At 42.5% G+C, this 260,628-nt stretch overlaps 3 protein-coding genes and 1 pseudogene across 3 annotated transcripts; 1 reads left to right on the top strand and 3 right to left on the bottom strand.

The window, feature by feature from the left end:
• Positions 1-35,595: 35,595 nt before the first annotated feature.
• LOC149447632 (U2 spliceosomal RNA) lies at positions 35,596-35,710 on the bottom strand (annotated as a pseudogene).
• A 95,284-nt stretch (positions 35,711-130,994) lies between these two features.
• Positions 130,995-243,568, top strand: LOC149447631 (putative E3 ISG15--protein ligase HERC6). Its single transcript, XM_089652321.1, has 23 exons — positions 130,995-131,286; positions 172,004-172,163; positions 172,805-172,881; positions 174,151-174,378; positions 174,458-174,552; positions 176,447-176,574; positions 178,588-178,739; positions 182,133-182,209; positions 191,182-191,300; positions 192,327-192,386; positions 192,680-192,773; positions 194,947-195,136; positions 199,154-199,290; positions 204,619-204,735; positions 209,374-209,481; positions 210,510-210,680; positions 210,816-210,959; positions 216,410-216,576; positions 223,828-223,891; positions 230,768-230,838; positions 235,113-235,296; positions 237,561-237,663; positions 242,075-243,568. The coding sequence occupies exons 1-23, from the start codon at positions 131,061-131,063 to the stop codon at positions 242,284-242,286; spliced, it is 3,084 nt and encodes a 1,027-aa protein (XP_089508447.1). The 5' UTR covers positions 130,995-131,060; the 3' UTR covers positions 242,287-243,568.
• Positions 243,569-251,194: 7,626 nt separating this feature from the next.
• On the bottom strand, positions 251,195-251,521 carry PIGY (phosphatidylinositol glycan anchor biosynthesis class Y). The gene has a single exon (XM_089652320.1). The coding sequence runs from the start codon at positions 251,519-251,521 to the stop codon at positions 251,306-251,308; it is 216 nt and encodes a 71-aa protein (XP_089508446.1). The 3' UTR covers positions 251,195-251,305.
• Positions 251,522-251,552: 31 nt separating this feature from the next.
• Positions 251,553-259,888, bottom strand: PYURF (PIGY upstream open reading frame). Its single transcript, XM_089652319.1, has 2 exons — positions 259,699-259,888; positions 251,553-251,700 (listed from the first exon to the last, which is right to left on the bottom strand). Exons 1-2 carry the CDS (start codon positions 259,884-259,886, stop codon positions 251,553-251,555), a joined length of 336 nt encoding a protein of 111 aa, XP_089508445.1. The 5' UTR covers positions 259,887-259,888.
• Between the last annotated feature and the right edge of the window lie 740 nt (positions 259,889-260,628).

Raw genomic sequence — 260,628 nt, 5'->3', positions numbered from 1 at the left:
GTTGTGGGAGAGAACATGCGACTGTGTCTGGTGCTGGCAGAGAACATGCGACTGTGTCTGGTGCTGGCAGAGAACATGCGACTGTGTCTGGTGCTGGCAGAGAACATGCGACTGTGTCTGGTGCTGGCAGAGAACATGCGACTGTGCCTGGTGCTGGCAGAGAACATGCGACTGTGTCTGGTGCTGGCAGAGAACATGCGACTGTGCCTGGTGCTGGCAGAGAACATGCGACTGTGTCTGGTGCTGGCAGAGAACATGGGACTGTGTCTGGTGCTGGCAGTGAACATGCGACTGTGCCTAGTGCTGGCAGTGAACATGTGCCTAGTGCTGGCAGTGAACATGCGACTGTGCCTAGTGCTGGCAGAGAACATGTGCCTAGTGCTGGCAGAGAACATGTGCCTAGTGCTGGCAGAGAACATGTGACTGTGCCTAGTGCTGGGAGTGGAGGTAGAGATATGAGAGCTCTATCATATGATTGCAGAGGGCTATGTTCTCAGGTCATGACAGCAAAATGGGTTAGTGTCAGAATTGTCCACACATTATTATTTATTATTATACAGGATTTATATAGCACCAACAGTTTGTGCAGCACTTTACAAAATGAAGGTAGACATTACAGTTACAATACAATTTGGTACAAGAGGAAACAGAGGGCCCGGCTCGTTAGAGCTTACAATCTAGGAGGGAGGGTTGAGTGATACAAAAGGTAATAGCTGTAGGGGGATGAGCTGATGGAGGAAATAAATTGCAGTTTACTAGGTAGAAGCAGGATAGGCTTCTTTGAAGAGAACAGTTTTCAGGGATTGTCTAAAGGTGGATAGATTAGGAGACAGCCGGAGCGGTTGGGGTAGAGAGAAGCTTGGGAGAAATCCTGGAGGCGAGCATGGGAGGAGGTGACACGGGAACTGGAGAGCAGAAGGCCTTGGGAGGATCGGAGAAAGCGGTTTGATTGATATTTTGAGACCAGGTGGTGATGTAGCTGGGGGCAGAGTTGTGGATGGCTTTGTAAATTGTTAGTATTTTGAATTTAATTCATTGGGCCAGTGGAGGGATTGGCAGAGAGGGGTAGCAGACACTGAACGGTTGGTAAGATGGATGAGCTTGGCAGCAGTATTCATGATGGATTGGAGGGGAGGTTGCCTATGTAAAGGTAAGCCAATGAGGAGGGAGTTGCAGTAGTCGAGAGGTTACCAGGGAGTGAATTAGGAGCTTTGTGCTATCATTGGTTAAGAAGGGGCGTATTCTGGAGATGCTTTAGACGTTGAGGCAGCATGATTTGGACAGGGATTGGATGTTGGCCTGAAAGGATAGTTCAGAATCCAGGATTACCCCTAGCACTTTGGCATGCAGGGCTGGGTTAATAGTGGTGCTACTGATCCTGACCCCTGACCGAGAAATCAGGGGAAGAGGCGCGTGGGGGAGGAAATATTATGAGCTCAGTTTTGGATAGATTGAGTTTTAGGAAGTGGAGTGACATTGTATGTTATATTGTAAAGCGCTGAGCAAACTGTTGGTGCTATATAAATCCTGGATAATATCAATAATAATATGTGTGCGTGTATAAACACACACCACCACCCCCCCAGAATGCCCACTCTGCAACAAACACCTTTATTCCTGACCTCTTTGTCACTCTTTTAATCTGCTTTCTGTCACCAAGACCTGGCTTCATAAATCTGACACTGCTTCTTTTGTTTCCCAGTGGATGCAAGGTGGTGGATTGGGAATCCTTCCCCACAGAGCACCTTTCATTTTCTTCACTCTCCTTCCTCTCTGTCCCTCTTATCTTTTGAAGCTCACTGTATACCATCTATTTATTCCAATTTCTTTAAGAACTGCGATCTACCTGCCCCAGGACCAGTATCAACTTTCCTTGATGACTTTTCTGCTTGGCTACCCTATTTTCTCTCTTCTTTTCTGTCCTGCCCAAATCTCACCCCTGACAAAATATCACCCCCGTCCTGCCCCAATCTGTTGTCTGCAATAGATCCCTGTCTTCTGCCCTTCCCAAACTCACCCCTTTCACTACACACAGAATCAGGCCTTGACCCCTACAACCCTGGCAAACAGGTGACACCAGAAGTCTCAAAAAATGCAGAAGTCTCTTGAGCGTCTGTGGTGTAAGACTCGCAGAGACAACAACTGTCAGGAATGGACTCGCCAATGGTGGTGGGACTCACCTGCCTTGTAGGCTGCAGTACCAGGGTTGGCCAGCGGGTGCTCTCAGCAACCAGAAGCTCACTCCTGCAATCAGCCATCACCTGAGGCTGATTGCAGGAGGTGTATTTAAGGAATGGCCAGACCTGCAGTCAGTGCCTTGGTGTTTGTTTCCCATGTGCCCTGTTTCCTGTCTCCTGCCTGCTCGACTCTCCTGCTTGACTCTGACAGAACTCCGCCTGCACTGACCCCGGCTATTCCTGACCATTCTTCTGCCTGCTCCCGTTGTACCTTTCTGCCTGATTGTTCCTGACCCGGCCTGCCTGACCACTCCACCTCTCCAGCCCTGACTACACCTGTACCTATTAGTTTAAGGTTTGTTTTATTTTCCACTGTGTTTGTTTAATTTGTGCAGCTCATAATAAATATTATTATTATTTAATAATTTCTGAAGCCTGCTGTTTCCCTGTGTCAGTCCACACATCTCTGGTCATACCCGGATCCCTGACATTACACTAAGGCCATTCCTGACCAGAAGTGGCTGCACAGGGAAGCCATCTTGGCTTATTGTTGTGAAGGATGGATCCGGAGGAGGTTATATACTTGTGTCTGCTAGTCTTTGATGACAAAGAATATGCCTATGAGACTCTGCAGAAGTATACCAGGGATCAGCTACTAGAATGCATAGGGGTCGCGCATTCCCTGGTAGATCAGGGCACAGAGTTCTCTGAGGTGAAACCATTAACTCAGGCTTGTGTGGAGTTGGCTTCAGCTAGTACCCCTGAAAGCAGGGATGACTTTTTTCCCCCATTCAGTGCAGATCAAGTGGAATCGCTGGTATGGTTGTTGGAGGAGGATCCAGATTACTTCCATGAGCATTATGCAGCTTGTCCATCACATGTGCTAGTGGAGTGTATAGACGCAGTGCAGTCTTTGGACAGACAGGCTATGTGTAAGCGGAGTTGTGTTCAACCCATACTACAGTCCTGGGCAGACTTGTTACACCCAGCCTCAGTCAGCTTGCAACAAACCAGTCCTGCTTCACATCATTCCTCTGCTCAAAGCTCTCTTCCTGCATTCCCGACAATGACAGCCCCAATGACAGCCCAGTATACCCTGCTAGCTACCACATGTCAGTACCCTGCTCCCACTCGCTGCACCTATCCTGCCTTTAACCCTGTAAAGAAGTCCTCTGTAGCAACTGCTCCTTCCTCTGTTCCATCCTCCAGCTCTTCTCTGCCTACAGCTGCTCTATCCATTTACAAACCTGCGCTTACTTACAGTGCTCCAGTAACTAAAACCAGGAAAAGGCGAAAATTCTTTCCAACCAGTACCATCCTACCAGTATCCAAACCGGTCAGCCTGCCGTCTGTGAACCCGCCTTCCGTTGTTCAGCCTGATGCCCTGATGCCTGATGACCCAGTATACGCTACCCAGCCTGATGACCCGGTCCGGCCTGATGACCCGGTCCGGCCTGATGATCCTACCCAGCCTGATGATCCTATCCAGCTTGATGATCTGGTGCCCGCTACCCAGCCTGATGACCCGATCCAGCCTGATGGCCTGATGACCCGATCCAGCCTGATGACCCGGTGTTCGTGATCCAGCCTGATGACCCGATCCAGCCTGATGACCCGATCCAGCCTGATGACCCGATCCAGCTTGATGACCTGGTGCCCGCTACCCAGCCTGATGGCCCGATCCAGCCTGATGACCCGATCCAGCCTGATGACCCAATCCAGCTTGATGATCCTATCCAGCTTGATGACCTGGTGCCTGATACCCAGCCTGATGGCCCGATCCAGCCTGATGATCCGGTCCAGCCTGATGACCCGGTGTTCGTGATCCAGCCTGATGACCCGATCCAGCCTGGTGCCTCGGTGCCCGTGGTCCGGCCTGGTGCCTCGGTGCCCGTGGTCCGGCCTGGTGCCTCGGTGCCCGTGGTCCGGCCTGGTGCCTGCTGTTCTGCCAGATAACTCGGTGCCCGCTGTCGTGCCAGATGACTCGGTGCCTGCTGTCGTGCCAGATGACTCGGTGCCCGTTTTCGTGCCAGATGACTCGGTGCCCGCTGTCGCGCCAAATGAATCGGAGGCGCTGTTCTGCCAGATTACTTGGTGCCCGCTGTCGTGCCAGTTGACCCGGTGCCCGCTGTCGTGCCATTTGACCCGGTGCCCGCTGTCGTGCCAGTTGACCCGGTGCCCGCTGTCGTGCCAGTTGACTCGGTGCCTGCTGTCAAGCTTGGTGACTCGGTGCCCGCTGTTCTGCCAGATGACTCGGTGCTCGCTGTTCTGCCAGATGACTCGGTGCCCGCTGTCGAGCTTGGTGACTCGGTGCCCGCTGTCGAGCTTGGTGACTCGGTGCCCGCTGTCGAGCTTGGTGACTCGGTGCCCGCTGTCGTGCCAGATGACTCGGTGCCCGCTGTCCTGCCAGATGACTCGGTGCCTGCTGCCTCGCCTGATGGCCCGGTGCCTGCTGCTCCACCTGATGGCCCGGTGCCTGCTGCTCCGCCTGATGGCCGGTGCCTACTGCTCCTCCTGATGGCCTGGTGCCTGCTTCTCCTCCTGATGGCCCGGTGCCTGCTGCTCCGCCTGCTGGCCTGGTGCCTGCTGCTCCGCGTGATGGCCCGGTGCCTGCTGCTCCGCCTGACGTGCCTCTGTCTGCTGCCCAGCCTGACGTGCCTCCGTCCGCTGCCCAGCCTGATGTGCCTTCATCCGCTGCCCAGCCTGATGTGCCTCCGTCCGCTGCCCAGCCTGATGTGCCTTCGTCCGCTGCCCAGCCTGACGTGCAAGCCCCTGATATTCAGCCAGTTACCTGACCTGGGCGGTGGAACATTTTGCCCACTAAGGACTGTTTGGAGCATCCTGAGGCTGCTCCTTGGGGGGGGGGGGGGGGTACTGTCAGGAATGGACTCGCCAATAGTGGTGGGACTCACCTGCCTTGTGGGCTGCAGTACCAGGGCTGGCCAGCGGGTGATCTCAGCAACCAGAAGCTCACTTCTGCAATCAGCCATCACCTGAGGCTGATTGCAGGAGGTGTATTTAAGGAATGGCCAGACCTGCAGTCAGTGCCTTGGTGTTTGTTTCCCATGTGCCCTGTTTCCTGTATCCTGTCTCCTGCCTGCTCGACTCTCCTGCTTGACTCTGACAGAACTCCGCCTGCACTGACCCCGGCTATTCCTGACCATTCTTCTGCCTGCTCCCGTTGTACCTTTCTGCCTGATTGTTCCTGACCCGGCCTGCCTGACCACTCCACCTCTCCAGCCCTGACTGCACCTGTACCTATTGTTTAAGGTTTGTTTTGTTTTGCACTGTGTTTGTTTATTTTGTGCAGCTCATAATAAATATTATTATTATTTAATAGTTTCTGAAGCCTGCTGTTTCCCTGTGTCAGTTCACACATCTCTGGTCATACCCGAATCCCTGACAACAACCAACATAAAACTGCCCTCCAAAAATACAATTCTTACCTTCACACTGCCAAGCAGACCTATTTTATCATTCTCATTAACACCTTCTCATCCAATCCCTGTCAACTCTTCTCCACCTTTAACTCTCTACTTTGTCCTCCACCACCTCCACCCACTAATTCACTCATTGCCCAGGAGATCGGCAATCAATTAAAAAATAAGATTGATGCAATTTTTGAGGAAATCTCCACTCAACAGCTATTTCCCCCACTTAACACCCCCTGCCCACAGGTACACTCAACACTTCTCTTATTCAACCTTTCTGCTAGAGACGAGGTTGCTAAACTTTTTTCTAATGCCCATCTAACCACCTGTCCCCTGGACCCTGTTCCCTTTCAAATACTGCGGTCAACCTCTGGCTCTATCCTACACTCTCTAACTCACATCTTCAATCTATCCCTCTCTTCTGGCATCTTCCCCAACTCTCTAAAACATGCAATAGTCACCCCCATACTTAAAAATCCTTCCTTGGACCCCACCAATGTTAACAACCTACGCCCCATCTCCTTGCTCCCCTTTTCCTCCCAACTCCTTGAACGACTGGTCTACAATCCACTGAGAGACCACCTCATTAGGATTTCACCCTCAACACAACACAGAAACTTCTCTCCGAAAACTCAGAAGTGATTTACTAATAGCTAAAACCAATGGACACTATTCTGTACTCCTACTTCTGGACCTTTCAGCTGCCTTTGATAAAGTTGACCACCCCCTCCTCTTCAAAATACTTTACTCCTTTGGTCTCTGTGACTGGTCTCTTCATTGGTTCTCATCCTACCTATCTCACCGCATCTTCATTGTCACTTACAATTCTACTTCCTCCTCTCATCTTCCTTTCTCTGACTCCCAAGTCTCCTAAGGTTCTGTTCTTGGACCTCTCTAATTCTCAATCTACACCTCCTCCCTGGGTTAGCTGATAGCCTCCCCTGACTTTCGATATAATTTCTACACTGACGACACCCAAAGCTATCTCTACCCCTCAGTTCACAACATCAGTCTCCTCAAGCAATCACTAACTAACTGATCAACACATCAGTATGGATGTCACACCATTTCCTCAAACTTAATCTATCCAAAACTGAGCTCTTAATATATCCTCCCCTACAAGATCCTTGCCCTGACTTCTCTGTCAAGATCTACTCTGTCCACTTTTAGGCGATCTCTGAAAATTTTTCTCTTCAGAGAAGCCTGTCCTGCCTCCACATAACAACTGTATTTTTATTTTCTTCATCAGCTCACCCTCCTACCTTTTGTATTACTTGACCCTCCCCTTTTAGATTGTAAGCTCTAACGAGCATGGCCCTCTGATTCCTCCTGTATTGAATTGAATTGTATTGTAACTGTACTGTTTGCCCTCATGTTGTAAAGCGCTGCACAAACTGTTAACACTATAAATATCCTGTATAATAATAATTCACAGGCAAGCTGCAATTGTCAAGCCACCAGTGACCGACATTAATGCTCAGAAGAGGAGAGAGTGGTGCAACACCCATAAATAATGCACTATCGATCAATAGAAAACTGTAATATGGTCTGATGAATCGAGCTTCACACTGTTCCCAACCACCAGACATGTTTATGTGTGGCAAACACCATCCCAAGCTTATGACCAGGACTGTCTTGTGCCTACAGTAAAGCATGGTGGCAGAATAATCATGGTTTGAGCAGCCATATCTTGGTATTCTGCAGGTCCCACCATCACCTTGAAAGGTAGAGTCACTGCCAGCAACAATGTACAAATTTTAGCCGAATGTGTGCACCCCATGGTGCAGACATTATTTCCTGCAGATGATACTGTTCTAATTCACTCAGCTGGTGTTGTCTGATCGTGGTTTGATGAGCATGCAGCCAAAGTCTCGCACCTTCCCTGGGTGCTGCGGTTGCTGGACCTCAATATCATACAGCCACTATGGTCAATTATGGAGAAGAAGGTCCAGGCTCATTTTCTGCCTCCATTAATTCTGTGAGAACGATTTTTGCATGAAGAGTGGTGTCAGATTCCATTAACCACCATCCAAGAGTTAGTAAATGTGTCAATTCCAATGAAAATTCAGGTCATCTTGGATGCCAAAGGAGGTCCAACACCATATTAGGTAACAATGTCATTCTTTCACCTGGTGTTTCCATAACATTGTCCAACCCCTGAATATACACAGGGTTTGGACCACTGACAAGTAAAACAAATAATATAGATTATCTCATTACACATGGCATCTGAAATCCAGCGGGATACAGTATATAGGCAGAAAGTAAATATGTTGTCCCTGAAACTGATGTGTTGAAAGCAGAACAAATGGGCATCACAGCACGTAGTGCATAGGGTTTCATAGTCACAAACCAATCAGGGTGCTCATGCTGACCCATGTCCATAGCCAAAAATGCCTATAATGGGCATGCGAGCATCAGAACTGGACCTGGAACTGGAAGAAGGTGCCCTGGTATGATGAATTATGTGGATGGCTGAGTGTGTGTGTCACTTACAAGGGAAGAGATGGCACCTGGATACAGTATAGGAAGAAGGCAAGCCAGCTGAGGCAGTGTGATGCTTTAGAATATGTTCTTCTGGGAAAAATGGTTTGAGTTACACAACAAAGAGTTTGAAGTGTTTATTTGGCCTCCAAATTCACCAAATCTAATCAAGCATCTGTACGATGTGCTGTACAAATAAATCCAATCCATGGAGGCCCCACCTCACAATTTACAGAACCTAAAGGATCTGCTACTGACAGTTTGGTGTAGACATGTGCATTTCGTTTTGTTACAAATTGTTTTTCGGATGCAAATTTCATTTTTGGAGATTCAGATGTATACGAATTTCTAAATGGATGTAGTAATGAATGTCAACGAATCCAAAAAAAAGTTAAGAAATTACTATTAATTTCATTTGTTTCATTCAGATGATGTCACATGATGCAATAGTAAATTGGGTCCATGGGGAAATGAATGAAATTTTCAAATTTGTTTGATAATTCGAATTTAGATGAGGAATGGATTTGAATTTCGTTCCATTCATTAATTCGGATACACATGACACCAGTCGATATTGTCAAACCAGCTCATGCCATTTCTCTTGGTGGGTTGGGCTAGCGTCTGAAAAGATCAAATCCTTCTGATATTGAATATATAGCAATCTTCCAGAGAAAACTGCAACATTTTTCAAGTCCATCCGGACCAACAAATAAACGAAACAAATGCCGAAGATACAAAACGAATTCTGAAAATAAATTGGTTTAACATAGCGAATATGACTAAATGACATTCTTCAAAAAGCGAGTGCATCCAAAACTAAAAGGCAAATTCTGGCATGCACATGCCTAGTTTGATGCCAGATATCACAACATACCTTCAGGGGTCTAGTGGCAGGGCTGTTTTGGTGGCAAAAGGGGGACCTACTCAATATTAGGTGGGTGATCATAAAGTTATGGATGCTCTATATGTTTGTGGTCAGTAGGAAGAATACCCCTCCTTACATTGGTGGCCAGTGGGAGTAATGTCCCTTTACATTGGTGGTCAGTGGGAAGAATGGCCCCTTGCATTGATATTCAATAGGAAAAATGCACCCCTTGCATTGGTATTCAGTAGGAAACATTCCCCCCTTACATTGATTGTCAGAAGGAAGAATGCCCCCCAACCTTTCACCTTTTACATTGGTGGTTAGTAGGAAGCATGGCCCCTTTACATTGGGATTCAGCAAGAAGAAGACCCCCCTCCCTTTCATTGGTAGTCAGAGGGAAAATGTCCCCTTTACAATAGTGGTAAGTAGAAAACATGCCTCCCTTACATTGGTGTTCAGAAGGAAGAATGTCCCCCCCCCTTACAATGGGGGTCAGTAGGAATAATGCCCCAATTACATTAATGGTTGGTAGATAGCATGTCCCCCTTACATTGGTGGGCAGTAAATTAGGTGGCCACTTTATTAGGTACAGCTTGCTACCCAGTGTGGTCTTCTGCTGTTGTAGGCCATCTGCATCAAGGTTCGATGTTTTGTGCGTTCAGAGATGGTATTTTGCATACCTTGGTTGCAACGAGTGGTTATTTGAGTTACTGTTGTCTTTCTATCATCTCAAATCAGTCTGCCCATTCTCCTCTGACCTTTGACATCAACAAGGCATTTTCATCCACACAACTGCCTCTGTAAGCCCTAGAGATGGTCGTGCGTGAAAATCCCAGTAGATCAGCAGTTTTTGAAATACTCAGACCAGCTCATCTGGCACCAACAACCATGCCATGTTCAAAGGCACCTAAATTCCCTTTCTTCCCTATTCGAATGCTCGGTTAGTCATCTTACCATGTCTACATGCCTGAATGCATTGAGTTGCTGGCATGTGATTGGCTGATTAGCAATTTGTGTTACCAATAAATTGAACAGGTGTACCTAATAAAGTGGCCTAGCCAGTAATGTCAACATTGTAACTAGTTCCAGGAAGAAGGCTGACAAGCCCACCCAATCCACCGCAGTATCCAGAGGAGGGGAGTCCCTGTCTCACAGGCTTCTACACCCACCCATCCCTTAAAGGGGACCTCTGGCTGACTGGATCCTTTACCACCCGGGCGTTTCTGAGGCACCACCATTATCCAGAGGGAGGATCATCCTTGGCCTGGCTTATATCCGATTCCTAAAGGGGACCTCCACTGATTGATTTAATGCGTATTAACATTACGAATCTGGTGAGTGCATATTCTGATCCCACTATTCTGGAACACCAGCACTGAAGCATTGCTGCTATTTCACTTATACCTGCACAGATTGTCACTTATGGACTAATACCGTTTAGTTGGCATTTAATATGTTTATTCTATGTGGACTATTTCATAAATTATTTTAAGCGCTGCACTTTGTTATTTGATTACTATTGAGGTTTTATTATTGGTTACCTTTAGTGTTACAGCTGCAACCTAGAGAGCGCTCACTTTCCCTTTTCTTTATTACTGTTTCCTGTAGTTGGCCACCAGGTTTGCACACATCTCAGGAGGTATTTTGTCCCACTCCTCTTGGCAGATCCTCTCCAAGTCATTAAGGTTTGGTGGCTGACATTCGGCAACTCGAAATTTCAGCTCCCTCCACAGATTTTCAGTCGGATTAAGGTCTGGAGACTGGCTAGGCCACTCCATGACCTTAATGTGCTTCTTCTTGAGCCACTCTTTTGTTCCTTGGCCATGTGTTTTGGGTCATTGTCATGCTAGAACACCCATCCACGACCCATTTTCAATGCCCTGGCCGAGGGAAGAAGGTTCTCACCCAAGATTTGACTGTACATTGCCCTGTCCATCGTCCCTTTGATGTGGTGCAGTTGTCCTGTCCCCTTAGCAAAAAACACCCCCAAAGCAGAATGTTTCCACCACCATGTTTGACAGTTGGGATGGTGTTCTTGGGGTCATAGGCAGCATTCCTCCTCCTCCAAACACAGCGAATTGAGTTGATGCCAAAGAGCTCGATTTTGGTCTCATCTGATCACAACACTTTCAACCAGTCTTCCTCTGCATCAGTCAGATGTTTAGTGGTAAACTTCAGATGGGCCTGGACATGTGCTTTCTTGAGCAGAGGGACCTTGCTGTCACTGCAGGATTTCAATCCTTGTTGGCGTAGTGTGTTACCAATTGTTTTCTTGGTGACTGTGGTCCCAGCTGCCTGGAGATCATTGACAAGATCCTCGTGTAGTTCTGGAATGATTCCTCACTGTTGTCATGATCATTGACACTCCACGAGGTGAGATCTTGCATGGTGCACCAGACCTAGGGAGACTGACAGTTTTGTGTTTCTTCTATTTGTGAATGATTGCAGCAACTGTTGTCACCTTCTCACCAAGCTGCTTGGCGATAGGTTGGTAGCCCAGTCCAGCCTTGTGTAGATCTACAATCTTGTCCCTGACATCCTTGGACGGACAGCTCTTTGGTCTTTGCCATGGTGGAGAGTTTGGAATCTGATTGTTTGATTGCTCCTGTGGACAGGTGTCTTTTATACAGGTAACAAAATGAGATTATCCGCACTCCCTTTAAGAGACTGCTTCTAATCTCAGCTTGTTACCTGTACGAAAGACACCTGGTAGCCAGAAATCCTGCTGAATGATAGGGGATCAAATACTTATTTCCCTCATGAACATGCAAATCAGTGCATAATTCGTTAGACATGTATTTCTTTTGACTTCTGTGTTGCTATTCTGTCTCTCAGTGTTACAATACACCTACCATTCGATTTTTAGACTGATCATTTCTTTGTGAGTGGGCAAACATTCAAAATCAGCAGGGGATCAAATATTTATTTTCTTCACTGTATATATAGTCTGGCACAGTGGTGATGAAGAGATTGGAAGAAATGTATGGAAGTCACTATCAATAGAAATGCATGGTTGATAATGGGACTGTAACACATATTATTGGGATTGGACTATTGGATGCCAATTGAACTATGAGAGTTTATATGTTTATTGTATGTGACATTGGACTTATATGGAAAGTATCTTTTTGCTATTTTATTGTTTGTTGTGAAGTGCGGCACTAATTTAGGCACAAAACATGTCTCTTCTGCATTAAAAATACTGCCTGTTCACTGATTTTCATAATTTACATAAAGTTCCACTTTCACCTAAGTGAGTTTCATGTTCATTAGTAGTATACAAATATACTATAAAAGTGAATAGTGACTGTAATCAGTTTGACCCACATATATATTTTTAGAGACAGCATTGATCTACTCACTGCTTCCGAATGATCACATGAGCTAGCTTCATGCATCGTGTTAGTAACCTTATAACACCAGCCATAGATGGACCAATTTTTAGTATCTCTATAATCACTCCCCAATCTGGTTAGCATGCCAAGGAGGGGAAGATTTTTTTCTGGTTTCCCTGTCTATAGCCAGCTTTTGGGAGCAAGGTCACTCATTTAGAACAATGGGTGATATGCCCTTTATTCTGACTATGGCATCTCCATGCCCTTCATAGCTTATCATCCAATTCAGTTTGTTTACTATCACAGTACAAAAACAAATAAAAGATGCAGTTTTGGTTTACATTTCTGCTTTTTTTGTACTTTGACAACTGTAATCTGCCCACATACTAATAGAAATGCCTGAATTGGTTGCATCATTTGTAAAAACTAGTCTGTGAAGTTACCCTTTTAATAAATCCAATTATAGCTTTACAAAATAGGCACATAATTTTAAATGCATGTGTGTCACTGCATCTTATTTAATAGTTAATGTAGTTATTTTACATAAATATTCGATTTCTCTTTACCATTGTCCTTTCTGTATTCAGTGTGCATGCTCTGTGCTGAATGTTCCGAGAGGACCCAATAAGGTTGGTAATGTGATAGCAGTTTCAGGTTGTGCTCATGTGTTTGGAAGCAGGGTTTATGACACATGAAAAACCAACACATGACAAGCACACATCCACCTTCCCTGTATATAGAGGGAACTAATAACATAGGCGTTGTACAAGCACCACTGTGTTACTGGCTAGTCTTTACCCAACAGGAGCCAAGTTATTCAAGACTCTCAAACTATGAAGTCTTTGCGTTCATACAGTGCCAAATCTCAATAAGTAGTCTGTGCACACAGTGAAGTGCCAATTCAACTGCTTCATACTGTGAAATAAATGGGTTGTTTATGATATAAACATGGATAAGTGACCTTTTAAAACATTTCAATTCTGTAACTTTAATTTATATCTTGAAATCCATGCTACCACATTAAAATATATACAGATGAGTACTTGTAATGCATATTCAAGGTCAACAGTTTGAATGTTTAATATAAGCACAGGCTAAGTCCAACTCCATGTTGAATAAAGCTGACTATATACATGGGCTGAACAAAAGAAATCTAATAGTTCTCTTCATCCAACTAACTGTGCAGATTGGCAAATCACCCTTGCTGCCTATTGTATTCTGACAAAAAAACCTGCAGCTGTCAGAATACCTGAACAGTTACTGCAGCTGATGGCTTTAGTCACTGTACCTCCTGACAGTCCCGGATTGTGCAGGACAGTTCCGCATTTTTACCTTACACCCGCTGTCCCATACACAGGGGCTGTGTCCCGCAAAGCCTCTGCCCCTGTACACTGTTTCATTGCATACTTCTGCAGGATTTTCATATGAATCACCTGGCATATGCTATACATATAAATAAGCTGCGGCACGATTTCCGTATGAATGACCTTCACTGGCTCATCCATATACAAAGCGGAGGGAAGCTCCTCCTCAGTTTCTGTAACATTGCACAGCCTGGATGAGGACATCCTATTGTCATTGCATACAAGCATCGCATCTGGTTAGTTTACTTAAGGGGAAGGAGTTTGTACTTGTGGGGAGGGAGGGGGTCTGTACAGGTGGAGAGGGGGTCTATAATGAAGGTTTGTACTGGAGGGGGGATCTCTGTACTGAAGGAGGATCTGTACTGTTGGGGAAGGTGGAGTTTGTAATGGAGCGGGGCAGTGTACTGAATGGGGGCTGGGAAGGGGGGTCTGTGCTGTGGGGGTGGACTGTACGGAGAAAGGGCTGGGGTCTGTTCTGAGGGGGTTTAGGCTGGGGTGGATTTCTTAGGCTGTGGAGGAGGTATGTATTGGAGGGATATGGGCTTGGGGGTAAAAGGGAGTGTACTGGGAGAGGTAGGTCACTTTTGATTGTACATTGGCCTGTACATTATGTATTTGTTACCCCTGTACTTTGTATTGCATACTCCTGACCCCTGCACTGTGTGCGCAAACTGCTCCTGATCCCAGTACTCTTCATCCCTGCACCATGTGTTAATTTAATCTGAGTCCTGTAAAATGGACACTATGTTGCACATTTCTGAGTCCTGACTTATGAACCTCATGTCATCACACACTCCTGTCCCCTATATTCTGTGCTTTACACAATTCTGACTCCTGCACTCTATGCAATACGCACTCCCCGGCCCTTCATTCTGCAATATAATAATATTAATATAATATTTTAAACTTACGTTATCACCAGGTGTGTCAGAAGGGACAGAGCAGTTTACAGAGTCATGGCAGAGCAGAGAACCCATCATACCAAGTGGCTCCTGTGGGGGTAAGCACTACATAAGGGAATCCTTTGTGGCCTCCAGGTCACCAGAACTAGCTTTCCCCTCCTTTACTTTTCTGGGGACAACCAATTGAGTACTGTCCTTGATACTTTTTTTATTTGCACTAACATACAATTTTGAGGACAAGCTTTCGGGGTATCTCCCCTTCTTCAAAGTCCAAACAGTACTATTACAAATTACAAAGTTTAAGCAGAATGTTAGAAGGGATTGAAAAAAAAAAAAGGCTACAGATAAGATACATCAAAAGTGAGGGGGGGATACTACACTCACACAGAGGGGGTCAAGCTTCAGCTAATAGTCATAAAACTGTCGGATAATGGTTGAGGAATCCCATGTCCAAGTTAAGGCTGTTATCTTTTGTGTCAAATAGAATTGTCATTCTTAGTTCAAATGTTTTTCTTTCTTGGATGGATTTGAATTTTCCTTTCAGAACTAAAACATTGAGGTCTTCCATTGTGTGGCCTGCCAGAAATTTGGGATATTCTTTTACTTTCACCCTGAATGATCATGGTATATAGGACAAATAGGGGGAGTGACTCTTCCTAATGGGGGACACAGACAGCAGTAAACCTAATAGGTTTTATAGTTCATCTCCACTCTGTCCAAAGCTACAAAAGCTTTCCTTTAGTAATACTTTCACCTGAAAAGGGAAGTTTCGTTTTTTCTAACTCCCCCCCCCCCCCCCCTATTCTAACATTTCTGGAAGTTTTTTTTTTAGGGAGTGTGTACCTATTTCTGGCAGATACCCATTCCTACTTTCGCACATATAGCCTAGGCGAAGTTCTGCACCCCCCTCCCTGCCCTGGGGCATTTCACATGCAGCTGTGTGTGGCTTGCCTGCACAGCCACATTATCTATCCACATAGATCTGTGAATGGAGTGTAGCGCTACCCCTGCAGGTATTACTAGTTCTTTCCAAACAGCATAGAGGCAAGCAACATTCTATTTACTTCGGCTCCAATGAACAGTCAAGGGGTTGTCTTTTTGTGATTTATTGCTGGTAAAACTCAAGGCATGGGATATGCCAAAACGGTAGTACTTAGCAATTAGGGAACAGTCTTCTCCTTAAGCAACTGTGAATATTGGACAGTCTAGGGCAGGGGTAGGCAACCTTAAAGAGGTGGAGATTTACCTGAACAACATGAGAGAAGTCATAGATCACCGGGCACAGTGTTGCCTCCTCACACCTAATTTAAACCTCTAATTGCTGTACTACCGTGTTACAATCGCGTGCATTGCATGGCAATCATAAGTTTAAATCGGGTGATGAGGAGGCAATATATCGCTTCCTCACCACCTGTCAAACGCACTGGGATCGCTTTGCAGAGGAGCAGCAGTGCCTACTGCACCTGTGAATGAGCCCTTAGTTGTAACTGGCAGCAGCATCCTAAGGGCTTGCTTACATGTAAAGTTGGAAGGTGGTAAAACCCTGCAGTTGAATCACAGTTTTACTGCCCCCCAATCCCTACTCTCTTTAGATGCTGAGGCAGCGGCCAAAGGAGTACACATGCCGCAGCAGGAATTACACCCCTTGTTGCTTTTGGTGAGTGCTACCGCCTGTCAACCAAGACCCATTCAAGTAAATGGGCCGCTCTGCAAGTGCCCTGCAACTGCATGTGTCCAAGGGCTTAAAACAGGTGGTGAGAAAGCAACACACCACTGCCTGTTTAACCCCTTGTTTGCTGTACTGCACAACGTTGCAGGGGAATTCCAGAGTGGCCTCATTCACTTGAATGGGTCATGCTTGGCTGATGCTACACCCACCAACCTTGACAGGGCGTAGGAGCAGATCTACAGAGGAGACATCAACTTATGCGGCTCTTGCTCCCTACTACAGGTCCAACTTTACAAGTAGTTCCTCTGTATTGCACTGTTTGATGTTCTGGGATGGCTTGTAAGTAAGCCCAGACTGAGATTTACCAGTCACCTTGCCAAGATCTACTGGTAGATCATGATCTACTGTTTGCTGACCCCTGGTCTAGGGCCTTATGGCATGAGGCAAGTCTCATTGACATCTGGTTACCCTGCAACACTGCACAGCTATTGGTACCCAGTGCATTCTCAGGAACACTGCACAGTCCAGGACACTGCTGAGGACAGGGAATAGCCAATATGTGAGACCCTATGAGAGCTGTCTCAGTTTAAGATACTTATTTTTATTTATTACAGGTACTTATATAGCGATGTCAGTTTACGCTGCGCTTTACATATATTATACGCTCAAATCAGTCCTTACCCCTCAAGGAACTTAAATTTATATCCCAAAAGCACACAGTCACCAGGAATCAATTCAGGGTCATTACTCATACGTCCCTGGGGAAGCTGTCACCGTCTAGCTTCCTCTGGACACAGTCCAGTGAGTGAGACAGTTCTTATCTAGACCAGATCTCTGGTGAAATCCTGCAGTCAATTCCAAATCACACCAGGTTCTAGCTCTGCCACCACTGAGACCTCAACAGCAACGATAGCCTCCTGGGGCTTTAAACTCTCCTTTCTGGGGAAAGACCATCTCTCCAGGCCTCCAGATTATTTATCAGTTTCTCAGTCACCATCTGGGCACACCTCTCCAGGGTATGGCTAGGCCCTGATCAATATTCAAGCAGGTTATTTGAATTTTCCCTCCCTAAGCTTTAGAAACTTCTTCTAAACTCAAGGGGAAGTAACCAGGTTTCCAGCCTGTGAAACCCTGCACTGACCAGACCAAACAACTACTGCTCCCGGGATCACAGAAGGAGCCAAAAACTGAATTTACCTAGCATCCTAAGATAGGAGGTGCTACAGGAGAAAATATGAGTCCCATTTTCCACCACTAATGGCATTTGCGATGCTTTGCAGGCTCCAATGCTAAAAGAAATTGCACATTTATCAGTGTGGGTGCATTTATATTTTTTTTTCATAAGGCAGAACTTGCCTTAAAGAACTCATTAACAAAACAAAAGCAATGACTTGTGTGCTAGACCAGCCTTTTTCAACCAGGGTGTCGAGGCTTCTTCAGGGGTACCTTGGCAAAATGCCTAAAAATTGGCCAAAAATTGTATATAAGCCAGCAGGTGGATCAATCCTTCCTTTTAGTACACAAAGCCACAGGTTTTCATTGTGCAATTTTATGACCTTCAAGCTGCCAGCATCCTAACAACCAATGACATCACCCGTTGATAAGGATGATGTGGGGTGCATGCACATCATCCTTGTTTTTCCCTCCCCTGCCCCTCTCCATCAGCACTGGGGTCACATTACTGAGTGAGAGAAACTGAGAGAGACACATTGGAATACTAATCAGTACCGGTATGCAAAGGTGTATTTGCTTTGGAAGAAAAAGATCATCTCTAATGTTGGGTGTACCATGTGTGTGGATGTGTGTAGAATAGTTTTTTACATTTTAGAATGGGGTGCCTTAAGATTGTGCAGAATTTTAAAGGGTGCCTTGAGATTATCTATAATTTTAAACGGTGCCTTGACTGAAAAAAAATTGAGAAACACCGTGCTAGACACTGTATTTATTTACAGTAAATAAATACAGTCTTATGATTACGGATTCTGTTTGCCCACAACTCTATTTGAATAATTGATAATGCTGTAAACCAGGGGTCCTCAAACTTTTTAAACAGGGGGCCAGTTCACGAACCTTCACACTGTTGGAGGGCTGGACTGTAGTTTGAAAAAAATATGAACAAATTCCTATTTACACCACACATATCTTATTTGTAGTGCAAAAAACAAGATAAAATCAATACAATATTTAAAATGCACTGTAATGCTCTGGACACCACAATGCACTGTACTCTGATACACTGGACATCGCAATGCACTGTGCTCTGTAATGCACTGGACAACAAAATGCACTGTACTCTGTAATGCACTGGACACCACAATGCACTGTACTCTGTAATGCACTGGACACCACAATGCACTGTACTCTGTAATGCACTGGACACCACAATGCACTGTACTCTGTAATGCGCTGGACACCACAATGCACTGTACTCTGTAATGCACTGGACACCAAAATGCTCTGTACTCTGTAATGCGCTGGACACCACAATGCACTGTACTCTGCAATGCACTGGACACTGCAATGCATTGTACACTGTAACGCACTGGACACCGCAATGCACTGCAACGCACTGTACACTGCAATGCACTGTACACTGTAATGCACTTGGCACCGCAATGCACTGTACACTGTAACGCACTGGATACCGCAATGCACTGTACACTGTAACGCACTTGGCACCGCAATGCACTGTACACTGTAACGCACTGGACACCGCAATGCACTGCAATGCACTGTACACTGCAATGCACTGTACACTGTAACGCACTTGGCACCGCAATGCACTGTACACTGTAACGCACTGGACACCGCAATGCACTGCAATGCACTGTACACTGCAATGCACTGTACACTGTAATGCACTTGGCACCGCAATGCACTGTACACTCTAATGCAATTGGTACCGCAATGCACTGTACACTGTAACGCACTGGACACCGCAATGCACTGCAACGCACTGGACACTGCAATGCACTATACACTGTAACGCACTTGGCACCGCAATGCACTGTACACTGTAACACACTGGACACCGCAATGCACTGCAACGCACTGGACACCGCAATGCACTGTACTCTGTAACGCACTGGACACCACAATGCACTGTACTCTATACCACACTTAGCATCGCAATGCACTGTACTCTGTAATGCATTGGACACCGCAATGCACTGTACACTGTAATGCACTGGACACTGCAATGCACTGTACACTGTAACACACTTGGCACCACAGTGCATTGTACACTGTCACGTACTGGACACCGCAATGCACTGTACACTGTAATGCACTTGGCACCGCAATGCACTGTACACTGTAACGCACTTGGCACCGCAATGCACTGTACACTGTAATGCACCTGGCACCGCAATGCACTGTACACTGTAACGCACTTGGCACCGCAATGCACTGTACACTGTAACGCACTTGGCACCGCAATGCACTGTACACTGTAATGCACTTGGCACCGCAGTGCACTGTACACTGTAACGCACTTGGCACCGCAATGCAATGTACACTGTAACGCACTTGGCACCGCAATGCACTGTACACTGTAATGCACTTGGCACTGCAGTGCACTGTACACTGTAACGCACTGGACACCACAATGCACTGTAACACACTGGACACCGCAATGCACTGTACTCTGTATCGCACTGGACAACAATATGCACTGGACCGAACTGGACACCGCAATGCACTGTACTCAGTAACGCACTGTACCCTGATACACTGGAAGCTGCAATGCACTGTACTCTGACACACTGGACACTGCAATGCACTGTACACAGATACACTGGACACCGCAATGCACTGTACATTGATACAATGGACACCGCAATGCACTGTACACTGATTCACTGGACATCGCAATGCACTGTACACTGATACACTGGACACCACAATGCACTGTACTCTGATACACTGGACACTGCAATGCACTGTACCTGGTGCGCTCTCCTCCTTTCCTGTCGCTCCTCTGACTGCAGTAAGTGAAATCCAGGGCTTGCAGGCTGCCGCTCTCTGGGTCCTCGTGGCCTAGGACCGAGCAAGCAACCTAGGTATCTGCTGGCCGGTGCCAGGCTTTTTTTTCCTGATTTTTTTTGTTTTCCAGATAAATGTCTTCGGTGAGCCATATCCGGCCCACAGGCCGTAGTTTGAGGACCCCTGATGTAAACAATACATGTTTAATATCTGTTTAAATTTATTTATTTCAGCTACTTATATAGCACTGTCAATTTACTCAGCACTTTACATATATATATATGTATATATATATATATATATATATATATATATATATATATATATACAGTATATAGTACATTCACATCAGTCCCTGACCCTCAAGAGGTGTATAAACTAAGGTCCCTAACCTAGCATGATTTATATCACCCCAGTCTAACAATATAGGACGTCTATTTTTATACATTTATGTCGCTAGCGCATGCCAAAGAATAATCCAGGATTTATGACATCACTGTAACCATGGGGAATGGATTATAATGTGATCTGTTATCACATTTCAATAAGATTAATTTAATTTAAAATCCAATTAAGCAAATATGTGAAATGACAAGTTTGATGTCTTTGTAATATTACATTAAAAAAACAATATGAAGGAAACAAGGGAACTTATTTGCTTGCAGACTGTAGATTTCATTAGTAAAATCTACTACTGCCAATATATAGTTTTGTTTGCTGAAACTGCACATGATAATGCCAAAATGATACAATAAAACTGAATTTAAAGCCAAACTCATTCCTACCACCCTCTCACCCCAGTGCTACCCCTCCCTCCTGGAGACCTCACAGTGTGTATTTTTATTACACCTACTTTTTTTCAAATACCTTTAGTCCAATTACAGGCAGGGTCACCTTCACTTCTCCCCAGCGCTGGGCGATCTTCAGTAATAAAGAAAGTGAAATTGACATGATGATGTCACTGCATCTCTGCATCATTACGCAGTGAGTGCAGGCTTCCATGAAGATGCCCCCTAAGGAGGCAAGGTCATGAAGCCACTCTTCCCCCTTTAAGCAGTATCTTCTGTAATCCACCCACAAATTTAGTTCTTTTATATTTAAACTCTCTATGCCAGTCCTATTCCAAATTGAACTACCCAAACTGAGTCCTAATATTATATCAGTACCCAGATCCCTCTTTGAAATTTTGTTAAAATTGAACCCTTGTGTAGCATCCCCAACTAAGTTTAGCTATGTTTGAAAGACAGTTTTAAACCATGTTGTCATTGATTCTGGGCAACTCTCTGGAATGTTATATAATGTAAAATTCAACAGCAATGGTAATGACACATATGAAACATCGCTATATACAAAAGAATGAGTCCGCTCAAAAAAAGGTCCATGTTCTGGCCACTGTAAAATTGTAGGACAGTTTTTAGAGTTGGTGACCGTTATATGTAGGATTTTTGTATAGACTCCATCTCTCATATCATGAGGGCTACAGGATATAATACCTTCTTTAAATATAGTGAAATGTCTTTCAAAGTAATATTTACTAACTAACAACAGCCCTCAAAGTCCCCTTTGAAGTTAAGATATTTAATATCAAACATGGAGATACTACACCGTCTAGCATATGTCCAGTCCAGGGGCGGACTGACCATTCGGAAACTCGGGCACTGCCCGAGGGCCTGGGGTCAGTAGGGGGCCCCATGAGATGCCCCTGGTACATTTTTCATGGGCGTTTTTGAGTTTGGGCAAGGACATAGGGGCCCCATGATCCCCTATTGCCCGGGGGCTCCATGAGTTGTCAGTCCGCCCCTGGTCCAGTCTATAATATGTGCCTAGGTAGCTTCCATGTATGCAGTAATGCGAGTTATGATCTATACCTGTGCTTCCATATTAATGAAAGGAAGACGCTTTACTACCAGATAAAAAACTTCCCTTCATATACAGTTTACTATCAGTAAGCAAAGCTGGAGGGTTTCTGACAAAACACTTTTGATCTTCACTTGCCATTACTGTAAATAACAATTAAGGTCACTATAGTGTTTACCAGGTAATCAGGTCACCCTTTCCCCATTTCCCATGAACACCTCCTCAAGTGTAATCAATATTAATAGATACTTTTTGTATGGTCAAATCGCATTCTTTATCATCCTTAAACATGTAAACATTGCACCCTTTGAAGATTGCTATTTACCATACTTAATACTCCTTTTCATGTTATTAGATAATTAGATGCTGGCCAAGTCCCTTCAAGTCTGACTAAACATTATGCATTTTATCACCTTTGCAATATTGCAAATTACCTGTAACAAGTTGGCCCCTAAGTACCAATGTGATCTTGCATAAAATTAACATAGCAAACAGTCCTTGGCTATCCTTTTGGTCAATAACATGAATATCCACCATATATGTATTAAACATGTCCAATAAGAAAATTTTCAAAAACAAATTTTGTCATAAATTTAGGCCAAAATGTATTCTGCTACATGTCTGCTACAAAAAAATCCCAATACATGTAAATTAATTGGTTTACGTGAAAGTTATAGCATTTACAAATTGCAGTATAGATACTGGGATTTTTTTTTCTACTAGTAATGGCGGCGATCAGCGACTTTTAGCGGGACTGTGGGACTGCGGTGGACATTCTGACACTGGCGGGGGGGAACTAACTTGGTGTCACTGACACCCCCAGTGACACCAATACAGTGATCAGTACTATAAAAAAAAAAAGCACTGACACTACTAATGGTACTGGACAGGAAGGAGTTAATGTGAGGGGAGATCAAAGGGTTAACTATGTGCTGGGAGTGGTTTACTAGGGGTGGGGGGGGGTTGCTTTACTGTAAGCACATTGATCCGGATGGCTGTGCTGGGCACAGCCATCCCGAGCAGTGTGCTCAAGCTGACAGGGAGGAAGACAGTGATTTTTGGTAATCACCGCCGCCGGCGGGACCCGGTGATTGACATCCGCGGCCACGAACGGGTAGGGCGCGCTCTCCCTCTAACCAGAAATGCAACATCACGTGCAGTTGTGTTCGAAATAATAGCAGTCAGACATCACTAACCTGATCAATCACTGTTTTTGGTAGAAATGATATTTCTACATGGCAAATAATTTACTAGCAGGTGTAGTAGAGTAATAGAAATCCAACAGACCCAACAGTCATGACATGCATGCTGCTGATTCTGTGTAATTGAATCACTAATTGAAAGGGGCATGTTCAAAATAATAGCAGTGTGGCGTTCTATTAGTGAGGTCATTCATTCTTTGAAAAACAGGTGGCAATTATTGCCCTTATTTAAGGAAGGTGGCAGCAAATGTTGCACATGCTGGTTACAGTGCATTTCTCTCTGAAATTCTGAGGAAAATGGGTCGTTCCAGACATGGTTTTAGAAGAACAGCGTACCCTGATTAAAAAGTTGATTGGAGAGGGGAAAACATATAAAGAAGTGCAGAAAATGATAGGCTGCTCAGCTAAAATGATCGCAAATGCTTTAAAATGGCAACCAAAACCTGAAAGACGTGGAAGAAAGCGAAAAACTACCATTCGAATGGATAGAAGAATAGCCAAAATGGCAAAGACTCAGCCAACAATCAGCTCCAGGAAGATCAAAGAAGGTCTAAAGTTACCTGTGAGTACCTGTGTTACAATTAGAAGACGCCTATGTGAAGCCAAGCTATCTGCAAGAAGCCCCCGCAAAGTCCCACTGTTGAAAAAAAGACGTGCTGAAGAGGTTACAATTTGCCAAAGAGCACATTGACTGGCCTAAAGAGAAATGGTACAACATTTTGTGGACTGATGAAAGTAAGATTGTTCTTTTTGGGTCTAGTGGCCCGGAGACAGTTTGTCAGACGACCCTCAAACACTGAATTCAAGCCACAGTACACTGAAGACAGTGAAGCATGGTTGCACAAGCATCATGATATGGGGATGTTTCCCATACTACGGTGTTGGGCCTATTTATCGCATACCAGGGATCATGGATCAGTTTGAATACATCAGAATACTTGAAGAGGTCATGCTGCCTTATGCTGAAGAGGAAATGCCCTTGAAATGGGTGTTCCAACAAGACAACGACCTCAAACACACCAGTAAACGTGCAACATCTTGGTTCCAGACCAACAAGATTGACATTATGGAGTGGCCAGCCCAATCCCCGGATCTTAATCCAATAGAAAACTTGTGGGGTGACATCAAAAATGCAGTTTCTGAGGCAAAACCAAGAAATAGAGAAGAACTGTGGAATGTAGTCCAATCATCCTGGGCTGGAATACCTGTTCACAGGTGCCAGAAGTTGGTTGACTCCATGCAACACAGATGTACAGCAGTTCTCAGAAACAGTGCTTATACTACTAAATATTAATTAAGTGATTCAAAGGAAAGCAAAATCTTCAAACATTTTTCAGTTTATATAGTGAATGTTTGAGTTTGTAAAGAAGAATACAAACACTGCTATTTTTTTGAACAGTCTAATATTCACTTTTCTTCAATTTTTTTAGAGAAACAACACAAATGTGATATAATTTTCTTCATGTTTTGATTTGGAATAGAATGTGTAGTGTTCCCAATGCATTTGTGTGTATGAAAATAAAAGCTATTAGAAGGATTTTGAGCTTTATTCACTTTTTTCAACACACTGCTAATATTTTGAACACAACTGTATATATATGTGATTTTGCGCACAGATGCCACCGTGTAGCAGTTTATCTGCTATACAGTGACGTAGAAGCGGTTAAGAACCAGGAAGGTGTGAGCAGTTTGATTGGCCGTGAATCAATTCTGAATAGAACCGATTCAAGTGGGGGCATGTAGGATATTGTAAATATATATATATATATATGTATGTATGTGGTGTATTCTCACGTTATTGACCAGGAGTTAATATCAAAGGGGCTACTAAAAGTGGCCAATCAGAGTGCTTGTTTTTTTATTGAATTGGGAGAATGTGTAGGTGTGGAGTAATGTAATTGGGGAGCATGAATATTTAGTATACAGTCCCAGCTAATCCTTGTGGACACTGCACAAGTACCTACTGGGAAATGGATATAGATAGTTTGAGCTCCAGAGTCTACTTGTCTTGTCCTGGAGAGGAGGAGTTCAGCCTAGAGGGCCTGCTAGTCTCTGGGCAGTCTTGTCCAGGTGCCTGGTGTTTGTGAGGCCTCAGCTGGGCTAGATGAGAGGCCTGGAAGCTAACTGAGGGACTGTCTCATGTTGGATCTGGTCTGGGATCACTGGATTATGCTTAAAGTGCTGCAGAAGAAAGTTCTGAAAGTCCTCATCTTGTACATAGTTCTTTTCAGAGCATCCCATTCATGCCCAATTCCTATACAAGTTATTCCTAAAGTAAAAACACCAAAAAGAACACCCCTGGACTGTTTACTGAGCCAAAGAGTGATGTGTTCATGTGCCTGGCTTTGGGGCAAACTATGGGAAAATACCTCAGGGATCTATCTAATTGCTGGCACCTATGGGGGTAACACTACATTAATTAAAAACTAAAGTGACACTAAACTCTGGTTTCCAAAAAAATATATATATGCAAGTTTTTTTTCTGCTGCTGTGATCTGACTTCCTGTTGGAGGATGGCTATGTTCCTTCTCCATGATTTCACTGTATGAAGGAGTGTAGCCACTCTCTCTTGCTTGTTCCTGAGATGGACTATGTACTATGACATAGTGCACATGATATGAGGGGGAAATGAAGAGGTTTGGCACTCATGGAGGATGTTTCAAGGAGCCAGAACAATTCAGTAAGAAAATCAGCTGGTTTACCATGAACGGGCCAATTTTTAATCCTCGTGTTCAGCCGTCTGCTCAACAAAAGCTGATCCAACGACTGTCTTTCATCGAATGGTCTTGCTGGAAAACTAACATTCAATCCTGTGAGCACTGATTCGTGTACTCTGGCAGGGGGAAAAAAAACCCGTCAGAATACAATGTCCCAGCTGAAAAGATCCCTGCATTAACATCGCTTGTGTTGATGTGGGATCTGTCAGGTTTCTTTACTGACTGTTTTAAAAAGCCCATTGTTTACAGATATCAGATCAAGTTGAAATGTAAGCTGGCCATAGATGTGTAGGCAGGTGCAGTCTGTCAGCATCCTTGGGTCTTCGTGCTACTTTCTCACCATAAGCCATTGTAAGTGCCATCTGACGGTGATACTCCCCTCCAAGTCTGTTTGTTGAACTCTATTTTTCTAATCCATCATTTCTGGCAAACAGAACTCTGTGTGTTCACTGCCTGCCACACCATGCTGCACCTACACAACACGGTGGCAGTCAGCAGGATATGCACCTTTCTGCAACTGGTGCAGAAGGAGTAGTGAGGATCATTATGGCACTTTGGGAGTGAACTTGTCCTTGGTGCCTAAGTTCAATGGGTCCAACATCTTTCTGTCCGAGTGGGAGGAGAGACTGTAAGCAATGCTGCTACTTGTACCAGGTTCCCGCCCGAGTGTTTGTGGAGCTGGCTATTAACTCCTTGGAGGATGACGCCTGGGGAGTGGTGATGGTGCTACTAGAGGATACGCGTGCAAGCCTAGAACAAATTGTTTGGGGAGAACATAAGGGTCTCAGAGCTAAGGCAGAGATTCTTCATTTGCAGACAATAAGAGGACAAAAGCTTCATCCAACCTGTGGAAACGTTTAGAGACAAAGAATGTGCATGGTTGTGCCAACATAAGCGCCTTAGATAAGTTGTTGAGGCATCAATTTGTGGTGGGGATGAAGGCCAGGCCCTTCTGGAGAGCAATACAGCAGTGGATGCAGTGGAATGGGAACAGGAAGATGCAGAATCAACTGTAGGGATGGCTAAGAGACAGGAACTGCTACATATGAGAGAAGAGGCCTTGGCCCAATCTCCACTGTCAGCCATGCAGACAGCCATAAGGGAGCTGACCCAGGACATGGCTTCCATGAGGCAAGAAATGTCCAGATTCAAGCAGGAGCTGGCCCATCTCTCCATGGGCGAGAATCCACTACAGAGGGACTCAGATGGTAACCAGGAGTGCTGGTGGTGTGGACACTTTGGCCATGTAGTCAGGAATGGTGGGGGGGGGTGAAATACATCAGGCTGTGTGGCTTGTGGGGGATATGTAGGCTGAGGCCACTCTTCACCTGGGCTAGTCATAAATAGAGGCAATCCTTTCTTTTTTACATTGTTAGTCTACTTTGATGACATCATAATCCAACACTTTTACAGGGTGTTTACCCGTCTGACACAATATGGGTTGAAGCTAAAGGCAAACAAGCGCTGCCTGATTAGTCAGAAAATCCAATACCTAGGGCACGTGGTGGAGGCAGGGGTCCAGGCAGTACAAGAGTGTCACTCTCCAAAGACTTAGTAGAATAATAGAGACTTTCAAAATGCCACATCTAAAATTGTCAAAGAAGGGGAAAACTCTGGAGGAGGAGACTACTCTCTGCTACTAATTTATATGGACTTTATTGGCACACCACGGGACACTGTTATATAAAATCAAAGTAAGTTTATTACAATATTAATAAGGTACAACAACACATATTAAAAATGAGAATATCACATATCCATATATTATATACTTTTCCATCATATCCTGGAAAAGTAAAAACATACATATACCCTCTACTGGATTGGTACATTAGCGAATGTATGATTAATCTAATATTGTGGTTCACTTTAGAAGGTGACTGCACATATTGCACGGGTGATTAGAAGAATAAGAAGATGTTTGTTTTTAAGATTGAAGACATGATACACTATTGTGCTTGGTGATGGACTAGTGACACTGTATCAGAAGGACTTTTATTTTATTCTATTTATTTTTTCATTTATTTGGATTAAGATTTTGCACCACATCCTTTGTATGATTACTGTTCTATGGTGTGGTGAGAAGCACTTTTGATGTTTAGCAGCAATTACGCTGCATAGACTAAGGGGTTACACTGCGCTGATTGTTTTTTTGTATATTTACATTATGTGTAAATAATCTTTATTTGGCAGAAGCATTTGGTGATATAGTGCATTTATATTTTAGAATACCGCTCTTTGGGTCCATCTTCTATGACCTTATAAGGTCTTACTTTTGGATTTTACCATCATATGGTTCCAAGGGTTTCTTTGGGAATTTCGGGGTTGTGGTCTTGGAAGGCCCTATTGTTTGACATCGTTATTTGAAATTTGGTCAGTCTATATGGAACTCGCTCAACCCTTCACAATGGTGACCCCATGGTTGGGGTGAGTATGTTGCTAGTTTTAGCTTATGAAGGGGTAATTAATATCTGTCGACTTGATGTAGATATTCTAAGGTGATATAACTGTAGTCAGTCCTGTGTTATCTATGTTAAAGGCACTAACATCTATCTCCACCTAATATAATACATTAATGGAGAAGGGTTATCTTCCCCCCTTTTTTTCTGCCTCTATGTCCACCTGCCAGACCATCCAGTGCTATACCCTTTTAACTGGTCAGTATTATATGGGAGCATACTCTTTTACTGTTGATCTATTACTATATGTACCTCATATGCAATGATTTTTTTTGTTTATATTTAGCTTGTATCTAAAACCCTCCTTGTCCTGATAAAGCTATCTTTATTGCTAAACGCGTTGACGGATCTGGATTTGGTGACGCCTACTTGTTCAAAAATATACTAGATACTATCTATAGGTGTGCATGGGAATTCAGGCTAGCTAATGTATCAATCCAGTAGAGGGTATATGTATGTTTTTACTTTTCCATGATATAATGTTCTGGATATGTGTTATTCTCCTTTTAAATATGTGTTGTAGTTTATTAATATTCTAAAAAACTTACTTTGATTTTATATTATAAAGTCTGTACATAATGGAAGCTGATGGAGAGTAGTCTCCTCCTTCAGAGTTTTCCCCTTCTTACTCTCTAGACTATCACTGAGCTGCGCTCCTTTCTGAGATTAGTAGGATATTACTAGCGGGTCATTCCTAAGTTTGCACAGATCTCCACACCTCTTACGCAGCTGATAGGTGGCCACACAGAAAAAAGGGGGACCTTCACCCTCAATCCAGTCCCAAATGGTGGGAGCCATAACAGCAAGCCTTTGAAGCTCTGAAACAAAGCCTGATGTCCTAATTCCTGTTGGCCTATGTCGACTACGCAATACCCACCCACGTATATATGTTTTCTATTTTTTTTTTTTTTTTTTAACCAACTTTTCCCCTTATAGTTAAAAGTCCAATCATAAATTCTTGCTAAAATTACAGCTTTGTAATATCTCTTAACATCAGGTAGTCCCATCCCCCCTTTCTCTTTAGTCCTACTTAGTGTTTCATATGATATTCTTGGTTTTTTATTCCTCCATATATATCTTGTTAGCATTCTTCTCATTATCTTAAAAAACGCCTCTGGGAGTTTGATTGGGATCATTTGAAATCTATAGAGTATTTTAGGTATAATTACCATTTTAATTAGGTTTATACGTCCTAACCATGATGGGTTTCCTCCTTCTAATCTTTTTAGTTCGTCCTTAGTCTCATTTATCAGAGAAATATAGTTTAATCTATACAGTTGTTTATGTGAGGTAGCAAGTTTTATTCCTAGGTATTTTATATCTTTTTCTCTCCAAATAAAGGGGAATTCTTTTTGTAGTTTTTCTTTTTCGCTCTTTGGTATATTAATGTTCAGAATCTCTGTTTTTGTTGGGTTAATTTTTAGATTTGATAGTTCACCATATTCCTTCAAGATCTTCATTATACTTGGTAGTGTTATTCGGGGGTTGCCTACATAAAACAGAAGGTCGTCCGCAAAGGCCGCTACTTTATGTTCTATGTTTTCTATCTGTATTCCCTTTATCGCTCCATTATTCCTTATTATTGATAGCAGGGGTTCCAATGTCAAAACATACAGCAAGGGGGACAATGGACATCCTTGTCTTGTTCCATTGGACATCCCGATGGATTCCGACCTCTCTCCATTTACCGTGATGATTGCGGTGGGCTCCCTATATAATTTACCTATCCACTCACGCATTCTCTCTCCAATCCCCAACACTTCCAAGTTGTCCATCATAAAGCCCCAGTCCACTCTATCAAACGCCTTTTCGGCATCAATTGACAAGAGCACCACCGGGGCTTTCCCTTTTCTACTTTTCTGAATAAGCATCAAAGTTCTCAACCCATTGTCTCTACCCTCTCTTCCCCGGACAAATCCCACCTGGTCTCCATGGATCCATTCGGGCATTAGATCTTTCAGCCTGTTTGCTAGGACCTTTGCGTACAACTTGGTATCAGTGTTCAATAATGAAATTGGTCTGTAGCTAGAGCACTGAGAAGGATCTTTTCCCTCCTTGTGAATGAGAACAACATGGGCCTGAAGGGATTCCCTCCTCCCCTCCATCCCACCTCCCAAGTCATTCATATATTTCTTTAAGTTTGGTAACAGTACTTCACAAAATTTTTTATAGTACTTAATTGTATAACCATCCGGGCCTGGGCTTTTCCCTCCCCCTGTATTTCTTAATGCTACTTCTATTTCTTCCTGAGAAATTTCTGATTCCAAGGAGTTCAATAGTGTTTCACTGAGCTTTGGCAATCCCGCATTTTTTAAATATATCATCCTTTTTTCATTAATACCTTCTCTATTTTCTTTTGGTGAACCTTGGTGGCTGATGTTGTACAACTTTCTATAGTACTCCGTGAATACTTTAATGATTTCTTTAGTTGAGTGGACCAACTCCCCCTTAGGGCTTTTTATCTTTTCTATATAATTCCTGTTTTTCTTTTTATTCAGGGCTCTCATTAAGTATTTTCCTGGTCGATCACCCCATCTATATCTTTCACCCAATACCTTGTTATATACTCTTCTCCTCTCCTCTTCCATCAATCTCTCTAATTCATCTCTTTTATCCATTAGCTTCTGTCTTGTTTCTATTGTTATTTTCTTCTTATGTATCTGCTCCAACTCCAGGATTTCCTTTAAAAGTCCACTAACCCTCTCTCTTCTTTCTTTTTTTTTCCTTGCTCCCATCGCAATCAAGATTCCTCTTATATATACCTTATGACTTTCCCATACTGTAGCTGTCGATACTTCCTCTGTCTCATTCTCTTTGAAATATACCTTAATCTCTTCCTTGATCTTCTGCACAATATCCTCATCAAAGAGAAGAGCCTCATTTAACCTCCATCCTAGACCTCCCGTCCACCTTTTCCCCCATCCTATTTTCATTATGACTGGGGCATGGTCCGAAAAAGTTCTTGTCTCTATTTCTATTTTAACCAGCATTTCAGTGAGTTGATGATCTATTAGAATATAATCCAGTCTCGAGTATATCTCATGTGCATTAGAGAAGAAGGTATAGTCTCTGTCTTTCATATGCATCATTCTCCAGGTGTCCACCAGTTGGTACTCGTGGATCGCCTTCTTCAAGGCTCTCAGAGACCTACCCCCCTCTCTCTGCACAAGGGAGGTTGCATCCTTTTGTGGGTCCATACAAAGATTTAAATCTCCTGCTATTATCAAATGCCCTTTTTTAAAGTCTATTAATTTTTTCAACAAACCCTTCAAAAAGATCTCAGGTTTCTTGTTGGGGCAGTATATATTGGCTAGTGTACATTCAATTCCCTGAAGTTTACCCTTCAAAAACAGGAATCTCCCTTCCGGGTCAGTCTTTCTATCTTCCAACTCAAATCTCATATTCTTTGCCAATCCTATTGCCACCCCCTTTGCTCTTTTGATTGGAGAGTCAGCATAATACCATGTAGGATAATATTTGGATTTTAATTTCACATTTGATTCTATCTCAAAATGTGTCTCCTGTAGAAATACCACTGATGTTGCCCTGTGATGTAACTCTTTAAACATTTTAAATCTTTTCCCAGGACAATTCAACCCATTCACATTATATGTTATAAACTGTATTTCTTCCATCCTTCTTAATTCTGTCTCTCTCTCTTCTAATTCGTCTCTTCCTATTAGGCCCGAATATCTTGCAGAATATTAGCCCCACGGCCCCTCCCCCCCCTTCTCCCCACCCAATCCCTGTCTCACCCCCCCTCTCTTGTTTTTCCCCTACCCATTTTTAGGCTTATAAACTGCCTATAAATCATTTGTGGAACTATTTCCACGGTTGATTTAAAATACTGGGATTAAGCTCTGCCCATGGACGGCTCACCTCTCCTCCGAACTCCCTAGCTCCCCTTTCTCTATCAACAATACCCTTTACTTCCCTCCCTTAACCGGAGCTTCCAGATGGACTTCCACTTCAACAAGGGGGCTACAAAAGGGGCTAGGGAAAAAGATAGAGAAAAGAAAAAGCATATATTTTACTTAATTCTCCCTCCCCTTTCTCCCCACCGCCAGAACCTCCCTCCCCCTCCCCCCGACCCGCTGCCAGTCCTCCTGTCTTGTATCATCCGTATCTTCTTTTTCTTCTTCCCACCCAATTATCTCCATTCTTTGCAAATCCAGTCTATCACAAAAATCTCTCAGTTCCTCCGGGAATCTCAGGTATGCTGTGACCCCATTTTTCCAGCCAATTAGAGATGCCGAAGTACCCCATCTATATTGCACATTCTTTTTTCTCATTTGCTCTAATAGGGGTCTCAGGGATCTCCTTCTCCATAGAGTCTCTGATGTTAAATCCGCAAAAATTTGAATAGTCAAGTCTCCATACTTAATTAACGATCTTCCCTTGATCTTTTCCCAAATCTCATTTTTGACCCCAAACTTCTGGAACTGGACAACTATATCTCTCGATCTTTCCCTCTCAGTATCTTGTTTAAATTTTCCTATTCTGAACACTCTATCCAGTTCAATCACTTCTGTTTCAGGTCTGTCTCTTATGGAGTTTAAGATTTTATTAACTAGTTCATATAATATTTCCCCTTTTGCAGACTCTGGAATTCCTCGCACCCTAAGGTTACACCTTCTTTCTTTATTTTCTTGAATTTCCATCCTATAAAACAATTTTTTCTGGGTTTTCTCCAAATGGGTTATTTTTTTCCTTAGATTATCTATGGTTTGGGCCTGGGTTTTGACTTTCTCCTCTGTTTCTTCCATTCTCGATAGCAGATGGCCTAAGTCGTTTCGAATAGCTGTCATTTCATGTTTTATCGTTTTCTCCAAACTTTGAAACATTTCTATCATCTCCTTCTTATTCGGTACTTGTAGTTCACCATCAAGTTCTTCTTTTCCCAAGCCTTCCGCTATTTGTTGGCTACAACTGCTGTTCATACCCAGTGATAGTCTCGGACTGTTTCCTGAGCTAGTGTCAATTTCCCATTTAGCGCTTGTACCTTGGGCCCTTTCTGGCGTAATGTTTCCATATGATGTAAATTTCTTTATCGTGCCTGATTGGGACCCTTTGAGCCCTGCTCCCTTAGGACCTTTATTCTTCATATCCTCTTTAAGTCTTTTGCCTTCTATATTCTCTAGATGGAAATTGTACCTCTCCCTTATGATTTATGATCCAGACGGGTTTACTGCTTTTGCTTATGCTCTCCTAGGGGTGTGTGGGACTCTTCTCTTCTGAACCCAGGGAAACCTCCCCTCTCCTCCTTAACCCCTTGGACCCCAATGTCACTCAGGAGTCAACTAGACAATAGACCCCCAGCAGCTCTCACTCACCCTTCTCTTCCCAGGACGGTAGCTCCAAGTTTAGGTGGAGGGCCTTCACAACATCTCTGTCCTGGGGGGGGTTCCTCTGGGCTTCCAATGCTGTAGCTCTTTTTCTCTGTCAGGATTTCGTCCAAGGGATGCAGGGTGGGTCTCCTGGCACTCCCGGGTCTCCCTGGCCCAGGATCGAGCAGTCAGCTGGCCGGGGGCTTCAGGCAGCAGTGAACCGGGTGGCTACAGACAGTAGGTAGCTGGGGTTTATGGGCAGCAGTTGGCCGGCGGGTTGTGGGCGACAGAGAGCCGGTAACCCAAGCCGGCGTCTCCCTGTCAGTCAGGCGGCCAGCTGGCTTCCTCTTCTCCCAGAGGTCCTCCGCGGCTACCACACGCCCCCGCCACGTCACCTCGTCCTCCAGCGGTCCGGGCCTCTCTCTCGTGAAGCACCGGAGGGGCCGGTGCTTCACTGCAACCTTCGTCCGGCTTCCATCACCGGCTCTCCGGGCTCTATTCAGCGTCCCTCCAGACTCCGATGAGTCAGGTCCTGAGGGTCACTAGGGAGGTCGGGGAGCGGAACCTATCATCTACGCAAGCTGCAACCTGCGGCCCACCAAGCGAGACCCCCACAATTACAGTTCCTGTAAACTATAATTGCTGGGCCTGGTGTGGGCCATCACGGAAATGTTTGCGGAGTAACCCCTTTGCCTACCCAGAGACAGCCAATTTGGGGGAACAGAGATGAGTCACCCAGCTGGCCTGCTTCAACTGCAAGATACATCACCAGCCGGGGAAGTTTACTGGGCATGCGGATGCGCTGTCTGGTGGAGCGCCCAGGGGAGGAAGTGGACACAAGCTGGGAGGACTTGGAGGTATTCTACCCAAAGCCACCTCCTTCTGTTTCCTCAAGGGTCAACAGAAAACACCCCAGGTGGAACCTGCTGAAATTCAACTCATTGAGGAATGGGCACTTTTTTTTTTTTTTTTTTTTTAAGTCCGCAAACGTGCAACTATATCGAAAAAACCCGTAAGTGTCCGCAAAAAAGTGCAAGTGCAAAACACCACACGAAAAACGTGCACTTAGGGGTGTGCTGTGTCCTACCCCGAAAGGGGCTTGGACCGCTGTCCCTGATCCCCCGGGGCACGAAGCTCCTGACGGGGACTAGGTTCCCACTTGGTCCTCCTGACCAAAAGGCCGGGTGGACCACCGTTCCCTATGCCAAGCCGAAGCCGGACATTCAGTACTAGGCAAGGGGGCTCTCCCGAAGAAGAGCCCTCTAGGGATCAGGGGAGGAAGGAACCGTATGGCCACACATCCTCCCCCTAGACTTCAGGGTAGGCCCGAGGACCCACACCCTCCATCCGTGAAACACACACATAAGGCAAAGAAAAAGTGACAAACGTGGGAGTGCATAATAAATAAAGTAAAAGATAAAGTAAAAAAATAATAAAAATGGTACCGTGCCGAAATGTGCACAGACCAGGCCCTGAGGCCTGTAGCAAAAATTGCCCTGAACTTAGCCAAAAGGCCTGGTCCTTAGGGCGCTGTGCAAAAAAGAGTGTAAAAACAGTGACCATGTGTCATTTTCACACCGTGGGGTCCCACACCCAAGTGTTACTAGTGACACCCCTGAGCGCGTCTCCTCAGGGGGCACTGAGTTTGCGGACTTTTTGCCTCCTCAGCCCCAGGCCAGACCAAGGTAGCATGTTCAGATCAGGAGGTACTGGGTCTTTCCGGTCTCCCCAGAGGAATTACTCCCAAGGCCCCAGAACGAATCATGGCGCTCCCTGGTTTCTGTCCCTCCGGTACTAGCCTTCCGGACCCCCATCATACCAGTGAGGGTACTATACAACAACCATCCCCGTAAACTAGAATGGTCGGGAGCACCCCCACTGGACACTGATAAGAACAGATACTACACTTGATCTTAGCCAAAAGGCCGAGAAGCGATAATACTGGTGCTTGCAATACAGATTCTAGTAATAAATACACATACACTATTTTTTTTATATAACAGCATAATGTAGAGGGATTTATGATATGCTTTTTAGCTTGCTGCATGTGCATTTCATACCCAAGAAGGTCACATATTCTTTTTATTTTAGGCTATTTTTTAAGAGAATGTTTGATGTATGCCTTTTAGGGAGAGGAGATATAAAAGCAACATCATCTGGATGTTCCACGCATATGTCAAACACTGCACGGTATGCATGGAATATCTGCGTACAATCGGCTAACTAGGTTTATGAGTTATGATCATGCAAATGTTCACTTACGTATGCAGATCCACAATTCTATTGACCGCTTTATGGTTTAGGCCTTTCATGTTGTTCTTTGCATTAACACACCTGTGTTAAAGCAACATATTACTGCGTGCAAAGCACGCTACTTTGGCAGCCCATTCATTTTGAATGAACAAGCAGTGCATCTGAAAAATAGACTTAACCCTTTTTTTTTCAACACACCGCACCATAATGCACAGCATGAGCATTGTGGTACGGTATGATGCATTGCATGCTACTGTGAGTGCATTTCAGCTCCATTCAAAATTAGTCACATCGCAATCCCTGTGCTTTACACATTACCATGCACTGTGATAATGTGCAGCACTTTTTGTGTTTTCCCACACATTACCTCAATGCATAAATGTGAATAGGCTCTTATTCATGTTCCTGTTTATTTTTTTAAGTGAATAAATTCTGTTTTGGTCTTTCTTAAAATTCTATGTCTGTTTTAATGCGAGACAGCGTTTTGCTTGCTCTAGTTGCTACAGATTGGCATTGCATGCTGCTATTAAGTCTATGATCTACCAGAACACCCAGACCATTCTCCGTCATTGATTTGCCCAATTTAACTTCCTCTGGACTGTAGGAATTGAAAATAAATTACAATAGTTTTAGTGAATACATACAGTAAGTAGACTGAAGGGCTGTTTTTTTTTTACACTTGTATGGAGTTCTGCCTTATGCTACTAAGGGTGTTTCCTACTTTCTCTCAGAGAATGGAAAACCACCTAAATTAGCATGGCTATTTTTATATCAACAAGATTAAAAACAGATGGAGTGGACCCTGACCTAAAGAAAAAATTCTTTTAGATAGTTCACTACTGTAGTTCACTTTTATGTAGTTCCTTCTATCTACACCTATAATTAATTTTGTTAAATGACACACTTAATGCAGTGCTAGTTGTCCAGCTAAAATGTTGTCTGATATAGAAGTAATTCATACCACTGTGCTGAATTACAAGAGGTCAAAACCATTCAGCCTAAAGTAACCTGTTAATAAGCGGGCACACATTTGCTAGAATGAATACAATTCAAGAAATGAAGGCTGCTACAGCTAAATCGTGTTCTTTGTGTTTGTTTGCAGAATACGTGAAAGTGCAAAATGTTAACAGGCCCTTGTTTGTGTAGAGAACGGAACCACTTAACTTGTCAGGCATGTACTGTGAAATGTCCAAACAGATGCAAGTTGGAGCATTTTATTGGAAGGGGTTACAGTTGCTAGGCACAGGGAAGAGTTCTGATTGTTACCGATGATGTTTACAGACTGGAAAAGAGCAAGCAACCTAGGTTTCATTTCCGTGAAGCACATCTCAATTAGTGGCCTACTAATCTAGAAAGATTGCTTGATATGAAAACATATGTTATAAAACACCTAGATCTTGATAGGGATATTATGACTGACACGTAGAGCTTTTTTAAAATTAGGATTATTAGGATTTCCAAATACCAAACACAATTATTTTGGGTTTTTTTCAGACTACTGCTACTCCTTCTAATCTACCAGTTACTCTTAGTTTTTAAATCATATCCAGGTGTTACTTTTTATGCATAAAACAATTTTTAGGTTGTCATGTTTTATTCTGTAAGTGTTCTATTTTATAGTATTTTTTTCTTATGTTTCTTTCATTATGTAAACTATTATATATTCACTATATATTTTAGAGTGGTTGCAAACCTTCACATATACTGTATCTAGTGAAGTGACTAGCCTCAGGTTGTACCTGTTTATCTGTTGCCCTTTTTCCTCTACATCTGTTCAAAGTCCAGAAAATATACGACTTGTCTGAGCTTCAAGAAATCAGAGGGTGGGGAAGTGACGATACACTCTGCAGAACTCAATGAGATATGATTGGAATGAACATCCTCTTCACACAGCATACAGGAACAAAGCTGAGGCTGTCAATTACAAACTGTGTGCTGAAACTCCCTCCCCTGTTACATTTTTTCGCTTAGTGTCAGAAACCCTTGCAGATATCAGAGGAATGATAAGACAGCTTTTGTGTTGTAGCTGCATTGGGCAACACAGCCCAACTCTGCTGGATTAAAGAAATTTACAAAGGATAAAAAATCAGCCACACAATAAACAGTTAAAAACGTCAGGTTGTATTGCTATTGGTTTCCCTGTTGGGAAGATTTGGCTCCACAGAGAATTTCCAGTGCCTCAAGATGGTGATCTTAGAGTTGTTCAGCAAGAACAGAAAAACATTTCCTATGTTTGGTATTCAGTGTATGGGTCAGAGCCATTGGTCCCTGAAAAGTGGTTTAGAGGGTATTTTGGAGGAGGAATGAAAGACTTTCTTCCCTATGGCTTTATTAACTGCTTCCTGTCAGCCCTATAGTAGTAATACTGCTACAGGGTGGCACGGGTGCGCAAAATCACGTATATACGTGCATTTCCAGGTTGGGGGCACACCGCTATACATGGCCTCGGCTTTCAATCACCAGGTCCCGGCCAGTGATTACTCGCCGGCACCCGGTGATCGAGGAGCATTATTGACGGAGGGAAAGAACTGTAAGTAAACAATACTGTTCTCTCCCGTCAGCTCCTGCACACTGCTATGCATGGCTCTATAGCAGAGCCATGCAAAACAGTTTGCTTACAGTGGAGAGCCCCCAGTAAAACAGCACACAGTTAAACCTTTGATCGACCAACATGCTAACCCCTTCCTGCCCAGTGACATTAGTACACTGTCAGTTTAGCACTGATCACTGTATTGCTGTCACTGGGGATGTCAGTGACACCAAGTCAGTTCCCCCCAGTGTCAGAATGCACGCTGCAGTCCCACAGTCCCGCTATAAGTCGCTGATCGCCGCCATTACTAGTAAAAATTAAAAAAAAAAATCCCAGTATATATACCAACATTTGTAAACGCTATAATTTTTACGTAAACTAATTAATTTACACATATTGGGATTTTATTCATTAGCAAAGACATGTAGCAGAATACATTTTGGCCTAAATATATGACGAAGTTTGATTTTTTAAAATTTTTTACTGGACATATTTAATAGCAGGTCAAAAATATTGATTTTTTTCTCAAAATTGTTGGACTTTTTTTATAGTGCAAAAATAAAAACCGCACAGGCGATCAAATACCACCGAAAGAAAGCACTATTCGTGTGGAAAAAAAGGACGTAAATTTAATTTGGGTACAGCATTGCATGACCGCGCAATTGTCAGTTAAATTAACACAGCGCCGTAACACAAAAAATGGCCTGGTCAGGAAGGGGCTTAAATGGACATGCCAACCGTATATGGAGACATGAAATCATATTGCAACTGTGCCAACATAATGGACAGATATGGGTAAATATTTAATTTGAACTTACAGAGTGCAATACCACCTAAAATGAGCTTGTAAATAATTGAAGATACATATCTGAAAGATGGGCCATTGTTTGGTATGCACCTTAGGGATGCACCGATACCGTTTTTTTATCGGCGAGTACAATTGCCAATACTTTCGGTCAAGTACTCACCGATATTGAATATCGATACTTTGCGGTGCGATTTGCCTTAATGGACACAAACCGCACCACAAAGAATAGCATGCGATTTGAACAGGGATTCCAGCCCAAATTGCATGCGGTTTCCCCACTGCTACTGTGTGAGCTCAGGCTTGTCATAGCCCGAGTTCACACAGGAGTGGTGAGGTAAACCTCACCCACCGCTTTCTTCCCTCTACTTGCAATGATGACAATTCGGGCTAGATGGTATCTGATTGGCCAGTCCATTAACGCACATTACACCTCAAATTATCGGTTAAGGTATCAATAGTATTTTCATGAGTGCTCATGAAAATACTCCATATCGGCACCGAGACAGGTATCAGTGCATCCCTAGTTTCCCTAATGTCCTCTAATTTTTTATCAATTTGGTTAACCCTTGGTATGTGTTTGCAGCAATATTTCATAAAGGGGAGAAATCCAATGTTGCATTCTTCAGTGAATATAGAATCTTAATGCAATCTGCAGAGAATTCCAGTGGAGAAGGCAGAGAGATGATAAACTATATTAGCTGCCAACAGTTTCAGATATTAATTGAAAATTCTCCTAGCTTTTCTAGGAGCATAAAAGAGAGTTCCTTGTTTAAGAGAACCAGAACATGACCAGCAAAAAAGGGGAGCCTGCCATAACACATGAGAGATGGACGTATCCATGATTTGAGTTATTTCTGGATCAACCATGTGTTCGATACAGATGTCTTACAATACCAGCCAAGAAGGTCACCAGTAGTTTAGGACCTACTTCCAAAGATCTATGTTGGTGTTGAAGGCAAATAAGTTCTCACTGTTGCTCCACTAAACTGAGACCCCAGCAAGACTCAGTGGGGGAGATTTACTAAACCTGGTGCATTCAGAATCTGATACAGCTGTGCATGGTAGCCAATCAGCTTCTAACTTCAGCTTTTTCACTTAAGCTTTGGCAATAATACCTGGAAGCAGATTGGTTACCATGCAGACCCGCACCAGATTTTGCACTCTGCAGTTTGAGTAAATTCCCCCCTAGCTTTCAATCCATGTTGAAGAACCAATATCATGTGATAGGATGAAAAAGTCTAAGTCACAATTATTTTTCTTTATACATAGAATATCAGCTTTAGCTAACTAGTTATTCCAGATGTAAGAATGCACAGCTGATATGGCATGCACCAAAACATTAGATACGTTTCATACTTGTGAATTCTCTAAATATTTGTTAAACATAGTTTTATTTGTTTTTTCATGCTTCAGTCATGCATTGCTATGATAATATGATCTGAAATCCCATGTCTTGTGGAAGTTCAGCAGGGGTGGCTCCACATAATGTCCTCAATGTAAGAGCCATCAAAGAAAACTACAGTTCTTATAAACATCTGCTGTGTTTACATAGCAGCTGCAAAGATTGTTACCAGCGTTCTATGCTCCAAGGAGCCACTACATGGCTGGGCAAATAATAATTAAGAGGATGCTGAAGTGCAATGTCACATCCCAGTGAGAATACTTCGGGCATAAATCTGTAATTCTTGAGAGCTTGTAAGCTAGATTGGTGGTACGAACAGTGAGAATTCAGTGGCCGATTATGTCCATTGTCTGGTGTCCAATAGTGGATGTTGTACTATATGTATTCAGTGGGTGTATTGTTGGTATGCAGTAGGAAACATTTGCTTGTGAGGTATGTGGGTTTGTGTCACATTAACGAATAACATATTTACAAGCTGGGTTCTAGAGCTATTTTCATACTCTAGATCAGGTATATTGAATTAAAATTAAAGGAGGTCCGGTCACTAAAATTTTCTTCTGGCTGAGGTCTGAATAAGGTGTGCCCATCAGCGTGCCCCTTACTTTACATGTCGCCATCACAATGCAACTTTACATCAGGTAACCCCATCACATTGCCACCTTACATCAGGTATTCCTGCAGAGTGCCCCCTTGCACTCAAAGTACCCCTTTCTATCATATTTCCCCATCAGAGTGCCCCTTTCCATCACATGTTCCCATTAGAGTGCCCCTTTCCACAGTATATGCCCATTCTTTCCCCCCCGTCAGAGTGGCCCTTAACATAAAATGTGCCCATCAGAGTATCCCTTAGCATAAAATAAGGGGCATGGTGATGGGCACATTTTATGTTAAGGGGCACTCTGATGGGCACATTTATATTAAGGGGCACTCTGATGGATACATTTTATGTTAAGGGGCACTCTGATGGGCACATTCTATGTTGTGCCCATCAGAGTGCCCCTTAACATAAAATGTGCCCATCAGAGTATCCCTTAACATAAAATAAGGGGCATGCTGTTGGGCACATTTTATGTTAAGGGGCATTCTGATGGGCACATTTTATGTTAAGGGGCACTCTGATGGGCACATTTATATTAAGGGGCACTCTGATGGATACATTTTATGTTAAGGGGCATTCTGATGGGCACATTCTATGTTGTGCCCATCAGAGTGCCCCTTAACATAAAATGTGCCCATCAGAGTATCCCTTAACATAAAATAAGGGGCATGCTGATGGGCACATTTTATGTTAAGGGGCATTCTGATGCGCACATTTTATGTTAAGGGGCACTCTGATGGGCACAATTATATTAAGGGGCACTCTGATGGATACATTTTATGTTAAGGGGCACTCTGATGGGCGCATTCTATGTTGTGCCCATCAGAGTGCACCTTAACATAAAATGGGCCTGTCAGAGTACCTCTTAACATAAAATGGGCCCATCAGAGTGCCCCTTAGCATAAAATGTGTCCATCAGAGTGCCCCTTAGCATAAAATGTGTCCATCAGAGTGCCCCTTAACATAAAATAAGAGGAATGCTGATGGGTACATTTTATGTTAAGGGGCACTCTGATGGACACATGTTATGTTAAGAGGCAGTCTGGTGGGCACATTCTATGTTGTGCCCATCAGAGTGCCCCTTAACATAACATGTGCCCATCAGAGTGCCCCTGTAAGACTACACCCTACCTTGAGGGCAGACAGGAGCTTGCTGGGATGCTTGTGTTCAGGCAGGGAGCGGGAGCCGAAGAGATAGTGAGCTGAAAGGGGCGGGGCGCACATGTGATGTCATGTTGACAACCGTCCTAGCAAACGTGGCCATTGGCAATTTGATGCAGGGGTTCCCTGTGATTAGCTCTTGACAGAAGCCCCCATTGAAAACAATGGGAGGCAGCTGTCTCTACAGCTATTCGTGACCACTCACACCTGCAGACAGTTTTCAATGGGGCTTCTGCTAGCAGCTAATAGCAGGGAACCCCCGCTGGAACTGATCACAAACTGCCACCGCAAGAGTGCAAGGGGCCTTGAGGTAAAAAATGTTTCGACTTTAATACTACTTTAAAGTTCTTCAGTCCCAACCCCAGTTCCAGTTACATAGTATTCTTTGGTGTAAACAGAAGTATGGGTCCAAAATATTCACTGCGTTAATATTGTTTGTTCTTTCTATTTCAGATCATTTTTGTTTACTTGTAAACCTCAAGGAATCTGTAGAGCTGTATTAGATTTCTAAAATAAGGAATTTACCACATTACTTGAGACTTCTATCATGTGATCTCTTTTGTCCTTGTAATACTTGTTTACTAACAACAGACTATATTGAGTTGCATCTCTAAGGGCTGACTTAGCCTAGGCACTGTAGCGGGGCTGAGAATGGATGTAAATCGCATGTGTTCCCTGACCAGCAGGAAAAATGTGCTGCTCTTTAGCAGAAATGTAGGTACAGCAGCCTATTCAAATGAATGGGCTGCTGTACCCATGCAAATGTGCCAACTACAGGGGGAACCTAAATCTTAGATTTGCAGTCAGAAGGTATTAAAAACATGCCATTGAAAACGTGGATTGCTATTCAGAGGAGCGGCAATTTAGCCACTTGTTTGAACCTAGCCTAAAGCATGGGCATATACTTAATAGGATAGCCTAAAGCTGTTGCTGAATAGTTGTCTTAAGGTGCTAAGATCACAGATCTACTGTGTGTGAACTAATTATCACACTTAGGAACTGAGTACCTGCTACCTAAGAAAGTATGGGACTTTGGACTGCCTTTCTTAAAGTGACAATAAAGGATATACTTGTTCTCCAAATAAATCCATACACATCCAGTACATAGTTGTCCTTCAACTTGTTGTTTATTAAACTGATTCTTACTGTGTTTTCTAGCCTCCTTGTAACATCCTTCATGAGCTCCGGAACCCCCCCCCCCCTCACTTCCATTTGTTGGAACAAGCAGGGTGCGTTGGTTGCACACTGCAAATCCCATAGCCCATAGTCCCTAGTCCATCTTAGGAGCGAGCAAGAGAGGGTGGCCGAACATAGATGACTCTTTTTGTTTTGTTCAGCTGATTGAAAAAAATGAACAGTTTCTTCAATCCACATGAGTGAGGTGAATGGAGGAAATCCCCCCTCCCTTCCCGCCATCGGGACATTGTATTCTGACAGAGACAAAAGTTTTTCAACATTGCCATTCATCAGAAGTAGATCTAATGATTGATTTCTGACTAACAGGAAGGGCTACACATGGATCAAAATTCAAAATTTGGATCCATCTATGGCTTAACTCATCTCTCTATCAGCTACATTCACTTTCTGCCTCTTTCCATTCACCCTCTCCATTTTCAGAACTTTTTGATTAAGGCTTGGTTCACACTATTGCGGGCTGTGCAGCCCGCGTTTGCTTAAGCATGGCAGCCAATTCATTTGAATGGGCTGTTGTGCCCACGTTTCCGCACAAAAAAGGTACATGATATTTTTGAACGTGCTGTGGGCTGCAATGTGTGGGGTGCCGTTCAGAATGAATGGCAGCCTTGCGCATTTTGTAAGAGCAGCACAATTCAACTGTGGGTGGTTGCGGGTGCAGGAACAGATATGATTCCCGCAACCCGGACTAAACCAAGCCTAAAAGGAATAAGTCATTTTTTTCGCAACCTGCACTTTGATGCGTTGAAACAAAAACTGACATGCAAGAGGAGAGGAACCCATATAATTCTGTGGCTGAAGAGAGCAGGGCTGCATCAGCTGTGGCTCTCAGAAGAATGACTTAGACTCATATATAAGTATACCTCTTTAATAACGTTGAATGATTAAAAAAAAAACAAAAAAGAAATATCTCGTCACGATTAGGGATCTGCAAATCTGAGTTCAATTCGCAAGGGGTTTGTTGAATTATGCTTGAAGTCTCCGAAATCCAAACTTAGCAATATACTCCATTGAATTCTACTCGAGGCTAATCTTGATACTAAATTCTGCCAATTTTCAGAACTAATAGGCAAGCTATTGCAACTGTAAGGTAACATGGGAAGCCCACCAATCCTTTCAATGACATGCTTAAAAGACATATTTGTATATAGCTGTATGTAGTGTTACTGAACAGTATAATTGTCAGAGACAGCCGCAGTGACACGGTATTCATGCATTACATTCAGCTTGACCTACATACAGCAGGAGCACTCCAATCTATTTCATTTCAATGTGGAAAAAAAGGCTTTTTTAGGTAGTTTGCCTGGGATACTCTATTTTTTATTGATTGGTAATATGCCTGATATGAACAATGAAAGTAGCAGTCACAACAGATCTAAAAGCTATTTGAAAAAAAAAAAACTAAAGCTAAAGCCCTCCACTTTATAGAAATTGTCCTGTGTTATAACAGTATACTAGTATAGTTAGCATCTTTTTTTCACATACAAATTTGATTGCCCTAAACGTTTTTTTTAAATTTCAAAACAAGTTGCACAAAAACAGGTCAAAATCACAACCCCACATTCCCCAAACACCTGCCAACCTCTGTATCCCTAAATATTCCCAAAAAATACAAAATATAGACTTTTGGTATGTGTTTGGTAGACACTGGTTAATGTCAAGACAGTAGATGAGCACATAGATGGAATAGACAGCAAATACAACTCCAATTCCAGAAAAAATGGGACGCTGTGTAAAATCTATAAAAAAAACAGAATGCAATGATCTGCAAATTCCATCAACCCATATTTTATTCACAATAGAAAATATATCAAATGTTCAATAAAAAATTGGGTGCAGCACTGCAAATATATTACACACAATGAAAAAAGTAATAATCACATAAAATCATAAATAAATCACAGTATCCGGTTAAATAAAGTGACTGGTGATGTGCAACAAGGTGATATTGTATATGATAAAACCATAAAGTGATTATGTGATAACATAAATCTTAGTCACTGTAAGGTGACTATTAGTGCAAAAATTGCCAATATAATTGGTTAAATGTCCATAAAGGTGATGTATGGAAGATCTAGTGATGATCTTCAGTTGCTGGTGAACGATAACATCTATCCAATGGTATGGTGATGTGCCTGGTAATATATGAATTGCGTACTCACCAGATGCGCAATCAAATCACGCATTTAGAGATATACACTCTCAATAGGTGAGCTGGAGGTCCCCTTAAGGACAAGTATGGTCTGGTCTGGAGTTTCCTCACTGCTTCCTCATCTGTCAGCAATACCTCTGCGGTCCTTCTTATGTAGCTCTGTGGGTTGTTAAAGCTCACAAAGAGCCTAAGTACCGAGGTGAGCAGCAAAGTGGAAGGGTATCCTGACCCATAGACCTGGTTAGTGGAGCTAATATCTCTGCTGACAGTATTCGCACATCACCAGTCACTTTATTTAACTGGATACTGTGATTTATTTATGATTTTATGTGATTATTACTTTTTTCATTGTGTGTAATATATTTGTAGCGCTGCACCCAATTTTTTATTGATTTCTTGGAAGGTTTTTTTGGTACCTTTTGGTGTTTCAGCAGCTAAGTCATTTAGCGCTCACTTACCTCCTCGTGCTTTCCATATTAAATGTTCAAACTGAGAAAATGTACCATTAAAAAAATAATAATAAATTGATGACAGCAACACGTCACAAAGAAGTTGGGATAGAACAACAAAAAGCTAACAAAGTAAGTGGTACTAACAAGGTAGAGCTGAAAGAACATTTTGTAAATAATTAGGTTAATTGGCAACAGGTCAGTAATATCGGTTGAGAAAAGAGCATCTTAGACAGTCAGAGTGTCTCAGAAGTAAATGGGCAGAGGTTCACCAATCTGTGAAAAGCTGTATCTAAAAATTGTTGAACAGTTTCAGAATCATTTTCCTCAATGTAAAATTGCAAAGACTTTAAATTAATCATCATCTACAGTACATAATATCATCAAAAGATTCTGGGACTCTGGAGAAATCTCTATGTGCAAGGGACAAGGCTGAAACACAATACTCGTTGCATGTGGCATCATAGCATGGGCTCAGGAATACTTCCAATAATCACTGTCTGTGATCACAGTTGACTGTGCCATCCACAAACAAAAGGTAGAGCTCTATCATGCAAAGAAGAAGCCATATCTGAAAATGATCCAGAAATGTTGCCATCTTCTCTGGGCCAAATCTAATTTAAAATGGTCTGTTGCAAAGTGGGAAACTGTCAGATGAATTGAAAGTTGACATTCTTTTTGGCAGCAATGGATGCCACATTCTCCAGACTTAACAGGAGAGTGACCTTCTGTCAGGGATCCAGGTATGACCAGAGATGTGTGGACTGACACAGGGAAACAGCAGGCTTCAGAAATGATTAAATAATAATAATGTTTATTAGGAGCTGCACAAAATAAACAAACACAGTGCAAAACAAAACAAACCTTAAACTAATAGGTACAGGTGCAGTCAGGGCTGGAGAGGTGGAGTGGTCAGGCAGGCCCGGTCAGGAACAATCAGGCAGAAAGGTACAACGGGAGCAGGCAGAAGAATGGTCAGGAATAGCCGGGGTCAGTGCAGGCGGAGTTCTATCAGAGTCAGAGTCAAGCAGGAGAGTCGAGCAGGCAGGAGACAGGATACAGGAAACAGGGCACATGGGAAACAAACACCAAGGCACTGACTGCAGGTCTGGCCATTCCTTAAATACACCTCCTGCAATCAGCCTCAGGTGATGGCTGATTGCAGGAGTGAGCTTCTGGTTGCTGAGAGCACCCGCTGGCCAGCCCTGGTACTGCAGCCCACAAGGCAGGTGAGTCCCACCACCATTTTCGAGTTCATTCCTGACACCTTCTGGCTGGTTGTTAGTGCACAATTCAAAAGCCTTCATCTCTGATGGTGTGGGGTGTGCATTAGTGTGTATGGAATAAACATTAGAGTTAATTATTTTACAGACAACACCTACAAATATTGGTCAGTACCCGAACAGTATGTGAGGAACTTGATTAGTTTGTAATATAAGAGGGAGAGACAATGCAGGTTTTATCTTGAAATAGAAACTAGAGTGCATTATTTGAGAGACAATAGCCAAAATATTGTTCAGTAGCTGGACAGTATGCAGCTTGGTATGGCTGCACTGTTTTAGGGAAAAACAAGGGGATTTTTTTCTTGAAATAGAAATTTTGAGTGTATTATTTAAAAGACAGTAACCACAAATATTGTTCAGTTTTTGGAAGTATATAAGATGGAAGTAGGCAAGACGAAATGCGTCAGCGTGGTTACACGCCCCCTTCCTTCCTCCTCTGCACGCCATCCCCACACCGCATGGCGGTTCAGCCGAATCTACAGCACTGTACTGTAATGGTCATGGCACTTGGTACATCATACATTGCTGGCAACTGATTTTGGAATTACAGCAAGAGTCTCCACAGGATTAGTACCATATATCGGGACTATCGGCTACCTTGGTGGTCCCACCGCACTGTGAGTACTGGCGACCTTGTGTTGTCACCCAGGTCACATCAGCTGCGCAGGCTTGCACAGGCTGGAGTAGTCACACTTCTTGAGGTGGCTGTGGCAGTTACTCACGTTTGTTGCTGTATACCCGCTGGCTGGGTTGAACTACATTACCTGCACGCTGTTTGGATTTAATCTGGAGGCTCAGCCCCATCATTCAGTCATTATCCTGCCAGGCCATTAGCCAGTTCATCTGCAGGATACCTACATCACCCCTGACTTTGTGCATGTCTATGGCCATAGTGGACTCTCACTGGATTACATCCTAGACACAGCTGCCCTTTCATCTAGACTAGACACACCAGATCATATATTCCCTCGCATTCATTTGCAGGGTTGAACTATGAGACTACCACCCTATACACTATACGAGATATTTTATTATATAGTCTGGTTTTGTCATGCCTTCATGTGTTTAGATTGCGTTCTATCTGCAGCAGGTATATGGTCTCAGGGGCATTTCTGGCTCTTTTCTGGTGTGTAGGTGGGTGGGATATATCATCTAGAAGGGTTTGAGGGGTAGGGGGGCATCAGTGGGTTGGTGGCACACCTCAGCTCTCTTCTCTCCCACAAGGGGGGGAGCGACTGGGCAGGTGTTCTTCTTGGGGGGGGGTCATTGTGGGAGGAGCATTGGGGTACCCCGAGAGTCTTCTTGGGGCTTTTGCTTCGGGTTCCTTGGGGAGTTGTAGGTGATGGGGAGTTCAGGTGGGTTGGGGTCTGGGAAGGTTGGGGGTGGATGGGGATGGTTCTGTAGAGGGGGATTGAGTTCCATCTGGGAGGTATTTCTGTGGTATGTACCCAGGGGACACCTGTACCATCTAATAGTGTCTGGCACGGGAGGTCCTTTCATACAGGGGGTGGAGGGTCCTTGCGATTGGATATGTACACTGGGTCTCTGATGCAATATTTTTCTCTATGTATGGCTTATGAATAAAAGCTTTGAGGTTAGCCTTTTGGGTATGCAGCCTTTTTTCTTTTCTCTTGGCTTTTGCAGTATGTAAGCAGCCTAGTAAAGCTGCAATGTAAGAGGTAGAGATAAGGTAGGTTTATCTTAATATAAACATTAGCATGTTTTATTTGAGAGGCAGAGAGGCAAGAGTCTTGTAGAGAGTAGATATGAAAAGTGGGAACCAGTAGAAGGAGGAGTCCGGGCCTTTTGCTGCCAACTTCTCACATCGAAGTACTGCTCAAACCAAGCACTCTTCAGAGGCTGAAAACTACAACATTTTTTTTGGGGCAGCAAGTTAAAAACCCCACACTGCATAGCTCTGTGGACCACCCCTGGGAATAGCAGTGACTTGTATCTGTGATACAGTGCCAGTAAATGGATTAGGATGGCTATTGTCTTTCATTCTCTGCAAGCTGCCCCTGCCACTGGACAAAAGTATCCCTGATGTTCCTACTCTCCAATTGGTGGTACCCACATACAATCTTCCACCTCATTATCCCCCCTTCCTGATCACTGGAGCCCACTTGGCAGTAAGATCCAGCTGCTGAAACATCACTGCCCCTGGCTGCTCCCTACCTGATGTCCCCTCCCTCTGTGGTCCTGGTGATATCTTCCTCATTCTTAATATTGTAAACAAGAAATACTTGCACTTGGTGCAGCAAGTTCTGTAGCAGGTCACGATCATGTGATCAAATAATTCCAATCTTAATTGCAAATTTGCAAATTTGCTTGGCAATGGTGAGATCAGCAGGAGAGGAGGCGGGGAAAGAAATAGGTGCATTAGCAGAAGTTGCAGACAACTGGATGCTGTTTAAGTTGGAGGATAAAAAAAAAGACATTCAACTATTTCTTCAGCGTGGTGTGGCTGTATACTGCAGCCACTATATGATAGAAAAGGCAGATGTGCCCTGCTGCTAGATGGTGTGGCCTGACCATTGCTTTGTTCTTTGGAACTTGCTCACAACTTATACATTGCTGCCTCTCCATTTAGGCCTGCTTGGCATATTTAAGAGGATTGCCTAAAGTTGATGGATCGAATACTATAGCCGACAACACTGATCATTGTATTCTGACAGCAGGGAACTCTCCCCACTGTCAGAATACAATAGCTTCACTGGAGGGATTCCATTAACATGAGTGTCTTTATGGGGAATCAAACCTGCTGATTAAACGAAAAAAAATTGCATCATCTATGTCCTGCCTAAGCCAGCTGGCCTAAATGTAAAAACCATGCAGTATATTATGATTACAAAGAATTTGGCAAAATTCTTGCATTAGACAGTGAACTGTGAACCCATGGTGCAGCCAAACCCATACCTTATCCTTAGTCACAATTGATCAGTTCTTTTCAGTCATACATAAAGGTAGCTCAATAATAGTATGGCTTCAGCTCTCTTAGAAGGCTTTAGTCCTGGTTCACACCGCTGAAACTTCAGGTGCAACATGTGATTTACAAATTGCACCTGAAGTCACATCTAATGTACTTCTATGGCACAGTCTGAAAAGCTGCTATTTCAAGTAGTGTGATTTGAAAAATAGTTCCTGCATTACTTTTTCACCACTTCAGTGTGATTTAACTCTCATAGATTATAGGGTAAATGGTACTGAAATCGCACCTGTGTCTATATCAGCGCTACTTTGAAGTCATGCTTTAAATTTGACCAAATCACAACACTTTGAAATCTCAGTCGGTGCGAACCAGGGCTCAGAGTAGATCTCTCTTTCTGTGCTTCAGTTCTACCTAAGAAACAGCTTAAGGCATACCATTCTGCTTGTCAGAACAACTCTAAGGAGATCCGATGATAACCAGGTGTCGTGCTAAAACTTCCCCTGGCATGCACTTAAAGGATAAGTGCACCTTCACACAAATCACATTTATCCTTTCTGCCCCCTTAACCCCACCTGATCTACAGTAACTTTCCACCTTCTTGACTCCCCAGCCCCAGCCCAAAATATACTTACCTATCTCCCACAACTCAGGAGGCAGCCACTAAGTAGTCTATAAAGAGTGTGGAGGGAAGATTTCTGCCACAGGCTGACAATATTGCAGCACCACAGATGTAAGTAAAAATATAACTAGGGCAAGGAAGTGTGGCATATGACTAGTAGCAAGTAACAATGACAATAATTCAAGACTAGTTTTAGCAATTCTGGTGCTGGTAAAGTAAACCAGCAAAAGAACATCCATTTTTATTTATGGCAAACAAAAGGTACTTTTATAATAAAAATAACAATGTGATGTTTGTAATGCTGACATATGCCAAACTGATTAATATGAAGTAATTTAATAATTATAATAGGTTCCCTGATCTGTTTTTGCAACCAAGTATGGCCAAATTTAATGTACTCTATTTATTGTATGTTCCCTGTGATGTATGGTATAAATTAATGTATTGTTCTAATCTTAGAAAGCATGGTCTGTACATTACGAGAAAAGGATACAAGATAGGTTCTGGATTATGTCAAAGCCATGAAAACACTTTTTGTCAGTGAGCATGTGTTATATTTCTTCTAGTGTGTAACAATAAAATGTTAGCATCACAAAGAGAGCTTTGTTCTAAGCAGAAAGATATCAACATTACTGCATCACTGTTAAGCAGCAGGGCTTTATAACTTTAGTTCATAAAGTTAGAGACTGAAAAAGATTCATGTCAAATCTCATGAAAATTTTAATTGTCATTCATATAGAAATTTTAAATAGCCAATATATCAAAAACTACAACTGGTGTAGAATTACAGCTTTGCAAGCTCTAGAAGGTACGGTGCACCTGCTTCACACCCATGTGTTGTAGTAATGTGCAGTGAGAATAGCACACCAACGCACAGTACAGTAGGCGCCAACAGACTCACAATACATTGTGGTGTGTTGTGCAGTTCTTTTTTTCCTTCTGTTGTTGTGCATTGGCAACTTATATTAAAGGAGTTGTATAGTCACACGTTTAAGATAAGCATTGTATTAGTGTATTGCTACTCCCCCCGAGGGAGCCGCTTGGTCATTTGAGTTCTCTGTTCTGCGCCTCAACTCCAAAAACACCCTCAGCCCCTCTGACACACCTGGTTGAATGAAAGTTACTGGAAGCACTTATAACAACACGAGTATAGATACCTTTAACAACTGCAAATTAGCATCAAGAAATAGACACAAGACTGTTTAGTGGCAAATGAGCTTAATCTATTGGTGTAGGTTAGAATAAATGGTGCTTTGAGCCTAAATGAACACACAGAAGGTAGGGTTAGACACAGTTCACTAGACAATATAATCACTATGCCAAGGTAACTTAGAATATGGTTCTCTACCACTAGACTGGAATCAGCACATCAACCAGCAAAGTCAGCAATTACAATGCATATAAGCATTAACTGCAATGTGAATAACAATACTATAATTAGAGTGCACTCTAGGAGAATGGCTGAGAGGTACCTCTTAGCATAAGCAATAGGTAAAGGTCTCTGTGTAGCAGCTGTAAAGGGACTATGTTTAGTTCTAACTCTTCAGCCAGCTAGCGTTGAGAGTGGGACCCAGCTGTACCGTTGGTGCACATTAGAATAGTCTCAGTCAAGTCTGGGGGCAGCAATAAGGCTACTAGTTGGTTGTATGGTCAGTTCCTAAAGTGCTCACTCTCTCTCTCTAGCAGCAGGTAGTAAATTCCTACAGCATCAGCCCAGCAGTATCAGATGTTTTGCATCTCAGCCCCCGTTCACACACAAAGATTAGCCCATTCTCTGCCCTGCACCTAGGTGACTCTGGCTGTTGGCATACCTGGACTCAGCACTCCAGATTCTATTCAGGCTGCTGACATGCAGCAGTGATAGTGTACACTGGACAGCGAAGTGCATGCTGGAGGCTCCCTCGTGGCAACAGGAAGCTGTGTCCTGTACAGCCTGAGAAAATGTAGCTCTTTCCCTTTCTGCTTGCAATCCCTCTGGGAAATTCAGTTCAAAAGCTCTTGATTATAGTAGAGTCATGCTCCTCTGGACTACAGTTCCCACAGTGCTGCCTGACTCAGTCTATTGAACTCTTCCTCCTCAGCAGCTCCCTCCTGTTGCTGATATACAGTAGCTGTTAACCAGTTCAGTACTGTAGGGCAACAGCTACATACAGAGCTGCTGGAGCCAGTGTTTCTCTCACTCTCCATTGTTAACCAAGCACCTGGCTATACAAATAATACAAAAATAGATATATTTGACAATCCAATATAAGATTACCTGAAAAGTCACATTAATTTAAATTTCTAAGGACTACATATCCCATGGTACCTTGATGCCTGCAAACAGTGATTCCTGCACTAACTCCGTTCCTTAAACATTTCCTCAGCGACTCTGTAGTTCAGAAGGCAGGCTCTATGAATTCTGTGACACAGCAGTACCCACATGGCATAGTTAATACGTGTCACAGAATTTAAGGAAGTAAATGTGTGGGGAACAGGGGCGGACTGACAACTCATGGGGCCCCTGGGCAATAGGGGATCATGGGGCCTGTGTCCTTGCCTAAACTCAAAAAAGCCTATGAAAAAGGTACCAGGGACATCTCATGGGGCCCCCTACTGACTCCGGGCCCTTGGGCAGTCCCCGAGTTTCCAAATGATCAGTCCACCCCTGGTGGGGAACTTCACAAAAACAGCTGAAAAACTGCAAGATCATTCAGATTAATAGGTGTAGATAGGGGTAGGCTACAAATATTTGAAATTTGATGTGGAAATGAATATATGTATATTTTTACATTTTGACAATAAATGTGCTTTAATTGAATAGGCCGTTCTAATGCAAGACTTGAAACCAATGTATGCAAGGAAGATACTGTTTTACAGCTGTATCTAGGGCGGAAAGCTGCAGAAAAGTGCTTAGCCTGAGCAAAGAGGGGCAGCAGTGTCAGCCAATCTGGGCTACATTTCGTGCTTTAGTGCTGTCAGGCGGCGGCGCTCTGGCTCTTTTCTGGCGGTATCGGCGCGACAGGCAGAGTCGCGTTAGTGTGGAGACCAGGAGGAGGCGGAGACCCGACCAAGAGGGTGGGAGACATCTCAGGCCTCGCGGTGCCGCACGGTGGATAGATAATCTCCAGCGCTGGTGGTTGCAGCAAACTCTTGCAGCTTTTTAGTCAGCCTTCATTACCACCCACAGAGCCCATTGTGATAGGAAGCAAGAGGTGCTGCATCCCATTGATGACCCAGAGGGGAGTCCATACCAGAATAGAGGTGTCCATAAGAGGATCCAGCTGGCCCACTGAGATACAATTATTCTCAACTGCATGATGGAATTATGCATCTGGTGAGTGCGTAATTCTATTATTTCATCACCAGAAGACAAACAGAAGATCACTCTTTTTGAAATTTCACGTTTATTTATTTATACAACGATATACAGACTTTGTCACTTTTAAGCACCATTATCACTTTTTTGGATGTGCATTTGCACTGTTGTCACTTCATTTATTTACCTGGTTTAGCAATGTGCATTTGCAATGTTGTCACTTTATTGATTACCTGTGCTGATTGATTCATCACTTACATTGGCACTATCTGCACTTTATATATCATCAAAGATTATTTTGGGTAGTTTCATTATTGATTGCATTATTGATTATTTTAGCGCTGCACCTTATTAAATTAATGGAAAATGCTTACATGAGAAGAGAGCACAGATTACCAACAGTGCTTGTCATTCCCTGTCAGAGAGGTGACACCACTGTTTTCTTTATCTGTAACAGAGAAAGACTTTGAACCGCTTCAGCTGTTTGCCTGAACAAACCTTTAAGGGGTCAAAGTTGGAGAGGTGTTAAAAACATGAGGTTGAGCTGCATTTATAGTGTCCCCCCCCCCCCTTAGACTGCAAAACCTTTGCTTTATGCTTATGACAACATGTATCTCCCTGACACGTTTGGTGGGCAGTACCCGTGCCAAAGTGACCCTTTATAAGCAAATAGACTCTCTGACAAAGTACTTCAAGGGTGGTGATGTCCTGAGTATGGTACTCAGGTCTAATAAGGCTCACTACCAAAGCTGAACAAGATTTCTCCTAGAAGAGCTGAAAACATCAGAGCAGTAGGTTATACATTGAGATAAGTAAGAAGCTGTTCATGGGGAATTATTTTTTTTTGTTTTTTATTTGTGTCCCATTGGGGAGATTTCGCTTCCTGTACCATAGCCAAAATAGAAAATGAGAGGAAATCCCTGCAAAGTGAGGGAATAGTCTAGTGTCCGATAGAAAATGTTGATTCTGAAAGGAAAGCAAAGGTTTTCTGACAAATCTGTTTGGGGTGTACTTATTTATGCTGAGCACTGTAGTTGGTGCATGGGCTGAATAGAGAAGGGCGCCCATTAGGCAGAACATGAGTTCACATCTGCTGGTGTGTGAGCCCCACCTAAGCACCTATGACCCAACGTAAATCTAAACGTTGTGCATAAGGAGCGTTATAGTGTCCTTTAATCTGCTTACACACCTTGTGCACCCTGAGAATCTCTCCCTAGCAAGAGGAATATTTGGGCATTAGGGTCAATTGCAGGAATCCTATCTGTTAAGTATTTAAAATTAATGAAATACTGTGTAATCTCAGGGGTTGATATTTCTGACTTGTCATCAAGCATCATGTCACAATCAATGAGAGTGGGAAGTTTTATGTGTGTTTTCCCATCATTAGACTGAACAGTGAAGTTAGATGCCTTATGCCCTGTTTTTACCATAGTACCTGAGCATGTTTTTAGTGTGTAACAACCACTAATGTTAAACACATTAAAGAACTCTGACTTGGGTAATTAACAATTACTTTAATCATCTCACAATGCATACATTTTCACAGAACAGTCAGGTTTGTTAAAAGGGTATACAGTCACTAAACAAATCTTGAAACATGATCTGGGCCTCGTCCCTTCTGCACATACCTCCGTCAACTTGGATACAACAGTTGATAGGATAGGTTCACCTTCCTCCCCACCTTGCTCTTTGTTAGTTACTGTTGCCCAAGGGGCTGGACCTGGATGCAGTGCCATGGTATGTTGGTCACTACTGCACGCTCTGCATTTTTTATTGACCTTGCAGTCTTTAGCGATGTGTTTGGTGGATGCACAACATCTAAAGCAGATAGCATTTTCCTTCAGGTAAGCTTTACATTAATCAATGTACTTGCTTCTGAATCCACAATACTTTGACATTGGGTGAGTTTTCTTATGCATTGGGCATGAACTGTCTGGGCCCATGGACTTTTTTTCAGAGTTGTTAAGATGTAAAGCTGCATCTGTGGCTCACACCACTGTCTCTCTGACTGACACCGATGGTCTGTTTGCTGACATCTGTTTACTGCACATCGAGAATATGAAACTTGGGTTATTTATAGTCTTTGCTTGGTTGATGATAAACTTGGTGTAGAAACTGAATGGTGGGAAGGAGATGTGGTGATCTTTCTTGTACTCTCCTTGAGAAATCCACTTATCTTGCAGGCTGTATTGGAGCTTTTCAGTTATTGGTTTAATCCCATGTGCTGTGTCCAGGTATCCCAGTCCTTGTAAGCGGCCTTCAGTCTTGACTGCATTGACCTCCAACATGTCACCAAGTTCTCTTAACTATAGATTAGACGTATTTATAATGCCGCCTTCTAGGACTACAAGTCTATTTGCCTAAATTTATTTGGGCAAATATTAAGGTGAGCGCATATTGAGACTACACGGCACCTGGAAAGAGGGATTAAGGAGTTCACCTGCATATTGCACATTTTTGCACAAAGATATATAAGACTGTTCATTTTTGTATGCACCTTTGCACAAAGATATAAAAGACTCTTTATTTAATCATGAAATTGGAATATGGCATTGATAATATTGTTTGAGCACTAATGGCACAATTTAGCATATTCATGATTTGATTTTCCATTCACTATATCACATTAATTAATTTATTGATTTTTAGTATATTTATTATTAATTTATTTAGTTTATTGATGTTTATGAGTGATATACAATACAGTATTAAGTATTTATAGTAGGAGCGCGGCATTATAAATACGTCTAATCAATTTACATATACACAATTAAGTGAGTTTGTGAAAGTGCCAGCGCACCTAACACAACAGGTAGTTCATTACCACCTATTGCACATATTATACTGAACATCTGAGACATAGTGGCTCACAAGTATTCACTTTTTAATTGTATCTCTTAACTATAGGTTGTCTTTGTTAGAGTTTTTAGGGAAGTCTTCCAGTTTCTTCAACAAAGCATTCTCAATAGCCTCAGGGCTCCCATTACAGTCCTCTAATCTCTGCTATACCATTTTACCCCAGCAGCTGGATCATGAATGTGTACAGACCTGATTTTCTTGATCTGTCGAGATGAGTCTGGTCCGAGCCACTTTGATAGCAGATCTAGCGCCTTTCTAGCCATAAGATTGAGATTTTTGATGATGCCTTGGAAAGATGTCTTCCATGCCCAATAGTTTTTAGGGCGATCATCAAATGTTAATGACCCCGTGCTCACTAATTCTCACCGAATTAGGTGCTTTGGTAGGTCAGTTGTCCCTGAGGATCCTAATAGGCCATTTCTGAAGGAGGATACATGATAACCCATGTCCCTGGATGGATGCTGAGGGTTAACATCATCTTTGCTTTCTTTAACTTGTACCTTTGGTGCTGGATTAGTTTCAGAGTTAGGCTCCATGCACACTGGGAGTTTTAATAACGCTGGTAATGTTAGCTGTGTAAAGTCACGTTAAACACATGGGTTTTTTAGCGTTTTGCATTAGTGTTTAGTGGCATTTTGCCACGTTTTTTCATGTTTGCATTTTAAAGCAATTTTTAGCTTTTTTTTTTACAAAAAAAAGTATTTATTTTTGCTCACAAAAAGTCCCAAAAGGCCAGTTTACTGCATTTTGTCATGTCTTTCAGTGTTAGAGTATTTTTACAGCTAAAAAACTCCTCTAGAAACCCACTAGTTCTGGGGCTTTTTTCTAGCCAAAAAACGCCCCTGCCAAAAAATGCTGATTACAGTCTATGTGTGCATGGATACATAGAATAACATGCTGGGGAGTTTACTGGCTGTAGAAAAAAGCAGCTGTAAAAATGTCCAGTGTGCATGAGGACTTAATGTGAAAAGTGGGAGACAGTACAGGCATATCTGGAGAGGGCTGTCAGTATGTCAAGTCAGGAAAACTGTGGGAATGTGTTGGAAATAGGCTTGATGGAAGCATACTCTGTCATAACTTGGTCTGGAGCAGGGGCAGGCTGACAACTCATGGGGCCCCCGAACAATAGGGGATCATGGGGCCCCTGTGTCCTTGGCCAAACTCAAAAAAGCCTATGAAAAAGGTACCAGGGGCATCTCATGGGGCCTCCTACTGGCCCTGGGCCCTCGGGCAATGCTCGAGTTTCCAAATGGTCAGTCCACCCCTGGTCTGGAGTATGTTTCTGTACATATTCCCTAGTCCTTTGCACTGAATCTTTGCTGCTGCTGCTGCCCTTTGGGTCTGCAGCACACACATACTAGCTTCTAGCTCTGCTTTCTGCCTCAAGGTGTTGGCTTCTAACTTGGTTTTCTGCCTCAAGGAGGTGGCTGATAAATCTGCTTTCTGTCTCATCAAGTCAGATTCTTTTTGAGTGGATAAGGTCTCTGCTTACACTGTTTCTGCCTTTGCTCTCACTCTGAGGCCTGCAGAACTGGCTGATGATCTGCTGGAACGCACTGGAGCTAGACATATGAGACCTGGTGTCTGAGGGTTGATGCAGAATGTCCATATCCTATCTGCATCCATGATGTATGAATTAAAGTACAGCTTTCGTGTGGATTCTTTCACTTTCAAATTAAGCTCCTTATCTTTGCCTGTATACGTATGCTTTATTACTGTGAAGCTTCTCTATCTTTGTCTGTTTGTTCAGGCCTTATTCAGAGTCGACATCCACTTCCCATATTGAGATGCTGCCTCAGAAATGACAGTCATGTAAATCTTGGTGCCTGTGCAGTTATTGGCTGTGTTCAAAATGAACTGACAGAGATCAGTCCCATTTAGTTACAATGCTACCACCTGATCACTGGCGAAATGGAGTCTAAGGACTAGTATACCATACGAGCACAAAATGAGGTTGTTGGCAACAGACGCCAATAAATATTCTGCAGATAACTTCTGTTCTAGGGTTTCTAGGAGATATAAATGTGTCGATAACAGATGGATAGGTTTTCAGCATGCATGCTTTCTTATTAGTCACTGTTCAAAAATAGCCAAAGCTGTTATAAAATATTGCTAAGAAATTGTTTGAAACAAATCGTTGCTATAACAGTTGCTTGTATTAAGATTACCTTTGTTTTTCTTTATGACAAAGTAAATCTAGCAAGGTCACTTACATGATCATGTGTGTCACAGCATAAAGCTTTGATATTTTCTTCCTCTTTTTACCAGTTTAGATCTGGTGTCTACTGGACTTAGCAGATCATTATCATTAAACTGATGTATTTCACTGTGTATGTTATTTGTTACAAGAAATCTGTGCGCAGGTTCTATTCATTTGTAATTGGTCGCTGATAAATTTCAGTGTCGTGTCAAAGAGCAGTTCACTCATCTTCAATCATTTCTTGTGTGCAAGGTGTGCACCACATTAAATTGATATATCCAAAAACGGTGAAAGACAACAGGAAGAATGTAGTTATAATATACTGTATATACAGTCATGGCCAAAAATATTGGCACCCCTGCATTCCTGTCAGATATTGTTGCAATTACAAATGTTTAGGCATTTATATGTTTATGTTCTTGTGTTTATTTCTTTTGTTTGTATTGGTATGACACAAAAAATTGAAGAAAAAAAATAGCCAAATCTGACACATTCCACGCAAAACTCAAAACATTGACTGGACAAACTTATTGGCACTCTCCATTTAATATTTGGTAGCACACCCCTTGTAGAAAATAACTGAAATCAATTGCTTCATGTAACCATTAATGAGTTTCTTATACCTCTCCATTGGAATTTTGGACCACTCTTCTTTCACCAACTGCTCCAGGTCTCTCAGATCGGCGCCATTATTAGTATAAATAAAAATTAAAAATTCCAGTATCTTTCCCGCCAATTGTAAACGCTATAACTTTCACGTAAACCAATTAATTTACACGTATTGGGATTTTTTTTTAGCAAAGACATGTCGCAGAACGCATTTTGGCAGAAATTTATGACTAAATTTGATTTTTGCATTTTTTTTTACTGGACATGTTTTATAGCAAAAAGTCCAAAATATTGTTTTTTTTCCCCTCAAAATTGTCAGCCTTTTTTTTATAGCACAAAAAAAAAACCGCACAGGTGATCAAATACCACCGAAAGAAAGCTCAATTTGTGGGAAAAAAAAGGATGTAAATTTCATTTATGTACCATATTGCATGACCGCACAATTGTCCGTTAAACTAGCGCAGCGCTGTATAGCAGAAAAATGGCGTAAATTGCAGTATTTATACCATAGTTTGTAAACGCTGTAACTTCCACACAAAGCAATCAATATACACTTATTGGGATTTTTTTTTACCAAAAACATGTAGCAGAATACATTTTGGCCTAAATTTATAACCAACTTTGAGTTTACTATATATTTTTTATAGCTGAAAGTAAAAAATATGGTTTTTCTTCAAAATTTTTGGCCTTTTTTTGTTTATAGCATGAAAAATAAAAAGCGCACAGGTGATCAAATTACACCAAAAGAAAGCTCTATTTGTGTGAAAAAAAGGACGTAAATTTCGTTTGGGTGCAGCATTGCATGACCGCGCAATTATCAGTTAAGAATTAGTGCAGCGCCGAGTAGCAAAAAGAGGCCTGGTCATTAAGGGGGGGGGGGGGGTAAATCCTCAGGAGCTCAAGTGGTTAAAAGATAAATTGGAAGATGCTGAGAATAGAGCCCGCAGAGATAATCTCCGCATCCGCGGGATCCCTGAGGTAATCACCAATCTACAGGGTACTGCTACCGCTCTATTCCAGGAACTGGCTCCTGAGATCCCTTTGGAACGACTGGAGTTTGATCGTATCCATAGAGCTTTAGCTCCTAAGCCCACGGAGGGCCCTCCCAGGGACATTATCATTAAATTCCACTTTTACCATACTAAAGAGTGTCTATTACAGACGGCTCGGAATCGTCCGGCTTTGGAATTCCAGGGTCACTCTGTTCAGCTGTTTGCGGATTTGTCCCCATCACGATTGCCAAACGTTGTACCCTGAGACCCTACCTCCAGATTTTACAATCAGCTGATATTAAGTACAGATGGGGCTTTCCTTTCAAGCTCTCTTTCTCCTTCCAAGGTCGTCAGTTCCAAGCTTCTTCACCAGCAGATCTTCGCCGCCACTTTCAGGAACTGAAATTGGAGTTACCACACCCCCAGAACGAGGAGGCTACAGTTTATACACGCCCTCGGAGTTTCCAGTCTTCCCCTAAATCTTCTCCTCCAAGTCAGAGTAGCTCTCAGGCTCTCCGATCTCTACAGGCCCAGCGTTTCCAGGAGGTTTCTGCGACTTGGCATTCTGGGCCTGGTTGGGTTTTTCACATGTTTTTTTTCTTACTCTTTGAGATATGGGCAACATCGCCCATATGTGTTCCTATGTAGTTATGCCTTGTAGCACATTCTCCACAGCGGCTAGTGCCTAAATAATCATGTTAGTTCTGTGTAGACGCTTCTACTTATGTCATAGTTGATGGGCGGATCTGGCGGCGGATCTCAGGCCGCAGGTGTGACTCAGCTCACTGGGCGGTCCCGTGGGCAGTTTCACCCCTCTGGCTATTTTGGAGCTTCTTCATTTTTGAAGTTCTAGCCTACTGAGTTTCCTATTACCTTACTAGCCATCTATAGGTCAATTGTTCCTGGGTTTATCAGCCTAAATTGTTTGTTTGGTATTTTCTTGCCTTAATTGAGTCGAGTAGTTCCCGGTGGACTATGGTGTCCCCCTTCAAGCTGGTTAGTGGACTGGATTGGTGTCCTGTCCGTTATCCAGCCTTTTTGTGGTTATTTCACCCACAGTGGATTATTAAGATGTTTGTGCTAACCTTACTGTTTCATATGAATATTGCTCGTATACCAGATGGTTTCTTGTTTTCTTCCTTTTTTCCTGTCTTTTTTTCTCTGCTTTTTGTCATGTGTGTTTTGTGTTTTTATAAAAAAATTTTCAGGGCTCTCGGGGATCGTGGTGATCTCGAGATGATTTTGTTCCCTTTCGATTGTCATGTTGCTAAACTGGTTATGCTTGAATGTTCAGGGCATGAACTCTCCGCAAAAACGGGTAAAGATATTTAAGTTTCTCCGGGCTCGCCATGTCGACATTGCTTGTCTGCAGGAAACTCATTTTTCAAATACCTCTGCCCCTAAATATTTCGATGCACGCTACCCTCAGGTTTTTCAGGCTACTGGCCCTACTAAAGAAAGGGGAGTCCTTGTTGCTTTTCACGGCAAAACCCCATTTGTTTGTGAAAAGCGTATTGCTGATCCAAGCGGCAGGTATCTTTTATTACAGGGCACGATTCAGGGTATCGATGTTACAATACTGACCTATTATGCTCCCAATATTAACCCTGCACCCTTTCTATCACATATCTGCTCCCTCCTGGCTGTCCATCAATGGGGTACTCTTCTGCTGGTAGGAGATTCCAATTTAGTATTAAACCCATCCCTAGATAAATACCCTGCAGAAAACTCTAATTATTCTACGTCGGCCAAATCCTTCACCCGTACGTTAAGTAACCATGACCTGGTAGATCTATGGCGTGAATTCCACCCCCAGGGAAAAGATTATACTTACTATTCTCACCCTCATCATTCTCATTCAAGAATTGACCATGCTTTTGTGTTGCATAAACATCTTCCCTTAGTACGCTCCGTCTCTATCCTCACGGTTCCATGGTCCGATCATGACCCCATTTTGGTGGTTTGTCGATCTCTCCTCTGTAAGCCATCCTACTCCTCTTGGATTATGAATGACTTATCTACTTTCACTGAAGGAGATTCAGGCGGAACTAGTGCGTAAATCCCAAGAATATTTTCAGCTAAACTCGGGTTCTGTCTCTTCTTCGGTGACGTTGTGGGAAGCTTACAAGGCTGTTCAACGGGGTCATATTATTCAGATAGCTTCGAGGCGGAAGAGGGATAGACAACATAAACAGAGTCAGCTGGAATCAAAGTTAGCTTCTGTGTCGGCTCAATTTAAGCAGGTACCAACCCTATCGAACCGTAGGTTGTTAGATCAGGCTCGCCTAAAACTAGATCTCTGTTTGACTGATGAGGTTGAGCGCTCTTTGCGATGGACATGCCAGAAATGGTATAGTAAAGCAAATAAACCAGATTCCATGTTAGCACGTAGATTGCGCTCTTTCGCGCACCATCCTAAACCGATTTCTCTGCGCACTCGTCAGAATGTTCTCACCAGTAATGCTGTAGCGGTATTGGAGGAAGTTCCGGCATCGATCAGCCAGACTCTATGCGGATCCTACACGGGCTGATCCCCAATCTATCTCTGACTTTCTATCTCGTTTGTCTTTACCTACTTTGACCCAGGCCCATAAGGACCTGATATTCAAGTACCAGAAGTTCTGCAATGCATTGCAGACCTGAAGATGGGCAAACGCCCAGGTCCAGATGGATACACGGCTTCATATTACAAAAAATTGGCTGATGTGCTTGCCCCTCACCTTGCCACTATGTTCAATGAGGTAAAGGGAAGTGCAAACTTTTCCCCTGACTCTTTGACTGCTAACATGATTACGATCCCCAAACTGGATCGGGATCATTCCTCCTGGGCAAATTACAGACCAATTTCTCTTATTAACATTGACATGAAAATCCTCACTAAGATCTTAGCCACTCGTTTGAATTCTTTCCTTTCTCGCTTGATTAAGAAGGACCAGGCGGGTTTTGTCCCCCACAGACAAGCCGGAGATGCCGTCAGACATATTATACAGTTACAACATTTGGCCCATACTCGCAAAATTGAAATGATGCTCCTATCTCTAGATATCAATAAGGCCTTTGACACCTTGTCCTGGCCTTATCTCATGTCGGTCCTCCATCATTTTGGCTTTGATCCCTCGTTCTTGCATTGGATTTCCTCGCTATATACATCCCCTCAAGCAAAACTCAAATATTATGGTTTTGAATCTTCAACGTTTTCAATTGGCAGGGGAACTAGACAAGGTTGCCCACTCTCTCCCATACTATTTATCTTGACTTTGGAACCGTTGGCGGAAGCCATTCATATACATCCTGATGTTAAGGGAATAGATGTAGCTGGTTCCCAACACAAGTTACCTATGTTCGCAGACGATATAGTGTTATCGGTTGCGAACACGGGGGTTACTTTGCCAAACTTACTTGCGGTTTTGGATTCCTTTACAGTTCTCTCAGGCCTCCATGTTAACCCTGCCAAGTCCAAAGCTATGTCGATTACCCTCTCACCATCACTTTTGGAGACTCTGAAACATTTGTTCCCTTTTCAATGGCTTTCTGCCTTGCCGTATTTAGGAATCAAGCTTACTCCGACTTATGAAGGACTTTACCGGGCTAATTTCCCCACTGTTTTTAATGACTTGACGGAGTTGTTGTCCTCCTGGTCTCATTATTCGCTTTCGTGGTTCAGTAGAATCAATGCGGTCCGCATGTCTTACCTTCCCAAATTATTGTACGTGTTTCGAGTTTTACCAGTCCCTGTTCCTTCACATATATTGCGTATTCACCAGCGAAAACTCCTGTCTTTCATCTGGAGCTCCTCTCGACCCAGAATCAGTAAACAAATCTTATTTGCTTGTAAGACCGAGGGTGGGTTATCTGTCCCGAACCTTCAGTCTTACTATCTGGCGGCCAGTATTGCCCCCTTAGCCCACCTCCATGCATCTCACCATTTTCCCTTGTGGGCTACTGTAGATTTGATGGACTCCCACCCGATTCTACTCTCTTCTTTACCATGGCTTCCTTCTACTCATCGACTCTCATCCCTTAGTCCGACGTTGACGCTAACGCTCCGTCTTTGGGACTCCATTAAATATTCTGCTGGCCTCATTTCTGCTCATCTACCGTTACTACGGTTGCTACACAATCGATTATTTCCCCCAGGTTGTGACAATCCTGGACAGTTTGCTTGGTGGCAAGCAAATGGCTTCCATGATATTCATTCCATGCTCTCTCCCACTCGGATACTCACCTTTGAAACTCTGCGCTCTTCTTACAATATCCCATTGTGGGAACATTTTAGATACCTTCAACTCCACCACTTTATCAGTACTTTATTACAGACACGTTCGGGACCCTACAGGCTGACCCCCTTTGAAAGTCAATGTAGACATAGACCCCATGCTCTGGGCTTAATTTCCCTGGTCTACTCTTCCATTATTTCTCATAGAACTCCTCCAGTCCATTGTTATCATCAGCGTTGGCAGTCGGAACTTGGGGGCACTCTAGATCAGCAGGATTGGCGGATCATGACCCAACAATTATCCAAATGTTCTAGGAATGTTATCATTCTAGAAAACGCATACAAGGTTCTTTATAGATGGTATTACACGCCTGCTCATCTGGCTCGTTTTATTCCCACATATTCCCCTACTTGCTTTCGAGGTTGTCAGCAGACGGGTACCATGATCCATATTTGGTGGACTTGTCCCAAGGTGTGCAGATTATGGATCAGAATTTATGCCCTTCTCCGCACTATGCTCCACACAGACATTAAAAGCAACCCGTACAAAGCGCTGTTATTTAAACCATTAGTGGGCCTACTTCATCCTGAACAGCAGCTGGCATCGCACTTGTTCATGGCCACCAAGCTGACGATTGCGAGAGCTTGGAAGACTCCCCTCCTCAGCTTCGAGGCTGTCAAAAACCGGATGAACTTTATAATGGTCAATGAAAAGTTGACAGCTATACTGTTAGACACGCATACAAAACTTTTACAGACATGGCGTCCTTGGCTTGATATAGCTCAACCGTCAAGATTCGACCAGTCCCTCTTGTCGATATAAAACTTATATACCAGCTTATTTTTATTTATTTTTTTCTTTTCTCTGCCGCGGTCCCCCTGGAGCCCCCCACTTTTTTTTTTTGTTGGCGTCTGTTTGTTTATCTCCTTTTTCTTCACTCCTTTCTTTCCTCTTGTCTAGTCTGTCTTCTTCAGGTTATTTGAGCTGATTGTGATTCCTGTTTTGAGTCCTGTACCAGCAATACTGCACCCATGTGCTGGACTCCTTTGAGAGCCCTGCGTGTTAAGTACCTCTCTGTACTCAGAGAGGCTCTTTCTCCTATTCATCTCGCATTCTGTATGTTGATTCTGCAACAATTTTTCCTGAGAGTTTATTATGTTATTAGTCTCTAAATGTCTATCATTTTTGCAATTTATTGTCTTTTCTTTCTGTACGGCACTTATGTACGCAGTTTATTTTCATGTTTTCTCATCAGTACATATTCTGTATTATTCATCAAATCTTTTGTATGTTATATTCTTGCTGGTCATTGCATATGTTCTTGACTGATTCTCTGCTGTTTCCTATTCTAAAATTAAATTCTTGTAAATTAAAAAAATGCAGTGCCTGAAGCAGCAAAGCAACCCAAAAACATCAGTGAACCTCCATTATGTTTGACTGAAAACAGTAAAATGATGGGCTTTACCAAAAAGCTGTAATTTTGTTTCATCTGTCCACAGCACATTCTCCCAAATAGATTTTGGCTTCCTCAGATAAGTTTTGATAAACTCTAATCTGGCTTTTTATGTTTCTGTGTCAGCAGTGGGGTCCTCCTGGGTCTCCTACTATAGTGTCCCTTTTCATTCAGATGGCAATGTATAGTGCAAGCTGACAAAGTTGTACCCTGTGCCTGAAGGTCAGCTGTAATTTGTCTGGAAGTTTATCCAGGTTCTATATCCAGCATTCAAACAATCCTTCGTTGCAGTTTTTGATCGTTTTTGTTTTTCGTCCACATCCAGGGAGATTAGCTTCAGTGCCATGGACTGTAAACTTCTTGACAATGTTGCCTAAAGTGGACACAGGAACATTAAGTTCTGGTAATTGATACAGGTGAGTTTAATTACAAATTACAGGAGCATTACAAACTTGGAATGCAATTATTTCTTACCATTTTGAGAAGATGCCAATAATGTTGTCCTGTCCTTTTTTTAAGTTTTGCGTGGAATGTGTCAGATGTGGCCTTTTGTTTTTACACTTTGTGTCATACCAACGCAAACAAAAGAAACAAACATGACTGTAACAAGCATATACCCAGAGACTGACGCAACCTCCATTTTAAGAATCTTCATATTTCTCCCTTATTCTTCCCCCCTCCCTATCGGAGATGCCCAGCGACATTTGGCCAGATGTGTGCGAGTTAGGAATGTCACAGGAGGGTCATAGGAGCTATAAAGCCCTCCAAGGGAGCTGGGGCCTCCCTGTCCAAAGAACCTGCAAATTGTAACACCTCGGAAGAGATAAGGCAAGCTTTCCCAGGAGTTGAAAGATATTCCAACCTAATAAACCTAACTCAGCGTAGGTGACAGAATCAGATAACCTTTGTTAAAATCCATCTTTCCCTTATGTCTCATATCTTAGAATATGAGAGACTTACATAAAAACCGGACCTATGGTCAGATTGGCAACAAGAAGGCGAACAGTTTGATAGGTCACTCGCATGTCTTGGATACATAGGAAAACAGAAAAGTAGATCTATTGAACCGAACAGTGTATAATTTCATAACTCATATGAATGTCACTTGTGCAGCTGGAAAGTTATGGGCCAAAATATGAGGTATCCACCCATACCTACACGCCCTAAACAGGGTATTGGTCCTTGACTTCAGAGACACCCCCTGCTGGGGACTACATAATAGTCTGTCAGGCCTAAGAGTGGGAGTTGAAGACATCTCCCATTTTAACATCAATACCACCTGGGGAGACCCGTGCCCTTTTGCTCTGAAACTTGGATCTGCTAACCCAGGACTTTGGCAAGTACCTTAACCCTTTCACCTCTCTCTGATATCTCTTTGCTGTGCTGTTGGTCTCTGTATGTTTATATATATATCTTAGTTACCTCTTTTCTGTAAATATTTTTATTACACCCATTTGACCTTTTAGTAATAAATCTTTTCTTCTGAAAGTGTTGAACTGTTTCTATAGCGCTTCATTGCAATTTACGAATTCCTGCCTCTAAAGAGAACGCTACTGTGTTTTTTTAATCCTCTGTATAACCGTGTTATGCAGACGATTACCTCAACCATTATAGTGTTATTGCTGAGATTGCCGAGTTTCCTCTTTCTCTGTACAAAAAGGAGGTGGTGGCAGTGTGAAGGGTTAATTGCGTAACTAAAGATAGTTAATTTAGAGGTTGCAAAATAAATAACTGTATCACCCAAAATATGGCTTCCATTCAGTAGCCCAAAGAGGCATACAAAAAAGAAGGGTTTGTGAAAAGAAATTCACAGGAAAGCGGCTACACTATGAACAGAATGTGATACTCAGAAAAAATTCCAAAAATAATGCTTTATTACATATAAATATTTGACATATGGGCAGTCGCCCTGGTTACCATCACCTCAGTATGAGACAATATACACACAGACCTAAAACCATATAAAATCACCAAGACCGGTCTGAATAAATGTGCTGCCAAGACAATGACAAAAATGTCTAAAGTCTTTGCCGCACTGGCACATAGGTTAACACTTCCCAAAGGAGGTGTGCACAAAAATTATACCATGGGTATACAGTGTCACATATAATAAATGTAAAGACATATGTCATAACCATGTAGGTTCTATCCCATAGAGGGGATTTCCCAAAAATTATACCAAAGGTATAAAATATCACATGTATGCATTGCGGCGAGCACAGTGTGCGTCAGAAGAGAGGCATAACCATAAGCCTATGTAAGGCAGCAAAAGGATATCATGTATAAAATGCAGTACAGTCCCATGCCGGTACACGTGGTTGGGGCCCATTCATCTGTAATAGAAGTGACTGATATTTAGGATTCTTTAGATGTAAATAACGCCCCGATTGTTGCCTGGATGGAGGAACAGATGCAGATAGCAGAACACTGCTTTAAGTGATGACTTCACCACAGTATGTGGACTACACATCACTTGTTGTTGAAAACAAGATAAAGCCCAGCGGCTCCTCCGCCCGTTGAAATATATATGGCATGCCTTGTATCCTATGTAAAGCACCATAATGTCCCCATCCACCTGTGCAATGGGTAGTAAGAAAGAAGAAGATATCCTTCATGAGTACTGCCCTTCAAAAAAGTACTGCTGTATGGAACCAGGGAACCACCGCTTACATCAGCCGACATACCGCGGGTTCCGACCTCTCCATGGCGCCTGTGCCGCCTAAGCCTGCCTCATGGCATGTGAAGATGGCTACCTCCTTGTGGGTCAGCGTGCGTTCCACCTAGTGCGCATGACCGGAAGTGACGTATCTGACGTATGCTGCCTTACATAGGCTTATGGTTATGCCTCTCTTCTGACGCACACTGTGCTCGCCGCAATGCATACATGTGATATTTTATACCTTTGGTATAATTTTTGGGAAATCCCCTCTATGGGATAGAACCTACATGGTTATGACATATGTCTTTACATTTATTATATGTGACACTGTATACCCATGGTATAATTTTTGTGCACACCTCCTTTGGGAAGTGTTAACCTATGTGCCAGTGCGGCAAAGACTTTAGACATTTTTGTCATTGTCTTGGCAGCACATTTATTCAGACCGGTCTTGGTGATTTTATATGGTTTTAGGTCTGTGTGTATATTGTCTCATACTGAGGTGATGGTAACCAGGGCGACTGCCCATATGTCAATTATTTATATGTAATAAAGCATTATTTTTGGAATTTTTTCTGAGTATCACATTCTGTTCATAGTGTAGCCACTTTCCTGTGAATTTCTTTTCACAAACCCTTCTTTTTTAATTGCGTAACTAACCTGACCCAGTGACAATCGCTTAGGCTGCCGGTACATCGATTGTGGTCCAATTAGCTGGAAAATCGTTGTGCAGGGTGCAGCTGGGTGTGGCATTGTTACGCACGTGACATCACGTTTTTAGATCGGCTAGTCCTTCAGTCACGAGTTTGGTGAGAAGGGCTGGGGTCTGACGCCACGATCGTGACAATGAGAATGCCTAATCATTCATAAGTGCAATAATATTCCAAGCGAAGTGGTGCACTATCCGACAGAAATACAGGGGTGCCAATATTTTTGGCCATGATAGTATATATATATATATATGTGTGTGTGTGTGTGTATATGTATGTGTGTGTATATATATATATATACACATACACCAAACATTATAAACACATTATATAGTATGCAGTACATACACTACTGTGTAAAAGTTTTAGGCAGGTGTGAAAAAAAATGCTGTAAATTAACAACACTGATGCAAAAGTGTTAATAGTGTATTTGTATCAATTAACAAAAAGTAAATGATCAGAAGAGAAATCCAAATCAAATCAATATTTGGTGTGACCACCCTTTGCCTTCAAAACAGCATTAATTCTTCTACGTCAGTGTTTCTCAACCTTTTTTTGGTCAAGGCACCCTTTACAATTATGGACAGTCCTAAGGCAAGCTTAAAAATGATGGACAGTCTCAAGGCACTCCATTGAGTTTTATGTAACGCAGCAACACCCACACACATAGGACACCAAATGTTAGAGGTGATTTATTCTTACAAAGCAAATACACTTTTGCACATTGGTACTGGCTAATATTCCATTGTTTCTCTTGTTCCTCAGTTTTTCTCCATCACTCAACTAATGTGACCCCAGCACTGACAGAGAGGGGCATGGGAGGATCAAGCAGGATGCTGTGCAGGCAACCAATGTTCTCCTTTGAACTGATTATGTCACTGGTTGTTAGGGCACCAGTGGCTAGCAGGTTGGAATGGTGTGCAATGAAAACCTGTGGCTTTGGGTAACTAAAAGGCAGACTTGATCCATCCACTTGCTTGTATACAGATTTTGGGCAATTTTTAGACATTTTATCAAGGCACCCTGGTTGAAAAAGGCTGTTCTAGGTACACTTGCATACAGGTTATTTCAAACATCTTAGAGAACTAAGCACAGATCTTCTGTGGATGTAGGCTGCCTGAAATCCTTCTGTCTCTTCATGTAATCCTAGACAGATTCGATGATGTTGAGATCAGGGCTCTGTGGGGCAAAACCTTCACTTCCAGGACTCCTTGTTCTTCTTTACACTGAAGATAGTTCTTAATTACATTGGCTATATGTTTGGTATTGTTGACTTGCTGAAAAATACATTTGGGGCCTATTACACACCTCCCTGATAATATGATGGATAAGTATCTGCCTGTATTTCTCAGCATTGAGGACACCATTGATCCTGATCAAATCTCCAACTCCATTTTCAGAAATGCAGCCCCAAACTTGCATGAACCTCCACCATGCGGCACTATTGCTTTCAGAAACTCATTAGTGTACTGCTCTCCAGCTCTTCGGTGAATAAACTGCCTCCTGCTACAGCCAAATAATTCAGAATGTGACTCATCAGTCTAGAGCACCTGCTGCCATTTTTCTGCACCCCAGCTTCTATGTTTTCATGCATAGTTGAGTCTCTTAACCTTGTTTCCAAGTTGGAGGTATGGCTTCTTAGCCACAATTTTTCCACTTCTGGACAGACTTTCCCGGACAGTAGATGGATGTACCTGGGTCCCACTTGTTTCCTCCAGTTTTGTGCTGATGACACTGTTGGACATATTCTGATGTCAAAGGGAAGTAAGAATGTGTCTTTCATCTGCTGCATTAATTTTTCTTGGCCGACCACTGCGTCTACAGCCCTCAATGTTGCCTGTTTCTTTGTGCTTCTTAAAAAGAGCTTAAACAGCACACCTTGAAACCTCAGTCTGCTTTGAAATCTTTGCCTAGGAGAGACCTTGCTGAAGCAGTATAACTACCTTGTGTCTTGTTGCTGTGCTCAGTCTTGCATGGTGTGTGACATGAAACATGAAACGGTGACATCTACAACCTCACCTTAGTAGCAGAGTTTGACTGTTCCTCACAGCCTCCTACACTATTGTTAACGTTTCAGTAAATGGCTGGTTAATTACTATGTTTAAATAGTCAAACTACATATAAAATTGATGATCATTTGTACCTGCTTACAAAATCCCTGACTGTGTGCAAGTCTACAAGTGTAAGAATTGATGCTGGTTTGAAGCCAAAGGCTAGTCACACCAAATATTGATTTAGTCTAGATTTGTCTTCACTCACTTTGCATTTTGTAAATTGATAAAAATTAAAATAGATATTTTTGAAAGCATTCTTACTTTACAGTATTTTTTCACACCTGCAAAAAGCTTTTGCAAATGACTGTATATTTGCACAGACTTTTGTGTCAATAGTTTGAGATCAGCTGTAGGATCTTTTTTCACCCAAATTTATTACTGGTATACTTTGGCAGGCAACTCTGGATCTACTCATATTTATAAACTGACAGTTTATATATAATGGGGGGATTATAAGAAAACTTGCAACTTGATAGGCCAAAATTTTATCAACTGCGCCTCGGTGACAACTTGTCTCCTGAACTTGCGCAGTGCCAAGCAATGCTTATAGATAGCTCTGTCTTGTTACAGCTCTTTTGAAAAATATCAGGACGTATAATAAAAGTTATATATGTTAGGGTATGTGTATATGATAGGGTGTGTTTAGTTAGCTTCTGAATTTTGGGGCTTTCAGTATTATTTTTTTCCTGAATGCTTAAGTCCACCCGTTTAAATCAACTGAAAACGTTTCAGGTTTGCAAAGTCTTAAAGTCCGTTTTCTTTACAAAGCAACCACAACCTATATAGAAAACTCCATCCACTGCCATCATGCATCAGAGAAGAACCTTTGCTCTTCGTGTTGAAAAATCTGTCTGCAGAGGTCTAGCATGCCCCCTGGTGAGTCAGTCCTGACTCCTATGATTGGAGTCAGTTCTCCAATGAGCAGGTAGCATGGGCTTTGCTGATTGAAGAGTTATTGGTTTGAATAAACAGGGGGCAATTTGGACCTCTGCCGACAGACTATTACTGTCACACAGAGAGCAAAGGTCCTTCTCTGTAGACATGTTGTAACATGCTGGCAGAGAACAGGCTTTTATCAGACCACTTTCTAAAGAAGGAGAACTAGGAATTTGCCCTCCCTTTCTTTTGATGCTCCTGGATATTTTTTTTGCTGATTTAAAGAAATTGTAAACCCTCACCTTGTAAAACAACCCACACAGTTTAAAATAGAAATGAAAGGCAAAACAACTGTGTATAGATATATAAAAAAAACATTATAAATACTTGTTTCCCCTGTTTTATAAGTGATCATATACCCTCTGTTCTCAGCTTCATAAGAACTAGGGGAGGAGAAACAGGAGCACACTGAACTTCCCAGTGAACGGCATGGGGGGGGGGGCTGTAAGCACTCACCTGATCATTGGAGGGCAGCAGACTGAGTTCCCAGCATAGCTAGAGAACTGGCCATGGTGTGTTCTCCTGCTTAGTGTGATCAGATTTTGATAGAAAAGGAGAGGGACTGACAGGAACACCAGAGATTTCACACAAAGGAAGCAATACAAAGAGAACAGGATCCTTTTTCATACAAGTACATGGTGCAGAAGGCACATATTAGGAATATGAAAGGTTGGGTTTACATCTTCTTTAACCTGAAATTTCAATTGGGCACTAAGGTCTCTACATCTTAATAAGGTTAAAAAAAGGTAACTTTAGCCTATAGAAAACATACACACATACAATCCACAAGGACAAAGACACACACATACAGGCATACACACAGGCACACAAGCATAATACATGCGTATATTCCCTGTTTATGTGGATGTTTTAGATGCTAATTAATATTGCATATAATTTGCACATGTCTGATTGTGAGTGCTGTTCTTTTATCTAAATTGAATTTGTGTTTAGGTTTACTTCTTTAAGAGATTTTGTCCTTGCATTGACTGTATTCAACTCATTGTTCTCAGATAATTAAATAAGGTTGAAAGAGGCTAACAGCAAATCTCTGGAATGTAAATCATTAAATACAGTTGTATCATTGTCATGTAGCTGCTAAAACACAATCTGACCTCTGAGATCTACTCTTTTTTGTGTGGACATGCCTTAAAACAATCTCCAAGGGCCCTTAGGGGGCACAGTCACCTTACTCAGAAACTGTTGTAGATACATAAAAATGATGGAAAAAAACACTCATCCATAAAAGCCTTGTACTTTTCCATGTACTGTTCACAGGTTAATCTATTGTGACATTCTTGCTAAGAAAATTTAGATCCCCACACTATAGTTTTATAGGATGTCCTGAAATACGTATATATGACTTATGTACAGTGTTTATGTATAATAATAAAAAAATATTGTAACTGAATACAGTGATAAACAATCCACAAAAAAAGCCTCATAACCGGCCACATCTGACTGATCTCTTAGTTGAGCGTTGTTGAAGTCCTGGCTAGAAGTAGATAGAAGACTTCTCTTTGGTAATACCGTTTCCCCAAAAATAAGACAGTGTCTTATATTAATTTTTGCTCCCAAAGAAGCGCTAGGTCTTATTTTCAGGGGATGTCTTATTTTTCCATGAAACCCCTTTCGATCCTCCTGTGTCATTTTGATTGCCCCCTCTGATCCTCCTGTGTCATTTTGATTGTCCCCTCTGATCCTCCTGTGTCATTTTGATTGCCCCCTCTGATCCTCCTGTGTCATTTTAAGTGATCCCCCTCCCCCCACCCCTGTGCCACTGAACCGCTTCACCAGACATCCCCCCCACTCCTTTATCAGACATTTCCCCCCTGGGGCCTGCCTGGGGACTGTCACTGGGCTGGCAGGGGCCTGGACCTGGGCTGGAGCAGGGTCTGCCACTGACTGAGAACCTTCAGTCATCATGAGGGCGGTGTCACCAGAGACAGACCAGCACTCACCACCTTCGCCGTGTCCCGTCCGCTCTGATCCTCCTGTTCTTCTACACGCATCTCTCTCCCGCTCACTCCGACCTCTGCTCTGCCTCCACACAGCAGTGACGTCACTGGTTGCTAGACGCCAGTCGGGGTGGCCCTAGCAACCAGTTTATGGTAAATTAATTTTCATTCCGAGACAGAGCCTAGGGGGGCCTTTTTTTCGGGGGGATGCCTTATATTTCTTTCAGAAGGAAACCTGTAAGTAGGTCTTATTTTCGGAGGATGTCTTATTTTCGGGGAAACACGGTAGCAACAAGTAGTTTAGGAGTGAGCAAAGTCCCTTTAGCAGTATTAGTAGTAGTAGCAGGGCAGAGCTCCTCAGGTACAGACCTGTTATAGCAGACTGCAGCAGTCCAAAAGTAACAGAAACTAAGTCCTATGCAGTAGCTACAGTTGGACAAGCTCTTCAGAACATTAGCCAGTGTTCCCTTTTTTTCAGACTCACGCTGACTATAAAGTACTGGATGGGTAGCAAAGCACACAGAGTCCCCAAGATCTCTCTGTGCCTGTACGCACATGGCCCAAGGACAGAATGGTAGCCTCCTTCCAATCTTCCAAGCAACACCCTTCAGTGATACCAGACAGATCTTTGACAGACAGCGTACTGAAGAACCAGGGTCTCTTTTTCTCTTACTTCAGGCCCTCAGTTTGCCCACCTGAGGCCACATGGCAGCAGGTGCCTGGAAAGGTAAGCCTGCCTCCAGCTTGGCTTGGTGCAATCCTTTCCAGGAAACACACTGAGCCCATGTGCTCACAAAACAGAAGTACCACTCCCAAACAGAACCAAAGGATCATGAGCAGTACTGACTAATCACTTTCCACAACTCTGTTAAACAGAAACGGCAAACGACAATGACAAACTTAAAGTTTACTAAACCCACAACAGTAAAATCAGTCTGTATCTGCAGTAAAGCATGCTTGTTATACTTACTGTGGAACTGTGTAAAAACTCTGTTTGATCCTGATCCTCTGATTCTCCCATTCTTGCAGTGCATCCCTCTTATCTCCTTATAAGACATATGATGTGGAGACACCATACATGCTCAATTTGGTGTGTATTGCTAGAGAGGTTTTTTTTTTTCTTGGGAGAGTGCATATGATCAGCATAGGGCCAATCAGTACTGCCCAGACAAAGGTCCGAGGTTCTGCATCCTCCTAGAGAAATTTCCATGTTCTGTGTATTGTGGAAGACCAGGTACAGTGAATGCAGGATCCTGGGTTTAGTAACACTTTAATTTACCTCACAGCCTTTCTGTCAGCATCACCCATCCCAACCATACAGAATCCTAGTACCCATCTAGGAGGGTACTAGGACATGATAATTTTTGTAAATCTTATACTACTACTAGAAAAAAATATATCAACTCCTATAATGACAAAGGACAAATACAGAGCTTGTGACTTATGCACCCTTAGGTGTGCACCATGAAAAACAATTCACTAAATAAATAAACCACAATAAATTAGTCCATGAAACATGTGCTCTGTGTGCTTATTCCAATCCCCTCATGCTCCAAAGGTAAGAACGCCATGCACGTTTTGTCATAACTGTGAAACATCTTCAAGACCAGTCCCACGTAGGGCAGGACTTCTGGTTAAGTCACTTCTGCTTTGGAACACATGCTGGAGGGCATGGTGGCATTCCTGGTTTCATTTTCTAAAGAGCCTGTCCCTACTGTTTACACTGTAAGTGCATATTTAACTTTTATTACGTAAGGTTTAGGAAAGCATTTCTACTCTATGAGAGGCTTCTTCTTCTCTCCATTTTGATGATCCTGCTGCTGCTATGTCTGGTGGTCCAAGAGCAATTAAAGCAGGGGTGTCAAACTGCAGGCCTTCAGCTGTTGCAGAGCTACAAATCCCATGAGGCATTGAAAGGCTGACAGTTACAAGCATGACTCCCAAAGGCAGAGGCAAAATGGGACTTGTAGTTCTTCAACAGCTGGAGGGCCACAGTTTGACACCTTTGATTTAAAGGGATAGTGGCATACTCCTAATTCGATGGAGGGTTGAGATTATTGGTGCACATATCATCTTCTGTACCTAGTCTGAACTAGGTTTGGGGGAATGTCTAGTCTAAGAAAGTGCTTTTTAACTTGCTTGTTGTATGGTGTCAGTGTGGTCTGGTGAGTGCAGTGTGTGGTGGAGTGTAGGGGCGGACTGACAACTCATGGGGCCCCCGGGCAATAGGGGATCATGGGGCTCCTGTGTCCTTGCCCACACTCAAAAAAGCCTATAAAAAAGGTACCAGGGGCATTTCATGGGGCCCCCTACTGACCCCAGGCCCTCGGGCAGTGCCTGAGTGCTCGAATGGTCAGTCCACCCCTGGTGGAGTGGTATATGCACATGCATATGGGGATTGGAATAAGTATGCAAAGTACACATTTCATACACCGATTTATTGAGGGTTTTTATATTCATTTGCTTTTCATGTTGCACATCTAAGGGTGTATAAATCACAAACACTGCCTTTGTCCTTTGTCTATATAGGGGCTCATATACACTGTAGAAATTGTACTTACAAATATGGATGCAGACATCTATCTAGCTAAAGATCCTCCATCTTGTGTCATTATCACTTCAAAATCAGCCCCCCTCCCTTGCTGTTGAGTGGCCGGTGGTCTGTGTGTGTGCTGAGTTCAGGAGTGCACAGGGCACAGCTGGATACACATCATGGTTGTAAACTCAATTAGCTGGTTCCATGAAGTCTGCCAGACTCTTGCTTTGAGCTGATCGTAAAGCTATAAACCCATCAGTCACTGGACTTGAAAAGCATTCCGGAAAAAAAGCAGTAAAACATATATCTCATTTGGGAAACCACTTTTTCATACACTTTCATAACTTCTCGTAGGAAATACATACAATAACACAAAACATATATTCAGATTGGTCAGTTTAATGCAAGTCACTTGATACTTTACACCCCTAGATTATATCTACCCGAGAGCAGAAAGCGATATCTCCTTAACCGTCACAGCCAGATATGTCATATCTGGTAACTGGATGTTCAGAATATCATTCTGCCTATTATACTACCAGTAGATAGGATGCTACAGGTACCTATGGAAGGTTATTGACCATGATATAAACTGCAAGGGATTTGGTAATAGCCTGAGTTCCCCGCCTAAACACCCCTCCCTAAATGAGGCGATTGGTTCTCTGCTTTAAGGAGACACTGAAGGGAAATGTATGTCTTTTAGGTCTGTCATTTTGTTTTTCCCACTCCATTTTACATTCCATGTTGATTAATTGTTTTGTATTATACCCAGAATGAGTTAATGAAAATATGCTATGTCAGTTATGTATTACAGAACTATACTCACAAAATTCTTCTATCTTTTATCTTAGCTTAGCCTTGGTAGAGACGGTAAAAGTATCCAACTATTTCTTTGTATTAACAAGCACCTGTTTCTGTTATGATACAATTAAATGTCAAATATTTCTGTTCCATGAGAAAATAATTGTTTGTTACTTATAACTAATTACAAATGCCTGAGAAAGATCATGTTCACAGCCTTGAAAAGTATCTAGCCAGATTCTATTGTATGTAGCAGATAAGTTTTTATGTAATATTATAGACATTCCTTATTCTTGGGAAAATTAAATTTTGCTTCTCATCATTATTCAGGATTGACGTAAATGCTTGTATTCTCACTTGCATGCTATATTGTACTATATAAGAGAGCTTTCGTTGTGGAATAAATTAGAAGTTTTTGGTTACTTATAAGACGGTCTCATGTGTGATTACTTGTAACCAATGCTTCTCCAGGCCTGAGGAGACAGAACGAGTGACAGAGAACTTAGACCAGGGGTCTAAGGGTCAATAGAACCAACAGTTTTGGGGGCTCGTCCGGGATATCGGCATCACCCGCTCAGTGACCATCCACTTGTCCGGTAAGTAGAATTATTTTCTATATAACCTGTACAAGTTGGATACAAGGAAACTGGGAGGCTCTGATTAGTCCGATATCCATTTAAGCCAATATGTGCTCTGGGAGCAGAACACTCCGGGAGTGTTAGTAAAATTGTCTCAGGGAGACTAAGCAATCTCAGGGAGATTGCCTATAGTCACTCATTCTGTATCTAAAGTTTATTATTTTCTACATATAGAAGTATAAGATAATTTGTTTTGTATGAGTAGTAAGTCTGGGTGGTAAGTGTACAGACCGAAATCACTGAAGACCTATTGTTAAAACAATGTAGAAACTTTCTTTATTGTTGGGAAAATGAAACCCCGCTTCTCATCACTTTTTAGAATTGACGTCAATATTGTCTTTTTGTATTCAGCCAATCAATTACTGACAACTCAGCTTTTTGATACTCTGTGCCCCCACCTTTCTTTTTTCTTTTATATTAATTTCCTTCCCGATAATAAACTTGAGAGATTGATTTCAACTATCACTGTGTGTATGTGTATGTCTGTTGTCTCTTCTGAGATGAAGTCAATCTCCCCGACGCGTCCGTACCTGAAACCAACTATAAAGACTGATAGCCAGGGGCTATGGACAACCTTTCAATTGGAGGTCCCACCGAGATCGAGAGGTCAACCCGTTTGCGGTCACCCGGTAAGATATACAAAATCTGTCTGTCTGTCCGGCTGTCCGTGGGCTCTGACTTAACTCTCGATCTCTGAACTGTGACAGGAGTATTCTGGGAATACTTCATTGAGTCTCCGGGAGACTCAGATAAGGAAAGGTGATTTATGTAGACGGGGTCTACATTTCAAATACCTAGACGGGGTCTAGGTTAATTACAGAGTCTTAACTAGTCTGTTGAGGGTAACCAACTTTCTTTTCTTTGCTTCTATTATCAAATGCATAGAGTATAAGATAATTTGTTTATGCAAATAAGTGAACCCGGTTGGTAAGTGAACGGGTCAAAGTAATTGAAATAGAGTCAGTATTTAAGTTCTTATTGTCTATCTTTTGTTGAGAGTGATAAGTGGTTATGTGTCACTAGACCCGCTCCGTACTGCCAGTTCTGTACTGTCAGCTCCGTACTGTCAGAATATATCCTTCCTTCTCCAAAGAGGACGTGAATTTTTCCTTGCAGCTATTGCAGCACAGCAGCAAATCCAATCCACAGCCTCATCCCCTGTCCCAGTCCAGGACGCTGTGGAAGACCAACTTGAACCCCCACCTAAGGAATTCCTGATTCCACATAGAATGAGGAAACCTTTTCTTGCTGAAGGATTAAAAGAGATATCAGGGTCCCTATTAGTAGACTTGGCAAATAAAGCAGGAATAGATAAAATTTTCAGTCCTGGAAGGGCAGGTAGAACCAAACACAGTCCAAGCAATATCCATTTCTCACTGTAGGAGACACGTTATTAATAAAATGTTTAGAAATAGAGGACATTGACTGTGTTGTAAAACATTGTTCTGTTGGTGTTTGACATTCCGTTTTTTTTACAGCCATACCGTCTGATGCTGAATGTTTTTCAGTAATTGATTTAGCAAATGTATTTTTTTAGCGTCCTTGTTGATGCAGAGACACAGTCCATTTTTGCTTTCTGTTTAATGCCTCTGGGTTTTTTGTAGATTTTTCTGTAGTCTACTCAACTGTTCTCCAGGTCACTCTGAGGGAGTGGACACCGGACTATGGGTCAGTCCTGCTGCAGTACGCGGATATCATCTGCCTCTGCAGTCTCACTAAGGGGGCCGGCCTGAGGGATGGGGAGAGTTTGTTGAAATGTCAAAAAAAAAACAACAATGGTGCAAAACAAGTGTTAAATATCTGGGTTTTGTGTTTACAAAAGGAGGAAAGGAAAGTCAGTCCAAAGAGAGTTGTGGCTCTCCTGAAACTTGCCCGCCCACAAACCAAGAAAGATATGCTCTCCTTTCTTGGAGCCATTGGTTACTGCCGCCAGTGGATACCTGACTGTTCCTATTATGATAAGTCACAACCCAGAAAATGTCAGAAATTGTTAAGTGGTCAGATGACATGGTTGATGTATATTTTTATTTGAAAAATGCAATGATAACTGCCCCAGGCCTTAGCCTTCCTGATTATGTAAAAATGTTTCATGTGTATGCAAGGGACAATTGTAAGACCATGGCTGGTGTACTCGCCCAGGAGCACGGAGGCAGACTTCGCCCTGTAGTTTTTTTTCTCAAAAATGGTGCCAGTTCAGGTCCAAGGCATGCCTGCGTGTCTCTAAGTGTTGGCATTTTATGTTATGACTGTGGAGATGTCTATGTTATTCACCTTAGGACACCCTATGCACACTACACATAATGTAGCTATTTTATTAAGAAACATACACATTCAGTACATGTTCTCCCAATGATTCAGCGGATATGAGGCTATCTTGATGAGCAACCCCATGTTGCATATCAAGTATAACAACTCAGGTCTAGCAATGATTCTAAACACACTGTTGGGTCTCAAATTGTCAAACGATCTGGGATCCGAGGCTCATGACTGCTTCAAATCCATTGAGGCTAATATTTCACCCAGACTGGATTTATCAAAGATTCCAATCCCAAATGCTGATGTTGTTTTCATAGATGGCTCCTGCACTAGGCCAAATGATAATTTATCATGCCAGCTATACTGTAGTTAAACTCCTTAACACTGTTATAGAAGTAAAACCAATCCCTTTTCAATCAGCCCAGGCTGCTGAATTGTTTTTGAATTGTACAAAGATCAGTCTGTCACTATTTACACAGATTCCAAATATGCTTATGGAATAGTGTATGACCATGGTGTATTATGGTTTCTCAGAGGCTACATAGGAGCTGATGGGAAAAGGATTGCCCATTCCCAACTATTAGCCAATTTGTTCAAGGCTCTCACACTTCCCAAGGAACTTGCTGTCATACACTGCAGAGCACATACCAAAGGGGACGATGATATAACAAAAGGTAACGCTCTAGCAGATTATGAAGCAAAAAAGGTAGCTCAGTAATAATTTGCTTTACTGCAGATGCCCACTTTATGCCCCATCCTCCCAGATGATTTTCAATTGATCACAACCTTGCAGCAGTCAGCTTCCACAAAAGGAGCTCGAAGACTGGTGCTACCCTATTTTACAGAAGAATCCAAGGACTGGATTAATCTGCAAAGAGGGGAAACCATGCATCCCATGGTGTAGCGCCCCGATATACATTGCACAATACCATGGTATAGGACATATAGGATGGAAGGCAACCCTAAAACAACTCCAAAAAGATTTTTATATCACAGGAATGGCCAAGTTAGAATAAGATTATGTGAAAAGATGCATCACATGTATCAGGAGTAACCCAAACAACCCAAATAAAGCCATGCATCAAAACCTGTCTCACCCCACAACACCTTTTACACATTTTCAAATTGATTTTACACACATACCCCAAACAAAGGGAGGACAACAACCAGCTTGTGTGATCACAAATGTGTTTTCCCGATGGCAAGAAATGTATCCCACAAAAAGAGAACGATATTATCCGCAAGTTTCCGTTTTTTTTTACAGGAAAATACCCACCCGTTCCAGGCTGGAGATCGTATTGTGGTGAAACAGCTGACGAGAAACAAGAAATAGCAGGATTTCGCCTATGGACCAGAAACTACGGTTGTAGCAGTAACCAGAACAGCAGTCCTCACTGAACATAGTTCCATCTGGATCCATGCTTCCAGAGCGAAGCTGGTCGAGAGAGGCCCAGGACCAGACCCAAGGCAAACAGGAAAGGAGGTACTAACGGGGGCAGAAAGCCCTGACCTCGAACAGGACAATCAAGGAAAGGGGGTACTAACAGGGGTAGAAAACCCTGACCCTGAAGAAGATGAACTGCTTCCCCAATTTTAGGCCATGGTTCTGCCATTTTTTTCCTGATTATACTGATTTTGTTGGCACCTAGCCATGGTGAAGTGGTGATAATACAGGACTCAGGCCACACCATATTGTGGTATAATTCATCAAATACTGAGGTTGCTACCTTCATTATTGATTACTGCCAAAGTGTACAATGTCCCCATAACTCCCACTTACTCTGGTTGTGTAATATGTATCATACTGCACATGCTGTTAGCCATGTATATATAGATGCCATAGGGATACCAAGAGGGGTTCCAGAGGAGTTCAAGGCCAAAAAACCAAGCAGCAGCAGGATTTGAGTCTATATTTTTCATTGTTACCGTAAACAAGAACATTGATGGATAAATTATATTTATTACAATCAAACAAAGATTTGTTAATTATACTAGGGATGTCTTAAAGGGAACTGCTGAACAATTAGAAGCCACTCCACAGATGACATTCCAGAACAGGATAGCTTTAGATATTATCCTAGCTGAGAAGAGTGGTACATGAAAATACATAGACATGGTAGACATTTGTTGCATTTATATCCTAAACAACACAGGCCCAAATGGCAAGGTCACTATGGCTATAAAAAAACTGTCTGATCTGTCGGAAGAGTTGAAAAGGAATTCAGGGATCACTGATCCATGGGATCAATATTTTGGATGGCTCAAGGGATGGAAGCAGATGCTAGCACAAATAGGAGTGATTATTGTAGTCACCCTGATACTTCTAGCCCTGATAGTGTGCTGTGTGATTCCCTGTATAAAGAAGCTTATGAACAAAGGTATAGATATGACTATGTACGAGGAAGAAATCCAAGAACAAACTGCCCCACTGAACCCAAAACCCAAAGAGTACAATAGTTATCTAGCCAAATATAGAAAGAAGCAGAAAAAGAACTATGTTGTATAAGGGGGAATGAAAATCATATATGTAAATAATGATTTTAAGAGGGGATTGAAGGGAAATGTATGTCTTTTAGGTCTGTCATTTTGTTTTTCCCACTCCATTTTACATTCCATGTTGATTAATTGTTTTGTATTATACCCAGAATGAGTTAATGAAAATATGCTATGTCAGTTATGTATTACAGAACTATACTCACAAAATTCTTCTATCTTTTATCTTAGCTTAGCCTTGGTAGAGACGGTAAAAGTATCCAACTATTTCTTTGTATTAACAAGCACCTGTTTCTGTTATGATACAATTAAATGTCAAATATTTCTGTTCCATGAGAAAATAATTGTTTGTTACTTATAACTAATTACAAATGCCTGAGAAAGATCATGTTCACAGCCTTGAAAAGTATCTAGCCAGATTCTATTGTATGTAGCAGATAAGTTTTTATGTAATATTATAGACATTCCTTATTCTTGGGAAAATTAAATTTTGCTTCTCATCATTATTCAGGATTGACGTAAATGCTTGTATTCTCACTTGCATGCTATATTGTACTATATAAGAGAGCTTTCGTTGTGGAATAAATTAGAAGTTTTTGGTTACTTATAAGACGGTCTCATGTGTGATTACTTGTAACCAATGCTTCTCCAGGCCTGAGGAGACAGAACGAGTGACAGAGAACTTAGACCAGGGGTCTAAGGGTCAATAGAACCAACAGACACCCTGCTGGGTTCCTAGAAAAAGGCTGTTATGCCTGGGGAAGGAAGATGAAGAGATTTCTCCCGTTTAACACCAGGAACCAACTTTGGGAGAAACTGTACCCTTTTGCTCAGGACACTTGAATCTGCTTAAACCAAGTACTCTGGCAAGTTTACTCTCTAAACTTCTTTCTGTTATCTCTCTGCTGTATTATTGCTCTCTGTATTTATATATATATATTGGCTACATCTTTTTCTGTAAATATTTTTATTGCACTATTTTGACTTTTTTAGCAATAAATCCTATTTTCTGAAAAGTGTTGAACTGTTTCTAAAGCTCTTTAATGCAAACTAAGAATCCCTGTCTCTGAAGAGCGCTACTGTGTGTTTTAAACTTCTGAATACATCTGCCTGCGGTGACAGTGTGTATACAGAAGCTTATTCATACATCATAGTGTTACTGCTAAGATTGGTGAGTTTCCTCCTTCTCTGTACAAAAAGGCGGTGGTGGCAGTGTGAAGGATTAATTGCGTAATTAACCTGACATAGTAACAATCGCTCTCAGGCTGCGGCACATAGATTGTGATCCAGTGAGCTGGAAAATCTTTGTGCAGGTTGCAGCTGAGCATGGCATTGTTACGCACGTGACAGCGCGGTTTTAGATTGGCTAGTCCTTCGGTAACAAGTCGGTGAGAAGGGCTGGGGGTCTGACGCCGCGTCAGTCACATACATTATATTGCCAAAAGTATAGCCTGCTCTTACACGCACATGAACTTTAATGGCATCCCAGTCTTAGTCTGTAGGGTTCAATATTGAGTTGGCCCACCCTTTGCAGCTATAACAGCTTCAACTCTTGTTGGAAGGCTGTCCACAAGCTTTACCAGTGTGTCTGTCAGACTGTTTGACCATTCTTCCAGAAGAGCATTTGTGTGGTCAGGCACTGATGTCAGATGAGAAGGCCTGGCCCTCAGTTTCCACTCAAGTTCCTCCACCCCAAACTCACTCATCCATGTCTTTATGGACCTTTGTGCACTGGTGCGCAGTTATGTTGGAACAGGAAGGGACCATTCCAAAACTGTTCCCACAAAGTTGGGAGCATAAAATTGTCCAAAATGTCTTGGTATGCTGATGCCTTAAGAGTTCCCTTCACTGGAACTAAGGGGCCAAGCCCAACCCCTGAAAAACAACCCCACACCATAATCCCCCTCCAGCAAACTTTACACTTGGCGCAATGCAGTCAAGCAAGTACCGTTCTCCTGGCAACCGCCAAACCGAGACACGTCCATTGAGATTGCCAAACAGAGAAGCGTGAATCGTCACTCCACGGAACACGTCTCCACTGGTCTAGTTTCCAGGGGCAGCATGCTTTACACCACTGCATCCGATGCTTTGCATTGCACTTGGTGCTGTACGGCTTGGATGCAACTGCTCAGCCATGGAAACCCATTCCATGAAGCTCTCTACACACTGTTGTGCTAATTTGAAGGCCACACGTAGTTTGGAGGTCTTTAGCTATTGAATCTGCAGACAGTTGGCGACTTCTGTGCACTGTGTGCTTCAGCATGCGATGACCCCGTTCTATCATTTTATGTGGCTGACGCTGTTGTTCCCATTTGCTTCTACTTTGTTATAATACCACTAACAGTTGACTGTGGAATATTTATAAAAAAAGGAAATTTCACAGATGGACTTATTGCACAGGTGGCAACCTAACAAGGTATCACACTTGAATTCCCTGAGCTCCTGACAGTGACCCATTCTTTCACAAATGTTTGTAGAAGCAGTCTGCATGCCTAGGTGCTTGATTTTATATACTGTACCTGTGGCCAAGAAGGTGATTGGAACACCTGAATCCAATGATGTGGAAGGGTGTCCCAATACTTTTGGCAATATAGTGGGGGTTTTTTTGGTCAACAACAAGTTAATTTATTATTTATTTCAGGTACTTATATAGCGCCGTCAATTTACGCAGTGCTTTACATATATATTATTACATTCACATCAGTCCCTAACCCTCAAGGGGCGTACAATCTAAGGTCCCTAACTCACATTCATATACAAGGGCCAATTTAGACAGGAACCAATTAACCTAACAGCATGTCTTTGGAGTGTGGGAGGAAACAGGAATACCCAGAGGAAACCCACACAGGCACAGGGAGAACATGCAAACTCCAGGCAGGTGGTGCCGTGGCTGGGATTTTAACCAACAACCCTAGTACTGCCAGGTGGAAGTGCTAACCATTTAGCCACTGTGCTAAACGTTTATGTGTTTATTGACAGCAGCTGCTTTCATCCAGTATTTGTTTTTAGGTTAGTGCGTTTGTTATTTATCAAAATTTCTTATACTACTATTGCTGTTATTTTATTTTAGTTCACACTTGGGCGTAGCGGAAATGCGGGCAAAAACATGTGTTGCTGCTAATGCACAAAAATTGCACAATGCGCTTGTGTCTGAAGACACCCAGTGTGAGAGGTAAAACACATTAGGTGGTAACTATTGGTGACGTAATTTCTGGTCAGTGGACTGCATGGTGGAGAGCACGTCGATGCATCATGTCTGGTCCGGTGATCCTGCTCCGTTTTTTTTTTACTGCTTACGCAAATGTAACCAATTTTGCAAGTTATTTTAAATAAATGGAATTATGCTATGTGGATCCCTTCTGTTATTTCCTTTACATGTGAGAGTAAACCATCACCCCAAGTATTATTACTACACAAAACGAGTGGTCCCAAAGGAGGAATACAAGCCGCAGCAACACCAGGACAACTAATTATCAAGAGCATAGGACTCTTATCTCATATGTAGAGTCCACAACCATTGGTGCGTAAGTGGGGATACTGGAGGGGAGCACCACACTGAAAAGATTTTGTACTTCAGTTAAATAGCACACAGCACTACTAAGAGACTGCACTTTTATTCATTTCTTGAAGCTCCATGCGGATATGGACTATTTTTTGCATGTGTTTAAATTAATTTGTTATTTATGCATGATAATATTTAATTATGCAGCGCTTTAGTATTTGTTTGCAACAATTAACGCCTTGTAATCTGTGGCCCAAGCTCTGCAACTCTTTACATTGTACACTATAGACAACAGCTCCTTATTACACTTCATAATACTTCTCTTTTCCTTTGGTCAGAGTCCATGCCCCTGGAACTTAGACTGGGTTCCCACAAGGGTAGCCAGCATGCTCCCAGCATGGTAGCTGGCAGGGATCAGTAAGCTGGCAATGCATACTTGGGATTGAGAGCTTTAAGATCATGTGACTGCTGTGACAGCCAATCAAAGAGGTCGCATGACCCGAATGCCCAGCTGCCGACTTTTAGAACTCTTAAAGGGACAGGAGGCTGTCAGCACCAAGAGGTTAACTTTCTCAGTACCAGCAGCAACAACAACAACAACAATTGTGTGGCATAGGGACTAAGTGTTTAGCACTTCTGCCTAGCAGCACTAGGGTCATTGGTTCAAATCCCACCAAGGCACTACCTGCCTGGAATCTGCATGTTCTCCCTTTGCCTGCATAAGTTTCCTCCAGGTACTCCGGTTTCCTGCCACACTCCAAAGACATGCTGGTAGGTTAACCACTTCCTGACTGGCCCATGTACATAAACGGTTGGATGGGAGCAGTGCCGAAGCGGGTTGCCGTTTATAAACTACACCTGCATTCCCTGCCTGTGCACACTCCCTGGGAATGCACAGCACCATGATCCGGTGGAGACAGCGGAACACCAATCACTGTATGGGACCTCTGTGTGAGGTCCCGATCATGTGATCACTGATTGGCCAATCAGTGATCACATGAATAGCAGTAAGCAAGATGCCACTTCTTGACATCATTGCTTACTACTTGTGAAATCTGTGAATGATCACAGAGGTCACATGGTACAAGGCTATTCACAACAGCCTTGTACCATGTGACAAGCTGTGACCAATCACAGCTCACAAAGTATTTCTCAATGGCTGCAAGAATGCAGCCAGAGAGAAGGAGAAATGATTGTTTTTACAGCCTTTATGGGTGTAAAAACAATCAATGTAAAAAAAGAAAAAAAATCTTCATCACCCCCCACAAGTAGTACAGTGTCACTATGGTGACACTGTACTGCTAGGATGACAGCATGATAAATAAAGAAATATAAAAAAAAAATAAAAATGTAAAACAAATTTTTGAAAAATTATAATTTTTGGTTATAAACTAATTTTGGGTTTGGTTTTTTTTTACTAAAAAGATAGATGAATACATTTTGGCCAAGATTTATGAAGAAATATTATTTATTTGCAAAATTTTATAAGAAATATTTGGACTTTTTCATTTATATAGAAAAAAAAAAATCCCAGCTGTGAATAAACACCAAAATAAAGTTTTATCTGTCCCAAAAAAATGCTAAAAAATTAATACGGGTACAGTGTTGCATGCCCACACAATTGTCATTCAAAGTGTGATAGCACTGAAAGCTGAAAATTGGCCTGGACTGGAAGGGGGTGAAAGTGTCCGGACTTGAAGTGATATGTAATTGGCTCCTGTCTAAGGCTCCATTCACACCAATGCGTTTTTTAAGTGCTTTTTGCAGAAATGCACTACAGTTCATTTAACATGGTTTCCTATGGAACATGTTCACATCTATGCTTTTTTGAGCTACTGCATTTTTGGAAAGAGTCAGGGAGTTTTTTAAAAGCAAAAAGCACTGTTTATGCTAAATCTCCTGTAATACCCTCAGTCAAAGAGCGGCTGCAGAGGTTACAGGATATTATGGAGGCGGAAGAGTGGAGACATCAATGTGCACATACTTATGATAAGTTCTATAGGTGTTGGGCCCCATGGCTTGATTTTCTTACCTCTAACAGATATAGACAATTAATGTTGTAATTGTATTTCATTCTGAAAAACATGTTTCTGTTATCAGTCTCCTTTAGGGACTTTCTGACCAGAACAGATTATATATTTTATGTGTTCTCTATGGCTATCTTTTCATCTGTTTACCCCTTTCTTGGTGCAATTTTTTCCCCTTCCCCCTTTTCTTTTCTCTTCCTTTTTTTTCTTCACATTCCTGTTTGGTTTCTTTAAGATTCATGCCAATCATCCAACAGGGTTTGTTACTCAGCTGGGTGTTATATTTGACTTCTGAAACATGTAACATTGTTGTAATATTTCTTCAGTGACCGTTTGAGTCTTCTGCTTGGGAATGTATACATAGTTTCTTTTCTGTATTGACGTTTGTAAAAATAAAGATTTAAAAAAAAAAAAGCACTGTTATTGCTACAACAGCGTTCAATGGAGAAGCTGTTGAAATGCATGGTTTTGCATTTTTATTCTGCCCAGCAACAAAAAAAATTACAGTTTAAAAAAAAAAAAAAAAAAAGGAGCTGGGCAAAATGTGGTAAAAACCACAAAACAGACTGCAAAAAGCACTGGAGAAATCAAACGCAATATGCATATACTGTATGTGAACCAAACCTAGATTGGCCCTAATATATGTATGAATGTGAGTTAGGGACCTTATATTGTACATTCCTTGAGTGTTAGGTACTGATGTGAATGTACAATATATATTTAAAGTGCTGTGAAAATTGACGGCGTTATATAAGTACCTGTAATAAAAAAATAATACATGTTGTAATCACAGCATAAACATAAGTATAATGGAGAACAGCAAATTAAGTAATAAAACAATATAAAGTAAAACATAACTTTTATGACATACAGCAAACAGAGACATATACCACTTTACCCTATAGACACCTGCCTATATGGTAGAAAGTAAGCATGTCCACAAAACAAGCTGAAGGTCAATACAGATGGCAGGACTAGCTGAAAGTCTGAATCAAAATTAAAACAATAAAAAAAATCCCAAAGTAGTCACACAGGTATCATCACAAATGTTTGATAAGGTACTGACAAAATGCTCTGACTTCATTTTAAGTACTGCTATTAGGCTCAGGTATGGAATGGCAGTGTGAGCATTTCCCTGCAGCAGCAGAGGTAAGGAAACTATCCACTCACAGGGTCATTACACACAATTTGGCTAATCTCACCTCTGGGACCCCTAGCCCATGAAAATGAGGAATACATCAAATTTACTACAAAAAAATAAATAAATAATTTAATTAATTCTTTTTTTTAGTTAACTATAAATGAAATAAGATACTCTTTACTTGTAGTTTGTATGCAGAATAAGGTGTTTGAGTATGATGCAAATTATATAAATCCTGTTTATTAATAATAATAATAATAATAATAAGGGCCCTCTTGTATTGAACTGTATTGTCTCCCACTATAATGTAAAGCACTGAGCAAACCGTTGGCGCTATATAAATCCTGTATAATAATAATATTCATCATCATCATAATAATTACAAAATGATGAGATCCATTACAGAGTTTTAGCCTGAAAGTGGTTGTAAACCTCAGACATGAAATATGAACAAAGCATATCCCTCTATAATGTGTACTTGTCTCAATTAAGAGCACTACTTGTCACTTCTTTCTGCTGCTTCCTTCCTCTGCTATCAGCATGAATCACTTCTGACAAGTTTTCCTAACATTGAGAGAAAACAGGTGAGGGGGGGGGGGGGGGGACCTCCAGCAGATTGACAGGCTCAGCTCCTGTTCCTGTGAGTCATGTGGAGGGGGGGGGTGTCCCTTTCCTCCAATCAGCTCTCAGAGCTCTCCTCGCTGAGCTCTGCAGATTGTAATTTCAGCTCTCAGGGATCACATGAATCGGGACCTCACACATCGGATCATGGGAGCGCAAACAGGCTGTGAATGCGGGTGCCATTTCTAAATGGCAACCCACTCCTGCACTGCTCCCTTCCGGCCGATTATGTACATGGGCTGGAAGGGAAGTGCTTAAGAAAATAGTAAAAAAAAATTAAACATAATGTTAAAAAATATATATTTTTTTTTTTATTTAAACATGTTGTCACCAGTCAGTGTCTGTGACCACTACCACACCATTGATATGACGCTGTACTGTGCTGGTGACAGTATGTAAAAAAAAAATTGTGAAAAAAACACATTTTATTTCTTCATTTTCCAACAAATTGTGTCAAAAAATTACAACTTCAAAAATCTTGCCATGCCTCTCACTAAATACCTCAGACTGTCTACTTTCCAAAAAGGGGTAATTTGGGGGACATTTGTACTGTCCTGACAGTTTAATGGTTTAGGAAATGAAATCAGCCATCAGAATATCAGTATTGATCAATTTTCAAATATATATACCATAGTTTGTGGACTCTGAGGCCCCTTTCACACGGGGCTGACCTGTCAGCAGATCCACTTGCTCAGCGGGAGATCTCTCTGCTGATCCTGGCTGAGCAAGCAGATGACAGGTCCATATCCGCTCTGCAGCAGACAGAGCCCGCTGTTCTCTATGGGCACTCGGATGCAAACAGACCACCTGTCTGTTTCCATCCAACTGCCATCTCATTGGATCCGACATATGGAAGGGAATAGATCACCATCCATCTCTTTTTGGCGGATTGGATTGGATGTTGGCAGGTGTAAACGGATACATGTCCTTTTACACCCACCGCTCCATAGAGGAGAATAGAGGTTCCGATCGAGTTCACCTGAAAAACAGGTAGGCGAACCGTTCGGAACGTCCGTGTGAAAGGGCCCAATAACTTTCCCACAGACTAAGTAATATACACTGATTGGGATTTTTTTTTACCAAAGACATGTAGCAGAATACATTTTGGCCTAAATTTATGAAGAAATTTTATTTTTTTTATTTTTTTTAATTGAATATGTTTTATAATTAATATAAGAAAAAATAAAAAACCCAGTGGTGATCAAATACCAATGAAGAAAGCTCTATTTGTGTGAAAAAATTATATAAATGCAATTTGTATACAGCATTGCATGACTGCAAAATTACCAGTTAAAGTAAACCGGTGCCGAATAGCAAAAAAAAAATGGCCTGGTCGTGAAGGGGGTAAAATCTTCTGGAGCTGAAGTGGATAACATATCAAATGTTTACTTTTTTATTTAATGTCAACTTTAGGTAAGACATAAATCATAATAAGATCTAAATTTTAAACAATGTTGCAGTGAGAGGAAAGTTGAAGTCCCCATACTTATCTCTTTTAGCTCTTTCAAGGCTGTAGCATTATTTATATATTTCAGGTACTTATATAGCGCCATCAATTTTACGCAACGCTTTACATATATATTGTACATTCACATCAGTCCCTAACCCTCAAGGGGCATACAATCTAAGGTCCCTAACTCACATTCATACATACACATACTAGGGACAATTTAAACAGGATCCAATTAACCTACCAGGATGTCTTTGGAGTGTGGGAGGAAACTGGAGTATCCAGAGGAAACCCACGCAGGCACAGGGAGAACATGCAAACTCCAGGCAGGAGGTGCCGCGGTTGAGATTTGAACCAACGCCCATAGTACTACCAGGCAGAAGTGCTAACCATTTAGCCACTGTGCTGCCCTATTATGGAATTCATTTTACGAGTTGCACACTGCACCTCCCTGGCTGTCATTCCTAAATACAAAGCTCTGAGCCTCTCCCTCCAAGAGAAGGGTTTACATTTCAGGTGTGGGTGTGGCAGAGGTTTCACTTCCGATCTGAAAGTCAAGGTTTGTGTACTGCTCCTTGCTTCTGAGGCTCTCTGGAAGAAAGAATTGGTAGATGCAGTCACTTTTCATTGCCTTTCAACCCATTGCACCATCTTTTCATTTGGATATATATTAGGTTTACTCTCAGGATTGAGCAAGAAGTACTAATTTCCTGATAACAAGGGCTAAAGTACTTTTACTAGAAATGCTTGGTTGTGGTTATTATCTTTCCTGATTGCAAACGATGACACTAAGGAACTCTAATTAAAAGACAGAAGCTGCTGAAATTTGTAATTCACGTATTACTTTCCATGCAGTTGAAGAGAATCTGTTCTGCACAAGTTATATATCTGTGCCTACCCACTTCCCTATATCATACTGATGGTGGGCAAAATTTGTGGAGGCGAAATTCAAGAAAAGGTCACAGTGCATTGTGAGAAGTTTATACCGAGCTCCGATCTACTCTGGTATGGCATGCTTTAACATAGACAGAATTCACAATATAAATAGTATGAACTAAAAAGCAAAGGCTATGATAACAACACACGTTTTCTAAAAGAAAGGGATAAAAACTGGACTTTAACAACTTCCTGACAGCCCTATAGCAGAAATACTGCTACATGGTGGCATGTTAAAAAATATTTTTTAGGTCTTTTTTTTTAAACATGCTGTCACCAGTCAGTGTCCGTGACCACTGCCACACCATTGATATCATGACGCTGTACTGCGCTGGTGACAGTATGTAAGAAAAAAAAAATAGTGAATAAAGAAACAAATTTCGTTTCATTTCTTCATTTTCCCAAAAATGGTGACAAAAAATTACAACTTCAAAAAACTTGCCATGCCTCTCACTAAATACCTCAGACTGTCTACTTTCCAAGAAAAGGTAATTTGGGGGACATTTGTACTGTCCTGACAGTTTAAGGGCCTCAGGAAATGAAATCAGCCATCAGAACATCAGAACGTAACCACCCACTCTTGCTTGCTCTTGAGAAGGACTAGGGACTATGGACTATGGGATTTGTAGTGTGCATAGACCACAACTAACGTACACTCCTCATTCCAAACAGAAGTGAGGGGTAAAAAGGTTTGCAAGCTCATCTGCAAAAAAAAAACCAAACAAACAAATAAAAAACCCCCAAATGTGCATTTATTATTGTTTTGTAAAAACTGGACTTTAACCGCTTCCTGACCGCCCTATAGTAGAAATACTGCTACAGGGTGGCATGGGTGTGCAAAATCATGTAAATACACATGATTTTGCATTTCCAGGTAGGGGTGCCACGCGCCCTACCTGCACCGCCATTCGCTGTCAATTACCGGGTCCTGGCCGGTGATTAGTCACCAGCGCCTGGTGATTACCAAGGATCTCCGACAGGGAGGAGAACTGTTTTTTTATTTACTAACAGTTCTCCTCTGTCAGCTCGGGCACACTGCTTTGGATGGCTATACACAGACACCGACCCATAGTAAAACACACCCAGCACACAGTTAACCCTCTGATTGCTCCTCATGTTAACCCCTTCCTGCCCAGTGCTATTAGTACAGTGCCAGTGTTTTGTTTAAGCACTGATAACTGTATTGGTGTCACTGTGGATGTCAGTGACACCAAGTTAGTTCCCCCCAGTGTCAGAATGTCCACCATAGTCCCGCTATAAGTCACTGATCACCGCCATTACTAGTAAAAAAATGTTTTTTGAAAATCCCGTTAGTAAACGCTATAACTTTCACGTAAACCAATTAACCTAAAAATATTGGGATTTTTTTTTAGCAAAGACATGTAGCAGAATACATTTTGGCTTAAATTTATGATGAAATTTAGATTTTTTTATTTTTTTTACTGGACATGTTTAATAGCAAAAAGTCAAAAATATTTTTTTTTTCTCATAATTGTCGGTCTTTTTTTTTTAATAGCGCAAAAAAAAAGGAAAATGCACAGGTGATCAAATACCACCGAAAGAAATCTCAATTGGTGGGAAAAAAGGACATAAATTTCATTTGGGTGCAGCGTTGCATGACCACGCAATTGTCTACCCCTGACTATGACTGGAAAGTGAAAAGAGATGCATCAGATTGATAAGCGAATCTCTGCAACTCTCCTACTATTAGCATGTTCCTTGCACTAAAACACATCTGATTGGCTCCTTGTACAGCTTCTCCCTCTGCCTCTCTGAAGTCTACTGTACAAGAACTGCAAGAGATTGACACAAAGTTAGATACCTTTTTTTTTTCTTTTAAATTCAAATTGATTTTTAAATGTTAAAAAACACAATTACAGAGGTACAATTTCCTCCCCTCCCCAAACAATCAGTGATATATCTCATGGATGGGCAGATACTCCCCCAGCCATATAAAAATATGCAATAATCAGGATAAAAGCTGTGTAATCAGGATAAAAGCTGTGCATACACAGTAAAGACCCCTAAACTGGAGCAAACATGTGAGCCCCAAAATTTGCATAGCCCCTGACATCAGTCCTTTAGGCAAGTCAACTCTAACCTCCAAAGTTGAATATCAAGCTAAGAGTATAGAACAAAAAACAGGTAAATTATATCATAACCACTATTGCCCCATCTAACTTCTACTCAGAATGATAGAGAAGCCATGCACAACTACTCGTTTGTGTCTGTTACTGAGAGCCAGCCACCCCCATGCCTTCTCAAATTTTCAAGGGCAGCCCTGGTGTAGGTAGGTGGCCCTAGAAAATGGAAGAACTGCATTCACCAGTCTCTTCCAGGTGTTGACTATGTTAGCTAATGTTTTTTCCAGTGTAGAACGATGGCCTTTCGAGCATAAAAAAGTGGATTACTTAATGTTCTGTGTGCTACTGTGTTTGCAAGTCCATCTATAAGACCCAATAAACATACTGGGATAGTCACTGGGACTGGCAGGGTTGTACCCCTGGTTATAAAATGCATAACGTCCTCCCAATATTGTTGGGCTGCAGGGCAAGCCCAAAAAACATGAGAGACGTCTGCCGGGGAGTCCCCGTGCATCTCCAGTACTTGGCCGCGCGGGACCTGTAAATATTCACCAACTTGTCTGGTGTTTAATAGATACGATGGAGGAATTCATACTGTATTAAATGGTCTCTCTCCAAATCCAAATATTGGAACAGACTCACATGTTGTCCCAATCATCCCCCTGTAAAATCAGGGATATCTCTTCAGACCTCTGAAGAAGAAGCAGTTTCTTCGAAACGCGTCACCTGACTTCTCCTTGCCTTCCCATTGGACGCCCGCCGGGTCCAAACTTCCTTGTGTTCCACATTGGTTACAATGCTGGCTTCCAGCATCCCTCACCGCTGACAGCTGACGACCTCCATCCCCATCTATCCTGAGGGACCAGGACCCTGACTGACACTGCCACCCCCCCACTGGCCAACCGCAGGATATTTTTACATGCCTAATATACTCCTTCCTTTGTGAGTAGCTACAAGCTATTGCTTTTTAATAAATGGTTTTAACACTGCACTTAGATTGGCACCCCATTGTGTACTTTTATATCTTCTACAGAGTACTGCTTCGCTCTATGGGGAGCTGCCTTCACCAGTGTCTTTTATAAGGATTCATGGACATTATGGACTTTATGTGATCATTTCATTACTTTAACATCATGTAATACTCTCATAGTTGTGGTATTGTTGCCTATGTTTTATTCAGCTTTTATTTAGGATAGTTCCCTCTCAGCGCCAATTACTTTATTTGTTTGCACCTAGGTAAAATTTGTACAAGCCAGGGAGTGCTAGCCCACCTTTTTCCGCAGGTTCCTGTAGTGTCTTTAACTCAATCCAAGGAGTGGATGACGTCAATATAAAGGAGCGAATGATTCCAATAAACTTTCAGAAATATGAACAGGTATCCCATGTCGGTGCATGTCTCAAAAAATATTATAAAAATTGGTAAAAGCTTCATTTTTATAAGATTATTTTGCTATTAGGAAGACAAGGGCATTTTCCTCCAATGTATCTGTTTCCTGACCCACCATGGCCAGAAGACATCCTCTTATGAAGAAATGAAAAAAAAAAAGTTTAAAACAAATAAATATGATATACTTTCCCATCTATTTACTAATGGTAGCAACATAAGGATTAAAAATAGTCCAGGTTGATTGAGAGAATGAAGTTCCACTTTAAAGTGGTTCTGAAGGCTCAAGGTTTTTTGCCTTCATGCATTCAATGCATGAAGGTAAAGAAATTTCTGTATGCAGCATCACCCCAGCCCCCCAATACTCACCTAAGCCCCCTCTCGATCCAGCAATGTGCACTGGAGTCTCAGCTATCCCGAGACTCCCTCTTCTTATTGGCTGAGACAGAAGTGAGAGCCATTGGCTCCCACTGCTGTCAATCACAGCCAGTGAGCCAATGAGAGGGGGCAGGGCCGAGCCATGGCTCCGTGTGTGAATGGACACACGGAGCAGCGGGTGCCCCCATAGCAAGCTGCTTGCTGTGGGGGCACCGGACAGGAGGGAGGGGCCAGGAGACCCTGCAGGAAGAGAAGGATCCAGGCTGCTCTGTGCAAAACCACTGCACACAGCAGGTAAGTAAAGACATGTTTGTTATTTTTTCTTTAAAAAAATAAGCCTTTAAATCACTTTAAACGTCTCGCATTTAAAAATATACATTTAATGGTGAATTAAAGAATACAGAGCTGCATTCATTTCTGTCTTTTATATCTCCCTGGAATTCAGCTCTGATCCTTTGCTGCTCTGTCAAGAATTAGAAAAACATTTTAGTTATGCATACTCTTTAATTATATCACAAAATGTAATTATATCACAAAATATTTTATTCTCATTATATAGAAGCTACTTCAAGTCCTAATTCATACTTCAGAAGGAATTTGCCCATCAGGGAAGATGTCACTGAGTTCTTTATGGTTTGTAGCTGATGCAATATTGAACAACATGACAGCAGCCTGAGTTGAAGGCTATGGAGCCACATGAACGCTGGCTTGCACCTACATGCCTGAAAACTTTTAACAGCTGCAGTCTAGATAAGCATCCTTTTACAGAGGTCACTCTGGCTTATATTAGTGACTCTAACATAGTTTTGCTACAGTTCTCTAGTGACTCCTATGCAATCAAGCAGACACTATTACATCATTGCTGATAGGGGAAAGGGGAGCTATCACTATCCAGTTTGAGTTACTTTTCACATGGCAGTAGACGTCCTCTTATGTGTGAGACGACCTTTGCTTTAGGTTAGTCACTGCTGCTTATATCATATCTAAATCCCATAACAAAAATATAATATATTGCAGCTTACCAGTCCTTCTTGTCTTTTTCATTTTTTTTCTTTTCTCTGATTTTCCCTGGTAATCTTGTACATAACACTTTTCCTGCCTCTTGGTGGCTAGGAGGAACACCTGTGACGCAGAAGGGGGAACAGCAATTATGCCCTATATAGTCTTAGTGCTTCTGCTACCAAAAAAAAAAAATTAAAAATTAAAATTAAAAAAGCAAAAAAAAAAACAGCAGTGATACAGAAGTGCAGTAAAAACAACTGCACTACACTGTACTCTACTATCACACCACTAACTAACCTCACTTAACTAACTCCACCAACACACTACACAAGGCACCAAGACTTTGGCCAATCATGACTCTTACACTGAATTCAGCTGAGATTGGCCAAAGCATTCGCTGAACACACGAACACCTGATGTTCGAGTAAAACTTATGTATGACTCAAACGTCTAGCCCAGCACTTAAAAAAATCTACTCACACCCTCGCATTGGGCAAGTGGAAATAAGGTGGGGGCAAGCAGCGCGGAGGCTAGTGGTGTGTGGGAGGGGCGGCAGTGGGGGCAGTGACAAGCAACGATCTGTATGGCTTTCAATGAAGCAGCTGAGAGCCACGGGAGGGAGTGTAGATGTGTCTTCCAGCTCCTTCAATGAAAGTCATACAGGAGATCGTTGCTTGTCACCGCCCCCAATGCTGCATCATCCCAAAACATTACCTTTCTTTCTGTGTCCCCCCGCTGTGTGATACTCAGTGCCCAGCCCCTCCCCCATCCTCCGCACCAATAGGAGAAAGAGGCTGGATCTGCTCTGCCTCCCCCTGTGCCACACTATGGTCCATGCTGCTTCAGAGGATGTGTGGGTGGGAAATTGAACACGAGCAGCTGACAGCTGTGATGCATCTGACTGAGCATGTGTGTCCCACCTCCCTTCCTTCCACCCCTCTCTTCCTTCCTTCCACCCACCCCTCCCTTCCTTCCACCCACCCCTTCTTTCAACCCTCCATCCCTTCCTTCCTTCCACCCCTCCCTCCTTCCACCCACCCCTCCCTTCCTTCCTTCCTTCCACCCACCCCTCCTTTTCTTCCTTCCTTCCACTCCTCCCTTTCTTCCTTCCTTCCTTCCACCCACCCCTCCCTTCCTTCCTTCCACCCTCCCTTCCTTCAATCCCTCCCTTCCTTCCATTCTTCCCTTCCTTCCACCCCTCCCCTCCTTTCTTCCTTCCTACCACCTACCTCTCCCTTTCTTCCTTCCATCCACCCCTCCTTTTTCTTCCTTCCTTCCTTCCACCCCTCCCTTTCTTTCTTCCTTTTACCCCTCCCGTTCTTCCTTCGAACCAACCCCTCCCTTCCTCCCTCCCTTCCTTCCACCCCTCCCTTCCTTTCTTCCTTCCTTACACACACCCCTCCCTTCCTTCCTTCCACCTCTACCTTCCTTCCTTCCACCCCTCCCTTCCTTCCTTATATCCTTTCCTTCCTTCCTTCCTTCCACCCACCCCTTTCTTCCACCCCTCCCTCCCTTTCTTCCACTCATCCACCCCTCCCTTCCCTACTTCCTTCCCCCCCTCCTTCCACCTACCCCTCCCTTCCTTCCTTCCACCAATCCGTCCCTTCCTTCCTTCCACCCACCCCTCCCTTTCTTCCTTCCACCCACTCATCCCTTTCTTCCTTCCTTCCACCCCTCCCTTTCTTCCTGCCACCCCTTCCTTCCTTCCTTCCTTCCTTCCTTCCTTCCTTCCTTCCTTCCTTCCACCACTCTCTTCCTTCCTTCCGCCCACCCCTCCCTTCCTTCCACCTACCCCTTCCTTCCCTCTGATCCTTCCTTCCACCCCACCTTCCTTTCTTATTTCCACCCACCCCTCCCTTCCTTCCACCCCGCCCTTCCACTCCTCTCTTCCTTCCTTTCACCCCTTCCTTCCACCTCTCCTTTCCTTCCACCCACCCTTCCCTCTCTTACGTCCTCCCTCCCTTCCACCCCTCCTTTCCTTCCACTCCTACCATCCTTCCTTCCACTCCTCCCTTCCACCCCTCCCTTCCTTCCACCCCTCACTGCCTATCTTCCTTCCTTCCACCCCTTCCTCCCTCCCTCCCTTCTTTTCATCCCTCCATCCCTTCCTTCAACCTCTTTCTCCCTTTCTTCCACCCCTCCCTCCCTTTCTCCCTTCCTTCCTTCCACCCCTTCCTCCCATTTTTTTCTTCATTCCTTCCCTTTCCTTACTTCATTCTGCACAGAACATTTAACAGTGCCATTTCATGAGATAATTTATGAGTGCGTGTTTAGGGTCAGGATTAAGGGCGGGGCAGGGTAGGGGTTGAGTGGGGCAACTGGTGGTGAGTAATTCATAAGTCCTGGCTAGTAGCTCAGGGCTTGAAATTTTGAGCCCTGATCTAGCCCATTCGTAGTCCACAGTGCCTGCAACATAGGTCAGTGATAGCTTGCTTTAAGGCTAATTTTCAGCCTGTTAAATATAATGTTAAATATTTGAATATCCATATCCTGACTACAGGTTCACTTTAGGTTTAAAATGTGTTGAATAACTAACATATAATGATATAGTAAGCAGTGATTCACTAAAACTAGGTATAATAATTATATTAGGCATTTTAATTAAATAGGCCCCAGTACAGAGTTCACATTATACTGTTGCCTTTGCAATCACATAATTACATACTGTATGTGTATTGATAAAATCCTAATTTTTGTTACTATGCATGAAAATGTTTCTTTCAAAAAAGCCCAGCCTGGGTTGCACATAGTGTCAATGATGTACCCTGTATTAAAGTTTTATTTGCAAAATATTCTAAAATGTAAACCCTAGCCTAGTTTTCACTGTTCAAACAACCAATCGGGGTTTATGAAAAATGTGTTTTTAAAAGTTCCCTTAAATAAAAACGTAACTAAAATACCTAAATCATGTATTGCCTGCAGTGCATGTAACTCTTTATCCGGACTGCATAAGTTAATGCAAAGCTTTGTGGAATGTTGTAACTCTACACCAAACCACTGGACTGTGACATATGTAGGTTACTTGGAGGGCTCCAAGAGTAGCACAGAAAGGCTTTGTACATATTTAAGTTGGATTTTAACAAATAAAATAGCACACTAATAGTAATCAAATGAATACAAGCTATTATGGAAACACACATTTAGTATTAATGGTCTAGTTTATTTATGTAAAATAAATATAAATCCAAAATTGCATTATATATGCACAACAAAGAGATGTAAATATTTTTTCACCCTGGACAGGGTTTTGGCTAAAAGGAGGAGCCTAGTGTGAAACAGAGAAGACTGAAGATCCTGTAGAACAGGGGTAGGCAACCTTTGAGAATAGCATTAAAGAGATTAAAGAATCGAAGATTCACTTCCGTTCACAATTTTTTCATATTTGGAGAATAATTGGTCACCCTCACAAGTTTGATGCAGGAGTCCATCATGAAGGCAGAACATCTGGTACAGCAGGTTGACTTGCTCGACTAATTTCAAGCCCAAATGTAGGGCAGTGTACAGAGGTCAGTAATAGGTAGGGTGGTGTATAGAGGTCAGTAGGATGTACTGCAGTGTACATGAGTCAGCAGTTTGCTGGGTAGATTATAAGGGTCAGTATGGCAGAGGACGGAGTAGGGTAGTGGATAGTGTCAGCCAGTAGAGCAGTAGACATTGTCAGTTAGTATGGCGGTAGATAGTAACAGTTATTAGGGTAGAAGCTAAGGTCAGTTAGTAGGGCAGAGGATGTTGACAGTTAATAGGGAAAAGGATGGGATCAGTTATAATTTGTTATTTTGTTATTTATTTTGTTATTATTTTTTACCATTTACCTATTTATTTTTTTTATTTAAATTTTTTTACAGTTTTTTAGGAGCCCCGTTGAGGGGCTTTGGTGAAATAACCGGGGTCTAAACATACATCTGATGTTTCACCTTTGAGACAGAGAAAGGAGATTGAGGACACAGCCCTTAATCTCCATCTCTGCAGTCTCAGCAGAACAAAATAAATGGACAGGAACAGGTCTGTACAGAGCTTCCCATTCATTCACAAACTGATGCACAGTAAACACAGTTTACTATGCTTCAGTTATGAATGGACAGTCAGTGATTGGTACAGATCACTGACTCAGTTCATTCAGACAAGGAAGGGGCTCCATCCCTGCACTCCTTCTGACACATCTCCCACAGTAGACAGCGGGAGAGGGGAGGGGAAAGCTGGCAGCACTGTGGGGGGATGGCATGGCAGGAGAGCACACAGGGCGGCAGCAGGACCTGGACAGGAGTGGTGGGGGTGGGCAACATGTAGGGAAACCGGTTCCCTCCATTTTCCTCCTGCAACTGCTGAAAGCCTGCAGGAGGGAGTGGAGGAGAAGCGGGCTTTCAGTGGCTGTAAGAGGAAAATCGAGGAGATCAGTTTCTCTACATGCTGCACTCCTATCCAGGTGTACAGGGGGCTGCACGGGCCCCTGCCTCCAACTACAGACCTTTGCTCCCGTCCCCCACTACCGACACCTACACCCCCAACTACCACTCCCTCCCCCCAGTGACGGAAGCCCAATTCCCAATTAGCACCTCTTGCTCCTACTGACAGACCCTCAACCCCCCCACACTACTGCCCTCTGCCCCCCCACTGATGGACCCCCCAACTACTGCCCCCCACCCCCACTGACAGACCCCCATTGCCCAACTACTGCCCTCTCCCCTCACTGACATACCCCCACCCCCCAACTACTGCCCCCACTGATGAAGTCCCCCAGCATCCAACTACTGCTCCCTCCCCCCACTTACAGACCCCTCCCACTAATGCTTTCTTCCACTCATCCAGACCACCCCCTTTTTTTACTTTCCTGTAAGTTAATCAGTGTGTGGTCGCAATTGAGAGGTTAATTGTTAGCCACCCATGTGGCTCCCTCCCCAGCAGCTATGGGGTTAAGCCCGTGCAGCTGCTCAGCTAACCCCTTCCCCCCCTGGAATACAAGTGAAGTTCTGACGCTTCATGAAAGTCTGCACCCCCAGCATGTGCTGTCACCTGGCATTGATGGAGTTAAATGCCTTCAGATCAAAGTATTATGGATCCCTGCTTGCCTGTAATGATGGTCAGTTTACTCTTCAGCTCGAGTTCTCGGAGCTCAAAATGTTTCCCTGAACGCTTCCCCGTGAGATCAGGAGCCAGCGCATGCACACATCCTACAGGGGTGCAGAAATTCTTGGGAGCACTGAATTTCATGCTACACCGAGAACAGGCAATCAGCCGTGCCCTGCCGCCTGAGCAAACACTGTCAGTGTAGCAATCGGGCCGCACAGGCCCCCCTGGAGCACAGGCAGGGTTGCAAGTGCGACCCCTACAACCCTTGTAACTATGCCCAGAGGATGGCAGAGGATGGTGACAGTTAGTGGCGCAGAGGATGGAGTCAGTTAGTAGGGCAGACATTGGTGACAGTTAGTAGGGCAGAGGATAAGGTCAGTAGGGCAGAGGATGGTGACAGGTAATATGGCAGAGGATGGAGACAGGTAGTATGGCAGAGGATGGAGACAGGTAGTACGCCAGAGGATGGAGACAAGTAGTATGGCAGAGGATGGTTACAGGTAGTAAGGCAGAGGATGGGGTTAGTTAGTAGGGCAGAGGATGAGGTTAATAGTGCAGAGGATGGTGTCAGTTAGTACTGCAGTGGATGGTGACAGTTAGTAGGGCAGAGGATGGTGACAGCTAGTAGAGCAGATGATGGTGACAGTTAGAGGGGCAGAGGATGAAGTCAGTTAGTAGCACAGTGATATGTGTGTAACGCTCATAGGAGAGCAGAAACTTCCCTCACATGCAGAAAAGGGAAACACCAGTGACAGACTACTCTTCTTTCTCCTGGCATGCTGATCCAAGTCATCCCTCCTCTCTCATCCATCCCATGTGATGTCACACACAAGCGCCTGGGATGGATGTGAAAGAAGGGATGGTAGGGATCAGTGTAGCATACCAGGTTGTTCCTTTCCTGTGCAGCTCTGCATATGGGGGAGGAGCAGTCTGGGGTCGACGAAGCAGGATCAGGATCTACCTGTCACCTGCCTGCGATATATGAAATTATTTTTTTTCAGTTTAGTTAAAGCTATATCAAAGCAGGTATAAAAGTGACACAAATTAATGTGCCCCGTGTTCATTAAAACATCCTTAAAATAATTGTGTAAATGCAAGCAGTGTAACTACCTGCATTTGATTTGGCATCAGCCTCTTGCAAACCCATTGACAGCAAAGTCAAGAATGGGTGAAGCAAAGTTGAGAATGGGGGACGGAGAAGCAGCGCAAGGCGCCAATCAGGTATGCTGCTGCGAAAAGGGTGAGAGAGCCGACTGAAAGGAAGAGTGGCTAATTAGTCACAGGGTGGAGGTGGAGAGAAGACCTGTATTACTGAACTGCAGCATAGAAAAATCAGGTCTCCCCCCCTACCAGACAGGAGTCTGCTGTGCAAATAAACAAAAAATAATAATTTAGCAAGTAAAGCAGCTAAGTATATGATTTGTTAAGGTGTTTGCCTAGCGTTCAGCGGAGAATTACTAATTTCATCTTTCTTAATTTAGATGTACAGTTGCAAGAAAAAGTATGTGAACCCCTTGGGATTACGTGGAGTTTTGCATGAATTGGGCATAAAATGTGCTCTGAACGTCATCTAAGTCACAACAATAGAAGAACACAGTCTGCTGAACATAATACTACACAAACATTAGATGTTGCCATGGTTTAATTGCACATAACATGTAAACATTCACAGTGCAGGGAGGAAAAAGTATGTGAGGCCCTAGCTTAATGACTTCTCCCAGAGCTAATTGGAGCCAGGAGTGAGCCAACCTTGACTCCAATCAGTGTGATGATATTGGATGTGTTGCTGACAGCTGTCCTGCCCTTAAAAAACACACACCTGTTTTGGGTTTACTGGTTTCAAGAAGCACTGTCTGATGTGAACCATGCCTCGCAGAAAAGAGCTCACAGAAGACCTACGATCAAGAATTGTTGACTTGCACGAAGCTGGAAAGGGTTACAAAAGTATCTCCAAAAGCCTTGATGTTCATGTGTCCACGGTAAGACAGACTGTCTACAAATGGAGAAAGTTTAGCACTGTTTCTACTCTCCCTAGGCGCGGTCATCCTGTAAAAATGACTGCAAGAGCACAGCGCAGAATGCTGCATGAGGTAAAGAAGAATCCCAGAGTGTCAGCTAAAGACCTACAGAAATCTCTGGCACATGCTAACATTTTTGTTGACACATCTACAATAAGGAAAACATTAAACAAGAATGGAGTACATGGGAGGACACCACGGAGGAAGCCATTGCTGTCCAAAAAGAAGATTGCAGCACGTTTGAAGTTTGCAAAAGAGCACCTGGATGTTCCACAGCACTACTGGCAAAATATACTGTGGACAGATGAAACCAAGATTGAGTTGTTTGGGAAGAACACACAACACTATGTGTGGAGAAAAAAAGGCACAGCACACCAACATCAAAATCTCATCCCCACTGTAAAACATGGCGGAGGGAGCATCATGGTTTGGGGCTGCTTTGCTGCCTCAGGGCCTGGACGGATTGTTGTCATTGATGGGAAAATGAATTTCAGGGTTTATCAAGACATTTTGCAGGAAAACGTACGACCATCTGTCCGCCAACTGAAGCTCCGCAGATGATGGGTGATGCAACAGGACAATGACCCAAAGCATACAAGTAATTCAACAAAACAATGGCTGCAACAGCACAGAATATGCCTTCTGGAGTGGCCCAGTCAGAGTCCTGACCTCAACCCGATTGAAATGCTGTGGCATGACCTTAAGAGAGCGATTCACACCAGACATCCCAAGAATATTGCTACACTGAAACAGTGTTGTGAAGAGGAGTGGTCCAAAATTACTCCAGATCCTTGTGCAGGTCTGATCTGCAACTACAGGAAATGTTTGGTTGAGGTTATTGCTGCCAAAGGAGGGTCAACCAGTTATTAAGTCCAAAGGTTCACATACTTTTTCCTCCCTGCACTGTGAATGCTTACATGTTATGTGCAATTAAACCATGGCAACATGTAATGTTTGTGTAGTATTATGTTCAGCAGACTGTGTTCTTCTATTGTTGTGACTTAGATGACATTCAGAGCACATTTTATGCCCAATTCATGCAAAACTCCACATAATCCCAAGGGGTTCACATACTTTTTCTTGCACCTGTATGTGTGAGAGGATGAGGGTGGGGGTTCTTCCAAGTTTAATTCTGAGAAATCAATGAATTAATTAATTAATCTGAGGTTTCTAATCTTAAACGGATTTGAAAATCAATCAAACGATTTAGGCCCCATGTACACGGGACACTTTTGAACGATGGAAACTGACTGCTGGAAAACGTAGGTTAAAAAAATGTCTGTTTAGCCATGTTTGCATACCGCAATTATGAGCATGTGTGTTTTTAGAAGCGTTTTTTTAAGATAACCTCAGGAAACCTTCCAAAATGCCCAGAGAGCACTGAAAAACAGTACAAAATTAACTATTTCAGACATTTTGAGAGAAATAGAGAGAGCAGAAGCAGAGAGAGCAGTATTTGTTGAGATTAGCTGTCTTTTTTTTGTGGTGTTTGGATGTGTTCCAGCTAATTTCTGTGCAGAAATTATTGCAGCAGTGTCTAACATAATTTTTTCATGCAAAACCTCAGAGTATGGTGTGCCAGGTCCATTTGAGTACTGGGAAAATGCTTTGCATGCATTTTTCATGATGAAAAAAGGCTCTGGACAGCATCTGGAAATGGAAGAGTTAAAAAAAGATTTCAAACACAAACACCTATAAATGCGGTTAGCTGCGTTTACACGCGTTTACAAGCTTTTTGCGATTGAAACACTGATAAAATCTACTGCTGAATGCATGTTTTCTGTGTTCAAAAAAACGACTGTAAACTCAACTGCCTGTAAACGACTGTAAATGAAGATGTGTACATGGACACATAGGAAAACATTAGGGTGAGTTCAGGGGCTGCTGAAAAAAAATGCTGAACAGCTCCTAAACATGAGTTTATCAGCTGCAGTGTACATGAGCCTTACACAGCACTATAACAATCAGTCCGTGCCCTCAAAGAGCTTACAGTCTAAGGCAGGCCATAGATGGGTCGAAAATCGGCCAAAAATTCATCCAAAAGAATAATCTGCCAATTTTCGGATCGTTAGTGGGTGAATTGGCCGGCCATTTTTCGTGATTTTGACACATTTTTTTAATCGGTTATGTTGGAAAAAATTGGCCAATTTTGTCGATCGGCCGATTTTCACGGCAAAGATGGGCAAATCGGCCGATCTTTATAGCAATTTAAAAAATGCGCACGAGCCATGACCTGCAAGAAGAAGAAAAAGAAGAAACAGAAGAAGACGAAGATGAAGACAAAGAAAAAGAAGAACATCTGTATCTATTTGTATCCATTTCGGATACAGATGTTTCTATTCGGGTACAAATAGATACAATGTTGCAACCGCAATACTTTGAAATGTCAAATAGAATAGCGGAGTGTCCCTGCAAAGAGCTCAGCTATTATATTTGACATTTAAAAGTATAGCGGTTGCAACATTGTATCTATTTGTATCCAAATAGAAATATCTGTATCCGAAATGGATACAAATAGATACAATATTGTAACTTTGCTATACTTTTAAATGTCAAATATAATAGTGGAGCTCTCTGCAGGAACACCACTATTATATTTGCCGGCCGTAGACGGGACGAAAATCAGCCGATTTTTTTTACCAATGGTGGTAACATCGGCCAATTGAACGACCGACTTTTCGTTTTTTTTAAAAGAAAATGGCCAGTTTTCGCCCTGTCTATGGCCTGCTTAAGATCCCTATCACACATGCAGCACACACATTTTTAGACAAGAGTCAATTATCCTACCAGCATGTCTATAGAGTGTGTGAGAGAAAGTCCAATAAATAACTAAATTGGTTGGGGAAGTCCACTACAGTAAATACCAAGGGTGTCATACTCTACCATGTGGGTGGATGTCATCACAGACAGCAACATGAACTAAACAAAGAAACAAAACGTGGCAATTCAGACACCAGCTAAGGCTACTCTTTACAAAAATATATTTATTGTATCAATTCACATTATATCAATTATTTTGCCTTAACACAATGGACACAGTCCTCCACTCACTCTGATGGGGAAACATTAGACCTTGTTTTCTCCCATCTCTGCACTCCCTACAACCTCACAAACACCCCCTTTCCTCTCTCTGATCATAATCTTATCACCTTCACAGTGTCCTCGTCTTCAAACACATATCCCTCATAGCAGCAAACAATTACCCGCAGAAACCTTCACAACTTGAACCCTGCTCTTTTCCACTCTGCAACTGACTGCCTCTATGACAGAATCTCTCCCCTGTCCTTCCCTGACCTGGCCACTGCTGTCTACAACAGCTCACTTTCATTCACACTAGACTCACTTGCTACTCTAACTACACAAAGTATCAGGGCCTCAACCATTACAACCGTGGCAGACTGCCGACACCAGAAATCTTAAGCAACATAGTTGTGTGCTGGAGCAATTGTGGTGTAAAACCAAATCTCAGCTAGCTTTCACCCTATATAAATCTGCTTTCCCACCATGCTGCCAAACAAGCCTACTTTGTCACTCTTATTAATACCTTGTCATCCAGTCCTCGTCATCTCTTCTCTACTTTTAATTCTCTACTTTCTCCACCTCCACCCAGTAACTCACTCACTGATTCCGAGATTGCAAATCATTTAAAAAACAAGATTGATGCAATTCAAAGGGGCATTTCTACTGCACAGACATCCATCCCACTTAGCATACCTTATAATAAACCTCCCTCAACACTTTCCTCTTTTGACATTGCTACTACTGAAGAGGTCACCAAAGTTTTCTCAGAAGCCTGCCTCACTACCTGCCCCCTGGATCCTGTCCCCTAACAACTACTACGGTCACCCTCTTCTTCCATCCTATGCTCCCTCACTCACATCTTCAATCTCTTCCTCGCTAACGGTGCCTTCCCCTCCCCTCTAAAGCATGCACACATCACTCCCATACTTAAAAAGCCCCCCCTGGACCACTCCAACCTGAACAACTTAAGACCAATCTCCCTGCTGCCATTTACCTCTATACTCTTAGAACGCTTAGTCTACAATCACCTGAGCTCCCACCTCACCGACAACAACCTTCTTGACCCTTTACAGTCTGGCTTTCGCTCACTACACTCCATTGAAACTGCCCTAATAAAACTCACTAATGATTTACTAACTGCTAAAACCAATGGCCACTACTCCGTACTCTTACTACTTGACCTTTTGATACTGTTGACCATCCCCTGCTCCTCAAAAAACTCCACTGTCTTGGCCTCCGAGAGTCTGCTCTCTCCTGGTTCTCCTCCTATCTATTGCAGCGCTCCTTCAGCGTTACCTATAACTCTGTCTCCTCCTCTCCACTCTCTTTTTCTGTAGGGGTCCCTCAAGGTTCTATCCTTGGACCCCTTCTCTTTTCCATATACACCTTCTCCCTTGGTCACTTCATAAACTCCCACAGCTTTAAGTACCATCTCTATGCTGATGACACACAAATCTATCCTTCTACTCCTCACCTTACCCCTTCAGTCTCCTCTCGCATTACTAACCTACTAAGTGACATATCGGAATGGATATCATTCCACTTCCTCAAACTCAATCTTTCCAAAACTGAGCTCATACTATTCCCTCCAGCCAGTGCCCCCTCCCCTGACTTCTCCATCATGATCAACAATACAACCATCAGTCCCTCCCCTCATGCCAGGGTACTAGGTGTAATCCTGGACTCCCATCTGTCCTTTCAGCCCCAAATCCAATCGCTGTCCACATCTTGTAGACTTCACCTCTGCAACATCTCCAAGATATGCCTGTTCTTAACCTCAGAAACTACTAAACAACTTATTCACTCCTTGGCAATCTCTCTCTTTGACTTTTGTAACTCTCTCCTCATTGGCCTGCCTCATCGCAGGCTATTCCCTCTTCAGTATACCATGAATCCTGCTTCCAGACTCATCCACCTTACTAACCGTTCCATATCTGCCATCCCTCTCTGCCAAGCCCTCCACTGGCTTCCCATTGCGCAATGAATAAAATTAAAAACATTAGCAATAACATATAAAGCCATTTATAACTCAAAAATTACAAAATTACATCACCAATCTTGTCTCCAAATATCACCCAAACCTCCTACTCTCTAGCTCCTCCTCCCATGCTCATCTCCAGGACTTCTCCAGAGCCTCGCCCATCCTCTGGAACTCTCTACCCCGATTTATCAGACTATCGCCTACTCTGCTCACTTTTAGGCGATCTCTGAAAACCTCTTCAGGGAAGAGAATAATTGGAATCTTCTCTTCCTCCTACCAGTCCATCCCACACAGTTATTACCTGTTGTACCACTAGCCCCTCCCTCTTATATTGTAAGCTCCAAGGAGCAGGGCCCTCCTAGCCCTCTTGTATTGAACTGTATTGTTGCTGTATTGTCTCCCGTTATATTGTAAAGCGCTGAGCAAACTTTTGGTGCTATATAAATCTTGTATAATAATGATGATGATAATAATAATAATAATAACATCTACGTGAAAGATATAACACCAACATGTGAGAAAAAAAATCAAAAAGAGAATCACTGAGTTGGAAAAAGGATCACCCCCTTGTGTCAGCATTTTGTTGAACCACCTTTTCCGTTAATTACAGCCTTTAGTATGCTGGAATATGTCTCTAACTTTGCACATCAAGACTTTGCAATATTTGCACACTCTTCTTTGCAGAACTGCTCAATTTCAGTTAAATTTGATGGTGCCTGTTTGTGGACTGCAGTCCTCAAATCATTCTACAGATTTTCAATGGGGTTTAAGTCTGGGCTCTGACTAGGCCATGCAAGGACATTCACCTCTTTCTCCTTCAACCTCTGTGTGGTCATTTTTGCTGTGTGCTTTAGGTCGTTGTCATCATGGCATGTACTTAGTAAATACAGCTGGTTAAAACACAAACTGTGTCTGTCTTCATGTCAGGCTGCAAAGTAACAAAATGTGATTATTTTAAAGGGGGGGGGGGTATTCTTTTCTATACCCACTGTATCACTAGTACAGAAACCCTGTTCTACCCCCAATCCCTCCCAATGGACACATAGGCTAAAATGCAGGGGAGTTTAGAGACAGGAAAAAACACCAGACGCCCATATGAGCAGCTTTAAAAATGTCCAGTGTGCAGGACTTAGGGCTGACATAGCAGCATTTGGTGGACTGGGTTTTAGCAACTATTACATTTTATTAAGAGATAGAGAGCAGCATATCCATGTTTTTGTGTATAATGTTGACAATAGCTTGTTGACCAGCCTAGGCAGACATCACTTCAGCATGTCACTTATATATTCCGATGACTCCCAGTATTTACATTAAGACCACAATACTAGACGGGTTTTGTTTGGATCATAGGCGCAGACTATTTATTGTATACTATTACTGCTGCCTTATGAGAATCTTGGTAAAGGGTCACTGGGTGTGTTTTTACAGGGTTAGTGGGGGATTGGGAGTTCTGTACCAGTGATATTTTATTATATTTCAACTATCCGTTCATCCCCCACAATTATTACCTTTTGTACCACCAGCCCCTCCGTCTTAGATTGTAAGCTCCAAGGAGCAGGGCCGTCCTAACCCTCTTGTATTGAACTGTATCATTGCTGTATTGTCTCCCTTCATATTGTAAAGCGCTGAGCAAACTGTTGGCGCAATATAAATCCTGGATAATTATATTTTTGTAAAGGATGGTGTCTGAATTGCAATGTTTCTTTCTGTGTGAGAAAGCCGGAAGAAAGACAAACAGGCACATGCAAACTCCATGCAGATGGCATCCTGGCTGGGTTTCAAGCAGAAGTGCTAACCACTAATGAACAGTGCTGCAGTTTAATATTTCAGATTGAATATTTCAGTTGTATATTACTTTTTTAGGCTACATTTTTTATGTCAGGTTGAAAATGAAGCATAACCTCTGGCACTATAGCGAATGTTAAAAAAAAAAAAAGCTCTTTGAATGATGCAATGATAGTCACTATTACCATAGCTTGGCTTTTTGGACAAGGAGAGCTATTTTGGTGCCATCTGCTGGCAATATTTGGAAAACCATAAAAATGGAATATCTGTTGTTCTAAACTAATATGTTCAAGTAGAACTATAGGCAAAACTTTTTTTTCATTTTAGATAGAGCAAGGGAGGGTTATAATCCCTGTCGGATTTTTTTTGAAAATCTGTGTCCCAATGCAGAGATTTCCCTTCACTTCCTGTCCCATAGCCAAACAGGAAGTGAGAGGAAATCCCTGCAAATTAGGGGAATTCCTTGGGGACCCCCAGGTCACCAGAACTAGAACCATTGGAAGAGAAGATGTCCCCTCTATTACTTTTCATTTACTTTCACTTTCAATGTTATGGTAAACAGGACAATAGAGAGGGTGAATCTCCTTAACCGGGGCACAGACAGCAATAAAAACCTGACAAGCATTCTAACCTCCCTCCACTCTATACAAAACTAAAAAAAAAGCGTTTTGCCTTTAGTTATACTTTAATTATTGCCAACTGATATTACCAGATATAAACTAAGCAAAATTATTAATGCTTGAAAATTTACCTCTGTTTTAGAATCCCTAACAACAGCTGGTTGGTATGGTGGCAAAGTCCTAGCAGTTTGCCAAGCTGAATATTTTTTGCTTCAGGGGTAAAGAGGTGGTGAAAGTTAACCAAGCGCCCAGTAGAGGATCACATCTAATTCAACAGTTAGTGGTCTAATCTCCAGCTTCCTTTTGAAGTTTACCAGAAACCTGCAAAGCAAAAACCCTAACCCTAGAGCAGTGGTTTCCAAGCTGCGGCCCTAGGGCCCATTGTGGCCCTTTACTTGATTTTCCAGCCCTTGAGGTACCGTACTATTTTTTCCACTGACACCAACAAAGGGGCACTATTCCTCTCAATGACACCAATGATGAGGCAAAATTCCTCCCAATGACACTAACGATGAGGCACAATTTCTCTCAATGACATACAACGATGGGGCCCAATGACCCCAAGGATAGGGCACAATTCCTCCCAATGACACAAACGATGGGGCATAATTCCTTCCACTGACACCAACAATAGGGCACAATTCTTCCCACTGACAACAAAGAAGAAGCATTGTTTTTTCCCACTGGCATTGAGACCACGGCTACAGATATCGATCAATGGGTCCTGGCCAGAGATTCCCCGCTGGCATCCGGCGATCACCGAGTATCACTGACAGGGGAGAGACCTATATAAACAACACAGGTCTCACTCCTGCCAGCAGTAACATGCTGCTATGTATTTCTATGCACAGCAGAGCAGTAACATGCTGCTATGTATTTCTATGCACAGCAGAGAAATACACAGCAGCATGTTTCCCCAGTAAAACACACACAGCACAAACAGTAAAACAGCATACAGTTAACCCTTTGATCGCCCCCAGATGTTAACTCCTTCATGCCCATTGTCATTAGTACAGTGTCAGTGCTTTTTATTAGCACTGATCACTTTATTAGTGTCATTGGGATGTCAGTGGCAGTTAGTTCCTCCCCAGTGTCAGAATGCCCGCCACAGTTCTGCAGTCCCGGTGTAAGTCGCTGATTGCTGCCATTAATAGTATGAAAAAAAAAATTCCTGTATATATACCAGCTAAAATAAATGCCAAAAAATGCACATGTGATCAAATACCACCAAAAGAAAGTTCTATTTGTGGGAAAAAATGACATAAATTTAATTTATATACAGCGTTGCATGACCGCACAATTGTCAGTTAAAGCAATGCAGCGTCGTATCGCAAAAATTACCTGGTCAGGAAGAGGGGTAAATCTTCAGGAGGGCAAGTGGTTAATGCATAGAATGCATTAAAGGTAAAAATGCTTAGACTTTAGAACCAATTTAAATTGTCTTTTATATACTCTATGCCTGGATTTCAGCTTTATATGAAATATAAATATAGATAGATATATTCTTTAGTATGGTGTTTGCTACTGCTTGGTGATCACATTCCTATAATCTTCTTTGGTTTTCTAGGGCAGGGGGTCTCCAAACAAAAGACCAGTTTACGGTTCTTCAGACTTTAGAGGGACCGGACGGTGGCATTTGGGAGTAGGAAAGGTCTCAATGCCTGTGGGAAAAAACAATGCTCCATCTTTGGTGTCAGTGGGAAGAATTGTGCCCGATTGTTGGTGTCAATGGAAGGAATGGTGCCCCATGGTTTGTGTCATTGGGAGGAATTGTGCCCTATCCTTGGGGTCATTGGGCCCCATCGTATGTCGTTGGGAGAAATTGTGCCTCTTTATTAGTGTCATTGGGAGGAATTTTGCCTCATCATTGGTGTCATTGAGAGGAAGAGTGCCCCTTTGTTGGTGTCAGTGGTTCCACCAGAGTAACCTGGCCGCGTGAAGTCAGATGTGCAGTGCCTGGGTTAAACATCTCACATGGCACCACAACAAAACCATAGCATGAAAAACATTACGGAAAAAAAAAAATTCAAACAAGCATCGGGTATGTTGGGGGGTAAGAAAGAAGGCAGAGGGAGGGGAGACAGAGTTCACAAGCTCGAAGCTTTATTGAAAGGACAAAGTAGGGGGAAGGGGAGACCCTCAGACATCCTCTTCCTCCTTAAAGTCCATCAAGTTATAGTCTCTGAGCAGACTGTGCTGGCTCCAGACTTCAGTCATTCCAACAGAAAGTCCATACACTGCCCAATCATTCACACTGGCCAACTAGAAGGATTGTGCAGACTGTGTGGTACTGGGCAGGCCACACAGGTAAGGTCTGGACAAAGCCAGGATACAGATAAAGTGAGCATTACAATTAAATGCCAGAGATAGATTAAGGCAGAATCAGGCCCTAGGCAAGAAATTGTTGATCCCCTATCTCTTCTGTTGAATGTGAGAAGGTTTGAGAAGCCACATCATTATTTTGATCAGTTGTGCTATCCCCCTGGTTTACTGCAGGAGCATAAATGTTTACACTGGGCCCCCTGAACATCCAATGGTCCCTGGGCTCCTGACTAGGTTACTTTGTTGAGGATACAGCTCTGACTGTAAATGCATTATAGATGATGGAGAAAAAGATACAGGCTTCAGGTTGGTCCAAAGTGGGAGGAGGAGGGGCAAAACCAGCTTTCTCTCTCCTCTCCTGTCTGTGGTGGGCAAGGAACCTTTTCAATTTTAACCTTGAATAAATTAGAAGTTACTACACTATGGGAAGTCTTTTTGTTTTGGCTCACTTCTGGTGAGACTTTTCCACAAGGATACCCATTGTGACCTGACTGAAGTTACTAGTGTGATTCCCCTGGTGGCTAATCCATCCTCGGTGCCGAATACTACCAGATGGTGTGCTGTCTGCCCCCCTGATGCCCACCAGATGACCTGATGTTTTAAGTAATCTGATGCTGATGGCCAGGAGATGGTCCTTAATACTCAAATGCGCATTCATTTGCGCTCTCTGGTGAGTGCAATCTACGGCCATTTATTTTATCTTTCACCATCACGGATCTACACTAATCAGAGACTAATCACATATGCACCTGGAAACGCCAATTGGGGACGTTTTTATCACATTCTTACTTCACCATACGCCATAGTGCGTGTATTGATTTCTGGCATCTTAAACTTTTGCGGATATTATATCTTGTCATCTATTTATGTCACTATAATAGTTAAGGTCATTGAACTTGGTCACTTTCATATTTTTTAATTTTGCTATATTGGTATCATATAATTTACGATTTTATGTGTTTTATCATACTTTTAGCGCTGCATGAGTTTTATTTTATTATTAATTAGAGGGTTTGAGGTTTTTACCTTTTCGTGCTAGCTGCTCCTTTTTATATGTTTATCCAGCGCTCGTTTTATCTGATTGGATTTGCTTGGGCAAGGAACTGTCAGCACTGGGGACAGAATATGCTGACAAATGCTCTGCAGCAGCTGCAGGGAGGGGGGAACCCAGCAGCTGTGCTGCAGGAGATGAGGGGGGCAGTGGTGGAGGGAGCAGACAGCAGCCCAAGGCATGCGGGAGATGGATAGTAGGGGCAGCCGGGTGGCACATAGAGGAACCAAGAAATGCACAGTCTGGTTCCTGTAAGTGCCGCCCTGCCGCCCCTCCTATGCCCGGTGTGCCCTATGGCCAGTACAGGCCTGACCTCAGTTGAGATGATTCCATGGAATCAAAACTGAATAGGTCCTAGTGGCAGAAAGGATAGGATAGTGGTTGGTCTCTTTCACATTTGTGGTAATGCTTACTGCCCTCTGAAAAGTAATCCACAGTGGATAACATTTCAGAGGGCAGTATAGTAGTGACTCACAGGCATTCACGATGGTGTTTTTTTTTTCGGGGGGGGAGGGGGGTGGAGGTGTTTGTTTGTTTTTTAATTGCCGAACACCAATTTGCATATGGCTCGCAGTTGCAGAATTGCTATGTTGAACTGAATGGCTCAGTTTCACAGGCAGTGCTATTTGTCAAACTCTGCAGTCCAGGTTAAAATTGCAGTGGCCACCTCATGTGTACAGCCCTGTCAGGATGTATTGTTAGGATTTGGGGGGGTGGGCGCGGTTGGGGGCAGTGAAACCACAGCCACATGAAATAGCCTGTAAAGAATTCCGGGAAAGGTAATCATCTTGATCAGGAAGCATCTGTCCGGAAGTACATCTCTCAAGCCGTGTAATTCTTGTATTATTTTGTTGATTATGGAGTGATTGAGGATTTACCCCCCCCCCCCGCCCCCTTCCTGACCAGGCCATTTTTTTGCGATACGGCGCTGCGTTTCTTTAACTGACAATTGCGCGGTCATGCAATGCTGCTCCCAAATGACATTTTTTCCCCTTTTTCCCACAAATAGAGCTTTCTTTCAGTGGTATTTAATCACCTGTGCGTTTTTTATTTTTTTGCGCTATAAACAAACAAAATCTATTAAGCATGTCCAATAAAAAAATTTTAAAAAATCAAATTTCATCATAAATTTAGGCCAAAATGTATTCTGCTATATGTCTTTGCTAAAAAAAATACCAATAAATTAATTGGTTTACGTGAAAGTTATAGTGTTTGCAAATGGCGGTATATATACTGGAATTCTTTTTTTTACTAGCAATGGCGGAAATCAGCAACTTATAGCGGGACTGCGGAGGACATTCTGACACTGGGTGGAACTGATTTGGTATCACTGACATCCCCAGTGACACCAATACAGTGATCAGTGCTAATAAAAAGCACTGACACTGTACTAATGGCACTGGGCAGGAAGGGGTGTGTGTTTTTTTAGCTGCTAACTTTTAATAAACACAAAAAGGGCTGGAACTCCACTTTAAGGTTCAGTTCACCTCTCCTAACATGTTACATCCATATTCATGGTGTAATATGTGACTTGTTACTGCTGAATCTGCCCCCGCACCCCCCGAGTCCCTGCTGTGACAACAGATCGGGGATCTTCTCCCCGTGTCTGCTGCCACAATTCATAAAAGATGTGGCAGTGTGGGGCTCCACCCACCTGGTCACGTCACTCATTCACAGTATTCTGTCAATGGGAAACTACAAGTACCAACAGCCCTTGCAGCTGTCAGGTTGAAGTTCTCAATGAACTACCATGGCGCTGTAGTAGTTCATTCAGACTTCCTGTCAGTGTGTAACTACGAAGTACGAGCAGACAGCTTACATGCAGAGTCTGCAAGAGCAGAGTCTGCTGATCATGGGTGGAATGTTTTACAGGCTCCCAATAATAAAAATAATAAATGCACATTTTTTACCTGTAAAAAGATGAACGTATTCTTTAAATATACTAATCTCTTAAAGTGGTACAACAGTGAAGAGTCACAGGAAGAATTAAAGGGATTCAATGAATTTAGCCTAGAGAGAGACTGTTACTAGGGACAGACTAAAACATTTAATGTGAAAATGGCTTAATGTAGCTTAACGTGTAATAAACTGTCTAAATCTTAATCAATTGACTTGAAACTTTGCACAGCCCAAGTTCTCAACGTCCCAAACATGTCCTAGAAGTTTCATAGATTTCAGCCTTCCACAAAGAAAATGGGGGACATTAAGCTTGTTTTTTGGGGAGCTTAATGTAGCTTAATGTACAAAAAACAGCTTAGATGTTTACCAATCTCCCCCAAACTTCACACATTAGAAGACTCTATCTATGGCAACATATTCTGAAAATTTCAGATCATTTGGTAAATCACACCAAAAGTTATTCACATTAAGCTATATATTACAGTGCTAAAACATTTAATGCGAACAGCTTAATGTAAAAAGAGCTTAACATACCATAATGTGCCTAAACATCAATCTATTGACTTGAAAATTTGCACAGCCCAAGTTCTCAACTTACCAAACATGTCCTAGAAGCTTCATAGATGTCAGCCTTCCAGAAAGAAAATGGGGGACATTAAGCTTGTTTTTTGGGGAGCTTAATGTGGCTTAACGTACAAAAAAGAGCTTAGATGTTTACCAATCTCTCCCAAACTTCACACAGTAGAAGACCCTATCTATGGCAACATATTCTGAAAATTTCAGGTCATTTAGTAAATCACACCAAAAGTTATTCACATTAAGCTATATTTTACAGTGCTAAAACATTTAATGTGAAGAGCTTAATGTAAAAAGAGCTTAACGTACCATAATGTACCTAAACCTCAATCAATTGACTTGAAACTTTGCACAGCCCAAGTTCTCAACTTACCAAACATGTCCTAGAAGCTTCATAGATGTCAGCCTTCCACAAAGAAAATGGGGGACATTAAGCTTGTTTTTTGGGGAGCTTAATGTGGCTTAACATACAAAAAAGAGCTTGGATGTTGACCAATTTCCCCCAAACTTCAAACAATACAAGACTCTATCTATGGCAACATATTCTGAAAATTTCAGGTCATTTGGTAAATCACACCAAAAGTTATTCACATTAAGCTATATTTTACAGTGCTAAAACATTTAATATGAACAGCTTAATGTAAAAAGAGCTTATCGTACCATAATGTGCCTAAACCTCAATCAATTGACTTGAAAATTTGCACAGCCCAAGTTCTCAACTTACCAAACATGTCCTAGAAGCTTCATAGATGTCAGCCTTCCAGAAAGAAAATGGGGGACATTAAGCTTGTTTTTTGGGGAGCTTAATGTGGCTTAACGTACAAAAAAGAGCTTAGATGTTTACCAATCTCTCCCAAACTTCACACAGTAGAAGACCCTATCTATGGCAACATATTCTGAAAATTTCAGGTCATTTAGTAAATCACACCAAAAGTTATTCACATTAAGCTATATTTTACAGTGCTAAAACATTTAATGTGAAGAGCTTAATGTAAAAAGAGCTTAACGTACCATAATGTGTCTAAACCTCAATCAATTGACTTGAAACTTTGCACAGCCCAAGTTCTCAACTTACCAAACATGTCCTAGAAGCTTCATAGATGTCAGCCTTCCACAAAGAAAATGGGGGACATTAAGCTTGTTTTTTGGGGAGCTTAATGTGGCTTAACATACAAAAAAGAGCTTGGATGTTGACCAATTTCCCCCAAACTTCAAACAATACAAGACTCTATCTATGGCAACATATTCTGAAAATTTCAGGTCATTTGGTAAATCACACCAAAAGTTATTCACATTAAGCTATATTTTACAGTGCTAAAACATTTAATGTGAAGAGCTTAATGTAAAAAGAGCTTGACGTACCATAATGTGCCTAAACCTCAATCAATTGACTTGAAACTTTGCACAGCCCAAGTTCCCAACTTCCCAAACATGTCCTAGAAGTTTCATAGATTTTGAACTTCCACAAAGAAAATGGGGGACATTAAGCTTGTTTTTTGGGGGGCTTAATTTGGCTTAACGTCCAAAAAAGAGCTTAGATGTTTACCAATTTCCCCCAAACTTCACAAAATACAAGAATCTACATCACGGGTACTGAATTAAAATTCATGGAGGTCCAGTTTTTAATCCTTTTTTTCTGCAGAGTTCCGAATCTCATTTTTATTCTATGACTCAGGTCATTAACGTCACAGACCCTTTTCAATTAATGTCCTCAGTCCCCCTTTTCCAATTACACCCCTCTATATATCACAACTCCCTTTAACATCAGAGTCCCCAACATTTCATCCACACTTACATCACATCCCCTTGCAATCATAACCCCATCACAGTCGCCTTTGAAATCACAACCCCCCACATAACAGCTCACCCCCTCTTGACATCACAGCCCTCCTCCTCACATCACAAACCCTTCACATCACAGCCCACCCATAATACAGCTCCCCCATCTTACATCACAGCCCGGCATATCACAGCTCCCCCTCCCGCATCACAGCTTCCCCTTCTCACATCGCAGCCCCCCATACCACAGCTTCTCCCTCTCACATTATTGCCCCACTCTCACAAAACTTTATATTACAGCACCCCCCCCCCCATTCTTATCACAGCCCCTTATATCACGGCTCCCCATTCTCACATCACAGCCCCCTATATAACATCACAGCCCCCCATATCACAGCCCCCATATCACAGATTCTCCCTATCACATCACAGCTCCCCAAGTATTACAATTCCCCTCTCTCACAGCCACTCATATCAGAGCTCACCCCTCACAGCTCCCTCCTCTCACTTCCCAGCCCCCCATATCACAGCTCCCTCTCTGACATCACAGACCCCCCCCCATAATCTCCCCCTAGCTTAACTCAGTGTTGTGGAGGGCTGGGAGAGTGGCAAGTTAGACTCCTCTTCTGGGTGCGCACACCTGCTGCTGCCACTAGGCTCCGTGCCTCCTGCCCTCCTCCTTACTGTGGGTTCAGTGGTGGATGAGTGCATTGGGGGGAAGAGGTTGGGCATACTCCTGTACACCTTACTTTCCTCCAACCCACTCTGCTGTGACTTCAACAGCGGTGGCAGGTGAGTGAATGTGGGGGGGAGGGGATTCAGGTCCTCCTTGCTGTGGGTTCAGTGGTGACAGGTGTATTCAGGGGGAGGGGTCGGACAACTGCTGCTCCCCCTGTAGACCTTCCATTCCTTCCGCCCGCTCTGCTGCGGTGGGCGGGTGCATGGGGGGTCCAGGTCCCCGTTCACCTTGCCATTTCTCCCACCCTCTGCAGGACAGTAATCCTTAACATCTGCAGTGGTGGGAGGAAAGGAGTACGCTCAGGCTGCTGGGTGGTACTGCTGAGGTCCAGACTGAACTATCACTTGGTCTGTGTACGGACCGCAGTCCGCCATTTAGTGAAGCCTGCTCTACATGTACCAACAAATTGTGAAAATTTCAGGTTGTTTCATAAAACATGCCAAAAGTTATTTAGGGAAGGAGGGAGAGGGAGAGGGAGAGGGAAAGAAGGGGGGGGACTCTCAATGCCACTACATATCAAGGCTTGACTGGCTCCAATTGCTCAGCTCACAGCACAAGGAGACGAAGCAAAGTGATCACTAAAGCCTGTCAGCCTTTCCCGTACTCTCAGTTGCCAGTAATGGCAGAGAAGGGCTGTTGGTGCAGAACAGCAGTGGAGGCAGAATTTTCATGGAGGATATTGCAGGTCTGCCAGTGTAGGATGTTCAGCTGCTTTCTCCAGCTGCTTGCTCTGCCCCCCCCCCCCACCCATCTCTAGTTACACTCTCTTGTTCCTCCAGCACAGAATGCCATCCTCTGTCTCTCTATTCCTGGCTCCCCTAATCACAGCTCTCAGACTCTTCCGTAGTCATGGTAAGCATGGCAGACAATGTAGGATGTGGAGCAGCTCAATAGAATAAAGTTGGAGCCTCCTGGCTGTGAATTCTGTGGCTTTGCATATACATCACTGGTTGCTAGATACCAGGCGGTCCTAGCAACCAGTGATTTCACTGGGGGACATTGGGCAGCGGCTACCAGAACCAGAAAGCTGGTCTTCCGAAAGCTGGTCTTTGGATGGTACAGCAAACAGAGGATTTTGAGCCAGCTGTTATGCTACCCCAATGTGCAGGCAGCATGGGTTACAGACTCCCTTGGATGCAGCCTTCAGAGCAGCCCAGGGGGGCTGTCATTCCTAGGACACCACCTCCATGGACGGTACAGACCGGTGGTCTGTGTATCCTGGTCCGCCCACTGCAACAAGCAGGGATGGAAATACATCCCTGCTTGCTGGAGAACAGAACTACAGATGGGATGTACCAAGACCAGTGTCTGTGGGAATAGGAGGCATAGCAGTGTTCGGTCTTACTAGAACAACTACTCAGATAACAAGAATATGGATTACATATTCAGGGAAGGCAAGAGATAAGCAACAAGAACATGTAAAAAAAGAATTTGCCCAGAGTTCTCCTTTAAATGTTAATAATCTTTATTCTGTTTTACCAAACAACCTGAGATTTTTATAATATGTTGGCATAGATAGAGTCTTCTATTGTATACATTTTGAGGAAATTGGATAACATCCAAGCTCTCTTTTGTACTTTAAGCCACAATTAGTTCCCCTAAAAATAAGTACAGCACCCCCCTGACCCCCAGAGACGTAGCGTGGACCCTCAAAGGCAGGGAAGGCTCACATCTTGTTTTCGTGCAGATCCTAGGCCTGTGAAGGGATGTGCGATCAAAGAAAAGTTAGGCGCCAGTCAGTTTAAGTACATCTTTGAATTCTTTATTGGGGAACTCCATAACTGGGAGATAGGACATAGGGTTTAGAATATTCATGTCAAAACTATATTAGAAAAGAACTTCAGACTCACCAGACCCTTTCAGTATTTCACAGTGCAGAATCAATAGGAGCACAAGCCGGCACTGGTTATTAGAGGAACAGCTAAATATGGATAGTCATGTGATCTTCAATAGGTCAGACAGACTTGCCCCTTAGGTCCATTCTAGTACCAGGTACCTCCAGTAGCCATCCAGCTTCTCTCATTTTGCTCCTCAATCAGCATGTGAGGCCCCTTCTAGGCTTGAGGCCTAGTCAAACCTTTCCCGCACATAAGCATTACCTCCCCAGGCCAAGCCTGGAGGTAGACTGTACTAAGATTGAGCACATAGCAATTCTCATGAATATATACAGTGGATATAAAAAGTCGACATACCACTATTAAAAAAGTCAAGTTTCTGTGATGTAAGAAAATGAGACAAAGAAAAATAATTTCAGAAAAATTTCTACCTTTAATGTGACCTATAAACTGTACAACTCAGTTGAAAAACATATTGAAATTTTTTTGGTGGAGGGAAGTAAAAATAAAAGACTAAAATAATATGGTTGCATAAGTGTGCACCCCCTTAAACTAATACTTTGTTGAAGCACCTTTTCATGTTATTACATCACTCAGTCTTTTTGGGTATGAGTCTATCAGCATGGCACATCTTGACTTTGCAATATTTGCCCACTCTTCCTTGCAAAAACTCTTCAACTCTGTCAGATTGCGAAGGCATCTCCTGTGCACAGCCCTCTTCACATCACCCCACAGATTTTCAACAATCAGATTCAGGTCTGGGCTCTGGCTGGCCCATTCTAAAACTTTAATCATCTTCTGGTGAAGCCATTCCTTTGTTGATTTGGATGGATGCTTTGGGTGGTTGTCATGCTGAAAGATGAAGTTCCTCTTTATGTTCAGCTTTCTAGCAGAAGCCTAAAGGTTTTGTGCCAGTATTGACTGGTATTTGGAACTTGGAAGAATGCACTTCCCAAGCATGCACCACAAGCCAGAAATCCCCAGTGATTAGCTGGTGAGCTACAAACACACACTCAAGTCAATTGATTGAGGTCAATTTTCAGAATTTGTTGCCATAGATAGGGTCTTCTAATGTGTGAAGTTTGGGGGAGGTTGATCAACATCTAAGCTCTTTTTTGTATGTTAAGCTACATTACGCTCCCCAAAAAAACAAGCTTAATGTCCCCCATTTTCTTTGTGGAAGTTCAAAATCTATGAAACTTCTAGGACATGTTTGGTAAGTTGAGAACTTGGGCTGTACAAAGTTTCAAGTCAGTTGATTGAGGTTTAGGCACATTATGGTACGTTAAGCTCTTTTTACATTAAGCTCTTCACATTAAATGTTTTAGCACTGTAAAATATAGCTTAATGTGCATAACTTTTGGTGTGATTTACCAAATGACCTGAAATTTTCAGAATATGTTGCCATAGATAGGGTCTTCTAATGTGTGAAGTTTGGGAGAGATTGGTAAACATCTAAGCTCTTTTCTGTATGTTAAGCCACATTAAGCTCCCCAAAAAACAAGCTTAATGTCCCCCATTTTCTTTCTGGAAGGCTAACATCTATGAAGCTTCTAGGACATGTTTGGTAAGTTGAAAACTTGGGCTGTGCAAATTTTCAAGTCAATTGATTGAGGTTTAGGCACATTATGGTACGTTAAGCTCTTTTTACATTAAGCTGTTCACATTAAATGTTTTAGCACTGTAAAATATAGCTTAATGTGCATAACTTTTGGTGTGATTTACCAAATGACCTGAAATTTTCAGAATATGTTGACATAGATAGAGTCTTGTATTGTGTGAAGTTTTGGGGAAATTGGTAAACATCCAAGCTGTTTTTTTGTACGTTAAGCTACATTAGGCTCCCCAAAAAACAAGCTTAATGTCCCCCATTTTCTTTGTGGAAGTTCAAAATCTATGAAACTTCTAGGACATGTTTGGGACATTGAGAACTTGGGCTGTGCAAAGTTTCATGTCAATTGATTGAGGTTTAGGCACATTATGGTACGTTAAGCTCTTTTTACATTAAGCTGTTCACATTAAATGTTTTAGCACTGTAAAATATAGCTTAATGTGAATAACTTTTGGTGTGATTTACCAAATGACCTGAAATTTTCAGAATATGTTGCCATAGATAGAGTCTTGTATTGTTTGAAGTTTGGGGGAAATTGGTCAACATCCAAGCTCTTTTTTGTATGTTAAGCCACATTAAGCTCCCCAAAAAACAAGCTTAATGTCCCCCATTTTCTTTGTGGAAGGCTGACATCTATGAACCTTCTAGGACCTGTTTGGGACATTGAGAACTTGGGCTGTGCAAAGTTTCAAGTCAATTGATTAAGATTTAGACAGTTTATTACACGTTAAGCTACATTAAGCCATTTTCACATTAAATGTTTTAGTCTGTCCCCTGTTACTACAAACAAAGACAAAGGCAACTTCATTAATCTAAATTCAATTTCCCTACATCTACAAGACACCCCTCTAGATCCAGTCTCTACAATCAAGATCTTCCACTCCAGCCAACAATTTAAGCTTGTGCCGCAAGTTGCACCTTTTCTGTATACGAATCAATTTTTTCAATAAACGTTTTCCATCAAGAAAGCAGACATAGAAGAAGAAACTACATGCAAGACAGCAGAGGTGGAAGCAGAAGCTGCAAGCAATAGAGCAGAGATGGCAGAAGATGCTGCATGCAAGAAAGCAAAGATAAAAGCAGAAGCTGCATGCAAGAAGGCAGAGATGGAAGCAATAGCTGCACTCAAGAAAGCAGTGATGGAAGCCATAGCTGCACTCAAGAAAGCAGAGATGACAGCAGAAGCTTCATACAAGAAAGCAGAGATGGAAGCAGAAGCTGCATGCAAGAAGCCAGAGATGGAAGCAATAGCTGCACTCAAGAATGCAGTGATGGAAGCCATAGCTGCACTCAAGAAAGCAGAGATGGCAGCAGAAGCTTCATACAAGAAAGCAGAGATGGAAGCAATACCTGAATGTATGAAAGCAGAGATGGAAGCAGAAGCTGCACCCAGGAAAGCAGAAATGAATGTAACAGCTGCACAAAAAAGCAGAGATGGAAATTTTGTAGAAACAAAGTTAGCATGCAACAGCCATGGCAAGATTAAAGGGTTTGGAGCAAGCTGCTAGTGAAAGTGAAGGAGGTAACAGCAACACTCAATTGCATCATATTCCTCACACTCTCTCTCAAAATTTCAGCTCCCAGCCACAGCAGCTGTGTCCCTCAACCAAGCTCAGTACACTGCGCCTACCACCTCTCAAGACATCCTTAAGCAGGGGCGGACTGACAACTCATGGGGCCCCTGTGTCCTTGCCCAAACACAAAAAAAGCCTATGAAAAAGGTACCAGGGGCATCTCATGGGGCCCCCTACTGACCCAGGGCCCTCGGGCAGTGCCCGAGTTACCAAATGGTCAGTCTGCCCCTGTCCCTTAGTACATCAGTCTTTTGCACTACAGCAAACTGTAGATACTGGTATGCAGATAATAGACAATACATTTTCCCGTGAGATTAGTCGATTACCTCCTATTATGTACACTGCTCCATAGCTGCAACTCAACACAGCAATCAACTCAGGGTCAGTGTCAACTATGAGCAACTTTGCATCACCATACTTCCCAAAGTTGCTCAATCTCAGTGCACCAGCCAATGTCTCTAACTTTGTTCTGCATGCAACTATGCATCCAAAGTCTGAAAACACAGACATGTTGCAGTGTGCTAGATACATGCTTCACAAGGAGCTCAACTTCAAAGCCATGATCAGTGAAACAGATCTCACAACTACAGAAGAACTAGATCTACGTATCAGGTGGCTAGGTCCTCAATCTGCTGAATGTATCAAAAGACCTAAAGCTGTTCACTTTGACCTTTTCTTGGAGCTTCAACTCGCCAAAGATGATACCCACCTACCTGGCCTCAGTTACCTAGAGACCATTCGGGGGGTTAATCCAATTCAAGTTACCTTATGGTATGCAGGAAAAGTGGGCATCAGTTGGATCAAGGTACAAGAAAGAAAATACATTTTCCTTTCTTCCCTTTTCCTACTTCTGTGTGTTCATTAGGAGAATTGCAGATAATAAGAATGATCCAAGTTTCACCTTTGGGGAGTCCAATCCTCTCAGACCATCTTCTCAAAGGCTTGCAATCTCACCCATTTCACATAGAGACCGCAGAGGTCCAGTGTCTGTGAAAAGGACTGATATTCTACCTGCACCTACTGCAGTCCCTGAAAAGACTGACCAGAATATGAAAATTGCGAACCCAAATCGCCAATATCCCATATATAACAAACCACACCCACTGGAGCTAGCATCTTATGAGTATGTTTTGATGTAATTTGGAAACTATATGTAAAATCTGCATTATTCTTGAAACACATAAAGCATCTTAGGGGGCTTGCCATAGTGGCAACCGGAGCAGATATCTAAGCTTGTAGCTCCATGTCTCTATGCACCTGTACATCGGTATTTATATGGGGTTGCACTTATTCTAGTCACTGTGAGGTGTTTCTGGACATGCTGACACCCTCCGCTCCCAGCTCAGAAGAAAAGCCAGCCCAGCACTCCTACACATGGCACTGGCAACATAGCATAGCAGACAGCACCATGCTACTCAGCAGAGCTAGAGCAGCAGAACTTCACTGCACTCCTACAGGCCATTAATATTGGCTGGGCGACACAGACTACTAAGATGGATCATCTACAGACTGACATTGACCTTCCCTGTTGCAATATAGACAAATTCAAGGAGCGGATGGATGAGGCGGAGCACAGATCGGAGAGGCGGAGGACTTAGTCCAGGAGAACAGCACAACAGTCCGCATGCTACAGCTCAAGGTGAAGGCCCTGGAACCATGGGCGGACTGACCATTTGGGAACTCGGCACTGCCTGAGGGCCCTGGGTCAGTAGGGGGCCCCATGAGATGCCACTAGTACCTTTTTATAGGCTTTTTTGGGTGTGGTTTGATTGTGGGCGAGGACACAGGGGCCCCATGATCCCCTATTGCCTGGGGGCCCCATGAGTTGTCAGTCCACCCCTGCCTGGAACCAAAGGTGGTTGATGCGGAGAATCGAAACCGCCGTAACAACTTGAGGATCGTGGGCCTGCCTAAAGGGGCCAAAGGGCAGGATTCAGCAACTTTCACAGAGCAGCTACTGTGGTCACTACGTCCCCAGGCTCCATTCTCAGCCTTCTTCACAGTCGAGCAAGCACATCGCATGCCGGCTACCAGAGGACCGTCGGGTTCCTCACCTCGCACCTTTATTTTCCACTTGCTTAACTTTCAGGACCAGGACCTGGTCCTCCAGGAATCTCAAAAGCTCTCACTTATGAGAATACCCAGCTTATGATTTTTCTGGATTACTCTACTGAGACGCAGAAACTGCGTTGTCCCTTCGACCATGTAAAGCAACAGCTCCGCAACCATAATATCAAGTACAGCATGCTGTTCCCTGTCCGCCTCCGGGTGCAAGACGGTGAGACCATCAAGTTTTTCACTGATCCTGAGGAGGCCGTCAATTGGCTATAATCCCTGCCTAGGGCTCATTAACCTGCAAGCATACAGTAATGTGTTTGTTTTATTTTTGTGGAATTTCAAGCTCTTCTTATCTGATGCTGGGGCAACAGGAGAATAAGTGCACAAGTTACTGGTCCCATATCTCCTCAGCTGCCACTCATCCCTATATATTTTTCTACTGGTTTTTCCTTTTGTTGGAGAGTGATTCCCCCCAGGCACAGTGGCCTGCCTCCTGCCGGGTTTTATGAGCCACACTGCTTACTAGGCCCTGCTACAGTCTGGTTTCTTTCAGCTGACATAAACTACTATATCCTGCCATGCATGGGCTATCTTTGAACACTAACCCTTGACTCCCACCTTTTGTTTGCCCTTGGCATCACCAATACATCTGTGGTACCTGCGGATTGTTTTCTACTGCTTGCTTTTCTTTTACTAAGTTTGTGCCCTCAGAGTGTCTCTTTGAGTGAACTTCAATCCCACTATAACCAGCATAGTCTGTGCTTCTTATACTGAACTCTGTTATTTTGACTCTTGTTTCTACCACAACTGCATGTAGTGCGCTTTTGATGTGTTTTGCGTTTTATTCTGCCCAGCAACAAGTTGAAAAAAAAAACCCTGCAAAATGCATCAAAAACGCACCGTGAAAAGCACTGCAGAAACGGTTCAAATGCAAACTGCATAGGCGTGAACCTAGCCTCACTGAGTCAGAGCATATTCATAATCAGCACTTGATGCTATCAGAAAGTACACAGCGTCTGATTAACCTAAGCAGTTGTCAAGTCAGTTTACAATTCATTCAAGATTTTCCTAACTTTTACTCTGAGTTCACACTGATGCAGTGCAGAATTTGCACCGGTTTCTGTGTGATTTCTGCACTGCATTATAATCACACCCCGTTCATACAAACCATTGTGGGCGTGTATTTTAACCACTTCCTGACCGGCCGTTGCATATAAACGGCCGTACGGTGGCACTGCAGGGTCGGGTGGCCGTTTATAAACAACCTCCCCGCACCCTGCTTGTGCATGCTCCCTGGGAGCGCGCAGCACCGCGATCCGGTGCCCGCTGTGTCCTCCGGACACAGTGAAATACCGATCGTTGGACGGGACCTCTGTACGAGGTCCCGATCATGTGATCACTGATTGGCCAATCAGTGATCACATGCAAAGTAGTAAGCAAGATGTCACTTGTGACATCATTGCTTACTACGTGTGAAATCTGTGAATGATCACAGAGGTCACATGGTACAAGGCTATTCACAACAGCCTTGTACCATGTGACAAGCTGTGACCAATCACAGCTCACTGAGTACTTCTCAATGAGTGCAAGAATGCAGACAGAGAGAAAGAGAAATGATTGCTTTTACATCCTATATGGGTGTAAAAGCAATCAGTGTAAAAAAAAAAAAATCTTCATCACCCCCCACAAGTAGTACAGTGTCACCATGGTGACACTGTACTGCTAGGGTGACAGTATGTAAAAAAAAAAAATACAAATAAAAAATAATAATATAAAAAAAAAATAAAAATGTAAAAAAAAGTTTAAAAATTATAATTTTTGGTTATAAACTAATTTGGATTTTTTTTACTAAAAAGATAACGGAATAAAGTTTGGCCAAGATTTAAGATGAAATATTATTTATTTGCAAAATTTTATAAAAAAAACTTTTTTTCAACATTTTTGGACTTTTTCATTTACATAGCAAAAAAAATAAAAATCCCAGTGGTAAATAAATACCACCAAAATAAAGCTTTATCTGTCTCAAAAAAATGGTAAAAAATTCATTTGGGTACAGTGTTGCATGACCGCGCAATTGTCATTCAAAGTGTGATAGCACTGAAAGCTGAAAATTGCCCTGGTCAGGAAGTGGGTAAAAGTGTCCGGTCTGGAAGTGGTTAAGTTAACGACACCCCAAAATCAGTTTGCAAAATGCAGTGCGATGTGCAGAATCATATCGCATGGATGTGAACACCCATGTGATTTAATTTTGATGTGGAGTAAAAAAGGGTCCTGCACTTTTTTGGTGCAGATGCGGTGCGATTTGAAAATGTAGGGCTCAAATTGCACCGCACAGAAATAGCATGTGATTTGCACAGGAATGAGGTGCGGTTCTTGTGCGAATCACTTGCGATGTGCCACACCGCATCAGTGTGAACGCAGGCTTACAGTGAAACTTTCCAGTTCAATAAAGTACAAATATGCAAAGAAAAAAAACAGGTAGAGCACAAAATGCATAGCAAAAAAAAAAAAAAAAAGAAACTGAGAAAACCTACAGCGAAAAAACAAATTCATTTTAAAATCATGAAAGCAATGATGTCATTACACTTCTTTCCTCTCCCTGTTGTTCCATCTTTTGTTCGTCCTATAGCCACAGAGCAGGTATTTTCATAAAGTAAGCTGTGAACTATGCCCTGATATGAGGTGGAGTCTGGAAACCAGCTGGTAGAGTTACACATACACTCCTCTATCAGTACCTAGACAAGCTTCTCATACATCACAGCAGTCCGGATATAACTCATGTATTGCTGGGGAAACAACAGATTTGGCCAGCTGGGACTTGCTGGCCAAGATCATGAAAAGATTCCCTTCACAGAGAATGATGGATTTGGTGGCTATGCAGGGGTGCAGAAGGTGACATGTGGCGAGGCGCACAGCCTGTTTCTCCTGCAGGATGGTACCATTCTCTCCTGTGGTCAAAACCTCTGTGGGCAGCTGGGCAGGAAGTCTGCTGGAAGCAGTCTAGGTAAGCACGAATATTAACAACATACTGATTGCATTAGAGGTTTTTCCAGATGTTGCAAAGAAACGAATTTGCTATTAAAAAGTATCAGCATCAGTATCGAAATGCTTATAAAAAATGCATCTGCAAAATACGTTCAAGCTCATCACACGTTACAATCTGTACATTCTCCTTTAGCTCTACTAATAACTATGTAGTGCAGCTGGATACAAATTGATACAGTTCTTCATATTATGTGGTTTTGGTAGACCTGAAGTTGATTATACAGTCAGATTGTAACAGGTATGATTAGAGGAGTAAATGAAAGAGCTGATCTGAAAGGTGTTAATGCAATATCAAGCAACATGCGCTTTTTTTTGTTTAGTTGGTGTTTGTGTACTGTATGTTGATTTCAACAAAGCCCATATTTTCCTGAAGGCTGATTTTCATTAATACCTTTGCTTAGCCCAGGACTTTGATGTATGTGGAATTACATTCAGAGATGGCTTGGGTGAGTTAAGTTTCATTTCCTAGCCACGGTGACTCTAGTTTCACTTTCGTTTACTGCTGAAGTCTGGCTGCAGATACAGAAAAAACACGATGCACCAAGAGATTTACCGTGAAACAATGCACACCCATAATGGCTGAAGCTGCTAAGCTTGATTTACTTAATAAAACAGAAAGGAGCAGGAAAAAATGGCACATTATTTTGCATGCCTGTGTGTAAGTGAACAAACCTGCGCAACAACTAAACACATTGGAACTGCACATGCTCCAAGCTAAAAGGCAGATCAAGAACTCACGTGTTGTCATATGGGAACTTATGCAGGCCATAGATGGGTCGAAAATTGGCCAATTTTTCGGATCGTTAGTGGGCTAAATGTTCGGCCGTTTTTCGGTATTTTGACAGATTTTTTTTATCGGTAAAGTTGGAAAAAAATCGGCCAATTTTCGCGGCAATGATGTGCAAATCGGCCGATCTTTTACCGATAAAAAAATCTGTGCATGAGCAGTGACCTGCAAGAGGAAGACAAAAAGAAGAAGAAAAAAGAAGAAGAGGATGAAGAGGAAGAAGAAGAAGAGGATGCAGAAGAGGATGATGAAGAAGATGAAGAAGAAGAAGAGGATGAAGAGGAAGATGAAGAAGAGGATGAAGAGGAAGATGAAGAAGAGGATGAAGAGGAAGATGAAGAAGAGGATGAAGAAGAAGATGAAGAAGAGGATGAAGAAGAAGAGAATGAAGAAGAGGAAGATGAAGAAGAGGATGAAGAAGGTGAAGAAGAGGATGAAGAAGAAGAAGAAGAGGAAGATGAAGAAGAGGATGAAGAAGGTGAAGAAGAGGATGAAGAAGAGGATGAAGAAGAAGAGGAAGAAGAAGAAGAAGAGGATGAAGAAGAAGAGGAATTCCAGTCCGGCAAAAAGTGTCCCTGCAGAGAGCTCCGCTATTTCTTTGACAGTTCCTTGACATTTATAGCGATTGCAACATTGTATCTATTTGTTTTCCGAATAAAAACATCTGTATCCTAAATGGATACAAATAGATACATTGTTGCAACCGCTATAAATGTCAAGGAACTGTCAAAGAAATAGTGCAGCTCTCTGCAGGGACACTTTTTGCCGGCTGTAGATGGGATGTTAATCGGCCGATTTTTTTTTACCGTTGCTAGTAACGTCGGCCTCTTGAATGACCGACTTTTCGTTTTTTAAAAGAAAAATCGGCCAATTTTCGACCCGTCTATGGCCTGCATTAGTGTATGTATATGGGCAGGTATCAATGGAATCTGCATGGGATTGTACACCCCATTAACCAACAAACAACTCTTTTTCTTTATCCCTAAATTATCCCTTTTCAAACAGAATCTACATAAATAAAGTAAAACATAAACCTACAACACAACCGTACAATAACAATCAAAATAAATAAAAATACAATGTGTAAAGTAAAAAATAGTGTCCCAAAATGTCTTTCAAACAATTCGGATCACTTTCTCTCCACCTTCACAACTTCTTCTTGTGATATTGTATACGAAATTCCAAATATGATACTCCAATGTAGAAAACCTAAAAAAAAATATAAACCGCAAATAGTGTATTACCTTAATTACATACAATTGTGCACTATGTGTCATGCACCCTCCCTAACAGGTGTTCAAACCGTGAAAAAAATATATATATTTACTAAATGTGCACAAATAAAATTGCTCAAAATAAGTGTAATGTGTATCTTATTACTTGTGACAGTGAACTCAAAACACTGCAACCACTACTATTATGCAACCAAACAAATGTGAATCCAAAAAATTTGTGTCAAAAAGTGATCACTCCAACTTAGTACAACAAATGAACAATTACCCTATAGAGGTAAAAATCTGCTTTTCAAAGTGGTGGATGATAGCACCTCCAAATTTCTTACACTTCCTTTGGGCATACATCCATGTCCTTTGGGCATATATCCAAATCCCTCATAAGGCAAATAGGCAGTTAGAGGCTTGATAATAAAGGTATAATACTTTATTTTGTACACTTATATCAAAAACTCCAACTTTCAGCTTGTATGGCAAATGAACAAGCACTTCTCTGGAGAAAACCGCATTTTCCTTAAGCAAAGATGGCCGCAATCGCACTTCCGGTAAAACGTAATTACGTCATACGTCACGTGTTCCGACGCGTTTCATCACATCCTCACAATCTCTTCCACCGCCGGCTACAGTCCAGGGAAGGCCGGGAAATGTAGTCACTGTAGTCCCATTAACCGCTTCCTCACTGCCCTATAGCAGAAATACTGCTACAGGGCGGCAGGGGTATGCAAAATCATGCATATATATGCGATTTTGCAGTTCTAAGTAGGGGGCACGCACGAGCATGCCCTACCCACGCCGCCATTCGCAGCCACGGCTGTCAGTCACCCGGTCCTGGCTGGTGATTAAGCTGGCGCCTGGTAATTACTGAGGATCTCCAACGGGGAGGGCTGTTTTGTTTATCAACAGTCCTCCTCCTTGTCGGCTCAGCCACACTGCTCTGGATGGCTGTGTACAGCACAGCCATCCAAAGCAGTGTGCTTACAGTGAAGCACCAACACACTGCCCCTTAGTAAAACACTCCCAGCACACAGTTAACCCTTTGATCGCCCCTCATGTTAACCCATTCCTGCCCAGTGCCATTAGTACAGTCAGTACTTTTTTTTCTGCACTGGTGACGTACTGTGAATGAGTGAGTGCCCCGCACTGCCACAAACCTTTTTGAATTGTGGCAGCAGACACGGGGAGAAGATCCCCTCTCTGCTGTCACAGCAGGCACTCAGGGGGTGCGGGGGCAGATGCAGCAGTAACATGTTACATATTACACCATGAATATGGATGTGACATGTTAGGAAAGGTGAACTGATCCTTAAAGTGGAGTTCCAGCCCTTTTTCTGTTTATTAAAAGTCAGCAGCTAAAAAAACACACACCCCTTCCTGCCCAGTGCCATTAGTACAGTGTCCGTGCTTTTTATTAGCACTGATCACTGTATTGGTGTCACTGGGGATGTCAGTGACACCAAGTCAGTTCCCCCCAGTGTCAGAATGCCCGCCACAGTCCCACTATAAGTCGTTGAATGCTGCCATTACTAGTAAAAAAAAACAAATTCCAGTATCTATACCGCCATTTGAAAACGCTCTAACTTTCACGTAAACCAACTAATTTACATGTATTGGGAATTTTTTTAACAAAGACATGAAACAGAATACATTTTGGCCTAAGTTTATGATGAAATTTGATTTTTTTTTTACTGGATATGTTTATTAGCAAAAAGTCAAAACTATTGTTTTTTTCTCAAAAATTGGCGGTCTTTTTTTTATACCACAAAAAATAAAAAACGCAGAGGTGATGAAATACCACCAAAAGAAAGCTCTATTTGTGGGAAAAGAAGGACGTAAATTTCATTTGGATGCAGCGTTGCATGACCGCGCAATTGTCAGTTAAAGTAACGCAGCTCCGTAACGCAAGAAATGGCCTGGTCAGGAAGCGGGGTAAATCTTCAGGAGGGCATGTGATTAATGGCCATCATACTATAGCAACATACATCAATAAAAAAAAGGAAACACATTACAAGGATTGTGGGAAAGTTTACCCTACAGCTTCTTTTTTTGGGTTTAAATACATTTTATTATGAAAGAAACTTTAACCCCTTGATGCCGACCGTACACAAATTAGCAGCCTCACAGAACTGGTTTTTTTCCGTGGTGCCGCTAATTTGCGTATCTGTCTTTCTACCCACCAGAAAGACTGGGGTGTCACTGAGAGCCCCGGGTCTTGTTCTAACAATCGGGACCCGAAACTCCTGATTCTGGGTCACCTGATCGCTGTGATAGCCTCTCATTGGCTACCACAGTGATCAGTCATATGCACAGCAAAAAGCACTGCAGTAACAGATCAAACACAACCTGCATAGGTGTAAACCTAGCCTTAGGCTCCATGCACACTAGCATTTTTTTTTAGCTAAAAAAACGCTGGTAATAGTGTTTTTTAGGAGCATTAGCATTTTATTACCATTTTTAAAGTACATGTAGAAAAAAAGCTAGAAAAATGCTGCTAGGAGTGTTTTAATAGCGTTTAGGAGTGTTTAGCATTTTTTTCTGCTAGAAAAAAGCTCCAAAAAATTCTACAAAAACATTTTATTTTCTGCTCCTAGATGCTGAGGCTGAAAAAACTCTAACAGCCTTAATTAGCGTGAGTGAACACAGAGGATAACACTTCTAGGAGCAGAAAAAAATGCTGATAATAGCTTCTAGGAGCTTTAAAAAACACTAGTGTGCATGGAGCCTTATTTTAGGTTCACACCTATTCAGGTTGCGTTTGAGCCATTTCTGCATTGCATTTTACATTGCATTTTTCCACTTGCAGTTTTCCCGCGTTTTTGATGCATTTTGCATTTTTTTTAAAACTTTCTTGTTGCTAGGCAGATTTAAAATGCAAAATGCAAAAAGCAGCAAAAACGCAGCAAAAACACAATACATAGTTTTCTGCAGCATTTTAATTGAAGTCTATGAACCAAAAATGCAACTATTTGCGTTCAAAAAAGTCCCTGACCCTTTCCTAAAAACGTACCAGGTGAAAACGCAGAGGCGTGAACATGTCCCATTGGAAACCATATTAAATGGTCTGTACTGCATTTCTGCAAAACGCAAAACCCTACAGAAAACGCTTAGGTGTGAACCTAGGGTTAGTCCTCATACACTGCTGCTCCTAAACTCACGTTTTGTGCCTAAGCCCCTAAACGCACCTCAGTAAATGCCTATGTGTCCATGCACACCTAGGCTTTTAGAGGTGTTTAGGAGCTGCTGAGTTTAGAGGCAGTCAAAGCTCCTTCTAAAAGCAGAAGAATCACATTCAGAGAGGAGCTTATGGGCATAAAAACGCCAAACGCATGTAAATGCGACTAAGCACTAGGTGCGTTTAGCACGTCAGCATTTATTTGTTTCAATGGCTAGAATAAATTAAATTTCTGGCCAATTAAATAAATAAATGCCCAAACACTGCTAATCTCACATAAACTGGTTTTAAAAAGTGCAGCTTAGGTGAGTTTTTAAACACTAATTTTCCCCTGTCAGGAGAAACAGCTTTTACAATAAACCAGTGAGCATGAAGCCATTGGGGTCAATTCACTGAGAGATGAATACCGCGTGGATTTTTGAGATAAAATAACTCGTGGTATTTATTTCAAAAGCAGTCAATTCACTAAAAAACGTGCTATTTACCGAATGCGTTAAATATTTATGTTTTGTGATATTTAGCACTTAAATTTTGCATTATTTTTGGTGGTGTTTTTTCACAAATGTTTTTTGCAGGCTAACATTGCACCAGAAGGCACAGAGCAAGTATGTGAAACTATGAAAACATTGTAGTGTGCCTTCATTCACAAACTGATCTCCCCCTGATGAAATGTTACAATGTATTTTCATTCCTGAGCTCAGAGAACATTTTCACATTGATACATTGTATACTTTTCACTTTCTGACCAGCGCAGAGTTCCTCTAAGGGTTCGTTCACACTTGACTTTATTTCTAACTCTTGACAAACACTCCTAATGCTCCCCAAACACCCTATGCGCAGTTTTGAGGCAGTTGATAGGCATTTGCCAAGTGTTAAAACCGCACCACAAATGCCTATAATGAAGTTAAATGATATTAACGCTCTGCAAATGCCTCGCAACCAGGTCGCAAACGCCTCCCAGGAGTTTGAAGAGAGGCACCATAGACTGAATGGGAGGCTTCAACTCTACATGAGGCGTCAGTTTTGCCGCGACGCTAACGCTTCAGTGTGAACAGCACTGTGTGCTGCCATGTGCAGAATTTTCATAGGCATTTGAGAAGCATTAAAACCGCTTCCCAAACGCCTGTCTGACGCCTGCTGACAAAGTTAGTGTGAACGTAGCCTTATTGTTATTTTATACATTTCTAAACTACTGCCAGCAAACACCAGGTGATAAATAACGAATGTGTGTGTTTTTTTTAATGAATTGACATTAACCACTTGCCCTCCAGAGGATTTACCCCCCTTTCCTGGCCAGGCCATTTTTTGCGTTACGGCGCTGCGTTACTGTAATGACAATTGTGCGGTCATGCAACGCTGCACCCAAATGAAATCTACGTCCTTTTTTCCCACAAATAGAGCTTTCTTTCGGTGGTATTTGATCACCTGTGCATTTTTTATTTTTTGCGCTATAAAAAAAAAGACCGACAATTTTGAGAAAAAAAAACAATATGTTTGACTTTTTGAGAATCTAAATGCGAGAACTTCCTGCGCTAAGAATGGGGCCCTATTCACCAAGCTGCTGACACAAAACTCCTTACCAAAATGAGTGAATACATATAAATATAAAGTGCAGCGCTCTCCCTAAACTAATTAAATATAAATATAAAGTGCAAACTAGCTAAAAAGTGCTCTAAATAATGACACAAGGAACTAAACTTATGTGCAAAAATGTGCATTTACAAATATGTGCATTTACAAAAATTGTGCAACCCGTGTACTTCAAAATGAGAATAAAGTGCAATTAGTGACAATCAAAATCACTGCAACCATCTGTTATAAATAATAATAGGTCCAAAGTAAGATTAAAGTGTCCAAATGCAACAAAAAAGACTTGCAATCTTCACGCATGTGTCACACGTGTCCACACTGTGTGAATCCAAACTTTAGCCGTGATGGCCCCTCACCTCCTTGCCAAGACCCCACAGGGTCAGCTTGCTTTACAACAGGACACCCTTTTGATAGCTCACCAGGACCTCCCCCGCCTCTTACACTCTATCAGCGATCTCCTCCTCGGTTCATATACAAACAAAAGACTCACACAGTGTAATCCTGTTTATTTTGCAAAGTAGATATATAGTAAAATTGCCCACTCACATTTGAATTAGTCTCCTCACAAGCCTTCAATACCCCATGCTATGAATCTCCTGCATGGGTATTTAGATACAGGGGTTTCAAATACGGCCGCCACGCCGGAAATGACCTCACCGCGCTCCCAGAATCCTCCTCGCGTTCCGACGCGTTGCGTCACAATAAGACGTGACTTCCTCAGGGTTAACGCCCACAGAGGACTGGATTCTATATATACTATTCCCAACCCAATCAAAATTGGGGGCGGACCCGAGCGGCCATTTTCTCGGAGTCCACAGGTATTATTCATTATTGCGGTGACCATAACATTAAATGAAGGATACAAAGCAACGGGCCGGCCACCTATTCACACCTCCCCCCTATAAGACAGTGCAAATGTAATAGTCCACCTACGGACTACAAATTTAATAATTAATTATGGCAATCCAAATTATTAAAATTAATAATAGAATAAAATAAGATAAGACTGGGGGAATTTATAAAGCATATAGGGACAACATCTTCCACCAAATCTATCATCCCACTCCCCCTATTGGAAACACTACATATTACACTATTAAATTAAAATAACCATCAAAACTAATTTTATTAATATTACATAAAAATCCATAAAATCAATAAAAAATATATACCCATGAATTTATTCATAGCATCGGTTTACAAACTTACTTAATAATGGAGCCTATCAATTCATAATACTTCACTATTACAAATAATTCAAAGGTAAATCTCTACTACACATAATAAATTATTATATTATTAATCCTTCTAAATATTTGCGTAAAACAGATCACTATATAAAATTATCAAATCTATTCCTACTTATGGCAAATCTAAATAAATAAATAAAACTTTTTATTAAAAAATGTATTAATTAGTCTAACGTAACAAACCAGATATTACCACGTAAACCTCTACACTCATTAATAATCACTAATGAAGCAGTTTAGATCAAAGTCTAGGTTTAGGCCTTTCGGGACCTGAGTCTTCATGTCAAAAATCCATTTCGATTCAGATTTACTCAAGGACCTTACTTTATGACTCCACCTCCAATGACCATTATACTTCTCTATTCCCCAGAATTTTAGCGTGGAGGGGTCCTTGTTATGATGGGTCAAAAAATGTCTAGGCACACTATGTTTCACTGATCCCTTCTTTATTTTTTGTACATGCTCTCGTAATCGCTTCCATAAAGGTCTTTTCGTTCTCCCCACGTACTGAAGACCGCAAGAGCATTCCAAGCAGTACACCACCCCTTCTGTTCTACATGAGATAAATTCACTAATATTATACTCATTTCCTGTGACTGTCGATTTAAATGATGATTTTTTCTTGTTAACCCCTTTGGTTTCTTTACACGCGTAGCACTTTCTACACGGAAAAAAACCAACCACATCCAAAAATGTCACCGTTTTCTTATTGGGTGGATTAATTACATTCTTTATTACTTTCGTCCATTCGGGACCTTGCTTGCTGGACCTTTGGTCAAGTGGTGTTAAAAAAAAAAAAAAAAAAAAATGGAATTGAAAACAGAAACATAACAGGAGTCTATTAACCTGAGTATCTCCTCCTAGATGCCGCTGATATGAAGTGAAGGAGTGGTGGTATTCTTTGGTGGAGCTGTGACTGCTTCCTTGCTGTCTTGTGGAACGTGTGCTTCCTTGATCTGGGGATCTTCACTGATCCAGGGGATTACATCTACCTCTGTTCCCTGACTACATCTTCAACTCCATCTCTACCACAGTGCATACACCTCTGATCAGTGTGTATGGGCATTTGAAGTCGTCCTTCTTTTTTGAGACTTTTTTTGGCCTAGGGCCTTTCCCCTCCCTCCCCCCCCTCCCCCCCCTTTTTTGTGGACTTATTTTTATTGACTTTATGTGCGTTGATTTTTGATTTTTTGTTATTTTTCTAGCGCTGCACTTTTATTTACATTTATGTGAGGAACTTTTTGGTTGTCCTATGTGTTTCAGCTGCTCGTCCTTTAAAGCGCTCACTTATTATCATTGATTTATTACTTTCGTCCTTATTGAAGGAGCCTTCCTATAAATAAATTTCGGACGATCTGATAAAACAGTGCCTAGCACTGGGAGGAAGAAATGATTTACTCACATTACAGAGAAGAGTTATTGATATATAAACATTTTATTGATGATGTATTCATAGTGTGGAAAGGAAGTCTGGAATCCCTGCGAGAGTTTCTTGACATTCTAAATAATAACCAGAAGAACATTAAATTAGCATGGGAAATTGGTAGTGAATGTATTAACTTTCTGGATTTGAACATTAGAATTATTAATAATAAATTCATCACTAAAACATATTTTAAAGAGGTACACCGGAATGGATATATTCCTATAGGAAGCTGCCACTATCCCCCGTGGTTGATGAACATTCCGAAAGGACAATTTGTCCGTTTAAGGAGGAACTGCACTCTAAAGAATGAATACTTGGAACAAAGTAATTTAATAGGGAAGAGATTCCTGAAGAAGGGATATACACAAGAATTTATTGATAAAAATAAGAAAGATGTAGGTGATATGGATAGGTGCAATTTTCTGAAGGATAGAAATGAAAAGAGGAAAGATCAAGACCAGTTGGCTATAATTTTAGATTTTAATTTACATTTTAAAATGGTGGAAGGTATTTTTAAAAAACATTGGCCTCTTTTGAAAGCAGACCCTGTGCTAGGCACTGTTTTATCAGATCGTCCGAAATTTATTTATAGGAAGGCTCCTTCAATAAGGACGAAAGTAATAAAGAATGTAATTAATCCACCCAATAAGAAAACGGTGACATTTTTGGATGTGGTTGTTTTTTTTCCGTGTAGAAAGTGCTACGCGTGTAAAGAAACCAAAGGGGTTAACAAGAAAAAATCATCATTTAAATCGACAGTCACAGGAAATGAGTATAATATTAGTGAATTTATCTCATGTAGAACAGAAGGGGTGGTGTACTGCTTGGAATGCTCTTGCGGTCTTCAGTACGTGGGGAGGACGAAAAGACCTTTATGGAAGCGATTACGAGAGCATGTACAAAAAATAAAGAAGGGATAAGTGAAACATAGTGTGCCTAGACATTTTTTGACCCATCATAACAAGGACCCCTCCACGCTAAAATTCTGGGGAATAGAGAAGTATAATGGTCATTGGAGGGGGAGTCATAAAGTAAGGTCCTTGAGTAAATCTGAATCTAAATGGATTTTTGACATGAAAACTCAGGTCCCGAAAGGCCTAAACCTAGACTTTGATCTAAACTGCTTCATTAGTGATTATTAATGAGTGTAGAGGTTTACGTGGTAATATCTGGTTTGTTACGTTAGACTAATTAATACATTTTTTAATAAAAAGTTTTATTTATTTATTTAGATTTGCCATAAGTAGGAATAGATTTGATAATTTTATATAGTGATCTGTTTTACGCAAATATTTAGAAGGATTAATAATATAATATTTTATTATGTGTAGTAGAGATTTACCTTTGAATTATTTGTAATAGTGAAGTATTATGAATTGATAGGCTCCATTATTAAGTAAGTTTGTAAACCGATGCTATGAGTAAATTCATGGGTATATATTTTTTATTGATTTTATGGATTTTTATGTAATATTAATAAAATTAGTTTTGATGGTTATTTTAATTTAATAGTGTAATATGTAGTGTTTCCAATAGGGGGAGTGGGATGATAGATTTGGTGGAAGATGTTGTCCCTATATGCTTTATAAATTCCCCCAGTCTTATCTTATTTTATTCTATTATTAATTTTAATAATTTGGATTGCCATAATTAATTATTAAATTTGTAGTCCGTAGGTGGAGGATTACATTTTGTTGTGGGCTTTTGAATCATGTCTCAAAAATATGACTTTTATCAAGACATAATATTATATGGCAAACAGCTCAGCAATAGCCGGATGCTAAGAGTTAATTTTGTCTTGGTTGAACCATCTAGCTAGAGAAATGTAATGGGTAAAGGGACTGTTTTTCTTTCCTCCTAGAGACAATACTATTTTAAAGTTCTACAGGTGATCAAACACCATTATTCAGACTTCAATAAGCAGGTAAACATATACAAGGTCTGGACATGACAATAGAGGAACCAAACTGATTGTCTGAGAGCTTACCCAAACCTTGTAGAGTGTGATGAACCAACAAACCTCTGAAACTATTACTATCTACTATTGTTCACCAAGGGTGAAAGCATTAACAATTGTTTACCATGAGTCAAATACAAGGGCTAGGCAAACAGAGATTTTTTTTCCCTACACAGAGGAAATATTGATGCTGAAACCAAGGGGTGAAATTCAGAACATTTAAGTTTAAAAGTTCACTGTATATCATTACAAAAATGTATTACAAAAACAGATTATAAATAAGATGTCATAGACTTTAAACACCACTAAATACTCAGCAATGGGAACTATATATCACTAACTTGAGTATTGAGATGATGGGAAGTAAGATGTATTATAAACTAGCATTAGTTACATGTCTTATCAGGAAACAAACAGGATGGTACTTCAAGGAGGAATAACCTAATATACACCTATATTCCATGGTCCCTATTTAGAATAATATAGGTATCACTGCTATATCTGGAAAGAGCTGTATATTTTATTCCTGAAATTACCTGAAGATTCCACCCAAGATATAAGTCATATCAAATACTCACATTGTTCTGTGATACATGACCGCCACCTGGCGGGCAGGTGAGAAATAGCTTATGTACACACATTTCTCAACTAGCCAATCAGGAAGCCTGGTGGGAAGGTATCTTAGAACAATGGACTAGTGGATATAAAAAGCCCATGTGTTGTAACAAAAAAAAAAACCTCATGAAAAAGAAGAACCCTCATAAGACCTCATGGAAAGACCTGACATCTGAAGAAGATCTCTGCTGAAATAACTACTCTTCCATCTTTTCAAAATTCCTAAAACTTTAAACCTCTAAACTTATAACTTCCTACATTCTCCCCTATTGAATCTATCACTTGCCTATATATCAGTCTAAAGGCGTTCCACTGCCAGCTAAATCCACGGGAGAGTTGCCTAGTCTGACGTCCGGGTGTGGTGAGATGTTTATTTGATTTTGTATTAATTATTTCCTCTGTTGTGTAGAATCATAAAATTACCTTAGTGTATCACAACAATATTGGGTAGTTAGATATATGTAGTCAGATACTGTGTTACTGTTAAAAATTGTTTATTGCCATATTATAAATTTTTCCATATTTCATAATTTATTGAATATTAATAACCAGAGTATCATATATCAAGGGCTTACTTCTTGCAAGCCTATGGCCACGGCATGTAAGAATATAACCTTTGAGATATTCGAAATTATTAATTATTAATAAATTTAATAAATATCGTATCATTTAAATTTGTGATTGATGTAATTAGTTAGAGACATTATTAGTGTGTCTTACATTGGTAGGATATATTTTTGATTGTGTGTACCAATATTCATTTATCACCAGTCTTTTGTGTTTTGTGTTAATATATATATAATTTTTGTACATAAATAAATTTATATATTTATCTATTATAAGGCAAATTTTGTGTGTATGGTACGAAATCATATTGGCTAAAAGAATTCAAGGTATAATAATAAGTGGTGATCGAATTATCAAGGTGTCCAAATTATTGGTTTACTAAATATTTGCCGTATTTTAACGGCTGGAGGCACTGTAATATTTCATCTAAGGGAAAGGGACACGCCCTTTATAAATAATATATATCCTTACATTAACCACCACAACATAAATTTGGAGGCACTGCTGAGAGTCATAGAAATCGTACCATAACACAAAACGCACTGGTGATTGTATATTTGTACACGTTATCAAACATATATTTTGTATCAAAATGGCATCCAGTAATCACGGATCCACCTCTTCCAAGCATAACGAGGAAAATATGGCGGCTCAAGGCATTGAGCAGGAAGTTATGAAGCCAGCTCGGAAAGCTGCCGGTGCTTGGCAGAAGTATGTTGAAAATGAAGTAATAAATTATCTCCGCAAGAGATTGAATTTGGGGGATAGCAATAATGAATTTGTGGATGAAGAGAAAGAGCAGGCCATGAATACCTTTGAGGACCTGTTCAACCAAAAGGGCCAGGTTGTTGGGTTTTTAATGGCATTTGCTGGAGCAGAAAGTGATAGAGGCCGTGACAGACTTCTCCTAGAAGCTTGGCCCATGTTATGGTTCATGACCGCTGGAGCTGCCCAGCAGACCAAGACTCTAAGGGAAGAGTTGTCAGAGGCCCGCCTCTTGTTAGAAAGCAAAAATCAGGACATTGAGTCTTTGAAAGGGAAGCTTGGTCATGCCGGTATTCGTTTAGACGAATCCGAGAAACATTATGATAGATTGGTCGGAGACTTTCGAAGTGCTCAGGACCTGTATGAAAGAAATTTTCAGGAATTAAAACAACTTCAAAAGAAGTATCAGGACTTAAAAGATGAGGTGGAGTACTTCAGATCAGAGAGGTTATCTCCTGTCAAAATTAAAGTTCACCCAGGGGATAAGCATGACCAGTCAGAACTTACCTTGATAAAATCTGAGCAGAAAACTCTGGAGGAGCAGATTATAAGGTTGACGGCCCAAATAAATTCTGGGGTCCAAAGACGGACCAACCCAGTCAAGCCAGAGGCTGATGAGCGGAGATACCCGCATCACAGCGAAGTATCTGATAGTGAGTCAGGGTCAGAATATAGGTCACCTCCTAAGCTTTCAAGATACACTCCAGAGCGCTCTGAAGAAAGATATGAGGTTTCATATAGGCAGGAAGGGAAATCCCAGGGGTCATTCAGGAGATATGACACCCCAAAGGTCATTAAGTTCCTAAAGGACACTGTTCCTATGTTTTCTAAGAAAGGGTCCCTTGAAATCACCGAACACATGAAAACATATGAACAGACGTTAGAGATTCTGGGCATTAGAGATGACCACACCAAAATAGAATTGCTGCCATGGGTGTTTGAGGAGAAATACCGGCAATTCTTTGAGACCTTGAGGGCCTATTCCAATCAGTCCTGGAGAGAGGTTAAACATAAGTGCCACATGGAATTTGGGCCTTATAAAACTGTAACCTCTGCCAAGGCTGCGGCCTACAATTTAAAGTGTGGTCCTCACCAAAGCCCTGCAGAATTTCTGGCTGTCCTCAGAAATGCCTATTTCCTGGCTGAAAAGGATCCCAATCCTAACCAGCCAGAATTCAAGACACTATTCTATGAAGCATTACCTGCTTACATAAAATTGGGACTTGCAAAGGATTACAGAAAGGGATGCTCTCTTGATTGGTTGGTGAGAGAGAGTGACTATTTATTCTCGATCCAACAGTCCAGTGAGGGCGGGATAAAAAGAGAACCTAAAAATAGCCCCAAGATAGTAGCAGCCACTACCGTTTCCCCTCCAAATCCAAATGTGCAGGCAGAGAAGAAATCATATGCGGAAGTAGTCCGTGGGGGTAAAACCAATGGTTCCCCTAGATTTGTACCTCAAGCCCAGCAAGTGAAGGAGGTCCATAACTTTGCACCCCAAAACCAGTGGGTGAGAAAGGATAGACAAAAGCCAGGGAACTACGGTAGTGGAAGTGAGAAGAATAAAAAGTATGGTAAGGGCCAGTACAGTGATGAAAATCAAAGGAGGCAATGGTATCCTCAGAGGTTCTATTATCCTCGCCAAAACCAACATGGGAATTTTTATGGGAACCCCAATTTCAACAGGCCCCATAATTACAATAAGAATCCCAATTTTAATAAAAACTCCGACTTCCAAAGATTTCCTCCACGCCAAGAACACCCTCAGGCTCAAAGGGGGGATACAGTACCCCAGGCTCCCTTTAATAACAGGGAGACCCCAAAACCTCAGAGAGAACAATGGCGTCGGGACCAGAGCAGTAGTTCTGACTCTGAGTCTCATTACCAGTCTCGTCCAAAATACAAGCGCAAGTATAGGAAAAGGGAGAATCAACAGAATGACTCCTCTGAGCGTATTGGACAAATAGAGGCACAGGTCAGCAAAATGGCTGAACAAATGGACAGGCTTGTCACTCAATTTCCATCCAATCCTTTTTTAGGAGCAGCTCCTGTGACCAACCAAGGGTCACAGAATTAACAGGCAACCAAGCCTTAAACCAACAGGGGAGGACACTGAGTCAAATGACAGGAGATGTGTGCCCCGTCCCTGACACGCCTACTAATGGAGAAGTTAGTTCTCAGGCAAAGGGGGACCATTTGTTGGTTATTAATGATTCTCCTGTTTTTCAGTGTCCATCTATTGCCCCTAATATAGTTGCGGCATCGGAAGTCGTCGGGATTGACAAGCCAGACGGAGCACCAACTTCTAGTTGTGCTTCTGTCTTGAGACAGTCCAAGAATCCCACCAGGGAGGATAAGGGTAATGTGTCCACCACATGCGGTGAGATAAGAGCCAGTCATATGTTATTGAAGGGCCCACAGATCTTCAACCACACTAATTTCATGTGTGAGCTGACTGAATCTGATGGGAGATATTATGCCACGGTGCAGGTGCAGGATGCCAGTGATCTTTCGATTGTCGGCTTAATAGACACTGGATCCCAAGCAACCATCATGTCACAGGCACATTTTGACAAAGTGGCGAATGTCATGCCCACCAAGCCAAGACTTAAAAGTTTTGACAGCTCATTGATTGGTGTAGGTGGAGACCCTTTACAAGTCATGGGTACCGCCTGGCTTAAACTGAAACTGGGTAATAAGGAACTGAGACACCCCATCATCATTGCTAGCATATCACAGCACCACATGATAATTGGGATGGACTTCCTAAAAAGGCTGAACACCATAGTTGATTGTGTGAACCAAGTCCTGTGGTCACAGGTAAATACCCCAATTAAATATGGGAAACTTAAAACTCCCCATTCCCGACAACACTGCCACCTGGTGGAAGAAAGGCCTGGTTCATTAGAAATCCATTTCAGGAACAGCCAACTTCCTGATGTAACGGTTATCAAACCTGATGACCATAACCCTATCAGAAGAGATGAGGAACACATTTTTAGAATTCCCCAAGATAAAATAAAAGATATTTCCCTCCAAGATGACATCCTTACGATATCTTTTCATCAGGAGGATAAACCAAGAAAAGGGGGAGATCACACCCAATTCTTGACAGGTATTGAAAGGGTTAACAGCGACTTGTTTATCCCCATCCGGATAAATGGTCTTAATAGGTCAAAATATGCCAAACTAGATTTGAGACAGGAACACAGCTTTGTAAGCCATGGGTTGATAAAACACCTGACTGAAATGGAAATGATCCGTTTCTCCACACCTCAGCGTCATTGGATTTCAGACTCCCTTGATGACTCTGATGATCACAATTCAATGGCTAGGTGTCTCTTAAACGTCACTGTAGGAAACAAAACAGCCACCCATGTGTTCCTAGTCTTGGATAATCCCCAAACTAAAATTTATTTTGGCAACGATGTATTACATCGCTTTGCAATGCAAGTCGACCTAATTAATGACTGTTTATGGAGTCGACTAAAGGGGGACCCCGAAAAATACCAAAATCTGGACTTAGCTTTAAAATCCCAGCAACAGATGCCTTATGCTGTTGAAGTCCAGGTAGCCCAAAAGATTACAATTCCTAAGGGCATAAATAATTTCATACTCCCCATCCAAGTTAAAAAGGGACATAGACTGAAGGGGTCAGATGCATTGGTATGCCTCTCCCATAAAATGCAGGGGGAGGGACTGAACATTACACACACGCCCCTAGTCAACACACATCAATCCCCGATGTACATTTACATACATAATCTGTCCAATCAGGACATCGTCTTACCCAAAGAGACCCTTATTGGTCTAGCGGTAGAGACTGAATATTACACCTTTGGGGTCACTAACCAGGTGATTGGACTCATCCCCGATGAATATTTGTCGGAGGAACAATTAATTGAACAAACATTCCATTCATTACCAGAGGGTATTTTCACCATAGAGTCCATTTATCCATTCGATTCTAAAGATGGCACCTGTCGAATCGAAGAGACATCAATTGTCTTTGATCACCCAATCAAAGAACAAGAGTACCCCAAAGAACCTGGATGGCAGGAGAACACACACACACATCACATACCCAATGACCTCACCACGAAACTTGAAGAGGCATATGAGATAGGTCAGCCGGAAAGCTTTCCTGGATTCAAGGAGTTAGTGGAAGAGATGGTGGCCCTCGCCGACGCGTGTGCCAGTGATCTCGACCGACAATTGCTCCGAGAGCTTCTCCTTGAATTCCAAGAGATCTTTGCCAAGGATTCTTACGATTGTGGGACTACTGACCTACACATCGCTAGGATCCAAACAGATCCAGATGCCCCACCAGTATTCGTAAGACAGTATAGGTTACCATTAGCTTCCTATGAATCTCTAGCTGAGATTATCAGGAAGTTACATGAAAGGGGTATAATTAGGCCCATCCACAGCTCCTACAACCACCCGATCCTGGGTATCTTAAAACCCAATGGACAATGGCGTCTGTGCGCTGACCTCCGTCAGCTAAACAAGCGTGTGTACATGTCAGGATGGCCTGTCCCATACATAGACCAATGTCTAGCCCAGCTCCAAGGATCCCAAGTTTTCACAGCTTTGGATTGTGCACAGGGGTATTGGACCATAAAGGTGAGTGAGGAAGACCAATACAAACTGGCCTTCAGTTTTGGGAATCGACAATATTGTTGGGTACGAATGCCTTTCGGATTCATAAATTCCGGACATGAATTTGCTGTGTTCATGCACAAGGCCATGCCAGACGCCTTCGAAAGGGGGACGTTGGCATATGTGGACGATATCCTGATCAAAAGTACAGATATGGCCAAACACATTACAGAACTTCGGCATGTCCTGGGCCAATTAAAAGCAGCAGGAGTAAAACTGTCCTTACAAAAAGCCCAGTGGTGTCGCACGAAGGTAAACTTCCTAGGCCATGAAGTTACTGCTGAAGGTTTGAACCCACAAAAGAAGAAAGTTGAGGCGGTTCTGAATTGTAAAGTCCCTACTAACCTTAAAGAATTGAGATCCTTCCTAGGTATGGTAAACTACTCGCGTAAGTTTATTGATAATTACGCCGAGATAAGCAAGCCACTGCTTCACCTACTGAAGAAGGATGTCGAATGGTCGTGGGGTAAGAAACAGGAGGACGCCATGAAGGAGTTAAAAGAACGTCTTACACAAGCTCCGTGTCTCGGATATCCCGAAGGGGGTAAAAATTTCTATCTAGAGACAGGGTTTACGCAGGTAAGTATGAGTTCTGTTCTTTACCAGAAACGTGATGATGTCAGTAAGGTGATTGCCTATGCCAGTAAAACTTTGTCCCCGGTTGAAGTAAAGTTCAGTGACTGTGAAAAAGCTCTATTGTCCACCGTGTGGGCATTACAGAATTTTCGCAGTTACATTCAGGGAGAGAGAATCATTGTTGAAACGGCACACCAGCCTTTACAGTATTTAAAGAGTGAACGTATCAAGGGAGGAAATGTGTCTAATAGCCGCATCACTGCTTGGACTTTGTCTTTGCAAGGGTGGCCTCTTGAAATTCGGTACAAACAGAACAAGGAAAGTCCAGTAGCCCAGGGCCTAGCCGAGCTCCATGATTGTTCCGCAACTACGCCTGCTATGGAGGCCCCGGACACTGACTTTCTGGAAGAACAACTGTTCTCTCCCTACAAGGTTTATGATGAAGAATACTGTAAACAGCTGCCGTGTGTATATGTGGATGGTTGTGCTTTTCATCACAAGGATGGGGAACAGCTCCAACTAGTGGCAGGTATTGGAATCGTTTGGACCCAAGGTGTCACCCCAATTTCTGTGGGATACAAACTTGGACCAAAAAGCAGTCAGGTTGCTGAACTTACTGCAATTCTTAGAGCAGTTGAGATGGCTATAGAGTTCAACATCAGAGAGTGTGCCATCATAACCGATTCCAATTATGTCAGGAATAGTTTTGTGGAGTATTTTCCTAGGTGGAAGCGAAACAACATGAACAAGAGTAATCACAAACCCGTGAAACATGGTAAACTCTTTTGTCACATCGATGAACTGGTAAGGTCCAATGATCTCACCCTGCACTTCAAGAAGACCAAAGGCCACTCCAAGGTTCTAGGTGCCGAGAAAGAAGGGAACGATCTGGCCGATTCTCTAGCCAAGGAAGGGGCAATCACCGGTGAACTGATAGACATTGACCAATTTTTAGGTACCGTACAGATTGAAGCTGTCACCAGGCAACAGGCCAGAACAGCTGGTGATCCGAATGCATTACAGTGGAGTCACGATTCTCCTAGTGAGGATTTAATTACTGCCCAAAAAGAAGACCCAATAATTGGCTTGTTTTATAGTCATATAGAAGATCCCAACCAAAATCCCATAAATAAGGAAGTATATAGTGGGAAGGAGGATTTACGTATCTTAATGAAATCCAAATCCCAATTCTCTTTATACCAGGGATTGTTGATACGAACCTCAAAGGGTGGCGTACAACAATGGGTCGTCCCACTTAAATTTAGAGGTTTGATGCTACAGCATGCCCATGATGCTCCCACTTCCGGTCATCGTGGAGAGAAGATCACGTATGAGATCCTGCGGGATTATGCCTACTGGCCTCATATGTTGCGTGATGTGAAGGAGTACTGCCAAGGTTGCCTAATATGTCCCCAATTTCAACCTACCAAGCCAACTCACAGAGCACCTCTCCAGAAGAGGGGGATATGTATGCCTTGGTCAGACCTTCAGATGGATTTTATTGGGCCAGTAACAAAATCTTCACGAGGAAATCGGTATATGTTAACAGTTACATGTTTATTCACCAAGTATGTCGAATGTATACCAGCACCAAATAACAGCTCCGAGACATGTGCTGCATTGCTAATAAATCATGTATTTTCTCGTTTTGGTTTACCTCAGAGGATAGAGTCTGATAGAGGATCGCACTTCACTAGCGAAGTGATGGCCAAATTGTGGAAAATTTTGGGGGTTAAAAGGAAATTGCATATCGCCTATCGGCCAGCCTCTAGTGGTGGTGTAGAACGATACAATCAGACCATCGTTAACGTCCTTAAGAAATTTGTTAAGGAAACAGGCAAAGATTGGGATGTCAAACTCCCGCTGGTCCTGATGGCGTTGAGGGCTACTCCGAATACAGTTACAAAAATGTCATCTTTTGAACTGATGACAGGTAGACGGATGGTACTGCCCCAGCACTTATTGTATCGCACTACAGATCAAAATTTGATCAATGCTACCACCACACACCAGTACATAGAGGATTTACGTAAACATCTGCAATATGCTTTTGCCTTTGCCCAGCGAAATTTGGAAAGAGCTGCAACTAGTGCTAAGACATACTATGATCTCAAAACCTCCAAGAAGGAATATGAGATTGGTGACAAGGTCTATCTATACAACTTTGCAAGAGACCAGATTAAGGAACGGAAATTCCTTCCATCTTGGAAAGGTCCGTTCTCTATCATTGATAAAATCTCTCCGGTCGCATATAAATTGCAGGTTACCCGGTATGGTGAAATCAGTGATAGATGGGTGCACATCAATCAATTACGTGCTTGCCATCCAAAGTCTCAATTGCAGTTGTTGGAAGACTGAACCCACCAATTCCTATCTGGAGATATTGAGATCATTCTTAAATTTCCTTTAAACATATTACTCATTTTTTGCCTTACAGGATCCAGTAACATAATTGTATGTATATCCCATACTTAAACTGTTCATTTTAATAATTTAGAAAGGAAGGCCCAGACTATGACCAGACCGGCGATCGGAGGTGTCAATGACCGGACCCTAGAAGGAAGCTATAATGTCCTGTGGGAAAGACCAGATGCCAGAGATCGATCCGGAGACGATAACCTGATGTCCCAGGCCACCAAGGGCCAGTCCAGAAGAAAAGACCCGCCTAGGAGACCGTCTAAGAGACCTGTCGTGCGGAGGACCCATGGACCCCAAGGTGGATGTGCCAGGCCAGGCCGGCCTCATCACAAGACCAGGATCGTCATCGGAAGTGTCCATCTAAAGACGCCGAGTCAAGTTGAGGACCAACCAGCATCACCGCTGCCATTTTATTATAAAAAAAAAAAAAAAAAAAAAAAATTTTTATTTTTTTTTTATTTCATTCACTTCACCGGAGAAGACGAACAATCACTCTAGCCAAAAGCCCCACTCATGTTTTGCGACACAGACACCCCTATACACGTGCCTGTACCCCAAACAAAGGGGGATTTTGTTGTGGGCTTTTGAATCATGTCTCAAAAATATGACTTTTATCAAGACATAATATTATATGGCAAACAGCTCAGCAATAGCCGGATGCTAAGAGTTAATTTTGTCTTGGTTGAACCATCTAGCTAGAGAAATGTAATGGGTAAAGGGACTGTTTTTCTTTCCTCCTAGAGACAATACTATTTTAAAGTTCTACAGGTGATCAAACACCATTATTCAGACTTCAATAAGCAGGTAAACATATACAAGGTCTGGACATGACAATAGAGGAACCAAACTGATTGTCTGAGAGCTTACCCAAACCTTGTAGAGTGTGATGAACCAACAAACCTCTGAAACTATTACTATCTACTATTGTTCACCAAGGGTGAAAGCATTAACAATTGTTTACCATGAGTCAAATACAAGGGCTAGGCAAACAGAGATTTTTTTTCCCTACACAGAGGAAATATTGATGCTGAAACCAAGGGGTGAAATTCAGAACATTTAAGTTTAAAAGTTCACTGTATATCATTACAAAAATGTATTACAAAAACAGATTATAAATAAGATGTCATAGACTTTAAACACCACTAAATACTCAGCAATGGGAACTATATATCACTAACTTGAGTATTGAGATGATGGGAAGTAAGATGTATTATAAACTAGCATTAGTTACATGTCTTATCAGGAAACAAACAGGATGGTACTTCAAGGAGGAATAACCTAATATACACCTATATTCCATGGTCCCTATTTAGAATAATATAGGTATCACTGCTATATCTGGAAAGAGCTGTATATTTTATTCCTGAAATTACCTGAAGATTCCACCCAAGATATAAGTCATATCAAATACTCACATTGTTCTGTGATACATGACCGCCACCTGGCGGGCAGGTGAGAAATAGCTTATGTACACACATTTCTCAACTAGCCAATCAGGAAGCCTGGTGGGAAGGTATCTTAGAACAATGGACTAGTGGATATAAAAAGCCCATGTGTTGTAACAAAAAAAAAAACCTCATGAAAAAGAAGAACCCTCATAAGACCTCATGGAAAGACCTGACATCTGAAGAAGATCTCTGCTGAAATAACTACTCTTCCATCTTTTCAAAATTCCTAAAACTTTAAACCTCTAAACTTATAACTTCCTACATTCTCCCCTATTGAATCTATCACTTGCCTATATATCAGTCTAAAGGCGTTCCACTGCCAGCTAAATCCACGGGAGAGTTGCCTAGTCTGACGTCCGGGTGTGGTGAGATGTTTATTTGATTTTGTATTAATTATTTCCTCTGTTGTGTAGAATCATAAAATTACCTTAGTGTATCACAACAATATTGGGTAGTTAGATATATGTAGTCAGATACTGTGTTACTGTTAAAAATTGTTTATTGCCATATTATAAATTTTTCCATATTTCATAATTTATTGAATATTAATAACCAGAGTATCATATATCAAGGGCTTACTTCTTGCAAGCCTATGGCCACGGCATGTAAGAATATAACCTTTGAGATATTCGAAATTATTAATTATTAATAAATTTAATAAATATCGTATCATTTAAATTTGTGATTGATGTAATTAGTTAGAGACATTATTAGTGTGTCTTACATTGGTAGGATATATTTTTGATTGTGTGTACCAATATTCATTTATCACCAGTCTTTTGTGTTTTGTGTTAATATATATATAATTTTTGTACATAAATAAATTTATATATTTATCTATTATAAGGCAAATTTTGTGTGTATGGTACGAAATCATATTGGCTAAAAGAATTCAAGGTATAATAATAAGTGGTGATCGAATTATCAAGGTGTCCAAATTATTGGTTTACTAAATATTTGCCGTATTTTAACGGCTGGAGGCACTGTAATATTTCATCTAAGGGAAAGGGACACGCCCTTTATAAATAATATATATCCTTACATTAACCACCACAACAATTTGCACTGTCTTATAGGGGGGAGGTGTGAATAGGTGGCCGGCCCGTTGCTTCGTATCCTTCATTTAATGTTATGGTCACCGCAATAATGAATAATACCTGTGGACTCCGAGAAAATGGCCGCTCGGGTCCGCCCCCAATTTTGATTGGGTTGGGAATAGTATATATAGAATCCAGTCCTCTGTGGGCGTTAACCCTGAGGAAGTCACGTGTTACCGTGACGCAACGCGTCGGAACACGAGGAGGATTCTGGGAGCGCGGTGACGTCATTTCCGGCGTGGCGGCCGTATTTGAAACCCCTGTATCTAAATACCCATGCAGGAGATTCATAGCATGGGGTATTGAAGGCTTGTGAGGAGACAAATTCAAATGTGAGTGGGCAATTTTACTATATATCTACTTTGCAAAATAAACAGGATTACACTGTGTGAGTCTTTTGTTTGTATATGAACCGAGGAGGAGATCGCTGATAGAGTGTAAGAGGCGGGGGAGGTCCTGGTGAGCTATCAAAAGGGTGTCCTGTTGTAAAGCGAGCTGACCCTGTGGGGTCTTGGCAAGGAGGTGAGGGGCCATCACGGCTAAAGTTTGGATTCACACAGTGTGGACACGTGTGACACATGCATGAAGATTGCAAGTCTTTTTTGTTGCATTTGGACACTTTAATCTTACTTTGGACCTATTATTATTTATAACAGATGGTTGCAGTGATTTTGATTGTCACTAATTGCACTTTATTCTCATTTTGAAGTAAACGGGTTGCACAATTTTTGTAAATGCACATTTTTGCACATAAGTTTAGTACCTTGTGTCATTATTTAGAGCACTTTTTAGCTAGTTTGCGCTTTATATTTATATTTAATTAGTTTAGGGATAGCGCTGCACTTTATATTTATATGTTTGACTTTTTGCTATTAACCACTTGCCCTCCTGAGGATTTACCCCCCTTTCCTGACCAGGCCATTTTTCGTGATACGGTGCTGCGTTACTTTAACTGACAATTGCGCGGTCATGCAATGCTGCACCCAAATTAAATTTACGTCCTTTTTTTCTCATGAATAGAGCTTTCTTTCGGTGGTATTTGATCGCCTGTGCGGTTTTTTATTTTTTTGCACTATAAAAAAAAAAGTCTGACAATTTTGAGAAAAAAACTATATTATTTACTTTTTGCTATTAAACATGTCCAGTAAAAAAAAATTAAAACATCAAGTTTTGTCATACATTTAGGCCAAAATATATTCTTCAACATGTCTTTGCTAAAAAATAATCAAATACATGTAAATTAATTGGTTGTTCTGTAAGTTATAGCGTCTACAAATGGCGGTATATACAGTCAGGTCCATAAATATTGGGACATCAACACAATTCTAACATTTTTGGCTCTATACACCACCACAATGGATTTGAAATGAAACAAACAAAATGTGCTTTAACTGCAGACTGTCAGCTTTAATTTGAGGGTATTTACATCCAAATCAGGTGAACAGTGTAGGAATTACAACAGTTTGCATATGTGCCTCCCACTTATTAAGGAACCAAAAGTAATGGGACAGAATAATAATCATAAATCAAACTTTCACTTTTTAATACTTGGTTGCAAATCCTTTGCAGTCAATTACAGTCTGAAGTCTGGAACGCATAGACATCACCAGACGCTGGGTTTCATCCCTGGTGATGCTCTGCCAGGCCTCTACTGCAACTGTCTTCAGTTCCTGCTTGTTCTTGGGGCATTTTCCTTTCAGTTTTGTCTTCAGCAAGTGAAATGCATGCTCAATCGGATTCAGGTGAGGTGATTGACTTGGCCATTGCATAACATTCCACTTCTTTCCCTTAAAAAACTCTTTGGTTGCTTTTGCAGTATGCTTTGGGTCATTGTCCATCTGCACTGTGAAGCGGCGTCCAATGAGTTCTGAAGCATTTGGCTGAATGTGAGCCGATAATATTCCCGAAACACTTCAGAATTCATCCTGCTGCATTTGTCAGCAGTCACATCATCAATAAATACAAGAGAACCAGTTCCATTGGCAGCCATACATGCCCACGCCATGGCACTACCACCACCATGCTTCACTGATGAGGTGGTATGCTTAGGATCATGAGCAGTTCCTTTCCTTCTCCATACTCTCTCTTCCCATCACTCTGGTACAAGTTGATCTTGGTCTCATCTGTCCATAGGATGTTGTTCCAGAACTTTGAAGGCTTTTTTAGATGTCGTTTGGCAAACTCTAATCTGGCCTTCCTGTTTTTGAGGCTCACCAATGGTTTACATCTTGTGGTGAACCCTCTGTATTCACTCTGGTGAAGTCTTCTTTTGATTGTTGACTTTGACACACATACACCTACCTCCTGGAGAGTGTTCTTGATCTGGCCAACTGTTGTGAAGGGTGTTTTCTTCACCAGGGAAAGAATTCTTCGGTCATCCATCACAGTTGTTTTCCGTGGTCTTCCGGGTCTTTTGGTGTTGCTGAGCTCACCGGTGCGTTCCTTCTTTTTAAGAATGTTCCAAACAGTTGTTTTGGCCATGCCTAATGTTTTTGCTATCTCTCTGATGGGTTTGTTTTGTTTTTTCAGCCTAATGATGGCTTGCTTCTCTGATAGTGACAGCTTTTTGGATCTCATCTTGAGAGTTGACAGCAACAGATTCCAAATGCAAATAGCACACTTGAAATGAATTCTGGACCTTTTATCTGCTCATTGTAATTGGGATAATGAGGGAAAAACACACACCTGGCCATGGAACAGCTGAGAAACCAATTGTCCCATTACTTTTGGTCCCTTAATAAGTGGGAGGCACATATGCAAACTGTTGTAATTCCTACACCGTTCACCTGATTTGGATGTAAATACCCTCAAATTAAAGTTGACAGTCTGCAGTTAAAGCACATCATGTTCGTTTCATTTCAAATCCATTGTGGTGGTGTATAGAGCCAAAAATGTTAGAATTGTGTTGATGTCCCAATATTTATGGACCTGACTGTATACTGGACTTTTTTTTTTTTTTTTTACTAGTAATGGCGGCGATCAGCGACTTATATTAGGACTGTGGTGGGCATTCTGACACTGGGGGGAACTGACTTGGTGTCACTGACATCCCCAGTGATCATACCTGGTATAAAAAAAACAGGAACCAATACCCTCACTATCCAAAATAGGATCATACACAAAATAAAATAAAACACAAACAAGCGTGAATCCCTAAATAGGGATCAATAAATTCATACAAATGATGGTGAAAATGAGAACGTGAACCCCTAACAGGGATCAACAATATCATGCAGATCGTGACAATAATGGCTAAATTAAGCCAAAAGTAAATAGTGATATAAAATGGATCCCTAAATGTGGGATCAATTAAACACAATAGTGCCAAAAAACACACATACAAAAAGTATATTTATGAGCAAACACATAAAAAAAAAAATAAGTCAACATATAATAGTCCGTAAACATAAAAAAAACCGAAAAATCAAAAAACTTAAAACAACCAAGTCCAAATAGGTGCATATACACCAAAAACTTTCCAATTACTCCTAAGTGCAGGTGATATTGTGGATGTCCATCACCACTGATGGAAATAATCCGTATGTGGCTAAAATGCCCCCTCACCTCCTTATAGCGTATGTACTCTCCAGCGCCTCAGGATATGCACAGCCAAAAGGGAAGCCAAGGGTACTAGGACAGCGACAACCAAAAGGAAATGTTCCAGGGGTGCAGCCCTCCTCAGACGGGGAAATCAGCCACTGGATAGAGAGAAAACACAGGTGGCGTAAAGTAAGAGCCTCGCTGTTGATGCCTAAACAACAGCGAGGCTCTTACTTTACTTTCCATTCATCGTGCATCAGCATCAGAGATTGGTCATCAGCTCTGAGGAAAGGGATTCGTCCCCGAAACGCGTCAGCAATTTGACCGCACTGACTGTGAGAACACCTTGCCCGCCATTGTGGCCATTGTCATTTTTCTATGCTTTTTAGATACATGCTTCGTCTGTGAGTATGTTTTTATGATTTAATTCCTACAATAAACCTTGGATAATGCACTAGGTTTGTGCGCCACCTGTGTTTTCTCCCCCTCACCTCCTTGATGCGACCCTCAAAGGGCCAAAACGCTTTTGTTATTTGAAACCAGGAATCTCGGTGTGCTAGTGACATCCTCTCTTGCTGATTCTGGTCGGTCCCAGCCAACGGTCGCTGCAGCACCCACTTATACACACAGACATTTTTAATGCAGGAATGTGTGCGTTTGGATTGTACACTTGCAGATTGTAACCTGAAACACAAATCAGAAAGAAGCAGCAAATCTGCCACAGATATGTACTTAACCCCTTCATGACAAAGGTATGACAATAGCCCTATGAGGAATATAATTAATTTAACTGCTTCCGCACCACCCTATAATCGAAATACTGCTACATGGTGGCACGGGTGCACAAAATCACATATATATATGTGATTTTGCAGTTCCGGGTAGGGGGCATGCGTGCTCTACCCTCGCCACCATTTGCAGCCTCGGCTGTCAATCACCGGGTCCCTGAGTATTACCGACGGGAGGAGAGACGTATGCAAATAATACAGATCTCTCCCCTGTCAGCTCCTGGACACTGCTTTGTATGGCTCTGTATAGCAGAGCTATACAAATTAGGGTGCTTACAATGAAACACACGCTCAGCCCCCATAGTAAAACAGCACACAGTTGACCCTTTGATCGCTCCACATGTTAACCCCTTCCTGCCCAGTGCCATTAGTACAGTGTCAGTGCTTTTTATTAGTACTGATCACTGTATTGGTCTCACTGGGGATGTCAATGACACCAAGTCAGTTCCCCCCAGTGTCAGAATGCCCGCCGCAGTCCCGCTATAAGTCGCTGACTGCCGATAATACTAGTAAAAAAAAAAAAAATTCCAGTATCTATTCCGCCATTTGTAAACGCTATAACTTTCACGTAAACCAATTAATTTACTAGTATTGGGATTTTTTTTTTTAGTAAAGACATGTAGCATAATACATTTTGGACTAAATTTATAACAAAATTTGTTTTTGAAAATGTTTTTATTGGACATGTTTTATAGTGCAAAAAATAAAAACTGCACAGGCGATCAAATACCACCGAAAGAAAGCTCTATTCATGAGGAAAAAAAGGATGTACATTTCAATTGGGTGCAGCGTTGCATGACCGCGCAATTGTCAGTTAAAGTAACACAGTGCCGTATTGCAAAAAATGGCCTGGTCAGGAAAGGGGGGTAAATCCTCAGGAGGGCAAGTGGTTAAAAAACAAATGGATGACAGTAGGGGTGACAGTCCCACAGGCTACTTCTTTGGTTTTCTTTCTTTCTTGGCCCTAGCATTCCAAACACAAGCTATAGAATTACATTTCAGGATATACACACAAAGATCTGAGCATGCACAACGCAGTATCTCTCCATATAAATCACCCTGCATACAAGTACCACACGGAACAGCTGCTGCGTATATAAGCCTGTCCATGATTTTGACAGGCTGCTGGCAGGGGGCTGTATGTTGCACCTCTACCTTCTGGGCACCCCAAAACACCAGTTTTTACACTTTATGGGCCAAACTGCACTTGTAGATAAGGCCTTCATGTACGGGCGTGTTCATGCATTTACACTTATGATTGTGTTTACTTGCATTTGCATACTGTGAAATAAAAAGATAACACCAGCATGGTATAAGATGCTCAATAAACTTACATTTGTTATTATACTCACAAAAGAACTTGATATTCTGTAAATTTCATATCAGAAGTAATCCATAAAAACAGGCACAGCTGTCCGATCGTCAGTGCTTTACTGTCAGCATAAGCATTGCTTCTGTACTGCATTCTGGCTTAGTCGTTGCGAGGGCGACCCTGTTCATCAGAGCCATCTTTTGCTCGCTAATAATAGTCTTAAATACTATTAGATTACATTTTCATATCCTAGCAATTCTCATAAAACCACTTCCTTCTAAGTGTCTGTTGGTCAGAAATACTCTATTGCAGGCCATAGACGGTTCGTTTATTGTTTATTTTACATCGGAAAAACGAAACATTGGTCGTTCTGTTGCCATCAATGATTGCGAAAATCATCCGTTTTCCGCAAATTTTCCAGCATGACTCATAAAAGGAATGAGGAGGAACCGTGAAAATCAGCCGATGCCATTGCCCCACTAACAGTGCAAAAATCGGCCAATTATTCTTTCGGATGAAAAATCAGCCGATAAACATACTGTCTATGGCCTGCATATATTGCCAAAAGTATTGGGCCAGCCCTCCAAATCATTGGATTTAGGTGTTTAATTACCTCCAAGGCAACAGGTGTATATAATTAAGCACCTAAGCATGCAGACTGCTTCTACAAACATTTGTGAAAGAATGGGTCGCTCTCAGGAGCTCAATGAATTGAAGCTTGATACTGTGATAGGTTGCCAGTGCAGGGACAGACTGACAACTCATGGGGCCCCCGGGCAATAAGAGATCATGGGCCCCCTGTGTCCTCGTCCATGCTCAAACCACACCCAAAAAAAGCCTATGAAAGGTACCAGGGGCATCTCATGGGGCCCCCTACTGACCCCGGGCCCTCGGGCAGTGCCCGAATGCCCGAATGGTCAGTTCGCCCCTGCACCTGTGCAATAAGTACATCTGTGAAATTTCTTTTCTACTAAATATTCCATGATCAACTGTTGATATTATAACAAAGTGGAAGCAACTGGAAACAACAGCAACTCAGCCACAAAGTGGTAGGCCATGTAAAATGACAGAGCGGGGTCAGCGCATGCTAAAGCACACAGTGCGCAGAAGTCGCCAACTGTCTGCAGAGTCAATAGCTAAAGACCTTCAAACTTCGTGAGACCTTCAGATTAGCACAACAGTCCATAGAGAGCTTCATGGAATGGGTTTCTATGGCAGAGCAGCTGCATCCAAGCCTTACATCACCATGTGCAATGCAAAGCACTCCACCACTGGACTCTAGAGCAGTAGAGACGTGTTCTCTTGAGTGACCAATCACGCTTATCTGTCTGGCAATCTCATGAACCTGTCTGGGTTTGACAGTTGCCAGCAGAACAGTACTTGCCTGACTGCATTGTTCCAAGTGTAAAGTTTGGTGGAGGGGGGATTATGGTGTGGGGTTGTTTTTCAGGGGTTGGGCTTGGCCCGTAGTTCCAGTGAGGGGAACTCTTAAGGCATCAGCATACCAAGACATTTTGGACAATTTCATGCTCTCAACATTGTGGGAACAGTTTGGGGATGGCCCCTTCCTGTTCCAAGATGACTGCGCACCAGTGCACAAAGCGAGGTCCATAAAGACATGGATGAATAGGTTTGGGGTAGAGGAACTGGACTGGCCTACACAGAGTCCTGACCTCAACCCGATAGAATACCTTTGGGATAATATTGAGCGGAGACTGTGAGTTAGGCCTTCTCGTCCGACATCAGTGCCTGACCTCAGAAATGCACTTCTGGAAGAATGGTCAAACATTCCCATAGACACACTCCTAAACCTTGTGGACAGCCTTCCCAGAAGAGTTGAAGCTGTTATAGCTGTAAAGGGTGGACCAACTCAATATTGAACCCTATGGACTAAGACTGGGATGCCATTAAAGTTCTTGTGCATGTAAAGGCAGGTGTCCTTATACTTTTGGCAGTATACTATATTTTGAATTTTATAGATGACCTGCATTCCTCCCAACATTCGGGGATGAGAATAAGGGAAAACGTATGTAGACAAAAGACACGCCCCTTGCACACCCCCATTACATGGTTAATTAAAGTGTAACTTTAGGCTGGTAATTGAAAATTGGCAGACAGGCAGGATTTTTAATGCAGAAGAGACATGCTTTGTCTCCTCTGCATTCAAGCTTCTTACCTGTCTGTGCATGTACAGTAAGCTGTGGAAGTGCGGCTCACTGCACAAATTAGGCAATGCCGATTCTGACTTCATCCCTGCCTGCATCACTGGATTCAACAAGAGTATAGTTTCGCTTTAATGTACAAAAAATGACTGGTTGATTTTATTAAAATTTTATTAAAAGGGTTTTTTTGCAAATACACAAACACAAAGTACAGTATTGTTGAAGTCACCATAAAAATGTTTGAGCAGCCACAATGAGAATTATCCCATAGAAAAGAGAACAAAGGAAGAGTGAAAGGATGGACGCTGTTTAACCACTTGCCTACCGGGCATTTATATCCCCTTCCTGCCCAGGCCCATTTTCAGCTTTTAGTGCTGTCGCACTTTGAATGACAATTGCGCGGTCATGCAACACTGTACCCATATGAAATTGTTATCATTTTTTCACACACATTTCTTTTGGTGATATTTAATCGCCACTGGATTTTTTTTTTTTTGCACTATAAACAAAAAAAGAGCAAAAATTTGGAAAATAAAAATTTTTTTCTTTGTTTATATTATAAAATTTTGCGAACAGGTAATTTTTCTCCTTCAGTGCGTTGATGAGGCTGCACTGATAGGCAGCACTGATGGACACTGATGAGGTGGCATGGAAAGGCAGCACTGATGGGCACTATTAGGCTGCACTGATGAGGTGACACTGATGAGGCAGCACTGGTGGGCATTGATGAGGAGGCTCTGATGCTGCTGCACTGATATTCAGCAATGGTGGTCACTGATAGGTGGCACTGATGGGCACTGATAGGCGGCACTGAGGGACACTGACGGCAGCACTGACTGACAGCACTGATTGACAGCCCTGACTGTTGGCACTGATGGCACTGATGGGCGTAACTGCTGGGCAGCACTGATGGGTGGCACTGCTGGGCACTGGAGTCACTGATGGGCACTGGTGGGAGGCACTGCTGGATGGCACTGCTGTGCACTGGTGGGTGGCACTGCTGGATGGCACTGCTGTGCACTGGTGGGTGGCACTGCAGGGCAGCACTGCAGGTCACTGATCATCAATGCCGATCTGCTCTGTGACAGCTGCTGGTTATCGGCAGTAATTTCCTCACGCTGTGAGAACTTGAAGAAAGTGCTGCCAATAACCGACAACTGTATTTACTCCATGATCTGCTGTGTCATTGGAAACAGCTGATCACGTGGTAAAAGGCCGCTGTGATTGTCCGTAGCACACAGCGATCATGGAGATCACCTGTGGGCGCGCGGAAGGGTGTGTTCTGGAAGGATGTCATATGACACCCTCCCAGAACTGGGTAACCGCACTGTAGCCATCATTCAGCTATAGCAAGGTTACCAAGTAGTTAACCGCCCCCAGGAGTCCAATGTTGAGGAATGGCCTCAGCCACCATTCTAACCACGCCAGAACAGTGGCTGAGGCCATTCCTCAACATTGGACTCCTGGGGTTGGTTGAGCAGAGTCCCTCCCTCCACTTGTATTGGCTGACATTGGAATTGCTTGGACTCATGCTCCCCACTTCTCACTTGCCTGTGGGGTGATTCCTTTCCTTCCATCCATAGCTTGGAGCCAAACCATAAGCTCCTCACCTCCTGTCAAATGCCTTCTGAAAAGTGATCTACCATGGATCTTTTTCAGAGGGGAAGCATTGATAGTTACATGTCTGAAATAACCCTTTCAGCCCCCCTTCCTCATTCAGAGCTCCTGTCCAGATTCCCTTAGAGCCCACTTTCCTGTCCACTCCTTCATATCACTGACATAGATGCGAATCAGTCCTCCCACTGACACTGATGCAGCACCATTTTTCCTCTTGGCAACACCACCGATGCAGGAATATTTTTATCTTCTAGTGACACCAATGAAGGTTAATTTTTTCCTTTTATGACACCGCCAATACAGGTACATTTTTTCATTCAAGTGACACCACCGACGCAGAAACATTTTTTAGTTCCAGCAATACCACCGACACAGAGACATTTTTCCTTCCAATGACACCACCAACGCAGAAACAGTTTTTCCCTTTCACTGACACCACCGACGCAAGGGCGTTCTTTTCTTACATTGGTCCTACCAACAAAGGAACACTTTTTTTCTTTGCCACTGTTAGCCTCATATCTGTGAACCAATTTTAAACTCTTCAGCAAACACAACCATTGACACTATTTCACATGCCACAAATATCACATACATTTCACTCTGTGTGCCGCTCTTAGCCCCAATCCTCTCCTACACCTTGGGGGGCGGAGGTGTTGATGTTTGCCATCTTGGTCCAGGGCACTGGATGACTTTGGCCTGGCATTGCGCACATTACTGCTATGCATGGGTTTGATTCCAGTCTCATCTAAGAGACTTTGGTTTAATATTGAGTAGTAAAAATAAAAAACAAAAATGTATAATGCAAATCCAGCGATTACCTTGTAAAGCTAAACTTGAACTTTACAAGGTAATAGCTGGATTTGAATTATAGTATTTTGTTTTTTTATTTTTACACTTCTTTGAGCACTACACTGTTGTATGAATATGTTTATTAAATCCTTGTATCTAGATTTTGTGTTAGCTGCTTAGTTAAAATTTTGGGACTAGCGCAGATTTCTTACATGCCACCTTGATTTTGAGTAGATTTGCAAGTGTTCTTCCACTTTAATTATTTGTTGTGGTTCTCGTGCAGAATCTATAACAGGGGTAGGCAACCTTTTGAGCATAGTTTGCCGAAAAATGTTTGCAAAGAAATTGAGAGCCCCAGCTACATAAATAAGTCAACTTCACACTCTCATTCTTCAAAATAAATTTTTATAAAGGAAATGCTGGAAACAACTTGGATAATAGTAAGAAATGAATATTGAGCTTTGAATCTTCACACCTCAGATCAGCCCAATTTCTGCAGCTCCACACCTCAGATCAGCCCAATTTCTGCAGCTCTACACCTCAGATCAGAACCAATTTTTGTAGCTCCACACCTCAGATCAGCCCAATTTCTGCAGCTCCACGCCTTAGATCAGAACCAATTTCTGCAGCTCCACACCTCGGATCAGAATCAATTTCTGCAGCTCCACACCTCGGATCAGCCCAATTTCTGCAGCTCCACTCCTTAGATCAGAACCAATTTCTGCAGCTCCACACCTCGGATCAGCCCAATTTCTGCAGTTCCACGCCTCAGATCAGAAGCAATTTCTGCAGCTCCACACCTCAGATCAGCCCAATTTCTGCAGCTCCACGCCTCAGATCAGAACCAATTTTTGCAGCTCCACACCTCAGATCAGCCCAATTTTTGCAGCTCCACGCCTCAGATCAGCCCAATTTCTGCAGCTCCACACCTCAGATCAGAACCAATTTTTGCAGCTCCACACCTCAGATCAGCCCAATTTCTAAAGCTGCACGCCTCAGATCAGCCCAATTTCTGCAGCTCCACACCTCAGATCAGCCCAATTTCTGCAGCTCCACACCTCATATCAGAACCAATTTTTGCAGCTCCACACCTCAGATCAGAACCAATTTCTGCAGCTCCACACCTCAGATCAGCCCAATTTCTGCAGCTCCACACCTCAGATCAGAACCAATTTTTGCAGCTCCACACCTCAGATCAGCCCAATTTCTGCAGCTCCACACCTCAGATCAGAACCAATTTCTGCAGCTCCACACCTCAGATCAGCCCAATTTCTGCAGCTCCACACCTCAGATCAGCCCAATTTCTGCAGCTCCACGCCTCAGATCAGAACCAATTTTTGCAGCTCCACACCTCAGATCAGCCCAATTTCGGCAGCTCCACACCTCAGATCAGCCCAATTTCTGCAGCTCCACACCTCAGATCAGCCCAATTTCTGCAGCTCCACGCCTCAGATCAGCCCAGTTTATGCAGCTCCACACCTCAGATCAGACCATGGCTGGACTGGCCATAGGGCGCACCGGGCATTTGCCTAATGGGCCGGGCCACCATGCTCAACCCCAGGGCTGGTACCAGTCTTGCTGCATGGGCTGCATAGCAGGAGGTAAGTGGCAAACACGGTCTGGACAGGGCTAACACAGACTGCGGTCACCACTCACCTCCCGCTATGCGACCATGCCTGTGTCTCCTCTCCTGTTCCGCTGCGTGCGGAGCTGGAGATATGCACTGACCCCCCCCCCCCCCCACATCCCCCAGCCGATCCAGCCCAGATACCCCTGGAGCAGTGCACAGATAAAACCCAGAAGATAGAGGAGCAAGGAGGGGCGGGACCCGGACTGACATTCAGGGAGGAGCGTTCAGGGACCACACCACGCCCTGTCATTGACTGCAGAATGATGACAAGTGACCTGTGGAGAGCTAGAAGAAGTAGAGGTACAGAGGTGGCCCTGAGAGTGAGAAATAGAGATCCCAGAGAGGGAGAGAGATAGGAGAATGAGAAATAGAAGGAGAGAGAGAGAGAGAGAGAAGCCCAGTTCCTGTACATTCATACTTCAGATCAGACCCTATTCATGCACCGTCACACCTCAGACCCAATTCCTGCATGATTATGCCTCAGATTACCCCACTGCCTGCACCTTCACACTTCAAATCAGTCCCAATTCCTGCACCTCTAAATCAGTAGTTCCCAACGGCTAGTTAATTACCAGTCCAAAATGAGAGCAATCAGCTTGGGGCATATGACTCCAGGACTTGACCTAGCCTGCCTGATGTGGAGGTGCAGTAAAAAGGTCAGCGGGCAGATGATTGCATGGTCAGCAGGGCAGAGGATAGGGTCAGCAGTCTGTATGGTAGTGTACAAAGGCCAACAAGGCAGAGGATGAGAGATCAGCAGGGGAGTGTACAGGTGTCAGCAAAGCAGAGGATAGGAGTCAAAAGGGTGGATACAGGGTCCAGCAAGATGGACAACAGGGGATCAGAAGGGCAGTGTACAGCAGTTAGCAGTACTGGGATCAGGGGAAGAGCAGAGGATGGAGACAGCAGGGTACTGTACAGTGATAAGCAAGGCAGAGGATGAGGTCAACAGAGCAGTTTATAGGGGTTAGCAGGGCATAGGACAGGGGTCAGCAGCGCAGAGGATGGAGTCAGCAGGGCAGAGGATGGAGTTAGCAGGGCAGAGGGGTGGGGTCAGCAGGACATAGAACCGGAGTCAGCAAGGCATAAAACTGGGGTCAGCAGGGCATAGGACTGGGGTCAGTGGGGCATAGGACTGGGTCAGCAGGGCATAGTATTGGGATCAGCAGAACATAGGATAGGTTCAACAGGGCATAGGATGGGATCAGCAAGGCATATGATGGGATCTGTAGGGCAGAGGACAGGGGTCAGTAGGATAGAGGACAGAGTCAGTAAGGCAGCAGACAGGAGTCAGCAAGGCATATGATGGGGTCAGCATGGCAAAGGATGGAGTCAGCAGGGCATAGGACGGAGTCTGCAGGACAGAGGACAGGGGTCAGCAGGGCAAAGAATGGGATCACTGCTGGCAAGACATAGAACTGGGTCATTGTTGGCAAGGCACTCAACAGAGCTGCTCCTCCCAACACTGAACACAGCTGAGATCAGATTCTTTTACAGATGAGCTGCTTTTTTGAACTGCAACAGCCAGGTATACACTTTGTAGATCGAGGTTGTGTTTGAAAAAAGCAACTGATCTCAGCTGTGTGCAGTGTGGAAAAAATAGCAGCTTTGCTACAAGTCCTGTGAAGAGGCTGAGTACAGTCCAAAGATGGGAGGAGGAGTTTACCGACTTGGGTACAGCATCCATGGAGGCAGGGCGATCTGGACGTGCTGAAAGTGCATTCCTGCCAGCTTCTGATCCAGAAGCTGGCAGGAATGGAGGTGGGCAGGATCAGAGGCTGGCAGGAATGGAGGTGAGCAGGATCAGAGGTGAGCGTGAATGGAGGTGGGCAGGATCAGAGGTGAGCGTGAATGGAGGTGGGAAGGATCAGAGGTGAGCGTGAATGGAGGTGGGCAGGATCAGAGATGGGTGGGAAAAGAGGTGGGTGGGAAAGAATCCTCAGGGCTACCTCCTGTGTAGCCAGCTGCAGCCACCGGCTGGCTTTGCTGATGTGTGGGAGGTGTCTCAGGCTTCCCTCGTTTGCCACCATAAATGCGGCAGCGTGCAATGTCTGGCATGTGTGCCAAGGGTTGTCAACCCATGATTTATAGCACGATTTGAATGTAAATACTTACAACAGATATTCTGACCTTGGATGTAGGAGAGGCCAGTACAAGTTTGTTTTTTTTTTAATCACATTTTATTTTGACAAGATTTTTTTAGATATTGAAGGAACAAAAACAGGTAAGCATCGATGTAGCTTATGTCAGACATAATGGGAAACAGGTACATACATTATTACATGCAGTTACAGTGGTGTGAAAAAGTATTTACCCAAAAGTCTTGTGGATTTAAGATTTGTTTTGGCAAATGTGAATTGAACCTTTTTGTTCTTTTTGGTCAGAAGCTGCTTTCTCCTTGGAACTCTCTCATGGATGCCATTTTTGCCCAGTCTCTATCTTATTGTTGAATCATTAACACTGACCTTAATTGAGGCAAATGAGGCCTGCCGTTCTTTAGATGTTGCTCTGGGTTTTTATGACCTCCTAGATGAGTAGTCGTTCTGCTCTTGGAGTCATTTTGGTAGGCTGGCCATTCCTGGGAAGGATCACCACTGTTCCAAGTTTCTCCATTTGTGGATAATGACTCTCACAGTGGTGCGTTGGAGTCCCAAATCCTTAGAAATGGCTTTGTAACCCCTTTCCAGACTCATACATGTCAATTACTTTGTTTCTCATCTGTTCTGGAATTTCTGTAGATCACAGCATGATGTGTTGCTTTTTGAAATGATTTCTTGATTCAACAGGTCTGGCAATAATCGGGCCTTGGTGTGGCAATTGGAATTTAACTCAACTTTCCAAAAAATGTGGTTAATTATTGTTAATTCATGATTTAGCAAGGGGGGGGGCAGTTACTTTTTCACAAATTACATTTGTACCCCATTTTTCTGCAATATAGATAGTCAAAAAGTTAAATCAAATTTTGCATAAACATGTTAATGTACACTCTAGTTTATTTCTACTATACACATGCCAAATTGGGAACAACACTCTTTATTTATTTATCTTATTTGGAAGAGGGAACACATAATGGTGTCCGGCAGCTTACACAAGGGGAGCAGTAATACATTGGCAGCAAGGAGTAATCTTTTTTCTTTTCTTCCAGTACAGTACCGCCACTAAGATATCTGATACTAGAAAATAGTGGGAAAAGGTTTGTCAAATAAGTCATGCCCTTTAGGAACATCCACTTTCCTAACAGACTAACTGCCTGAAACTGTACAGCACCCTAAAATCATTCCTCTTGTGACTGCTAGATGCCCCCAGCTATGAGAATTTAAACTAATCTGAAACAATTTTATAGTCCCCAGCTATGAAACTTTAAAATAATCTGAAACGATTTTATGGTCCCCAACTATGAGACTTTAAAATAATCTGAAACGATTTTATGGTCCCAACTATGAGACTTTAAAATAGTCTGAAATGATCTTATGGTCCCCAGCTATGATACTTGAAAATAATCTGAAATGATTTTATGGTCCCTAACTATGAGACTTTAAAATAATCCGAAATGATCTTATGGTCCCCAACCAGGGGCGGACTGACAACTCATGGGGCCCCCGGGCAATAGGGGATCATGGGGCCCTCGTGTCCTTGCCCAAAATCAAAAAAGCCTATGAAAAAGGTACCAGGGGCATCTCATGGGGCCCCCTACTGACCCCGGGCCCTCGGGCAGTGCCCGAATTTCCAAATGGTCAGTCCGCCCCTGTCCCCAACTATGAGACTTTAAACTAAACTAATCTGAAATTATTTTATGGTCCCCAGCTATGAAACTTTAAAATAATCTGAAACGATTTTATGGTCCCCAGCTATGAGACTTTAAAATAATCTGAAACGATTTTATGGTCCCCAGCTATAAAATTTTAAAATAATCTGAATTAATTTTTGGTCTCCAGCTATGAAACTTTAAAATAATCTGAAACGATTTTATGGTCTCCAGCTATGAAACTTTAAAATAATCTGAAACGATTTTATGGTCCCCAGCTTTAAAATTTTAAAATAATCTGAAACGATTTTATGGTCTCCAGCTATGAAACTTTAAAATAATCTGAAATGATTTTATGGTCCCCAGCTATGAGACTTTAAAATAATCTGAAAGGATTTTATGATCTCCAGCTATGAAATTTTAAAATAATCTGAAACGATTTTATGGTCCCCAGCTTTGAGACTTTGAAATAATCTGAGCTTTAAGACCCTCCCACTGTTAGTGATGATTGGCCACACCTACTATTTGGTGCCGTTTGGTGTGTGTGCGTGTGGGAGGGATGTTGTTTTGGGTGTGGGGGGTATGGTTGAGTTCCTGCACCTATTCTCTGAGGAAAAAAGCCCTGCATATCCCAACCCCTCTCCTCTTCTAGCACTAGAATACAAAATGACAATGCCTAGACTGTCAATTTGAAGCTTGAATGACTGGTGGCCTCTGCACTGTTTGAGAAGGAGCTAGTAATACTTATCGGCCCCTGCGGGGCTTTCTTTAAAGCCTAACTCCAGGCAAAAATCTAATTTTATATCTCAAACCTTGCCAACACATCCTCCTAGCATAACCTACTGTATGTTTTATTCATTGAATGTGAATGTTTCTTGTATCCATCCTCACTATATCCTGCTCTGTGGACCAAGAACATTGTATCTCTCACGACAGGTCCCATGGATGGAGTGGGTGGTATTAGGTAAATTGTGTTCACCACACACCTCCTTTTACAGCTGCACCTCCCCTTTGGCACCAAAGCTGTGCTTCACCCCTTCACTTCCAGCAGTGTGCTGCTGGCCCGATGGCCATGTCTCTTGTTAATTAAGAGGCAGAGAAGAAATGCCGATAAGCAAGCACAAATCTTACCAGAATCCTATGGTCTCATGGAAATGTAGTCTGATCTGACAATCGAGTAGCTGGTCAGAAGTAATGTGCACCTGATTGCTGTGTTCTTCTGACTGTAGGGGAAACTTGGAATGCACTGAGCATCGGTTGACAGATGTCACAGATGTAATGTTATGTGAGTGAGCTATTACTACAATAATATAGCATTATTATTATACAATATAACATGAAAGCAAGAAAATCATCACTGATTATGATCTTGGAGTTGGGTTTTAAGACCATAAGGCATTTGTTCTTATTTGACAACTTGTACCAGAAAAATGGCTACTGGAATGTTAGCATCTACAGCTATTTTTTGTAGCTCAATGAGAATCATTATGTTTAGTGTTTGTATTAAATGTTGTGCATTTTGTTTTATTGACAGAACCAATCCATGCTCTGGAAGCACAAACTATTATTGACATGAGTTGTGGGTCAAACCACTCTGTGGCAATATGTAGTGAAGGAAACATCTTTACGTGGGGCAATGGTTTGCATGGAGAACTTGGATCAGGACAGGTGTCTCAAAAAAGTCCTATCCCAAGGTAAGTTGGGTAATGTCATAGCAGATTTATTGAAAGTGGTGGGATTGTTGTTGAGCAAACCCTGCCCAAGTTGCAAGCTGTCTAGTATACAATACAACCTCCTAGAGACTTATTATTTTACTCATTTTACACAGCATTGTTTTTATCATGATACTAGATTAGACCGTCTAACATACAGCAAATTCTGTAATTTATTTATTTATTTCAGGTACTTATATAGTGCTGTCCATTTTACGCAGCGCTTTACACATATATATATATTGTACATTCACATCAGTCCCTAACCCTCAAGGGGTGTACAATCTAAGGTCCCTAACTTACATTCATACATACACATACTAGGGCCAATTTAGACAGGAGCCAATTAACCTACCAGCATGTCTTTGGAGTGTGGGAGGAAACCGAAGTACCCAGAGGAAACCCATGCAGGCACAGGGAGAACATGCAAACTCCAGGCAGGTGGTGCCGTGGCTAAGATTCGAACCAAGGACCCTAGTACTGCCAGGCGAAAGTACTACCCATTTAGCCACTGTGCTGCCCAATGTAATGAGATTTTGTCAAGAAATTATAACACAGCAAACGGTTGTATCTGTAGAGCACAAGTTCTGGTTACTAACACTTTTATTCTTTATTCATTACAGAAGGATCACTGGGCTATCTGACATAAAAATCATACAAGTAGCTTGTGGACACTACCATACGGTTTCTCTTTCAGAAGGTAAATGTTACATGAAGGGAGGGATCATTTTTTTCAATGTCTATAGTCAGAGATATACAGTAAGCCTTAGAAACTAACTGTATACACAAGATATAAAGAGGTATTACACTAATCTGAAGGGCGTGGGCAGGACAAGACCCAACAGCATAAGCCAAAATTTAAGAGTATGAATAGAGTTTTTGCAAATATGTTTTTATTTAATTGGGGTCAGGAATAAAGATTAAAATGTAAAAAATATGTTTAAGTTAAACAAATATGAAACACTGAACACCTATATCATGTATTCAGATATGAAACCAGCAGGTGAAGCTTTGGGCTTCCTTTTTTACATGTTTCTCCTGGTGTAAACAAAACCTACTGTTTACAGAACCCAATAACTCAAACTAGAATGTATACAGCAATTAAATGAGTCAGAGTGGGGACTCATCTCCCTCTTTATCTAAGGATTTAACAGACAGACACAGGTATCTGAAATTAGATATCTATTGCCATGTTCTTTCTTTAGAAAACCTATATTGTTCTGGAAATGTTTTGCCATGTATTGAAAGCTTTTTTTTTTTTGATTTAGATGTGGTGATGGGTTAAAACTACTGTCAGGTTTCTGTTGCTGTCTGTGTCCCGGTTAAGCTTGTCCCCTGAGGAACCAGACAAAATTTGATATGTGAGTGGCCCTGCTGGCCACCTCCCATGGACATACTTCAATTGAAAAATCAAAGGAGCTGTGTGGAAAATTGTAGGCCAAACAGATGCTGCATCTAATCAGATACAGCCACTGTTCCAGTATTCTGACAGGTGCAGGTGTCAGTTGTCAGAATACAGTAGGTGTAGCAGGAGATTCATCCAATTGTGTTGTATAGCAGGGATGGAGGAATCTGTTGCATTGTTTTCATGAAGCATTGGGGAGATTTATGCTCTCTTACTGTTCTGATCACCAATAATGAGGGGAAATCTTACAGAGGGGATAATTGTTTAATATCATTCTGCTGTGTTTACAGTACAGGACGATAAAAAAATCGTCCTAATGAAACACAGATGGTGAAGAAACTGACAGTGGTTTTAACCTTCCCTCACTCTATTCAAAATGAAAAAAAAATGTTTCACTTTAGATAGACTTTAAATAATGTAAATACAACTGGCAAAGACCATTATAGATACCCCTTAACAAGCTCCAACTTATAGCATAACATATAGGGAATTTTGAAGTGAAGACATCTTGAATTATTTGTATCAGGAAAGCTATTGCTGAAATATGCCCTTTAATTTTTTCAGACAGCAGTGTGTTCTCATGGGGAAAGAATGATGCTGGTCAGCTTGGCCTGGGTTATAAAACATCTGATCATGCCAGTCCTCAACTTGTGAAGTCCCTTAGAGGTGTCCCACTGGTTCAGATCACTGCAGGTGGTTCCCAGAGTTTTGCATTGTCTATGTCGGGAATTGTCTTTGGATGGGGAAAGAATAATGCAGGACAACTAGGATTCAAAATGGCTCCTCAGAGAGGTAATTTGCAGTTAGTGGTTAAAGAGTATATGTGAAGCTTTAAGAAAGCAGCTTAAATGATACTTTTCTCTTCATTTAGCAGGAATATTTAAACCGTATGCAGTAACCTCCTTGAGAAACCTCAGCATTACTTATATAAGCTGTGGGGATGAACATACGGCTGTTCTAAGCAAGGTAAAATTAGTGCTGGTCAGTCAAATAATTACTGTAGAGCAAAGCAGACAAAAAATGTAATAGATGTTGTAATTGATACATTTACTTCTTCTGTCCATCCTAGGGATGGTATACCATTTGTCAGGAATGTATTTACCTTAATGGCACCTGTGAGCCAGTTCCTAGGGTAACATTTACAAATTGTGATAACTTTTTCCTCGTTTTGATTAAACAGGGAACTCTCCCCCCAACAAATTGCTGTTAAAGTGGAACTAAACCCTCCTATCATTTATAACCAAGGAAGGTGCCATCTTATATTCTGTTTAATATACAGTTGCCATGGTGCTGAATGTGTGATTAGTTATAAAACCAGCCATTTGAAGTTCAAATGAGAACTGACATAAGCACACTGGGAACCTAGACCAGTGGTCGGCAAGCCGCGGCTCGCGAGCCACATGCGGCTCTTTACACATTTTAATGCGGCTCTTCTGTGTGCCGGGCGCTCGCTCCCCTCCCTCCTCTCCCTCCTCTCGGGCGGCCGCTCCCCTCCCCTCCCTCCTCTCGGGTGGCCGAGGACTCTGCAGCTAGCCCAGCAATGATTGGCCAGTCTCGCTGCCACTCACATCCTGATAGCTAGTGATTGGCTGTCAGGATGTGTGTAGGCGGGGCAGCGTGACGAACGTGAGGGGAGCTAGGCTCCTCTCACAGTCCGCCCTGAAGACCGGAACGGCGCGGGGAGCACGGCGAGAGGAACGTGCGGAGCAAAGGTAAGTGAATTGACACAGGGGGGACTTGACTTACTACTTGCTACTTACTTACTACTACTATATGAGGGATGAATTAATATGGGGGATGAATTACTATATGGGGGATGAATTACTATGGGGGATGAATTACTATATGGGGGATGAATTACTATATGGGGGATGAATTACTATGGGGGATGAATTACTATGGGGGATGAATTACTATGGGGGATGAATTACTATGGGGGATGAATTACTATATGGGGGATGAATTAATATGGGGGATGAATTACTATAGGGGGGATGAATTACTATATGGGGGATGAATTACTATGGGGGATGAATTACTATATGGGGGATGAATTACTATAAAAACCTATTGAAACTAAAAACAGTGTACCATCCTATGTATTTTCAGTTTTAAAAATGTGGCTCTCAAAATAAATTTCAATCGTGGTTTTGGCGAGATTTGGCTCAGTTGAAAAAAAAGGTTGCCCACCACTGACCTAGACAGTTATCAGGGAAATGCCTTGAGTGTAACTGTTTAGGGAAACAGATAACTCTGTGAGTTTAGTTCCGCTCTAAGAATACAGCTATAAAGAAATGTCAGCGCATATAGAATAAGGTACTGATAACCTGACTAGTTCTCTTTGCTAGAAACAAAACATTTATCAGAAATAAATGGTAAAAGCCCACCTCCAGCCAAAATGTTTTTTTCTTATTTTGGGCTTGGAAGGGTTACAGATACTGTTAACTGTTTATAAATGCATTTGGGAGATTTCTGTTCAGTACATTTGATGGGTGTCAGAACAGGAAGGAGTAGGGAAATTTTCCCCAATGGGACAATATTTTTTAGGAAATAAAGGAAGAATTAAAACCCTTCTCATAGAAGAATAAATTCAGTTCAGTTTTATTAATTGAACTGCCCATCTCTACACTTTTTCAATCCTTTCTAATTAGAATGTGGTTTCAATAATACTTTTTAAAGATAGAATATTATGCGTCTCTCTTCCAAGACTATACTGTATTTCTTTTAACATTGCTTTCTCTAGAAGGTGTAGTTTGGCATTTCACAATGTTGATAATTTACTACATCAAACACACTACTTATTTCTTTAAAACAAGAACAAATTTGCAGACAGTTGATGACAATGTTTTTTTTTTTATAGGATGGCACGGTGTACACATTTGGTGATGGCAGCCATGGACAGCTAGGAAAGAATGTGGAGGGTAACACAGCAGAACCTCAGAAGATTGAAGAGTATGAAGGACAAGTTTCACAGATAGCTTGTGGAAGGTGTGGAGCAAACTATAAAATTAATATTTTGTTAGGAATGGAAACATTTTAGTATATACACTATATTGCCAAAAGTATTGGGACACCTCTCCAAATCATTGGATTCAGGTATTCCAATCACTTCCATGGCCACAGGTGTATAAAATCAAGCACCTAGGCATGCAGACTGTTTCTACAAACATTTGTGAAAGAATGGGTCGCTCCCAGGAACCCAGTAAGTTAAAGCGTGGTACTGTGATAGGTTGCCACCTGTGCAATAAGTCCATCCGTAAAATACCTTTGCTACTAAATATTCCACGGTCAACTGTTAGTGGTATAGTAAAGTGGAAACAATTGGGAACAATAGCAACTCAGCCATGAAGTGGTAGGCCACGTAAAATGACAGAGCAGGGTCAGTGCATGATGAAGCACACAGTGTGCAGAAGTCACCAACTGTCTGCAGAGTCATAAGCTAAAGACCTCGAATCATTATGAGGCCTTCAGATTAGCACAACAACAGTGCATAGAGAGCTTCATGGAATGGGTTTCCATGGCCGAGCAGCTGCATCTAAGCCTTACATCACCAAGTGCAATGCAATGTGTCGGATGCAGTGGTGTAAAGCACGCCACCACTGGACTCTAGAGCAGTAGAAACTTGTTCTCTGGAGAGACAATTCACACTTCTCTTTCTGGCAATCTAATGGACGTGTCTGGGTTTGGCAGTTGCCAGGAGAATGGTACTTGCCTGACTGCACTGTGCCAAGTGTAAAGTTTGGTTGAGGGGGGATTGTGGTGTGGGGTTGTTTTTCAGGGGTTGGGCTTGGCCCCTTAGTTCCAGTGAAGGGAACTCTTAAGGCATCAATATACCAAGACATTTTGGACAATTTCATGCTCCCAACTTTGTGGGAGCAGTTTGGGAAAGGCCCTTTCCTGTTCCAACATGACTGCTCACCAGTGAATATAGCAACTTCCATGAAGACATGGATGAGCGAGTTTTGGGTGGAGGAACTGGACTGGCCTACACAGAGTCCTGACCTCAACCCGATAGAACACCTTTGGGATGAATTAGAGAGGAGACTTGAGCCAGGCCTTTTCGTCCATCATGAGTGCTTGACCTCACAAATGCGCTTCTGGAAGAATGGTCAAACAATCCCATAGACACACTCCTAAACCTTGTGGACAGCCTTCCCAGAAAAGTTGAAGCTGCTATAGCTGCAAAGGGTGGGCCAACTCAATATTGAACCCTACAGACTAAGAATGGGATGCCATTTAAGTTCATGTGCATGTAAAGGCAGGCGTCCCAATACTTTTGGCAAATAGTGTAGAAAAAAGTGATTTCTGTAGTAAGCTTTACTGGTTACTCTTACACCTGGTTATTCTTTTACTAAGTCATTAGACACAATCTGTGGAATTAACTAAGCTTCCTGTGCCATTATAAACTGTCAGAAGGGATGTGCGCCTGTTTCAGGTTTATCTGTGCCACCCACACCAATTTCTATTTCAGAGTGAAATAGAAACTGGCACTGTGTCTGCACCTAATTGATGGAGGGAATGTGGTTATTTTTCTTTAGAAAACTGCTGAAGATTCCCTCCAGGTCCAACCTAGCCTGTGGGATGTGAGACAGCACACATACCTCTCTTTGCCCATACAGTGATTACACTACATGTGCAGAATTCCCAGGGTTAACAACCATAATCCTCCCACCCGCTCTGACCTGTTCCAAGTGTGGACTGCATGCCATTAAGATTAATGGAACCCACCCATGGGTCTCGCATTTTGTGAGTGGGTGGTTGCAGGTGCGGGATAAAGTGTGGCTCCCACCCGCACTAGTGTGAACCAAGCCTAAGCAATGATTGCTGTTAATATGGGCAGACTTTCACTGTGGTAGATCATAGCTCTAACTGTGCATGACCAACACTGATACTCGAGAGGAATCTGAATGACACACACAAAATATCACTTAACTATTAAACTGTTTTATAGGTAAATATAGCAATGATATTGTTAAGCAGAAGTATGTTTTATGGTTTCAGCTACCACACTCTACTGTATGTCTTTACTTCTAACTGCATTGTGTCCTTTGGTCGTGGGCTGCAAGCAAAACTAGAAACATCCAGCACTGATAAAAGTCAACCTCCACAGGAGCCAGGGGAATTAGACATTAGTTGCCTAATCTGTCCAAAAGGTACAACACCTTTGCTTTCAGTGTCATATTTATGTCTCACAATACGGTATATTTTATTAACTTATCACTTCATTCTGAAAGTACTATATATTGCAACACAACCTAAAAATCTTGTTTTCAAGCTTTCATATCACAATTTGTTTGATTGCATGTAATATTTTGAAAGGAAATAATTGGCCAGTTTGTAATTTAAAATATTTTAGAAAATTGACAAAAAATATCAAACACAAGATTACTAGAATTATTACAGGGGCTTGCATAAATACTCACCCCCTTGGATCTTTCTACATTTTGTGCTGCTAGGATCTGGAATTAAAAGATATAAGATATTGTGTTTCTTATCCAAATAGTCCAAAATAGTGAATAAAATTCAGATTTTTTTTTTAAAGTGTCTTTCAAAAAAACTGACTGTGTTTCATAAATAGTTAAAATGTCCAAATGTAAGCTGTGGTGTAATAAACTGCCTTGAAAAGTCACATCAGAGACTGAATGGAGTCCTATTGTGTACACTACAATTATCATATTATCTCAGAAAAAAGTTCCAGAGAAGTACCAATTAAATGTTATGTTAACCCTCACCTTGTAAAACAACCCGTTCGCTTTAAAATAAAAATGAAAGGCAAATTATTTACAGTGCTCAGCATAAATGAGTACACCCCTTTTGAAAAGTAAGATTTTAATCAATATCTCAATGAACACAAGAACAATTTCCAAAATTTTGACAAAACTGAGTTTTATAGAACATTTGTTTAGCTCATTACATGAAAGTTAGGTTAATAATATAACTTAGATTACAAAATCTTCAGTTTTACTAATACTAGTTGATGCAAAAATGAATACACCTCACAACAAAAACTACTACACCTAGCATTTTTCATGACCTCCATGATTTGTTATGACAGCACCCAGTCTTCTAGGCATGGAATGAACAAGTTGGCAACATATTGCAACATTATCTTTTTCCATTCTTTATTCATTCTTCAAGAATGACCTCTTTTAGAGTCTGGATGCTGCACGGAGAATGATGCTCAACTTGTCTCTTCAGAATTCCCCATAGGTGTTTGATTGGGATCAGATCAGGAGACATACTTGGCCACTGAATCACTTTCACCCTGTTCTTCAGAAATGCAACAGTGGCCTTAGATGTGTGTTTTGGATTATGGTCATGTTGGAAAAGTGCACGACAACCAAGGGCATGGAGTGATGGTAGCATCTTCTCTTTCAATATAGAGTAGTACATCTGTAAATTCATGATACCATCAATATAATTCAGCTCCTCGAAACCAGCAGCACTCATGGAGCCCCACAGAAGGACACTGCCACCACCATGTTTCACTGTAGGCACCATGCATTTTTCTTTGTACTCTTCAGCTTTGCGACGCCATAGAGATTTGCAGCCATCAGTTCCAAAAACATTTATCTTGGTCTCATCACTCCAGAGTACTGAGTCGCAATAGTCTTCTTCTTTTTCAGCATGGGCCCTGGCAAATTCTAGGCCGGCTATTTTGTGCATGGGCTTTAGGAGAGGCTTCCTTTGTGGACTGCACCTATGAATGCCATTCTTCTGCAGTGTACACTGTATTGTGTCAACAGCAATAGTCACCCCAGTTTGGCTTCTACTTCTTTAACTAACTGCAGTGAACTTGCATGGTGGTTTTCTTTAACCCTTCTCATCAGAAGACGCTTTTATCGAGGTGTTAACTTCCATGGACGGCCTGGACATCTCTGAGATGGTTGCAGTTTCATTTTTGTTAAGTTTTTGTATCACGTTTGCTACAGTATTCTGACTGATAAGTAAAGCTTTGCTGATCTTCTTGTAGCATTTACCTTTTTTGTGTAAATAAATTATTTTCTTTCTCAGCCTTTCCTCTTCCATGTGGTGCCATGGCTGACAGCACAAAATGGGAAGGGGTTTTCTTTGTTAAGTAACACCCTTTTTATAATCAACTATCTGATGGACACCTGTTTAATGAATAATTAGACTTGGTGATTAGGATTTTGTTGTCTAAAATTTATCTTTGCTCCTAAGACTTTCATTGGGGTTTATTCATTTTTGCAACATGGTCTTGAATTAATTTGTTAGGAAAAATACTTTTTTTGTGTGTGCAAATTAACAAATCTTGTTTGCAATCAATTGGCTGCATTTGTGGGAGTATTTTTTAGTATAGTGTCCCATAAAAAAATGTTGATTCTGAAAGGAAAGTTTTCTGACAAATCTGTTAGGGTGTACTCATTTATGCTGAGCACTGTATGTATACATACGTATAAAATACACTATAAATACCCTTTTCCCCTTTTTTAGTGATCGCATACCCTCTGTTCTTAGCAGCATAAGGAGCTCAGAGAGCTGGGGGAGGAGAAACGGCAACCGACTGATCTTCAGAGTGAATGGCTGTGCAGCAGGAGTGTTTGTCAGCACAGATCTGATCATTGAATGAGAGCAGGCTGAGTTCTCAGTACAGCTAGAGAATTGGCCATACTGTGCTCTCCTGCCTAGTATGGTCAGTTTTAATAGGAAAGCAGAGGGACTGCCAGGAATACCAGGGATTTCACACAAAGGAAGCAATACAAGAGAACAGGATATTTTTTCATACAAATACATGGTACAACAGGCACGTATCACAAATATGACATGTTCGGTTTATATATTCTTTAAGGATGTGTTTAAAAAATCACAGCACAATTTATTCCATTATTATCATAAAAAAGGAAGCAATATGCCACAGCAATGGCCACAATGAAGACTGTCCAGCAAAACTTAGTGTCAAAGAAGCAATTGTGTGTCTAGCAGATCTGACACCTGGGACAATCAATTCCCCTCCTCTCCAGAATGGTCTGAAGTAATAAAGTAGTGAATTGTGTTTGTGACCATATTGTGCTTACCTACAAAATATGCTTTATATGTTCTATAAAATGAAACTGTCCCATTACATATGCTTTTCTACACACAGCCTACCTTACAGGGGTAATTCTCAATGGTCAGGAGTATGAAATGTAAAACACATTGGGCGGGGGGGGGGAGGATTTTTCAAAACTGGAGAAAACAGAACCTTGAGCAGTTGTGCGTGACATCAGTCAACCTACTCCAGATTCTGGCTGCTCCAGTTTTGATTAATTCCCCTGTTTATAGTGCAGGGGTCAGGAGTACATAACGCACAGACCACTTTACAGAGTACAATCAAAACCCCCTTCCTCCCATTACAAATCATCCCTCAAAGTACAGATCTCTCCTAACATTCCTATATCCCCCCTCCCAGCCTACCACATCAGTACAGCTCCTCCAGCACAAACCTCTCAGTACAGACTCTCCCTCAACACAGACTGACCACCCCAAAACAGACCCCTCTTCACAGATAGACTGCATCACTTGACATTGTAATGTTTCCCTTTCAGACTTTGTGAACATCCATATCAAACGGATCTTTGCTGGAAACTATGTCAGCTTTGCAACATCTTCTCTTCAAACACAGGTTTTGTTTTCAAACACCTTTCTGTTTTAGGGTTGTCTTACATAACCAGTTAAATGCAATTCAATGTTTGAGTTAAAAGATTGGTTCACTTTAAAAAATAATGAGATGCCCCCTAGTTTCTGCATTTAAAGTCTTTGTGCAGTGATTTGTGATTGTGCTGATAATCGGGATATGCCATATACTATTTCATGGCTATTCTTATGCCCCATGTAAGCCCCCAGATTTTTCTAAACAGTTTCTGGGTTGTACCCCACCATGTTAGTGTGAGTAGTTTAACTGTTTACTGTTGTATGTGTTTGTAATTGTAATTTCTTTTTTTTTTTTTCGATAAAGTGAACTTATTTTTTAATTCCTGAGCAATAATTGTTTTTGAAAGTGTTGGTAAAATAGTTCTGACTGATGAGGTTTCATTTCCTTTGCAGGCATGTACAAGGGGTCTTCAAAAGCTTTTATACATATATCTACAGTATATGTACAGTAAGTTAAAAAGAAGCGCAGAAGCTTTTTGAAGAACCCTTGAAGTTTAACTACAAATACAGTTGTCATTCTCAGTAAGAGATTTGCTCATGTGTGGTCGTTTTTATCTGTATATCAAATTAAAATTGTACATACAGTGCAAAATAATGTTGTATGCAATAGCAACTCTCAGTGTGGATTCATGTGTGTGCAGTGCAAATTGAGGCTCCGTTTTCACAGCTAATTGACAAAATAGTTTAGATTAGGTTCAAGACAGGTTTAGATCAGGTTCAGGTCCGGATCTTATCCTGTTCACAACTGCTGTCATGTGCAGTTTAGAAGCGTCTCCCATAGAAATCAATAGCCTGTAATAGCACCTGAACTGGACCGTACTGCTCAAAAATGAGACAGTACTCTTTTTCAATCTGCACTGAATCCACACTGCCAGTACACCAGACATATGTGAACAGGCACCATGGGAAGCAATGTTATTTCACATGTCATATAGATTGGATGCCATTAAAACTGCATCCAATCCATATGTGAACCGGCACTCAAGTTCCATTAATTATTGATAGTAATTGGCTTCACAGTTTATCTTCTTCCCCTGGAAAGAATGTTCAGAACGAAGATGCTTGGACCCATCTGCTTCTTGGGACTTTTTTCATTTGTCATCTCTGCAATCCAGTTCCAGTGGCAATGATCGTGTACAATTTGACATTTTCTTGAAAAAAAAAATGTATATAGATAGAGCTAAACAGCTAAATAGAAAATATTAGAATTAACTTCTGTTCCTTGCCAATGTACCTAGAACAGGGGGTCCTCAAACTTTGTAAACAGGGGGATGGTCCACAGACCTTCACACTGTTGGGGGGCTGGACTATAGTTTGAAAAAAATATGAACAAATTCCTATGCACACCGCACATATCTTATTTGCAAAAAAACAGGAAAAAACAATATAATATTTAAAATGCACTGTACTCTGTAACGCACTGGACACCGCTATGCACTGTACACTGTAACACACTGGAAACCGCAATGCAGTTTTGCTCTGTAATGCACTGGACACCGCAATGCACTGTACTCTGTATCACACTGGACACCAATATGCTCTGTACACTGTAACGCACTGGACACCAAAATGCACTGTACTCTGTAACACACTGGACACCATAATGCACTGTACACTGTAACGCACTTGACACCGCCATGCACTGTACACTGTAATGCACTGGACAACTCAATGCACTGTACTCTGTATCACACTGGACACCAATATGCTCTGTACACTGTAACGCACTGGACACCAAAATGCACTGTACACTGTAATGCACTGGACACCAAAATGCACTGTACTCTGTAACACACTGGACACCAAAATGCACTGTACACTGTAACGCACTTGACACCGCCATGCACTGTACACTTTAATGCACTGGACAACTCAATGCACTCTACGCTGTAACACACTTGGCACTGTAATGTACAGGAAACCACAATGCACTGTACACTGCAATGCACTGTACACTGTAACGTACTGGACACCAATATGCACTGTACACTGTAACGCACTGGACACCAAAATACACTGTACACTGTAATGCACTGGACATTGCAATGTACTGTACACTGTAATGCACTTGACACTGCAATGCATTGTAGACTGTAATGCACTGGAAACCGCAATGCACTGTACACTGTAACGCACTGGACACCGCAATGCACTGTACACTGTAACGCACTGGACACCGCAATGCACTGTACACTGTAACGCACTGGACACCGCAATGCACTGTACACTGTAACGCACTGGACACTGCAATGCACTGTACACTGTAACGCACTGTACTCTGATACACTGGACACCGCAATGCACTGTACACTGTAACGCACTGTACTCTGATACACTGGACACCGCAATGCACTATACACTGTAACGCACTGGACACTGACACACTGGACACCGCAATGAACTGTACACTGACACACTAGACACTGCAATGCACTGTACACTGACACACTGGACACGCAATGCACTGTACACTGACACACTGGACACGCAATGCACTGGACACTGAAACTGCAATGCACTGTACTCTAACGCACTGTGTACTGACACACTGGACACCGCAATGCACACTACCTGGTGAGTGCTCCTTCTCTCCTGTTCCTCCACTGGCTGCAGCAGGTGAAATTCTGGGTTTCCAGGCTGCCGCTCACTGAGTTCTCATGGCTGAGGACCCAGCGAGCAGCCTTTTTTTTCCCGATTTTTTTATTTTTTTTGTACCGGCTGGCCTGACGGGCCGGCTAAACATCTTTGGCGGGCCATATCCAGCCCACCGGCCGTAGTTTGGGGACCTCTGACCTAGAACAAACAACTAGAACAGAAAAGGCAAACTGCTACCTTAAGTTATCCATACTCTGGTATATTTTACAAGGGTCCATACAAACAAACAATCTCCGCAGCACATTTGATAGTTCAGTTAGAGACTTACAAATGTTGTTCAAAAGTACTTCAAAATTTTTCTTTTGATTCTGGTATGAATGGAGTTTCCAGAAGGAAAACCACACCCTGCTTGTCAGGGCTCCCAGGTATGACCAGAGGTGTGTGACTGATGCAGGGAAACGCAGACTTCAGATATGTGATAAACAATACAATTTATTAACACTAACCATACAAACATAAACGCAGTGCAATACTAAACATAATACAGTGCAAACAAACCAAACCAACCACCCACAGATAACAGTACATACAAGCAAGCGTCGTCAGGCAGGCCGGGTCAATATCAATTGGGCAGGTAGGTACAGGGGGAGCAAGCAGAGAATGGTCGGGGTCACAGGCCAGGTTCAGCAGGTAGCAAGCAGCGTAGTACAGAGGGTCAGGCAGAGGGATGGTCAGGGTCACAAGCCAGAGATCAAAACAGGTAACAAGCAGCGTAGTACAGAGGGTCAGGCAGAGGGACAGAAACAGGATGCAGGACAGATACAGGGCCCAGGACAAACACAACACCAAGGCAGAGTCTGTGGGTCTGGCCATCCCTTAAATACCCCAGCATCATCAGTTCCAGGTGTTAGCCGGCTGAAAGGTTGAGTCTCTGATTGCTGGGAGCACCCGCTGGCCAGCCCTGGTACTGCAGATCAAAAGGCAGGTGAGTCCCACCATTGCTGGCCAGTCCATTCCTAACAGTACCCCCCCCCCCAAGGAGCGGCCTCAGGACGCTCCAAACAGTCCTAGCTGGGCAAAATGTTCCACCGCCCGGGTCTGGTAACTGGCGGGATATCAAAGACTGGCACACCGGGCAGGACTCCGGGCAGCGGCACACCGGGCTGGACTCCGGGCAGAGGCACACCGGGCAGAGGCACACCGGGCAGAGGCACACCGGGCAGAGGCACATCAGGCAGGACTCCGGGCAGAGGCACATCGGGCAGAGGCACACCGGGCAGGACTCCGAGCAGAGGCACACCGGGCAGAGGCACACCGGGCAGAGGCACACCGGGCAGAGGCACACCGGGCAGAGGCACACCGGGCAGAGGCACATCGGGCAGGACTCCGGGCAGAGGCACATCGGGCAGGACTCCGGGCAGAGGCACATCGGGCAGGACTCCGGGCAGAGGCACATCGGGCAGGACTCCGGGCAGAGGCACATCGGGCAGGACTCCGGGCAGAGGCACATCGGGCAGGACTCCGGGCAGAGGCACATCGGGCAGGACTCCGGGCAGGACTCCGGGCAGAGGCACATCGGTTTACCAGGCGAAGCAGCAGGCAGCGGGCCACCAGGCGGAGCAGCAGGCAGCGGGCCCCCGGGCGGAGCAGCAGGCACCGGGCCCCCGGGCGGAGCAGCAGGCACCGGGCCCCCGGGCGGAGCAGCAGGCACCGGGCCCCCGGGCGGAGCAGCAGGCGTCGGGCCCCCAGGCGGGGCGACAGGCATCGTGCCCCCAGGCGGGGCGACAGGCATCGTGCCCCCAGGCGGGGCGACAGGCATCGTGCCCCCAGGCGGGGCGACAGGCATCGTGCCCCCAGGCGGGGCGACAGGCATCGTGCCCCCAGGCGGAGCGGCGGGCGCCGGACCCCCAGGCGGAGCGACAGGTCTCGGGCCCTCAGGCGGAGCGGCGGGCGCCGGACCCCCAGATGGAGCGACAGGTCTCGGGCCCTCAGGCGGAGCGGCGGGCGCCGGACCCCCAGGCGGAGCGACAGGTCTCGGGCCCTCAGGCGGAGCGGCGGGCGCCGGACCCCCAGATGGAGCGACAGGTCTCGGGCCCTCAGGCGGAGCGGCGGGCGCCGGACCCCCAGGTGGAGCGACAGGTCTCGGGCCCTCAGGCGGAGCGGCGGGCGCCGGACCCCCAGGTGGAGCGACAGGTCTCGGGCCCTCAGGCGGAGCGGCGGGCGCCGGACCCCCAGGCGGAGCGACAGGTCTCGGGCCCTCAGGCGGAGCGGCGGGCGCCGGACCCCCAGATGGAGCGACAGGTCTCGGGCCCTCAGGCGGAGCGGCGGGCGCCGGACCCCCAGGAGGAGCGACAGGTCTCGGGCCCTCAGGCGGAGCGGCGGGCGCCGGACCCCCAGATGGAGCGACAGGTCTCGGGCCCTCAGGCGGAGCGGCGGGCGCCGGACCCCCAGGTGGAGCGACAGGTCTCGGGCCCTCAGGCGGAGCGGCGGGCGCCGGACCCCCAGGCGGAGCGACAGGTCTCGGGCCCTCAGGCGGAGCGGCGGGCGCCGGACCCCCAGGCGGAGCGACAGGTCTCGGGCCCTCAGGCGGAGCGGCGGGCGCCGGACCCCCAGGAGGAGCGACAGGTCTCGGGCCCTCAAGCGGAGCGGCGGGCGCCGGACCCCCAGGCGGAGCGACAGGTCTCGGGCCCTCAAGCGGAGCGGCGGGCGCCGGACCCCCAGGCGGAGCGACAGGTCTCGGGCCCTCAGGCGGAGCGGCGGGCGCCGGACCCCCAGGAGGAGCGACAGGTCTCGGGCCCTCAAGCGGAGCGGCAGGCGCCGGACCCCCAGGCGGAGCGACAGGTCTCGGACCCTCAGGCGGAGTGGCGGGCGCCGGACCCCCAGGTGGAACGACAGGTCTCAGGCCCCCAGGCGGGGCGGCGGGCACCGAGTCACCAGGCACAACCATGGGCTCCGAGTCAACTGGGATGACCGCTGGCACTGGGTCAGACATTGGATCGTCTGGCTGGACAGCGGGCATCGGGTCACCAGGCATCAGGTCATTTGGCTCAACAGCGGGCACCGCGTCATCTGGCAAGGCAGTGGGCTCCGAGTCAACTGGTATGACCGCGGGCACTGGGTCAGACATTGGATCGTCTGGCTGGACAGCGGGCACTGGGTCACCAGGCATCAGGTCATTTGGCTTGACAGCGGGCACCGCGTCATCTGGCAAGGCAGTGGGCTCCGAGTCAACAGGCACGACAGTGAGCACCGGGTCATCAGGTACCGGATTGTCTGGCTCGACAGCGGGCATCGGGTCACCAGGTATGACAGCGGGCACTGGGTCACCAGGCATCAGGTCATTTGGCTCGACAGCGGGCACCGGATCAGGTACCGGATCATCTGGATCAACAGCGGGCATCGAGTCAACTGGCCTAATAGGATCGTCAGGCTGGATCAGTTCATCATGCTGAGTAGAGGCATCAGGCCGAGTAGAGGCATCAGGCCGAGTAGAGGCATCAGGCCGAGTAGAGGCTTCAGGCCGAGTAGAGGCATCAGGCCGAGTAGAGGCTTCAGGCCGAGTAGAGGCTTCAGGCCGAGTAGAGGCATCAGGCCGAGTAGAGGCTTCAGGCCGAGTAGAGGCATCAGGCTGAAGAGAGGCATCAGGCTGCATACAGGCATCAGGCTGAAGAGAGGCATCAGGCTGCGTACAGGCATCAGGCTGAAGAGAGGCATCAGGCTGAAGAGAGGCATCAGGCTGAGTAGAGGCATCAGGCTGAGTAGAGGCTTCAGGCTGAGTAGAGGCTTCAGGCTGAGTAGAGGCTTCAGGCTGAGTAGAGGCTTCAGGCTGAGTAGAGGCTTCAGGCTGAGTAGAGGCATCAGGCTGAGTAGAGGCATCAGGCTGAGTAGAGGCATCAGGCTGAGTAGAGGCTTCAGGCTGAGTAGAGGCTTCAGGCTGAGTAGAGGCTTCAGGCTGAGTAGAGGCTTCAGGCTGAGTAGAGGCTTCAGGCTGAACCACGGAAGGCAGGCTCACCGGTTTGGATACTGGCAGGATGGTATTGGTTGGAAAGAATTTTCGCTTTTTTCTGGTTTTAACTACTGGAGCACTGCAAGTAAACGCAGGTCTGCAAACGAATGGAGCAGCTGGAGACAGAGAAGAACTGGAGGATGGAACAGGAGAGGGAGCGGTTGCTACAGAGGGCTCTTTTACAGGGTTAAAGGCAGGATAGGTGCAGCGAGTGGGAACAGGGTACTGACATGCGGTAGATAGCAGGGCAGGAGGAGCTGTTGGGAATGCAGGAATAGAGTTTTGAGGAAATAGATTAGAAGCAGGAATGGGTCTTTGTAAGCTGACTGAGGCTGGGTGCAACAAGTCTGTCCATGTCTGCAGTATGGGTTGAACAAAGCTGAGCTTACACAAAGCCTGTCTGGTCAATGACTGCACTGCGTTTATACAATCTCTTAGTGTCTGTGGTGAACATGTGGAATAACGCTCCAGAAAGTAACCCACATCATCCTCTAATAACCACACCAGGGACTCTACCTGGTCTGCACTAAATGGTGGCAAAAATTCATCTCTGCATTCGGGGGAACCAGATGAAACCAACTCAGCACAAACCTCAATCAAAGGCTGCACCTCAGAGAACTCTGTGCCCTGATCTAAAAGAACATGAGCGAGCCGTATACATTCTAGCAGTTCATCCCGGGTATACTCCTTCAGAGTTTGATAAGCATACTCCCTGTCATCAAACACTAGCAGATATAAATATTCAACCTCATCAAGATCCATCCTTCCCATCAACAAGCCAAGATGGCTTCCCTGTGCAGCCACTTCTGGTCAGGATTGGCCTTGGTGTAATGTCAGGGCTCCCAGGTATGACCAGAGGTGTGTGACTGATGCAGGGAAACGCAGACTTCAGATATGTGATAAACAATACAATTTATTAACACTAACCATACAAACATAAACGCAGTGCAATACTAAACATAATACAGTGCAAACAAACCAAACCACCCACAGATAACAGTACATACAAGCAAGCGTCGTCAGGCAGGCCGGGTCAATATCAATTGGGCAGGTAGGTACAGGGGGAGCAAGCAGAGAATGGTCGGGGTCACAGGCCAGGTTCAGCAGGTAGCAAGCAGCGTAGTACAGAGGGTCAGGCAGAGGGATGGTCAGGGTCACAAGCTAGAGATCAAAACAGGTAACAAGCAGCGTAGTACAGAGGGTCAGGCAGAGGGACAGAAACAGGATGCAGGACAGATACAGGGCCCAGGACAAACACAACACCAAGGCAGAGTCTGTGGGTCTGGCCATCCCTTAAATACCCCAGCATCATCAGTTCCAGGTGTTAGCTGGCTGAAAGGTTGAGTCTCTGATTGCTGGGAGCACCCGCTGGCCAGCCCTGGTACTGCAGATCAAAAGGCAGGTGAGTCCCACCATTGCTGGCCAGTCCATTCCTAACACTGCTTCTTTGAATTCTCTTGTTACTCTAAAATTAACCAACCATTTGAAAATCAAACGTTCCAAAAAGGTATGGCCATTTGTAAACTGGAAGCACAGAGTTTTGTGCAGGAATAGTAATGCTATCCATCCATGTCTTGAATCAGCAGAAATCTGAGCCATTGGTGGCCCTGTGAGCACCAGGAGACCCTCAAAAGTTGATTAAAAAATCAGCTGAGTTGGGTGGAAAATTCTCCACCTAAAAGTGACTGCATCAGATGCAGTTACTCTTTGGATATTCATACAGTCACGGGTGCTGGCTTTCTGAATACAATAGCATGCAGGTAGGGGCAGACTGACAACTCATGGGGCCCCCGGGCAATAGGGGATCATGAGGCCCCTGTGTCCTTGCCAACACCCAAAAAAGCCCATGAAAAAGCCAATTAAAGGTACCAGGGGCATCTCATGGGGCCCCATACTGACCCCGGGCCCTCAGGCAATGGTCAGTCCGCCCCTGCATGCAGGTGAGTTTCCTCCATCTATGCTGTTTAGCATGGATGGGGAAATCGAACAATTTTCTCTCCTCCAGTTTGTGGGTTGAACAAGGAAATACTAAACATGTATGACTAGCTTAATAATGAAGGCCCAGCTAGATTGCACTAGCAAAGAGGCAGTTTGGAGTGTTTCATCATATATGGGAATGGATTTCTGACTTTCAGCAACATGATGTGTGACTAGCCTTGTGCCTCCCTTTGCAGCTTGGCTACACTGGGCCATGACCTATGGGTGATCTAGGAATCTGGCTTTGCCTGCAATGCAATCTTAGACAATAATTGACACCTTCTTCTCTGCCTGCACATGAAATTCTGTTTTATCGTCAATTTAGAAGTTAATTTTTCAGTAAAGTTCTAATATTCATTCCATAGAACCATAAAACAACAGCACTGATTGACAACTTGCAAAAGATCTGTCGACTTGACAAAGACATGGTAAAAGTGTGGACAGACCCAATCTCTGGGAGAGAGAAGAATCAAGATGCCAAAAGGTCTCTGTAATACCATACTTGAAAATAAAATAATTTCTTATTGGCTATAGACTGCTGAAAGGCACCAATTATTTGACAAGGCACACAGACTGCTCTGTTCTACTTAGCATTTAAAAATCTCATATAGGGACAAAGTTCACATGAAATATTAGGGTTTATTTCACTAACATTCACAGTAATATTATTATTTAAAAACATCAAACTCTACAATATTGTGGAAATTAATTCCTTACCTCATTTCTTGTGTTTTTTTAAATTGTACTTTTTTTGGGGGGGGGGTTTACAAAGCACCTTTTATGACATTATTTGACTCTTTTTAAATAGATATTTTTATTTAAAATAGATAACAAAGACATCCATCTATCAGTGTACAGATATGAACAAGCAATTGTTTAAAACAACATAGCAGTCCCATTACACATATAACATATTAGACTGACTCTGTATTACTAGCCTTTATGGCATAATGAGATTGAACTGACTTCTTTAATCTTTGAACCATTTGAAGTGATCCATTAACACTCACTAAGAATTTTTCATTTTACCCAACAGGGAAAGTGACATTTTTAATTCTGTTTTAACTAAGAATAATATTTGGAGTTCTGTAGTCTACAAAATGGAATTATTTTGTGTTTTGTAACATAACATTATATTGTCAATTGTGGTGTGGCAGGTTAATTAACATGGCATTTTGTATTGTGCCTTTTTTGTCTTTTGTAGCACAGCACCATTGAGAACACAACATGACAATATTTTTCTAACATTTATTTATTAGAGGTACTTATATAATGCCGTCAATTTATGCAGCGCTTTACATATATATTGTACATTCACATCAGTCCCTAACCCTTAAGGGGTGTACAATATAAAGTCCCTAACTCACATTCATACATGATACCTCTGGTAGGATGGAGGCTGTTGTAACTGTGGGAATTTTGTTTTGGTTTCAGCTGTAATAACATGGTTGTAGCCTGGCTAGTGCATGCTGTGGTGCTTAATGTGACTTACTGTATTTCTATTTTTTAGGCTAATAACTAAGATATTTTCTTCACCTGCTTGCCTCACTGCAAGTTTTCTGAAACACCGGTAAGTTTATAATAAAAATCACACATAAGGAAGTAATGCTTATATTTCTTGATGTTTTCTATAGTTCATTATGTGATTTTGTGGTCATGAACAGGCCAGTAGGCCACCATGAGAATTAGCATGGTCCTCATCAACCTGTTAGGATTTCACCATGTTGCAACCTTGCTATTGCTAGGTGCCATCAGTCTATCATTCTGCTATTTATAAATCTATGAAACAATTCCTTGTGCTACAAGTTAGCATACTGGTTAACCATCTATACTAAACCAGTTTTTTATATCTCCAACTTTTAGAGCTTCTCCATTGGACACATCTCCAATAGTGGACCTTAACGTTGCAAGTGAATTATTTACAAAAATATGTCAAAGCAAATGGATTGTGGATATAGTAAGTATGTGAGCTCAGACATTAAAAAAAGGCATTTGTAAAGATGTCCACTGCCAAGGATCTATGCATCCATGAGCACCAACAAAACATGCTAGACATTTTTAGGGGAAATAGATAATTTAGCTGATTGTTATTGATTGTTAAGCCAGTGCTGAAGTGTCTTAGAGCTACAGAATGCCACCCACTCTTCTCATCTCCATAACAAAGGGGAAGTGTTCTGTGGCACTAACCTACTATACTTCTTCATAACATTACTTAACTACTCCAGAGGATTTACCCTCCTTCCTGACCAGGCCATTTTTTGCAATATAGCACTGCTTTACTTTAACTGACAATTGCGCAGTCATGCAACACTGTATCTAAATTCAATTTATGTCCTTTTTTCCCAATCGCCAGGTGCCGGAATGGAGTCTCCAGCTGGGACCCGGTGATTGACATCCGTAGCTGACAAATGCGGCCCGGAGATGCAAATCTTGTGTGTGTTTATGTATATATACATATATGGGATTTTGCACGCAGCCCTGCCGCCCTGCAGCAGTAGTTCTGCTATAGGGTGGGGGGAAGTGGTTAATATAACAACAAAGTGTAAACACAGGACAGCACTGAATTTCTGGCAGGATCAACAGATAATGTTTTTTACTTAATGAACACATATAAGAAAACACTTTCAATGGTATAATTAACAGAACAAGAGGGAGAAAACAAGGGAAGTCCACAGTTATGGTTTGGCTACTCTTTCAGAGTTTGATAATGCAGTCTACTATGATTGGCCAAAATATAAATCTCTCAATAGAATTATATTATTATCGCTATCATAGTACATCAAGTAGTAAGCACTTATGATACACTATATGGCCAAAAGTATTGGGATGCCTGCCTTTACACACACATGAACTTTAATGGCATCCCAGTCTTAGTCCATAGGGTTCAATATTAATTTGGCCCACCCTTTGCAGCTATAGCAGCTTCAACTTTTCTGGGAAGGCTGTCCACAAGGTTTAGGAGTGTGTGTATGGGATTGTTTGACCATTCTTCCAGAAGAGCATTTGTGAGGTCAGGCACTGATGATGGACGAGAAGGCCTGGCTCATAGTCTCCTCTCTAATTCATCCGAAAGGTGTTCTGTAGGGTTGAGGTCAGGACTCTGTACAGGCCAGTCAAAGTCCTCCACCCCAAACTCCCTCATCCATGTCTTCCTGGATCTTGCTTTGTTCACTGGTGAGCAGTCATGTTGCAACAGGAAGGGGCCATCCCCAAACTGCTCCCACAAAGTTGGGAGCATGACATTGTCCAAAACATCTTGGTATGCTGACGCCTTAAGAGTTCTTTTCACTGGAACTAATGGGCCAAGCCCAACCCCTGAAAAACAACCCCACACCATAATCCCCCCTCCACCAAACTTTACACTTGGCACAATGCAGTCAGGCAAGTACCATTCTCCTGGCAACCGCCAAACCCAGACACATCCATTGGATTGCCAGGCAGAGAAGCGTGATTTGTCACTCCAAAGAACATGTCTCCACTGCTCTAGAGTCCAGTGGCGGCGTGCTATACACCACATCTGACACTTTGCATTGCACTTGGTGAATTAAAGCTTGAATGCAGCTGCTCGGCCATGGAAAACCATTCCATGAAGCTCTCTACACATTGTTGTTGTGTTAATCTAAAAGCCACACAAAGTTTGGAGATCTTTAGCTATTGGCTCTGCAGACAGTTGGTGACTTCTGCACACTGTGCGCTTCAGCATGCGCTGACTCCGCTCTGTCATTTTACGTGGCCTACCACTTCATGGCTGAGTTGCTGTTGTTCTCAGTTGCTTCTACTTTGTTATAATACCACTAACAGTTGACCATGGAATATTGGATGACTTATTGCACAGGTGGCAACCTATCACGGTACCATGCTTGAATTCACTGAGCCCCTGAGAGCGATCCACTCTTTCACAAATGTGTGTAGAAGCAGTCTGCATGCCTAGGTGCTTGATTTTATACACCTGTAGCCATGGAGGTGATTGGAACACCTGAATCCAATGATTTGGATGGGTGTCCCAATACTTTTGGCAATATAGTGTATAAATGAATATACATTCAAGATACAAGATGTTTTTGTCTGGCAGAAAAGGTTCTTGTCTTGCACAAAAATAACTACATACATTTTTTTATACTTTCTTTCAGTTGTGCCCTGTCTTGAAAAATGATCTGATTCCAGTCATCGAATCTCTTCCAACTCTCTATGAGGCTCTGTCTATATATCTTCTACTTCCAGAATTCCCTATAATGTATGATGTGAACATCTGCTTACCATTAGTAGCTCCTTTTGCTTATGCTATCAACAATCTCAACACTAACGCCTTGAAGTTGTTGGGTAAGTTCTATATGAAGGTTATTTAGTACAACCTCTAGCAATTCTGTTCTACATAAAATATAAATGCCTTTGCTACATTGATGGCCAGTTGGTCAGCAGTCAGAGCAGTGGCTAATTCAGGAACGGATTGGCTTAAAGCTGGCACAGCAACAGGCTGAACTGGAGCAGGCTGAATTAGAGCAGCTAGCATGGAAGCAGGTTGGGCAGAATTATTAGACACAAGCTAAACTGGATCTGCTGACACTGAGAGAACCTGAACTGCAGCAGCTGGCACTGAGACAACCGGAACTGGAACAGCTTGCACTTGGGATAGGCTGAACTGGAGCAGCTGGCACTAAAACAAGCTGGACTGGAGCAACTGATGCAGGACTAGGCTGATCTGAGGCAGCGGGCATAGAGAGAGGCTGGTCTAGAGCAACAGGCAAGGAGGCAGGCTAGTCTGAGGCAGCAGACATGGAGGTAGACTGGTCTGGGGCAGAGGGCATGGAGGCAGGCTAGCCTGAGGCAGCAGACATGGAGGCAGGCTGGTCTGGGGCAGAGGGCATGGAGGCAGGCTAGTCTGAGGCAGCAGACATGGAGGCAGGCTGGTCTGGGGCAGAGGGCATGGAGGCAGGCTAGTCTGAGGCAGCAGACATAGAGGCAGGCTGGTCTAGGGCAACAGACATGGAGGCAGTCTAGTCTGAGGCAGCAGACATGGAGGCAGGCTGGTCTAGGGCAACAGGCATGGAGGCAGTCTAGTCTGAGGCAGCAGACATGGAAGCAGGCTGGTCTGGGGCAGAGGGCACGGAGGCAGGCTAGTCTGAGGCAGCAGACATGGAAGCAGGCTGGTCTGGGGCAGAGGGCATGGAGGCAGGCTAGTCTGCCCCAGACCAGCCTGCTTCCATGTCTGCTGCCTCAGACTAGCCTGCCTCCATGTCTGCTGCCTCAGACTAGCCTGCCTCCATGTCTGCTGCCTCAGACTAGCCTGCCTCCGTGCCCTCTGCCCCAGACCAGCCTGCTTCCATGTCTGCTGCCTCAGAGGGCACAGAGGCAGGCTAGTCTGAGGCAGCAGACATGGAGGCAGGCTAGTCTGAGGCAGCAGACATGGAGGCAGGCTAGTCTGAGGCAGCAGACATGGAGGCAGGCTGGTCTAGGGAAACAGACGTGGAGGCAGTCTAGTCTGAGGCAGCAGACATGGAGGCAGGCTGGTCTAGGGCAACAGACATGGAGGCAGTCTAGTCTGAGGCAGCAGACATGGAGGCAGGCTGGTCTAGGGCAACAGACATGGAGGCAGTCTAGTCTGAGGCAGCAGACATGGAAGCAGGCTGGTCTGGGGCAGAGGGCATGGAGGCAGGCTAGTCTGAGGCAGCAGACATTGAAGCAGGCTGGTTTGAGGCAGCAGGTATGTCTGAGGCAGAAGGCAGGAAATGGCACGGGATCTGGCTGCACAGTGGTGGAGACAGGAGTGGACAGTGGCAGAATATCGTGGGCTGGAAAAAACTTTGGTTTCTTTTGTAGGTTTGGACACTAGAGTCCTGCTGGTGATGGCATTGTTTGCCTGTCTAGAAAATGTACTACATTTATACAATCCAGTAGAGCCTCTCATGAATATACTGAATAATGTTTTAAGTAGGGTTTATCATCTTTCAGTAACTATGCCAGAGAGACAACATGAGACATACTAAAAGGAGAAGAAAAATAATCACTGCCAGAGTTAATGGGTAAACCCAATTCACAGTCACAGCAAGTCTAATCAGGGAATGAACTTCACCAAATAAAATTCTGCCTTGATCAACAAAAAAATGAATTGGACAAATGCATCCCAACAACTGTTCACTAGTCTGCTCCTGTAGTATTTGGCTGCAATATTCCCTTTCTTCTCTTGATAGTAATGCATAATAAAAATACCTCATCTGGATGCATCTTGAAAAAACAAGTGAATACAATCAAAGTAAAAGATCTTCTGTGCAGCCAGTGCTATGTTAGGATATCACTCTAAGGGTGAGAACTCTGCGATCACATGACCACTGACCGCTGAGTTGTCACTGCTGTCTGCTCTGCCCCCCCCCCCCCCCCATCGCCGGGTGCCACTCCAGACTGTGGGGTAGATCCCGACTTTGAAGTCAGAATCTTTCCCCAGCCTGGATCGGCTGAGTGACATCAGCTGACAGCCAAAGAGCTTTGGCTGTATTTCTCCTTTAATTGGAAAACAGGAAAACAGTACAACTGACAAGCAATATAACACACAATCAAAATACACACCCAGATATTCCAAAAAAAATACAAAAACCAATGAACCTATATAAAATCTAAGCATTGGAAGTGAATCAAACTAAACCAAACATGAGCTGAGCAAACTTATCTAAACTAACTAACTAAGCTATGTACAGACAGGAGGATGAATAGGGCAGAGTAGAATCAGTCTGGGGACCAGGAATAGCAGGTCAGGAATGGGAGAAAATACCCAGGAGCAGGTACAAGCAGGTGAGAACCAGGTTACAGGTTACCAGGAACTAAGCACATGGACACACAGGAAAAACACTGAAGCACTGTGGAAAGCTAGAGGAGGAACTAAACACCCTCCCAACAATCAGTATTAGGTGCAGACTAATTCCTGGAATCTGCTGTCTACTGAAGACACCTGCAGGTGGACCACTGTGCAACTAAAAGGTACTCTGATTCCTTGTTAGGACAAATGGTAATTGCAATTAGTACATATATGTTTAGAGTAAATGCTCTTGTTATATTTGTGTAATTATCCTCTTTGTGATCATGGTCAGAATAAATATCCCCATTACATTGGTGGTTAGTGTAAATGCCCCTTGTTACATTGGTGGTCAGTGTAAATGCCCTCTGTTTTTTTGTTGTTTAGTTTAAATGCCACTGTTACATTGGTAGTCACAATTAATGTCCCCATTACATTTGTGGTCAATGTAGAAGGCCATATTACATTAATGATCATCGTAAATGTTCCCTTTACCTTAGTGATCAGTGTAAATACTGTTATAATGGGTTCCACCCTTAAATCTGCTCATTATATTGTATCTGCCCTTGTTATATTGGTTTTCACTGAAAATGCCCCCTTTACCTTGATGGTCAGAGTAAATGCCTTTGTAGAATTTGGAATCAGTGTAGATGCTCTGTTTACACATGTGCTTAGATTAAATGCTCTGTTATATTAGTGGTCATTGCAAATGCCCTCTTGACCTCAGTGGTCAGAATAAATGCCCGTATTATACAGGTGGCCAGTGTAAATGCCCCTGTTATCTTAGTGGTCTATATAAATGTACCCTTTACATTGGTGGTAAACACAAATTTACAAATTCCCGGGTACATTAGCAATCAGTTTAAATGTCAGTTTTACATTGATGGGTAGTGTAAACAGTCCTGTCACATTGATGGTCACTGGCAAAAGTACATACGTGAGCCTAATCCAGAGTAAGATTTCAAATGAGTGTGCATGGAGCGGAAAGGGAATTAACTCTTTCTTTTCCTCTTTCCATTTTGAGCTCATCCATTGAGAATGTAGAGCACTTGGTTGTCCTAACTTGCCCTGATCGAAGCCTCCCCCACCCACTCCCCACTGCCACTAGGCCACTAAATGCAGTTTTGGAGAAAGTGCTATGTCTGTCTGTTTTCGGGTCATCATATGTCTGCCTAAATAATTTTATGGTTTAGACCTCCTTCACATAGCCAGGTTGATATGACCGCCGAATTCCCAAGAATCTGTGGATTTTTGCTGCTAGAATGATCGGGTTATGTGATCAGCCCATTTAAACTAATGGTGGGCTTACAGCAGCTGCTGCTCTTATGTAGCTGTAAACAGAATGGTTAGGTACAGATTGGGACAGATGTCCGAGCCTGGACACAGGTAGCTGAGCAGCTGCTGCTGATTGCAAAACCCGGTCTTTCCTGCAGCAAGAATCCACAGATTCTTGCTGCAGAAATCCTGTAGGTGCACCAAGGAGGCCTAATCATTTAGTGTCTCAGTTAATAATAATTTTAATAATTTATAAATGTTTTATTTTTATTCACCAGAGTCAACATGGGCTTCATTACCTGAAAACACACTGAAAAAGCTTATTCATATGTTTAAAGTTTCCTTGATTGTAGCGGTACACACCCAAAAGGATGGTACTAAAGATATGTTAGAAGTTCTAAAAAAGCTATACAAGGTAAGTAGTTCCCAGTGTCCTTTTGACTGCCTCCTTTACAGGAGAATGTAAAGAACGCCTATGTTGACCTGTGTAACACATTCCACTGATACTGATTGCAGGATGTTAATTAACCACAGGATGGCAGTGTTCTGTGGTTCAGTTATTCAGACTTTATTGAAGCAAACCCTTGTTGAACTTGTATGCTGGTAGCAGGAGTTCTGCACTCAGACAAGGAGTGAACAGACTACATTTCCCAGAAGAGCTGGCAAAGGGGTGAGAGTGCATATATTGAGAAGCCCGGAAATTGTACAGGAAGGAAGTAGATGCTGAGAGGCAGAGGCTGTGTGTGTGGTGAAGGCTGTGCAGGATCCAGGCTGGATCGGGTCACATCGCAGAGAAGGAACTGCAGACTGCTGGTATTGCTGACAAGCAGGATAGTCAATCCTGCAGGCAGGTGCATTGTAGTGCTGCCATCGGTATTGATTCTTGACAGAGGGATCAAGAGAACATGTCCCCTTCCCCCCAACAGAGAGACTACTGCTCATTTTGCAAATACTACAGACCAGGTGAGAGGGTTCCATAACCCAGATCATCACAAGTTGCAAGTTGACTGTGTTATTTTCAAGTGTTCACTTCAGCACACTTTACATCACAGATTCACATTGGGACATAGACTGCCTAGTCCAGGGCTTAACATTTCAGGTCCTGAGCTACTAGCCAGGCCTTAGAGTTACTTGCCACCAACAGACACACAAACAGAGACATCTGTACACACACAAAAACATGTACACACGCAGAGAGACACATATACACACACACATACAGACATGTATACACACACAGGCACGTACAGACACGCATACACACAGATACATGTACATACACAGAAATACACACGCACAGACACATGTACATACATACACCTGTACGTACTTACACACAAACACACATGTACATGCACATACACACACATGTACACACACATACATACACGCAGACACATGTACAGATACACACATGTACATACACACAGACACACACAAACACACACACACATGTACACGTACACACACACACACTATAAAAAGTTGCAGTACTTCGTTGTTCACTCACAGATCCAGGTACTGCACTCTAGGGGGAGGCATAGAGCACAGCACACTCTCTTTCCTTTGCTTTCACTGCGCTCAGCTATTGAGCAGTCTGACAGCTCCCAGTGCCAAAGACAGATCTGGCCTGAGCTCCGAGCCTGCTCAGCAAGATGGCCCTGGAGGACACACTCGCCCCCACCATAATTTCCACTCACCATTGGCGAGCTGGCAAATAGCAATTTTAAGCCCTGGCCTAGTCCATTCAGTACCGCTGCTTTAGTGTCTCCTTATTATCTTGAAACCGCAGGACTCTGGCTATAGCATGTGCCCCTGCAGACAGGATTACACTATTTTCCCATTTCAAGCCTCCTCCAGCTCCAAAGCAACTTGCTTCACCAGACTAGTTCATCATCCTTAGGTGTTCAAACTCTGCTGAAGTCTGCTTCCGCTGCTTCCTTCAACTTTAGCCAATTCTTGCCACCATTTTTTTTTGTTAAAGAGACTTTACCCAATTTCAACACCACTCAAATGGGGAATCTTGCTGTTGCTGTACCATCTTGAGGAAATCTTGCTCTTACACCGAAACAAAATCATTTCAAGAGTTAAACCCAGTTTCCAGCTATTGAGAATCCAAAAGTGAGTTAGCCTAGCATCTTCATAGTCCACTTCAGCTCACCTGGGGAGATATATCTTACAAGCTGGAATTGATGTTTAAATTCTGATCCTGCAGGACATTTGGGGTTATGTAAAGTAATACTGTGATTTATTATTTTGTGTTTAATTTCATTGTGTTTAAGTGATAATGTATATTAAATAAAACTGTGCTAAATGCATGAAAAAGTAATAAATACCACTATTAAAGTGTGTATTTGGCTTTGGCTTAATAGACATTCTTCAATGGAAACAAGAGGTTAACCAGACCATAATATTCCAATCTCCTTCCCTTTCAAAATGACAAAGAACATATAACAGGTGCTCATGAATTCCAATATTTCAACATTAGAAGTAATGATCGGGGACTCCTTTTTCTTCTCAGTACTTCACACTCAAATAATGACCATATAAGAGAAAAGAAGAGAATGCCCCAATGGTGCAGTACAAAACAGAGCTCCTTTATTGCCAAAGTGGAATGACACTTATAAGATGAAAGAAAATTAAGAGTCCAATTAAGAGTCCAAAGATGCTGCATAAATGTACATGTAGGAAAGAAAACCGAGCCAGTGCTCTCACCACTGCCGGGCACTCGATCACTGACGCTCTTCCAGTTTTGGGCAGCATCACTTCCAGGTTCCCTATGACTAAGTTGGTTATGATGAAACGCGTCAGGGCGTGGCTGTGCAGCGACCAGAAGTGATGCTGACCGGAACCGGAAGTGAAGTGGGAGCGTCAGTGATCGAGTGCCCGGCGGTGGTGAGAGCGCTGGCTCGGCTTTCTTTCCTACATGCACATTTATCCAACATCTTTGGGCTTTTAATTTTCTTTCATCTTGTAATCTTAGTCCACTTGTGAAGTGTGAAGTGTGAGTGTGAAGTACTGGGAAGAAAAAAGAGTCCCTGATCATTACTTCTAAGGTTGAAATATTGGAATTCATGAGCACCTGTTATATGTTGTTGGTCATTTTGAAAGGGAAGGAGATTGGAATATTATGGTCTGATTAACCTCTTGTTTCCATTGAAGAATGTCTATTAAGCCAAATTTGCCAACCATGAGAGTGGGAGGCAACACTTGCTGGTGAGTATACACCTGAGAGGGGAGTACCCCTTATTTTTTCACAATATAATTTCTCACGTGGTGGTCATCCTTTAAGAAGATTTTGAAGAACTGTTTGGTGGATAAATTAATATTAGTTGGATCTCTTTGGGACTATACACTTGTCAAGGTCCTACCTTTTCCCTGAGGTTATGTTACTCCATGTGCTGGCGTCCATCTTGGATTCTGCTGTGCATGATGGGAATCCTTTTATGCCTTCAGGTTTCTGTGGTCCATCCCCCAGAGGGGTGTGGCTGATGACATATAAGCCTGTGGCCCGCACATGCTCTTTGCACTTGTGTCTTGTGTCTTGGTGTTGCTATTACTCTGTTCTGACTCTCGTGACTCTCCTGGTATCTGATTCGGCTTGTGACTTGACTATTCTTTGTATTCTCCTTTGATCTGACCCTCTGTTGCTGAACCCGGCTCGTGACCTGTGATTCTCGTCTGCTGTCCTGTACTGTTTTGTCCTGTTGTTGTTGACCCCGGCTTGTCTGACTACTCTTTTGTCTCTTCCACCAGCTACACGCCATTGGCGGCGGCCATTACCGCAGCGGAGGTGTCTTGGGGGCCGCGACCTGGTTCCTGGCTGCGTCAAGTCCATCCCCACCATCAGGGGCCCTGGTGAAGGGCAGCCTGGGACTTGGACTCCGCGCCCTGAGGGACTTCAGTCTGTGGGTGGTGGTTGTCGTCAGCCAGTGCGTTACATTGTTAGGCCTGCCTGTCCGTTCCTCAGCTCCTGCCCTGACAACACTTCACTTTTTTTTTATATATATAGTATATTTTTTGATATATATAATTTTTTTTGTTTAATATTTGTAATTTTTTACACGGATAAGAATTTATGCGCTACTTGATTACTGGTTTAAGTGCTCTTTATTGGTGTTTAATTTCATTTCACATCTACTGTCATTCTTGTTGTGCTTGCACTGGCTATGCTCTGACCTCAATACAATCAGAATATTTGTTCACCTTAAACTGTGTGATTATTTTATGGTTCAAAGACAGGGATTCCTCCTGCTCAAAGTTTCATGATGATGTCAACAGGGGCTGTACTTCCAAAACAGGCTTAGAACAGACAGGGAACCCAAAAATACTTAGCGGCTCTTAAGGGAGTAGCTCTTCACCTGCATATTGCTAACCTCCTTCTAAAAAATGTTAGCTACCTGTCAGTTATGCCTATTCTCTGCCATGAGTACTTCTGAGTCACTTACCTGAAGCAAAAGCCAATTGCAGAGCAAAAATTAAACATTATATCATAGCAGTCAGACAACTAACATTTTCAGAAAGAGAAGCCCACAGTGGCTGCCTACTTATTCCTATACACAGCAGTTTTCTGTAAAATTTCTTTAAAGAATACAGCAAGCAAGTAGCTGCAATTCAAATGTATTCATTCACTTCTATTATACACTTTAGCATCTGATCGATATGGGCCTGTACCTCCATGCAAAGTGCCTGAATTCTATAACTGATCTTGGAAACCTCATTCACATGTTTTGGACATGTCCTCGGATACTTATTTGGTTAAAATCCATTCGTTCCTAAATAAATATTTGGGCTTCAATGTGCTTTATGCTTCAGACACTCCTCCATTCCACTCCAGTCCTACACAGGGGCGGACTGACAACTCATGGGGCCCCCAGGCAATAGGGGATTATGGGGCCCCTGTGTCCTTTCCCAAACTCAAAAAAGCCTATGAAAAAGGTACCAGGGGCATCTCATGGGGCCCCCTACTGACCCCGGGCCCTCGGGCAATGCCCAAGTTTCCAAATGGTCAGTCTGCCCCTGGTCCTACATATTTATATATACTGGATGATTATATGCACACCAGAGCAAAGTTCCTCCATATCTGCTTCTGTGCCTCCAAGGCAATTATTTTACACTGGAAAGACTTGCAACCACCCACTTATACCACTTTTTTTAAAATGAATAAGGCACTGCAGAAATATAGAATAATAAATATGAGCCTTGTGTGCCCTTGTAAATGTTTTTCAAAAATGGTCAAAAATAGGGTCGCTGATTAGACCACTTTTACGGTAATTGTACAGATTAAAGTACAGTACTGAAATGATCCTAAAGATGATTTATTGTGGTTTAGGATAAATGTTCAGCTGGGGTAAAGATGGGGATTTCCCTACCTTGCTTGGTTGGGAATGTTTTTGACTTTTATGTTATAATGTTTTATGCTGCAACCCTAATCAGCAAGGCTTTTATTCTCTGAGAACAGGTAATTCCCCCTTCCAAGTCACCCCTTGTCCCCACCCCATACCCATCTTTGAGCACCGTCCCTTGGTTCCACCCTCTACACACCTCCCAGTACCATCCACTTTATAGAATACAGAACCAAATATCATTTAGTGGTACTAGCAGTCAGCATCAATATACCCTCAAAGAGCCAGCATACAAATGCTTTATTGAATGAAACCACTAAAGTATTGTTTGTATTTTGGATTATTTGCTGTATATTACGTATGTTTATTTTAAGTAATTCATTTTTTTTGTGACGCAGGTAAACATAAAAGCCAATTTTAAAGTTCCAGAAATTCACTTCTGTGTTCCAGAGGTTTCTGAGGTGATCATTATTCCCAGGGATATTTGCAACTGGCGCATATGGCAAAAGCAACCTGTGAGTAAAAACATTATGCCTACTGCTGTGCTTCTCTTCCTGAGATATGGTTCTCCTAAAACTGAAACACAGTTAGATCAGTAGTTAATTCAGTGCTTCTGTTCCGTGCACTCTTCTTGACCCAGCTTGTTTTCTGATTGGAATTAGTTGCTGCAGTAGTAGACCCATAGACTTTAATTGTGGGAACCTATTCTATTAGGAAAATATATCAGGGAAAGGAAGTAGAGAGTGCAATGGGTGCTGAAGCATTGTGCTAAGGGTTCTGCTGCACTCTAGTCCACGTTTTTGGAGTAACGTATCTTGAAACATACAGCAATGGAGTACTGCAAGTTTAACACATTATACCTAACTTCTGCTCTCCGTTTTAGACTTAAGTATAAAGTGTGCATAAACCTAAAAACAATACTGTAATAAATTGCTGCTTACCAGTCACTAAATTTTGTTGGATTCTTTCCTTTTTTTCTGGCTTTTTTTTTTGCTTTAATTTCATCTGGTGATCCTCCAGTAACCCACTTAATTTCCTTTCTTACTCACTATATCTAAAGAGGAGCAGCATTTTCAGGAATTTCTCCTTATTTGATTTACAAACATATTCCCCTTTCCTCATCTCTATTACAAAGATTTGTATTGCTTTGTAGATCAAGGAAGATAACTTTGAAGGATCATGGTTTGAGGATTCAGTTTAGTGCACAGGAAGTTATAAGGATGCAAGATTTCTTGCGGTATCAACAAGTATTTTTCTTTTCTTGCAGTAAATATTCTTAGCCTAAAAAAAGAGAACTAATGCAGCCACCGCATCAGAGGACTTGTAAGCTGCAAAATATTGCATTTTTGTTCTTGGCTTTAGATATACTGTATTTTAATTCAACCTAACTCTATTTGGTCTTTTTCCTATTACAGGCTCTAAAGAAATATCAAACAGTTATCAATTTTTAACATGTTACTGAGTCTGTTTGTGATAGAAGTGAAAATTCAAGTAGTGGCACTTTCCTGTCCATTCAACTCTCTTCATCCACGCATGAATTGTTCAGTTTTATGAACAAACAAGCTATCTCTGCATTGGATGTGACCGCTTTTATCATAGTCGTCCTAACCACTGTCTAGCAGCCTGTTCATTTTCATTTAAAGTCTAAATGCTTTATTTATCCTTTGTTACGCCACATACCTCTTAGATTGTAAGCTTGAAAGAGCAGGGCCCTCGATCCCCTCATGTTCTGCATTGTATTGGTATTGTTCTGTCACATGTTCTGTCCCCCTTTGTAATGTACAGCGCTGAGCGAACTATTGGCGCTTTATAAATACTGTATAATAATAATAATAATAGTGACAATTTAGTCTCCTACTATGCTGAAATGGTTGATTCTGCAAAAGAAAGCAGTCAGCACCTGTGGACTGCAAGCAGGGAACAACACCCCAGACAATGTGTAAGGAGAGAAACGTGTTCAGAACAGGGGTGGACTGACAAATCATGGAGCCCCCAGGCAATAGGGGATCATGGGACCCCTGTGTCCTTGCCCAAACTCAAAAAAGCCTATGAAAAAGGTACCAGGGGCATCTCATGGGGCCCCCTACTGACCCCGGGCCCTCGGGCAGTGCCCAAGTTTCCAAATGGTTAGTCTGCCCCTGGTTCAGAAAGAGGTACAGGAGCGGCTAATAGGCCTTTTGAATGAGGTGCATTTGTCGGTAATACTGCCGAATGTGACAGAGGTATAATTTTTGTTACAGACATGAAACAAAGCACTGCTGTCAAGGCATAACTACAACCCCTCTGGCCACCGTGTTATTTTAAGGTGGGAGATCAGGGTAGTGGTAAAACAGTGGCTCAACCACCTATTTTTACTGCCTCTCAACTGCAAATATAAATGAGCCTGAAAGTAAGTGGGGCAGTATTTCAGCACTGTCTTAGTGATTATGCCTGCAACTACAGAGGTTATTTGCTTTTCCAAACTCATTCCCCCACACATGCCATGTACTTTGCAATTAAGTAGGCAAGGGCTTGAAATTTCTGCTCGCCAATGGCGAGTGGAAATTATGGTGGGGGCGATTGTGTCCCCCAGGGCCGCCTCACTGGGCAGGCTCGGAGCTCAGGCTGGATCTGTCATTGGCACTGGGAGCCGTCAGACTGCTGAATAGCTGAGCGGAGTGAAAGCAAAGGAAGGAGTGTGTGCTGTGCTCTCTGCCTCCCCCTAGAGTGCAGTACCTGGATCTGAGAGTGAACAACAAAGTACTGCAACTTTTTGTGTGTGTGTGTGTACGTGTGTGTCTGTGTATACATGTACAATTGTACATGTGTCTGTGTGTATGTACATGTGTGTATCTGTACATGTGTCTGCGTGTATGTACATGTATGTGTGTACATGTGTCTGTGTGCATGTATATGTGTTTGTGTGTATGTACGTACATGTGTCTGTGTGTGCATGTGTCTGTGTGTACATGTGTATGTGTGTACATGTGTCTGTGCGTGTGTATTTCTGTGTATGTACATGTATCTGTGTGTACGCATGTCTGTACGTGCCTGTGTATACATGTGTCTGTATGTGTGTGTACATGTTTCTGTGTGTATGTACATGTCTGTGTGTGTGTGTACAGGTGTCTCTGTTTGTGTGTGTTTGTTGGTGGCAAGTAACTCTAAGGCCTGGCTAGTAGATCAGGAAATTTTAAGCCCTAAACTAGGCAATAGCAATGATGTTATAAACCTGATAAGGTACTGTTTTTAAGAAAAAAGTTCTGTACAAACATTTAAGAAAACTACATTGCAAGAGTTGTGTCTGCAAAAGCTTTGTGGAGCTGGGCAGAACCTGACAATGGAGATCTTAGGAGTGGGGCTGAGTGTTAGGATACAAGTATGTGGCTAGGGGTTTGGCTAAAATTTTAAAAGACAACTTCACAAAAATATACGTTTTAACAAAAGTGTGATTTCCCTTTAAGCATGAATTGCTCCATTGTTGCTTGTGCAAGACAGCCGGCAAGATTAATGCAGGCCATAGATGGGTCGAAAATCGGCTGATTTTTCTTTTAAAAAAACGAACAATCGGTCGTTCAAGTGGCCGACGTTACCACCAATGGTAAAAAAAATCGGCCGATTTTCATCCCGTCTACAGCCAGCAAAAAGTGTCCCTGCAGAGAGCTCTGCTATTTCTTTGACAGTTCCTTGACATTTACAGCGGTTGCAACAATGTATCTATTTGTATCCATTTAGGATACAGATGTTTTTATTCGGAAACAAATATATACAATGTTGCAACCTCTGTAAATGTCAAGGAACTGTCAAAGAAATAGCGGAGCTCTCTGCAGGGACACTTTTTGCCGGACTGGAATTCCTATTTTTCATCCTTCTTCTCCTTCATCATCATCCTCTTCTTCTTCATCATCATCCTCTTCTTCTTCTTCTACTTCTTCATCATCATCATCCTCCTCTTCTTCTTCTTTTTCTTCATCATCATCCTCTTCTTCTACTTCTTCTTCATCATCATCATCATCATCCTCTTCTTCTTCTTCTTCATCATCATCATCATCCTCTTCTTCTTCTTCTTCATCATCATCATCCTCTTCTTCTTCTACTTCTTCATCTTCATCCTCTTCTTCTTCTTCTTCTTCGTCATCATCATCCTCTTCTTCTTCTTCTTCGTCATCATCATCCTCTTCTTCTTCTTCTTCTTCGTCATCATCATCCTCTTCTTCTTCGTCATCATCATCCTCTTCTTCATCTTCTTCTACTTCTTCATCATCATCCTCTACTTCTTCTACTTCATCATCATCATCCCCCTCTTCTTCTTCTTCTTCTTCTTCTTCTTCTTCTTTGTCATCATCATCCTCTTCTTCATCTTCTTCTACTTCTTCATCATCATCCTCTTCTTCTTCTACTTCATCCTCCTCCTCCTCCTCCTCCTCTTCTTCGTCATCATCATCCTCTTCTTCATCTTCTACTTCGTCATCATCATCCTCTTCTTCTTCTACTTCATCATCATCATCCTCTTCTTCTTCTTCTTTTTCGTCATCATCATCCTCTTCTTCATCTTCTTCTACTTCTTCATCATCATCCTCTTCTTCTTCTACTTCATCATCATCCTCCTCTTCTTCTTCGTCATCATCATCCTCTTCTTTATCTTCTACTTCTTCATCATCATCCTCTTCCTCTTCTACTTCATCATCATCATCCTCCTCTTCTTCTTTTTCAACATCATCATCCTCTTCTTCATCATCATCATCCTCTTCTTCTTCTTCTTCATCCTCTTCTTCTTCCTCTTCTTCTTTTTCTTCTTTTTGTCTTCCTCTTGCAGGTCACTGCTCATGCGCAGATTTTTTATCGGTAAAAAATCGGCCGATTTTTTTCCAACTCTCCCGATTAAAAAAACGGCCAAAATACCGAAAAATGGCCGAACAAATAGCCCACTAACGATCCGAAAAACGGCCGATTTTATTTTCGGCCGAAAAATCGGCCGATTTTCGACGCATCTATGGCCTGCATAACAGTCTGAAGGACACCTGAGCTATAGAAAATATCCAGTATATTTGGTTAGCTCATCTCCTGATTACATAACTATGAGAATCTGCTGAACTATTTCTGTCTGTAAAGCTGTTATATTGATGGTATAGTGTTGTAAGCCTTTTGATTTGCTCTTCCTATCTCACCTGCAGGACCCTGACGACAGCTCTGCTCCTGCAGTATTTTGTCGCTATCCATATATCTTAACATTTCCCACTAAGGTTAATTATCTGCACATTGATGGAGACATTAAAAAGAATGTAAGTATTAAGGTCAAATTTGGTCATTTGGTTCAGCTCAGCATATACATAGAATCCCAATTCAATTCTCAATGTGAAGAAGGAACCCAACTTTTTAAATTTATAATTGTATTGCTTACTCATATGTTGCCTAGGAGTTTGCTAGCAATATAGTGTGACATCTCATTAGCTTAGTGTGTCCTGTAAAAATAAGACACAAGTATGCTTTGACCATCAATGATATCTGTAGACACACTACCTTTGGTCCCTGAAACCCATGTTAGGAAAACCCTTTTACACAGAACAGTTTCTTGCTTTAGGCCTGGTTCACACCTATGCGTTTTTTTGTGTTTTTTGCATTTGCAGAAGCTCACTACAATCCATTTATCATGGTTTCCTATGGGAAACGTTCACATCTATGTGTTTTCAGCCTCTGCATTTTTGGAAAGGGTCAGGGACTTTTTTTCCTGCAGCAGATTGCCACACACATAGGTGTGAAACAGGCCTTACTTGTCTTGCATGTATTTTGACAGTGCAGACAAAGGTTGTATGTGATAATTGTATATCTGTTTATGAATGGAAACATTTGCAAGTCCAATAACTATACAGAGAAAAGGTGCATCTGATACACATTGCATCCATGCTATACAGAATATTTAACAGACATAGTTTAGATCCATTTTAGAGCCCACTCCCAGGTCCATGGCCCTCTATCCATTCACAGTGTTTTTTAAAACTCCCTCTAAACCTCTTTTTGACTTACCTGAATCTGCTGTCCTTATTCCTTGCTGGTTCTGATTGTGGGACTGGTGATCCAGTGGTGCAATCTCTGCCCATGCCAACTGGTCCCCTAATTCTAACATCATCACACTGCTGATAATAAAGGGCAGGGTGCAGAGTATGTGACTGTAAAAGAGCTCTAAATGCAGATTCCTTTTATGGTATACAGAACATCTATTCGTTTTTGTTGAAAAATATTATCTTGCCATCATCATTCTTTTATAACTCTCAGACACAAACAGGTTAATATACCAATATTCTTTTCTCAGGGTGCCAAGCTTCAAGCTCAACAAGAGCTGGTGATGAATAGAATGCAGGGCATCGGCGAAAATCCCAGGATACCATTGTTACACCTCAAAGTGCGACGTGATCATCTGTTGGAAGATACCCTGCATAAACTGAGTATCGCAGAAGACTGTGATCTCAGAAAGGAACTACTGGTATTTTGAGTTTTTTAAAATTGTGTAATATGGTAAATAAATGTCTGCTAGATTATCTAGAAGTCTTATATTATCTAGAAAAACACTACATGTGCTGATGAATGGCAAGATAATATGTTCATGTTGACATGACAGGTGGAATTCCAGGGTGAGACTTCAGTTGATCCCAGAGGTGCACTTACAGAGTTCTTTCTCAATCTGGGAGAGAAGATGGTTCATCCTGATTATGGATTATTCTCTTGCACTGACCCCGTGTTGCCAGTATGGTTTCCAAGTCATGTAAGTTTAATTTTTTTATTGTAAATTCTGTTGCCAACGACAACTCATGCTTTGTATTAATTTTTAATTTATATTATCCCCCAATATACTGTATGTTTTTGCCTCCAGTTAATTCCAATGAGCAGTTTAATATGGTGAATACAATAAACACATTATGAAAGAAATCCTAAGGCCGATATTGTCAAACCCTTTCTGAAAATACTACTTCCTGGCTGTTATACTGACCTGGCTTCAATACATCAGTGAGTTAGAACATTTATACAGATCTGCTATGTCAGAGAAAAGTCAGAAGTTCTTATCTCCATATTGATTCTGAGTTAGTGATTTAATATATGTAAGCCAAAGCTTCAGTATGATAAGGCAATAATAGCATTTTGAAAAGTGAAGTTTCATATTTCTCCCATGACAGGTATCCTCTAAAACAGTCTGAATATAATATCACTTTAGCACACATACTTTGGTATAAATAAATTATTTTAGCAAAATATTAAAGTATATTGTAATTAAATAGCTGTTATATGGTAGCCTACTATTTTCTTCAGTGAATGACAGGAGAATCAAAATATAACAGTTCTTTCATAAAGTTTTTAATTGCACACCATAGTCTCTATAGCCATCTTTCAGTTCCTGTCATAGCCAATTTCCATTCTAAATTTGATACCTTATTTATGTATTAATAACAACCAAGTCAGTCTAATGTTTGAGTGGCTATATATATAGCACTCTTTGCAAGTAACAAACAAATTTAAGCTTTCTTTGCAAAAATTGTGGAACTGTGGGTGTAGGTATAGCATATAGAATTCCTTTAGAGGACTGGCTTTTGCTCTGACCCCTGCTGCAGCAATTGTGGTCGACCCCAAGGAGATCTGATACACCTCCTATGACATTGCCCCAAGCTTAAAAGATACTGGATGGAAGTTATTGCAATCCTAAATTGTGTAATAAGTATTCTACTGGAGGCAGACACTATTACCTATCTACCAGGTAATTTTGGTTCTTCCACCCTAAATGGAAATGAGACTCTAATAGTTTCTAGAGCAATATTTGCTGCACACAGAATGCTATCCATTAAAATTTCAAGTCCTGAGCTACTAGCCAGGCCTTAGAGTTACTTGCCACCAACAAACACACACAAACAGAGACAAACAGAGACACTTGTACACACATACACACACAGAAACATGTACACACACGCACAGAGACACTTGTACACACATACACACACAGAAACATGTACACACACGCACAGAGACACTTGTACACACACGCACACATACACAGAAACATGTACACACATGCACAGAGACAAACAGAGACACTTGTACACACACACAGACGTGTACATACACACACAGAAACATGTACACACACGCACAGAGACACTTGTACACACACACACACATACACACACAGAAACATGTACACAAACACACACAGAGACACTTGTACATACACACACAGAAACATGTTCACACACGCAGAGAGACACTTGTACACACATACACACACAGAAACATGTACACACACACACAGAGACACTTTTACATACACACACAGAAACATGTACACACACGCACAGAGACACATGTACACACACACACATACAGACACATGTATACACACACAGGCACGTACAGACACGCATACACACAGATACATGTACATACACAGAAATACACATCTTTCCTCTCTCTCTCTCTCTCTCTCTCTTCACCTTCTCCAAGGGCTGCTGATCTCCTGGCAGCAGGAAGGGGGGGGGGGGTGCAGCCCCATACGATCCATCAGTGTAGGGAGGGAGGCAGGGAGATCCCACATAACACAGCACAGCTCACCTGCTCCGGGCTTATTCCTCTCCGACACTTCTCTCCCTGCTCCAGGCTGTCCCCTGGTCCCGGCTCGTCAGCTGCTGGAGGGAGAGGTACAGGAGCATTGCTCTGCAACTGCCCTCCCCAGCATCGATTCTCCTGCTGTCTGGGCCACTGCAAGGGTACCGGTGTTACCCCTCTGCTGGCAGCCCTGCGTGGCTCTGTCCGCTGCTGCCCAAAAGGTCCCTTCTTCCGGGGAGCGGTGCCTCAAGGTAGATACACCCCTGCCCTGGGGGACACACTCGTCCCCACCATAATTTCCACTCGCCATTGGCGAGCAGGCAAGAGGAAATTTCAAGCCACGGCATAGACTACAGAAGTATGGTTACCAGAATTATGTAAGTGTATAGCATATGAAAAGCACAGTTACTATCTGCGAAACACCATGTGACTGTTTGACCATATTTGGTGTCGCTGGCTGGATTACTCATTTTCAGTAAATACCTTATTAGGTGAATAACAGTTGTGTTGTGGTTCCATCTTTAAGAGATTCCTTTCCAACAGTTTTCAGTAAACAAATAATTGTATGGGCTATTTGTTCAAGTATTTTTGCATGTTTTATGCTTATTGCTATTCAGTTGTATTTAAAGTGGTTGTAAAGTCTCAAGGTTTTTTACCTTCATGCATTCTGTGCATGAAAGTAAAAAACCTTCTGTGTACAGCAGTGCCCCCAGCCCTCCCTAATACTTACCTGGGCCTCACCATGATCCATCGATGTGCACAACAGCCTTGGCTGTTACAGGTCTCAACCTCCTCATTGGCTGAGACAGCAAGTGGGAGCCATCCGCTCTTGCTGTTGTCAATCACAGCCACTCAACCAATAAGGAGAGAGAGGAGGCAGGGCCAAGCCGTGGCTCCATGTGTGAATGGACACAGGGAGCAGCGGGTGCCCCTATACCAAGCTGCTTGCTGTGGGGGCCCCAGACAGAAAGGAGCCAGAAGAGCCTGTGGGGGACCCAAGAAGAGGAGGATCCAGGATGCTCTGTGCAATACCACTGCACACAGCAGGTAAGTATAACATGTTTGTTATTTTACAACAAATAAATATAAACCTTTAATATCGCTTTAAGGACAGCTTACTGACTGGAATGGTACCAGCAGACTAAAGAAAGCAAATGTGGTACCAATATTCAAAAAGGTCAGAGATATACAGTATACCTCTGAACTACTGACCAGTTAGCCTTACATCAATAGTATGTAAACTATGAGAAGGAATCATAAGGGACCATATCCAAAAATTTGCTGATGAAAACATATTATTAGAAGTAACCAACATGGATATTTGAAAAACTATTCTTGCCAGACAAACCTATTATTATTCTATGAGGAGGTGAGCTGTATTTTGGATAGAGGAGGGTCTGTAGACATAGTGCACCTACAACACTAATTCACTAAACCATTTGATACAGTACTTCATATATGCTTAATTTACAAATTATGGTATTTTGGCATTGATGATATTGTATGTATAACAGTAGAAAAATGTAGGAGCGTGTGACATATTTTCTGAATGGTCGGGAGTTGTGAGTGGGGTGCCTCTGAGTTCTGTCCAGGGACCAGTTTTGTTTTACTTGGTGATAAATGATATAGAGGTTGGAATAAAAAGTTCAAAAGTAAGACACAGTAAATTTACAAAAAGACCTATTTAAAATAGAGGGGTGGGCTGCTACAGGACAGATGAGGTTTAACCAACTGCCACTCCGTCATGGCATATTTATTGTCTCATGTATATATATGCGTAATTGAGCCTGTACTTGTTTACGAAAGTGCAGTACGCCCCTCCTGTGACCACTGTGTCAACTGGACCGGATGTTACTGGTAACTGGGTATCATGTGATCGCTATGATTGGTCATTGGTCATGGGGCAGTACAGTGGCTAAATGGTTAGCACTTCCACCTGGCAGTACTAGGGTCGTCGGTTCGAATCCCAGCCATGGCACCACCTGCCTGGAGTTTGCATGTTCTCCCTGCACCTGCGTGGGTTTCCTCCGGGTACTCCAGTTTCCTCCCACACTCCAAAGACATGCTGGTAGGTTAATTGGCTCCTGTCTAAATTGTCCCTAGTATGTGTATGTATGAATGTGAGTTAGGGACCTTAGATTGTACGCCCCTTGAGGGTTAGGGACTGATGTGAATGTACAATATATATATGTATATATGTATAAAGCGCTACGTAAATGGACGGTGCTATAAAAGTACCTGAAATAAATAAATAGCGATCACATGATAACAATGTAAACAACCTGTCACGAATGGGGTTCCATTCATGAATAGCTTTCTAACTGTTGTGATCTGTGATTGGCCCACAGAAATCACATGGGACCTGGCTACCTGTACCATGTGATTAGCTTAGCCAATCACAGATCACAGACAAAAGCAAGATGTTCATGAATGGGAAGCCCATTCATGACAGCTAAAGCTATTGCTTATACAGTGATCTTCACTGTATAAGCAATAACAGTGTAAAAAATAAAAACTAAATCTGATCACCCCGCAGAGTAGTACAATGTTACTATGGTGACACTGAGCTACTCTGATGAAAGGGTGTAAAAAAAAAATAATATATATATATATATAAATGAATAAAAAATATTTTATTGTTCACCTTTGGATACTTGTTACATGTTCCACCTGTTTTAAGCTGAAACATATAACATGTTCCCGCAGCTCTCCCTCAATCCTACACTCTTCCCAGTGAAAGCAGGCCATGGATCTTCTCCCTGCACCTGCTGTTACAAGAGTTCGGCAATGTGGGACTCCTCCCACACAGCTGCTTCATTCATTTACAGAGTTCTATGAATAAGTAAACTACAAGTACCGACAGCCTTTGTGGCTGATGTCTTGTAATTCTCAATGAACTATGAGGGCGCTGCTGAACATCCTCGTAGTTCATTGATTCTCCCTGGAGTGAAGTAGCTGCCTGGCCTGTCTGCAGGAGTCTGATATTGCACCCTCAATCTGCTGATCAGGGATGCAATGCTTTACAGGCTCCTAAGATAAAAATAGTAAATGCATATTTGTATACCGGCAAAAAAAGGTGCATTTATTATTTTTTTAAAAAGGTGAATTTATCCTTTAAGAGGAGATATGATCACAATATACAAAACTTTAAATGTTGACTGTATCATTGGGAGAAAACTATTTTATCTTGGGTCTCTAAAGAAGACACATGGCCACACAATGAACCTGGACAAGAATCTGTTCAATCTAAAACTTCATAAGAGGTTCTTTGCGTTTAGTGAATTAAGGTTATGGAACTTTTCCACACTCAAGGTGAACTGGAAGAACCAGTGTCTTTATTCAACCGTACCAAATATGTAACTATGCATTGGAATGTATTTTCCTTCTTTTTTTCTTTTCCGATATGTTTTGTCATATTTGTACCCTAAACTTGAACACCTATCAATAAATAAAATCTGATTTACACAAATAAAGAACTGGCTAACCACATATGTATGAAATACATGCCTTGCCTGTTTTCAATTTTATTTGCATAGTTTTAATGTCTGTAGAAAAGTAATTTAGTAGCCCTGACATGGTGGACACATTGTCTTAAATAAACATTCAAGTTTTATCCAATTGCAGGCATTAGCAGAGAAGAAAAAATATTATTATTACGGAGTACTTTGTGGTCTGGCAATCTTCAACCAGTGGGTCATGTATCTGCCATTTCCACTTGCCTTGTTTAAGAAGCTTCTGGGCAAAAAATCTACCCTGGATGATTTAAAAGAATTGCAGCCTACTTTGGGAAGGTAAGGCAGTTATCTAATAAGGGTATGTAATCCCCAACAATAAACTTCTCATATTTGGTCCCACATTGAAAGCTTATCTTTTGGGAAATGCAAAAATACCTTTCTGTGCTCTCTACCTTTACTACACTGTTATTAATTACATTGTTCCCAGCTATCTCTGAGGAAAACTGAACACTTTCCCTGTGTGTTATGGATGAGAAGGGGGGAGGGGCATTTGTAGTCCAAATCAAGAAAGCAGCCAAGGGTGACAACGGTGCTTCCACGCAGATGGAATAGGGTAAGAGATGTCACTCTAGGACAGGCAGTGTGATGGTGGCAGGATCTCCAGGTGAGAAAGTAGGAAAGCCTGAAAAAGAAAGCTAATGCAGCCACCACAATTAACTGCATATTTACAATGCTCAGCATAAATGAGTAAACCCCAACAGATTTGTAAGAAAACCTTTACTTTTCTCAACATTTCAATCAACGTTATCTATGGGACACTATACTACAAAATACTCCCACAAATGTGGGCCATTGATTGCAGACAGGATTTGTTAATTTGCTCACACAAAAAAATATTTTTCCTAACAAATTAATTCAAGACCATGTTGCAAAAATGAATACACCCCAATGAAAGTCTTAGGAGCAAAGCTAGATTTTAGAGAACAAAATCGTAATGAACAAGAATTCAGCTACACGTGAGTCATTATTCATTAAACAGGTGTCCAGCAGACAGTTGATTATAAATGGGTGTTACTTAACAAAGGAAACCCCTTCCCATTTCATGCTGTCAGCAATGGCACCACATGGAAGAGAAATGTCACAAGGCCTGAGAAAGAAAATCATTTCTTTACACAAGAAAGGTGAAAGCTACAAGAAGATCAGTCAGAATACTGTAAGGCCTATCAGGCCAGCTGAAACAAAAAAAAAAAAGGAAAAAAACCCAAAACCCGGCGTTAGCCAGCAAATAGCTAGGCTGCTCGCTGGGTCCTCGGCCGCCTGGAAGAACCGGTTTTACCTGCTGCAGCCAGAGAAGCAACAGGAAAGGAGGAGAGCACACCAGGCACCAGCTACAGTGCATTACGGTGTCCAGTGTATCAGAGTACATTGCATTGCGATGTCCAGTGCGTTACCGTGTACAGTGCATTTTGTTGTCCAGTGCGTTACAGTGTACAATGCATATTGGTGTACAGTGAATTGCAGTGTCCAGTGCATTGCAGTGTCCAGTGCGTTGCAGAGTACAGTGCATTGCGGTGTCCAGTGCGTTACAGTGTACAGTGCATTGCGGTTTCCAGTGCGTTGCAGTGTACAGTGCATGGCGGTGTCGAGTGCATTAGTGTAGAGTGCATTTTAAATATCGTATTTTTTTTTCCTGTTTTTTTTGCACTACAAATAACATATGTGTGGTGTGCATAGGCATTTGTGCACATTTTTTTTCAAACTATAGTCCGGCCCTCCAACAGTGTGAAGGTCTGTGAACTGGCCCCCATTTAAAGTTTGAGGCCCCCTGGTATAAGCGATACAAAAATTTAACAAAGAAGGAACTGCAACCATCTCACACAGATGTCCAGGCTGGCCATGGAGGTTAACAAGTTGACATGAGTGTCTTCTGATGAGAAGGGTTGAAGAAAATCTCCATGCAAGTTCATTGCAGTTAGCTAAAGAAGTAGAAAGAAGTAGAAACTGGGGTAATTGTTTCCCGTGAAAAACTACAGCACACACTGCAGAGTAATGGCATGCATGAGTGTCGTCCACAAAGGAAGAATTTCCTAAAGTCCATGCACAAAAAAGCCTGCCTAGAATTTGCAGAGGCCATGCTGAAAAAGAAGACTACTGCGACTCTGTATTCTGGAGTGATGAGAACAAGATAAATGTTTTTGGAACATGCATGGTACATACAGTGAAACATGGTAGTGGCAGTATCCTTCTGTGGGGCTGCATGAGTGCTCCTGGTGTCTGGGAGCTGCATTTCATTGATAGTATCATGAATTCACAGATGTACGGCTCTATATTGAAAGAGCAGATGCTACCATCACGCCTCCCTTGGTGGTCGTGCACTTTTCCAACATGACAATGATCCAAAATACACATGTAAGGCCACGGTTGCATATCTAAAGAAGAACAGGGTGAAAGTAATTCAGTAGCCAAGTATGTCTGTTGATCTGAACTCAATCGAACACCTATGGGGAATTCTGAAGAGGCAAGTTGAGCATCACTCTCCATCCCGCATCCAGGTTCTAAAAGAGGTCGTTCTTGAAGAAAAAGATGTTTCAATATGTCGCCAACTTGTTAATTCCATGCCTAGAAAACTTGGTGCTGCCCTTACAAATCATGGAGGTCAAACAAAATACTAGATATAGTAGTTTTTGTTGTGGGGTGTATTCATTTTTACATCAACTAATTTGAGTAAAAATGAAGATTTTGTAATCCAAGTTATATTATTAACCTTACTTTCATGTAATGAGCTAAGCAAATGTTCTATAAAACTCAGTTTTGTCAAAATTTTGGAAATTGTTCTTGTGTTCATTGAGATATTGATTAAAATCTTACTTTTCAAAAGGGGTGTACTCATTTATGCTGAGCACTGTACATTGGTCCCACAATGTAAGTATGCATATGTCATACATGTTGGGCCACTGGAGAAGTTGGTGTTGTTACAATGATTGCTGCAATCTTCTGGGTCATACTGGGGTTTTGTGCAAGCAGTTTCCCCTCTGCACATAGACCACAGGGGGTCGTTTGCTTGGCTCTACCACCATTCATAGTGTGCACTGCATGGCCAAATCTAGGGGGGTGCTGGGGTGGGCTACGCCCCCCCCCATTCCAGTTGTTCCCCCCAAAGCCAAGAGTCCTCTCCTGTCTTCACCCCCGGACACTCTGTCCTACCCACTGAACTCCTCCCAGGATCAGGGCATGGAGGGTACAGTGCAGATAGGCAGGGGTGCACTGAGAACTCCAACAGCTCCCTTCTCCCTCTTCTGAAGACAAACACACAGAATAAAGTGCTGAATTAAAGTAAATTTTCTGATCATAGACATTTCATTACATGCAACTTTATTTACTGCTGGGCAGACTGTATCTTGATCTCTATGCAACACTATCACTGCACACTGACAGTCAGCCGGACAGTAAAAAGAGTTGAGCTGGAGTGTGCAGTGAAAAGTCTCTTACCAGGTGGGAACCTTCACTTTAACGTAACCCTTTATTTCTGTGCATTTACCAAATTAAAAAAGAAAAAAGCGCCACTTACAAAAAACACCAAAATGTCAGCAGCATATCCCACCCAAAATAAATTTTGGCAACAATAATCCTAATTAAAAGGTATGCGCTAATAACAAACTTATACAAAGGTGTAAATCATCATCCAAAAAACATTAGTGTTTTAAATAAATAATTATAGTGTCCAAACATAAATTAGTGTCCAAAAAATATATATATATCTTCAGTGACTTGAACCAATTGTGAAAAATCCACCACCAAAGGAGATTAAATGAACTCACCAGAGCTAATGGCTGGTCAGATTATAAACCAGCAACAGCGCTTGTGCTCTGGGAGCAATGAACTCGATGTCCAAATAGATATGGTGATGTTTCAGATACTTCCAGATAATAATAATCACAGACAAACAACTTTGCAGCCCAAGCTCTTATGATGAACTTCTCCACTCTTTCTCATACCTCCATGAGAGCATGCAGTACACTCAGGGACAAAAAAGAGAACATAATGGTGCAATACGTTTTCTTCATCCATCTCCTTAATAAAAACGTTATAAGGAAACTCACAAACAAGGTGTCCAACAGACACCAGCCTCAATCGCAAAAAAGGGCTGAGATACAGTCAACGCCCACCGCGGATCTCTCCCACACAGCACAGAACAGCAAGGCCCTCCAACGTCCACATCAAGTAGGCTACGCCCAACCGGCTTTGCCACACCGACGTCATCAAGGGGCGTCATCACCGCCCCTTGATGATATACACCTTTGTATAAGTTTGTTATTAGCGCATACCTTTTAATTAGGATTATTTCTGTGCATTTGTTTGCTTGGCCACTCATAGGAGTGGTTTCTTTCCTTCAACCAGGAGTTGACGGAAAAAAATTGATTGCTTTTCCTATTAACACATCCAGTGTTGTTGGGGGAATCTGTCTTGCTGCGCTACAGAGGTTTCCCCACTGTCAGAATACAATGACTACTGCTGCCAGCTATAGCCGGTGGCAATCATCGTATGAACAAAACCCCACAGAGTCAATTGATGGATCAACTTCAGTACAACTAGCCTGCCGATAGATACATAGATCGAAATTTGGCCGATTCATCTTTGGACAGCTTTAGAAGCATCCCCTTCCTTTTATCTGTCAGGAATGGACTCAGCACTGGTGGTGGGACTCGCCTGCCGTGTGGGCTGCAGTACCAGAGCTGACCAGCGGGTGCTCTCAGCACTGGTGGTGGAACTCACCTGCCGTGTGAGCTGCAGTACCAGAGCTGACCAGCGGGTGCTCTTAGCAGCCAGAAGCTCACAATCAGCCAAACCTGGGGCTGATTGTAGAAAGGTGTATATAAGGCATGACCAGGCCTGTGCTCTGGGCCTTGGTGTATGTTTTCCCATGAGCCTCTGTACCTGTATCCTGTGTTCCTGCTTCGTTGCTGACCCGGCTTGATCCTGATCTCTGTTGACCGTCTCCTGTTCTGACTACTGGCTCATCCCTGACTATTCTTCTGCCTACTCCTATGCTGTTTGACCTCCTGTTGCTGTACCTTGGCTTGTGACCCGTTTACTCTTTGCCTGCTGCTCTGTACTGATCTGCCTCCACCGTTACCGACCCGGGTTGTCTGACCACGCTAACTACTCTGCCATCCATCCATCCTGCACGGATCCAGCCGTACCTGCACATACCTCTGGTGGATCCCTCTACCACTAGCAGGTGTACTCAGGGGCCGCGACCTGGTCTCAGTCCTGCGCCAAGTCCATCCCCACCATCAGGGGCTCTGGTGAAAAGGCAGACTGGGGCTTAGACTCCGCGCCCTGGGGAATCCTGCCCTGAGGACCGCTAGAGGTACCACCAGGCAGTCGTTACAGAACCCTACGGCCGGCCTGCCCATTCCACCTCTCCAGCCCTGACTACGCCTGTGTTCCTGCACCTCCTAAGATTAGTGGAAGGTTAGTTTGTTCACTGTGTGTTTATATAGATATATATCTGGGTGGCTAATAATAAACTGTATTATATTGTACCTGAGACCTGCGTTTCCCTGTGTCAGTCCACACCTTTCTGGTCACTCCTTGATTCCTGACATTATCTTTTATTCTTGTTGCCTATAATTCAAGAGAGGCTCTTGGTACCCTGATGTAAGGACGAAAGGGGACTCTGATATAAAGAGGTGACTCTGGAGACCTGATGTAATTTGCAAAACTCTGGGTACTCTCTTTAAAGGGAGTGACTCTAGGGACCCTGATGTAAGAAGGGGGTTGGGGGGGCTCTGGGGACCCTGGTGTAAGAGGTTGACTCTAGGAACCTTGACATGGGGGGTGACTCTAGGGACCCTAATGTTAGGGGGGTGACTTGCTGCTGAAAGGTGTCCTAGTGTCATGTACCTGATTGGAGACTGAAATGACGAGGTCGGCCTCACTTGTGTCACTAGCCCTGACCCCACTGGAAGTGGAACAGAAGGTGTCTAGGGACCAGGAGGACAAGAGCGCCAGCAAATGTTGTTTGCAGCTCTTGCAGCTGGAGACTTTAGAAGACTGATGAACCTCTGATTCAGGAACAGCAGTAATATGCAGGGCTGGTATGGTAGGTCGCCAGGTGTACACCAGAGTAAGACAGGAAGCTGGGATGGGAGACAGGAGCAATGTCATAGGAATAGCCAGGGTCAACGGGCGGACAGCGAGGTACCAAATCATAAGCAAGCCAAAGTCAGGAGTAGAGCCGAAGTCAGGAACCAGTATCAAGCAGGAGAGTAATCAGTCAGGTCAGGAACAAGCCTGGTCAGCAACAAGGAAATCACACAGGAACAAACAGGAAATGGGGAACAGCTGAAGACCAGTCAGCACTCAGCACAGGCAGAGGCACCTTTTAAATAGTCCGTCTGGCGCCAATCTTCACCATGCGCGTGCTTGTGCGCAATCGCACATTTCTTTACGCATACACACTTCTATTTGCCAATCGTCTCACCGGGATTCCCTTACACCTACACCGTGTTCCAAATTATTATGCAAATTATATTTTTTCTCATTTACCTAAATAATTGATGTAAATAACAGTCAGCATAATTCTCATGTTATCAACTATTAAGAGTACAATTCAAATTTTATTGAACAAACCTCCTAATGAATACAGTATTTTTTTTAAACATAAAAAACTTATAATGCACTGTTCCAAATTATTACACACAGTAAGTTTGAAAACACTTTATAGGTTGTAAAGAACTGAAAATTGTCATTTGTTGTGTTTGCAGCATATTTACTGAAATCAAAAGCTAATTCAATCAAACTTTTAACAACATTTTAACTTTTTAAACATTTTAACAGGTCACGTTACATTGTAACATAGGACCCCTTATTTGATAGCAGCTTCACAAGTCTTGCATCCATTGAACTTGTGAGTTTTTGGACAGTTTCTGCTTGAATTTGTTTGCAAGATGTCAGAATAGCCTCCCAGAGCTGCTGTTTGGATGTAAACTTCCTCCCACCCTCAGATCTTTTGCTTGAGGATGCTCCAAAGGTTCTCAATAGGATTGAGGTCAGAGGAGGATGGAGGCCACACCATGATTTTCTCTCCTTTTATCCCCATAACAGTGCAAGTGGTGGTTATTCTCTACCGCTGCAAGGTATTAATGGAAAAAAGTCTGGTGACAGGGTCTTTTTAAAGTTACATAAGGAATATCTGAGCTTTGAAACTGCTAGCCTTGTTTTCAGGGCATGTGTAAAGCAGGGGCGGACTGACCATTCGAGCACTCGGGCAGTGCCCGAGGGCCCGGGGTCAGTAGGGGGCCCCATGAAATTCCCCTGGTACCTTTTTTATAGTCTTTTTTGGAGTGTGGGCAAGGACACAGGGGCCCCATGATCCCCTATTGCCCGGGGGCCCCATGAGTTGTCAGTCCGCCCCTGGTGTAAAGTCAGAACTTGGTACTAGAACAGAGTTAGCCGTTTCTTGCTATTATTCTAGTAAACACTACATGTAGTTTTTGATTAACCTCTTGCATTTTAGACCCACAGTATCACCTACATGTTTTTATACAGGCATTTCTGAAATGATGTTTCTTTATTTTCTAGAAGTCTACAGATCATACTGGATGCTAAAGATGAAGTAGTGGAAGCCCTTGAACTGTATTTTACTGTAAGAAACTGGTCTTGTTTTATTACGTATTCTAATGACTGATATTGTCATAGGTGTCACAATTCATAGATACATATGTAAAGGCCAATGATAAGAACTGAACAGCTTTAACAGATTTTAAGGTGCATCCTATGATAGATATAGTCTAAAATTAGCTACAATGCATTCCTGGTAGTCATGGGAACTCTCCCCTGGTTTTCTTTTAAGATATGTATAGCATAATATTAGTACATTTCGGAGTGAAATGTAATATGTAGGTCTAGCTAAGGAGTAGGCAGCAAGAGCATCCACTCTGGTCAACAATTATATTTAATGTCAAAGAAGTAAGATTGCTAAAAAAATCTTCCATGACAACAATGCCCCCCCCCCCCCTTCCTCCGTTAGACTAGCCATTAGAAGCCCAAAGCAGTTGCAGGCAATATTCACCAAGTTCTCATTTCCTATGGGATGATATTAGCAGAGTCCAGGGGCGGACTGACAACTCATGGGGCCCCCGGGCAATAGGGGATCATGGGGCCCCTGTGTCCTTGCCCAAACTCAAAAAAGCCTATGAAAAAGGTACCAGGGGCATCTCATGGGGCCCCCTACTGACCCTCAGGCAGTGCCCCGAGTTTCCAAATGGTCAGTCCGCCCCTGGCAGAGTCACTCATTAATGTGTAAAGAGATCTTCTCTCCCTGAGCATTTAGGTCCTTCTCACCATGATGTAGAAATCTTGGAAGTGGAATGTACTGAACCTGTCACTCTCCATCAGGATTCACAGCTGTTGCCAACTGACAAAAAGTTTTAAGTATTTTTAGCAGCATTACTAAGACGTCAGATGTAGAAAAAGAAAGCCTAGGGCCTACACTAATGTGTACATAGTAATGGCTGCAGAAAGGACAGAGCAAAGCTTCTAATCAGATATGAGTTCACTATAGTCATATTGGTACAGATTCCTATCTGCTGCTGTCAGACTTCATAATACTCCTATCTTTATTAAATAATCTGCTGATTATTTAACCACTTTCCCTCCTGAGCATTTACCCCCCTTCCTGACCAGGCCATTTTTTACGTTATGGCGCTGAGTTACTTTAACTGACAATTGCGCGATCATGCAATGCTGCACCCAAATTAAATGTACGTCCTTTTTTCCCCACAAATTGAGTTTTCTTTCTGTGGTATTTGATCGCCTGTGCGTTTTTTATTTTTTGCACTATAAAAAAAAAAAGACCGACTATTTTGAAAAAAAACAATATTTTTGACTTTTGGCTATCAAACATGTCCAGTAAAAAAAATTTTAACAATCAAAGTGTCATAAATTTAGGCCAAAGTGTATTCTGCTACAGGTCTTTGCTAAACAAAAACCCAAATACGTGTAAATTAATTGGTTTACGTGAAAGTTATAGTGTTTACAAATGGCGGTACAAATACTGGAATTTTTTTTTTCTTTTTTTACTAGTAATAGCGGCGATCAATGACTTATAGCGGTATTGCGGCGGACATTCTGGCACTAGGGGGAACTGACTTGGTGTCACTGACATCCCCAGTTACACCAACACAGTCATCAGAAAAAAAAAAGCACTGACACTGTACTAATGGCACTGGGCAGGAAGGAGTTAACGTGAGGGGCGATCAAAGGGTCAACTGTGTGCAGGGAGTGTTTTGCTAGGGGGCCGTGTCAGTGTACTTAACTGTAAGCACACTGCTTTGGATAGCTGTGCACAGCCATCCAAAGTAGTGTGCCCGAGCTGACAGGGAGGAGAACTGTTAGTAAACAAAACAGCCCTCCTCCCTGTCATAGATGCTTGGTAATCACCGGTGATTGACAGCCGCGGCCACAAATGGTGGCACAGGAGCAGCGAGCACCCTACCCAGAAATGCAAAATCGTGTATATAAATCATCATGCGCACTTGTGCCACCTTGTAGCAGTATTTCTGCTATAGGGCAATCGGGAAGCGGTTAAAGTAGCATATTTACCATCAGTAAAATCTGAATTTAAATTGACAAGTAGATCCAAAGATACAGATAGCAAATCATGTATTTTCTTGAAAAGATGTTCCTGGACCCACAACCTGCCCTTGGTGTCATTTACTGAACTTTCCTATTGGTCAGCGACACAGCCCTTCACAATAAAGGACCAACAAAATGGTCAGACTTTAGATCTGCATCTTAAGTTGCCTATGTTTTTGGATCTGATGATCAGTTTGACATGCAGTTCATATACATCATCTCTGCTTAAGCATTTCTCATTCTATTATTTGATATAGTGCCCTCCTAGTTAGGCACTAATTTTTGTCTCATTCTGTAATCAGGGGAGAAGAGATCATGTGGCCTTGTCTGTTCAGGGATTCACAGGCTGGGAGTTTGATTGCTCCCTCCTGGCTCTAGAGCTTAGGGAGGGAGAATTCAACTAACCAGTCTGAATATTGATCGAAGCCTAGCCAATCCCTCGGGAGGTGTGCCTAGAAGTGGATAAAAAGCTGATAAGTAGTCTGAAGCTCTGAAGAGATTGTGTTTTCCCCAGCAAGGAAAGTTCCCAGCCTCAGGGATCCATATTGCACCTTAGGGCAGCCTATGGACTGTGCTGCTGCTCTGTGAGGTTTCATTGGTTCAGAGCTGTGATCTGGAACTGACTGCAGAACTTCACCAAAAGGATCTGGTCTAGAGAAGCAATGTCTATCTCACGGGATTGTGTCTGGAGGAAGCTGGAAGGTGCAGAGCTGTCCTGGGGACTTGTGAGTGAAGACCCTAAATTGATCCCTGTGACTGTACAGTGTTCTTGGGATTGCACTGGGTACCAATAGCTGTGCAATGGTGCAAGGTAAGCCGATGCCCAAGAGACTTGCCCCATGGTCCTCAGCTGTGAGGGAATAGACTGTTCATTGTTCACAATTGCTTCAGGATAGGCAACTCCAGAATAGGCAAAACAAAATCACCCAGTAGTACACCCACCTACAAAAAACACTAAACCGTTAATACATTTGTAAAATTCCTTGCCATTGAAGAGAAGTCTAAGTAATTTTTCAGGAAGGAAGGAAACTACAGTTCCCATCAACCTCTGGGAATTGCATTGAATATGGGCGGGAACACTAGGCCTGTGCATGTTGAATGTATACTCTCTCACTTTAACATAAATCACTGCCCCCCTCATTCTCCAGCCACACTGCTCAGCACCACACAGCAGGACAGTTAGGTGACAATCTTATAAATGTAAAGCATGCATGTGCCAAATATTTAGTTCATTCTATGTAGTCTATTTTAATCAAATATTGAATTCTCCCTCCTCTAAGTTTTCTGTTACTGGCTGTGGCTGCTATCTTCACATGCGATCTCTCTCCCTCCAGCCATAACAGCAGATAAACTAATTGATCAGAGACTGTAGTCATACTACAGCAGATGACTAGAAACATCTCCCATGAGGTCACAGGCAAGAACACATTTATTACAGCAATGAAGGTGTTGAATCTCTGACAATGCTTTCATGACTGTTCCTGTGCCAGGGTCAGTAATTGAGGGGAAGTCTCCCTCCAGTGGGGTCACAGAAACAGTCTCCCTCCAGTGGGGGTCACAGAAACAGGAAGTCTCCCTGCAGTGGAGTCACAGAAACAGGAAGTCTCCCTTTCAGTGGGGTCACAGAAACAGGAAGTCTCCATTCAGTGGGGTTACAGAAACAGAAAGTCTTCCTCCAGTTGGGGTCACAGAAACAGGAAGTCTCCCTCCAGTGGGGTTACAGAAACAGAAAATCCCCCTCCAGTGGGGTAACAAGGACAGGAATTGTTGCAAGGACTCCCTCCAGTGGGGATGCAGGGACAAGAATTGTTGGGAATACTCCTTACACTGGTGTCACAGAAACACAAAGTGAGGGGAAAACTCCCTCCTGTGCTGTCACAGAAACAGGAAGTCTCCCAGACTGCTGTTCCAGGAACAGGAACTGAGGGGAAGTCTCCCTCCAGTGGGGTCACATAAACCGGAACCTTCCAGTGGTATCACAGGGGCAGGAAGTGAGGGAATCAGAGAAACAGGAAGTCTCCCTTCAGTGGGGGTCACAGAAACAAGAAGTTTCCCTCCAGTGGGGTGACAGGTACAAGAATTGTTGGGAAGACTCCCTCCATTGGTGTCACAAAAACAAAGCGATGGGAAGACTCCCTCCAGTGGTGTCACAGAAACAGGAAGCATCCCTTGAGTGCTGTCACAGGGGCAGGAAGTGAGGGGAAGTCTCCCTCCAGAGGGGTCACATAAACAGGAAGTCTCCCTCTAGTGGGGTCACAGGGGCAGGAAGTGAGGGGAAGTCTCCCTCCAGAGGGGTCACATAAACAGGAAGTCTCCCTCTAGTGGGGTCACAGGGTCAGGAATTGAGGGGAAGTCTCCCTCCAGAGGGGTCACAGAAACAGGACGTTTCTCTCCCATGAAGTCACCGAAATAAAAAATCTCCCTCCAGTGGAGTCACAGAAACAGAAAATCTCCCTCTAGTGGGTTCATAGAAACATGTTACATCCCTGTACTCTGTAGACACATGTTCCATCACTGTACTCTTTTTGCACATATTTTCCATCCATACCCTCTCTGTACATGTTTCATCACTGTACTCTCTCTGCACACATGTTCCATGGCTTTATTCCCTCTGACACATGTTCTATCCCCGTACCCCCTCTGCAAACATTTCATTCCCATACCCACTCTGCACACGTGCTCTATCGCTGTATCCCCTCTGTACACTTGTTCCATCGCTGTACTCTCTTTGCATACATGCTCCATCGCTGTACTCTCTCTGCACACATGCTCCATCGCTGTACTCTCTCTGCACACATGCTCCATCGCTGTACTCTCTCTGCACACATGCTCCATCGCTGTACTCTCTCTGCACACATGCTCCATCGCTGTACTCTCTCTGCACACATGCTCCATCGCTGTACTCTCTTTGCACACATGTTCCATCGCTGTACTCTCTTTGCATACATGCTCCATCGCTGTACTCTCTTTGCATACATGCTCCATCGCTGTACTCTCTCTGCACACATGCTCCATCACTGTACTCTCTTTGCATACATGTTCCATCACTGTACTCTCTCTGCACACATGTTCTATTGTTGTATCCCCTCTGCACACATGCTCCATCGCTGTACTCTCTCTGCACACATGCTCCATCGCTGTACTCTCTCTGCACACATGCTCCATCGCTGTACTCTCTCTGCACATATATTCCATCGCTGTACTCTCTTTGCATACATGTTCCATCACTGTACTCTCTCTGCACACATGTTCTATTGTTGTATCCCCTCTGCACACATGTTCCATCGCTGTACTCTCTCTACATACATGTTCCATCCCTGTACTCTGCACACATGCTCCATTGCCCTATTGCTGTCAGAGTTTAAGCTGAGCCTGTGGATAAGAGTTAACCCCTCAATTACCAGACACTTAAGTTAATCACTGGGTGCTTTTAGTAGTACAATGTAAAGGGTTCTGGTAACTGAGGGGTCAGCTCCCTCCCCAGCAGTTATGGGGTTAAGTCTGTGTAGCAGCTCAGCTCCCTCCCCCTTCTCCTTATACAGAGTGGCCATAAAATATCTCCGTGTGTCCAGAGATCAGCACAGTTAGTAGTGATGACTGATGTGTGTCTCCCTGCTGGGCTGTCACAGTGCCTTCTGAATCCCCAGTGAATCCTTTACCCCCGCCTGCCTGTGTTGTTGTCAGGCATGTTTGGAGTTAAATGCTTTCTGCTCCAGGCTTACTAACAGCTGTTTTTATTGGATGGGAGGAAGGGCACCTTGCCTCTGTGGGCAGTTCAGTCCCGGAGTCTCAGACTGGTCCGCCCACTACAGCCAGCAGGAATTGCATTCCTGCTCACTGGCATAAGAACTACAGGAGGGATGTGCCAAGACCATGGAGGGGGGGGAGGGAGCAAGGCATAGCATCTACTGTTGTTACAAACAGGAAGACACAGGGGATTAACCCCATTATTTAAAAAATGCACATGCCGTTTCTCAGAAACTACAGAGTCAACCAGAAGATGGACTACATTATTATTATTATACAGGATTTATATAGCGCCAACAGTTTGCTCAGCACTTTACAATATAACGGGAGACAATACAGCAACAATACAGTTCAATACAAGAGGGATAGGAGGGCCCTGTTCCTTGGAGCTTACAATCTAAGAGGGAACTACATATTCTAGGAAGGTAGGAAAACTGCAATAAAACTATGTAAAGAAGTTTTTGCCTGGAGTTCTGCTTTGATTGCTGTTCGTTATCCATTTAGATGTTCACTATGCCCCAATCCCTTTCCTGTCCCAAGTTCTACAAACAATAAACTACAAAAAGACAGAATGAATGACCTACTGCTTGGGTGGCTGGTGGCCTCTGTACTCTTTTGGAAAAGAACCAGTTTTATATCTGTGGTCCCTGTGAGGGTAGCGCTACATTCACTTAGGTTTTAGGTTTGCATCAGATATACTTCAGAAAAATCTAAATGAAAATTTGCAGCTGATATATTATAAAAACAGTTCCTAATACACTGCTAAATCCTTTAACCAAATTGTTTTTCTATGTTTCGTGTTTTACACAAGTGCTGTAATAGAGAATTTTGTATGACACTGCATGGTAATATCTTCTGCTTCCAAGTAGGCATCATTTATTTTTAGTGGTAACAGATACCTTCACATCTAACCTTCTGGTCTGCTCCGCTAACTCAGTCTTCCATGACATCATTGATGTAATCTTATTAAGAGATTCCTCGTTACACTGCGTACTCTCCTTTCACAACAGCATTCTAGACTAAGAACAGAATGAATATAATATATTGGTCATCAGCATGTGAGAAAGCTAATGGATACTTATCATTTGATATGTTTTCTTCACTCTGAACTACCAGTAATGTTTTTGTGTACTTCTAGATCACCTGGGAAAACCAAACAGTGGAACTTATCCCAAATGGAACATCAGAGCGTGTGACCAGTGTAAATAAGTATGTCTACTTGTTCTCTCTGTTCACAACCATTCTGTTTCAACTGAACATTTACAGTGTATGGGATTATAATTAGCATTGTGGGTTTTCGGTGTTTCATTTACTCCTGTGCTTTCCATCAATGTGCTAAAAACAAGAATTTATTTCTTTTTAAGTATTGACTCAGGATCACTCAGATGCTGGTGAGATCCGGAATCATTTATTTATTTCAGGTACTTATATAGCGCCGTCAATTTTACGCAGCGCTTAACATATATATTGTACATTCACATCAGTCCCTAACCCTCAAGGGATGTACAATCTAAGGTCGCTAACTCACATTCATATATAAGGGCCAATTTAGACAGGATCCAATTAACCTACCAGCATGTCTTTGAAGTGTGGGAGGAAACAGGAATACCCGAGGAAACCCAGGCAGGCACAGGGAGAACATGCAAACTCCAGGCAGGAGGTGCCGTGGCTGGGATTCGAACCAACGACCCTAGTACTGCCAGGCAGAAGTGCTAACCCCTGGTTCACATCTGTGCAGCCGTGCGAGCCACAATTTGCGTTGGTACGAGAGCCCATTCATCTGAATGGATTCCCGTGCCTTGGGACACGCAGGGAAGAAAACCCTGCACTACTTTGGAAATCGCAGTCTGCGCGGGAACCGAGGTTCCCAGTATGGTTGCGATTTCCAGTGCTGGCAGCGTGCCATTAGAATTATTGGCACCCACCTGTGGGTCCCGCATTCCTCTGTATGGGTGGTGCGGCAGCACACATTTGTGCGGGTCCCGCAGCCACACCACCCACACAGATGTGAACCAGGGGTTAATACTTGACCTATGTGCATTTACCAGTCACTGCTCTCTCTTTAATTGTACAGTGTGACTGGTCTTAAATCCATCCCCTGTAGTTTTCTTCATGCAGCCTGTAGTGGGAGAACCTGCTGAGTCTCTCACAGTTCTGCTCTCTGTATAGGATTTGTACAGCTCAGTGATTATGTCACCGCTACTTTTACACAGTAATATCTGGGTTTGTAAAGACATGTTCCTGCACATGTGGATTTATATCCTTAGTAGCTCTTGACAGGAGGAACCACAGAGCATGGTGAGGGATGCAGACATCTGACACACTTGGAAGTGTGTTGGATGGGAACATTCTGTGAGCAAAAATTCTTCAAGACCTTACCCAATGATAAAATATGAAGTACAATTTTTACAGATACTTTTTGTTTGCATGGGGTGACAGGGTTACTTTTACATTATTATTTTTTATAATTACATTTTTGACACATTTTTCATTTAATGTTACTGCTATCACAAGGGAGCTAATGAAACTCCAATATGACAGCATTGACAGGTCCTCTTTATGGAGACATCAGGGGTCTTTTAGACTTCCCTGCTCCCCACTGCAGCTAATCAAGTACAGAGTGTGCTTAAAGTGTTACTAAACCCACAATAGTAAAATCAGTCTATATATGCAGTAAATCATGCTTATTATACTCACTGTGGAACCTAATAGGTGAATTCTCTGCATTGTGTAAAAATGCTGATCCTGACTTCTCTGATCCTCCCTTTCTTCCAGTGTTCCCTCTTATCTCCTGATAGGACATATTGTGTGGAAACACTCTGCAAATGCTCAATTTAGTGTGTATTGCTAGAGAGTTTTTTTTTTTCTTGGGAGAGTGCATGTGATCAGCACAGGGCCAATCAACCTGTCCAGACAGAGGTCAGAGGTTCTGCATCCTCCTAGAGCAGAAAGAAAACTCCTCCTACAAGCTTTAACCAGTGTTCTGCTGGACACTGATAGAAGTCAAAAGACTGCTCCAACTGCCGATGAGAAAAAGTATTTAGCGGTACATATGTACTAAAATAATTGCATTTCCATGTTCTGTGTACTGTGGGAGACCAGATATAGTGAATGCAGGGTCCTGAGTTTAGTAACACTTTAATTTACTGTTTCCCTGGCCACAGCCGCCAGGGAATGACAGAACACTCGTCGTTTCTGGGTTCATTCTTTGCAGAAGAAATTGGAGAATGAATGTACTCTGAGCTACTCCCGCTTGGCATCCTGACAGTTTCCCATGGACCTGAGGACAGGTACAGGGTCTGAAGGAGTACCCCTAAACCTTAAGATTTACAGGCTATAATTTGTATTTCTTATTTTTTTATTCCTAATTAATGGATAAGTTCACCTTTTATAAAAAAAATAATAAATGCAAATTTTTTTGCAGGTAAAAAGAATGTGCATTTTATTATTGTCTACAGGAACATGGAAAGCATTGATAATAGATCACTGGTGCCATACAGGTCTCCTGCAGACCTGTCAGAAGATCTGCATGCTGTACGGGATGTACGAGCATGCAGATATTTTGACAGGAAGAATGAATGAACTACGACAGCACTTCACAGCGCCACAGTAGTTCATTGAGGACTATAAACTGACAGCCGCAAAGGCTGTCTGGACTTGTAGTCTTTCATTCACAGATAACTGTGAGTGACAGGGCCGTGTAGGCGGAGCCCCACATGGCCACTTTTTTAAAAATCTGACAGCTAGTGAGGGGGGAGAAGATCCCCTGCTAGCTGTCAAAACGGGGATTGGGGACTGGTCTGAATGTAACATGTTACAACCTGAATATGGGTGTAACATGTTACGAAAGGTGAACTTATCCTTTAACCCTTTGAGGACCAAGGGACGTATTTGTCCCATGTTTTTAATTGCATGTATCATCTGATTAAGAACTTAAAACTCTTTTTTTTTTTTGGTTTGAGTCAAAATATTAGTTCTTATCAACAAACAACAAATGGATCTAGCTTTTTGCCAATTATTTCATGAAATGGCTTAGTCGCAGCAACTGAAGTGTATGAAAACAAAAAAATTTATTCTTTTGGCGTTCCAAAATCATACGGTCCTCAAAGGATTAAGACAGCATATGTCCTACGATGACACATTCTACTAGTTTTTAGTAAAATAATTGCAAGGAACATGAGGCAGATCTTGCAGAGAGAGGATCATCATGTGTATGGTGGCATGATGCCTCTATGTAGATGGCTCTCCACAGTACAAAGCAGCCACTTGCACAATGAAAATGAAAAGTGGAATATTTGTGCCTACATTTCAGAAATTATTTTTTTTAATATCTCTTGCCCTTAAAGCTTAATTGTGGGATAGGCAAATATTGGGTTCCATTCACAAAAGCAACTCGCATGTGGTATTTAGGTGTCTGGACACGTTTTGCCTAAATATTGAAACTTTCAATTCACTATACTGGTATTTACCACAAAATGATCAAAATGCTTGGTAACTACCACATGAAAAGGTGTTAAACTCAGTTCATAGATGGGAATATTTAAATAAATGCATGCAGTAATTGTGGTCCAAGTATGCAGTAATGATGGAAGTGATGACTGGTCATCACACCTGAATGGGAAAGGCATGGAAATGTTTCAACAATGGCGCCAAATCACAATCTAATGAGCATTTGGCTAGTCTAACCTCATTTGGCAGCTGTACATTGCATTGCTCTCCCCTACATCCCTAACAGAGCTTCTTGAGGCCAGTTACAGGCCATTCTAAGGAGGGTCAGGAAAAGCAGGATGGTTATCATGAGTCCACGTTCCTTTAGGCAGCGCACCTTACTGGATGGTTTCCCTGAAGCAGAAGTGCTATCTAAATGTCATCTCTCTAAGGACCTGATTAGGTTTCTGTTTGTGAAATTGTTCCCTTTTCTGCAGTCCACCACACTGCATAGTCATGCCATACCACCCATGAACAAATTGCTGGCTGTCCTGCACTTTTTGAGCAATGTCTCCTATCAGATGATAGCGGGAGAGCTGGTGTGGGGTATCCTAGCCATCTTTCTCATGTTTGCTTGCAAAGGCCCTGCAGGGTTTCAGGCAAATTGCCCCCAAATATATCTACCTGCCTAACACACATCAGGAGTGAGATGAGATTAAGAATAATTTCTATGCAGTAGCTGGGATTCCCAATGTCATGGGTGTCAGACTGTGGCCTTGTGTTTTAATTTTGCCTCCTCTGTTAATGAACATTTCTACCATAATAGGAAGGGCTACCACCTTAAAATGGTCGAAGCTTTCATCCTGCTCTATGCTCCCACCCTATGACCAAGCCCTGGTGGGTTTGTGGTGTGGTGGAGACATGTAGGCCGAGATCACTCCTAATCGTTTTAAGCCTGCCCAAAGCAAAGATATATTGTTGTTTGTGGTACATAATAATTAATAAAAGTTAAATGAACTTTACAAAAATGTGTTAATTTTTTTGTTTTCTTAAAGGCACAACTATGTGAACAAGTACATTGACTACATTTTCAATACCTCTGTGGCTGAGACTTTTGAGGAGTTCAAGACAGGACTGCACAAAGTTTGTGACAAAGACATTCTGTCTTTTTTCCAACCAGATGAACTGATGGATCTTGTTGCTGGTCATGCAAGATATGACTGGAATATATTTGAGCTGGTGAATTCTGACCTATTTTGTTATTCAGTCCTTACAATAACAATGATAGAAGTAATACCAGTGCATGCCTCCCAACTTGAAAATGAGAGATGCTATAAGGAGATGTTGACCTTCAGAAGCAAGCATGGTTAAATGATACTGAATATTGGGCATAACAAAGTAGTCTGATTAGAAACAACAAATAAATGCCACCTGGGAATTATTCCACATTAAATTCACTGACTGCATACACTGTCCACCTGTACACACTGTAAGCCTCTACATTCTGCCTCCTCCCTGCACACATTGCCCTACTCTCTGTATAAACTGCCCCCTTGTATAGACTGCCCCCCTCCCTGCAACCTTTTCCCTGCTTCCTGCACACACTGCCTCCCTGTGAACGCTGCCTTTCCTCTTTACACACTGCCCCCCTCCCTGTACATATTTCAGTACTTCCTGTATACATTGACCCCCATAAACACTACCCCCTACCTGCGTTTCCACCAATGTACACAGTGCTTGCCCCTCCTCTACACACACATTGCTCAACACACATATACATATTACCCTTCTCCCTGTATGTACTGTCCCCTCCCTGCACATAACCCCCCCCCCCCCCCCAAACGCATTGCTCCCCTTATCCTATGCGCACATTGCCACCCTTTTCCCCTGTACAATCCGTCCCTTGCCAGTACACATTGCCCCCCCCCATACACGCTGTCCCCCTCCCTTTACACATTGCCCCCACCCTGAACACACTGCTCCTGCACACACTGCCCTCTCCCCATGTACACATTGTGCTCCTCTTTGTACACACTGTCCATTTCACCCCTACACATTACCCTGTGTGAGACACCATGTAGCTGGAACATTGCACTGGTAATTGTTCAGCCTGGCAAGGTTTACAGCAGATATTGGCACATTAATCTTTTGGAGATTGGATCCTCTGCTTGGCTGTGCTCCATTGCTTCTTGCATTCCTGCAAGCTCTGATAATGATCACATTGCTGCTTGCCTGCCCTCACTCTCAGCCAGTGGTGCTGAAGTAATGAGGGTATTCCTACTGCCACTATGTAAACCTTGCAGCAGGGAGGGCAGGCAAGATGTGTGATCACTACCAGAGCTCTGCAGCCTCGGAAGGTGCTGCAAGGTAAACCAATGAAGGCAAGTGCTGGAACAAGTTCCTGCATTGGGCTCCAGGACAGAGCCTGGATCTGTAGGACATCAGGATTTTGTTGAAGTCCAGGGACAGTCCCACAGAACCTGGGACTGTTGGGAGATATGCCTGTGTCATGCCGCCTTAATAAATGATGTAACTTTTTAGCAAATGTTTGGAAAAAAATAATATAACAATTGATTAGTAGAGGCCAAAGACCACTAACCTGGTACCACTATTCTGATATAGCTAGTACTATTCTGACATACACTATATTGCCAAAAGTATTGGGACATCTGCCTTTACACGCACATGAACTTTAATGGCATCCCAGTCTTGGTCCGTAGGGTTCAATATTGAGTTGGCCCACCCTTTGCAGCTATAACAGCTTCAACTCTTCTGGAAAGCTGTCCACAAGGTTTAGGAGTGTGTTTATGGGAATGTTGACCATTCTTCCAGAAGCGCATTTGTGAGGTCAAGCACTGATGTTGGATGAGAAGGCCTGGCTCGCAGTCTCCACTCTAATTTATCCCAAAAGCACTGTATGCTTCAGCATGCGCTGACTCTGCTCTGTCGTTTTCCACGGCCTACTACTTTGTGACTGAGTTGCTGTTGTTCCCAGTTGCTTCTACTTTGTTATAATACCACTAACAGTTGACCATGGAATATTTAGTAGCAAGGAAATGTCATGGATGGACTTATTGCACAGGGGGCAACCTATCATGGTACCACATTTGAATTCACTGAGCTTCTGAGAGCGACCCATTCTTTCACAAATGTTTGTAGAAGCAGTCTGCATGCCTAGGTGCTTGATTTTATAGACCTGTGGTCACAGAGGTGGTTGGAACACCTGAATCCAATGATTTGGAGGGGTGTCCCAATACTTTTGACAATATAGTGTAGCTGGTACATGTATAACAATTTCAGATTTTATACTTTGTAATTATAAATAAGTATAATTTATTTTTTTAATTTGAATTATATATAACAAGAAATTGTTCTTTGTGAAAATTCATCTAAAACAAAATTTGTCTTTGTACTGTTGCTAATGCATTTGTATTTTATATTTTAGAACAACATACCTGTTTTAATAACTAATAGAAACTTCTCTTATTTTGTGTTCCCTGCAGAATACTCAGTACATGGGAAAATACTCCCGAGATCACCCAACCATTATCATGTTCTGGAAGGTTTTCCATAAACTGACACTACCACAAAAGAAGAGTTTTCTCTGTAAGTAAAGGATTAAAACATCTTCCTATCTAAAGGAGTCTTTTAAATGACTAGTGAAATTATATGAAAGAGAAATGTATGTTTAGGTGCATAAGTACTACCTGTGTAGGTGGGAAAATGAAACGTTTTTCTAGTTATCTGATATATGAAAACATACAGATGTCTCCAGTATTTCTATGTAATTCGTAATTCTAATTATCAAGTGTTTTAGCTGGTATAAATAAGTTTCCTAATTTGATGTGAACATCTTAGTATGAGTTTAGGAGATACTTGAATAATTGTAAACATTTTATTTAACAATATCAGAACAGTCATGACTGACTGCAAAAAAACAGAAAATTTATTGCACAATTTTGTAAATGCTCTGATTTACTGAGAGAGATTGTTATTGATCCTGTTTTAATTTAATCTACTCTATATGAGGATGACCGTAGAGTCAGAGGTCACCTGATGGCTGACAACACTACCAATTACCCGACCACAAACTAATAACACATATATTCGTAGTAAAACAAAAAATTATATATATATATATATATATATATATATATACACACACACATATGCCATGAAATAAATATGTACTCACAACAAAACTAGGAATTGTATTTTGACTTTATGAGAACATTGGTGCCACCGAGAGGTATATACAGAGAGGAACAGAAGTATTTGGACACCCTGCGATTTTGCAAGTTCTCCCACTTAGAAATCATGGAGGGGTCTGAAATTCACATTGTAGGTGCATTCCTACTCTGAGAGACAGAATTTAAAAAAAAAATCAGGAAATCACATTGTATGATTTTTAAAGAATTTATTTGTCTTGCACTGCTGAACATAAGTATTTGAACACCTGAGAAAATCAGTGTTAATATTTGGTACAGAAGCCTTTGTTTGCAATTACAGAGGTCAAACGTTTCCTGTATTCTTGACCAGGTTTGTACACACTGCAACAGGGATTTTGGCCCACTCCTCCTCACAGATCTCCTCTAGATCTGTCAGGTTTCGGGGCCGTCACTGAGCAACACTGAGTTTCAGCTCCCTCCAAAGATGTTCTATTGAATTTAGGTCTGGAGACTGGCTAGGCCACTCCAGAACCTTGATATGCTTCTTACGGAGCCACTCCTTGGTTATCTTCGGGTGTGCTTCGGGTCGTTGGCATGTTGGAAGACCCAGCCATGACCCATCTTCAATGCTTTGACTGAGGGAAGGAGGTTGTTGCCCAAAATCTCACAATAAACAGCCCATTCATCCTCTCCTTAATACAGTGCAGTCGTCCTGTCCCCTTCGCAGAAAAGCACCCCCAAAGCATGATGTTACCACCCCCATGCTTCACAGTAGGGATGTGTTCTTGGGATGCAACTCATCCTTTTTCCTCCAAACACGACGAGTGAAGTTTAGACCAAAAAGTTCTACTTTGGTCTCATCTGACCAGATGACTTTCTCCCATGCCTCCTCTGGATCATCCAGATGGTCATTGGCAAACTTCAGATGGGCCTGGACATGTGATGACTTGAGCAGGGGAACCTTCCACGCAATGCATGATTTTAAACCATGACGGCGTAGTGTTCTACCGACAGTGACCTTTGAAACTGTGGTCCCAGCTCTCTTCATGTCATTGACCAGCTCCTCTCTTGTAGTTCTGGGCTGATTCCTCACCTTTCTTATCATCAGTGATACCCCACGAGGTGAGATCTTGCATGGAGCTCCAGTCCGAGGGAGACTGACAGTCGTCTTTAGCCTCTTCCATTTTCTAACAATTGCTCCAACAGTTGATCTATTTTCACCAAGCTGCTTGGCAAATGCCCCGCAGTCCTTTCCAGCCTTGTGGAGGTCCACAATTTTGTCTCTGGTGTCTTTTGACAGCTCTTTGGTCTTGCCCATGGTAGTAGTTGGCGTCTGACTGACTGTGGGGTGGACAGGTGTCTTTAAAGAGCTCAGACAGGTGCTACTAAGTTAGATTAATGAGTGGAGTAGAGGTGGCCTTTTTAAAGGCACAGTAACAGGTCTTTGAGAGCCAGAATTATTGCTGTTTCTCAGGTGTTCAAATACTTACTGTATGTTCAGCAGTGCAAGACAAATAAATTCTTTAAAAATCATACAATGTGATTTCCTGATTTTTTTTTATTTTTTTAAATTCTGTCTCTCAGAGTGGGAATGCACCTACAATGTGAATTTCAGACCCCTCCATGATTTCTAAGTGGGAGAACTTGCAAAATCGCAGGGTGTTCAAATACTTCTGTTCTTCACTGTATTAGGCAGTATTCTAACAGGCCTAGGAGATTTAGTAATGGCTAACTATAACTTTAAACGGTCCCTAAACTCTCCTACCTATCCACATACACTGTTTATAAAACGATCTGCGTACTTGCCTTTTTTAAATCTGATCTGGTTCTAGTCACATGATTTACCAGCTCCAGCTGCACTGTATAAGGGAGCTTTTGACAACGGCTGTGAATTCTCAGCGACATGATATCACCCATAGGCTCCCATGGTCCAGCCATTGTCACTGCTCCTTCTTCCCCCCTGCAGCAGCTGCTTCCTTACACAGGAAAGCCAGAGCTGCTGATTCACATGACAGGCTTAAAAATAAAATACAAGGATCCCTATGAATGGCTGATCAGCACTCAGCACGACTTTATTTTGTTCCAGGAATGGAATGGGAAGTCCCTGTCTCACTGCTGAAACACAGCACTGTATACATCTGATTCTACAATCACCAACCACTTTATTAAGTACACCTAGCTAGTGCCAAGAAAATATCCCCCACACCATTACACCACCACCAGCCTGAACCATTGATACAAGGCAGGATGGATCCATGCTTTCAAGTTGTTTTACGCCAAATTCTGACCCTACCATCTGAATTTCGCAGCAAACAGTCTATGTAAACCCTGTAGACGGTTGAAAATCCCAGTTGAACAGCAGTTTTTGAAATACTCAGACCAGCCCAACAACCATGCCACATTCAAAGTCACTTAAATCCCTTTTCTTCCCCATTCTGATGCTCAGTTTGAACTTCATCAAGTCATCTTCACCACATCTAGATGCCTAACTGCATTGAGTTGCTGCCATGTGATTGGCTGATTAGTAATTTGTGTTACCAAGCAATTGAACAGCTGTACCAAATAAAGTGGCCAGTGAGTGTACATATACTTTATATAGTACTCCCAGTCTGAGCATCTGTTAGTCAAGGAAATAGTTTGTTTTGGCCAACTTGGTGAAAACAAAACTATTTAAAGTCATAGTAAACCAAAATTTAGGCTTTAAATCAATGCAAAGCATTTGACAAGCACAGTAAATAGCCTAAAACCATTTATCTTCTTGCCCCATTCACAAAGCACAAATACATATACATGCACTTTTACTGGGTGAATGGCTATGAAAATGTTTTAAACTTATTATTATTATTATACAGTATTTATAAAGCGCCAATAGTTCGCTCAGCGCTGTACATTACAATGGGGGACAGAACAACAACAATACAATACAATGCAAAACATGAGGGGATCGAGGGCCCTGCTCTTTCGAGCTTACAATCTAGGAGACATACACCCTATGAAGTTATCAAGTCTGACCTCAGCTATTTAACTTCCCACTACATATAAATTCCTTTCAAAGTACTCAAGAGTTTCTCATCGACCACTTTTCACCCATGCCTTCAGAACTTCTGTCAACTTACTGTACTTGTGTGGAACCTACCTCTATGTTTCATAAGGCCTTCACCGTACCTCCAGGGTTTTAAATAATCCCTCAAAATCTTTTATTTAGGAACAGCATATAACATGGATTGATGGTATCTCTCTCCCATCACATGATATTATACTCTTAAATTCTCTCATATATATACTGTTCATCTACAAGACAACTAATGCTGCTAAATATCCAGTGGCTAAATGGTTAGCACTTCCACCTAGCAGCACTAGGGTCGTTGACATGGCACTACCTGCATGGAGTTGGCATGTTCTCCCTGTGCCTGTGTAGGTATCCCTTGGGTACTCCAGTTTCCTCGCATACTCCATAGATGTGCTGTTAGGTTAATTAGCTGCTATCTAAATTGACCAACTATGTGTATGTATGAATTTGAGTTAGGGACCTTTAGATTGCAAGCTCCTTGAGGGCAGGGACTAATGTGAATGTAAAAATATAAATATCAAGTGCTGTTTAAACTTTTGGCGCTATATAAATACCTGTAATAAATATTTCCTACACATACTGTATCCTTTTCAATTGTTAGTTTTTACCCCTAGTGGCCACTGTGTATGTGTGCTTTATGAAATCACGGCTCCTATATGTCTTCACTTGATACAGTACTAAAGAAGATGTTGGTATTATACAAGTTAATAAGAAATTATTTTGCAGGAGATTTTTGGTATGCTGCCTAACCTGATATATACATCTCATGTATTTTTAGATTTCCTGACTGGAAATGATAAAATTCCCGTGTTTGGTTTTGAAAACACACTTATGAAGGTCACCTCATTTGGTGTTCCAAAGGAAGACTATCTCCCAGAATCTCAGACATGCTCCCAGCTACTACTGCTCCCCGAATACTCCAAATCTGCAAAGCTGCGCAAGAAGCTGCTCCTGGCTATAGACAACAACAAAGGACTTGACAGAATATAGAAACATACAGCCATTGTCCGTCGCTCTATAGCAGTGGTCTCCAAACTACGGCCCTGGGACCAGATGCGGCCCTCTGCTTGTCTTCATCCAGTCCTTGGGGTACTGTTCCTTGCACTGCCACGAGACACTGTTCTGCCAACTGACACCAATGATGGTGTACCATTTCTCCTACTGACACAAACAATGGGGCACTATTCCTTCCCCCAACACTAAATGTAGTGATGTGTATTCCCACTGATTCCAGGAAAAGTTTCACTCCAACTGGCCACAGTTCAGTCTCCCTAAAGTCTGAAGGACAATAAACTGGCACTAGCATGCTTCACCCCCAAATTTCTGAAACTAGATTCTTGCTATATAATTGATATGTATAATTAGTGATGTGGAGTCAGTTAATATATTAGGGCTAACAGATTTATTTCTTTTTTTTCTGGTAGGCCCATAGAAAACACTTTTATGTTTTGTTACGGGCACTGTAATGGTATACTAAATAAGTTATATATGTTCAGCAATGATCCAACTGAATACATAACCAGAATTATTTCACACTTTTGCAGTCACGTCTGTATTAGTAAGCTTGGGTGAGACGTGGCTACCAGAGATAGATGGCTGTGCACAGCCACCAAAGCAGTGTGTATGAGCTGACAGGGAGGAAAACGGTTTTGTTTACAAACAGTTCTCCTCCCTGTCGGAGATGCTCGGCAATCACCGGCCTGGACCCGTTGATTGACAGCTGTGGCCGCGAATGGTAGCGCAAGTAGGGTGCGTGCTCCCTACCCGGAAATGCAAAATCACATATATACATACATTTGCGCACCGTGCCACCCTGTAGCAGTATATCTGGTATAGGGTGGTCAGGTAGCGGTTAAGAGATACTGTCAATTTACCCATTCAGGGCAAAGTGACAGTGATTGTGTAAAGCTGGCCAGTGAGGGATTGAAATTCAGCCAGTTCAGCACGAATTTCGATTAGTGTGGCCATCCCTGTTAGACAGAAGTCAGTTGTTAGATCTGCTACCGTTAAATGGACATGTTGGACAACTTTTGTCTATCAACGTCTGCAGCCAATCAGTGTATTCTAAACATCATTCTATAAATACACAGCACTTTTGTATGTGCCATACATCTGTATATAACTCCCCTTAGTGCAAATACATACATACTGTATATTACATAAAATACCACAATTTGCTAATATAAAGTACTTCAAAGTGCAATGAGTATGAATTTAAAGTGCTTCCAGTTATAAAGTGTCCACAGTGAATAAATCAAAGTGCTTTGTGTTATATTGTTTTCCAATTCTTGTGCAAAAACTTCCACCGCAAGTCTCATCAATGTGTTACTCCACCAACGTGCCAAACCTACCACTCCAGAAAAACTCACCGAAAATCCATGACCTCCTAGACTCAGTGGGGGTTATTTACTACAACTGGAGAGTGCAAAACCTATTGCATCTCTGAATAGAAACCAAATCAGCTTCCAGGTTTTGTCAAAGATTAATTGAACAAGCTGAACCTAGAAGCTGATTGGCTACCATGCACAGCACATCAGTTTTAGTAAATCTCCCCCAGTGGGTCAACAAGTGCTCTGCTTCCTCAGGGAACCCACATCCACATGCAGGCTTGTCCTGGATGTGGGTTCCCTGAGGGAACAAAGTGCTTGTTGACCCACTGGGGGAGATTTACTAAAGCTGGAGAGTCCAAGATCAGACTCCCTTCTGCATAGAAACCAATCAGCTTCCAGGTTTCATTGCCAAAGCTTCATTGAACAAGCTGAGGTTAGAAGCTGATTGGTTTCTATGCAGAAGGGAGTCTGATTTTGGACTCTCCAGCTTTAGTAAATAAACCCCACTGAGTCTAGGTGGTCATGGCTGCAAACATTCCTTTATGATAGTCAATGCTGATTGATTTCAAGCCACTCCCATCCCAATAGCCCATACCATTTGTGTGTTACAGAAAACATTAAGATTGCTCAAACCTGGCAGTCTTTTGGGTGTTCACATGCCCCATGTAGTCTTACTTTCTTGTTCTTGGCTGACAGAACAGTAAACTCATCAAGGTCTACTATTGCTATATCTTCTTCAAGGATTGGTTTGCTGTGTTTGAAGAGCATATTCTGCAGGTTACTGTTGTAAAGAGATTACTGGAGAAGTTGATAAACTTCCTGTAAACTTGAACAAATCCAGCTATTGTCTACAGACCTCTCTCATTTACTTTTTTCACCCAATAAATGGGTTGCCCATCTTTATTTTATCTGCCATGTAAACTCTAGAGACTATCGTGGGTAAAAAAAATAATAATTCGACCCACAATCTGGGAGATCCCCACGAGTGTCCTATTATATGTGAAAGAGCTGTTGAACCCAAGCCATCAGGCTCAATTAATGCCTATCCTCCACTATACATCCAGGGCCTCTTTTCCATCTTCTCATAGGTAAAAATTAACTGTTCATGAGATGCTGCAACCATGATTTCTAGCACCAGATTTTTTTTCATTTAAATCACACATTTTCCCCAATCCATGATGGATCAAACATTAGCTCTTCATAATCATGCTTGCGAAAGATATATGATTCGATGTTTGACGATTTGCTGGTTGAGAATCTCAAGATTTTATTGAGATTAGTGCCTTCACTGGGGATATTTTCCTAATCCTTCCCATCTACAGTGCCTTGAAAAAGTATTCATAACCCTTGAAATTTTCCACATTGTCATGTTACAACCAAAAACATAAATGTATTTTACTGGGATTTCTTGTGATAGACCAACACAAAGTGGCACATAACTGTGAAGTGGAAGGAAAATGATAAATACTTTTCAAAATTTTTTACAAATAAATATCTGAAAAGTGTGGCATGCATTTGTATTCAGCCCTCCCAGAGTCAATACTTTGTAGAACCACCTTTAACTGCAATTACAGCTGCAAGTCTTTTTGAGTATGTCTCTACAAGCTTTGCACATCTAGAGAGGGAAATTTTTGCTCATTCTTCTTTGCAAAATAGCTCAAGGTCTGTCAGATTAGATGGAGAGCCTCTGAACAGCAATTTTCAAATCTTGCCGCAGATTCGCAATTGGATTTTGGTCTGGACTTTGACTCGGCCATTCTAACACATGAATATGCTTTGATCTAAACTATTCCACTTTAGCTTTGGTTGTATGTTTAGGGTCGTTTTCCTACTGCCCCAGTCTCAAGTCTTTTACAAACTCTAACAGGCTTTCTTCTAAGTTTGCCCTGTATTTGGCTGAATCCCTCTACCCATCAACTCTGACCAGCTTCCCTGTCTTTGCTGAAGAAAAGCATCCCCACAACAATGATGCTGCCACCACGTTTCATGTTGAGGATCGTGTGTTCAGGGTAATGTTCAGTGTTAGTTTTCCACCACACATAGCGTTTTGCTTTTTGGTCTCATCAGAGCACCTTCTGCCACGTTTGCTGTGTCCCCTACGTGGCTTCTCACAAACGGGACGTCTTATGACTTTCTTTCAACAATGGCTTTCTTCTTGTCACTCTTCAGCCAAATTTGTGAAGTGCACGACTAATAGTTGTCCTGTGGACAGACTCTTCCACCTGCGCTGTGGATCTCTGCAGCGCCTTGAGTTCCCACAGGCCTCTTGGCTGCTTCTCCAATTAATGCTCTGCTTGCTCGGCCTGTCAGTTTAGGTGGACAGCCATATCCTGGTAGGTTTGCAATTGTGCCATACTCTTTCCATTTTCGATTGATTTAACAGTGCTCAGTGAAATGTTCAAAGCTTGGGAATTTTCTTTTTTCTTCAACATAACTCTGCGTTAAAATGATCCACAACTTTATCCCTGACCTGTCTGGTGTGTTCCTTGGCCTTCATGATACGGTTTGTTCACTAATGTTCTCTAACAAATCTCTGAGGGCTTCACAGAACAGCTGTATTTATACTGAGATTAAATTGCACACGGGTGGACTCACTAATTAGATGACTTCTGAAGGCAATTGGTGCCACTAGATTTTAGTTAGAGGTATCAGACTAAAACGGGCTGAATACAACTACATGCCACACTTTTCAGATATTTATTTGTAAAACATTTATCATTTTCCTTCAGTTCACAATTATGTGCCACATTGTGTTGGTCTATCACATAAAATCCATTTATGTTTTTGGTTGTAACATGACAAAATGTGGAAAATTTCAAAGGGGTATGAATAAGCAGAAACAGCATTAAAAGCTACTATAGATGAAAAAGAGAATCCAACCATTACAGTGCAGGGGGAGTCCCACTGCAAGGGTAGTTTTCATTTTTCCCTACAGTTCAGACCTAGAAGAACCAATATCAAACAGCAATTCAGAGGCTACCATTGTTGTCTTTGTTCTAAAAATGCCAACTGCCTAGCTGTCTTTGGTTTAACCTGTGTAACGAATCTAGCAGCAAGCTAATAAATGTAAAAAAAAAAAAGTCTACTGCTGATGTCACGTTTCTTCAAAGTGCACCATAACACCCATAATGTGTGTAGTTTTTGTACTTTATTTCCAGTGTAATGCACACAGCCCACGCCGTGAGATACTTTCAAATCTGTGAGAACTCGCCATAAGCCCTGACCAGTATCTGTGCAATGCATCTGATTACATACCGTAGCTCATATCCAAATAAACCATATGGAGAACAAGAGGGGTGCCATAGAATAAAATCCATTATTTATTTATAAAATCAGCATAAAAGCATAAAAGGAACTGCACTCATATGTAATTGTGCCTAATACCGGCAGTATAGCAGCTAAGTATTGCTTAGAAGCTGATCCCACCAGCTAACTGGAACAAGTGGGACTCCTGTGCGGGATGATGTCAGCGCCTGAAACTCCAAGCAAGGGACACTTTAGTACACTGTGTTTGATTATGGAATGCAGTTGTTGCACTTTATATTTTGATGAATGCATTTTCTAATTTTGCTGCATTGTTAATGAATAATTAATTTTATGTACATGCTTTTATAGCACTGTACTTATTAATTTACATTAATGTAGATATAGGGTATCTTGTACAGCAACTTCTAGAGGTTTGTTTGTGTATTTATTGATTTATTTTCAGGATGTAGTGCAGCTAAGGCTGCTTTCACACTGATCCCTTTTTTTCTTCATCTTTTGCGTTAAAAAAAAAACCAAAAAAAAAACAAAACAGAAACAAAAAAAGAAACCTGACCTGTTGTGGGTCCAGTGCACTGTTCAAAGTCCTGCTTGCTGCATTTTTGGTGCTGGAAAAAAAAAAAAACAACACACACACCACAGCAAACACACACCTCCCCTTTGAAATAAATGGAAATCATGGCAAAAATTAATCAAAAACGCACACGCAGTGCATTTTGGTGGTTTTTGAGTCGCATGTCCTAAAAAAAGTACTGCAAATGTGGCAAAAACGAATATGCGTTTTTGCCATGGATCAGTGTGAAAGTAGCTTTAACCTCTTCCTGTCTGCCCCTTGCCTATAAACGTGGAAGCCTTGCACATGTGGGCTAATGTACCTGTACGTCAGCCTGCAATGACGGCTCCTCCGTGGCTCACAGAGAATACACACGGGAGCCTGGGTGTATGGCCATACACCATACCAATGTCCTGATCACTGCCATACCAGCGCCCTGATCACCGCCATACCTCATATTAGCATCCTGATCACCGCCATACCCCATACCAGTGCCATGATCACCACCATACCACATACCAGCATCCTGATCACCCCCATACCAGCATCCTGATCACCCCATATGCCATACCAGTGTCCTGATCACCGTCATACCCATATCCCGATCATTGCCATACTCCATACCAGTATTCTGACCACCATGCCCCATACCAGTTTTCTGATCACCGCCATGCCCCATACCAATGTCCTGATCACTGCCATACCAGCAACCTTATCACCGCCATACTTCATGCTAATGTCCTAACCACTGCCATACATCATACCAACATCCGGCATGTTTGGGTCTCAACTGATCAATTTCAAACATATATCCCAGAGTTTGTAGACTCTATAGCTTTCACACAGACTAAATATTATACACTTATTTGGGTTATTTTTAAATCACAAAAATTTAGCAGAATACATTTTGGCCTAAATTTATGAAGAAAGATAGATCTGCAAAATTTTGTAAGCAAAAATTGTAATAGTAAAAAAATTAACCCAGTGGTGATCAAATGCCACCAAAAGAAAGCTCTATCTGTATCAAAATAAATTATAAAGATTTCATATGGGTACAGTGTTGCTCAACCGTGCAATTGTCACTCAAAGTGTGATAGTGCTGAAAGTACACACAATGACTAATAGGTTATAGCATTTAGAGGATTACCAAGAAAACCAGGAAACTAATATTTTGAGAATGATAAAATGGCTAAGCACTAAAACACCTGGTTAAAAGCCTCCGACAAAAGCTGTCTTTATCTGACACACATGCTGCATACTAGTCCATAGCATGCAGTAAGAGAGCATATGTTCAGCATCACTGATACAACTTCAGTAAGTAGCCTAAGAGTAAGAAAGTGGCAGTTTCCATTTGAGGGGGCCTGATCTTTCTCTGCTGCAGTTTCACATTCACCTACAGGTCTCCCCCCACCCAAACCCTGATACTAGAAAAAAAAAAAAAAGAAGGGAGAAGCAGCACACCGATGAGCCAACCTCTGCTCACACCTCCTATCAGCTTACTCCTTGCACTAAAGCACAACTGCCTGGCTTCTCGTGTTGCTTCTCCCTCCCTTTACACTGAGTTCTGCTGTACAGTGATTGCAAAGGGGGGGATATGAAGTTAAAATTCAGGTATTTACAATGCTTGCATTACAAAAAAAAAAAAAATATCCATATGATGTTTTTATATGATTACAGAGCTACAGTAATGTATCTTTGTATCTGCCTGGACATAAGCTTAAAAAAAAATATATATATATATATATATATATATATGTATAAAGCTAAAACTCACAGATTAAAAAGGGGACTTTGCCATAGTGAAAAATTATAGAAGTTCTGAAATGGATTGAAGCAAAAAGTCCACACCATCAGCTGTCCATTACTTATAAGATGGAAATGGATGCAAAAAAAGTTTAGCCACAGCATGCATTTGGATCTACTCACAAATATATATATATATATATATATATATACACACAGTGGGGATCGAAAGTTTGGGCACCCCAGCTAAAAATTTGTATTAATGTGCATAAAGAAGCCAAGGAAAGATGGAAAAATCTCCAAAAGGCATCAAATTACAGATTAGACATTCTTATAATATGTCAACAAAAGTTAGATTTTATTTCCATCATTTACACTTTCAAAATAACAGAAAACAAAAAAATGGCATCTGCAAAAGTTTGGGCACCCTGCAGAATTTATAGCATGCACTGCTCCCTTTGCAAAGCTGAAAACTGCCAGTGTCATGGATTGTTCTCAATCATCGTCTGGGAAGACCAGGTGATGTCAATCTCAAAGGTTTTAAATGCCCAGACTCATCTGACCTTGCCCCAACAATCAGCACCATGGGTTCTTCTAAACAGTTGTCTAGAAAACTGAAACTGAAAATACAGTAGTTGACGCTCACAAAGCTGGAGAAGGCTATAAGAAGATAGCAAAGCATTTTCAGATGTCAATATCCTCTGTTTGGAATGTAATTAAGAAATGGCAGTCATCAGGAAAAGTGGAAGTTAAAGCAACATCTGGAAGACCAAGAAAAATATCAGACAGAACAGCTCGCAGGATTGTGAGAAAAACAAATTCAAAACCCACGTTTGACTGCACGATCCCTCCAGAAAGATCTGGCAGACACTGGAGTTGTGGTACACTATTCCACTATAAAGAGATACTTGTACAAATATGGTCTTCATGGAAGAGTCATCAGAAGAAAACCTCTTCTACGTCCTCACCACAAAAATCATCGTTTGAACTTTGCAAATGAACATATAGACAAGCCTGATGCATTTTGGAAACAAGTTCTGTGGACCGATGAGGTTAAAATTGAACTTTTTGGCCGGAATGAGCAAAGGTACGTTTGGAGAAGAAGGGGCACAGAATTTAATGAAAAGAACCTCTGTCCAACTGTTAAGCATGGGGTTGGATCAATCATGCTTTGGGGTTGTGTTGCAGCCAGTGGCACAGGGAACATCTCACGAGTAGAAGGAAAAATGGATTCAATAAAATTTCAGCAAATTTTGGATGGTAACTTGATGCCATCTGTGAAAAAGCTGAAGTTAAAGAGAGGATGGCTTCTACAAATGGATAATGATCCTAAACACACCTCGAAATCCACGGGGGATTACATCAAGAGGCGTAAACTGAAGGTTTTGCCATGGCCTTCACAATCTTCTGACCTCAACATAATTGAAAATCTATGGATAGACCTTAAAAGAGCAGTGCGTGAGAGACAGCCCAGAAATCTCAAAGAACTGGAAGACTTTTGTAAGGAAGAATGGGCAAAGATACCTCAAACAAGAATTGAAAGACTCTTGGCTGGCTACAAAAAGCGTTTACAAGCTGTGATACTTGCCAAAGGGGGCGGTACAAGATATTAACGCTGCAGGGTGCCCAAACTTTTGCAGACGCCATTTTTTTGTTTTCTGTTATTTTGAAAGTGTAAATGATGGAAATAAAATCTAACTTTTGTTGACATATTATATGAATGTCTAGTCTGTAAATTGATGCCTTTTGGAGATTTTTCCATCTTTCCTTGGCTTCTTTATGTACATTAATACAAATTTTTAGCTGGGGTGCCCAAACTTTCGATCCCCACTGTATGTATGTATGTATGTATGTATATATATATATATATATATATATATATATATATATATATATATATATATATATATATATATATACACACACACACACACACACACATACATACATACACACACACACACATCTGCACTGTAAAAAAAATAAATAAAAAAAATTACACTCTTCATTTACATTGTAGGACACCTTTATTAGTAAGAATAGAGCAGACTGAACTGCTACAGGCCAGCATAAAAGATATCCCACCACAATGACCATGAAATTGCAGTCATCTTTGTAATTAATTGTGCCTAAACAGCTTAAGTCCCATCCATGTCCACAGATGAAAAAACACATACACAGGCAAAGTGATTGGAAGCAGGAGGCTGTAGAAACAAACACTGGCTGTGCTGGTGCACCCCTTGGGAAAGTCCTCTTCTACAGAGGCAGAATACAAAATACCAGCCAGTGACAGCAGAGGGACAAGCACCGTCAGTGTGGGGAGTGAGAAAAACATGGCTTCCAGTACACACAGTTTTCCAGTTAGGTTATTCAGATTTCTGATCACTCTCCTGAGACTTCTGGACTTTGTGAGTCATCCGTGCGTCTTGAGGAATCATATTTGGTATACCATCTATAATAGGATATGCAATGCCCAGATCATCGTTAATTAGCTCATTGGTGGATTCGTCATACCTACAAACACAAAAAAAAAAAAAAAAAAAAAAAAAAATGATGGATAACATTATTTATTGTTTTCTTGTCATTACTCTTTTTTCTCTTCTCTTATGCTTTTGAATAACCTAAGTTTATAAAGCTAGCAGGTAACCAACAGCCACTATTCTCTCCTACTGTACCAATACATTCAAGTATAACAAAAGGCAAAACTTCACACCTGTTAGTTTTTGTTGCTGTCAGTGCTCCCATTAAGGAGATTCACTCTCTCTATTTGTTCTGTTTACCATGATCACGGAAAGTAAAAGAAAATCCCAAATTTTGGGTTGCCCCCAGAAACGTGATAGAGGGGAAATCTTCCAATAGGGACACTAGTTCAGGTGACCTGGGAGTCCCCAAGGAATTCCCTTAATTTGCAGGGAGGTTTCCTCTCACTTCCTGTTTTGAGACAGAAAGTGAAGGAAAATCTCCCCAGTGGGACACAGATGGCAAAATATATATATATTGCCTTTAGTTCTACTTTAAACAAAATAGAATCATTTTTGTAGGATAAAGTTACTGGATTTCCAAAATGGACACCCCACTGACCACCCCAACAATTGAAACCACGCCCCCATTTTTAACATCCTCAAACAATTGGTCAGAGAAAACAGGAGTTCATATAAGAGGTGCCAAGATAAGCATGCATAGGTAGGGGAGACGCATTGAAAATATCAAAAAAGTGCAAATGGCCCCAGTGGCGGCTCTATTTTGGGTTGGCATCTGCACAGTGTAACTGATATGTTGGCACTATCACCAGGCATGCATATTTTCCTGGGGTAGATACCTCAAAATATTAGACATGCTTGAAAAAGAGAAACCCATAAATCAGGAATAGTCATTAACAGACTAAAAGTAATGTTTCCACAGTTAAATCCTATACCTACAGTGGATATAAAAAGTCTACAAACCCCTGTAAAATGTCAGGTTTCTGTGATGTAAAAAAATGAGACAAAGATAAATCATTTCAGAACTTTTTCCACCTTTAACTTGACCTATAAACTGTACAACTCAGTTGATAAACTGAAATCTTTTTTTTGGGGGGGGGGGGGTTTTGGGGGAGTAGTAAACATAAAAACTAAAATAACATGGTAGCACAAGTGTGCACACCCTCTTATGACTGGGGATGTAGCGGTGTTCAGAATTAGGCAATCACATTCAATATCATGTTACATACAATAAAAATTATTGTACCAGAAAATCATGTTAAATAAGAGTCAGTACACACCTGGCATCATTTAAAGTGCCTCTGATTAACCACAAATACAGTTCAGCTGTTCTAGTAGGTCTTTCCTGACATTTTCTTAGTCGCATCCTACAGCAAAAGCCATGGTCCGCAGAGAGCTTCCAAAGCATCAGAGGGATTTCATTGTTAAAAGGTATCAGTCAGGAGAAGGGTACAAAATAATTTCCAAGGCATTAGATATACCATGGAACACAGTAAAGACAGTCATCATCAAGTGGAGAATATAGTGACATTACCGAGAACTGGAAGTCCCTCCAAAATTAGAAAACTGGTCTAAGAAGCTTACAGCAACTTTAAAGGAGCTGCAGGAATATCTGGCAAGTACTGGCTGTGTGGTACATGTGACAACAATCTCCCGTATTCTTCATGTCTGGGCTATGGGGTACAGTGGCAAGACGGAAGCCTTTTGTTACAAAGAAAAACATCCAAGCCTGGCTAAATTTTGCAAAAACACATCTGAAGTCTCCCAAAAGCATGTGGGAAAATGTGTTATGGTCTGATGAAACCAACGTTGAACTTTTTGGCCATAATTCCAAAAGATATATTTGGCGCAAAAACAACACTGCACATCACCAAAAGAACACTATACCCACAGTGAAGCATGGTGGTGGCAGACTCATGCTTTGGGGCTGTTTTTCTTCAGCTTGAACTAGGGCCTTAGTCAAGGTAGAGGGAATTATGATCAGTTCCAAATACCAGTCAATATTGGCACAAAACCTCCGGGCTTCTGCTAGAAAGCTGAACATGAAGAGGAACTTCATCTTTCAGCATGACAACGACCCAAAGCATACATCCAAATCAACAAAGGAATGGCTTTACAAGATTAGTTTTGGAATGGCACAGCCAGAGCCCCCACCTGAATCCGATCGAAATTCTGTGGGGTGATCTGAAGAGGGCTGTGCACAGGAGATGCCCTAACAATCTGACAGATTTGGAGTGTTTTTGCAAGGCAAGATGTGCCATGCTGATAGGCTCATACCCAAAAAGACTGAGTGCTGTAATAAAATCAAAAGGGGCTTCAGCAAAGTATTAGTTTAAGGGTGTGCACACTTATGCAACCATATTATTTTAGTTTTTTATTTTTACTTCCCTCCACTTAAAAGATTTCAGTTTGTTGTTCAACTGAGTTGTACAGTTTATAGGTTACATTAACCAGAAGTCCGGACACTTTTACCCCCTTCCTGTCCGGGCCAATTTCCAGCTTTCAGTGCTATCACACTTTGAATGACATTTGCGCGGTCATGCAACACTACCCATATGAATTTGTGAGTGCTTTATTTTGGTGGTATTTATTCACCACTAGGATTTTTATTTTTTTTTGCTATATAAATGAAAAAGTCCAAACATTTTTTTAAAAAAGTGTTTTTCTTTGTATAAATAAATAATCTTTCTTCAGAAGTCTTGGCTAAAATGTATTTGGTTATCTTTTTAGTAAAAAAAAAAACAAAAAAAAACAAAAAAAAAACCCACATTAGTATATAACCAAAAATATAATTTTTCAAAAATTTTTTTACATTTTTATATAATTATTTGTTTTTAACATACTGCCACCATAGCAGTACAGTTCAGCCCTGGACCCTATGAATATGTGCATCGCACGAAACGCATCAGGGGGGCAGTAGCAGCAGGACATCTAACTACTTGAGGAATACATATGGTCAGTAAACTTTTTGTTTAATCCTTCTATGTACCCCATACCAACCAACCCTGAATAAAGGCATCTAAAGCAGTATGACGCTATGAGGTCTCTTATTGGGCACTCTGTATGAGTGCTATCATTCGCAGTGCCCATTTGGAGGATTCAGGACCCTGGTGGTGATACCTGGTAACGGTTTCGGATGACCTTGCTTCCGCGGAGCCGGGATGGTAATCTGGGTACAATCTGATCTGGGATCTGATGATCGTTTCATGGCCTGGTGACGCAGGATTACATATTGCGTGTATTAAACGCAACATCTGGTGAGTGCGTTTTTCACCTATTTGTGTGAACACACCTATCATCACACCTTGGATCAGGACGTCCACTCACCTTGAATTAGGATCCTGTATGATCCGCACTATTACATAGAACTTTTATATTCATTGATCACCCCTAGAGTGATATCACGCATGTGTATATATATTGTGTGTATAAACTGTGCTCTAGTATTCAGCGCTGCACCATTTTATTTTAACACATAGCAGTACAGTGTCACCATAGCTACACTGTACTACTTGTGGGGGGTGATGAAGATTTTTTCTTTTTTTACACTGATTGCTTTTACACCCATAAAGGCTGTAAAAGCAATCATTTCTCCTTCTCTCTGGCTGCATTCTTGCAGCCATTGAGAAATACTGTGAGAGCTGTGATTGGTCACAGCTTGTCACATGGTAAAAGGCTGTAGTGAATAGCCTTGTACCATGTGATCTCTGTGATCATTCACAGATTTCACAAGTAGTAAGCAATGATGTCAGAAGTGACATCTTGCTTACTACTATTCACGTGATCACCGATTGGCCAATCAGTGATCACAAGATCGGGACCTCACACAAAAGGTCTCGTACAGCAATCGGTGTTCCGCTGTCTCCGGAGAACACAGCGGGCACCGGATCGTGGTGCCAAGCGCTCCCAGGGAGTGTGCACAGCTTGAAAATGTGGGTGCCATTTATTAATGGCAACCCGCTCCTGCACTGCTCCTGTCTGGCTGTTTATGTACATGGGCCGGCCGGGAAGTGGTTAAAAGGTGGAAAAAGTTCTGAAATGATTTAACTTGGTCTCATTTTTTTACATCACAGAAACCTGACATTTTAACAGGGGTGTGTAGACTTTTTATAGCCACTGTATCTAAGGCACCGGTCACACCACTGCAATTTAAAATTGTGCGATTTGTGTGCAATTTCAGCACGATTTCTGAAGACTTTATTGCTACTTGTGAAGATTTTCAACGATTTCTTGCAATTTGCAGTGTGATTTCCATTATATTCTATGTATGTGAAATCGCAAGTACTTTAGAAATCGCACGTTAAGACACTGACTTTCACATTCATTAGAAGCAATTTTAGGTGCAAATAAAATTTACAAATCGTACTGGTGGGACCGGGCACTAAAGCATATATTAAAAGCGGCAGTAAACAGCAGGGAAAATAAAAGCCCCCTGCAAGGTAATATCATAACGTGCTAGTACAGAGCTTAAAATTTCAAGTCCTGAGCTACTAGCCAGACCTTAGTTACTCGCCACCAACAAACACACACAAACAGAGACATCTGTACACACACATAGACGTGTACACACACAGACACATGTATACACACACACAGACATGCAGCCACACAGATACATGTACATACACAGAAATACACGCGCACAGACACATGTACAAACACACACACACGTACAATTGTAAATGCATACACAGACAAACATGTACACATACGTACACCACCCCCCCTCCCCATAAAAAGTTGCAGTACCTCGTTGTTCACTCACAGATCCAGGTACTGCACTCTAGGGGGAGGCAGAGAGCACAGCACACTCTCCTTCCTTTGCTTTCACTGCGCTCAGCTATTGAGCAGTCTGACGGCTTCCAGTGCCAATGACAGATCCGGCCTGAGCTCCGAGCCTGCTCAGCAAGACGGCCCTGGGGGGGGACACTCGCCCCCACCATAACTTCCACTCGCCATTGGCGAGCAGGCGAGTGGAAATTTCAAGCCCTGTGCTAGTATGGATCGCATACGAACACATTATGTAAAACTTACCTGAAAACAAAGTCCTCCAGTGATGCGCTGTCCCTACTGCAGATGCTTCCATCTTCACCTGTCTTCCTTCTGGGTTTGCAAGCTCTGGCTGTCTGACTGACCGACCTGCAAAGACGTCATTCCTGCGCATGCATGTGGGAGTCCCCGGCACACAGCTCTGAAGGAATGGTACGAGTATACCGTTCCTTCAGAGCGCATGCGTCGGCTTTAAAAAAAAAAAAAAATAATATCTCCTAAACGGTGCACACTTAGGAGATACAGTCAGGTCCATAAATATTGGGACATCGACACAATTCTAACATTTTTGGCTCTATACACCACCACAATGGATTTGAAATGAAACGAACAAGATGTGCTTTAACTGCAGACTGTCAGCTTTAATTTGAGGGTATTTACATCCAAATCAGGTGACTGGTGTAGGAAGTACAACAGTTTGCATATGTGCCTCCCACTTGTTAAGGGACCAAAAGTAATGGGACAGAATAATAATTATAAATCAAACCTTCACTTTTTAATACTTGGTTGCAAATCATTTGTAGTCAATTACAGCCTGAAGTCTGGAACGCATAGACATTACCAGACGCTGGGTTTCATCCCTGGTGATGCTCTGCCAGGCCTCTACTGCAACTGTCTTCAGTTCCTGTTTGTTCTTGGGGCATTTTCCCTTCAGTTTTGTCTTCAGCAAGTGAAATACATGCTCAATCGGATTCAGGTCAGGTAATTGCATAACATTCCGCTTCTTTCCCGTAAAAACTCTTTGGTTGCTTTTGCAGTATGCTTTGGGTCATTGTCCATCTGCACTGTGAAGCGGCGTCCAATGAGTTCTGAAGCATTTGGCTGAATATGAGCAGATAATATTGCCTGAAACACTTCAGAATTCATCCTGCTGCTTTTGTCAGCAGTCACATCATCAATAAATACAAGAGAACCAGTTCCATTGGCAGCCATACATGCCCACGCCATGGCACTACCACCACCATGCTTCACTGATGAGGTGGTATGCTTAGGATCATGAGCAGTTCCTTTCCTTCTCCATACTCTTCTCTTCCCATCACTCTGGTACAAGTTGATCTTGGTCTCATCTGTCCATAGGATGTTGTTCCAGAACTGTAAAGGCTTTTTTAGATGTCGTTTGGCAAACTCTAATCTGGCCTTCCTGTTTTTGAGGCTCACCAATGGTTTACATCTTGTGGTGAACCCTCTGTATTCACTCTGGTGAAGTCTTCTCTTGATTGTTGACTTTGACACACATACACCTACCTCCTGGAGAGTGTTCTTGATCTGGCCAACTGTTGTGAAGGGTGTTTTCTTCACCAGGGAAAGAATTCTTCGGTCATCCACCACAGTTGTTTTCCGTGGTCTTCCGGGTCTTTTGGTGTTGCTGAGCTCACCGGTGCGTTCCTTCTTTTTAAGAATGTTCCAATGAGTTGTTTTGGCCACGCCTAATGTTTTTGCTATCTCTCTGATGGGTTCGTTTTGTTTTTTCAGCCTAATGATGGCTTGCTTCACTGATAGTGACAGCTCTTTGGATCTCATCTTGAGAGTTGACAGCAACAGATTCCAAATGCAAATAGCACACTTGAAATGAACTCTGGACCTTTTATCTGCTCATTGTAATTGGGATAATGAGGGAATAACACACACCTGGCCATGGAACAGCTGAGAAGCCAATTGTACCATTACTTTTGGTCCCTTAACAAGTGGGAGGCACATATGCAAACTGTTGTAATTCCTACATCGTTCACCTGATTTGGACGTAAATACCCTCAAATTAAAGCTGACAGTCTGTAGTTAAAGCACATCTTGTTTGTTTCATTTCAAATCCATTGTGGTGGTGTATAGAGACAAAAATGTTAGAATGTGTCCATGTCCCAATATTTATGGACCTGACTGTATATTCATTTTACCTACAGGGACGATTTATTCTAAGTTTACCTGTAGGTAAAATAAAAAAAAAAAACCACTTTAACTGCTTCCCGACCATTCTATAGCAGATATGCTGCTACAGGGTAGCACAGGTGTGTAAAATCACGTATATATACACACATGATGTTGCATTTCCGGGGATGGGGGGCACACGCCCTACCTGTGCCGCCAATCACCGGGTTCCAGACGGTGATTACTCGCCGGCGCCCAGTGAGTGACGAGCATCTCCGACAGGGAGGAGAACTGTATGTAAACAATACAATTCTCCTCCCTGTCAGCTCATGCACACTGCTTTGGATGGCTGTGCAGCAGAGCCATCCAAAGCAGTGTGATTACAGTGAAGCACACTGACACAAGTAAAACAACATACAGTTAACCCTTTGATCGTCCATCATGTTAACCCCTTCCTGCCCAGTGCCATTAGTACAGTGTCAGCGCTTTTTTTTTTTTGTTAGCACTGATCACTGTATTGGTGTCACTGGGGATGTCAGTAATACCAAGTCAGTTCCCCCCAGTCTCAGAATGCCCGTCGCAGTATCACTATAAGTCACTGATTGCCACCATTACTAGTAAAAATTAAAAAAAAAAAAAATTTCCAGTATCTATACTGCCATTTGTAAATGCTAAAACTTTCACGTAAACCATTTAAATTTACATGTATTGGGATTTTTTCTTAGCAAAGACATTTAGCAGAATACATTTTGGCCTAAATAATGAAATTTGAATTTTAAATTGTTTTACTAGACATGTTTTATTTTTATAGCAGAAAAAATAAAAAAAAAAAAAACACACAGGTGACCAAATACCTCCAAAAAATAGCTCTATTCGTGGAAACAAAAGGACATAAAATTTAATTTGGCTGCAGCGTTGCATGACTGCGCAATTAAAGCTAAAGTGACACAAAAAATGGCCTGTTTAGGAAGGGGGGGGGGTAAATCCTCAGGAGGGCAAGTGGTTAAAGGAAAATGTCTGCAACTAACACGTATGTGATCATTTTAACCCCATAAGCTGCCATACAGGAAGAAAGCCATTAGGTTGCTGTGCTGTCAGTAGGCCATGCAGTATGTATTACCTGAGTGCTTTCCTGGAGAGGGGGCAGACCAGGAACTGGAGCACACTGCAGTCAAACACTTGGCTGCTCCTAATCTGCTGATCTGCAGCTCTGAGGACAGGCCCAGTGTGGACAGGCTGCAGCCTGACAGATGGCAATGACAAACACTTACATACTGTTCTCACCACACTCATCCCCAGCATGATCATCCACTTACAAGGACAAGGACAGCTTACCCATCATTCACTGCACTCAGTCCTCCACCACCTCTTCCTCCTTCCTGTGCACAGCTTTAAAATGCCCCCACTCATAACAAAGCTCACACTAATCAGTTCCTGGAAACATTCTCCTGAAGGAGGGGGGGATAATGATTACATATACACGTGTACATTTCCAGGGTAGCATTGATCACTATGTATTAAAATGTTAAAAACTGTCCATATGAGGTGCAACAATTTAATTCCTGGGATGTAAAAGATCAGATGAAATTTGAATATGAATTCTGTCAAGATTCAAGGCACCATCTTTGTGGAAATCTTTTTCATTCCCAAATCCTCCGTTAGAATCAGCCGCACTGTTTTCTGTGTTCATTTTCAATTCTTCCGCCATCATTCGCACAGTCAGTCTTTACTATGAGCACACGAGTGTTCGCATCATTGTTGGTATCTTCCCTTCCCTCCTTAACCACTTCTCGACCAGCAATATATCCAAAAGACGGCTACAGCATGGTCAGCTAGTTCTGGGAGGGCATCCGTGGACAGCCTCCCAGAACCGCACACCCTGGGGCGCACACTGTGTGCGATCTATGATCAATGTGTCCTTCGGACACAGCTGATCACGTGTTAAAGTAAAGGGACAATCAGAGGCGCCTTTTATATGTAACCAGTTGTGTCCAATGGCAGCTGATCACAGTGTAAATAGGAAATGCCGATTATCGTCAGTCCTCCCCTT

Source organism: Staurois parvus, unplaced genomic scaffold (genome assembly GCF_062004578.1).
Source record: "Staurois parvus isolate SC_StPar_1 unplaced genomic scaffold, SC_StPar_1.0 ptg000679l, whole genome shotgun sequence".
Classification (NCBI taxonomy): Eukaryota; Metazoa; Chordata; class Amphibia; order Anura; family Ranidae; genus Staurois; species Staurois parvus.
The sequence above is the reverse complement of the archived record's forward strand: the minus strand, read 5'-3'. Positions and strand labels throughout refer to the sequence as shown.

What these genes read in the sequence shown, in the direction of transcription:
- PYURF (XM_089652319.1), bottom strand. Translation starts at nt 259,886, where the DNA reads ATGATCATGCTGGGGATGAGTGTGGTGAGAACAGTATGTAAGTGTTTG. An exon ending in CTCTCCAGGAAAGCACTCAG is followed by an intron (nt 251,701 to 259,698) that starts GTAATACATACT and finishes TTGTGTTTGTAG; the next exon opens with GTATGACGAATCCACCAATG.
- PIGY (XM_089652320.1), bottom strand. Translation starts at nt 251,521, where the DNA reads ATGTTTTTCTCACTCCCCACACTGACGGTGCTTGTCCCTCTGCTGTCA.
- LOC149447631 (XM_089652321.1), top strand. Translation starts at nt 131,061, where the DNA reads ATGTATTGCTGGGGAAACAACAGATTTGGCCAGCTGGGACTTGCTGGC. An exon ending in ATACGGCTGTTCTAAGCAAG is followed by an intron (nt 174,553 to 176,446) that starts GTAAAATTAGTG and finishes TTTTTTTTATAG; the next exon opens with GATGGCACGGTGTACACATT. An exon ending in CCCTTGAACTGTATTTTACT is followed by an intron (nt 223,892 to 230,767) that starts GTAAGAAACTGG and finishes GTGTACTTCTAG; the next exon opens with ATCACCTGGGAAAACCAAAC.